The sequence below is a fragment of the Clarias gariepinus genome, chromosome 26 (assembly GCF_024256425.1).
Source record: "Clarias gariepinus isolate MV-2021 ecotype Netherlands chromosome 26, CGAR_prim_01v2, whole genome shotgun sequence".
NCBI lineage: Eukaryota > Metazoa > Chordata > Actinopteri > Siluriformes > Clariidae > Clarias > Clarias gariepinus.
The window spans coordinates 11,489,394-11,777,751 of NC_071125.1; the positions used below are offsets into that span (position 1 = coordinate 11,489,394).

At 40.3% G+C, this 288,358-nt stretch overlaps 3 protein-coding genes across 5 annotated transcripts; 1 reads left to right on the top strand and 2 right to left on the bottom strand.

Moving 5' to 3' along the window:
- The first annotated feature begins 12,436 nt into the window (after window positions 1-12,436).
- On the top strand, window positions 12,437-180,283 carry gnal (guanine nucleotide binding protein (G protein), alpha activating activity polypeptide, olfactory type). Of its 2 annotated transcripts, none has more exons than XM_053487796.1 (12): window positions 12,437-12,888; window positions 13,117-13,189; window positions 13,853-13,907; window positions 14,091-14,210; window positions 77,442-77,539; window positions 141,118-141,172; window positions 168,237-168,310; window positions 168,567-168,625; window positions 168,803-168,923; window positions 175,302-175,432; window positions 177,198-177,265; window positions 177,544-180,283. In XM_053487796.1, exons 1-12 carry the CDS (start codon window positions 12,750-12,752, stop codon window positions 177,688-177,690), a joined length of 1,140 nt encoding a protein of 379 aa, XP_053343771.1. In that variant the 5' UTR covers window positions 12,437-12,749; the 3' UTR covers window positions 177,691-180,283. The 2 variants fall into 2 exon arrangements, with proteins under 2 accessions (XP_053343771.1, XP_053343772.1); XM_053487797.1 differs by having other exon boundaries at window positions 168,827-168,923.
- An 86-nt stretch (window positions 180,284-180,369) lies between these two features.
- mppe1 (metallophosphoesterase 1) lies at window positions 180,370-213,943 on the bottom strand. 2 transcript variants are annotated; one of them, XM_053487793.1, is made up of 9 exons: window positions 213,419-213,936; window positions 198,289-198,397; window positions 197,982-198,085; window positions 197,822-197,902; window positions 197,631-197,739; window positions 187,796-187,864; window positions 183,700-183,822; window positions 182,229-182,369; window positions 180,370-180,932 (listed from the first exon to the last, which is right to left on the bottom strand). In XM_053487793.1, exons 1-9 carry the CDS (start codon window positions 213,640-213,642, stop codon window positions 180,750-180,752), a joined length of 1,143 nt encoding a protein of 380 aa, XP_053343768.1. In that variant the 5' UTR covers window positions 213,643-213,936; the 3' UTR covers window positions 180,370-180,749. The 2 variants fall into 2 exon arrangements, with proteins under 2 accessions (XP_053343768.1, XP_053343769.1); XM_053487794.1 differs by lacking the exon at window positions 182,229-182,369 and having other exon boundaries at window positions 213,419-213,943.
- Window positions 213,944-265,051: 51,108 nt separating this feature from the next.
- Window positions 265,052-283,398, bottom strand: LOC128513860 (ADP-ribosyl cyclase/cyclic ADP-ribose hydrolase 1). Its single transcript, XM_053487409.1, has 8 exons — window positions 283,313-283,398; window positions 282,484-282,615; window positions 282,232-282,358; window positions 274,291-274,429; window positions 274,097-274,179; window positions 267,904-267,977; window positions 265,730-265,822; window positions 265,052-265,181 (listed from the first exon to the last, which is right to left on the bottom strand). The coding sequence occupies exons 1-8, from the start codon at window positions 283,396-283,398 to the stop codon at window positions 265,052-265,054; spliced, it is 864 nt and encodes a 287-aa protein (XP_053343384.1).
- Between the last annotated feature and the right edge of the window lie 4,960 nt (window positions 283,399-288,358).

Genomic DNA, 288,358 nt, shown 5'->3' on the forward strand with positions numbered 1-288,358 from the left:
AGGAAGCATAAAACGAGGAAACAAACCACAGTACATCGCTCAGTCATTGTGTTCGCCCATGCCATTTCGGAATCGTTCGTCAAACTGTTAGTACTCACTTTCTTGGGTTTGCTTTCCGAGTGTGTGTTTATAGGACGCGAGTTAGATTGTGTCTTTCCCTTGCTCCCCTTTTGTGAGAGTCCTTAGATTAAAGAGCGTGATTATCTTGCCTATTCGTGTTCTTCCACGTTTGGGTTTACCATTCACGCAACAAAGGGCTAATCGCTAAAGCTACGTCTTCTGGTCACATAAGGTTAGTTCTGACAGAATGACTGAGCCCTACGCAGTGAACCCAGCGGATTATGTGTGCCTCTGTGACGTGGTAGATCAGAATGCCACGCTTATCAACAAGCTATTTACCATTCAAGAACAAACTGCTAAAGCTATGCTTTCTGGTCACATAAGGTTAGTTCTGACAGAGACAGCACTTCACAGATTAGAAAATGTAGTAGAAATTAAGGAAAAGCCTTCTCCTGGCTCAGATCCTATTTGACTGATCGTTGTAGATTTAAATAGAAAACTATTAAAACTATTCTGCATGGTCTCAAGTGGTCTCTTTACATGCCCCAAATTTCAAAGTTATAGAAAAGCCCTCCAATACTCAGACACAGTCTGGTGCAGACAGCTGTTCTCTAAGGACTTGTGACTGCAGTCGCTCAGTAGTTCAGCACTAGGATTTACTACAGTCTACCTGAGCCTCTAATAACGAACTAGACTTCATATTAACTTAAAGACATCAACTGTTATATTAAACTTCTAGCCGTCTAACACACAGTATGACTGCAAAACAATCACTGCTATCTGTTATGAGAATGGATGGCTCTTGAGTCTGGTTCCTCTCAAGGTTTCTTCCTATTGCCATCCCAGGGAGTTTTTCCTTGTCACCATCACCCTCGGCTTGCTCATAGGGCACTAACAGATTTTTTTGATTCATTCACATTTTTCACATTTCGTACAAATTTCCATAATTTTCTTTTGATTGTGTAAAGCTGCATTGCGATAATGACAATTGTTAAAAGCGCTATGCAAATAAAAATTAAAATTTAATTAAAAAAATTTAATTCCATCTACCCATCCATTATCTATACTGAGTATCCTGTGTAGGGTCTTAGGACACAAGCACAAACATACTATGGACAATTTACAAATGGAAATAAGCCTGCATATATTTGTACTGGGGAAGGGGAACTGGAGTACCAAGAGAAGATCCAACCAAGCATGCAATCTCAAAGAACATTGTTCAGAGGCAAGATTCAAAACCCCAAAGCTGTGACAGTAATTTTAATCCTAAACTATTTAGTGACTGCCGGGCCATCAAGGAAAAGCTGCCCATATCAGCTGAGTCTAATCCAATTTTTATGATTAAGTGGAACCATCCCACATCACCACATACGTCCCGAGCAGATCACAAGTAGGCATCCATAGCAGCAAACCAGAGACCTCCATGTGATGACAACTCCAGCAAGAAGTGGGCACCAAGATAGGATCAAAGGATCCAGAGGGGTCAGGGTCGCTGGCAACTTATAAGGGCCATGTGTAACTCAAAAGAGGGAGAGAAAGAGTGAACGGGTAGGTATGCTTACAAACTCATTACAGATAAGGCTATTGTGTATTTTGTACAAAGTGCAAGCAGGGACTTCAGCAGGACTAACTATGACAGCATAACTAAAAGGGAGAGCCAGAAGGAAACACAGAAATTAGGCTTTCCAGGAAAGTAAAGCAATAAGTCACTTCATTCTTGACAAACTTGATTGATCAATTAGTGTGCAAACAGTATGGAAACATACCAGTTAAAACCATTAAACACCATAAAACTCAACATCCATGAGTCCCCAAAACAAATCTATTTACAAAAGATAGACCTGGCTGAATAAATAAATCTTCAGCCCACATACACCCTGAGACTGTATCTGAGTCCTAAGATTATTCGGAAGGCTAGTCCATAACTTAAGCACTTTGAATGAAAAAGCTTTGCCCCTCCTTTAGTTTTCCAGACAGTAAGACATTACAGTAATTCAATCTAGGTGTAAAAACAGGATTTTTTTTTCTGCATCAAATAGGGACAATGTACTTCTTATATTGGCAATTTTCCTGAGATAAAAGCTGGCTATCATAGCAATACTATCTACATGTGCTTCAAATTAAAGACTGGAATCAATAATCATATCAAGGTATTTTACTGTTGCACATGATAAAGCAGAAAGGCCTTAAAGAGTTACTGTGTGATCAGAAATCTTATTTCTAGCTGTATGTGCTCCTACAGTAGTACCGGACCTTTTTCTTGTCAAAACTAAGCATCTAGTAGATTACAGATTATTCATCTGCCTTTGCTAAGACATACTGTATAACTGTGTGCCATCAACATTACAGTGGAAACTAATACAATGCTTAAGAATTATGCTACTCAGTAAATGAATATAGGGGAAATGGCAGTGGTTCTTAAACAAAACCCTGTAGAACAACAAATTTCACTTTACATGTTGAATAGTCACTATTTACATCCACAAACTAAAAACAATCAGTCAAATAGGACCTGAGCCAGGAGAGGGCTGTTCCCTTAACTCCTGCACCATTTTCTAATTTATCAAAGAGAATAGAATGATCTATGTTGTCAAAAGGTACACTTTGGACAAGCAACACAAGCAAGAAGACTCTTCTCTAACCAAAGGCCAGTTGTAGATCATTTCCCACTGTATCCAGTACTGTCTCTGTGCTATGATAATGCCTAAATCCTGACTTATACTTTTTATGAATGTTATTTATATGAAGGTTTTAGCATAGCTGCTGATACAACCTATTCTAGGAATTAGAGGGGAAGTTTGATTTTGGCCTGTAGTTTGACAGCTTACAGGGGTGAAGTTAAGATTTCCTAATTAGAAAAAAAAAATAACAAGCTATTTTAAAGATTTCAGAATGCTGTCATTGCTGAGTAAAGAGTTGACAATTTTTAAAAGAAGTTTATGTATTTCTGGTATTGTAGAGTTATCTGGGAATTTGCACATCAGCCTTTGCTTCAAACTCGAAAAAAGCCAAAATCATCCGCACCGAGCTCCCCAGCCTGCATTTTATCTACAGCAAGCGGTGCTGGACCAAGGCCAGGAAGATGGTGAAGGACCTCAGCCATCCCAACAATGGACTGTTCTTTCTGTTGCGGTCTGGGAAGCGATTCCGCTTCCTGAAGGGCAACACAGAGAGACTGAGGAGGAACTTCTTCCCGTAGACGATAAGGTCTCTCAACCACAACACAATACAGGACTAACATCATCTTTTTACATCCAACACTGACTGGGCATTTATGGCCACTATGGACACATTCATGCACACTTTTGCACTATATATTTATATTTTCATTTATGGACCACTGCACAAATCACTTTAATAACAAGTCACTTTAAGAAGTCACTTTTATGCATATTTGCACACCTCAGTCATTTCTACATTTTTGATTTGGACAAATTTCTATTTTCTTTTTTTATATTTCTATATTATTTTATTGATATTTGTTCTTATTTGTACAGTATATTTTATTTTACTTTGTACAGTATATTTTACTAGTTAATTTCATTTTCTACCATATCTCTTTTATTACAGTGTATTTTACTTGTACAGTATGTTTTACTAGTTAATATTTTTTTAATGTATTTCTTTTATTCATATTGTAGCGTTTTTACCGCTAATCAGAACTTGGAGAGACAAGTGAGCTTCCTGGCTGCCCAATGCAAATGGCTGGGAGTACTTTATTGAGCAACAGCACATTCCACAGTCACTAAACAGACATCTACCCACACACACACACAACCTGGCCAAAGCCACTACCCCAAACACCTTTCCCCAACACGGTGAACACATCATAACCCCTCCCGCAAAGCATGATGGTCGTCTGTCAAACCCCACCCACGCCACACTGCCCCCACCCGAGCTGTGACCGTCCCCGGTCACCATGGCGAACTCAGTCCTGGAGGCGTGACGGTGGCCGGCGCTGGCGTTGTGAACGCTGGAGTCCTTCCGCTGGGGAAGGAGGGGTGCAGCCCCCCTCCCGAGGCGGACCGGCCTCCACAGAGTTCAATGTTTCACTGGCGTTGGGCCGATAGGGAGCGAGACGGTCTCGGTGGAGCACGACCACTCGCGACCACCCCGTCAACCGCACCCGGTAGACTACATCGGAGAGCTGGGCAATGACCAGTGAGTGTCATACACGCGGCGCTGTTTAACACCGGCGTCCGCCAAGTGTCTACGTGCCAACTCGTGGACACGTAACAGTTTGTCTTTCAGTACAAAAAAATAATCCAACCCCGGCTTCGTGGGTAAATTCACTTGTGGGGGGGACCCGAACACAAGGTCCACGGGCGTGCGCAACTCGCAACCGAACATTAACGCAGCTGGCGTCAGCTGTGAGGACTCCTGCACTGCTGTGCGATAAGCCCAAAGCACGAGAGGCAAATGTTCGTCCCAATCCTTTTGACGGTCGCTGGTAAGCACGGCGAGTTGGGTGGTGAGCGTGCGATTGAAGCGTTCCACGAGGCCGTCACTCTGCGGATGAAGGGGCGTGGTGCGGGTCTTTTTCACCCCGAGGCGCTCGCACACCGCCGCGAACACCTCCGCCTCGAAGTTACGCCCCTGATCGCTGTGCAACTGCTCCGGGGCGCCGAATCGGCAGAACATCTCATCCACCAGCACTCGAGCCGTGGTGGAAGCGCTCTGGTCAGGGACAGCAAACGCCTCCGGCCACTTGGTGAAATAATCCATGGCCACGAGCACATACCGGTTCCCGCGATCGGAGATAGGAAACGGCCCAAGAATGTCCACGCCCATACGCTCCACGATCCGAAAGTCTTGCAGGGGTGCCCGCGAGCGCTGGGTAGGTCCTTTCTTTGCCGTGCAGATGTCGCATCTGTGCACAAAGAGTTCACTATCCGTGTGGCAGCCCGGCCAGTAGAAGCGAGCGCGCAACCGCCGCAGCGTTTTAGTGACTCCGAAGTGTCCCGCACCCGCATGCCCGTGTACCATTCCCAACACTCGTGACCGCAGATTCCGCGGCACCAGCAGCTGAAAAGATTCGCCAACGCCGCACGGTCGTTCCCAGTGACGGTAGAGTAAACCTCCCCGCAACACTAGTCGGTTGAACTGCGAGTGGATAGCTTTTTCCTCGGGCCCCAGGTGAGCAACCGCAGCATAATCCGGTCTCTGGCCTGCGTTAACCCACCCCAGCACCCGCTGCAGCGCTAGATCCTTCTCCTGCTCGGCAGTTAGCTGATCACAGTCCATCTGGAGCACAGGCGAAACGGCTACAGGCGATGGTTTACGTGACGAGATAACTCGGCTGCACACCGGATCGGACGGCTCCGGAGGACTGCGCAGGGAGAACATTCGGCTTCACGGGGGTCAGAGAGTGTTCGATGTCGCGATCACCCACGCGCTCCTCCACCCGCTCGCAGTGCCGACAACGCTCTTTGCTGCACGGCCGGCGGGATACGGTGCTGAACGGTAAAATGGTAGTCCTGCAACCGCTCGAGCCATCGTGCTAACTGCCCCTCGGGCTCTTTAAAACTAAGCAGCCACATCAGCGAAGCGTGATCGGTCCGCAGCAGGAAGGATTGCCCGTATAAATACGGCCTAAAATGTTTAAGGGCCGCGACGACCGCTAGCAGCTCGCGCCGGGTGACACAGTAGTTCCTCTCCGGTCCTGACAACGCGCGGCTGAAGTAAGCTATAGCATGCTCTTTACCCTCGGAAACCTGAGACAGGACGGCCCCCAGCCCTACATCGCTTGCGTCCGTGTCGAGGATAAACATACGAGATGTATCAGGATATCCGAGAACGGGCGACGTGACCAAAGCTTTCCGTAACCGAGTAAAAGCACGCGCGTGCACCCTGTCCCAGCGAAACGGCTGATTCTTTCTTGTGAGCCCGTGCAGCGGACTGGCGATCGTGGCAAAATCCTTCACAAACTGGCGATAGTAAGAGGCTAACCCGAGGAAGGTGCGCAGTTGTGACACATTTAGCGGTTCAGGCCAATTCTGCACTGCCGCAATTTTTGCTGGATCGGTGGCAATACCTCTAGCACTAATTACGTGTCCTAGAAAACCCGTCTCCCGCCGCAACAGCTGGCACTTTTTGGGGTTGAGCCGCAAATTCGTCCGCCGGATAGCCAAAAAATACTTCACGCAAGTTAGCTAGCGCGACCTCAAACTCCTTGCCGTGCACCAATAAATCGTCCAGGTAAACGACACAACGGTTGCGAGGAATATCCGTCAACACTTTCTCCATCAACCGTTCGAACGTCGCTGGCGCGTTACAGAGGCCGAACGGCATGCGCCGAAATTGCCATAGCCCTTGGCCGATCGAGAACGCGGTTTTTGGTCGTGCTTCCGGGGCGAGCTCTACTTGCCAATACCCGCTACGCAAATCCAACGAGCTAAACCACGCCGAGCTCGCAACGTGCTCCAGCGCGTTATCTATCCGCGGTAACGGATAAGAATCTTTACGCATTACCTCGTTTAACCGCCGGTAGTCCAAACAAAACCGCCACGATTCGTCCTTTTTACGCACGAGCACAACGGGTGAAGACCACGGTCCGGACGCTGGCTCTATGACGCCCGAGTCGGCCATCTCGCGCAGCTTCTGCTCGGCGATAGCTCGTTTAGCTAATGGGAGGCGTCTCGGATGTAGCCGAACAGGCGCTGCGTTACCCGTATCAATCGTGTGCTGCACCAGATTGGTATGTGTGCACTCGCGCTCATCTACCGCGAAAATATCCGCGAACTCGTGCAAAAGGGACTTCACGGTGTCGGCCTGTGACTGGCTAAGCCCTACACTGCTACGCTGCATTAGCTCGGCCATTTTCCTAGCTCGGTCGGCTACCGGATGTTTACATGGCGCGTCCACCGGAAGTTCCGCCCCCCCTGGTGCGTGCTTCTAACCCGTCCGGCTGCGCTTTGGGCACTAGCAACCTGGCTAACCCGAAGTTACCGCGCAGAGTTCCGTCCACGAGATTCAGTACCGCACCCCACCTTTCCAAAATGTCTAAACCCAAGATACAATCATCCTCGATGTCTGCCACAAAGAACGGATGGGAAAGAATGATTGCACCTACTTGTATTAGCACCGTGCGACAGGCCCGTATCTTCAAATAACTTCCCGATACGGTGCGAATGCTCAAAGCCGGGTCCGGCAGCATACAACCGCGCTCGCCTTGATCTAATACTCCCCAGCGCAGCAGCGAAACCGTAGAGCCAGTGTCCACGAGCGCCCGTAGCGAAATGTTGTCCAGGCCACAGTTCACGTAGACACCCGCGCGATTTCCTACGCGTCCTGACCGGAAGTTGAACCCGGCCATTGGGGAAGCAAAGACGGCTGTAGGAGGCGGCTTCTCCTCGGCTAGTTTTAACGGCTGCTGGAGTACGTTGTCCTCAGGCCTGAGAACGTCGCAGCGGTAATCCGTCAGTCCCTGGCCTCGGCGTGGTCGCGGAATCTCGGAGGCTGAGTCGAGGCCTAGCCGCAACGGGTAGCCCTGTCCCCGGCTAGGTTCACCTACCGAGCGGCCCCGAGCCACGGGAAAACGCTCGGCTCTTTCGCCGTGGTGGTCTGCCATGATGGGCTCTGCGCGCTCGGCTTCGCGCAGCGCCTCAAACAGGGAAGCCGGTGCCGCCAACTGGATGTGCTCGCGAAGCCGCGACGGCTGAATTCCCCGCAGGAACGCACGCCGTGCTAGCTCTTCCTGCTGGACGGGCCCGAATTCCGGTCTTCCAATGCCCGGAGAGCTTCGCCCTCCAGCGAGAGGGCCACCCAGACGGCTGTTTCCGCCGGGGACCAGCCCGCGAAATCAGCGGCTAGCTCCACCTGGGCGGTGAATGCGTGGGGCTCGACAGCGCCGTTGTAGGACGGCAGGTGCAGCTGCAGGTCGGCTCGCCGGCTGACGGCGCACGGAGCTGTAGCTTGCTCTGGGGTGCGCTCTAAGCCGTTACTCTCCATCCCACTTCTGACACCAAATGTGAGCTTCCTGGCTGCCCAATGCAAATGGCTGGGAGTACTTTATTGAGCAACAGCACATTCCACAATCACTAAACAGACATCTACCCACACACACACACACAACCTGGCCGAAGCCACTACCCCAAACACCTTTCCCCAACACGGTGAACACATCATAACCCCTCCCGCAAAGCATGATGGTCGTCTGTCAAACCCCACCCACGCCACAATATTTATCTCTCTCAGTTGTGTAAGCATTTCACTACATATATCGTACTGTGTATGTGACAAATAAAATTTGAATTTGAATTTGAGTAAATGTGTAAATACAGGATCTAGTACACAAGTTGGTAATTTTGCTGAGGAGTGTAGTAAAATTGGAAGGGGAGTAAAACATATAAGTAAATACTGTGTATAAGGTTCTGACCTGATATAGCTAGATTCACCTGCATTAATATTAATTAAATGGTCTGGTTTAAAAGCCTGAATTTTTTTTTTTTTTTCAGATATTTTGTTCTTAAATACACTATATGTTATTGGTGTGCATGTTTCTGTGGTGGTCAGATTCCTATTTAATTGTGCTACAATATTAAATAAGAATCTGGGATTATGTTTCTAATTTCTATAGGATGACAGACATACAACCCATGTGGGAAGGACAGAAACAAAATATTGGCAGGTCTTGTGAAAATGCATATTTGTTAGCACACCAAAGCCATTGACGGTTACCTGGCGAACAACCCCGCCCACGTGGTCTTTTGGCTGTGAAGTCTCTTTTTTCAGAACTTCTCAAACAGGCACACTTGTTAAGTAAGATTAGAATTTATCTAGGTAATTAGCTAACATCCTTTTTTTATATAATTTAATATTTATTCTGGCACATAATTTAACTGTACTGTACTCTGTATGCTAATAGTAGTCATTTAGACTACTTACAGGGTAGCGATGGTAGCAACTAGCTAGTTAATTACTGAAATAAAGAAAGACACTAATAATAGTGCTCAAATCTTGTTGCTATCAACAAGTCATTCCATCATGTCCAGTCATGCCATCATGTCCAGGACCTCCTTCTCATAAGCTTTGGTAGTTTAATGATCTCAAGAGATCAGCTATTGGTTTTTCATCTACCTTTACAAAGCATTTTTTTATTGCAAAACATTTTGCCATCAATAACAATAACAGCACTGGCTATTAGAGGCTGAAATCTAAAAATCTTTAACAAAGTTATTAAACAATTTATTTTTAGCAACTACTTGCATTGCTGGAGGTTTCTTCTTCATACAAAGAAGCAACCTGTAAGTTCTTTGTCAAAAACTTTTGCATTGTTCACACCTCTCTCTTTTCAACCACGTCTAAATCAACCAGTCAAATAATTAATATAATTTCTGTTAAAAGATTAAAAAAATTGGTCTAAAAAATAATGTAAGCATATGAACACAGCCGATGAGTTATACATTTATTCATTTATTATTAATTTATGTTATTATTCTGGTAAAAAAAAAATGTTTCTACAGAAATAGATTTCTGCAGAAAATAAATCTTCACTAGACTTGCACATTCAACGGCATCAACTTTAAAAATTGTTTAAAATACTGTTTTAATTAGTAACTCAGCAATGCAGTAGTACTACTTTTAAAGCAAATAGTGGTTGTAGCAGAGTACAATTTTTATCCAATTACTTTAACTTTAAATTAAGCATTAAGTTTTGTGGACTTCTGCCACCTCTGCTTCCACTGTGTTGGATATTCCACCATTTTTTTAAACAACATTTTTTTTACATCTTCTTCTTGGGTCCAAATTATACCAGTTAATATGTAGTATATATTTTTAATTCAATAAACTTTTAGTGGGAAGCCAGCAAACATGGAAGCAAATTTACCAAACAGGAAGTGTTGTATGTCCTTAGTGGTTTTTCACTTTCACATCAAAGGCATAGTGCCCACAATGGTATAAAAAATGGTCACTAAGGGGCACTATTTCAAAACTGACATTGAAATATTACACCACATTACATTACTGGATATTCAGTATAATTACTATTATAAGCAGTGGCAGCTGGTGCAAAAAAGCATAATTTAAAAAATAAATGTAAAAAAATTGGGAGAGGGGGCACAAACGAAATTAAAATTTAACTTTTAACAATCGCCTTAAATAGCCATTGATCAGTTGATTTATTTTTATTTGATTTAAAAGTTGATTTATACTACTAGCATAAAATAAAAGCATGAATCACATTGCATCCAGTCAGCCAGCTCTGTTAGCCATGAAAAGCAAAAGTGCTGCAAAAGCACAGAGTGTAAGCTCGGCCGTGATAACTTGATTGCTGCTTAATTAGAAGTTTAGGTCTATCTGGTCCAGGCTCTTTAATTTTTTTTCTTTGTTCGTCCAATCGCCTTGCAAAGGGATATTTTACCAAAGAAATTACAGAATTTCCCTCTCATATTTAGCTGGCTTCCACGTTAATCACTATTCAATACATTAACAATCTGCTGACCGTTAATAAGAATCATTGAGAATGGTCCAATCACATGAGCCCAAATATTTAAAAACAATATTGATTTGCTAAGAACAAAAGTGGGAGGTTTTGAGGTGCACAGTGCTGCGCCCCAAGGATGATTTAAAAAAAATCCAATTAGAGCTTAGCCTCAAGTAACATGCTTTTCAAAAATTTACTTGCCTACATAGCCACTCCCACAAATGAACGTCCTTGAGGGGAAAAAAATTCCTTATTCTAAAATAAGAACAAACCTGTCATTCTGTTTATATGAAATCTTTTTTCCCCCACAAATGACTGGGGTTGTTAGTTTGCATGATCTGGAACCAGTCCATGGCCTTAAACTTCTTTAAGATCAACTTTGCATCTCATTTCCATTTTGGCGCTCGAAAATCGTTCTATTGTTCACATGACACTGGTGTTCTTTTCTGTGAGTCCCCTTTATGATTAGATAAAACTCAACTCTGAAAAGGCCCATAGAACAGTATGTCTTTGACAAACTAATTGCATGTATACATTTTGGTTTATTGAAAATGACAAAACTTCATGGTACCTTAACGTAAGTCAGTATCATTGGCAGAAACTTTTGCTTATTGTTGTGGAAAGTTGTTATCCCTAGTTTCGAACATATTTTATACTATGCCACAAAATCTATAGGTCTAAAAGTAAATATGACAAGAAACAAACTCTCTATGGTTAGGGACTTATCAAACATATATCATTATTTTGTCATTTTTAATGAATAAATATAAAATTTAAGAAATAAAAAAAAATAGGTTTATCTTACGGAAATGCTAGTTAAAAATACTTGGCTCCTGTTTCTCCCGACAACAGAAAATGGCCCTGTGCCAAATACAAAAATATTTTATTCAGCCATGTATTTTGTTACTTATTGTAAACCAAGTACTGTACATCTGGTTTACTGCTCAATTATATGCCTGATCACTGGTTTACTTATGGCATGAAACAAACTACAAACAGCCTATTCCGTCTTGGAAAAAAGTAATTTCATATATATCAGTATCTTATAGTGGAACATGCTTCTGCTGTATCTATGCAAAACCAGATCCACATTTGCATGACAGCCTGCGTATTTGCAACAGGTCAGTTTTTTTAAGGGTGGCTAGTACTGGAGTCCACATTACATTAAACATACAGTTATCTCTCTGAAGATGACTTTTAGCACTATGGACTTCATATGTAATGAAGAAAAAAATCAGCAAATTGTACGCTTGACATAAATGAACATAAATTATATTTGCTTCTTTTAAAAGTAGTATTTTTAAAATATGCATCTACTTGTTTGATGTAACCTGTCATTAATTAATTTCATTGACTTTATACAACATATCAGTATATAATTACATGAAGATTTTACATTCTTTTCACATTCCCCAGTTTTAAAATTAAAATATTTTAAAATTAAAGTAGGACAGTAATAAATGTAATCCACACACTTTACTTCACCGTAAAACATTACAAACCATTACAAACCATGCATAGACTACCATGAACCATCCCACCTGTTGATTCTCAACAGGATACCTTATGTATATCCTTCTTTCTTCACATCATAAAAAGTGTTAATGAAGTCCACATTGCAAGAGAATATAAAATTGCGTCATAAAGGGATGAGTTGACTTTGTATAAAATGTAAATGTATTTTATGTTAATTATTTAATGTAATTATTTGTTTAATTTGTATTGATTTATAAATTATTAATAAGTATTGATCTAAAACGACATAAAGTGCAATATATAGAGATGTTTTTTTTTGTACAAACTTTAGTTACAGTCGGTGGTTAAGTGTTTGAGTCAGTGAGCCAGTATTGTTGCTGCGTGTGGTTTTGAACGTTACTTCCTGCGACCACAGCGAGCACTGCTGAGCCTGAAAAAGCCCAGCTAACGTTAGACGAAAAAAAGCAGCGACAGTGGAAGAGGAGCGAAAGCAGAGCCGTCGGATGTATGCACTTTCAGCCCTGATCTTCTTCCTATTACTCCCACTTATTTGCGCGTCTTTTTTTATTCTAAGATGATGTACATTTTTATGCGCTGAAACTAAATCTGCTCGCATTCTGCTTAAGGTAAAGTGAAACCGTGTTTATACCGACGGCGACGGACAAGCGACAGATTTTTTTTCCGCCTGTTTTTTTTTTTCTTCTTTCGCGTGATAGGTCTTTGGTCTAATATTTTACATTAGCGCTCATTCTGTAACGTTGTGTTTTCGTGGAGAGCTTGGAGGAAGATGGGCTGTTTGGGGAACAGCAAGACCGAAGACCAGCGCATTGACGAGAAGGCTCAAAGAGAGGCGAATAAAAAAATCGAGAAACAGTTACAGAAGGAAAGGCAGGCGTACAAAGCCACACACCGGCTGCTTTTACTAGGTAAGATTGTCCAGATGGGCGCACGAAACGATATGTTGGGTGGTTGCTCCTTATCGAAATGCCTTGAACAGGTCTTGAATAATGCAAAGGATTGGGCAACTGACATACATTTTCCAGTTTCACCATGCCAGTAAAAGTGGCAAGAGAACACTACTGACCTACGTCGTGTTGACATTACTATGTTGCTATTATTTTACACTGTTTCCTTTCATTTCTTTTTTGTCACAGGGGCTGGAGAATCCGGAAAGAGTACGATTGTCAAGCAGATGAGGATCTTGCACGTCAACGGCTTTAACGCAGAGTAGGTGTTTGTTATCCATTTTTTAATCCTGGTGTGGTCCCAGATTTGGCCTGCTGTTTTGATACGCAACCTCGGCCATCATTTGCTATAAAATGAATAATACGCGACGCATTGACTGGCGTTTTATTTTTAATACAGTGCTCGAGTCTTCCAGCATGGCGACAGGCTCGCTCTGTCCGACTTATTACTAATAGCTGTCAGCTAGATAAAGGCCTCACGGTGGTTTATGTGCTGTGTGTGTACATTTTAAGGTAAATTTTAAGGTCCCCTTTCTAACTAGCACCAGGTTCGGTAATGAAACTTTTATTTTTTATTGTGTGCTCATTAGTGACATAAAATACAGATGCAACACAATACAGGTACAGCCTTTAGCACATATTCAGCTGATGCAGATGACCATACTCAGAATATTTTCAAACGCCTTTACCTTTTATTTGAAACCTTTAAATTAATCACTTTTTATACTGGTATTGTTTTAACTGTGACCAGTCCTCTGCATTTGGATAATTGTGAAATAATTGATTTATATCAATAATATTGTATCTCCATTCTGGTCATTGTACTTCATTATCTTACCTTTTTACAGCCACCATAATATTCTTATACTGATTCATTCCAGTTCTGAATAATTGTGTTTTATACTTTGTTCATGTTGTTCCTCAGAGAAAAGAAGCAGAAAATATTGGATATCCGAAAAAATGTGAAGGATGCCATTGTAGTAAGTCCTTCTCCAAATTCAAAACATATATAAGTAAAAAAATATATAAAAAATATATATATAAATTGTTTTTTTCTTTTTTTGTGTGCCATAAGTGGCTGTTACATCAAGTAATCCCTTTTGGTTAGCAATGCAATTAATTCCACATTTGTCCTGCTTTTTGTTTTTCTTATTTTTTTCTAGACAATAGTATCAGCCATGAGCACTTTAATACCCCCAGTGCCAGTTGCCAACCCGGATAATCAGTTTCGAGCCGACTATATAAAAAGCATAGCGCCACTTTCTGACTTCGACTACACAGAGGTAAGAGGTCTGATCTCTTAGTTCTGGTCTGAGTGTTTATTATAACTGTACTATAAGTAAATGCAGGTAATGTAGTGGGTAGTGGATAGCACACTACATTCATACTATGTATGGTAAATGAAAATGAGTGTCAATTTGATAAATGATTCATCCTATATATGCTATAACATCTGCATAATTTTGTAGGAGGCATGCATTGGTTTAGTTTTTTGCATCAATGTTTTTATTTAATTTGATATTTTTTGGATTGGAAGGTTGAGGAGTGATGAAAGTTGTTGCCAATGTTATCATCTTTTCTGTGTCCACCATTTGCCAGTACATATAGTGGTCTATTGATGCATCACAGACATTCATGGTTTTAGTATAATTCTCATTCGCCTTCTTATTCATGAAATCAGCCAATCATGTGTCAACACCTAAAAACTGTTAGGTCAAGAAATTCATTTAAAGTAATCACTCAGAATCACTCATCAGTGACTCGGCATGGTTGTTGATGCCAGATGTGCTGGATTAAGTATTTTAGAAACTGCTGATCATATGGGATTTTCAAGCAAAACTTGCACTAAACCGAAGTCCTCGAAAGAGTAGAATATAGTGAGGAAAATAAAAAAATTGTGTCAGTTCTGCAAGCCCTTGTTGATGAGAGGGTTTATAATGAATGGCCAGAATGATTTGACCTGACGAGAAGGCTACGATAAATTAAACAATATTTTTTTACAACTACAGTCAGCAGAAAAGTCAATCTTATAATGACTTTGACGCATGATGCAGATGATTGGAACAGAATTTGGTGTAGGAGTGCAGGGAATGTTTAAATGCTTGTCTATCTACTAGTGTTGCTGTCCGTGTGTATTCCTTTATTGCCAACCTTTACTCATCTTATAATGGTTACTTCTAGCCTAATAATGCACCTTGTCACAAAGCATGAGTCATTTTAAACTGGCTTACTGAACATTATTTTAAGTACAGTGTCCTTCAATGGGACACTTTTGGGATGGGTTACAACTCAAGATTTACAGAATTACATAATGTATTCATGTTAACTAGGACCAGAATTTTAAAGTGAATAATTCTAAAAGTTAGTTATTGTGGTTTCTCACTCTAAACAAAAGTTTGAAAAGAAGAAAACAAGCAGATAATTTACCTGACAATGTTGTGAACTACAAATTACGATTTTTGAATAACATTCTTTTTGGCCTTTTAACCAAATCAAAATGTACAATTTCACTACATCTATGAAGTTCACAATTTATCTTACTGTAAAATGTTTGTTTGTAGCTGGTGTACAACAACATTTGAACGAATATGATTCTTGCATTGGGATTTTAACAGCATTCATTTTTTCAGACAAGGTTTGGTACGGTGAGCACAGATATGCAAAAGATAAGGCAGAAGCTTTTTGGTTATAGGACATTGTAAAACATTTTCTAATTTTGGCGCTAAAAAGTTTGTAGTTGGGAACTGATTCTTTTAAGTGGATAAGGGCAGAGATTGGTTATATTCATAAATTTGTGTGGTGCCTTTTCCAATTAAAACAGTTAAGTTTTAATGTGTGAGAGGTGTTGTGAATTTTATGTGGCTCATTCCAAGGTCCAAAGGTGATTACAATGCTGTTGTACTCTGTTCTTTATCACATAAACATAGGTCACTCTTATATTGTTTTTGTTCCTGTTTTTGTTGCTGTTGTTGCTGTTTACTGGCTTTTCAAAATGCAAACTGCAAAGAACTGAAAAAATTAAACCAAAACATGTAAAAATAAATAAATCTTAAAAAAGAAAATAAAGAAATACATAGAAAATTTGTAATATCTGACATGGTGTCAATATTTCCAATTAAAATTAGCAAATTTATAAGAATTTACAGGGGTATTAAAAAAATACTATAATATATGATTATGGTAGGAGTTAGCATTCTTTGCTTATGAGTATTGTATAAATTATGAAGAAATCACTATTGTTTATTAGAATTCCCTTTTGGGTTCCCTTTTAAAACGTACCTTCTACGTAAACCTTATGCATGGGCTCTTTATCTGTGTATGTGTGCTTCTTCAGATTCTGGTGATCTGGATCTGTTAAAACAAGAATCATGTTTCATACTTTCCTTTATCTTTTTGTCCGGTTACAGGAAATAACTGTTTACCAGTTTCTGCATTGTTTTGGGATATCATTTGTGTTAATGTTCATTAATAATTTCTGCAGGTTTGTTTTGTTTTTTGGTTGAAAGAAATGTTTTTACTTTTCTTACTCATGAAACACTCTGTGGTCTAATAAAGGAATGATTTGCTAAAAGTAAGGAAAACATGGGCCTAGTCTTTTTAATTAACTGAAATAGATTGTTAAAGTTTCACTTGTTGGTAGAGTGACTCTTCCTTTATATAATAACGTATTTACTTCATCATTGAACCCAACCCCTGAATCCTCTTTGAAAATCCCTTCGTCACACTATGTTAGAGAATGTTTACAGAGAAGACACCATTGACAAGAGGGTGAATAAAGACATTTAAAAAAGGGGAAACCTGCATGGAAGTCCAACCATGCAGTGAGAGACCATAAACTGCAGCATGGGATTTTTAAAGAGCATTTGAATGTTGATGAATTTGGTGTTGGGTTTAACAATAGCATATCCCTTGTGATGAAGACTGTTGAGTAGTACCTTTGTATGGGGGGAAAAGTTATTCTACCAACTTTGGGCAATTTAAATAACATTTATTAAAATAGCTATTCCCATTTTTGCATTACTGAGTATTTTGAGCCTTTGATTCTTTGCTCTAAATCAGTGGTTCTCAAACATTTTCTGTCATTCCCCACTTAAGTGGGTGGGCGAATTTTCAAGCCCCACTTGTCAACAAAATGATAACGAAATCAGCCAAGTTTACTATTTATTGAAATATCAATTTCTAAACCAATAAGATCAAACACACCAAGTTCAAAACAGATCAAACACACGTGCAATTGTTATAACAGGCTTACTTCATAACTTATCTAGAGCTTTCTTTTAAAAAAGTCGAGTGGCTTATTAACGTGACTGGGGTGTGTTGTCTTTAAGTGTCTTCCTACTTTGTTGGGTCTCATGCTGTCTGCTGCCAGTGTTTTAAGACACAGAACACACAGGTCTCTCCTCTGCCCTCACCATCCCCACCATGAATTCAAGCGCAACACAGGCTTCATCGTGTTGTCTTTTCGGCTGGCTTTTTGGTTGATTAGGCTGGTAGTGCTGAATCACCTGTTTTTTTGTGGTCCATGTAACAAATGTATCCATTGACGTTATTATGCCCACTACGTACAGTACGCTACCGACCCAGTTTGTGTCCGCGGTAAAGTTAGTTTGATATTCGCATTTCCTAATTCAATAGCTGTGTAAATAAACTTGCAAATAAGATACCCACATATATTTTCTTTTTACATTGTCTTTAAGCTACATCCGCCTTAAATTATACATGTTTAAAAGAAGAAACTCCATTATTCTATACGGCGCAACAAATAATTTGGGGATCATCGCAAAATGCCGCACATCAATGTAGAATGATATTGATCTTCCCTTTTGTTTAGCGCCTGAAGGATCAAAAAGCAACTTTGTTGCTGCACTAGAAACTAGAAATGCCAGACTAGTACTGCCTGATAAAATATTTATTTTCAACAAAAATACAGAAACATCAGCATACACATTGGAATGAATGAAATTACAGTAATAATACCGAATGTTTCCTTATATATTGTTCCTCTGCAATTAACATGTCAACGTTAAACCGTTATTGTTGCACTATGGTTCCACCTTTTCTCTGATGTTATTTTAATTTACTTGTATTAATGATCCATTTCTTTGCGTGTGATTGCTTAGTTTCGAGTGTCTGACCTTTATTTTCAGTAAAGAAAAGCGTGAAGTAGAATAGGTACTTTCCTATTATTTTCCACTAATTCCCTCCCGTTCATTGCGCCCCACCTGTCATCTATGTATTCCCCACTAGTGGGGCGCGCCCCACACTTTGAGAACCACGGCTCTAAATAGTTTTTCAAACAATTTTGGACTCATTGTGGTTGTAGTCGTCATAGCTTATCAGCTATATAGTTAACACTTTATATGGTTAACATTGGTTATCAAGTACAGTTGCACTCAAAATTATTTAATGCCCGTTGCAGATTACTGCAGTTTCAGAATTATTCACCTCCCGTACAAAAAACCCTCATTGGAGCACAAAATTGTCAATCAGGTGTTCTCTTAAGCACTGATCAGATGCCTCAGGTTTACTTGATTTGAAACTCATCAAATACCTGGACTTTCTAGAGATTTTTTGGGGGGGGGGCTGATGAAGTGTTAAAAACTTCGATCGACTGCAAAGGACCTACAGGAAGATTTGGTGGCAGTAGCACTGAAGTTTCACTCTACACTATCCTGTACGGTGCATACTGAACACCGAAGGTCATTCCAAGACTTAACCCCCAGCAGACTCTAAAACACAAGAAACGCAAGCTTCAATATGCTAAAAACTATAAAAAAAATAAAATAAAAAAAAAAACACAGAAGTTTGGGAATTGTATTTCATGGACTGATAATAGAAGATTTTAACTTTTTGGGCCAATAAATCAGCGGTATGTTTGTAGCAAAAATAAGGAAGCATATGCAGAAAACTCCACCCTGCCTAGAATGAAGCATGGTGGTGGCTCGGTGATGCTCTGCTTTGCTTTTTCTGGCACTGGAAACCTGCAGCGTTTAGGAGTCAAGATGAATTTAATCAAGTATCTTTAAAGAAAACATTCTGTAAGGAAGCTGAAACTTGGATTTCATTGAACACCAAACAACAGGACAATGAACTAGAGTAGCCATCACACGTGACTTGAATCCAATAGAATTTTGAAAAAAGCAGTTGCAGTATGCAAACCCTATAATCTTAAAAAACTGGAGGCCCATGAGGAATTAGCAAAGATTCTTCGGAAGCACGTCATAATAGATAAATGTTACTCATAAAGGGGTTAAATAATTTTAATACTGTAGTAGTCATTAAAAGTAGCATTTTGTGTTGTCTTTGGAGAAACCAATTGTTATATTAGTTGTGTTGAGCTATTTAAATTACATTTGTTTCACTGATTTATTACAAACAAATACTTAAATTTCAATAAGGGTTGTATAATTTTGAATGAAACTGTAAATACCAGTAAACTGGTGACAGGATTATGGACACTCAAGGCTCACTCAACGCTGCTGAAAAAAGTAATGCTGACTATGATAGATTTTAGAACATTCAGTGCATAGTTTACTGTTTATGGGGCAATGAGTTCAAGGTTGTTGATATGGCTCCAAATCCTTCAGATCTCAATCTAAGATATGCTGGACAAACAAGTCTGATCCATGGAAGCTCCACCTTGGACCTTGCAGCACTTCAGGATCTGCTGTTAATGTCCTCCTACCAAATACCACAGGACACCTTCAATTCAATTTAATTCAATTTTATTTGTATAGCGCTTTTAACAATTGGCATTGTCCTAAAGCAGCTTTACGCAATGAAAAGAATTATTTAAGTTTGTATGGAATCTGAATGTGTATGAATTAAAATGGTCAGATAGTCCCTGGGGAGCAAGACGAGGGCAACAGTGGCAAGGAAAAACTCCCTGAGATGGTAGTAGGAAGAAACCTTGAGAGGAACCATAAGGATGGAACCTATCCTTATTTGGGTGAAACAGAGAGCAGGAATCGATCTGCATTCATACTGTGTGTTAGTTGGCAGGCAGTTGAGCATAACAGTTGATGTTAATTGATGTTAATATGGAGTCCAGTTAGTTATTATTGTAGTGATAGTTCCAGTCCTGAACTATCTAACGGTCAAGTCCTCAGAGAAACAGCTGCCAACACCAGTCGAGGCCAGAACCGTCTTCTAGGTAGAAAGAACCATCCCCAGACACGAGACGCATCCCAAAGAGACACACGGGGCATCCTTGTGGCGAGATCTCCAACCAGAAGCGGGGCACCAGGATGGGTCCGGAGGGCAGAGGGAGTCTGGATTACTGGCAGCTCAGGAACGACAGGTGTACCTCGACAGAGAGAGGGAAGGAGAGGGAGAGGGGGGGAGAGGGAAGCGAAAGAGCAGGAGAGAGGGCAGAAGAGGAGAGAACAGTTAGGTCTGGTCACAGTCATATAATGTAAATGTATATTAACTGTAGAGTGCAAGCATAACTGTAGAGTGCATAATTTTGGGGCTTTGTAAAAAAAAGCTCTGCCCCTAGCTGTAGTTTTCATAATACGCGGTACAATCGAAGTAGGCGTGGTGGATCGTAAGACACTAGCAGTTCACTCAGATACTGCGGTGCGAGACCATTTAATGCTTTCTATGTCAAAAGTAGTATTTTTAAATCAATGCGAAATTTCACAGGGAGCCAATGAAGTGAAGATAAGATAGGTGTGATGTGCTTGTATCTTCTGGTTCTAGTGAGGACTCTCGCTGCTGCATTCTGGACTTGCTGAAGCTTGTTCACTTAGTTGAACAACCAGACAGTAGGGCATTACAATAATCCAACCCAGAGGTGATAAAAGCATGAACTAGTTTTTCTGCATCGTTTAGCGACAATATATTTCTTATTTTGGCAATATTTCTGAGGTGAAAGAATGCTATCCTGGTAATATTATCTACATGAGCTTCAAATGAAAGGCTGGAATCTATAGTCACACCGAGGTCTTTTACTATTGCACTTAGTGAAACAAAAAGGCCATCTAAAGTTACAGAGTGATCTAGAATCTTACTTCTAGTTGTATGCGGTCCTATGACTACAACTTCTGTCTTATCTGGATTAAGCAGAAGGAAGTTAATTAGCATCCAATTTCTTATGTCCTGCACACATTGCTCAACTTTAATAAGCTGGTTTATCGCATCAGGTTTTGCTGAGACATATAACTGTGTGTCGTCAGCATAACAATGAAAACGAATACCATGCTTACGGATTATGTTGCCCAGAAGAAGCATGTAAAGAGAAAAAAACAGTGGGCCTAAAACTGTGGAACACCAAACTCCACTAGAGAACATGCAGAATAATCACCATTTAAGTCTACATACTGATACCGATCGGTCAAATAGGATCTGAGCCAGAAGAGGGCTGTACCCTTAATTCCAACTACATTTTCTATTCTGTGAAGAAGAATATTATGGTTAATGGTGTCAAAAGCTGCACTGAGGTCGAGTAATACAAGCATAGTTACACAACCCTGATCAGAGGCCAATAGGAGGTCATTTACTACTTTAACGAGTGCTGTCTCTGTGCTGTGGTGAGGCCTAAATCCTGACTGATACAGTTCATGTATACTATTTCTATGTAGATATGAGCATAGCTGCTCCGCTACTATCTTTTCCAGAATCTTAGAGATAAAGGGAAGGTTTGATATTGGCCTGTAATTGGACAGCTGACAGGGGTCAAGGTCAGGTTTCTTGATAATCGGTTTAATAACTGCTAATTTAAAAGATTTTGGAACATACACAATGCTGAGTGAAAAATTAATTATTTTCAACAGGGGTTCTGTTATTGCTGGTACTATCTGTTTAAAAAATGTGTCGGTACAGGATCTAATATACAAGTTGATGAATTTGCAAAAGAGATGAGTGAAATTAGTTCATTCTCTTCAAGGGGAGTAAAGTATTCTAGGTTCCGATCTGACATGGCTAGTTTAACATCTGCATCAATTACATTGTTCGGTTTCAAAGCCTCAATTTTATGCCTAATATTTACAATTTTATTATTCGAAAAAGTTCATGAAGTCCTCACTATTGCATGATGTTGTTGTGGAGATTTCTGCAGTGGTCTTATTTCTGGTTAATTTGGCTACAGCATTAAATAAAAATCTAGGATTATTTTTGTTATTTCCTATAAGAGTGGAGAGATATGTTGATCTAGCTACACTAAGAGCTTTTCTATAGTTCAGGATGCTCTCCTTCCATGCTATTTGAAATACTAACAATTTAGTTTGATGCCATTTATGTTCTAATTTCCGAGCAGTCTGTTTTAAAGAGCATGTATGATCGTTATACCAGGGAGCGAGTTTCTTATCTCTAATATTTTTTCTTTTAACTGGAGCTACATTTTCTAAGGTGTAACAAAATGTCGACTCTAAATATTCCGTCGCCTGATTGAGTTCTGTGGGGTCAGACGGTAATCTAATCAAAGTTGGTAACTCTGGGAGATTACTAATAAAACTCTGTGTGGTAGTTGATGTGAATGTACGTTTAGTACGGTAGCGCGGCGCTGTGCGTACGTTTTTACTATGACACACTTGAATTGAGACAAGATAGTGATCTGATATAACTTCAGACAATCGAATTGTAAATAAATTTCTTATACTTAATCCGAAGAATATTATTAAATCTAAAGTGTGACCTGCTTTATGAGTAGGTCCTACTACACACTGATTTACTCCTACTGAGTCCAGTATGGACATAAATGCTCTACGCACAGGGTCTTCTGGATTCTTAAAATAAATATTAAAATCTCCAGCAATTAACGCCTTGTCTACAGAAATGAATAGGTTTGAGAGGAAATCTGCAAATTCACTAAGAAATTCAGAGTACGCCCCTGGAGGTCTGTAAATGACAATTAGTGGAATTGACTGAGCTGACTTAATATTTGTAGCCACACTTATGTTACTATAGAGAACTTCAAATAAATTAAATTTGTGTTCGTGTTTTTGTATAATAGTCAAATTATCATTGTGAATAACTGCGACGCCTCCTCCTATACCAGTTAGCCGAGGCTGGTGTATGTAGCTGTATCCAGGAGGACTAGCTTCATTTAAAGCTAGATACTTGTTCTGCTTAATCCAGGTTTCTGTTAAACAGAGTATATCAAATTCCTGATCTGTGATAATTTCATTAACTATAACTGCTTTAGATGCGAGAGATCTAATATTTAACAGTCCTAGCTTCAGATCAGAGGTGCCGGCTGCGCATTCAGTATGATCTGAGTTTGTGGTCTTTATGTTAATTAAATTATTAAAACAGACTTTCTGGGTCTTTCTACATTTTTGCTTAACTCGGGGAACAGACACAGTCTCAGTACAGTGAACCCTGAGTGACGACTCTATGCAGCTAGCAGACGGTTGGTTTAGCCTGTCTGTCTTCTCCCTGGTCTGGGCTCTGGATTGTCACCGATTAACTAGGCCTTTTCTAAGACTATGAGCTATACTACAAGAAATGAGAGCAGCACCTTCCCGAGTGGGATGGACACCGTCCCGCCCTAACAGGCCAGCTTTGCCCTCAAAGGTCTTCCAATTATCTATGAAGCTCAAGTTGTTTTCAGAGCACCACCTGAACCAGAGCATACTACTTCATCGGACATCGCCTTCGCTAATTTGAACACCTCTAAAAAGTTATTCTTGCTAACCTCTGACTGACGAAGGCGTATATCATTAGCTTCAGCATGTACCACTATCTTTGATAACCTGTGCTGTCCTAGAGCCCTAAGATTACCCGCTATGTCTGGTGCCCTGGCTCCCGGGATACACCTATCCACTGCCGCTGGCGCCCCTAAAGGCCTGGCTAATTTCACATGTCTCAGTATAGAGTCTTCTATAACCAGAGCTCGTTCAGGTTTCTCAGTGGGTGCATCACTGAGGAGAGCAAACCTGTTGGACACGTGAAGCGCAAAATAGGTGTGCTCTGGTGGGCTAGCCTTAGCGTTAGCTTTGGCTGAACGAGTATGCCGCCGAGCCATCACCCACTTGCCCCGCTGTGAAGGCTCTAATGCCAGGGTCGGGGGCTGGTTATCTCCGCCTGCGGCACCCAGACTGTCCGCTACAGGAATAATGCTGCTCTCACACTCTCTAACCCTCTCTAAAGTCTGGATGCGCTCCTCTAACGCTGATATCTTCTCCGTCAGAGTGCTGACTAACACACACCTATCACAAATAAAATTACCACTAACAACGGAGGAAGAATGTCTAAAAATCCTACACTCCACACACTGAACAAGCTGAATATTATCCATTATAATGTACTTGAGTCTGAGTTTACAGTAGTTGATTTGAGCTGAATTCCGTTTGTTGTTCTTAGAAGTAGAAACTTGTGCGTTTTCCAAAAAGCGTAAAAAAGCGGGAAAAAAGGCAAAGCCAAATAGTATGAAGATGTAAAAACTAGTTGCCATTAATATTATTGTTGTAAAAACGAAAAAGCAATATAATTTACTCGCTGATACAGACGCGAAACTTTCGCGGCAACGATACGAAAACAGGCCTTCAGAGGTCTTCATGCCTTGTGGGATCAGAGCTGTTTTGGTGGCACAAGGGTTACCTTCACAACATTAGGCATAATGTCTGATCGATGTATGACTGTAAGTTAAAGTGGAAGATGAATTCGGCTTTGGACTTTGTTTCCGTTGTTAGGTCTTTGGAAAACCTTAGGGAAACACTTTTGCAGGGATTTTAATTTTTCTAATGGTGACTAGGTAAGCGAGGAAGAAATCATTTCAAATGTTATGTGTATCACATGCATGCACCATTTGAATAGCAAAGTAGCATGTGTGTGTATACTATATGCAGTATACTAAAAATATTTATAATTAAATATTAATATAAAACTCATTCTAGATTCGTTACATGTAAAGTGAAATATTCCTTTTTCGTTTTCATTCCAAGGATTGTGACTTATAGCTAATAAAAATATATTAGCAAATATTAGAATATTTTCTGAGATCAATCGAAAAGGATTTACAATTCATAGATACCCAACTTTAAAAAGTTTGTTAATTTATGCACACTACTAGATCTGGGCAGCCTATTGCTGATATGTTTGGCTGTTTTTCCTTCATCTGATACAATATAACAGTTTAATAAGAATTCATTGTACACAAAATTACTTAGCAGATGCTGGAAAAAAAAAGCATCCCACTATGATGTTACTCAATATGATGTACCACAGAAAGTTATTAACCACTTTTCAGTATAAGTTTAAGGCATCGTCATGGCTGACTTGTTTGAGATATGAAAAATTTTGCATCCTCAATGTCTTTAGATCATACAAATTTTCTAGGAAGAGTGTATCAAATTCCTTCAGGTGCATTTTGCAAACAACACAAAATACATGACTTCCTGTTAAATTGGGCCCATGGTATGAAATGTTTCTCAGTTGTTCAGTTCAATAAGCTCTAAATGTATACCCGTTTTTGTATGCATACTGTACGTGCAAGTGTGTATGAGCTATACAGCAAAATCTCGTGCAAGATTTCCGTGTGTCTCCAAGCCCCAGGCCCAGACTCTCAGGCATCCTAATGGCAGCAGATTCCAATCTGGCTGCCAATTTTCATATGTTTTAAGCATGTTATGACCCCCCAAAAAATCTAATTGCATTTAAGTTGTAATTAAATTGTACAAAAGCACAATTTTAAGTGTATTAAGTATACTTTTATACTAAAGTGCTAAAGTATACTTAATACACTTAACTTTAAGTATAATACACTTAACTTTAAGTATACATAGTACATACAGTCATATACTTCAAGTGTACTAACATTTATCTCTGACAGTAATTAATGAAATGTAAGTATATGTGTAATGTATTATATGTACATTACAGCCATTTGTACCATTACAAATACACAAGTAATATACCATAAATATATTCTTATTGCAGCAGTAGCACGCTAGCATTCTTTTGTCCAACTCCAAATACTAAAAAGTACACCTTGTGGTTAATAAAAAAATATTTTTATTATATCATGGAGTACACACGGTTTTCTATAATACTAGATTTCAAATGTGTTACCAGTACATTAAAGGAATTTAGGACCATTTACAAGTTCCACATTATAACGTTTTTAAAACACATTAAATCAGTTGACGAGGCAGATTTTATTCATGAGTTCAGCATTTTTAATTTTATTGGATTTTAATTTAAGATTAATCTCGTAAGTGCGCGACAGGACACGATCCAGGGCATCTCGTAAGCGCGCGACAGGACACGATCCAGGGCATCTCGTAAGCGCGCGACAGGACACGATCCAAGGCATCTCGTAAGCGCGCGACAGGACACGATCCAGGGCATCTCGTAAGCGCGCGTCAGGAAACAATTTTAACCTGGAATACAAGGCCATTTTGTTGACCCTTAAAGGGTGTTGGCAGCATGACTTGGAAGCCTCCTCCTGGGCCTCTGCGCTCTCTGCCTCCTTCTCCTGGGGCTCTGTGCTGTCAAACTCTCCTTGGAGTTCGGTGCTGGGAGCTGCCCTGTTGGCTCCACTCTGAGCACCTATGCACTTTTGCTTTCGGCTCCTGTGGCTTTGAGGAGCGTCTTTGGGGAATGTTACAGCGGCTGCCAGTGATGGGTATGCGCCTCAATCTGTTATCGCTCCTCGCTCACTAGGTAGGCGACCTACCCTACTGCAAGTCTTTGAAGGGACGGAGCTGCTGGAAACAGGCACAGTTGCAAGTAATTAGTGCTAATGGATTGTGGGCTTCTTCTCGTGTGATAAAAACAAGGAGAGTGTAGCTTGGGGTCTGGTCTGGCGCTGGAGCAAAGTCATGCAGAGGATGCTAAAAAACAATGTAGAAGAGTTGCATGAGCTCCCATGAAAAACTCGAGCCTGGGATCATGGCCCTCCTCGTAATCCACTGCATCTTTGGGTTGTCAGTCTTGTGTTCTGTCACTTGTGGAGGAGAGGCAGGATGCAAGTGCAGAAGTTGTTTTTTAAAGAAGAAATATATGAACATCAATACAGGAATTGTGGCTTCGAACTGGGGCTAATGCTTATGCTAACACAAACTAATGCAAGTTACACTGAGCAAAACCAGTAAACTTGACAGCACTGGAAACCAAAGCAACTCAAATAGAATAGACGCAGGACAAAGTAACCAACTCAAATAGGTGAATACAGTAACAACCATCTGATTGAGTGCATGCTGGGAAATGCAGTCCTGAGGTAAATGTCAACATAAGTTTTGAATTATAAGTCACAAATAGTGGCACAAACACAGGAGGATCATAATACACGTTTTTTCTGATAATACTCACAGAAATAAACATAAATTGAAGCGAAATAACATGCAGACAGTTTTCTTATCGAATCTCATAAGATTCTCTTTATATTTTCTTGAATAGTGGCTAGGGAGCGATTTGGTAGTCAACCCTGTAATAAAAGCTGCTTGGATTTTTTAAGCCTGCTTTAGGTGTAAATAAAACAATACTATATACAATTTAGAATTAATTTTACAAAATGAAACAAAGACAGTAAAGTAGTATGAAAAGCTAATTATTTTATTAACTAAAATGAAAAAGAATACAAGACATGTTAAAACTAATTACATGTACATTTATAAAGGTGCATCGTCAGCTACTTTTTTGAAATTTTTTACAATGTACACATTAGGGCTGCAACAACTAATCGATAAAATCGATAATTATCGATAATGAAATTCGTTGTCAACGAATGTCGTTATTGATTAGTTGGGCTGCTCACGTCACTGAGGAGCATGACCACAAGATGCACAAATACACACAGATATGCAGCCGCGATGGAGGTTACAGAAGCGTCTGCAGGAAAAAGCGCGCGCCCCGAGTCCTCCAAGGTATGGGAGCGGTTTACATTAAACGCCTCTAAGAAGACGGTAACCTGCACGCTATGCAAGACCGAGCTTTTGTGGCATGTCATGCACGAACACTTAAAAAGAAACCGTGTTGGTGTTACGGATGGCGAAACGTCAGCAGGGTCAGTAAAAACTGTATCTCTTTATCGTGTAAAAGTTGTATAGTTTAAGTGCTTTTGTTTAAACTGTTTGCTAACTTCGAGACAGTCGCGCTAGATCTGTTCACGTGCTACTCGCTATCATCACATTGCGCAATCACCCCATGAGCAATAGTGATTAGTTAAATGGCGCTATTTTAAATTATCTTAAATTACACAGTGCGAATAACAGTAGAATATTACATTTAGTGATTGTTGTGGTTTTCAGCGAATGCAAATAACAGTATATTTGTGACTATTAGCTTTTTGCAAAGGCATATAAGACTCACTTTGTTGGTAGTTAGGAGTCAGTGCTGCAGCATTTTGGACCACCTGCAAGCGATCCCTAGACGTCTTGGTCAAAATTATAAATAATGGGTTACAATAGGTTAACTGTAAGACCTAATTAGCTAATAAGTTTTCCCAGAAATTAAGCTGTAAAAAGCTGTCAGTTTGCCATAAAAATAAAATTTAAACAATAAATTATTTACAGCAAATTAAAAACTCCTGTCATCCTAGTAGAAGGAAAACTATTCTATAACAGACATAGAGAACGGCAACCCATTTAGTTGCTCAACAAGGATGTGGTGGTCAGCTGTATCAAATGCTGTCATGAGATTTAGCAGAACTAGTACTGAATGTTCTCCTGCATCACTATACATTAGAAGGTCATTCTGAACAAAAACAGTAAATTGTTTTTGTTGCAAAGGAAGTTTGGTCTGTAAAATTGGATTAAGATTTTTTTTAAAGAGTTTTAGCAACGGCCTGTTTAAAAAGAGCAAGAGCTCGACCAGATGTCTAGAAGGAGTTAAATATTGAGAATGCACATTGACTAACAGAATCAAACACGTTTTAAAAGGAAAATGTGTATTGTTTTTTCCTACAGTACTCTTTTTCAACCTTTCCAAGAAGACTTACTTTTGCTTTACATGCTTACACACTTGCTCATCGGGGGAGACACCATCACAGACACACAATGTCAGTGTTAAATGTTCTCTGGTTTATTTACAGAAAAGAGTTTCATAAGTTCTAAGTCAATGCCCTTAATAAATACAAAGCAAATACATGGTCTATCACTGATCACAATGCAAGGTATGTGAGGGGTACATCCACTTCTTTAAAAAGCATGAGCCACTCACACGTTCTATAGATATATAGGGAAACAAAGAGGGGGTGTTTTATAGATGGCTGTGAATCATAGGAAGTATTGCCATATAAGGATTGAGAAATAGTGCAATGATAGAAAGATATTAGGAGGCATGTAACGGTTAATAAGGAACTAGATGCAATTCCTGGAGAAATTGAAAAGTAAGAGAGCAATGGTGCACTTCTTTTCCTGGACAAAGCACTAAAAACACCATGTTTCTTGCCTCTTACAAAGAGTCTTTATACTGCCTGTGATTTTAGGGAGTGTGTGTGAGTTAAAGGGGCATGGCTTGGGCCACTCAAAGCAGCCACCCCTCCTCCTTACATGCCAAACTCACAGGCCCAAGGAATGTAACAATCTTTTCTTTTAAAGGCAACAGCACTCCTGTGATACATTTTCTCCTGTATAAGTAAAAAAATGTACTAGAGCTTTGGTTTTTAGTTTTTCTTGAGAGACGAAAGTAGGGCTGCAACAACTAATCGATAAAATCGATAATTATCGATAATGAAATTCGTTGTCAACGAATGCCGTTATCGATTAGTTGAGCTCAATTTTCCAAAGGCTGTAAATACTTATGTACATGGGCTTTCTTAATTTTTTTTAGTTTTTAATAACTTTGCAAAAACCTCAAGTAAACTTTTTTTCATGTTGTCTTTATGGGGTGTTGTGTGTTGAATTCTGAGGAAAAAATGAATTTAATAAATTTTAGAATAAGGCTGTGACATAACAAAATGTGGAAAAAGTGATGCGCTGTGAATACTTTTCCAGAAACCATCCCCTTTCTGCTTTTCCATTATTCCTAAAGCCTTATACCCCCATATTGTCAAAATCAGTAAAATAAACTGTTTTCTTACAGTATATACATACTTCATTGTATTAAAGCAGTGCAACTTGATGCAAACACACATGCTGATTGGTATTGTAAAAATAATGTTTACATGATGAATAAACTGTTTGATACTAAAAAAGCTAAAAATGTATAGATTTATAGCTTGGTTAATTCGTCCTTAACAAGCAAGTCAAGAGATGACATTGGCAACTCAAGATGCCTTGAGAGGAACGAGACTCAAGAGGGACGCATCCTTATATGAGGATAAAGGAAAATGTGATCATGAATTAATCCCTTCTGTAACTGTGCTACAGTGCCTTGCAAAAGTCATACCTCTTGGACTTTTTCATAATTTTAAACAAGTTAGAACCACAAACGTAAAATAATTTTATTGGGATAGGTCATCATGAGGTGATCACATAATTGTGAAGTGGAATGAAAATCAATGGTTTTATTTATTTTTTACAAATAGATATCTTAAAAGTGTGGCATGCATTTGTATTCAGCCCCTTAAGTCAATACTTAGTAGAACCACCTTTCGTTGTAATCACAGCTGCAAGTTTTTTGGAGTATGTCTCAACAGGCTTTGCAGATCTGAAAAGTTAATTATTTTTTTTTACTTATTCTACTTTGTAAAATAACTCGAGCTCAAAATAGAGGGAAAGCGTCCGGCCACAGATTCGCAATTGGATTTTCGTTTGGACTTTCTGGGCCATTCTGACACTGAATATGTCTTGATCTAAACCATTCCATTTTAGCTCTGGCTGTATGTGTTGGGTCATTTTGCACCAGTCTCGAGTCTTTTGCAGACTCTAACAGGTTGCCCTGTATTTGGCCGCCATGTGCCCATCAGCTCTAACCAGCTTCCCTGTCCCTGCTGAAGCATCTCCCAGCATGATGTTGCCACACTCGATGCACAGTGTTAGTTTTCTGTGACACATAGCACTTTGCATTTAGGCCAAAAAGTTTAATTTCACCTTCTTCCACATGTTTGCTGTGTGCGCCACATGGCTTGTGGCAAACTGTAAACTGGATGTTTTTTTTTTGCCACCCTTTCATAAAGTCCAGATTTGTGGCGTACCTATGGACACATTCTCCTACCTGAGCAGGAGATCTCTGCAGCTGCTCTAGAGTTACCATGCTCTCCTTGCCCTGCCTTTTAGTTTAAGTGGATGGCCATGTCTTGGTACCTTTACAGTTGTGCCATACGTGCCATAAGCTTGGGATATTTGTTTATAATCTAACGCTACTTAAATCTTCTCTACAACTTTATCCCTGACCTATCTTGCATGTTCCTTGGGCTTCATGATGCTGATTGTTTACTGATTTTCCATAACAAACCTCTGAGGGCTTTACAGCTTATTACAGTAGGTGACTTCCAAAGGCAATTGGTTCACTTGGAACAACTGTTTGTATCAGTGCAATCTGAGGCAATCTTCATGGTTTTCAAGTGGAACCATGATCAGTTTTTAAATGTATATTTAGGCAGCCTGTATCATCCTCATTCGCAGCAGCAGTGACTGGTCTCCATATGATGGGAACTACAACAAGCAGACATGGTTTAGAAACTTAAGGAGGGCAGAAGATGCCAATCATTGGTATCTCAGAAGTAGGATGTGTACCTGGACTGAGCAAAATCAAATAATTTTATTTGGGATGTCAGGTTAAGATCTTAGCCAAAATTAATGCATTCTGGTTGGATTTAAATGTTTTGAAATTACAAAATATTGTTGAAACAATGCTATAGTGAATGCTTACTTTTGTCCATTTCACAGGATGGTTAAGAGATTTAATATTCCAACTAACAAAATTGATTAAAAATCCATTAGCCTGTCTAGAAGAAACATCTATTTTTGTCATAAAATTTTAATTGCAAAAGTGAAGCTCCTAATTTCCAAAAAGTAGAATAGAGCCAAGAAAGAAGGAAAGAAATAAATAGAAAATAGAGAGAGAGAACTTTAAAAAAAGTATTGCTGACTGGCATAACTCTAACCTAATCACCTAATCTCTTATTTCCTCATACACTTTTTTTTCTCTTAAAGCACTTTCCAATTTCTGCAGAATTTTTGCGAATGTCCAAATTGCTAAAAGCGCTCCACATTAATAGACTTTGGGTCTCCGCCATTATTTTATTTTACACTCCCTATAACTCCGCCCACCACTCATGACGTCATAGGGTTCTCGCGACTAGACCAGCAGAGTTTAGGGGTCAGTTTGGTGCTCATTTTAGGGCACCGGCACCAATTTTTTTCTGTGGAAAAGCGCGGCACTGGTTCCAAAATTGGGAACCGGCACAGGGACCAGAGCAGTGTAAAAGGCGTATAAGTCTAAGCCCTCAAGAGCCCTCTCACCAGTCTTTATCTTTTTAGCTCTCAGTTTTAGTAGGTCAATTTCATTTGCAAAAACACATATATACAGATAGTAGGCGAGAAGGGTAATTAAAAACTCTCTCTCTACACACCATCGGCCATAATAATATGACGGCCTGCTTATTATTGAGTAGGACCGGGGGAGGGGCCCCCCTTGTGCCATCTGTGTTCTGACCCCTTTTGATAGAGACTAGCTATTTAAACTACAGTAGCTCTCACAATTTGGCCTTTGTTAAAGACACTTGAATGCTTGCGTTTTGCTGTTCTTTCTGTTTTAAACACATTAACTTTAGTAACAAAATGTAAGTGGGTATCTTAGGCAGATACCCACCCACTTACAAGTGCCATTGCCACAACATATTATATCTGTAGCTACTGATATCTGTAGCTACAGGGTTCTTGCCCTGCAACTGCAGCTCTTGTGGGATGCTTCCAGTCTCCAACTGACCCTGACAATGGTCAGTACCTACTAAAAGTGTTCCAAGGCTCATTAATGCACGTGGGGAGTGAAACCTAGCCCGCATAGTCTGATCTAATATAAGAGCTGCTGTAGCTCGAATTGCTGAAAAGGTTGATGCGGCCTTCTTTAGAAAGGTGTCCTGAAAACAAAGGTCATTGCTGTTTTGGTGGCAAAGGGGAACCTACTCAATATTCAGCAGCTGCTCATAATGTTATGACTAATCAGTGTGTGTGCGTGTATGTAGTGTGTGTATATGTGTGTATATACACAGTATGTATATAAAAAATCTCTCTCTCTCTCTCTATATACATATATATGGGTCATTGACGGATAAGACTTTTTAATAGGCCAATTTTAAAATACCAAAAATATGGATATGTTTGGCCATTTTCTAAACATTTGGAATGTAGTGTACACATGCCTTTATAAAGAAAAGTAAAAAAAAAGACATTTTAATGTTTTAACACTTATTTGATAATACATAGCCTTAAAAAAAGTCATCTGGGGCGACCGTAATATATCTCAAAATTCACATTTTTATGTATCATTAAGACTAGTTGAACTCATATTAGTAAATAGATAAACTGATGAAGAAAGATAAACTTTAGTGCCCTTTTATTTTATGAAAACCATTATTTCACAAGTTTATTCTATAATATCAAAGTCTCCTTAATTATCCAGTTACAATACTGATTTTTACTTCAAAAGCAAAAAAACTAAATTAGCATTTATACAGATATTACACATTCAACAATAGCATACCACTGATTAATATTTGAGGCTAAACTGATGGATATTTGGTTACAAATTTAGTGTAATTATTGCCATTTGTTGGTTACCCCACATGACATATGGTCGCCCCAAATGATAAGAAAACCACAGGTATAAAAATTTCAGTTAAAATGTACACAAAAGAGTTCAAGACAAAAGAAAATTTAACTCTTTTTATTCAAATAACATTTCAACATTTAAATATAACAAATCAGAAGGACATTAACATTTAAAATTATATAATTATTTTTTGCAACACATTAAATGCTTAAGAACTTAAGAAGCTAAGTAAAAGAATCTCTTTTTTGGAACCTTTTTAAATTTATTGGAAAGGGGTGAACACTACTTGCATCTCAATTAACCTTTCAACATTCAAATATCACAAATAATAAGTTTATTTTTCTGGCCCTTTCCTTTTCTTTTCTCATTGAAAGGGCCATATTTCATTCTTGTAATTTGTTGTTGTGTTTATTTCATTTCAATTTGTTAGTTAAGCATTATACATTAAGTTAATTGAGTTTATTAGTTTAAGCACTTAGTATTATACCCGTAAGTTGTATTGTGACATCATTTCATAAGTTGTTCTGTGACATCATCCTACAGTTGTGTAGCTGCATGTCTATCACGCACGTTAGTTGTAAGTTGTTGTTACGACACTGAAGGATACAGAAAGGTGTGGAGAATACAAGCTTTTGACCGTGATACTGTGAGGTAAAGAATACAGTAAAATAAGTTGTTGTAAACTGTAATCTACCGAAGCTACAGAACACAGCAAATGACTTCAGTGGATTTATGCAAGAAACTGTAACAACCGTTGTACTTTGATGTTGAGATACTCTGCTCTTGCTGCAGGGTCGGAGTTGACCTTCTGTCCATGACGAGCAGTCTTCTCTTTGCTTGTTAATCGTGCCATCTAGGAAATAGGTAAAATAGGTTAAAACTTGTTTTAAATGACTAATACATGTATAGTCAGATAAATAGAATGTCATTGTGTAGTTTTTTTTTTTTTTTTAAATTTTTCCTGTAGGATTGTACTACAACAAAAAAATAAATGTTTATCCCTATAAAAGGAATGGAAAATGGCTGAATAAAAAAAAAAAAAGATAAAATATACAAATAATTATGCTTAAACAATTAACTCTATGTATATAATTGATGTATAGGATATGAAAACTACAAATATAGGACATATATCTATCATTTAAAACACTCAGCAGTGGTCGCCCCACATGATACTTGGTCGCCCCATATGATGTTTTCAAGTTTACTCAGGTATAACAGGCTAATGGTTAGCCTCAGAAACCAAACAAGCTTCTTCTAGTGTCAAAGCACTATCAAATTTATCATCAAAATATAGATTTGTGGGAAAAAAATTATAATTCACAGTTTTGGGGTGGTCGCCCCACATGATAACCAAAAGTGACTACGACATTACAGCAGTTAAAAAACAGCTTTTTCTTACTATATGAGAGAGTCTGATTTACCTTACAGTTGTTTCCAGGGGGTCTTCACTTATGTCTGGCTGATGCAGTATCCCATCCTTGAAATGTTTTTCAAAATAAAGGTCCCAAAATTGTGGTTTGTTGATGGTCGCCCCGGATGATATGGATAGAATTAACATAATTCGGACAACATTCGTTTGTATATCATGATAGAAAAATATGTGCAAATGCTTTATAGTTTTGTCAATGAGTGTAAAACATGTTTGAAATTATGCCAACTAGGAAAAGGGATATATTTAAGTTGATTTAAAGTGTTTTTAAACCAGTTTTCCTAACAAAAGTCAAGGCCGGACGGTCGCCCCATATGATGTTTTGGCACTTCGGATAGCAGAAAAATGATGAAAAACTTAAAAATTTGGAGAAGTTAGAGTGGTTTAGTAGGTAAAGAAGGTATAACAAACAGAAAAACAGAAAAAAACATGATGAAAAGCCGTAAGCACTTTTGTGTTCATAATTTATTTATTTATTTATTTATTTAATATGATAAAATTATATATATTATATATATATATATATATATATATATATATAGTTAATTCATGTCTTCCGATGATGGCGACACATTTTAACGTTTTGTATATATTGGCAGGACATTCGCATAGTTAACACTATCAGATAGCCTACTATCAGGAAATTAAATTAATTTCAATACCATTTAAACCGAGGCATTGCCATGTCTTTCATTATTTTGTCCCTGTTAAGCCATTACAAAAACTATATAAGAAACTTTTAAAGCACGAATTTGGGCATCTCATTTCAGTATCATGAAAATAACATGAGACACATACTGTATACACACGTCCATTATGGAATATCTGTTGTAAAACAAATATAAATTCATGTTAGCTTCAGCATTGGAAACTATATTGTTTTAGGTTAACTTTATACACAATTCATCATTGTACATCATCAGTGTATAACAAGTAGAAGAATTTTTATGTATTTTCTATTTTTTTCTGCAAAATAAAATTAACCCGGACAGAAAAAGGGGGCGTCACGTCAGCGACCCCTATATTTTACGGAAGTGTGCTTGTATATCAAAACACTCGTATATCAAAGTGAATTTCCTCCATTAGAAATAATTGAAACATTTAGGATTTGTTTTACAACCCAAAAATAAATAAATAATTAATACAAAATATAAAGTAAAATTAACCTGCACTTTACTTTTTAAAAGAATCGTGGCTAATTGAGACCAGAGAGAGAACAGGAGGAAGAGGGGGAGGGGGCTGCTGTGTAGGACCACTTACACGCACACACCAGTTTACCAATAGAGAACTCAACCAAGCACATGCACACGTGTGCACACACACACACACACAAACTAGCATTCAGATAAGGGGGGAGGAGGGGGCTGCTGTGTAGGACGACTTTCACACACACCCACATCAGTTTACCTAATGGAACTCACCCTATTCTCAGTTTCTATTCTGTAAACTGATGTGGTGTATGTGTGAAGGTCGTACACATACACTTACAAACACAAAAAAAAATGCTTTACTTTTTTATACACACTTAGACTTTATACAAACGTAGAGTAAACATGGTAAACTTGTTTCCATGTTTCAATCTGTAAACGCACAGATGTTAACTATACGAGTAACGTATGCGCACTGAGACAGAGCGTGGAAGAAGATGATTACTCATAAGTGTGCGAGAGAAATAATAACATATAGAATTGAACGCATTATACATTTAAATTTAATTTAGTATATTATGTATAGTATGTTAGATACTTTACTTATTTATCTCTAATACGCAAGCTAAATGTGACTGTGACTAAGTATTTGATTACACTCTGATTTTGTGAAGTTCTCTTACTTAGAAATCATGGAGGGGTCTACAATTTTCAGTATACAGATGTCGCCATTATGGATGCGCGTGTTTTCCCTTGGGATGCCGCAATTTAGCGTGCAGCGTGTCGCGATTTGCCACAGACGACATTCGGGAATTTAAATAAATGTTTTGTGCTTCACTGAATATTTGCCAGATGTCGCATGGAAGGACTTTATCTAAACGAATCAAGTACAATGATAAATTGTGTATAAAGTTAACCTAAAACAATATTGTTTCCAATACTGAAGCTAACATGAATTTTTATTTGTTTTACAACAGATATTCCATAATGAACGTGTGTATATGTGCCTTATGTTATTTTCATGATACTGAAATGAGATGCCCAAATTCGTGCTTTAAAAGTTTCTTATATAGTTTTTGTAATGTCTTAACAGGGACAAAATAATGAAAGACATGGCAATGCCTCGGTTTAAATGGTATTGAAATTAATTTAATTTCCTGATAGTAGGCTATCTGATAGTGTTAACTATGCGAATGTCCTGCCAATATATACAAAACGTTAAAATGTGTCTATATATATATAACTATATATATATAATATATTTAATTTTATCATATTAAAAAACATTTGTGTCCAGCATTTGAATAATTATTTCATCCATTATTTGACCACGGCTGGGAATAAGAGCTGGAATCTAATTGTAAATTTATGACTGAATTGAATAAAGCTGTTCTTTGCCGTGCGGGAACCCGTGGCTCATACTTTCACATTACAAAAGGCAGCGTTTTGATCAAAAGACTGCTAATTGCACGCGATTTATCGATAAAAATGCAGACTTTCTCGGCCAGAAATGCACCAAAGACAAATACATGTACTGTATATAGGCTACTCGCGTTGCTTTTGCGCGGAGAGATTGTGTGCGCGTGCACGGCAAGTTTGTGTGTGTCGACGCGCGCTTCACATGTAGGTTGATATACAGGTCCATCTGCATTTGAAAAGTTAACCAGAATCTCTCTCTCTCCCTCTAGAGAGAGAGAGAGAGAGAGAGAGAGAGAGAGATGTTTTGCTGGTAAAATACATTTTAGGCAGAGACGTCTGCTCGGCCTTGTTAATTTGTTTTAAAACCCCTAATTCTGCGAATTCCCCCATCATCGAAACCGGTTTGATTTCTTCACACCTACCGTGAATGAAAGTTGAGATTACATTATAGATCATAGATTGGCATTACAGTAACTTGGGGTTTAATTTAATTCAATTTTATTTGTATAGCGCTTTTAAAAATTGGCATTGTCCCAAAGCAGCTTTACACAATCAAAAGAATTATTTAAGTTTGTATGGAATTTAAATGTGTATGAATCAAAGTGGTCAGATAGTCCCTGGTGAGCAAGCCGAGGGCGACAGAGGCAAGGAAAAACTCCCTGAGATGGTAGTAGGAAGAAACCTTGGGAGGAACCAGACTTAACAGGGAACCCATCCTTATTTGGGTGAAACAGAAAGCAGGAATTGATCTGCATTCATACTGTGTGTTAGTTGGCAGGCAGTTCAGCATAACAGTTGATGTTAGTTAATGTTAATATGGAGTCCAGTTAGTTATTGAAAGCTCAGGTAGACTTGTATAAAGTTCCAGTCCTGAACTATTGAACAGTCAAGTCCTCAGAGAAACAGCTGCCAACACCAGTCGAGGCCAGAACCGTCTTCTAGGTAGAAAGAACCATCCCCAGACACGAGACGCATCCCAAAGAGACACACGGGGCATCCATGTGACGAGATCTCCAACCAGAAGCGGGGCACCAGGATGGGTCGGACAGGTCTGGAGGGCAGAGGGAGTCTGGATCACTGGCAGCTCAGGAACAACATGTGTAGCTCGACAGAGAGAGAGGGAAGGAGAGAGAGAGGGGTTGAGAGGGAAGAGAAAGAGCAGGAGAGAGGGAAGAGATAACAGTTAGGTCTGGTCACAGTCATATAATGTATAATGTAAATGTATATTTACTGTAGAATGTGGGTTCTGTGGGTGCGCTTCACTTCGGAGCGCGCTGTTGCGTGGTATTCAAAGAATAGAATAAAACAATCATGTTTGCTTCAGCATTGGAAACACTATTGTATTAGGCTAACATTATTAAAGATTATACACTTTTGTATTCTTTGTAAAAATTTGTCTATTTGCACACACTCGTGGGCATCTTTAAATTTGAACAGAAAATAATAGTGAACTGGTAGGAATGTTATTTTTCATATAACTTAAACGGCTGAATGAAGTTAAATATACACAATACATTAATAATTGCGTTTGCTTTACATTGCTTATATACTACCATAACATATATTTGTGTCTTATACTGTTTTATTCATATTTTACAACATTACATGCAGTTTGTAATTTACTTGCGATTGTACTTTTAAAATGTACAGTAACCTACGTATCTACAGTATAAGCATATTTAATACTTTAGCAGTGAATGAGAAATTTGGTCGGTGTGGCTTTTAGATAAAGGTCTTATTTGATATAATTTTATTATTTAATTAATTATCCTATTATAAACATGATTCTTATTCTCTATATTCTTGTCGAGTATAGTCCTTCATGTCTGCATTTTTTTTGCACGCGTTTACGCAAAACGCTGCCTTTTGTTAAGGCTGCGGGTTTAAACACGCAGATGAATTAATTTTGGATGAATTTTAAAGCATCTTTTAAGGCCTAAATCTTAATTTTAATTTATGGCCAGGTGTATTACGAAGTAAGGAACAGTGTATCTGCACAGAGAGATAGAGTTTGTGTGTGTGTTTGTGATGTTATCTTCTCCTTTAAACGTGCTTTCAACCAACCAACCCTGGCCTCCAAACTCAGAAGGCTACGTGTCATAGCCGATAACTGCTTCTTTGATCTGCTGGTTACAGTGGGGCGCCAACTGCCGTATAGTAGCCTGTACAAGCCAAGCTTTTCCCCCAAAGATGGTGTGAATGTCTGCAACAATCACTAACCAATAAAATGTTAAGAATTTAATTAAACACGAATATATAAATTATATTTTCATTTTATATATATATATATATATATATATATATATATGTTTTTTTTATTACGTTAAAGACGGGGCTTATAAATGATAAAATGATACAACCTGAGATACAGTGGAACCTTGGATTGCGAGTAACTCAGTTTGCGAGTGCTCCGCAAGACGAGCAAACATTTTAAATTAACTTTGTCTTGATAAACGAGTGAGTTTTGATATACGTAGAGAATATCATAGAGTATAATTTAGCACGCATACGCTTCTTTTTTTGCGCCGAGAGTAGCGTGATCACAACTGAGGCAATAGTTTTTCTCTTAAACCTCGCAGAGGCGCGCGCGTGTGTGTGTTTGTGTGTGTGTGTGTGTGTGTGTGTGTGTGTGTGTGTGTGTGTGTGTGTGTGTGTTCATGCAGAGGTGGGGGTGCGTGTGGTGGCGCGGTGTGTGTGTGTGTGTCCGTGTTTGTCCTACACAGCAGCCCCCTTACCCCTCATTCTCCTCTCCTCTCTCTGCTCTCAATTACTGCAGCTAGATCTCTTTTTGTAGTTAAGTGGGTTTATTGTTCTATCCACTAGACCACAGTAGTGAATAAGGACTTGGTAAGAATTTACATGTTTAAAAAGAACGGATAACAAGCAGCTGAGTGCGGGAAGCAGAGAGCATGTGTGTCATAAGTTTTTGTTATAACTATTTCATGCCTTTCTGCTGATGTCAAATTCAAATTTAAATTTTATTTGTCACATACACAGTCATACACAGTACGATATGCAGTGAAATGCTTATACGACCGCCAGTGACCTTAAAAAGAAAATTAAAGCTTATAGATAGTCTTGTGCAATGGTCCAGGAAGTGAAAACTCCTCCAGTTTCCTCCCTTAAGATGCTTTGCAAGGCCTTTTGACTTGGCACAGGTTTTATGCTGGTTTTATTTACTAACGCAACCATCCAATTTTTATCTGCAGCCAGTGGTAGGGTATTAAACCTGGGCCTTTCATATGGTAGGTGAGAAACTTACCACAGAGGTTCAATGCTACAATGCTACTTCATGCTAAATGCAGCAATATTCTCATTTGTAATTATCACTTTTTTATCTGTAATGTTTTAATTTTACAATATGTTACATGGGTGCAGTTTATAAAATAGCCTGCCATTTGTACATGCTCTATGTTTTGCATGATGAATAGTGTAATTGCTATTTTAAGAAACAAAATTAATAGAATCATGCAAATCATATGCCAACATATCCTGGTCAAAAGCATTCTATGGCTGAAAGGGTTTCTGCTTTGCCTGTGAAATAACCTGGACAGTATGTTTGTTCACAGAAACATGCTAACTATTATGGTAGTGCCAAAATAGCGGAACTACATTATGCATTAGCCTGGTAATCACGTGATTTTTGTGGTCTTTAATCAGTCTTATTGTGTTTCCTTAGGTAGCACTGCTTTTCAAAGTGTAGTATTTGGTGCTTGGATTTTTAATTTTTATTTTGCTAATACTCATCTTCTGCCTCAATTAGTCATATGATTAACAGAAGTCGAAGTTAAATTTGTTTGAAATAAACGGTAATTAAATTGAATTCAATTCAGTTTTATTTGTATAGCGCTTTTAACAATTGGCATTTGTCAAAATTATTGGATAGTCCCTGATAGGAAGAAACCATGAGAGAAACCAGACTCAATAGGGAACGCATCCTCATTTGGGTGATTGCCGATAGCAGGATCTGCAATTATATTGTGTTGGAAGTTCAAAATAACAGTTGATGCCTTCAAGTTAATATGGAGTCCAGTTCGTTATTGGAAGCTCGGATAGACTGTAGGAAATTCCAGCCCTGAACTATTGAGAGACTGCAGTCAAAAGTTCTTAGAGAACAGCCGTTTGCATCAGTCGACGCCAGAACTGTCTTCATGGTAAAGTGGAACAGTCCAAAGTAACTATACACATCCCAAACAAACCACATAAGGCTCCATGTGACAAGATCTCCAACCACAAGAGGGGCCACCAGGACGAGTCAGACAGATCCAGAGGGCAGAGGGGAGGCAGAGTCTGGATCACTGGCAGGAGCGACATGTTTAGCTCGACAGAGAGACAGGGAGAGGGTGAAAGAGAAGAGGAGAGAGCAGAAGAGAAGGAGAGATAACAGTTAGGTATGGTCAAAGTCACGTGTAATGTACAAGGTGACTGTATATGTGGTGCAGAATGCAAGCAGGAACTCCGGCAGAACTAACTATGACAGCATAACTGAGTGTGAGCCAGAAGAAATAAGTGTGAGCCAGAAGAAAACAAAGACATAAGGGCTCCCTGAGATGTAAAGCAACCAATTACTTCACCATCAACAAACATGAGTAATCAGTCAGAGTGGGAAAGACAGCATCTAAACATAACAGTTCATAATAATACTCTACCTCTATATAACCCCCAGATCTGCTATTTTACCTAAGGCAAATTTATTTACAAAAATGCTTGGCTAAATAAATAGGTTTTTAGACTAGACTGAGACAGAGTCCCGAACATTAATTGGAGGGCTATTCCATACTGTAATTTTGTAGCTGTGTAATAAAAAGCTCTTTCCCCTGCTAAAGTTTTTACAATATGCTGTACTGTCAGGCAGCCTGCATTCTTTGATTAAAATAGGCATAGCAGCTCATAAGGCACTAGCAGTTCACTTGGGTACTAAGATGATGTGCTTGTATTATCTAGTTCTAGTGAGGACTCTCGCTGCTGCATTCTGAAATAACTGAAGCTTGTTTATGCACCTATTTGAACAACCAGACAGTAAGGCATCAAATTAGACTATAGTCCCACCAAGAGGTGATAAAAGGATGAACAAATTTTTTTTTCATCGTTTAGTGACAAAATACTTCTTATCATGCTAATATTTCTGAGATGAAAGAATGCTATCCTGGTAATTTTATCTACATGTGCTTCAAATGAAAGACTGGAATCTATAATTACACCGAGGCCTTTTACTGTTGCACTTAATGGAACAGTAAAACGTTACTGTATGATCAAAAAACGTGCTTCTAGCTGCATGTGGTCCTATAACTTGTCTTGTCAGGATTTAGCAAAAGGAAGTTAATTAACATGCAGTCTCTTATATCCTTCACACATTTTTCAATGTCTTTTATCTCTAATAATTTTTCTTATAACTAGAGCTACATTATTCAATTCATAACAATGTTGACTCTAAATATTCATTGGCCTGATTGAGTTCGGTGGGGTCAGACAGTGATCCAATCATAGTTGATAACTGGGAGATGACTGATAAAGATCTGTATGGTAGTTAATGTGAATGTACTTGAATGCTGTAGCGCAGCACTGTGCGTACATTATTACTATGACACTCTTACATTGAGACAAGATAGTAATCCGAGAGATTCAGACTGTGGAACTGTAGTTATATTTTTAAGGATATTATTAAATCTAAAGTGTGACCTGCTTTATGAGTGGGTCCTACTACAAACTGATTTACTCCTACTGAGTACAGTATGGACATAAATGCTGTTCTCAGAGGGTCTTTTGAATTCTAAAAATTATTATATTAAAATCCCCAGAAATTAATGCTTTGCCTACAGAAACAACTATGTTTGAGAGCAAATCTGCAAATTCACAGAGAAATCCAGAGTATCTCTCTGGGGGTCTGTAAATAATAATTAGCAGAATCGACAGAGCAGATTTAATATTTGTAGCTTAAAATTTGTTCTCTACATTTGTAGGGAACTTCAGATGCATTAAATTTATGTCTGTGTTTTTGTATAATAGTTAGATTATCTTTGTAAATAACTACAACGCCTCCTCCTCTACCAGTTAGACGAGGCTGATGTATGTAGCTGTACAGTATATATCAAACTCCTGATCCGTGATAGTTTCATTAATGAGTAAGTGTTTTAGATGTAAGAGAACTAATTTTTAACAGTCCTAGCTTCAGATCAGAGGTGCTGGCTGTGTATTCAGTCTGCTTTGAATTTGTGGTCTCTATATTAATAAAATTACTAAAACAGACTTTCTGGGTTTTTCTAAATTTTAGATTAGCTTAGGGAACAGACACAGTTTTAATAAGGTAAATCTGAGTGACGACTCTGTGCAGCTAGCAGACAGATAGCAGTAGTCTGTTCTGAGACTATGTGCCATACTACAAGAAATGAGAGCAGCACTTTCCCGAATTGGGATGGACACCCTCCTGCCCTAGGAGGCTAGCTTTGCCCTCAAAGGTACTCCAATTGTCTATAAAGTCCACATTATTTTTAGAACACCACCTGGACATCCAGTGGGCCAGTGACAATAACTTTCATTGGAATGGGCCAGAGCATACTACTTCATCTGACATTGCCTTCGCTAATTTAAACATATTTGGAAAGTTGTGTTATTGCTAACCTCTGACTGACGTAGGCATATATTATTAGCTCCTGCATGTATCACTATCTTGGAGAACCTATGCTGTCCCAAAGCCCTAAGATTACCTTCCATGTCCGGTGCCCTGGTTCATGGGATACACCTAACCACTACAGCTGGTGCCACTAAAGACCTAGCTAATTTCATGTCTTCTATAACTAGAGCTCTTTTAGGCATCACTGAGGAGAGCAAACCTGTTGAACACAGGAAGCGTGGAGGTGTGCTCCTTGCTGTGAGGGCTCTAATGCCAGAGTCGGAGGCTGGCTATCTCCACCTCCAGCACCCAGACTTTCTGCTGCTATCACGCTTTTTAATGCGCTCCTCCAACGCTAATATCTTTTCCATCAGAGTGATAACTAATACACACCAATCACAAATAGGTTTTGCTAAAAGAAATACTGTGTCAAAGCATATTCATAGAAAGTTGACTGGATGGCAAGTGTGTGGTAGGAAAAGGAGTACAAAAGGGATGACCTAAGCTTTACGTAGTTTGTCAAGTAAAACTGATTCAAGAACTTGGCAGGCGTGAAGGGAAGTTGGACTGGACATGGAGCCACCATGCACAATTGTCTTCAAGAAACCACTTTTGCATTTCTAGTTTTAAGCCACTCTAACTAGAGACAATGTCAGAAGTCTCTTACCTGATCTAAGAATGAAAGTCTATTTTGCATTTTATATGTGTGTTGTAATAAACAGTACACGCGCTGTACAAACACACATACAGACACAAAATAAAATATGTTTTACACGCACCCAAGTGGTCACAGTGTTATAGTAAACACTGTGTGCATGGATGTTGATTATACCAGTAAGAGTAAGCGCGCTAAGAGCCAGCAGGGGAGACGATTCCGCAGCGTAAGAGAGAGAAAAAAGGTTAGCTTAGTTGTAAAAACATGACGCTCGTCGTCAAAACAAGAAGAGCATGGGTGATACATGGTATTGGTACTCGTAAACCAAGACTTGTTGGTTTTCCGAGTCAAAATTTATTAAAAATCTTTGCTTGTCTTGCGGAACACTCGCAAACCATGTTGCTCCGAATCCGAGGGTTTCACTGTACTGATTGTGTCTTTTGGAATGGATAACTTCCCTCAAAACTACCAAGATGGATTTATCCGATTTTGTTCCTTCACATGGATAGTGGTAGTTTAACTGTTTTAATCGTTTTTTGTACTACTATATTCTACAGAAATTTCAAATGAGCTTTCTATTAATACGGAGTACTGTAAAAAAAAAAATAATTAAGTCACCCCTTATTTCTTCATACTTACCCTCCAAAGAGCCAGACTTTTAACATGGTCTTGAACAATAGTTCAACAGGGTTCCTAAAAAACAATTGGCTCTGATTTTTGGTAAGTTTATATTTTTTTCTCCATGGAAGTATATTAGTGCCAAAATTTCTAAAAGTTGCATGTTGAATTAAAGAAATTTAAGTTTGCTGCTTTGCAATTTGACCTGAATGCAAAAAAATATTTACAGCATTTACAATGCTTGGAGTTGTGTATTTTAAATGGAAATGTAATTCAAGTACAGTGGAACCTCGGTTCACAGTTCTGTTCGTGACCCGATTTACAGTGGTTTCTCAAGGGGAATGTCTAATACTTCCGTGCACTCTGCCGCAGCCAAACGGCAACAGCCAAAATAAATGAGTCGCACTTCAAAGTAATTTGTGAAATGACCACCAGGTGGCGCAAAGGGACAATTTGCAAAATGACTGCAATTAATTTTGTTTAGACTGACTCTGTTTCTGTCTGTTGTTATTATTAAAGATAACAGCACTAACAACAGCTCAATGGCTTGTGAAAACATTTTTAGTTTTAACTGTAAAAATGTCAATTTTGGAATCCGCAGAAGCTCAGTGGTCTGAACGCAACGTAATAACCTTTGTATGATAAAATGACTCGTGGCATGAATCTACACGAAGTGCTTCAGTTTCAGAAAATCATTCAATGCTGAACACAAACAGCAAAAGAACATGATGATAATAATCATCGTGCTCTTTGCTGTCTATATCGAGCATTGATTAATTATGTAATTATTAATAATTAAAGCTGCTCACATCGCGCACGCTTTTGATTTAAAAAAATGCATTGTTTAATTAGCAAGTATATGTCACCCCTCTTGATGATAGATGAACATTATAACTGAAACAAAATTGCTTGTGTCAAAACATTTTGATTGAAGGGGAGATGAAAAGTGAAAGTTTGTACCAACAACATAGAACAATGCATGCCTGTGAATGGCTGAAATGTGGTTGTGAATAAGCCTTTTAGTTAATGTAAAATGTTCGCGTGAACCCACAATAAGGGATTTACAAGAAATTTCTCTTTCCCAACAAACACACATTTATACTTTATTTTAGTCATACTATGCTAACATTTTTTGCTGTGTAGTGGACCGCAAGCACACAACCTCTCGCGGGCGAGCCTTTCTTTGAATACGCCGTTTTAACGGGGGTGGGGTTAAGAAACACCACACCGGCAGAAGTTGACTAATGATTATGAATGCGTCGGGGAAAACAGCAAGAAAACTGACTCTGGCCATTTTAATAATTCATTGATAAGTTTATGTCTTTTGTTTCAGCTGTGATAAAGGTGATCATGTCATCACGTCATCTTCGCAGCGGTGTACGCGCCAATAATTTACGTTTTATACGAATTGCATTAGCTAAATTTTTTTCCATTAGTTTAGAAAAAATCAGACATTTCGCTTTCTATAAGTATATATTTTTTCACGTCTGTGAGGCGAGTATACACGGAGTTTCAGTTTATTTTCCGACGCGCTTAAGTTCACAAAACCGATACAGAACAGCGCTGTATCCCTGTTTACTTTCATTATTTTACATCATAATGTTTTGTGGTCATTGTGCATGCACTTGAAAAAAATGTATCTAATATAGTTTTATTATATATAGGTTTTTGCCCATTAATTTGACAACACCTGTGGCTCACCCACTTCTTCTGATGCATACCCAGATCTTTCTGGCTTCCGCGAGTGTTACACATGATAAAATATAATAATAATAATAGTTTAAATGTTTAAATTTTTATGGTCATTTAGTTTCGTTTATTTCAGTTAATAAATCTACTACAAAATTAAAGAACACAAAATATAAGATGACAAAAAAACCTACATGCGTAGATTTTCTAATTACACATGATAAAATCTAACGGCTCACTGTGTTTACGTTTACTTTGCTTAAATTCAATCCTAGTAAGATTTAATTTAATTAGAATTTTACATTTGTACTGTAATTTTAGTTCTATGATTTATGAATTTTTTTTTTTATATATATATTTTTTTTTGTTTTTTTTTCCAATTTTCTCCCCAATATTAGTCGTAGCCAATTCCTCCCCGGCACTAGGGGGCTCTCACATTAAGGCTACTACTACCATTCAGCTGGGAGGGCGAAGACTATCACGTGTTTTCTCCGAACCACGTGACGTCAGCCGACCTCATCTTTTCGAACTGCTTGCTCACGCACCGTTAGGAGCGGAGTAACACACTCGGAGGAAAGCGCTAGCCGCTCCTTCCGCATGCGTGAACTCACAGACGCCCCTGATTGGCTGTAGAGCCGTGAATAATGTGGAAGCGCAAGTACCTCTCATCCCTCCCCCCTGAGAGAGCTCAGCCAATCAGCTCTCTCTGTGCCTCCGGCTGTGAACGCAGATGCCAGCGATCTCCGGATGATGGGGCGAGCACTTTACCACTGCGCCACTCGGAGGCCCCATTATGAATTTGTTTAACTACAATGTTTCACTTGCTTTTATCCGCTACTATGTGCAGCTCTTAAAGAGCTGTGGCTCATTAATCCCTGAGAGAATTACCTGATGCCCGAGGCGTCAGTCTATAGTTTTATAGCGCCACTCAGCAGTAAAAGCCAGCAAATGCACAAACCCAAATGCTGCCGCCGTGAGGTGTGGCGGTAAACCAGAATACCGCTTGAGTACCATCTGTAGTCGTACACCGATTCATTTTTTTTTTTTAAATACATGTAAATAGAATTAATTTGTTTTCCATCAATGTGAACTGTATTTAACGTTTGATTTATTTTGTTTATATTACAAAATATAAAACAAGGTGCGAAGAGCCCTAATTATACAAAAATAATATAGCACTAAATAAATGAAAAATGCACAAGATGGAGCTAACACTTAATTTTTACATGTACATACCATTCTTAGGGAGACTAGCTGATGTGAAGGAGTGGAGGAGAAAGGTGGGGATAGAGGGGAGGAGGTTAGTGTTTAGAAGGTGGAGTCCCATTCCATAATAACACTGGGTAATTCTTCTTCAGGGTTTTTCTTTCTTTTTGTTTCTTAGCATCTGGTTTGTACATGGCAGCCATTTTCATAAAACATCTATCCAGAGAGATTACAATTGTGCAACTGAGCTGCACAAAAAGGACACCACGTTATCGTTCATAAGGCGTAGCAGACAGTCATGTAAGGATGAAACTACTTAGCAAAGGCTTGTACGTTACTCCACTTCGCACAAAACTCTTTTCATCATGTGAGCAATCTGAAAAACTGATGTTGAGCAATGCATTCATGCCTTTGTTTAGCTGATAGCGGCTACCTGTGATGGCGGTTCCTGAGTCACGTTTCAAAGAGGAGCCAGTGAACAGGGACACATTTTTATTTCAAATTTTTTGGGCGTCAACTGATTTTTTCGTACTCAAGGTTTCACTGTATTTAAGGATCAGTTTTTAGGGATTTAAGCATACCTTCAAATTCGAATCTTTATAACAGGGATATAACCGGAGGAGTAATGGATTGCTGATTGCTGTGGTCCATTCCGCAGTGTACTGTACTTTAAACTGTGCGCTTACTGCGTTCAGTCTTTTTGTTTTTTATCCACACAGTGACCTGTGAACCATCAAACGTACAGGCCCCAGTGAAAAGCAGGTGAAGATGATGAGATATTCAGGCCAGTAATTAGTATACTGGTGATGTCAAATGCTGATTGTTTGGAACAGATGAGAGGGGAAATGAGGTTCCTTTTGAGGTTGTTATATAAATCTTTATCTATTTATCTTATCTGTAGGACCTTTGCAGCATGTTGCAAAAAATATATGTTTAATTTAATTCACATATCTTAATTATTAATTTAATAATTAAAGAAATGAGGGGTGGCTCAAGACATTTACACAGTACTTCCTCTCTCTCTATTGGTAAACATGAAGGTCATAGCTAGCATGAAGTAGATTCCTGGTTTTAAAGCAAAAGAACAAGAGGTGGTGCTATTTATTTTTTTTAAATGGCTGTAAGTTAATTGAGTGTCCTTATTTCTATTACCATTTCAGCCCAAAACAGAGTAAGCCTTCTTGATTAGTCTAACCCTTTCTTTGGTCCTGGCCACACTGAGGAGCAGATTTTTTTCCCCCCACACAACTAAATAAAGTTGTCTTTCCGTCCATCCCTAATGTACCCTGATAAACCTCACAACAACTTTAGCCTTCTGCCCCAAATGTTCTTTTACTTTAAAACAAGAATCTACTTCATGCTAGCTGCTTTGAATTGTTTGAGCCAGACCCAAATCCTATGCCATTTATGTTGTACGGGATAACGCAACCATAAATAGTCCTATTCATTACTTTATGCAAATGTGCAATTATTTAACAGGAAATGATGGAGACTTGTATTGAGGTTACCAACTGTTTACTGATGAAGACTTAAGTCCTAAAACTATCAGAGCAACTACAGTAAAAAGCCATTACCGTGGCTTTACACATTATAAATTACACATTACAGTAATAACAAAACTGTATCAATGCAGCCCAAAAAAGAGTTGGATTTGTATGCGAAAAAGAATGCAATAAAAACACTTTTACATCAGTATACAGTAGTTTCTATTTGAGGGTTTAGGAAGCAGAATAAATTGGGGCACTGGTGGCTCAGTGGTAGGTGTTTCGCCTGTCATTTAAAAGGCCCAGGTTCGATTCCCAGGCAGTGCCAAAATCCCAGCCGCTGGATGCTGTGCCAGCTCCAAGCCCGGGGAGGGTTGCGTCAGGAAGGGCGTAAAACCTGTGCTAAGCTTGTATTTGCGGATTGCTGTGGCAGCCGAAAGATCAACAACAACATGAAGGACAATAAATTATGTAAAACACTCAATTATATACTCTATTATTAATAGATTTACACTAAAATATAAACAAATCTGTTGTGAATAATGTAAAAAAAACACTGAAAAAATTTTATTGGGTGAGAAATGTGTTGTAGTAGTAAACAACAAAATTCTCAGCTGCATCATATATTCAAGTTTGCTCAGAGGCGCGTCTTGTGGTGTCTAGGGGCACTTTCACACTTGGCACGATTGATTACTACTGTACCCAAGAACGATAGCTCTCCCCTCATCCACTCTCTTGCAGTATGAACCTAGCTGGTATGTGAGCCATAATTAATCACAAATAGGAGCAAGCTGATCTTTGTGCTATGCCTAAAAATATTTATATTTTTAAATATTGGCACATGCTACACACACAGATTTTGGATGACATTGCATTCTATACAGTGGCCCACTTTAGTGTTTATTGATCCTGTCACGTCTTGCATACTGAAGACTCTGCAAACGCAGATGCAGAGTGAATTAGTATAATATTTTATTAATTGTCACAAGTCCAAAAAACCTGCTGGTTACATCGCCAGGCTGGGTCTACAGGCGGGCTATCATAAACAAAAGAAAACAAACAAACAATACTTTTCTGTAACCTTGAGACGATATAGGAGCTGATATTACTTCAGCTCAACCTTGACCTTGGAGAAGGCCTTCCACACAAAGGGCTGCACCTGCAGACAACGATCAGTCCTGGGAGGGAAATAAACACAAACACACACAGTCAGGTATACAAACATAACGGTGCACAACAGTGAACAGACGGAGTGGTACGGGTTCGACTGGGATAAATAGTGAGACACACGAGGTAGACACAGGTGAACTCAATTTGGTGTTGGAAGAAATTAATAAGGAACTATTACACACGTAGACACACTAGGGGAAGACAAAGCCGGCGGCTCAGTAATTCGGTGAGCCAGATCTTATTCCCCAGGGCTGACGTGGCTCAGATGTGACAGTACCCGTTAACGCGGATGGTGTACAAAATTTTGCGCATCTTGGGGCCCATGAGGTGATGCGGGATCCGCCCCAGTCAAAATTGGGATTGTAAAGGCTGAGCCAAGGCAGGCCCAGCACGACGGACTGATCCAGCCGAGAAATCACAAAAAAATTTAGCTCCTCTGTGTGACCGGGGAAAGTTAACCATAGGGGCACGGAAAGGAATTCAACAGGTGAACTTTTTAATTGTTTGCCATCTAGAGCTTTAATTATGATCGGGTCTGGAAGCTTCGACACTGGATCTCGCAGCGAGGAAAGGAAAGTGGACGAAATGAATATATGTAAACATGAAGCCAACTCGGAATCTATTAGAAACAGTACGGTTATTATAAGACAGTAGGGCACGTAAACAAAAAGAGTGATGTGTGTGAGATGTTACTTGAAGCAATGGACAGTTGCGGATTCTGTGTGTGTTTGTGTGTCCCATAGTACAAACATATTCCCGAAGTGATTAAGCGTTGTCTCTCCTGGGTTGAAAGGCGGGACATGCCCATATCCATAGGTTCAGGTGGATTCCCTTTGCGCGGTTCGACTGGGGTTTTGCTAAGGGTGTCACGACGGTGAATTTCAAATCTCCCCCCTGATCCCCCTGGTCCAGCTTGATCGCTAGTTCTATACACGCGTCGAGGTCTAACCCGGAATCATGGCACGCCAGTTCTAGCTAAATGTCTGGATGTAATCCGTCCTGGAACCGAGCGAGTACTGTAGACTCTTGCTGCACCAGCCACTCTCTGCGGCTAGGATCCTAAACTTTATTGCATAGTCTGCGACTGACATGTGTCCTTGTTTGAGACTCAGCAATTGCTGCTCCCCCATCTTTCCATGATCTGGGTGGTCAAACACCGCACGAAAGGCTTGGAGAAAACTGTCGTAGCTGGCCATGGTACTCCCACCTGCGCTTCACTTTGCGGTGGCCCAGTCCATCGCTGGCCCGGTAAGCTGTTGAATGAAGAAACTTATTTTCTTACTGTCTGGCAGCTCGGGGTAGTCTGTAAGATAGAGTTCAGAGGCCAGGATGAACTTTTTCCACCCCTCTGGGTCTCCAGCGTATCGTTCCGCAGGGGCGGCCCAAGGTGGTGAGACTGCAGAGCGCCGCCGAGGAGAGGAAGGAGAAGACTGATCTGTAGCGACGGTAGCGAGGTCGCGAACGCTGTGTGCGAGATCATTGACTGCCCTCGCTAGGCTATCAATCTCCCCTGTTGCCGGTAGATGTAATTCATCATTGGGACGTTGTCTTCAGGGAGGGGTGTTCCTGCTGCGTTCAGGAAGGTCTGATCATCTGTCATGTTTTGCATACTAAAGATGCGAACGCAGATGCAGGGTGAATTAGTATAATATTTTATTATTGGTCACAAGTCCAAAAAAACTGAGAAAAAGAAAGGAAACATCACACGCTGGTTACATCGCCAGGCTTGGTCTGCAGGCGTGCTATCATAAACAAAAGAAAACAAACAAAAAACTTTTCTGTAACCTTTAGATGAAATGGGAGCTGATATTCCTTCAGCTTAACCTTGACCTTGGAGAAGGCCTTCCACACAAAGGGCTGCGCCTGCAGACACTGATCAGTCCTGGGAGGGGAATAAACACAAACACACACAGTCAGGGATACAAACATGAGGGTGCACAACAGTGAACAGACGGAGTGGTACAAGTCCACACGAGACAGTGAGACACACGAGGTAGACACAGGTGAACTCAATTTGGTGTTAGAAGAAATTAATGGGGAATCATTACACACGTAGAAACACGAGGAGGAGAGAAAGCGGCGGCTTAGTAATCCGGTGAGCCAGATCTTATTCCCCAGGGATGAGGTGGCTCAGATGTGACAGATCCATGCCCAATTAGGCCCTACTATGCTCGAGACCACCTTCTCCAGCAGACTTGGGCAACAACAATTGTGTTCTTTCAGATCAAAATGAACCAGATAATATGGTCAAGTGTTCTCAGAAATGATCTCTGGTCCCTAATGTAAAAAATGCACTAGGCATATATGTTTATGGTGTTTATGGTGCAGACTGACCAATCAAAAGAGCAGAGACAAATGCTATTGTTGTGGCCTCCAAACTCAAACTGAGATCAGATTGACAGATTGTACTAGTTGTTGCCAAAATAAGGAAAAAAGATCCAGAAAATCACATTGTAGCATTTTTAGGGAATAAATTAGCAAATTATAGTGGAAAATAAGTATTTGGTCACCTACAAACAAACACGATTTCTGGCTTTCAGACCTGTAACTTCTTCTTTAAGAGGCTCCTTTGTTATCTGTTATCCGTATAAAAGACACCTGTCCACAACCTCAAACAGTCACACTCCAAACTCCACTAAGGCCAAGACCAAAGAGCTGTCAAAGGACACCAGAAAAAAAAGTAGACCTGCACCAGACTGAGAAGACATCTGCAATAGGTAAGCAGCTTGGTGTGAAGAAATCAACTGTGGGAGCAATTATTAGAAAATGGAAGACATACAAAAGACCACTGCCCATCAGATAATCTTTCTCGATCTGGGGCTCCACGCAAGATCTCAACCCGTGGGATCAAAATGATTACAAAAAATGTAAGCAAAAAACCCAGAATCACATGGGGATGACCTAGTGAATAACCTGCAGAGAACTGGGACCAAAATAACAAATGCTACCATAAGTAACAAACTGCCCCACCAGGGACTCAAATCATGCAGTGCCAAATGTGTCCCCCTGCTAAAGCCAGTACATGTCCAGGCTCGTCTGAAGCTTGCTAGAAAGCATTTGGATGGTCCAAAAGAGGATTTGAAGAATGTCATATGGTCAGATGAAACCAAAATAGAACTTCATGTTTGGAGTAGAAAGAACACTGAGTTGCATCCAAAGAACACTATATCTACTGTGAAGAATGGGGGTGGAAACATTATGCTTTGGGGCTGTTTTTCTGCAAAGGGACCAGGAACTGTTCTGTATAAAGGAAAGAATGGATGGGGCCATGTATCGTGAGATTTTAAGTAAAAACCTCCTTACATCAGCAAGGGCATTGAAGATGAAATGAAACGCCACATACTACTATAACAAAGTATTGAGATTAAATTTTGACCAAATACTTATTTTCCACCATAATTTAAAAAAAATCCTCAATGTGATTTTTAAAATTTATTTTTTTCTAATTTTGTCTCTCATAGTTGAGGCATACGATGAAAATTACAGGCTTTCTCATTGTTTTAAGTTGGAGAACTTGCACAATTGGTGGCTGACTAAACACTTTTTTGTCCCACTGTATATACCATGCACCAGCTATCACAATTCAGCCGCTGTCGAGTAAAAAAAATTGCGCTGAGTTTGCCATAGAGGCCTCCATGCCCAGTTGGGGTAAGCCACCCGGACTTCGAAAGTCATAAGGGCCCCTACAGAGGCCCCACCAATGGATGGCTTGGCGGGGCCAGCTGGACGCTTCAGTGAATGGAGGAGTTAAGCCTAGCAAAAGCAAGGAGGAGTTAAGCCTAGCAAAAGCTTTAAAGCCGCAGAAGAGGACTCTTCTGCACACGTGAGCACCTGGGGCAATACCCTTCATCCTGGGGATGATTAAAGGTGAACTTGCAACGCTGAAAGAACAAAGTGCTGCCCTGCTACCTGTTTAAGCTCTGCAGTTGGGACCTGTGTGCCGCTGTAAGCATCGCCAACCCATCTGATGGAGGCCACGGTGTAAAAGCAGCAAGACAAAAAAATTGTTGCGTTTAAGCTCGGGGTCCCAAGGCCCCTCAAGTCAGGCACATTATCTCCTGCCTATCGACGCGCTAAAGCTCACGCACTTCTTTGCCTCCCTCTCTCCTCAGTTTTCTTCCCCTTTTCCCATTCTCCTTAATAAAACTACCCTTTTCCCGTAAGACCTCGCCTCGTGTCTGTGGTGCCACCCAAGTCAAAGATCTTACATAGCTATAAAAACAATATCTCATTTATTTTTTATGTTCAGGCTTATCAACGACAAACTTTTAAATAAAGGTAAAAATTCAGGAGGACACTATTTGTCAAGTCCATTTTATTTGTAAAGCACATTTAAAATAACAGCAGTTGACCCAAAGTGTTATATACTCAGCAAAAAAAAAAAAAAACGTCCCTTTTTCAGGACTGTGTATTTCAACAATAATGTTGTAAAAATCCAAATAACTTTACAGATCTTCATTGTAAAGGGTTTAAACAATGTTTTCCATGCATGTTTATTTAACCATAATCAATTAATTAACATGCACCTGTGGAATGGTCGTTAAGACCTTAACAGCTTACAGAAAGTAGGCATTTAAGGTCATAGTTCTAAAAATGCAGGACACTAAAGAGAACTGGTCTACCGACTGTGAAAAACACCCAAAGAAAGATGCCCAGGGTCCCTGCTCATCTGCGTGAACGTGCATTAGGCATGCTGCAGGGAGGCATGAATACTGCTGATGTGGCCATGTCCGCACTGTGAGACGCCTAAGACAGCGCTACAGGGAGGCAGGAAGGACAGCTGATCATCCTCGCATTGGAAGACAACGTCTAACAACACCTGCACAGGATCGGTACATCCAAATATCACACCTGCGTGACGGGTACAGGATGGCCACAACAACTGCCCGAGTCACACCAGGAACACACAATTCCTCCATCAGTGCTCAGACTGTCCGCAATAGGCAGTCCATGAGGAGGAGATGCACTGCAGTACTTCAAGCAGCTGGTGGCCACACCAGATACTGACTGGTACTTTTGATTTTGAGCCTCCCTTCATTCAGGAACACATTGTGAAACATTTTTAGTTTATGTCTTATGGTGTTGACTCTTTTAGTGTTCATACAGATATTTACACATTAAGTTTACTGAAAGTAAAAACAGTTAAAAGTCAGAGGACGTTTCTTTTTTTGCTGGGTATATATATAAGATTACTACGATTATAAACTCTTGTTTGTAGTTTATATATATATATATATATAAAGAGTTTATAATCTTGGGGGGCAAAATGCATAGGATTAAACAAAACAAAATAAGATAGTTTCTGAAACAAATATAAGAATGTAGTACTGGAAAATGTAATAAATAATAGTCAGTAAAACAACACAGACGCGATTCTGAAAGATTTAGAAGCAGTTAAGAAGATAAAGTCTTGTTTAAAATGACAACGGAATCAGATGTGTTATTTTGCTAAAATGCTTCAGTGACAGGTTTTAAGCGTGGCTTTTGCCAGGCAGTTACTCTCTCCTTAGTACAGGAGGGTTGTCTGTCTTTCGACTGCTCCCATCAAGGGCTCGGAACCAGCATTGCATGCAGTGACTGAGATTTGAGCATTGGGTGGAAATTGAACCCGGGCCTTCTGCATGGCAGGCGAGAAACCCACCACTGAGCCACCAATGCAGTTCAACAAAAATAAATAAATAAATAAAAAAACGACAAACAGCTAAAGACGGCTAGGTTAGCCTTTACTTAGCTTTATTTAGCTGTATATGGCATAAAGATGTGGCTTTTGTTATTTCTAAACAGGTGAAACTGAGGATATGACCACCAAATAACACTAATACTAATCACTGATATAAAAAAAAATTCTATCCCCTGCTGTAGTTTTCATTGTATGATGTACCCACTAATAGCCTGCACCTTTTTATTGTAGGAAGGGTAGATCATAAAATACTATCAGCCGGGGTGTCATATCCATACTAGCTTGAATCATGTGAATAATACAGATTTTAATGCATACTCTGCAAATGTCTTTCTCTACCATGTAATTTAGTAGCTCTGCCATGTTTGCAGCTGACTTCTTTCTATGAGTACTTTGTTGGACATGAAAAGACATGCACCATTCATCTGTAATGTTACATAGGACTCAGAGCCTCTTAATATCTATGAACCTTGTGGCAAAGCGACCTATTTAGCTTTACTTGATTCTTTATTATATTCGTAATTCTTTAACTAGTGGCTTTACCTTGTGGTAAATGTGTCAGAAAAATCTTGATGGTATGACATAACTTTGCTTTAAAGTGCATAATGTCATGGAAAAACTTATTTTCCACAACACTGTATGGCCTCAGATTTTTGCAAATACCATGAGTTGTGATGCACTTTACCTAAACTGCTAGGAATCTTTTTCAAACTTGTCAAACATTTGTTGTTCGCTGCTAGCAACAGGTTTAGCCTTCTTTGCTGCCTTGTCTAACTCAGGATAGTGTCACACCATTTGGGTCTGTATGTTAGTTGTATTACTAAAGTACTTACCTTTAGCAGGAAACACTTTACATTATGCATGGGCCAGTGAGATTTTTAAGAAAATAATAACCTTAAGAAAAACATCTCATAGTTTCCTGGTATCGTGGTATTGTGATTACAGCTCTTTTATTTCTGAGTAAAAACTTTTTTTTTTTTATTGAACACAGTTTTATTTTTAAACAATATATAAAAAGTTGCAACGTTAGTAAACAATATGTCAAAATAGAATAATTATTTAAATAAATAATGAGATGAACAAAATAAATGCAGTGTCTTAATGGAACCTAAACCTGTATTGACCGTTAACTTAGCTAAGTTAGCTTTGGTATAATATATATCGTATTGGATTAAACATAAGTTTAAACACTATATTACATGATTTTATGAAAATAAATAAATAAATAAATTAAAAATACTACTACTGCTAAGAATAATATCAAATCCTGCTATAATTAAGCATTATTACATGACGCAGAGTGCTGTTGTGCTTTAATATTAGCAAAGTTGTGAGGCGGACATAGGCACGTGGGCGCTGCCAAGACTGATGTTTCATGACTGGTTTTGAACGTCCTTTTTGGCAGGTAGCTACTCTCTCGGTTTTGGCAGGTAGCTACTCTCAGCTCAGTACTTCCAAATGTACCAAATTTCTTTCACTTAACAGACAGTTGACTCAGAGTGATTAATGTAATTAGTTTTGTCTTTTTACTCGTTTACTCATGGAAAGTCTCTAATTCAATCAGCTTACTCAATCTAAACTGTTATATGAAATTATTTTATTTGAGTGCTGATGCTGAATAGGCACATACAGTAAGGGGAGAGAGAGAGCGAGGGAATGTTTGGTTCTTGTTTATATACACGTGTGTGCTTGCTTACACATATACTTTCTCACTTACTTGTGCATTCTCTCTGTAGAATGCACAAACAGCTGTATAACGCTAGAAAAATGCCCAAATCATTGAGCGTACATGGAACTCTTATAAGTACTCTATATAACTCTTATACACAAAGCTCTTATAAATCCTTCTGGTGTATCATTTGTGCATGCTGATTTTTATATTATTTTAGCACCGTACGAGAAGGCTCTTAAAATGTTGTGCTTTTAAACAGATGTACACAATTGTAGACCTAAACAAAAGCATAGATGGTCTGCTATGTCCTTAAAGTTGTGGTCTTCTATTTTGTTTAAAGAAGAGGCTGGACATAAATACAGACCAGCAAAACAAAAAAAAATTAAAAAAAATAAACACTAGACTAGAAACACAAACAGGGCTAGGAAGTATTGGCATTGCTTGAGCCTTAGCATGAGCAAGGCTTAGCATGGCATGTAGGATAAAACTGCAATCTCTGTGAACATGAAAGGAAGAAAACTTGAGGAAAAAGCAGAGATGCAGAGGACAGTTTTTTAGGGACACTAATGAGAACCAACAGAAAACACCTGAAAAACAATGAAAACAGAGGATAAGAACAAACAAATGTCTACACAGGAGTAAGAATAAGAGTCATGGAAAACACAAATACCCATGAAACAATTAAACCATGATTAAAAAGAATTGTTTATTTCCATATGATAAACAACTTTAACATAGTGTTGGGTTATGAGTTGATCTTCAATATACAATGTGAATTTATAAGTATAACCATTTTACAATCAGTGTGTTAATTAACTTAAAATATGATTCTTTTCGAGGCCAACCATTTTACCAAGAGATTCGCCTTGGCATACAAAGCAATTTTTTGTATACTAGCAGACAAAGTTTGCTATATACTGTATGTCTGTGTTTTTGCAGACATATGTCTGTGTTTTGGCAGACAGAGAAGACTGCATTATTAGACTGTTCTTTTGCATTTTTATGTTTTCATTCCCTGTCTACCAAAAAAAAAAATTCCCCAACATTATAGCAAGTTTGTGTATGTTCATATGACTACATGTGGTTATTGTTATTGCGGCTAATTGGTCAAAGGGAGTCATGTGATTGATTAATGTTGGTATGTCAGATTGGTGAAACACAGTCATGTGGTAGATCCACCAGCTGCGTTTCTCCAGCAAAAATAAAGAGTATCTTTGTCTTTTTTATTTTTTTTTATGTGTAGAATGGTGTTGCAAAAGTAACGAGTCAAGTGTAGCCAAATGTAGAGGAGTAAGAGTAGCATTTCTTCTTTGCAAAGCTACTCAAGTAAAAGTAAAAAGTATGTTAAGGTAAAACTACTCGTAGAAAGTAATTTTTTTTTCCAAACGTTCCTTAAGTAAATGTAATGGAGTAAATGTAACTTGTTACTACCCACCTCTGATTGCGTTCATGTATTTATTTGTAAAGATTTGGTAAAGACATAACACCATGGGTCCCAAGCCACTTTCAGTTTTGTTTTTAAAGCAGCCGGTGCCAATAGGAATCATAAATTCTAAAATCTAGGTTAAGTGTGGTTTAATGTCTTATTTCTTATGTCATTTTAAAATATTTTGATTGTATTTATATGCAAAACTATGATTATATTGTTGAAAATTGGTAATATTGATCATCTTTTTGGGCGGCTAGAAATTATCTGGTTATCTATTATTATAGCATATATGCATTTTCACATATTCATTTGCCTCCGAAACTGATTAAATTACCACTATACCACTTTTTGGTACTTTGAACTCTTCTGTTATGTGGTGCGGATTGGAGAGATGTTTTGATGTTTATGAATCAATGAAATAGGAGTATGTGAGAGTGCTTTGACACTCACAGGAAGATCTTTCTGGTTAGAGATCGCATGGGGTTATAATTAGAAACTTTAAAAAAACAAAAAGGAAATTAAGAACACAAAAAAAAACAGTGCTTCGCCATGTACGCGAGAACTAGCAACCGTGTGTTTAAATCGCTGCGCCTTTGCTTGTTCAGAATTCTGCCCATTCTGTACAATTTATACGTGGTTCTGCCCCTCGCGAGACACGTGGCGTTACACCTTCTTGCTCACAGTCTCCTTTTCAGTGCTGCCAAAGAATTTTCTATGGGATTGAGATCAGGCCTTTGTGATGGCCACTCCAACACCTTGACTTTGTAAATAATTTGGAGGTATGCTTGGGGCCGTTGTCCATTTGATGAGATATGAAGGAGGACACCGAGAGGACGACGTGGTGGAAGAAATCGGTACAGAGGATGCAAAGATGAGGAGAGACGAGAGGAGCATAAGGAGAGGATAAGAAAGTACAAGCCCTATCTTCCGTCTCTTATTATGGGCAATGTGAAATCTCTGAATAACAAGATGGACAAGCTGAACGTCTTAGTAAGGACAGTAAACATCTTCCGCGAGTGCAGTCTGATGTGTTCCACAAAGACGTGGTTACATACTGATGTGCCTGACATAAGGATTACACTGGACGGAGCGACAGGACGAAGAGTGAGAGCGGTAAGAGGAAAGGAGGTGGGCTGGCTGTTTACATTAACAACGTGTGGTGTAACCCCAGTCATGTGACTGTTAAGGAGCGTGTTTGTAGTCCGGATATTGAACTGCTGGCTGTGGGACCTTGCCCATATTATTTACCCAGAGAATTCTCACATGCTATAATAACTGCCGTGTACATTCCTCCGTCCGCAAACGCCGCTGGTGGTCGACTTTAGGAAAAGTGGAACCCCTGTGACTCCCAAATCTGTCTAGGGAGATACAGTGGACATGGTCCCTGAGTATAAATACCTGGGAGTGCATCCGGATAACAAATTGGACTGGTCAGTTAACACATTGGCACTCTACAAGAAAGGACAAAACCGGTTGTACGTTATGAGAAAGCTCAGGTCTTTCAACATCTGCAGTACCATTCTTCGGATGTTTTATGAATCTGTTGTGGCGAGTGTCGTTTTCTATGCTGTGGCCTGTTGGGGCTGCAACATGAAAGTGGCAAACAAAAACAGACTGGACAAGGTCATTAAAAGGGCTGGATCTGTCCTGGGCATGGAGCTGGACTCTGTTGATGTCGTGGCAAGGAGGAGGATTCTGCCCAAAATACACACAATCTTGAACAATCCTTTTCACCCGCTACACAGTGTTCTCTCCGACCAGTGGAGCAATTTCAGCCAGAGACTGATCATGACCAGGTGTTTTAAAGAGCGCCACAGGAGATCTTTTTTCCCAATGCCTATTAAACTATATAACTAATCTCTGTAACGCTTTCACTAAGGGATAGGGACTGTCAGAAGTTCAAGTGCAATATCTGATTATCAGTACATTTGTGCAATATTCTTTTCTATTCACTTATACTACATTTCAAGTGCAATATCAGTATACAAATAATTTTTTAATGCAATATGTAACTGTGTGCTATATTTAATTCTATTTTACTTCTATTTACTGTATTTTTCTTTTAATTTTATTTCTTGATTATTTTTTATTAAAAAAATTTCTCCTCCTAGAGTAACCTTTCAGCTCATGTGGTACAGGAGTCGTTTCCTGTGAATAATGACACTGTCTCACTAGGTTCAGCCAGCATCTTCACAAGGTCTTTTGCTGTTGTCCTGGGGTTGATTTGCACATTTTGCATCGAAAAACGTTCATCTTTGAAAGAATCTATCGCCTTCCTGAGCGGTATGATGATTGTACATGCTCATGTTTTTCATACTTGCATATTATTTTCTGAACGGATAAACAATGGACCTTCAGGCATCTGAAAGTATGAGTCACAGTTGTGGAGGTCCACAATTATTTTCCTGATGTTTTGGTTGATTCTCTTGATTTTCCCATGAAGTCAAAAAAAGAGGCTCCATGTTGGAGGTGTGCCTTTATACGCATCCACAAGTGTGCCACCAATTAACTCACATGCGATCAATTAACCTATCAGAAGCTTCTAAAGCTCAGAATGAAATCATCTGAAGTTTTTTTGTTTGTTTGTTTAAAGACCGAATAAACGTAGTGTATGTATACTTCTGACTTAGATGAAAGTGAAAAAAAAACATAAAAATAACCTCTTACTCCATTCTGACATTTAAAAAATGCAAAAAATATCTAAATATTTATTGATCTAAAACACAAAAAGTTTACTCTGATTTAATACTCGACAGTAAAGAAAAAGGCTTTTGTATTTTTTTCTGAACTGTATGTAAATATCTGGTTTCAACTGTAAGTAAGTTTTAAGGTCTGTTGATTTATTTACATTTTCTGCATTCTGTGCAATAAAAGAAAATCTTAAATAAAAATGAAAGCTGCCTCCCCCAGTAGCTCAGTCTGTTTGTGTTGCTAGTTAACATAAATTAATAAAATGAAGAGGCAAAGAAACTTTTTTTGTACAAACAGCTCTACAGCTGTAGTTATAGGCCAAATGATATGTAAACAAATAAAAGTCACAAATATAGAGGACACCCCAAAACATGACTTACTAAAGTATAAAAATGCATCTCTCATAACCCAGTGGCAAACAATTACATGCAATTTTTGAGTTGGTCTGTGTGCGAGCGTGTATAAGCACATGTGTATAAGTATCTTTCGATCTTTGTGTGGATAAAGGTGTGTCCCTGAACTCCAGTAGAGTTTATAGTGGGGGACAACACAGTAGAGCCTGAGGGAGGCCCTTAGCAGCAGTGGCTGTCATTAACACTGTCTCTTGAGTGCTCTGCTGTCCTTCTTTGCTTTACTTCTAATGACTCTTTTGACTTTTCTTCTTCACTAATGAAGGCACAGGTAGAGTGTTGTGCTGCCGAATGAAAGGCCATTAATGGTTGTTAAGGTATTGTTTTCATGTTTTCTATTCACTTGGCTCCCCTGACATTTTGGCTTGTCACACCAAGTTTTCCAATGGGATCATCTCACCTCTCAGTCTGCAAGAAATGTCTGAGATGAGTAAAGTGTGTTCCTCTCAGCCTCCTTGATGTTGGTTGCCTACAAAAATCTGCCTTTCAACTTTGTCTTTTTATTTTGCATTGTGCAAGTTGCTAGTGCTAGTGCCATGTTGGATTCCTCAAAAGAAGTACTGTACAGAATTATTTTAAGGTTTACTCACTCTTATCTCTTGTTTAAGACTTGTGGTGATTTATTGATTTGGGAGTACATGCTGTTATCATCTGTTTATATATTTGCTAAGGTCTAAGTTTGATCAGCCTTTCACAATTATTACCAATTTATTACCAATCACCAATTTACATTTTAATCTGCTCATACGTACAGTATAACCCTGATGAGGATTAACTATTTTAGAATCTCATTTTTGTATTCTATTTTTATTTAAAAAAACAAAACAACAACCCATGAAGACTTCCAATGCTTAGGCAAACAAAATGTTTCTTGTCACAGAGTTCGTTGATGGGTCATAATCATAGTCATTGACTTTTTTTATGAACCATCTGAACTATAGCTTTATTATACTATAATATAGCTATAAGACATATATATTTATTATATATTTTTACTATTACAGTACATGTATTGGCAACATTAAGTGTAATAGCTAACATTTATCATACATGTTGTCTGTAGTTTTTGCTTAAGTACATTGTTGTCAATTTCTCTGTATATTATACAGAATTATACAGTAAAATGTTTTCATATATTCAGTTATTATTTAGTCATGTTTTCTTTGACTGACTAACAGAAAAACAGCTTTGAAATACTTTTATGGTCACTGCTGATGAATGACTGGAAAAAGAGTACGGTGAACAACTTTAAAATACTTTAAAATATGGACAAAGGTGAAGGCTATGAGTATACATGTTTAAATGTGTCTCAAATCAGGTGCAATAGAGCTTTTATTTTAAGTTATTGTAACATTTTAGTATTTCAGACCAATGAAATTCACCTGGGCAAATTGCCAAAGAGTGAGAGCATAGGAATTTGTCTTTTTAACAGATTAGCTAAGAGTTGTTAAATATTAACTGGTACTATAAAACTATTAAATTAACTCTTTTTTATATAATATGTATTTACTGCCATGTAAATATCATGTACATAATATTACCTTAAATATTTTTTAAATACTTTTCAACAGCAAAGTAGATATTAATTGCTAAATAGTCAGTATGTTTGTGGTAAGATGTGTTCTTTTTGGGTTGTGGTACATTCTTTTGTTGGTTTGTTTGTGCTGTCTTTGTAGCCATTTGTATTCCTGTATTGTGATGATTATATGATGGGACCTCACTAGGGGCCTAATTACTGTATAGCTGTCTTTACTCTCCAAGGAAGTCATACGGAAAAACAAGTCTTGTTCTGAGGGATTCCCCTGAGGAGTTTAGTGATGATTTTTATTTGAATTTAGAATAAAATGCACTACTTCAGAATCAACATACTGTTACTTAAAATTAGCATGCGTTTTTTTAACTCACATTAAAAAAAAAATTCAAGCACAAATTTAAGCTGTTTTCATGTTCCGCTTTTTTTTCAGAGGAAGGTATCTTATTATGAATATCTTTCTTTGTCGGGATGGGAGTCACCTTCTAATATGATATGATTCTTGAGTCCAGATTTGATATTGCATTTTTACCTGATTTTATTACAATTGTAAACCTTTAAAAAAGTTTAACGATGAATTGTAGAGCGCTCCTTATAACTTTAGTTCTCTTACTCAAAAACCAAGAACTGGTTTTGATTAACTAATTTTTGACAATGTAATGCCATAACAGTGCATTTCTTTTGCGCCACTCGGAAGTGCTTGATACAGAATTGTTTATATCCGAAGCTGACTGGGCCATTTCTGGTCAGAGGACCGGTTTGTCTGCATTATAAACCTAATAGGCTAAGTCCATGTGGTGAATCGCGACACAAAAGAGTTGCAATTCATAACAGATTAAGTTTTTTCCCCATTTCTACTGCTTTGTATTAACAAATTGATTACAGACAATTCTTATAAAAACTATAATCACCTGCTTCAGTTCTTTTGGTCTTTCGTATAATTGTAAAATCTGTTAATTGTAAAATAATCTAGCATTAGATTACTTTTAAAACAACTCCAGTAATTCCATTTTTTAATGTACGAAAATTATCAGTTTTAACTTTCACTTTTTATCTCCCCTTTAATCAAAATGCTCCTGATATGAGCTGACACGAGCAGCTTTGTTTCAGTCATAATATTCATCTATCATAAAGAGGGGCGACATATACTTCCTGATTAAACACTGGATTTTTTAAAGTAAAAGCACGCATGATGTGAAAAGCTTTAATTAATAATAATTAAATAATTATTCAATGCTGGACAGAAATAATTATTCTTTTGATTATTATTATCATGTTCTTTTGCTGTTTGTGTTCAGCGTTGAATGATTATTTGAAACTGAAGCGGTTTGTGTAGATTCATGCCACGAGTCATTTTATCATACAAAGATTGACCACTGAGCTTCTGCAGATTCCAAAATTGACATTTTTACAGTTTTTTTTATCACTGGAATGGAAGAGAAAGAAAGTTTCCTTGTCATAACATGCCTTGTATTGTTTTTAATGCTCGATACACAACCCATAATTTTTTAATGCTATTTTACAAAGGGAAAATACAGATGAAATAATTTTATTTGGTTAATTTTTTTTCCAAATAAATTTTAAATTCAAACATTGTAGAGTGATTAAAAACAGTGTAGTATGATTAATAACAATACCATGCAGGTTAGGCTGTTTGGCTTTTGCTGTTTGGGTTCAGCGTTGAATAATTATTTTAAACTGAAGAGCTTCGTGTAGGTTTATGCGTAACCACTATATATATATATATATATATATATATATATATATATATATATATATATACATAGTGGTTGAATTAAATATATGTAACTATCTCAGGTTTCATTCCATATATGCAGTTACACACACACACACACACACACACACACACACATATATATATATATATATATATATATATATATATATATATATATATATATATATATATATATATATATACTGCATATATGGAATAAAACCTGAAATAGTTTTCAGGTAAATTTAATTTTATTTGTATAGCGCTTTTAACAGTTGGCATTGTCCCAAAGCAGCTTTACACAATCAAAAGAATTGTTTAAGTTTGTATGGAATGTGTATGGAATTTGAATGTGTATGAATCAAAATGGTCAGATAGTCCTTGATGAGCAAGCTGAGGGCGACAGTGGCATGGAAAAACTTCCTGCAGTGGTAGTAGGAAGAAACCTTGAGAGGAACCAGACTCAACAGGGAACCCATCCTCATTTTGGTGAAACAAAGAGCAGGAATTGATCTGCATTCATACTGTGTGTTAGTTGGCAGGCAGTTCAGCATAACAGTTGATGTTAATTGATGTTAATATGAAGTCCAGTTAGTTATTAAAAACTCAGGTAGACTTGTATGAACTATCGAACTGTCAAGTCCTCAGGGAAACAGCTGCCAACACCAGTCGAGGCCAGAACCGTCTTCTAGGTAGAAAGAACCATCCCCAGACACGAGACACATCCCAAAGAGACACACGGGGCATCCATGCGACGAGATCTCCAACCAGAAGCGGGGCACCAGGATGGATCAGACAGGTCCGGAGGGCAGAGGGAGTCTGGATCACTGACAGCTCAGAAACGACATGTGTAGCTCGACAGAGAGAGGGAAAGAGAGAGGGGGGAGAGAGGGAAGAGAAGGAACAGGAGAGAGAGCAGAAGAGGAGAGATAACAGTTAGGTATGCTCACAGTCACATAATGTATAATGTGAATGTATATTTACTGTAGAGTGCAAGCAGAGACTCCAGCATGACTAACTTATAACAGCATAACTAAAAGGGAGAGCCAAAAGGAAACACAGACATGAGGGCTCCCTGAGATGAAAACAACCAATCACCTCACCGTCAACAAACCTGAGTGATCAATGAGAGTGGGGAAGACAGCATCTAAACATACAGTTCACCATAATACTCTACGTCCATGAGTCCCCCAGATCTGCTCCTTTACCTATGGCTAATCTATTTATAAAAATGCTTGATTAAATAAATAGTTTTTTAGCCTGGACTTAAACACTGAGACTGTGTCTGAGTCCCGAACATTATTTGGAAGACTATTCCATAACTTTGGGGCTTTGTAAGAAAAAGCTCTGCCCCCAGCTGTAGTTTTCATAATACGCGGTACTGATAAGCAGCCTGCATCCTTTGATCGAAGTAGGCGTGGCGGATCGTAAGACACTATCAGCTTACTCAGATACTGCGGCGCGAGACTATTTAATGCTTTATATTTCAAAAGTAGTATTTTAAAATCAATGCAAAATTTCACAGGAAGCCAGTGCAGTGAAGATAAGATAGAGGTGATGTGCTCGTATCTTCTAGTTCTAGTGAGGACTCTCGCTGCTTCATTCTGCACTAGCTGAAGCTTGTTTATGCACCTAGTTGAACAACCAGACAGTAGGGCATTACAATAGTCCAACCTAGAGGTGATAAAAGCATGAACTAGTTTTTCTGCATCGTTTAGCGACAATATGTTTCTTATCTTGGCAATATTTCTGAGCTGAAAGAATGCTATCCTGGTAATATTATCTACATGAGCTTCAAATAAAAGACTGAAATCTATAATCACACCGAGGTCTTTTACTGTTGCACTTGATGGAACAGAAAGGCCATCTAAAGTTAGAGTGATCTAGAATCTTACTTCTAGTTGTATGCGGTCCTATTACCAGAACTTCTGTCTTATCTGGGTTAAGCAGAAGGAAGTAAATTACACACTGAATATACATATACACACTGAATAACGCATAGCTAGTATTCACGATCCCTTGCGCCATCTGCTGAGAGAAATGAGAATCGCAGGTTGGAAAAGGCAGGAAATGGCATGACCGACGCGCAGCTGTCAGCAATTTCACGTGACTAAGAGCAAAATAGCTTTAATACCAGCGTTTACTTGTGCGTTTTTAAAAGTGTAAGCATGCTGGATGGTCCTGGAATTTAATCGAGTGTGAAGTATTTTTTTTCCCCTCATAGCGGTCAAATGACTGGTACTCGGCGCTTGTACTGTAGTGTTAAAGACATTGTTGGGTTGCTCATTTTGGGTCAAATAAAATGTAGTAGGTCATTTACAAATGAACACCTGGTTGGGTTATTTTGACCCAACAACTGATTTATTAATTATTCTCTTGGTTTTCCAAATGGCAGGCTGCAAAATGTTCGAAATATTACTGTTATTGTGTCACAAGTGTAGTTTTAAGAGTTGTTTAGGCAAGAATGCGTTCCATCAGTGATTAAATATAGCATCTATTTAGAAAAAATGCCCCAACTATTTCAAAGATTTAAGCTTCAGGAAATCTCCCGGCGCTCCGCACATACAGATGTGGCCATTAAGACTGCGCGTGTTTTCCCGCGGGATCCCTCAATTTAGCGCGCGGCGCAACATTCGGGAATTTAAATAAATGTGTTGTGCTTCACTGAATATCCGCCAGATGGCGCATGGAAGGACTTTATTTAAACGCCGGACCAAGTACTGTACAACGAAGAATTGTGTATAATTACTTAGTCTAAAACAATATTGATCCCAATGCTGAAGCAAACATGAATTTTATTTTGCTTTACAACAGATCTTTCATGATAAATGTGTGTATATGTGCTTCATATTTTTTCATAATGATGAAATGAGATGCCCAAATTCGTGCTTTAAAATTCTTAATAAGTTTCTTATATATTTTTTGTAATTTTATAACAAGGACAAAACAGTAAAAGACATGGCAATGTTTGGGTTTACATGGTGTTGAAATTAATTTAATTTCCTGATAGTAGGCTATCTGATAGTCTTAACTATGCGAATGTCCTGATTCGTGTCGACATCATCAGAAGACATGAATGAACTATATATATTATATTATTAAGTAAATATTATTTTATGACCACGAGCTTCTTCTGGCATTTTATAATAATCATCATATTTGCTGTTTGTGTCCAGCATTTAATAATTATTTCATACATTATTTAACCACGGCTGGAAATAATAGCTGGAATGTGATGTGATTGTGAATTCATGACTGAAATAAAGCAGTTTGTCTTTTGTAAAGTACTTTCACTTTACAAAAGGCAGCGTTTTTATAAAGCGTTTTTTAAAGGCAGCGTTTTTATGTAGGTTGATAAACGTGTGTTGTACAGTATATACACCGCGACAGCGCGCGCAGTTACTCACTTCTCACCTTTCATGTAGGTCTGCTCGGACTAATTCGAGCCCCTCAAAACCCCTCAAAAATGTGTGTGTATACAGCCCCAAACCTCCATCAGTTATTAACGATAGCATCTATTTAGAAAAAATGCCCCAGTGATTTCGGAGCTTCAGGAAATCTCCCGACGCTCTGCGCATAACACCGGGCCAACTCATGTCGGGAAAGAATTTATAAACGGTTTCTAAACGTGGGCTATTGTTTTTTTTTTTACTTATAGTATTTGTTAATTTAATTTAAATGAGGTTTGGGCTCAGGACTTCGATTCGGCATCGTGATTCTCCTCTTTAATTTACTCCATAGTTTTAATCAGCGCTCAGCCGCATGCATGAAGTTTTCCAGAGCGCACCAGCAGGAGTAGACTAATGATTATGAACGCGTCGGGAAAACAGCAAGCAGACTGACTCTGACCATTTAAAAAAACGTTTGCGTTAATTTTTTGACGTGCTCAAGTTCACCAAAAACAATACAGAGCAGCGGACCTTATTTGCTTTCAAACATTTATAAAATCACGTTTTTTCGTTATTGTGAGTGCGCTTAAATAAAAGTTGAGTCTTATAAAGGCATGTAGTCTTATATAGTTTTATTATATAGTTTTTGCACATTAATCAGAGTCCTCATCTGTTACATTTTTGAGGACAATAGTTTTTTTTCAGCCTGTCACGGCGTGCGCCCAAATCAATATCGCTCCTCGCTCACTAGTTAGGCGGCCTCTCCTTCAGATATGCGAAGAAGCGGGGCTGCGGAATTAGACACGAATAGTGAAGAAGAGCTCTCCTTGCTAAAGATCACGGGCTTCCAATCCGCGCTATAAAATACTTGGGGTTTGTTGGTTTACAGTGGATTTTACTACGCGGTGTGAATGAGACGCGCGCACACAACGCGGAAGTGCGGCATGCAAACGAGGCAATTGGAACGCGCCCCAGGGACTTCAAAGAAGAGCAAGCGCAAGCGGACGGAGGCAGGAGCTGCTGTCCGCGGATGGCCGTCGTATTCGTATTTTATAGCGCAGGGTGCAAACCCGAGATCATTGGCATGGATGAGCTATGTCCAGCTCTGTACCAGCATGTCATGTGGGCATTATAAGACTAAAAACTGGCAGCTGGCACGCCTAAAAATAGACGCAGGTTAATTTTTTTATAGTCTAAATTAAAATCCTCCTCTTTAGTGCCTCCTATTCCTATTAATCCTATTGTTCTTTTAGTGTCACTGTGTGTGCTTACAATGCCAGACAACATTCAAATGCAAATTATTCACTCTCCCCAAGTGTGAATCAGCTGTTCTCACCTATACATATTAACCTATACGTTCTCACCTAAAGTGTTTAGGTGAAATTCCACCTATACAAGTGTGACAAATATGCAAAGAAAAAAAATAGGAAAGGGCAAATACTTTTTCATGGCACTTCACATGTAGTCAGATTGTTCCACTGGGCTGAAACTGTAGCAGGTGGAGTTATAGCACTTTTCAAATCACACTTACTATACACTGATATGAATAACTTTGAATGATGAATTCTACGTTAATATGATCTCGGGCTTGCTCCACATTATAAAAGCAAAGCGCGGAGTTTAGTCCGAGATCAGGGAAGTACGTGATGTGGTGGAAAATAGGCAGTGGCGGTTCTACACTGAATTGCTCCGCGGGCGAGACTCCCTCCCGCCCCCCCGTCAGCGCCACTTCTAACCAACCAAACCCCCTGTCTGAAGTCTGCTCGGTCTTGTTAATTTGTTTTAAAACCCCCAATTCTGTGAATTCCCTCAGCAGCAAAACCGGTTTGATGACTTCACACCTGTTGTAAAGGTGAGATGGGGGATTACAGTAACTGTGGGTGCGCTTCACCTGTCGCGTTGTATTCAATGAATAGACTAAAACAAAATCATGTTTGCTTCAGCATTGGAAACAATATTGTATTAGGCTAACTTTATTAAAGATTAAACACTTTTGTATTTTTTGTCCACACATGTGGGCATCTTTAAATTTTTAGATATTGATCCTTTCTCGATGCAGCGAATTTTCTGAGCAAATTAATAATAATTTCCATGAATGAAAAGCAGGAAGAAGAAAAGGTTTAAAAAATAAGAAAAAGCTTTAGAGGTAAATGCTGTGAAATGCTTCAAATGAACAGATTCTGCCTATAACAGGTCAGGGACAGTGAGGCTGGATCCAGCAGCGCACCACATCCCACATCATAATACATGCTGATGATGACCAACACGTCTCCCCTGATCTACCAGAGCCAAGTAAAAAGAATGGCAATCAAACAGAATAAAATTAGTAGCAGCACTAACTTGTGCTAGTTATTATGATGGTGGTCAATATTAATTGAAATAATGTTTCTCAGCATTATTTCGTGTTAATATTGACTACCCTAATTATTAAAATAAGTAACTAGTTTACTAGCGTGAGCTACTGCTGCTACTGATTTTATTTCAGCTTACCTGTTCAGTTTTATTGCCATTCCTTTTAAAATATTGTCTTTTTAGATTTATATGTTGTTTGTCTTGATGTTCTTTTTTTTTTTTCGTTTCTTTGACCCAATATATGTTCAGTGATACTTCAAATAGCATGTTTAAATAGCATTGATTTCTGTATTGTGTTATATTTTTATACTAGTAACTGGTGTTAAAAATGTATCTCTACATTAATGAGCCAATGTATTATGGTGTGGGCTGCTGTGGGCCAGGAAGTCCAGGGCCACTTTTTGGTCCCAGTCCGCCGCAGTCAAAGCCCGGAGATTCTGTGTTCCGCGGGGGCCAGTCGTGAATAGCTGACACTTAGTGACAGCCAATGAAATTGAAGCATTTTTGTTGCTTTCCACGTGGTGTGGCGTTGCTTAAATAATATCTGTATAATATCCGTATATCCTATAAAATCGTCCAGACCCTGGTTCGAATCCCGCTCTGGGTGAAAATGTAATAAATGTGAATCCTTTGTTTTACACTTTTTGCTTATGATCATTAAATTACAGCAACTGTGAGGTGAGTGCTAATGTGTTTCATAGCTTAAGAAAAAAAAATTCTCAATTGCAAACATGTATTTAGTACTGAAGCATAACTTGATAATGTAATGGCTATATCGTGGTATTTTAGCGAATAGCACCGGAATTTTGAGCACTGGCTGGGAATCGAACCCGGGTCTCCCGCATGGCGGGCGAATCACCTACCACTGAGCCACCAGTACCCATCTGTGATTAAAGCGCATAAATATAAGCTAACGTTATACATCTTTGTAGTCCTTTTGCACACGCGCGGGTGCGTTACAATAATAATAATAATAATAATAATAATAAATTTGGAGAACTACTACTACTAATAATAATAATTCTGAATGAAAATGAAGAATAAATACATATCAGTTTGAGCTTGACACGTTTATGAGCTCTGTCGCTTGCCGTCAATGGGCGCCTAAGAGACATAACATTTTTCGGCTTCAGTAGACACACAATACTTTAGACTGAAACACGACTGCCCCCTACAGGTATTGAAGGGCATTTTCACAGCTTGCCGCGCGCACTCGCGGCAAGTCGTGGGATCCCTTTTCCGAAAACGTGCGTTTTTAAAGGCCAGATCTGTAACACTCAGCCTCATGACGGAAAGAATTTCTAAATGTTTTCTGAACGTGGGCTATTGTTTTTTACTTAAAATTTTTGTTAATGTAATTTAAATAAGGTGTGGGCCCGGGATTGTAATTTGGCATTGTGATCCTTCTCTTTAAATTTCTACGTAGTCTAATCAGCGCTCAACTGCACGCATACAATTTTCCAAAGCGCACCGGCAGAAGTAGACTAATGATTATGAATGCATCAGGAAAAACAGCAAGCAGACTGACTTTGGCCATTTTAATAATTCATTGATAAATTAGTGATGTCTTTGGTTTCGGCTGTAGTGATGAGGGTAATCATGTCATCTTGTCGTCTCTGCAACAGTGGATGCGCTGTTTACATTGTCTAAAATTTGTTTTTCATTAGTTTATATAAAAGCAGACATTTGGCTTTCTTGAATTACAGTGGGTCAAAAAAGTTTTTAGTCAGTCACTAACTGTGCAAGTTCTCCTACTTAAAAAGGTGAGAGAGGCCTGTAATTTTCATAATAGGTATACCTCAATTAAAAAAAAATTATGGTGGAAAATAAGTATTTGGTGAATTACAAACAAGCAAGATTTTTGTCGCTCACAGACCTGTAACTTCTATTTTAAGAGGCTCCTCTGTCCTCCATTCGTTACCTGTATTAATTACATCTGTTTGAACTTATCAGTATAAAAGACGCCTGTCTACAACCTTAAACAGTCACACAGAAACAAAATTGTAGACCTTCACCAGGCTGGGAAGACTGAATTTGCAATAGGTAAGCATCTTGGTTTGAAGAAATCAACTGTGGAAGCAATTATTAGAAAATGGAAGACATACAAAAGACCACTGACAATCAGATAATCTTTCTCGATCTAGGGCTCTACACAAGATTTTACCCCGTGGGGTCAAAATGATCACACGAACTGTGAGCAAAAATCCCAGAACCAAATGGGGGGACCCCATAGTAAATGACCTGCAAAGAACTGGGACCAAAGTAACAAAGGCTACCATTAGTAACACACTATGCCGCCAGGGACTCAAATCCTGCAGTGCCAGATGTGTCCACCTGCTTAAGCCAGTACATGTCCAGGCCCGTCTGAAGTTTGCTAGAGAGCATTTGGATAGTCCAGAAGAGGATTTGGAGAATGTCATATGGTCAGATGAAATCAAAATAGAACTTCGTGTTTGGAGGAGAAAGAATGCTCAGTTGCGTCCAAAGAACACCATATCTACTGTGAGGCATGGGGGTGAAAACATCATGCTTTGGGGCTGTTTCTCTGCAAAGGGACCAGGACGACTGATCTGTGTAAAGGAAAGAATGAATTGGGCCATGTATCGTGAGATTTTAAGTGAAAACCTCCTTCCATCAGCAAGGGCATTGTTGACTAAATGTGGCTAAGTCTTTCAGCATGTCAATGATCCCAAATACACCGCTCGCGCAACAACGTAGTGTCTCCATAAGAAGTATTTCAAGGTCCGGGAGTGGCCTAGCCAGTCTCCAGATCTCAAACGCATAGAAAATCTTTGGAGGGAGTTGAAAGTCTGTGTTGCCCAGCGACAGCCCTAAAACATCACAGCTCTAGAAGAGATCTGCATGGAGGAATGGGCCAAAATACCAGCAACAGTGTGTAAAGACTTACAATAAACATTTGACCTCTGTTATTGTCAACAAAGGGTCTATTACGAAGTATTAAGATGAAATTTTGTTATTGACCAAATACTTTTCACCATAATTTGCAAATAAATTCTTTTAAAATCCTACAATGTGACTGTGTGTGCTTTACAATGTCAGACAACATTCAAATGCAAAATATTCACCGCTCCCCAGGTGTAAATCAGCTTTTCTCACCTATACATTCAGTGAAACATTCAGTCTCTAGATATATAGCGCCATTTAGAGGTTAGAGCCAGCAAACGCACAAACCCAAATGCTGCGGCCGTGAGGCCCGGTGGTAAAACCATTATTTCGGTTGATTACCTACTGTACACGACAACATTTGGGGGCTAACACACTTGTGTGCAGCTTTTGCGTGTGATTGATGTCTTCACACACCTGTAAATGTGTGTTAATTTCACCCGGATTACACAAATATTATTTCTCTTTACTTGGAGAGAACAAAGTGGCATAACATAGGCTGCAGTATACCTGTGTATGTGAAAGAGTGCAGATGGGACTATGGGACATATCTTTCATTCATCCAATGCCTATAGGTCGGTGCTGTATGCGTTAATTAGACATGGTCATCATCACATTTTTAAAACTTCGGTAATAAGTCGTAATAGTCAGTAGCGCTGTTTTCATTTTGCTTTGTGTCAGTAGCAATGGCACAGTTTTGTTATAAATTATTTAATGCTTGGTATAACATTGTTAAATTCCTTAACGCCTCGCTATTAAAACTTTACAGTATCATGTCGATAACATGTCATGTCCTTAAAAATTCTTTCAAATTGTTAACTGCTCAATGTGGGGTCTCTGCGCTGGAAAAATTTACTTAATTGGTACCAACTGCCACAACTTCAGAGCCATTTTAAATCAAGCGCCATTGTGAGAGGTTGGTAGCAAATTTAGCTCAGTGAAATGTGGTAATTAAGGGGACTACCCACTGTTTTATAGGAATATTGCATGCTTTGAGTTAAGGATTTTGGAGAACCTGCCACTGTTCTTTTGGAAACTTTGATGGTCACAAATTTCTTTTTACAGATAATCTGACAGCCAACATAAATTTAAATATGTAAAATTATATTTACATCTCCTATACCTCCAAACATTGCTTTGACATGTAATTTTGGTTAGAAAAGTAATGTTGTCCGGGAAGCTCCAGGAAGGAATTAGATTATATTACCCATCAGCCACTTCACTGTCACAAGCCTTTCACTTTTAAGTCTTGTGTCTGTGTGTGGAATTTGCCTGTTCTTCCTGGTCTTGATGGGCTTTATTCCACAGTTCAAAGAAATGCAGATTAGGCTAATTGGCATTTCCAAACTGCCTGTACAGTAGTGTACAGTATGTTGCCTCATCCCTGCACAGGATAAGCTTATTGAGAGTGAGTGAGTGTCTATATGTATTTTTTTTTCTGCTGTGTGTCATTATTTTGGGTGTATTAAATGTTTCTGTGTCTTGTTTTTGTTATTAGCTACAATTGTTATCCTGAGTAGTACTTTAAGTCTAGGAATAGCATAGAGCAGTGGTTTCCAACCCTGTTCCTGCAGGATTCCCTGCTCTGCACATTTGAATGTTTTATTACACCTCATTTAACTACAGGGGGTGCTCCAGGACCAGGGAACACTGGTATAGAGTCATATGTTTAAAAAAAGGCCTCCTATTACATTTTTTTCCCTTAACTTGCTGCATTGCTGTGGAAATTACCCAATGTCCCTGCACTGCCTCTGACATAGCTGTGTCAACTGCCAATAGTGAGGACATGACCCTGTCTCCCTGCATTGCCATCAATTTCACTGTATTGCCTACTACAGTGGAGAACGCTCGACCACCAATCCAGCTAAGGACATTGCTCTCCCTTCCCACTTTGCCAGCATGTCACTCCCCCTCCTGCTTTGTGGTGCACGCTGCTTTTCTTGTTTGTAGCCGAAAACAATTGTACTTCTTCCACTGGCTCTGCTATTTACAAAGTGCCATTAGAGCGGCTATGCTAGAAAAGGTGCCAATCTACAGCTTTCAGCAGCCATGTCAAGGTCACAAGTCCATTTGATGTTCACCTGTGTGTCATTATGTTCTGTGTTTGTGTTCTGGTTTTCTGTCTCCATGGCTTTCTTATTATTATTGGTTGTCAAAGTTTAAGAAAATCCACTGACCCAATATTGCAGAAGTCATATAATGCAGGAAAGCATGTAAAGCTACATATATATATATATATATATATATATATAAAGAAATGGGATGCTTAAGACTTTTTCACAGTACTATGTATTCAGACCCAAACATAAAAAAAATGAGAGGTTTGTATGTTCATCTTATCCCGTGCATTTTTTCTTTCTTTAAGCCTTTGCATAGAAAACCTTGCTTTAAACCTTATTATGTAAAATGATTTCAGCGCAGGCAAAATAGACCTCATGCTAAATCATAATCTCGTGAATGAACATAAAATAAAGAGAAGTAAAAGAGCTAGACTTAATTAATACAAAAGTTTATTTAACCGAAACCTTAACTGTTTTGTTCATATTATCAACAACATCTTAAGTAAGGCTGTATGTACAATTCACATTTATTCCTTTGTTAAAATTAGTTATTTTGTTAGAATTTGTTTGAAATGAATGTAGTTTCATTTTCTTGATGTAACTTTTTTCCCCCCTCTGTCTTTAAACAGGAATTTTTCGAGCATGCTAAACAGCTTTGGGATGATGAAGGTGTGAAGGCCTGCTTTGAACGGTCCAACGAGTACCAACTCATAGACTGTGCCCAATAGTGAGTACTTCTTCTTTGAGGTTAATTTGAAGGGTTTGACCACAAAACGTGTTGAACACATTAAGCACGTTAGACTTTTACTTATACTGGCAAACTGTTTTATAACAAAAATGAAGGTTTGTTCATACAAGGTTGTGGCAAAACATGAGCCTTAAATGACCATATTTCATATATACAGTAGTGTTCAAAATAATTCAATTGAATTTAGATTTATTTGTATAGCGCTTTTAACAATTGCCATTGTCGCAAAGCAGCTTTACACAATCAAAGGAATTATTTATGTCTGTATGGAATGCAAGTGTGCATAAATCAAGATGAGCAGATTATCCCTGGTGAGCAAGCCGCAGGCGACAGTGGCAAGGAAATACTCCCTGAGATGGTAATAGGAAAAACCTTAAGAGGACCAGACTCAACAGGGAACCCATCCCCATTTGGGTGAAACAGAAAGCAGGACTTGATCTGCATTTATACAGTGTGTTAGGTGGCAGGCAGTTCAGCTATAACAGTTGATGTTAATTGATGTTAATACGGAGTCTAGGTAGTAATTGGAGACAATTGCAGTCTTCAACTATCGAGCAACCGCAGCCAAGTCTAGTCCTCAGAGAAACTACTGTCAACACAAGTGGAGGCCAGAACTGTCTTTATGGTAGAGTGAAACCATCCACAGACACCAGACGCATCCCAAAGAGACACACTGGGCATTTATGCGACGAGATCTCCAACCAGAAGCGGGGCACCAGGATAGGTCAGGCAGGTCCGGAGGGCAGAGGGAGTCTGGATCACTCGCAGATCAGGACTGACATGTGTAGCTCATCAGAGAGAGGAAAGAGAGAGAGAGGGGGAGATAGGGAAGAAAGAGTGGAGGAGAGAGAACAGAAGGAAAGAGAGAACAGTTAGGTATGGTTGCAGTCACATAATGTATAATGTGAATGTATATAACTATAACAGCATAACTAAAAGGGGAGAGCCAGAAGGAAACACAGACATGAAGGCTCCCTGAGATGTAAAGCAAACAATCACCTCACTGCCAACAAACCTGAGTGATCAATGAGAGTGGGGAAGACGGCATGTAAACATACCAGTTCACCATAATACTCTACATCCACAAATTCCCCAAATCTGCCCATTTACCCAAGACAAATCTATTTATAAAAATGCTTGATTAAATAAATAGGTTTTTAGCCTGGACTTAAACAATGAGACTGTGTCTGAGTCCCGAACATTATTAGGAAGACTATTCCATAATTTTGGGGCTTTGTAAGAAAAAGCTCTGCCCCAGTTGTAGTTTCCATAATACACGGTACTGACAAGAAGCCTGCATCCTTTGATTGAAGTAGGTGTGGCAGTTCGTAAGACATTAGCAGTTCGCTCAGATAATGCGGCGCGAGACAATTTAATGCTTATATGTCAAGAGTAGAATTTTAAAATCAATGCAAAATTTCACGGGGAGCTAATGAAGTGAGGATAAGGTAGGTGTGATGTGCTCGTATCTTCTGGCTCTAGTAAGGACTCTCGCTGCTGCATTCTGGACTAGCTAAAGCTTGTTTATGCATCTAGTTGAACAACCAGAAAGTAAGGCATTACAATAGTCCAACCTAGAGGTGATAAACGCATGAACTAGTTTTTCTGCATCATTTAGCGACAGTATATTTTCGATATATTTCGATTAGCGACAGTATAAAATCTTGGCAATATTTCTGAGCTGAAAGAATGCTATCCTGGTAATATTATCCACATGTGCTTCAAATAAAAGGCTGGAATCTATAATCACACAGAGGTCTTTTACTGTTGCACTCGATGGAACAGAAAGGCCATCTAAAGTTACAGTGTGATCTAAAATCTTACTTCTAGCTGAATGCGGTCCTATGACTAGATTTTCTGTCTTATCAGGATTAAGCAGAAGTAAGTTAATTATCATCCAATCTCTTATGTCCTACACACATTGCTCAACTTTAGTATGCTGTTTTTTCCCATCTGGTTTTGCTGAGACATATAACTGTGTGCATAAAAATGAAAACTAATACCATGTTTACGGATTGTGTGGCCTAGAGGAAGCATGTATAGGGAAAAAAGCAGTGGGCCTAAAACCGAACCTTGTGGAACACCAAACTCCACTAGAGAGCATGCAGAATAATCACCATTTAAGTCGTCTTCTTCTTTGTCTTTCTGCTGTTGCCTTTTAGGGGTCGCCACAGCGAATCATCTGCCTCCATCTAACCCTATCCTCTGCATCCTCTTCTCTCACACCAACTAACTTCATGTCCTCTCTCACTGCATCCATAAATCTCCTCTTTGGTCTTCCTCTAGACCTCCTGCCTGGCAGTTCCAACCTCAGCATCCTTCTACCGATATATTCACAATCTCTCCTTTGAACATTTCCAAACCACCTCAATCTGGCCTCTCTGACTTTATCTCCAAAACATCTCACGTGGGTTGTCCCTTTGATAAACTCATTCTTAATCCTATCCATCCTTGTCACTCCCAAAGAGAATCTTCAGCTCTGCTACCTCCAACTCTGCCTCCTGTCTTTTTTTCAGCGCCACTGTCTCTAAGCTGTAGAGCATCGCTGGTCTCACCACTGTCCTGTACACCTTTCCTTTCATTCTCGCTGGTACTCTTTTATCGCACAACACACCTGACACTTTTCTCCACCCATTCCAACCTGCCTGTACTCGCCTCTTCACCTCCTTTCCACACTCTCCGTTGCTCTGGACCGTTGACCCCAAGTACTTAAAATCCCGCACCTTCTTTACCTCTGCTCCCTGTAGCCTCACCGATCCTCCTGGGTCCCTCTCATTTACACACATGTATTCCGTCTTGCTGCGGCTAACCTTCATTCCTCTGCTTTCCAGAGCATACCTCCACCTCTCCAAATTTTCCTCCACCTGTTCCTTGCTCTCGCTACAGAGCACAATGTCATCTGCAAACATCATAGTCCATGGGGACTCCTATCTTACCTCATCTGTCATCCTGTCCATCACCAGAGCAACCAAGAAGGGGCTTAGAGCCGATCCTTGATGCAGACCCACCTCCACCTTGAACTCTTCTGTCACACCTACAGCACATCTTACCACTGTCTTACAGCTCTCATACATGTCCTGCACCACTCTAACATACTTCTCTGCCACTCCAGACTTCCTCATACAATACCACAGCTTCTCTCTTGGCACCCTGTCATACGCTTTCTCTAAATCTAAAAAGACACAATGCAACTCCCTGTTACCTTCTCTGTACTTCTCCGCCAGCATCCTCAAAGCAAATACTGCATCTGATGTACTCTTTCTAGGCATAAAACCATATTGCTGCTCACAAATGCTCACCTCTGCCCTTAACCTAGCTTCCACTACTCTTTCCCACAGCTTCATTGTCTGGCTCATTAGCTTTATACCTCTACAATTGCCACAGCTTTGCACATCTCCCTTGTTCTTAAAAATTGGCACCAATACACTTCTCCTCCATTCCTCTGGAATCCTCTCACTCTCCAAGATCTTGTTAAACAAACTTGTCAAAAACTCAACTGCCACCTCTCCTAAGCACTTCCATACCTCCACAGGTATGTCATCAGGACCAACAGCCTTTCCACTCTTCATCCTCTTCAACGCCCTTCTCACCTCACTTCTACCAATATTTGCTACTTCCTGTTCCACAACAGTCACCTCTTCTACTCTTTGTTCTCTTTCGTTTTCCTCATTCATCAACTCCTTAAAGTACTCCTTCCATCTTCCCATCACCCTCCTGGCATCTGTCAGTACATTTCCATCTCTATCTTTAATCACTCTAACCTGCTGCACATCCTTCCCATCTCTATCTCTCTGCCTTGCCAACCTGTACAGATCCCCCTCTTCCTCCTTACTGTCTAGCCTAGCATACAAGTCCTCATATGCTCTTTGTTTGGCCTTTGCCACCTCTACCTTCACCTTACTCTGCATCTCCCTGTACTCCTGTCTACTCTCTTCAGTCCTCTCAGTGTCCTACTTCTTCCTAGCTAGCCTCTTTTCCTGTATACACTCCTGGACTTCCTCATTCCACCACCAAGTCTCCTTGTCCACTTTCCCCTTACCTGATGATACACCAAGTACCCTCCTACCTGTCTCCCTGAGCACATTGGCTGTAGTTGTCCAGTCAACTGAAAGCACCTCCTGACCATCCATAGCCTGTCTCAACTCCTCCCTAAAGACTTCACAACATTCTTCCTTTCTCAGCTTCCACCACTTTGTCCTCTGCTCTGCCTTTGTACTCTTCGCCTTCCTCACCACCAGGGTTATTTAACACACCACCATTCTGTGTTGTCTGGCTACACTCTCCCCTACCAACACTTTGCAGTCACTGATCTCTTTCAGGTTACAACGTCGACACAAGATGTATTCGACCTGAGTGCTTCTGCCGCCACTCTTATATGTCACCCTATGTTCCTGCCTCTTCTGGAAGAAAGTATTTACTACTGCCATTTCCATCCTCTTTGCAAAGTCCACCACCATCTGTCCTTTTACATTCCTGTCCTGAAGACCAAACCTGCCCATCACATTTTCATCACCTCTGCTCCCTTCCCCAACATGTCCATTGAAGTCTGCACCAATTACTACTCTTTCACCTCTGGGGATGCTCTGCATCACTTCATCTAACTCACTCCAGAATTTCTCCTTCTCTTTTAACTCACATCCTACCTGTGGGGTATAACCACTAACAACATTGAACATTATCCCTTTAATTTCCAGCCTCAGACTCATCACCCTATCTGATACTCTCTTCACCTCTAGAACATTCCTTACAAACTCCTCTTTTAGGATAACTCCTACTCCATTTCTTTTCCTATCCACACCATGGTAAAACAATTTGAACCCTGATCCTCAGCTTCTAGCCTTGCTACCTTTCCACCTGATCTCCTGGACACACAGTATATCAACCTTTCTTCTCTGCATCATATCAACTAACTCTCTTCCCTTCCCTGTCATGGTCCCAACATTCAAAGTCCCTACTATCACTCCTAAACTCTTTTCTCTCTGCTTACCAACACGCCTTCCTCCTCTCCTTCTTCGACCAACAGTAGCCCAATTTCCACCAGCACCCTGTAGGTCAACAGCACCAGTGGCGGTCGTTGTTAACCCGGGCCACGACCGATCCGGTATGGGAATTATATTCTTGATTCGCATCATTAATTTGGCAAATGTTTTACGTCGGATGCCCTTCCTGACACAACCCTCTGCATTTATCCAGACTTGGGACTGGCACAAGAAGACACTGGATTGCGCCCCCCCGTGGTTGCATTACCATTTAAGTTTACATACTGATAACGTAGGATAGGATCAAATAGGATCTGAGCCAGGAGAGGGCTGTACCCCTAATTCCTACTACATTTTCTAATCTGTAAAAAAAAAATACCAAGATCAATAGTGTCAAACGCTGCACTGAGGTCGAGTAATACAAGCAAAGTTACACAAAACTGATTAGAGGCCAATAGGAGGTACAACTTTAATGAATGCTGTTTCTGTGCTGTGAGGAGGCCTAAATCCTGACTGATGTTTATGTATGCTATTTCTATGTAGATATGAGCATAGCTACTCCGCTACTATCTTTTCGAGAATTTTGGAGATGAAGGGGAGGTTTGATTTTGGCCTGTAATTGGACAGCTGACAGCGGTCGAGGTCAGGTTTCTTAATAATCGGTTTAATAACTGCTAATTTAAAAGATTTTGGAACATACCCAATGCTGAGTGAGGAATTAATTATTCTCAACAAGGGTTCTGTTAGTGCGTAAATTATCTGTTTAAGAAAAATGTGTCGGTATAGAATCTTATATACAAGTTGATGAATTTGCAGTAGAGATGAGTGAAATTAGTTTATTCTCTTCAAGGGGAGTAAAGTATTCTAGGTTCCGATCTGACATAGTTAGTTTAATATCTGCATCAATTGCATTGTCCGGTTTTTAAAGCTTCAATTTTATGCCTGATATTTACAATTTTATTATTAAAAAAGTTCATAAAGTCCTCTCTATTGCACAATGTTGTTTTTTTATAATGTTGCTTTTTTATAATTCAGGATTCTCTCCTTCCATGCTATTTAAAATACTAACAATTTATTTGACGCCATTTGCTAATTTTCGAGCTCTTTGTTTTAAAGTATGTGTGTGGTCGTGTGGTGTACCAGTTAGCCGAGGCTGGTGTATGTAGCTGTATCCAGGAGGACTAGCTTCTTTTAGAGCTACATACTCATCCTGTTTAATTCAGGTTTAAGTTAAACAGAGAATATTAAATTCCTGATCCTTGATAATTTCATTAACTATAACTGCTTTAGATGCGAGAGATCTAATATTTAACAGTTCTAGCTTCAGATTAGATGGGCCGGCTGCGCATTTAGTGTGACTTGAGTTTGTGGTATCTATATTGTTTAAATTACTAAAACATACTTTTTGAGTCTTTCTACATTTTTGCTTAGCTTGGGGAACAGACACAGTCTTAATATGATGAACCCTGAGTGACGACTCTATGCAGCTAGCAGACGGTTGGTTCAGCCTGTCTGTCTGCTCCCTGGCCTGGGGTCTGGATTGTCACTGATTAACTAGGCCTCTTCTAAAACTATGAGCTATACTCCAGGATTGACACTGTCTCGCCCTAACAGGCCAGCTTTGCCCTCGAAGGTCTTCCAATTGTCTATGAAGCCCACGTTGTTTTCAGAGCACCACCTGGACATCCAGTGGTTCAGCTACCATAACCTGCTGTAAGCTATGTCGCTAAGTCCTATTGGGATAGGACCAGCGGACATCGCCTTCGATAATTTAAACACCTCTGTAAAGTTATTCTTACTAACCTCTGACTGACGAAGGCGTATATCATTAGCTCCAGCATGTACCACTGTCTTAGAGAACCTATGCTGTTCTAGAGCCCTAAGATTACCTGCTGTGTCCAGTGATACACCTAACCACGAAAATAATAGCAGTAATAATAGCAGTCCAACATCAGTAAACAGACCAATAATTGGTTTTAAAAGAAATTTTATTTCTTCATGGTAAATATTTTACTTGTAGGTGTAGTAGAGTAATAGAAAACAACAGACCCAACAGTCATGACTTTCATGCACCTGATTCTGTGTAATTGAATTAATTAAAATTTTATTTGTCACATACAGTACGATATGCAGTGAACTGCTTATTCATTAATTAAAAAGGGGCGTGTTCAAAATAATGGCAGTTAGAGAGCAATTAGAGAGGTAATTTATTCTGTGAAAAACAGGTGTCAAACAAATTGAAGGATAAAAAAAATCCAAGGATAAATGCAGAAAAAGTTGTTCTGTGCATTTCTCTCTGAAAATAAAATGAGTCATTCAAGACACTGTTCAGAATAACAGCGTTCTTTGATTCTTTGACCCCCAAATACTGAATTCCTGCCACAGTACACTGTAAAGACAGTGAAGCATGGAGGCTCAAGCATCATGATATGGGGATTATTGGTACTATGGGGTTGGGCCTATTTATCACATTTTAGGGATTATGGAGCAATTTGAGTACATTAGAATACTTCAAGAGGTCACGTTGCCTTATGCCTAAGAGGAAATGCCCTTGAAATGGGTGTTTCAACAAGACAACTACCCCGAACACACCAGTAAGCAAGCTGCACCTTGGTTCCAGACCAACAAGATTAGCGTTATGGAGTGGCCAGCCCAATCCCCAGACCTTAATCTAATAGAAAAGGTGTGGCCTGTGCAGGGTGTCCAATGAATTTGTGTGATTTAAATGAAAAGTTATTATATGGATATGAAGCTTTACTCACTTTTTTCAACTTTGAACACAACTGTACATAAGCCACATTCCATCAATAAGGAGAGAATCGCATCTCTTTCAAGTGATCAGTGAAGTGAAACTATGGGCTTTGCAATATTATAGCTGCCATGAATAAACTAAATGCATCCAAGAGGATTTTCTGATTACGTTAAAGCCAGAAAAAAGGAGGTATAAAGTCTGTTGGCTGCCATTGTAGTTTATATGAACCTGTCCAGCAGACATTGGCTTTTCTGAAAAGTTACAGTGGTCACCTAACGAAGTGGTACCCAAATAAAATTTAAACTGGTAGAAGTAAACTAGTGAATGATGCATTGCAAATTAAACTTTTATTATTATTTTTTTATGTTTCTTATGACACATTTAACCTAAAATAGCAGTAACTCTCTCTGAACATTGTAATAATCACAAATAAACAGGTGATTAATTAGATTAGATTAGATTAGATTAGATTAAACTTTGTCATTGTGCAAAGTTGCACAAGATGAAGTTAGCATCTAACCAGAAGTAGCCTATTTTGGTCAGAAGGTACAGTATAGTACATCTTTCCAAACATTGTGTAGTGTACTTTTTAATAGTATATACTGTATACATTTCAAATATATTAAGATAATTTTAAATAAAAAACAATTGTCTGACAAGTTATGAAAGACAAGTTCATGAACTGGTGGCGAAAAGTATTAATGTACAATGTATTAGATAAGTATAAGATTTATTGCAATATTTGCAATTTATTATAGTCCTCCCTGTGTAAAAACCAGGTGATTTCCCTAATTGAATCTGGTCTATCTGGCCAAAGTTGTTCTAATTAACTGAAAAACATTATTTAGCGGTAAATAATATTTAACGGTATTTAGCTTCTGGGGCCATGGGCAGGGTCATGTAAAGACTCAAACCCAATAGAAAATTGTAGGGCAAAGGTGAAGAAGACAGTAGCGGTTACCAAACCGTCTTTCAGTTTTCTGTCTTCATGTCTTTTTCCTGATTTCTGTCTTTTATTATTATCATTATTATTACTGACCCAATAATGCAGAAGTCATAAAAATAATCATGTAATGATTAGTGTGTACAGCGGAACCTTGGATTAAGAGCATAATTCGTTCCCGGAAGTGGGCTCGTATTTCAAAACACTTGTAAATCAAGCAAATTTTCCCATAAAAAATAATGGAAACTTCTCTACAGCCCCCAAAAATAAATACATAAAAATAATTAATACAAAATATAAAGTAAAAATATACTAAATTAATTTGCACTAAAAAGTAAAAATAAATCCTAACAGATAAGTGTTTCCGTATATGCGTGCAAGTGCTGTGTGTATGTATGTGTATTTGTGTGAAGCTAAAGTAAGAGGAAAGTCTTACTTTTAGCCCCTCCTGTCTCCCCTGTCTTATTTTACACATAAACCTTTCTTCTCTCTTATTTGAATTTCACACACACACACACACACACACACACACACACACACATTTAGGAGAGTAATAAAAAAATATTACTAATTTTTTTTTTATTATTATAATATAAAAAATTTAAGAGAATGTGTCATCTGTAACTTGATGCCTTTTGGAAATCTTTTCACCATTTTAACTGTTCACATTCTAGAGGTGCCCAAATTTGCCACTGTCTATTGTGCAATTGATATTCCACTGGAGGGAGTTTTCCAGGATTTCAGTTATATCATGACAACCGACGACGTCTTTGGCTGCAGGCTATTAAGCGTGTTTGCGGCTTGAAACTAACACTTGCTTTATCATTTTGTCTGACATCTGCTAAATATACCAGAACTGCAATAACTAATTGGATATTTATTTAAATTGGACTAGCAATTTAAACAATAAAAAATAATACCTAGTTTTCAGACGTAGTTTTCAGGTTTGATGATTATGCCATACTCCACATACAGAACGGTTATAAAATTCTATATATCAGATGCTAAATTCTGATCCTATATTGTGGTATAAGTTAACATAGTCATACATTACATATCTAGTGGCTTGTATGCTTGTAGTTTTTCACAGTTCTCAAGGGGTATATATAAGACACTCGGCATGCAAACTTTTGAATTTTTAACAAAGTTTTGGCAGAATTTTGCTTCCCCATGCAAAGCAAGCTTCGGCAAACGAGCGATCAAGCCGGTCCCTGTAGTTTCCAGCTGCACATACATTCGGTAGCAGATTTGTTCGCATTAGTGGAAAGCCAAGCGAAGCAAGTGTACATATTATCTTGTGTTTTGTTTTCTTTTTTCTTTTTTTTTTTTTTTCAGTTTGTGCAAGATTTAGCACCATACGTCCCAAGAATGTTTGTGATGCTTGTGCTTATTATTTGAGATTACACCAACACAGGACTTTTATCTCATCTGATGGTGTTAATAAAACTCAAGAACATGAAAGACACACAAACCACACTCAGTATACCAAACCCAAATGAGTAACATTCAAAAAGACTATGCAGTACACAAAATCTGACTATTTATAACTATATTTTGGTGTGTATGTGGATAGATGTACAGTCCCAAGTCCTGTATACTTGCATAGGCCTTACCTTACCGGTTTAAGAAACAATCTGGAAGCATGATGATGGAAAAACACTGTCCTGTGATACCGTGTCAATGGTTTTGATGTATCGGCAAAGAGAAAGAAAGCATTTACAGCCCTGTATAAGACATTATGTGGCTGCTCTACATATTATCAAGGAGAGTAACAAGAAGAAAGGGGGGGCCACTTTCAGTTTCGTTTTTTAAAGCAGTCCGTATTATGGGGTTTGTTAATGTGTAATAAGTTTGGTTTAATGTGTGTTTATTTCATTCTTCATTTACATGTCTTTTCTAACAATTTGATTGTTTTTATATGCAAAAAATATAATTATAATGTTGAGAATTTGTAACACTGGTAATATATTTGGGTGGCTGGAACGGATTATCTGCATTTACATTATTTTCTATGGGAAAATGTGTTTTGTAATACAAACATTACCCTTAAGAACTCATCCCGGGAACGGATTACATTTGTATGCTAAGGTACCACTGTACACGCAAGGTTTATCAAATAAATAACTAAATATATTGGGCCACTTTCTTACCCCTTTCAAACCTCAAAGTCAGACTTTTTACAGACCTGAAAGTCAGTTTCTATTTGCCAAAGAAAACGTATTTAAGTAACATCTTCTGCGGAAAATACTTTCACATAGCTTGACAAGCTATTGTGGTATTTCCGTTGGGAAAATGCATGCAGTTGACGTAAGCCACCATTGGTTACAAAACAATTAAAGCATCTCTATACACATGTATGTGCTTCATTGAGACTCACACTAAGATTTCAGTAGATCACATTCAGCCATAATTGTAGCACTTAATGTGGTTCATGTGTAAAAATTATTCCACATGCTTCCAGAATTACTCTTTCTGGAATACACCTCTGCCATCAGGGAAAAAATAAACTCCATTGATATGATAATCTGGTCATTCCATACATACAGGTCATCAGCTGACTTCATTTTATTGCCGCATAACGTAGCTAGATCTGACCAATTGATGTAACCAATGGTAATGACACCATCCCCGGGTTTGCTTTGCAGTGGGCATTATGCATAATTGCGTTACCTGATATGCTTCCCTTTTAACCCTGACACTGAAATAGGGGACTCATCGGTCCACATGGCCTTTTTTACTCTGAAGTTTATTTTTTATGCATTTTCCCTAGAAATATGTTTTCTCATGGCCATATAGCTGTTTAGCCCCAGTCCTGTATGTTCTCGTCACATTGTGTGTATTAGACATAGTTATGATTTTTAATGTTGATTTTTTTTTTTTTACCATGCCACTTCATCAAGTGTATAAGTGATCTCTATTCGTGTTTTTATTGGCTGTGTATTATGTCTCCTATTGAGCATAATAACTTTTAATTGTTATACAGTGGAACCTTGGATTGTGAGGTACCCGGTTTGCAAGTGTTCCGAGCAAAAATTTTCAATAAATTTTGACTTGAAAAAACGAGCAAGTCTTAGTTTACGAATACCAAATATCATGTGGCACAGATGTGCTTCTTGTTTTGTTGCCGAGCATCATGTGATCACAACTGAGACAATGATTTTTCTCTCTTTTGTGCTGTGGTATTGTAGGTAATCGTCTCCCATGCTCAGTCTTTCACTGGTATAATCCACATCGTGCGCACATGTACTGTTTACTATAACACTATGACCACCTGTGTGTGTGTAAAGCATCTTTTATTTTGTATTTGTACAATGTAAGTGTGCGTGAAAGTCGTCCTTTCAAGCGCACGTTTATTATAACGTGTGATCGCGTGTAAAGCAAATCTCATTAGAGAGGTTAAAGATCCATTTTCGTTCTCTCTCTTGCTCTTTCTCAGCCTGCACTTATTCCGTTAAGTGTGTGCAGGCAAGTCATTAGAGACCGTACCCCTCCCCTCTTCCTCTCGCCTTCTCACACACACTCATACACACACTCTCGAATGGAAACACTGCTCAGTCGCAATTCTTTTCAAAATGTAAAGTGCAAGTTAATCTGTTTTATTTTTACTTTACAGCAGTGATTATGTTAGTGTGTGTGCATTTGATTGTCATTAGAGAGATTTCTTGGTTTTTTTTCCCAATTAAACAGTGTTTCTGTGTTTGTGTTTGTGTTTGTGTGTGTGTGTGTGTGTGTGTGTGTGTGAAAGTCATCCTTCACAGTAGTCCTCCCCCTCTCAATTAAGAGAGGAGGAAGGGTTATTGTGTAGACTAGATGGGAAAGCGGAGGGGTGTCATTCACAGCACACAACCACTAATAGTAACAATTATTTGCCTGGATTTATTTTTTAGTGCAGGTTAATTTGTTTTATTTTTCTTTAGATTTTGTATTAATTATTTTTATGTATTTATTTCTTGGGTTGTGAAAGAAATAAGCTGAGTTTTGTATGGAGTAATTTGCTTTGATTTTTGATATACAGTGTTTTGATTTACAAGCACGTTTCCTAAACGAATAATGCTCACAATCCAAGGTTCCACTGTACCCATTTTCTCAAAGGATTCTGAAAGCAAAACCAGAGTTTAAATAAATCACAACTTACAACTTCAACTACTGATGCATGCCACATGGAGAGTAAACTCTGGCAGAACCCTAATTCGTAAGCAGTGTTTTTGAAGCCACTCCCCACTCCCCTTTGGTTCTGCAAATTTTAGGGCTATGATATGGCTCAAAAAGAGTGCAAACAGACTATTTGTGTGAGGTATGGTGTAAGACCTGGACTGGGACTTGGATTGGGACTCAGCATGGGCACTGAACAGATCTTGGAATGAAAACTAGGATAGGGCTTGTGCAGAGCAGGATTTATCTCAGGGTAAGGGCATAACTAGGACAAAGCAAGGAAAAACTTAGGATTTGTTTTTACCTTTTAATACAAGTATAACTATCACAGAGAACATGCAAGTAATGCAAGTAAAGTTAAAAATGTGCCTTAGTTTTTCATGTTGCATGGTAATTCATTGCAATGAGATCTAAATGGTTTAGATCTGTTTTTGACTAGCCTTAATATTAATATTTTTTAGTCAAGATGGTTAAGTAATTAAATAGTTGGGCCTAGAAATTTAAAGTTTCTAGTATTAAAACCCAGAAATAAACACTGCTTCATATATTTTCCAGGTAAAAGAGTATGGCCATTTCAGTATTGAAATAGCTCATAGACACTCAGTAGTGACCAATGCAGGGTATAAATGCACTCTCTGCCCCTCGCTTGCTTACTCTATCTGCAATATGTGACTGTGCTTGGATTGATTTAGTGCTAGATCTGGCAGCTTATTCCAGGCTATTGGAACACGCATAGTACAAAGACAGATGTGCTTGAATGCAATAAAAGAAGCATAGTCACACATATATGTACTGTGTACAATGGTTACAATAGTTAAGAGGAATGTCTATTTTTGCTGCGCTCTCTGTCGCAGCAAAATGGCAACGGCCAAAATAACTTTATACAACAAACATGAAAAATCAGTACCAGGTCTATTGACATTTATTGTACAATAATAAGTTTTAAAAAATTGGTTAAATGTTGTTTAGACAGATAAGTTCACTAGCTAACAATTTTATTTGTACACAGAATTACCTGTTATATAGCCTCTATTTGTATCGGTTTATTGTTATTATTTTTTTTTTAAATGTTTCATTTCAAGACATCAAACTTTAAATATAGAAATAACTGGAAAAATAGACTTTCAGAATAGAACATTAGAATAACTCTAAATCTAAAACTCTAACTCTACTAGAATACACTCTAAAAATGCTAGGTTCTTTCTGTAAACACCCGGTTGGGTTATTTTGACCCAACAACTGTTTTATTCTTTATTCTCTAGTTTTTCCAAACAGCCTGCAAAATGTTCAAAATATTACTGTTCTTGTGTCACAAAATGTAGTTTTAAGAGTTGTTTAGGCAAAAATGCATGTGTGTTTAGATCAAAAGCTTCATCGGTTATTAAACATAGTGTCTATTTAGAAAAAAATGCCCTAGCTTTGTCGGAGATTTGGCAATGCCCATGTACATGCCTCATGTACCCGCCTAATGCAGCCTCACCGCGGAAATTTTTTTTGAAAACTGCCGCTGGCTCAATGTGTCTGTAATTATTAAAACAGTGAAGGTAACTGGACTGCTGCTATAGACTTTGTTAAAGAATCGACAACTTGATTAGTTTTTATGTATATTGTAGCCATGTGTGTAACACTAACCCCCCCTTTTTTGTATGTATTTATGTGTTTACATTTCTTTAATCTGTGATTCACTTATTCATTTTGTGTGCTTTTTCCCCCTTTTAAATTATAACTTTCCCACACTAACTCTGGAATCATTGCATTTGTTTGTTTTCATAATTGAATTTCCAATAAAAAATATTAACTCCAAAAAAAAAAAAAAGAGTGAAGGTATTTTATTTTGGGTATTTCTAATCTTCTTTGGTATAATACGGTTATAGAATAATATATTGCGGCTGTGTGACGCATCCTGTACTTTGCGTTACAGACTCTTTGGTGGATATGATGTTTATTTAAAAGTTTTTTTTGTCTTTAATGTTACCTACACAAAGCAGTGTCTTCCAACCTGGGAGTTTCTCCAGCATACTGTTTTTGTCATGTCAAATTGATGTACGAGTCCTCATATTTAAAATTTTTGAAAAAAACATTTTTTTTTTTTTTTAGGCCACATTTAATTGATAATATAAAAAAGTTGAATTGTTCTTGCTCTTAAATTTATTTTAAAGTAAGTGAAAAAATAATAGTTAAAATAGTAAACTAAATAGTTTAATGGTTTAAATAGTTAATATACATAGAAAAATATTTTAAAATGGGTAAAATTTGATGTCAAGTGGGCATTATAAGATTTTTATTGAAAAAAAAAACCAAAATAAAAAAAAGCAGCTGGCACACCTAAAAGTAGTTGCAGGATTATTTTTATTTTTTTATTTTTAGTGCTACATGCAACATAAATTTACAACATAAATTAACAGAAGAGCTAAAACTAGCTAACTAAGAGGCCTAGTTAGCTGGCTAGCGGAGACAAGACAGATTGACCTGACAACATAAATTTTAACAACATAAATTAACAACATAAATTAACAAAAGAAATAACTACCTAACCCAGAGACAATGGACAACATAATGTGCACGTGCAAATGTGCAAACGAGCAACAAAGTGACGGTGTGACAAACACAACATAACATAATACTTTGTGGTGATGAGTTGAGGTAGTGCAGAACCAGTAAACATTTCAGAATTAAGAAGAATTTAAGATTTTAGTGCAAAAAGTAGTCCAGTAATGAATATTGTGCAAAAAAAGAGCATTTTCAGGTTGATGTGTACAATAGTTTGGTAGTGTAGGTCAGTGTGTTTGCGCTTGTGTTGATTAGTCAGTCCAGTCTCAATGTTTTGAGGTAGTTGAGTTAAGCTGAGTGATAATGTGTGTGCGTGTATGTGTTTATCAGTCCAGTCCCTTTTTGTTGAGAAGACGGATGGCTTGTGGAAAAAAGCTACTGCAAAGTGTGGATGTGAGTGCCTGAATGCTTCGGTACCTTTTTCCAGATGGCAGGAGTGTGAAGTGTGTGTGAGAGGGGTGTGTCCGATTAGCCACAATGCTGGTGGCTTTGTGGATGCAGCGTGTGGTGTAGATGTCTTCAATAGAGGGGAGAGAGACCCCGATAATCTTCTCCGCTGTCCTCACTATCCGCTGTAGGGTCTTGCGGTCCGATATGGCACAATTCCCAAACCAGACAGTGATGCGGCCGCTCAGGATGCTCACTGTGTTAACGTTTACTTTGCTTAAAGTTCATCCTAATAAGATTTAATTTAATTTAATTTAATTTACTGTAATTTTAGTACTTTGATTATGAATTCGTTTAACTTTAATGTTTCACTTGATGTTATCTGCTACTACCTGCAGCTCTAAAGGAGCTGCGGCTCATTAATCCTTAACAGAATAAACTGATGCCTGAGGCGTCGGTCTAGAGTTATATAGTGCCACTCAGCAGTAAAAGCCAGCAAACGCACAAACCCAAATGCTGCCGCCGTGAATCGCGGCGGTAAAACTAGAATACTGCTTGAGTACCATCTGTGTATATAAATCTATGTGTGTGTGGATGTGGATGTATAATCATTTAGTGTCTCCTTCTGTGCATGTGTGTGTGTGTGTGTGTGTGTGTGTGTGCGCGTGCATGTACTGTATATTTATACACATATACTGTACCAGTCAGAAGTTGTAATTATGGAATAATAAATTATTTAGTTACAATTATGTAATCAACACAAACTTGTTCAATGTTCTCCAATCTCTGGTCCAGCTAATCCCAAACTATATCAATTAAATTTAGATGGGATAACTGTGAAGGACAGGTCATCTGATGCAGCATTACTAAATCACCTAATATATACAGTATATATATATAAAACGCATTCATTACCCGGCTGTGTGTGATATATATGTACGTTTACTGCGGATAATAAGATGATTAAGGAAACATGATCAGGTGTGCTGAACAGCTAGTTTCTTTTAAAAAAAACTTCTAGATGGATATTTGTAAGACGTGGGAGAGGTGGCTTGGGTGGCTATGGCTCTAGGTTGTTGATTTTCCAATTTGAGTATCTGGGTTCGATCCCTACTAACCCCATACTCCCCAGCCAGCACATGCAGTGCCGGTCTCATTTTCGAGATATCAACTTTGTTTGTCAAATCTATTGACAGAACTAATATATACATACTGTGTGTGTGTGTGTGTGTGTGTGTGTGTGGCTAGGATGGTGGCCTTGGGATCGTTACCTTAATACAAGATGAACAGGCAGCAAATAACAGCAAACATCACACAGCATTAATCAAAATGATGAGATTGTCCCTGGTGAGCAAGCCAGGGGCGACTAAACGCAGGTCTCATTTGGGTGATAATGGATAGCAGGGATTAATCTGCAGTTATACTGAGTGTTAGGAGACTATAAATTCAGTATAAAAGAAAGAGACTTGAAGTTAATATGGAGTCCACTTTTGTTACTGAAGGGACAGGTATGAACCTGTTTGTAGGAATTTTGGTCCTGAACTGTTGGGTGACTATAGTCAATTAGTCATTAGACAACCCAAGCAGACCACATGGGTCTCAATGCAACAAGATCTCCAACCAGAAGCGGGGAAACCAGAATGACCAGTGCAGAGGCCAGACAGGTTCGGAGAGCAGAGAGGGTCTAGATCACTGGCAGCCCAGGAGCATCACTGCAAGCATGCTTGTATATTAAAAAGCTCTTCTATCAAAGCGTATTTCCCCCTTAAGAAATAATGAAAACTCAAATCATTTGTTCCACAACCCCCCAAAAAATTTATAAAAATACTTAATACAAAACAGAAAGTAAAAATAAAACAAATTAACCTGCAACCTTAATTTTACCTTTGAAAAAAGTAGAAAATAAATCTCAACAGATAAGTGTTTCCGTTAGTGTTCGTGCGTGCATGCGCTATGTATATGTGTGTGCGTATGTGCTGTGTATGTTTGTGCGTGTGTGTGAAGCTAAAGTAAGACGAGCAACGACTCCTTCCCCCTCTTTCCTCTTCTCTTATTTGAGGGGGCTACTTTGTGGGACGACACACACACACACACACACACACAATTATTAACAAGAAACATCTCTAATGACACTCGAATGCGCGCACACACTAACGGAATCACTGCTGTAAAATAAAAATAAAACCTGAAAACCTGTGACCTGTGTGTGTGTGTGGAGGCAAAAGTAGGAGGGGAGGGGCACACTGTTTAATGACGAACACTAGCGACAAAGTGCAGTCTGACATAGAGAAAGAAAATTGATCTTTAACCTTCCTAATGACACTTGCTTTTGCTTTTCATGCACACACACTGTCACAGTTTTACAGTACACAGTACATGCGCACATGGATATGAGTGATGCACGCGCGCTGAGACTGAGCATGGGAGACGATCACCCACAATTCTGCAGTGCGCGAGAGAGAGGAAACATTGGCTCAGTTGTGATCATGTGACGCTTGGCATCAAAACGTCTCGGGTTATTTTGCTGTAACCCTGTTTCCTGAAAAAGCGGGAACGAGACGCTTTTCGTGTTGCCGGTTGTAAAGCATGTGTGTATCAAACACGAAAAATTTTGGCTTATATAACGTCAGTCAGGTGACGTCATCTGATGAGACGCACCTGCAGGTTATAAATAGGAGTGAACCGGAAACATTCCTTAGATCAATTTTGTCTGAAGGGCCGTCCAGGCAGTGCGGCATTGGAGCACAGCATCTCGTTCCTGCTTTTTCAGGAAACAGGGTTGGGGCAAAGTAACCTGAGCCGTTCCCTTTCAAAAGCTACACTCGATGCTGCGTGAAAACGCTATGGGAACGAGAATACCAACAACGCCGCACTGCAAGTGTCTGGACCCCCAAGGTTGTGTAGGGTGTACACACAAAGGTCGAGGACCCGTGAGCCCGGAGTAGCATGAATTCATACTATAAAATCTAACAAATGTTTGCGGAGAGGACCAACCTGACGCGTCACACACCTGCTGCAAGGGAATACCTCTTGCAAACGCAATAGATGAGGCGATCCTCCTGGTCGAATGAGCCCTGATTTCTAGAAGCGAAGTGAGCCCACACGCCTCATAGGAGAGGGCAATAGCATCTCTCACCCAGTGTGACAAGGTCTGTGTAGTGGTGGCCGCCTCCCGGTTGCGGCCCCCATAGCATATAAAAAGCTGTTTTGACTTACACCACTGGCTGTTGCGGTGGATGTAAATCTAAAGAGCACGTACTGGACACAGTAAGTGAAGTCTCTCCTGCTCCGGGGCTGTAAAAGGCAGAGTACAGAAAGCTTCAAGAACAACAGGGTGCATAGTTGAGAATGGAACTTTTTGGAAGATAGTTCGGGTGAGGATGCAAAATGGCCTTGACTAGCCCAGGAGCAAAGTCTAGGCAGGATGGGGAGACTGACAAGGCGTGCAGATCTCCAATTCTCATCAGAGAGGTAATGGCCATCAGAAAAAACATCTTAAGGGCCAAAAGCCTAACAGGCGCTGACTCTAGTGGTTCGAAAGGGGTGTCAATCAGACCTTCGTGCACGATAGATCAATCCCAAGAAGAGACTCTAGTGGGTGGCCTCAACCGTTTAGCTCCACGAATGAAACAGGCAACTAAAGGGTGCCTTCCCACAGAAACCCCATCAATCAGAACATGGCAGGCTGAAATAGCGGTTATGTATAGTAGTTACTCAATTGGAATGGTTATTACCGTCGCGCTCACCGCCGTGTAAAAACGTCAGCGGCCAAAATAAATCAGTTGCATTTTAACTAAGTGACAAAGTCACATTTTCGCTCGTTGCAGTAAATATAATAGTGACTGTTATATAGCGTATTTCTGTGTCTGTTTATTTTTATTTACGTTCTGGATTATTTTAGGTACTTTAAACACATTGTTGGGTTAAACATCATGTTGGCTCATATGAGATGTAGTTTACAAATGAACACCTGGTTGGGTTATTTTGACCCAACAACTGGTTTATTCATTATTCTTTCGTTTCTCCAAATATCAGCCTGCAGACTGTTTGAAATATTACTGTTATTGTGTCACAGGTGTAGTTTTAAGAGTTGTTTAGGCAGGAATGCGTGTGTATACAGCTCAAAACCTCCATCAGTTATAGATAGCATCTATTTAGAAAAAATGCCCCAGCGATTTCAGAGCTTCAGGAAATCTCCCGGCGCTCTGCGCATAACACCAGGCCAACTCATGTCGGAAAGAATTTATAAACGGTTTCTAAACGTGGGCTATTGTTTTTTACTTATAATATTTGTTAATTTAATTTAAATGAGGTTTGGGCTCAGGACTTCAATTCGGCATCGCAATCCTCCACTTTAATTTACTCCGTAGTCTAAATCAGCACTCAGCCGCATGCATGAAGTTTTTCAGAGCGCACTGGCAGATATAGACTAATGATTATGAATCCGTCGGGAAAACAGCAAGCAGACTGACTCTGACTATTTAAAACAACGTTTGAGTTCATTTTCTGACGCGCTCAAGTTCACCAAAAACAATACATAACAGCGCACCTTATTTGCTTTTAAACAAGTTTTTATAGCTTAAATAACAGTTGAGTCTTATTAAGGCCATGTAGTCTTATATAGTTTTATTATATAGTTTTTGCACATTAATCTGACAACAGTTTTTTCAGTCTGTCACGGCGTGCGCTTAAATCAATATCGCTCCTCGCTCACTAGTTAGGCGGCCTCCCCTTCAGACATGCGAAGCAGCGGGACCACGGAATTAGGCACGGCTGGTGAGCTATCCTTGCTAAACAGTGGATTTTACTACGCGCTGTGTATGCAACGCGCGTGCAAAAACGCGGAAGTGCGGCATGCAAGCGGGGCAAATGGAACGCGCCCCAGGGACTTTAAAGGAGCGAGAGGTGGGAGGGGCCGGTCCGGCCATCCGCGGAGAGCAGAGTCAGCGCGAGCGGACGGATGGCCGTCGCACTCACACCGCATAGTAAAATCCACTGTAACCCAACAAACCCCAAGTATTTTATACTTGCGCGGGGTGCAAGCTCAGGATCATCACCAGCCGTGCCTTATTCCGTCATGTCATGTGGGCATTATAAGATTTGTATTGAAAACTTCTAACTAAAAAGTGGCAGCTGGCACGCCTAGAAGTAGATGTAGATGTACTATAGTCTAAATAAAAACCCTCCGCTTTAATTTCCTATAGTCTAATCAGCCCTCAACCGTACGCATAGTTTTCCCAAGCGCAAGGAATTTTTTTGTGATAAATAATATTTATGCAGTATAATAATTCCTATTAATCCTGGGTTGTTCTTTTAGTGTCACTATAGTGCTTTACAATGCCAGACAACATTCAAATACAAATTATTCACCCTCCTCAGCTGTTCTCACCTACAGTATACATTCCGAGAAACTGAAATGCACTTCTCCCCACTTTAAAAACCTCTTGAATCTAAGGCTCTTTTGGAGAGTTTCAGTGATTTAAATTTGTGTAATTAATTAGTGTTTTTAATCCTTGGAATGGAAGAAATTGATATTTATCTTATGAAACCATAAATTGCATTGTTTTTAATCAAAAAGGGCAATTTGTCTTTTCCTCATAAAGTGTTTTTGAAATTCCACCTACACAAGTGTGACAAATATGCAAAGGAAAAAATGAGAAAGGGGCAAATACTTTTTCATGGCACTGCACATGTAGTCAGATTGTTCCACTGGGATCCGCGGTAACATAAACACGCACTCTTTGTCGGCGGCGCACTTGCGCATCCATATGCGTTGAAAAGAGATGCATGGTATTATGGTTTCCGTCATTTTTTTTTTAATATACATATATATTATTATATACATATATACATATAATACTGACTGGGCTGGCCCACATTGGCCAGCGGCCCACCGGGAAAACTCCTGGTGCTCCAGATGGCCAGTCCGCCACTGCTCCTCTTTACTTTCCTACTTTATGTAGAATCAGCGCTTAACCGCATGCATAATGTTTTGTAAATTCGTTTAATGTTTAACTTGTATTTCATAAGGTTTTGCCAGCAGTGGTACAGCGCAACGGGGGTCATTATTTACTATTAAAAAATTTTTGATATAATTTTTGATCATATTATGATGATCTGTCACAGCGTGCGCCTGTGATGGGTGTGCGCCCAAATCTACTATTGCTACTCGCTCACTCCGTAGGCTTCCTAAATAGGCGGCAAAGAGACGGGGCCGCTTATTCGTTCCGGCTGGCGATAATTAACGTTAATATGATCTCGGGCTTGCTTCACATTATAAAAGCAAGGCGCAGAGTTTAGTCCAAGGTCCGGGAAGTACGTGATGTGGTGGAGAATAGGCAGTGGCGGTTTTACACTGAATTGCTTCCCGGACTCTCTCCCGCACCTGAGAATTTTCTGAGCAAATTAATAATAATTTCCATGAATAAAAAGGAGGAAGAAGAAAAGGTTACGCGAAAATAAGAAAAAGCTTTAAAGGTAAATGCTGTGAAATGATTTAAATGAACAGATTCTGCCTATAACAGGTCAGGGACAGTGAGGCTGGATCCAGCAGCGCACCACATCCCACATCATAATACACTGGCTCATTAAAGTGGAGATTAATTTTGAAAACTACTTACTATAAAAATATAACACAATACAAAAACGTAAAACAAAGTTTCACTGAACATATATTGGGTCATATTTGTAAAACAAAGGAAAGAATAATAAGTCAAACAACATATAAAACTACAATATTTTCAGTGTCCAGTAGCACCAGTCATACAGAGAGCCAGGAGGCTTAAAAACAGTTTGACAGCAAAATTAGACATTTTGTCAGTATTGTGATTTTTTAAATTTATTTATGTATTTCAAAAGATGCAAGACAATACTGCCAAAATGTATCATTTACATGCTGTTAGAAAATATTCTTTGCATTGTCTCTTATTAGTGGTTAAGGCATTGGATTACGGTTCGGAAGATCCCAGGTTCAAACCCCACAACCACCAAGTTGCCACTGTTGGGCCCTTGAGCAAGGCCCTTAACTCTCAACTGCTCAGATGTATAATGAGGTAAAAATTGTAAGTCGCTCTGGATAAGAGCGTCTGCCAAATGCCCAAATCTAAATGTAAAAAGCATTCATCATTCAAAGTTATTCATATCAGTGAAGTGAGTATGATTTTCAAAGTGCTTCCAAACTCCACCTGGCACAATTTAATCCCAGTGGAACAATCTGACTACATGTGCAGTGTCATAAAAAAAAAAGGATTTGCCCCTTCCTGATTTATTTTTTCTTTGCATATTTGTCACCCTTGTAGTGGAAGTCCAGGGCCACTTTTTGGTCTCAGTCCGCCCCTGGCAATAACGAATGGAGAAAGCGCAGTCAAAGCCCGGGGATTCTGCGTTCCGTGGGGGCCAGTCGTGAATAGCTGACACTCAGTGACAGCCAATGAAATTGAAGCATTTTTTCCGCTTTCCACGTGGTGTGGCGTTGCTTAAATAATAGTATAAAATCGTCCAGACTCTGGTTCGAATCCCGCTCTGGGTGAAAATGTAATAAACGTTGAATCCTTTGTTTTACACCTTTTGCTTATGATAATCATTAAATTATAGCAACTGTGAGGTGAGTGCTAATGTGTTTCATAGCTTAAGAAAAAAAGTCTCAATTGCAAACATGCATTTGGTACTGAAGCATAACTTGATAATGTAATGGCTATATCGTGGCATTTTAGCGCATAACACCGGCATTTTGAGCACTGGCTGGGAATCAAACCCGGGCCTTCCGCAAGGCAGGCGAATCACCTACCACTGAGCCACCAGTGCCCATCTATGTTTAAAACGCATAAAAACAATATTGTGGCGTGGGTGGGGCGGCGGCTGGCGACCAGCATGCCTTGCGGGGATGTCGGTGTGTTCACCATGTTGGGGAAAGGTGTTTTGGTCAGTGGCTTCGGCCCTGTTGTGTGTGAGGGGGTGTGACGTGTGAAATGTGCTCCAGTTCAGGCTGATGCTGAATTGGATGTAGGCTCCTGAGTGAAGGTGCTGCTCATGCCTTACATGCTGTGTGCTTAATAAAGTACTCCCAGCCATTGCATTGGGCAGCAAATAAGCTCACTTGTCTCTCCACCATCCTTCCCGGCGTAAAAACGCTACATTGGTGTCAGAAGTGGGATGGAGAATAACGGGTTCGAGCGCACAAAGGAGGACCTTTCCTGGCGGAGCTAGCGCGGAGCAAGATACAGCTCCGTGCGCCGTTAGCCGGCAAAGCGACCTGCCGCTGCGCGAGGCCGAGCGCGCTGAGCCCATATCGGCGGCACATCGCGGCGGAAGAGCCGAGCGAGCGCCCGCAGCTAAGTGGCGCTCGGTTCGTGAACCTAGCCGGAAACAGGGCTACCCGTCGCGGCTAGGCAACGAGCAGCTCTCCGACGTTTCGCGGCGAGGCGACGGCGCGGGTGACCTTAAGGAGGTGCTGCGCGAGGTTGAGCGCGCTGAGCCCATAATGGCGGCACATCACGGCGAAAGAGCCGAGCGACCGCCCGCAGCTCAGTGGCGCTTGGTAGGTGAACCTAGCCGGGGACAGGGACCGCCGGACTACCACTGCAACGTTCTCAGGCCTGAGGGACAGCCGGACTACCGCTTCAACGTCCTCAGGCCTGAGGGACAGCGTACACCAGCAGCCGCTAAACTAGCGCCGGGTGGACGGTTGGGGAGCCCCGCGGGGCTTTACATCGACTGTGTGACGGACGGCGTCTTACTGCGGGCGCTCGTGGACACCGGCTCCACTGTTTCCCACGGGTTGTGGAACTGTGAACCGCTCATCGCCAGGCAGAAGGGACCCACCCAGCGCTCGCAGGCACCGCTGCAAGACTTTTGGGTGGGGGCACCTATGGGGCGAATGGGCGTGGACACTCACAGCCAGCTCGGCTCTCCGATGTCATCTACCGGGTGCGGTTGGCAGGGCGGGCACGAGTTTTCGTGCTCCACCGGGATCGCCTCGCGCCCTACCAGCCCAACGCCAGCGGGACCTCGAACTCTGTGGAGGCCGGTCCGCCTCAGGGAGAGGGTAGCGGCCCTCCTTCCCCCGCAAAAAGACCCCGGCGTTCACAACGCCAGCGCCGACCACCGTCACGCTTTCAGGACTGAGTTCGCCATCGTGACCGGGGACGGTCACAGCTCGGGTGGGGGCAGTGTGGCGTGGGCGGGGTTTTGGGACTAGTAACCATCATGCTTTGCGGGAGGGGTTGTTAGGTGTTCACCCTGTCGAGGAAAGGTGTTTGGGGTAGTGGTTTCGGCCAGGGTGTGTGTGTGTGAGTTAGAAGTGTGTCTTGTGGATCTGTGTTGAATGTGTGGTTGTGTGACTTATTGTGAGATGCTAAATAAATTACTCCCAGCCATTTGCATTGGGCAGCAAGGAAGCTCACTCGTCTCTCCACCATCCTTCCCGGCGATAAAACGCCACAATATGTTAATGTTATAGGCTAACACATCCTACATCTTTGTAGTCTTTTTGCACACACGCGCGGGTGCGTTACAATAATAATAATAATAATAAATTCGGAGAACTACTACTAATAATAATAATAATTCTGAATGAAAATGAAGAATAAATACATATCAGTTTGAGCTTGACACGTTTATGAGCTCTGTCGCTTGCTGTCAATGGGCGCCTAAGAGACATAACATTTTTCGGCTTCAGTAGACACACAATACTTTAGACTGAAACACGACTGCCCCCTACAGGTAATGAAGGGCATTTTCACAGCGCAAGTCATGGGATCCCTTTTCCGAAAACCTGCGTTTTTAAAGGCCAGATCTGTGTGTTCTGAGAGTACTAGGGCACAAGCCCAAGGACAACTTTTCCTGCAGAAACTCCAGCACTGAAGCAATTCGGCAGTGGACTGGGTCTACATATTTTGTCATGAACCAACTTTTAAATACATTCCATTTGCGGGCATAAGCTCTTCTAGTGGAGGGAGCCCTAGCACTTAGAATAGTTTTAATTACGCTGGCTGGAAGACCAGCTTGACTCAGTTGATTCCGCTCAGAGGCCAGACGTGAAAGTTTTAAAGCTCGGCCCGGGGATGAAATATTGTCCCCTGCGCCTGAGACAGAAGATCCCTCCTCACTGGAATCACCCATGGTAAGCCATCGAGGAGAGATATTATATATGAGAACCACACTATGGGCGCTATCAATAAGAGGTACAAACGCTGTTGACAGACCCTCGCCAGGACTCCCGGGAGCAGAGCTAACGGAGGAAACGCATAAAGGCGTAATTAGGGCCACATATGGGCCATCGTGTCCAGACCCAGGGGAGGCAAAGAGGTCCACCTCTTCTATAAAGAATCTTTCCCAGATCTGACTGACTACTTCGGGGTGGAGTCTCCATTCCCTGTGTGTCACAGCTTGTCTGGACAGTAAGTCTGCTCCCACATTCATGTAAATCGCCCTGAGGGACAAGAACTTGTCCTGTGCCTAAAGCAGAACCTAGTGCGCTAGCTTGTTCAAGTGGTGCAAGCGCAGTCCGCCCTGGCGATTTATGTACAATTCAATTCAATTTTATTTCTATAGTGCTTTTAACAATTGCCATTGTCCCAAAGCAGTTTTACACAATCAAAATTATTATTTAAGTATGTATGGAATTTGAATGTGTATGAATCAAAATGGTCAAATAGTCCCTGGTGAGCAAGCCGAGGGCGACAGTGCAAGGAAAAACTCCCTGAGATATCAGTAGGAAGAAACCTTGAGGGGAACCAGACTCAACAGGGAACCCATCCTCATCTGGGTGAAACAGAGCAGGAATTGATCTGCATTCATACTGTGTGTTAGTTGGCAGGCAGTTCAGCATAACAGTTGATGTTAATTAATGTTAATATGGAGTCCAGTTAGTTATTGAAAACTCAGGTACCTGTATGAACTATCGAATTGTCAAGTCCTCAGAGAAACAGCTGCCAACACCAGTCGAGGCCAGAACCGTCTTCTAGGTAGCGAGAACCATCCCCAAACACGAGAGGCATCCCAAAGAGACACACAGGGCATCCATGCGACGAGATCTCTGACCAGAAGCGGGGCACCAGGATGGATCAGACAGGTCCGGAGGGCAGAGGGAGTCTGGTTCAATGGCAGCAGGAATGACATGTGTAGCTCGACAAAGAGAGGGAAAGAGAGAGAGGGGGAGAGAGGGAAGAGAAGGAACGGGAGAGAGAGCAGAAGAGGAGAGATAAGTTAGGTATAGTCACAGTCACATAATGTATAATGTGAATCTATATTTACTGTAGAGTGCAAGCAGAGACTTCGGCAGGACTAACTTATAACAGCATAACTAAAAGGGAAAGCCAGAAGGAAACACAGACATGAGGGCTCCCTGAGATGAAAGCAACCAATCACCTCACCGTCAACAAACCTGAGTGATTAATGAGAGTGGGGAAGACAGCATCTAAACATACCAGTTCACCATAATACTCTACGTCCATGAGTCCCCCAGATCTGCTCCTTTACCTAAGGCTAATCTATTTATAAAAATGCTTAATTAAATAAATAGGTTTTTAGCCTGGACTTAAACACTGAGACTGTGTCTGAGTCCCGAACATTATTTGGAAGACTATTCCATAACTTTGGGGCTTTGTAAGAAAAAGCTCTGCCCCCAGCTGTAGTTTTCATAATACGTGGTATTGATAAGCAGCCTGCATCCTTTGATTGAAGTAGACATGGCGGATCGTAAGACACTATCAGCTCACCCAGATACCGTGGCACGAGACCATTTAATGCTTTATATGTCAAAAGTAGTGTTTTAAAATCAATGCAAAATTTCACAGGGAGCCAATGAAGTGAAGATAAGATAGGCGTGATGTGCACGTATCTTCTAGTTTTAGTGAGGACTCTCGCTGCTGCATTCTGGACTAGCTGAAGCTTGTTTATGCACCTAGTTGAACAACCAGACAGTAGGGCATTACAATAGTCCAACCTAGAGGTGATAAAAGCATGAACTAGTTTTTCTGCATCGTTTAGCGACAATATATTTCTTATCTTGGCAATATTTCTGAGGTAAAAGAATGCTATCCTGGTAATATTATCTACATGAGCTTCAAATGAAAGACTGGAATCTATAATCACACCGAGGTCTTTTACTGTTGCACTCGATGAAACAGAAAGGCCATCTAAATTTACAGAGTGATCTAGAATCTTACTTCTAGCTGAATGCGGTCCTATGACCTAGAACTTCTGTCTTATCTTGGTTAAGCAGAAGGAAGTCAATTAGCATCCAAATTCTTATGTCCTGCACACATTGCTTAACTCTATTCATCTGGTTTATTTCATCAGGTTTTGCTGAGATGTATAACTGTGTGTCGTCAGCATAACAGTAAAAACTAATACCATGCTTACGGATTATGTTGCCCGCAGGAAGCATGTAAAGGGAAAAAAGCAGTGGGCCTAAAACTAAACCCTGTGGAACACCAAACTCCACTAGAGAACATGCAGAATAATCACCATTTAAGTCTACATACTGATACCGATCGGTCAAATAGGATTTGGGCCAGGAGAGGGCTGTCCCCTTAATTCCTACTACATTTCCTAATCTGTGGAGAAGAATACTATGGTCAAAGGTGTCAAAAGTTGCACTGAGGTCGAGTAATACAAGCATGGTTACACAACCTTGATCTGAGGCCAATAGGAGGTCATTTACTACTTTAACGAGTGCTGTCTCTGTGCTATGATGAGGCCTAAATCCTGACTGATACAGTTCATGTGTTATTTCTATGTAGATATGAACATAGTTGCTGTGCTACTATCTTTTTCAGAATCTTAGAGATGTTTGATATTGGCCTGTAATTGGACAGCTGACAGGGGTCAAGGTCAGGTTTCTTAATAATCGGTTTAATAACTGCTAATTTAAAAGATTTTGGAACATACCCAATGCTGAGTGAAGAATTAATTATTGTGTCGGTATAGGATCTAATATACAGGTTGATGAGTTTGCAGAAGAGATGAGTGAAATTAGTTAATTCTCTTCGAGGGGAGTAAAGTATTCTAGGTTCCGATCTGACATGGCTAGTTTAACATCAGCATAAATTACATTGTTTGGTGTTAAAGCCTCAATTTTATGCTTATATTTACAATTTTATTATTAAAAAAGGTTATGAAGTCCTCACTATTACATGATGTTGTTTTGGAGATTTCTGCAGAAGTCTTATTTCTGGTTAATTTGGCTACGGTATTAAATAAAATCTAGGATTATTTTTGTTATTTTCTATAAGAGCGGAGAGATAAGTTGATCTAGCTATACTAAGAGCTTTTCTATAGTTCAGGATGCTCTCCTTTCATGCTATCTGAAATACTAACAATTTATTTGACACCATTTACGTTCTAATTTCCGAGTGGTCTGTTTTAAAGTGCGTGCATGATCGTTATAACACGGAGCAAGTTTTTTATCTTTAATTATTTTTTCTTTTAACTGAAGCTACATTATCTAAGGTGTAACGAAATGTCGACTCTAAATATTCAGCCGCCTGATCGGGTCAGATCGTGATCTAATTAAAGTTGGTAGTTCTGGGAGATTACTGATAAAACTCTGTGTGGTAGTTAATGTGAATGTACGTTTAATACGGTAGCGCGGTGCTGTGCGTATGTTATTACTATGACACACTTGAATTGAGACAAGATAGTGATCTAATATAACTTCAGACAATGGAATTGTAAATAAATTTCTTATACTTAATCCGAAGAATATTATTTAATCTAAAGTGTGACCTGCTTTATGAGTAGGTCCTACTACACACTGATTTACTCCTACTGAGTCCAGTATGGACATAAATGCTCTACGCACAGGGTCTTCTGGATTCTCAAAATAAATATTAAAATCTCCAGCAAGCCTCCGAGTGGCGCAGTGGTAAAGCGCTCGCCCTATCATCCGGAGATCGCTGGTTCGAACCCCGGGTGATGCTGTTTTCCTCTCACAGCCGGAGGCACAGAGAGAGCTGATTGGCCGAGCTCTCTCAGGGGGGAGGGATGAGAGGTACTTGTGCTCCAACATTAATCACAGCTCTACAGCCAATCAGGGGCGTCTGTGAGCTCGCGCACACGGAAGGAGCGGCTAGCGCTTTCCTCCGAGTGTGTTACTCCGCCCCTAACGGTGCGTGAGCGAGCAGTTCGAAAAGATGTGGTCGGCTCACGTCATGTGGTTCGGAGGAAACACGGGATAGCTTTCGTCCTCCCGACTGAGTGGTTGTAGTAGCCTTGATGTGTGTGGGAGCCTCCTAGCGACGGGAGTAATTGGCTACGACTAGATTGGGGAGAAAATCGGAGAAAAAAAGAATTGGACAGGACTAAATTTATAAAAAAAAAAAAAAAAAAAATCTCCAGCAATTAACGCCTTGCTACAGAAACGACTAGGTTTGAGAGGAGATCTGCAAATTTACTAAGAAATTCAGAGCATGGCCCTGGAGGTCTGTAAGTGATAGTTAGTGGAATCGACTGAGCTGACTTAATATTTGTAGCTACACTTATGTTACTATAAAGAACTTCAATGAATTAAATTTGTGCCCGTGTTTTTGTATAATAATCGTTTATCGTTGAGAATAACTGCGACGCCTCCTCCTCTACCAGTTAACCGAGGCTGGTGTATGTAGCTGTATCCAGGAGGACTAGCTTCATTTAGAGCTACATACCCGTCCTGTTTAGTACAGGTTTCTGTTAAACAGAGTATATCAAACTCCTGGTCTGTAATAGTTTCATTAACTATAACTGCTTTAGATGCGAGAGATCTAATATTTAACAGTCCTAGCTTCAGATCAGAGGTGCCGGCTGTGCATTCAGTATGATCTGAGTTTGTGGTCTTTATGTTAATTAAATTACTAAAACAGACTTTAAGTCTTTCTAAATTTGTTTTTAGCTCGGGGAACAGACACAGTCTCAATATGATGAACCCTGAGTGACGACTCTATGCAGCTAGCAGACGGTTGGTTTGGCCTGTCTGTCTGCTCCCTGGCCTGGGCTCTGGATTGTCACTGATTAACTAGGCCTCTTCTGAGACTATTAGCCATACTACAAGAAATGAGAGCAGCACCTTCCCGAGTGGGATGGACACCGTCCCGCCATACGTTATTCTTACTAATCTCTGACTGACGAAGGCGTATATCATTAGCTCCAGCATGTACTACTATCTTAGAGAACCTGTGCTGTCCTAGAGCCCTAAGATTACCTGCTATGTCCGGTGCTCTGGCTCCCTGAATACACCTAACCACTTTCTCAGTGGGTGCATCACTGAAGAGAGCAATAATCGAGTATGCCGCCGAGTCGTCACCTGCTCGCCCCTCTGTGAGGGCTCTAATGCCGGAGTCGGGGGCTGGTTATCTCCGCCTGCGGCACCCAGACTGTCCTTACGGGAATAACACTGCTTTCACACTCTCTAACCCTCTCTAAAGTCTGGATGTGCTCCTCTAATGCTAATATCTTCTCCCTCAGTATATATTTATATAATATCTTAACACACACCTATCACAAATAAAATTACCACTAATGACGGAGGAAGATTGTCTAAACATCCTGCACTCCACACACTGAACGAGCTGAATATTAGACATGATAACGTACCTGAGTCAGAGTTTAGTTGTTTTGAGCTGAATTCCGTTTGTTGTTCTTAGATGAAGAAACTCGCGCGATTTCCAAAAAGCACAAAAAAATGGAAAAAAGGCGAGGCCAAATAGTATAAAGATGTAAAAACTAGTTGCTATTAATGTTAATAATTAATGTATTATTGTATAAACGGAAAAGTTATATAATTTAAACACTGATATAAACGCGAAACTTTTGCGACAACGATACGAAAACAGGAAGCTACGTCACCACTGGAAGCAAAAGACTACCGATGTGTTGTCCACCCGCTCTAGAACATGGTAGCCTCTCAACTGCTGGAGGAAGTGTTGTAGGTCCAAAAATAGAGCCATCATTTCGAGGCAATTGACCCTTATTTGCCTTTGGGGATTGGCCCTTGAGTGAAATCCCCTGGCTCTTAGCCACAACTAAAATGCTCTCATGTGCCGGAGGCCCAAAGGTATCACCGTGGATTCAGCTGCCATGAGGCCTACAGATTTGATGGACAGTCAAGTGATGGACAGTCACTCTCTGGTCTAGCTTGATCTCCTTCAGGGTGTTAAAAATAGATTTGATACGAGCGGGAGACAGCTGTGCCCGCATAATGATCGAATCCCATGATACACCCAAGTATGTTGTCCTCTAAACCGGAAAGAGAACGCTTTTCGTAGCATTGAGTCTCAATCCTAAAGAATGGAGATGAGCTAGGACGACATCACGATGTCGAATCACTAGCTCCTGAGACTGGGCCAGAATTAGCCAGTCGTCTATGTAATTTAAAGTACGGATGCCCTGGAGTCGCACGGGAGCCAGGACTGCATCCATACACTTTGTATATGTGCGGGGTGATAGAGCTAGACCAAATGGAAGGACCCGATACTGGTAAGCTTTGCCCCCGAAAGCGAACCTCAGGAACTTCCAGTGTTGTGGCAAAATTTCTATGTGTAAATATCTGTTCTTCAGATCTTCTGTCACAAACCAATTCCCTTGGTTGGATTTGTAAAACAATGATTTTGACAGTCAGCATTTTGAATCTCTACTTCTTGAGATAGCGCTTCAGCCCACGAAGATCGCAGCCCCCCGTTTTTTTTGGAAACCAAGAAATAACGACTGTAGTAGCCTGACTCTATGTCTGGTATGGAAATAATGTTCTATGGCCCCTTTTTCCAGCAACGTCTGCAATTCGAGACTTAGCAGATGCACCCTTTCGGTATCACGGAAGTAGAGACCACGGCGTTGAAACGCGGAGGGCGATGTGCCAACTGAATGCTGTAGCCTTTCTCTATAGTCCTTAGTACCCAGGAAGATATGCCTGGCAGTAGCTTCCACGCTGTCAGTTTCTCCGAAAGGGGCACAAGTTTTAGCACTTGTTAGAGGTTAGACATTCGAAAGCACAGCAGGATATGACCGAAAAACGAACGTGCTGTTGGAGACCGGTGTTGTCCGAAACACCAATGGCAGCGGAACCTGAACACCGACCTCCTGGGGGTGCCTAGGAGGGCACTTCCTTATAAAAAAGAGTGTTACGCGCCCCTCCCCGGTGCTGAGAACATGAACTTCAGGACTTCTTAGAAAAAAAGACGGTGCGGCGGTCCGATCTCTTTGAGGAGGCTTGTGAAGGGCGGCGAGCCGTACCCCAGTCCTTACCAGGGGGTGCCCAGCTGCTAACGCTTTCCTTCTGTGCCTTCCTCCTAGCGAGAGTCAGACCAGGTCAAGACTTGGTGGCCGACAGTCCTGACTCTTGAGCACGGCGGGGAAGAAATTTCCCGAAGGCCTGTTTATATTACCTAGCTTCCCGAAACCTAGTGGTGATGGAATTAACAGCTTCGCCGAACAGGCCGGAAGGCGAGACAGGTCATCAAGGAGGAATGTTCGATCCTTATCCTTGATGCTTGTCAGGTTTAGCCACAGGTGCCTCTCTGCGGTTAACAGGGAAGCTATTGAACGGCACAGGCCGTCTGCTTGGTCGCTCGAAGAGACAAGTCTGTAGCCAGGCATAACTCTGTGAATGCTCTGTCATCCACAGTGCCACTCGTGCTCAAACCTTTTAGCAGATCAGCCTGGTACGCCATGGTGTGCAGTGAAGCGCCAGCCTGACCTGCTGCCTGAAAAGCCTTTCCCACCAGGGTAGATGAGAGTCTACATGGCTTGGAGGGAAGTGTTGGCTTTTTCAGAGAGGATGATGTCCCAGGAGAGAGAGAGCCCGTGAGCGTCTCTTCTATCTGGGGCATCATCATATGACCCCGCGCTTTCGCATCAACGACATTTGCATAAAACGTTGATGGTACAAAAATACAGGATAATTAGGGCTTGCTCCAAGAATGAGTTAACTCGTTGTGAAGGTCACCAAAAAAGGGAGAGAGCGGCCTTGTGGTTCCATCTCCTGGCCACCCGACAGAAATCTGTTGTTTAACTTTGGGAAGGCTTGCTCCTGCGGCCAATCAATGTACAACCGTTCGACTGCATGCAAAATTACTTCAAGCAGCTCCTCATACTCTCTGTCCTCCTTAGAGGAGCATTCTGAGGTAGCTACTTCCAAACCTGAATGGACAGTGAGAGTGGGGAAGACAGTATTCAAACATACTAGGTCACCATAATACTCTGTCCATGAGTATGGCACCTTTATCTAAACAAAAATCTATTTACAAATGGCTTGGCTAAATGAATAGGTTTTCAGCCTAGACTTAAACACTGACACTGTCCCTGTCCACTATCTGAGTCCTGAATATATTCCATACCTTTGGGGTTTTGTAAGAAAAAGCTCTGCCTCCTGCTGTAGTTTTCATAATGTGGTGTATTGACAAGCAGCCTGCATCCTTTAATTAAAGTAGGCATGACAGATCATGAAACATTAGCAGTTTATTCAGGCACTGTGGCACAAGACCATTCAGTGCTTAATTTAGGAAAAGTTTATGCACCTGTTTGTGCACCTTGTTAAATCTACAAACCTAGAGGTGACAAAAGAATTAACTACTGTTTGTGTCATGTAGTAACAATATATTTTCTATCTTGACAATATTTCCAAAATGAACGAATACTATCCTAGTAAAACTATCTACATGAGCTTCAAATGAAAGACTGGAATTTTATAATACCACCAAGGTCTTTTACTGCTGCACAGGATGAAACAGAAAGGCCATCTAGAATTACTGTGTTATCAGCAAACTTAATTTTAGCTGCGTGTGGTCCTGGTACGAGTACTTCAGTCATGTCAGGATTAAACAGAATGAGGTTACTTAACATCCAATGTGTAATGTCCTTTACAAATTTCTGAATTTTATTATTCTGGTTGTTCTTATCTGTCTTAGCTGAGACATATAACTGTGCGTCATTCGCATAAAAGTGAAAACTAATTCTGTACCAATTTAATACTAATTCAATACCATGCTTATGAATTATGTTGCCCAGAGGAAGCATGTAGAGACAAAATAGAAATAGGCCAAAAACCGACCCGGTGGAACACCAAACTTCACTTTAGTACGTGTAGAATAGTCACCATTTAAATCTACAAACTGATAATAATCAGTCAAATAAGACCTAAGCCAGGAGACAGCATTCCCTTTTATTCCGCATTTTCTAATATATCAAGTGAAATACTATAATCAATTGTGTCAAAAGCTGCACTAAGGTCAAGTAACACAAATAAAGAGATACAACCCTGATCAGAGGCCAGTAAGACATTTACCACTTTAACCAGTGCTGTCTTTATGCTATTAAGAGTCCTAAAACCTGACTGATACATTTTATTGATGTTATTCCTACATAGATATGAACATAGTTGCTTCTTTACAAGCTTTTCAAGGATCTTGGAGATAAAGGGGAGTGTTGATTTTGGCCTTTAGTTGGACAGCTGACACGAGTCAGGTTTCTTTTAATTTAAAAGATTTAGGAACATGACAATTGCTGAGTGATGAGTTAACTATTTTTAACAAAAAAATGTGTAGGTACAATATCTAGTACACAAGTTGATGATTTTGCATAAGAGATTGGTAAAATTAATTAAGTCTCTTTAAGTGAAATGAAATATTGTAGGTGCTGATCTGATATCGTTAGCATATCGTGACCCTCCTTAGTCATGCGCCATGCCCACTCACCTCTGGTTCTTCGATCCTTGGATCCTCACCCTTCGCATTTCTCGCATTGACTAGATCAAGAACACAGTTTAGAAATTGAGCCCCTTATGTCTGGCGTCCTGTCTTAATTCAGCCAATTACCGGCCTGCTACATCGTCCACCAACAATGACTTCCATGACATGTCTACCGTCCCTCCTGACTACACACCCCTTAAACAGATTTTCAGCAAGTCACAAGCCCTCTCGCAACCACCCCACAAACCCTACGACTGTGCCATTGATCTTCTCCCGGGTATTGCTAACTGTCATTGTGGCTGCTCACTTTGCTTACTTTGTTCCCCTGTCCAAGCTTCCCTTAGCCCAGGAGATGGTGAGCTGCTCATTCGTCTTTCTCCTCCACGGCCTTCCCACAGACATTTCCAGTTCTCTACCCAGTTCTGGACAGCAGGCCAATGGCCAGAACGAAAGAGCCAACCAAGATCTTGAAACGGCCATCCGTTGTATGACCTTCCAAGATCCACAATCCTGGAGTAAAATGCTGCCATGGATTGAGTATGCATACAACTCGCTACCTGCAGCCTTCACAGGGCTCTTACCATTCAAGTGCAGTCTGGGCTATCAACCCTTGCTATTTCCCTTCCAAAGGGAGAAGGTGGCAGACACACACACACACACACACACACACACACACACACACACACAAACAACAACAACAACAACAACAACAACAACAACTACTACTACTACTACTACTACAAAGCATACATTCCGTTATTGCATGATCCACAGTGATAAATTGCATTACTTGTGTAAATAATTGATTGTTGCACATTATTTGCACATTTTTTATAGCAGCATTCAGTGTGGTTATTGCAATAAGATAAAAACTTTTATATTTACTGGTTCTTGTTTTTAATGTTTTATAGTAGATCAAACAGTTGATGTTCCGGGTGTGAATTGTCCTTTGCAATTTTATTGGCTAGTTTAAGGCAGTGGGAACTGTGTAAGTTTTCCAAGTTGCTGAGGGGTCAGCCGACAATCTTCTGGGCAGTTGTGATGACCCTTTGCAGTGCCCTACTATTGTTGTGTTATCTAGAAATTTGAAAAGGGTGTTACTATGCCGGACAGAGTGTAGAGCAGGGTGCTCAAAACACAACCCTGCGGTGACCCGGTGCTGAGGCTGATGGCCGGCGATGTATGTGGGCCCAGTCACACCCTCTAACTGCAACCACACAGAAAGCTCCTAATCCATACACGGAGGGGAAGTCCCAGGTCCACTAGTTAGTCCATCAGTTTGTGGGGGAGGATGGTATTAAACACAAAGCTGTAATTCACAAAAATTAGCCGCACGTAACTTTCCGGGTGCTCCAAATGGGATAGCGCAGCCTGGAGAGCTGTTAATATGGCGTCTTCTGTGAATCTGTTTGCCCTGTATGCAATCTGGTGTGTTAAATTTGGTGGGAGGAATTAAATGATGTGACTCCGTAGCAGCTTTTCGAAGCACTTCATCACCACAGGGGTGAGAGCAACTGGCCGGTAATCACTGAAACTTTTAATTTGCTATTTTTTTTTAGGCAGGGGGACTATGGTCAAGAACTTTAGACAGGGTGGAACAGTGTAATTAGACAAGGATTGATTGAAAATCCTGGGGATTTCAGCCAGCTGATCGGCACAGTCCTTCAGCACCCTTCCAGAGACACCATCCAGTCTGGCAGCAAGATCTTCCCCAGGTTCATCAGACTATTCACTGTATTTAAGGTCATCAACCCATGTACAGACTACTCCTACTCCTAATGCTTTCGATGCATTAACCCTTTATTTCACGTCTCCCAGATTAAACCATAAGTTTTATGCCCACTTTCTATTGATCTGTATCTGTGTTTGACCCTGCCTGTTTCCTGGATTTTGTTTTTGTGTCTCGGCCTCTGGATTATTGCTCGTTTTCAGATTTGCCTGTGTGTATAACCTGTTTACAGATCTTTGATCTTAGACCGCGCTTCGGGATTTAATCGCTCTTGCTGTTGGACTGAAAACCCAGTTTGATTTACTAGGCTTTCAATTCTACCTCGCGGACATCTGATAAGAGTGCTTACACTAGCAAACTCACATTTTTTACTCCGTGCCGGGACAACTGACCGACAATCAGGTGCTGCAACCATGCACACTTACTTTGTTGCTCAAAGACTCAACCTCCACAGGAGATTCTCATTCAAACTCTGCTTCCGGATTTTCGGGATTCTGTCTACGTTATCGACCAGCCCTTCCACATCATTAGGGATTCCCCCACTAATCCCGGAAGTCTCTGACTGCGCACTAAGCCACCACAGCAACACACCGCCAGCTCAGCCACTATTACAAGGTGTTTTATTCTGCATGTTAAACCTTGTAAACTGCCTTGTGTGTTTTGAGTCTGCTTTTGTCTCTTGCCCCTGACAGTCTTGTTTCAAAGCCTGAATTTTTTGTTTGTTTATAATTTTGTTATTGAACATGATATGATGAAGTCTTCACCACTGAATTTTTTAGATGTGTAGATTTCTGTAGTGGTTTTATTTCTAGTTAATTTTTCTACAGCATTGCTGCCTATTAACTTCGTTGAGGAATGCTTGTGACATTCTTCTAAGGATGTTCTGGTAGTCAAATGAGAATATATTTTTGCATCAAAGTATGACATACAGTAGAGGAAATAATGATTTGGCCCCTCCCTGTTTTTGTAAGTTTGTCCAATGACAAAGTAATGAAAAGTCTCAGAACAGTATCATTTGAATGGTAGGTTTATTTTAACAGTGACAGTTAGTACATCAAAAGGAAAAAAAAAAAAAAAAACTTAATAAAAGATGATTTGCATTTCATTGAGTAAAATAAGTATTTGAATCCCTACCAACTATTAAAAGTTCTGGCTCCCACAGAGTGGTTAGACACTCCTACTCAATTAGTCCCCCTTATTAAAGACACCTGTTATAACTAGTCACCTGTATAAAAGACACCTGTCCAAGGTGTGAGAGACAAAATTGTAGACCTGCACAAGGCTGGAATGGGCTACAAAACCATTAGCAAGAATTTGGGAGAAAAGGTAACAACTGTTGGTGCAATTGTTCGAAAATGGAAGGAGCACAAAATGATCATCAATCGACCTTGGTCTGGGGCTCCACGCAAGATCTCACCTCGTGGGGTGTCAATGATTCTGAAAAAGGTGAGAAATCATTTTAGAACTACACAGAAGAAGTTAGTTAATGACCTCAAAGTAGCTGGGACCACAGTCATCAAAAAAACATTGGAAACACATTACACCGCAATGGATTAAAATCCAGCAGTGCTCGCAAGGTCCCCCTGCTCAGGAAGGCAGATGTGCAGGCCCGTCTAAAGTTTGCCAATGAACACCTAAATGATTCAGAGAGTGACTGGGAGAAGGTGCTGTGGTCAGATGAGACCAAAATTGAGCTCTTTGGCATTTACTCAACTCGCCGTGTTTGGAGGAATAAAAATGCTGCCTATGATGCCCAAAACACCGTCCCCACAAATAAGCATGGGGGTGAAAACATTTTGCATTAGGGGTGTTTTTCTGCCAAGGGCACAGAACAACTTCACCGCATCAACGGGAAAATGGACGGAGCCATGTATCATAAAATTCTGAGTGACAACCTCCTTCCCTCTGCCAGAAAACTGAAAATGGATTGTGGATAGGTGTTCCAGCACGACAGTAACCCAAAACATACAGAAAAGGCAACAAAGGGAGTGGCTCAAAAAGAAGCACATCAATGTCATGGAGTAGCCTAGTCAGTCTTCGGCCCTTAGGGTAATAGAAAACCTATGGGGGGAGCTGAAGCTCAAATTTGCACAGAGACAGCCTCGAAACCTTAGTGATTTAGAGATCTGATTTATAATAAAGTGGGCCACAGATGATGCCATCGCCCTAGCCCAGTGGTTCTCAAAGTGTGGGGCGCGCCCCACTAGTGGGGAATACAGGCATGACAGGTGGGGCGCAATGAACGGGAGGGAATTAGTGGAAAATAATAGGAAAGTACCTAATCTAATTCATGCTTTTCTTTATTAACAATAACAAAAACGGACACTCGAAACTAAATAATGACACACAAAGAAATGGATCATTAATACAAGTAAATTAAAATAACATCAGAGAAAAAGTGGAACCATAGTGCAACAATAACGGTTTAACGTCGGCATGTTAACTGTAGAGGAACAATATATAAGGAAACATTTGGTATTATGTATGTAATTTCATTTATTCCAATGTGTATGCTGATGTTTCTGTATTTTTTCAGGCAGTACTAGTCTGGCATTTCTAGTTTCCAGTGTGGCAACAAAGTTGCTTTTTGATCCTTCAGGCGCTGAACAGAAGGGAAGATCAATATCGTTCTATGCTTTTTGTTGGTGTCCGGCATTTTGCGATGATCCCTAAATCATTCGTTGCGCCGTAGAGAATAATGGTGTTTATGCTTTTAAACATGTATAATTTAAGGTGGATGTAGCTGAAAGACAATGTAGAGAGGAAATATATTTGGGTATCTTATTCACGGGTTTATTTACGCAGCTATTGAATTCGGAGATGCGAATATAAAACTAACTTTACCGCCATAACAGGTGTTATTCGCTAAAGTGCCCCCCTGCCACGGATTGCCCAAACCCCCCCCCACCCCCAACACATACACACGTAATCTCTATCAATTATTATATTAGGACATTCAAAGGTTTATTATTATCAAATATATTATTACTATTATAATTAACCCTAGGCATGTGACACTCGTCGAGACGATTAATACAAATCCCCCAAAATGATTATTTTATGGCACATTTATTTTGCAGGGGTTTGTCAATGTACAAACAACAAATTATTTATCACAAATTACACTAAATAAATATTGTTTGTGGTGAAAAATTATAGGAAACGATTTTTATTATAAAATAAGCAATATAAAAATATACATGTTGTATATGAAAAAATATATATAAATTATATATTTTCCCCTATACAAAATTTTTTATATTGCTCATTTTATAATTAAATTCGTTCGTTATAATTTGTAAACCATAAACCTATGAATTTATGTTCTAATATATTATTTGAAAGAGATTATGTAGGGGAGGCAATCCGTGGCAGGGGGGGCATTTTAGAGCATAACACTGGGTCAGTAGCGTACTGTATGTAGTGAGCATAATAACGTCAATGGATACATTTGTTACATGGACCACAAAAAAGCAGGTGATTCAGCATCATCAGCCTAATCAACCAAAAAGCCTATATGTTGCGCTTGGATTCATGGTGGTGATGGTGAGGGCAGAGGAGAGACCGGTGTGTGTTTTGTGTCTTAAACCGCTGGCAGCAGACAGCATGAGACCCAACAAAGTAGGAAGACACTTAGAGACAACACACCCCAGTCACGTTAATAAGCCACTCGACTTCTTTAAAAGAAAGCTATTTTTTTTCAATTTGCACGTGTATTTTATCTGTTTTGAACTTGCCGTTATTTGATCTTATTGGTTTAGAAATTGATATTTCAATAAATAGTACACTTGGCCGTTTTCGTTATCATTTTGTTGACAAGTGGGGCTTGAAAATTCGCCCACCCCCTTAAGTGGGGAATGACAGAAAATGTTTGAGAACCACTGCCCTAGCCATACACTTGCTCTATGCTCTAACCCACTTAGACAGAGGGAACAAATAGGTGAGAATGCTCTTTGAGAAAATTCATCAGTTTGTTCATTTAGTTTGAAGCGTCCGTGAAATTATCTCTAAAACAATGTAATGTTCCCTCCTGAGGATATAAAGCTTTATTATTGTGTTCGAATAAATCAGATCTACCACAGCAGATAATAAACTACGCTATGTCATAACCAAAGCTATATTGTCATAAAAAAGCTATATTTTGTTTGTTTACATTTGGAATTTTTAAATACAAGAAGTACGCATGCACACACTTACACACACACACACACACACACACACACACACACCTTCCCTGAACCCTTGGTCAACATCCAATCACCATCGGTATGCAAATGAGTCAAGACGTAGCCTAACGTTAGTGTCGTGTCGGATTTCAGCGGTCACAGAGTGGAAAGACTTTGAAGCAGTTGCAGCGTTTTTTCAGTTGCAACAAGCACAGCGATGAGTCCACGTTGTTTTACTGTTTATGACATAGTGACACTAAACAGCTGAACAACTTCACTTTTCTGTTTACCTCTGAGAAAAAAAGCTGTATTTTGTTTATATTTAAAATAACACCTTTCAACCACCTCTCATAGTCCATTGTTAGTTTTAGTGATTTGGCATGAACTAATTATCACTACATAAGTACCCCAACACCATTGATCATGAGTTTCAGCTGAAACTAATTCTATACATGTAACAGAAAATTTATGTATATATATGTGTGTGTGTGTGTGTGTGTGTGTGTGTGTGTGTGTGTGTGTGATGGAGGCCGGCTCTATTCAGGGGCAAGAGGGGGCAGCGCAGTAACAAGACGTACAAGAAGGTAACAACAGTTTGGTCTGTATCAACACTCAGCGGTCACGGAGTGGAAAGACTTTGAAGCAGTGTATATATTAATCTAAGCTTGAACTTATCAACATTGTTTCGACATCAACATTTCAACTGAAACACATACAAATATACAGTGGTGTGAAAAACTATTTGCCTCTTCCTGATTTCTTATTCTTTTGCATGTTTGTCACACTTAAATGTTTCTGCTCATCAAAAACCGTTAACTATTAGTAAAAGATAACATAATTGAACACAAAATGCAGTTGTTAAATGAAGGTTTATGTTATTAAGGGAAAAAAAAACTCCAAATCTACATGGCCCCGTGTGCAAAAGTGATTGCCCCCCTTGTTAAAAAATAACTTAACTGTGGTTTATCACACCTGAGTTCAATTTTTGTAGTCACCCCCAGGCCTGATTACTGCCACACCTGTTTCAATCAAGAAATCACTTAAATAGGAGCTACCTGACACAGAGAAGTAAACCAAAAGCACCTCAAGGCTAGACATCATGCCAAGATCCAAAGAAATTCAGGAACAAATGAGAACAAAAGTAATTGAGATCTATTAGTCTGGTAAAGGTTATTAAGCCATTTCTAAAGCTTTGGGACTCCAGCGAACCACAGTGAGAGCCATTATTCGTGCGTGTCCCGTTACATCTGGCGTGAAAGTAACGCAGCATTTCAGAAAAAAGAACATCATACCAACAGTAAAATATGTTGGTGGTAGTGTGATGGTCTGGGGTTGTTTTGCTGCTTCAGGACCTGGAAGGCTTGCTGTGATAGATGGAACCATAAATTCTACTGTCTACCAACAAATCCTGAAGAAGAATGTCCAGCCATCTGTTCGTCAACTCAAGCTGAAGTGATCTTGGGTGCTGTAGCAGGACAATGACCCAAAACACACCAGCTAATCCACCTCTGAATGGCTGAAGAAAAACAAAATGAAGACTTTGGAGAGGCCTAGTCAAAGTCCTAACCTGAATCATATTGAGATGTTGTGGCATGATTTTAAAAAGGTGGTTCATGCTAAAAAACCCTCAAATAAAGATGAATTACAACAATTCTGCAAAGATGAGTGGGCCAAAATTTCTCCAGAGCGCTGTAAAAGACTTGTTGCAAGTTATCGCAAACGCTTGATTGCAGTTATTGCTGCTAAGGGTGGCCTAACCAGTTATTAGGTTCAGGGGGCAATTACTTTTTCACACAGGGCCATGTAGGTTTGGATTTTTTTCCTCCCTAAATAATAAAAACCAACATTTAAAAACTGCATTTTGTGTTTACTTGTGTTATCTTTGACTAATAGTTAAATTCTGTGATGATCAGAAACATTTTGTGTGACAAACATGCAAAAAAATAAGAAATCAGGAAGGGGGCAAATGGTTTTTCACACCACTGTATATATATGCATAAAGATGCATGCTAATAGCATGCATCTTTATACATTTGGGATCTACATTTTCTGTTACATGTATAAAATTAGTTTTAGCTGAAACTCATAATTAATGGCGTTAGGGTACTTATGTAGTGATACTTCATAAGTATTGAATAAGTATTGAAGAATTCTGCCAAATCACTAAAACTAACAATGGACTATGAGATGTGGTTGAAAGGTGTTATTCATTTATTTATTCTCTACAAGAGCACTAACTACACAGACCAAACTGTTACCTTCTTTGTAATGTTATAAAAAAATTCTAAATATAAACAAACAAAATTCAGCTTTTTTTCTCAGAGGTAAATGGAAAAGTGAAGTTGTTCAGCTGTTTAGTGTCACTATGTCATAAACAGTGAAACAACGTGGACTCATCGCTGTGCTTGTTGTAACAGAAAAAAACGCTGCAACTGCTTCAAAGTCTTTCCACTCCGTGACCGCTGAAATCTGATATGACACTACGTTAGGCTACGTCTTGACTCATTTGCATACCGACGGTGATTGGATGTTTACCGAGGGCTCAGAGGAGGTGTGTGTGTGTGTGTGTGTGTGTGCGCGCGCGTGCATACTTTTTGTACTTTTATAAAAATTCCAAATATAAACAAATACAGCTTTTTTCAGAGGTAAACGGTAACTATGCAGATGTTACACTCAGTGTGGTTACCATTAGTTCTTATTAAGTGGCCACTTTCACATTTTCCCCGCTTTTATTACCGGATTCTTATGTGAGCATAAACAGTGAAACACTCCGCAGGTTTATAATACACCGCGGCCAAGTGAACCATGTTCCCGCTGATTAGGCGCATGGTCGACACTGAACGGAACCAGGCATAATTGTGGTGTTTGCTTCGGTTATGACATAGCATAGTTTATTATCTGGTGTGGTAGATCTGATTTATTCAAAAATAAATATTGTTTTAGCGATAATTTCATGGAAGCGAGTTCAGAACTAAATCGCTGCTCCTGCTCCATCCGAGACGTTCAGAAGCTTCAAATAGAATAAACGAACCAATGGATTTTCTCCATACGATATAAAATTAAGTAGAGCTTTTCTTTTTGTTATAGTGTGAAGCCCCTAGATGGACAAAGGAGGAGAAAAAACGGCAGAAAAAAAAGGAATGCCAAACCTTTGGGTTATAATGCAAAACATGACTTGTTTTTTTTCTTCTGTCGTTTTTTCCCTCTTCCTTTGTCCCCTTAGAGACTCTGTAGTAGGTTTTCTCAGTTGAATATGAAAAAAAAAATATTGCTGATTATCAACGCAGGAATGAATGGCACATTGTCCAAGTGCAAGTTGATCTTGGAGTTAAAACTATTTGCTTTGGGTGAAAGAGCCATCTAGCGATCATTGTGTGTCAGCAACAGCTTCCTATTCAAAACAATAGGCGGTGAACCGCGTTATAAGTAGGTAACACTGGCGCGGCGCTTCTAGTGTTAATGAGGCGGAGCTTAATTTCCTGTTTTATTGTGAGGATTATATTCTGAGCATGGGTCGGACAGTAAGCCATCACAGATAGGCATTGGTCCTGTCACCGATCAGCTGGCAACTGGTTACATCTGTGTAAAAGTATTCATCTATATAAATAAAAGGTTTTTTCTATGCATTGCTCTTAACTTTTCATACATTAAATGACCCAAAACCAATTGTATATATGTCTGTCTAGGCAGATTATGTCTGTCTGCTGAATTAAGCGCCTTAAATGTATTTCAGTCTGTCTCTATAGAGCACCATCTAGCGGAAATGCACTTTGTCCATACAGTGGAACACTGGATTGCGAGTAACTTGGTTTGTGAGTTCTTTGCAAGACAAGCAAACTTAATAAACAAGCGAGGTCTTGATATGCGCTTTTTTGCAGAGTGTCACATGATCATAACTGAGCCAATGGTTCTTTTCTCTCTCACATGCTGCAGGATTACGGGTAATCATCTCTCGTGCTTAGTCTCAGTGTATGTGCGTCACCATAATAGTCAACAATCTGTACTGTTATGAACTGTTTATTGTAATATTGTGACCACGTGTGTGTGTGTGTGTGTGTGTGTGTGTGTGTGTGTGTGTGTGTGTGTGTGTGTGTGTGTGTGACTGTGCATGTGTAAAGCAAAAGCAAGTGTCATTAGAGAGGTTACTTGATAAAAATCCTGAGTCTCTGTCTTTCAGAGAGCAGTGAGTCCATTAGCGACTATCATTAGTGAGGTCTCTTGCTCAAGAAGAGGTTCCCTTGTCTCCTCTTCGCACTTACACACGTGTACATGTGCACAAAAACACACACAATAATGGAAACACTGCTCTGTCGGGATTCTTTTTAATGTACTGGTTAATTTGTTTTATTTTTACTTCATATTTAGTATTAATTATTTTTGGGTTGTGTAATCATCTGAGTTTCCATTATTTCTTTGACATACTAGTGCTTTGATCCAGAAGCACGATCCGGAACGAGGTGTTAAGGGTTTTGTAAGGTTGAGTGTCGTACTTTGTTTTATGCTAAGTTGTACAATACAAATACACTCCCTGTTCAGCAATCAGAGAGTGAAATAAAAAAATGTAGTGATTAAGTTTTGTCTTAAAAGAATTCCAGCATGTTAAAATTGACCTATCAATTCAGCGTGGTTATTTCATCAGGGGACAATATTAACTAATGCCCAAGTTTCATTATATTCTGTACAGCTGTTGATTTAAAACGCACCTACAGTTTGACACATCCATACTACAATGTCAAAACTTGCGGCTTGTAACCTGACATAACTGCTCATAACTTTTCTTTCTACTCTTTCATTCTTTTTACCTTTTGAGTGCAATTTATGGTGCAGGTTTAATCTTAGGCAAATACTGGGACTGGCAACGGTTAATTCCAGTGGGCTACTTTTGCGTGATGATATGACAAACATACAGACAGAAATTTTTCTGAGACTGGTTTTGGTCTTCCAATGTATGAAATGTAAAGATATAAATAAAAGAGCAGGTTCTGAACAGTGTACAGACAAAACCTTTCTTTTGTTTATATAAAAAAAAAGTTTTGTCTGTACATAGTTCAGAACTCATTCTTTCAATTAAATCGTGATGGGGTTTATCTTTGTTGCAGGCAGACATGTACATGGACCTAAAATAATATCACTGATTAAAATAAAGCTGATCAGCATATGTTTAGCTTAATCCTTTAAACTATTTCTACAAACTCTTTTCAAATACTTCAGCTAGTCAGTTATAAATGTTTCTTAAACCAGATGCTCTGTGCAAATGTGTGTAAGAAAAAGGTTAAAAAAAATCTGTAGCCTGAATTTGTTTAATCCGCTAAAGGAGGCAAAAGAAAGTGTCATTGGGATAGGTTCCTCTTTCACAAAAAGAAAAAAATTCCAAGAGAGAGCAGTTATTTGGTGTGTGTGTGTGTGTGTGTGAAAGTCATCCTACAATATACCCCCCTTTTCCCCTCTCAATGTCGATTTTTTTTAAAGGTAAAGTGTGAGTTTATTAGTTTTATTTTAACTTTATATTTTGTATTAATCAATATTTTTGGTTTGTGTGATGAATCCTCTGAGTTTCCATTATTCCTTATGGAAAACTTTACTTTGATATACGAGTGCCTTGAATTACAAGCATGTTTATAGAATTCTGCATGCCATCTTAGGTTTATCTGTATTTGCATCTCACCTTCTGTTTGTCTTTCAGTACATCTTGTGTAGTAATAGTAGTAAATGTAGACTGCAGCAGATAATGTGTCCAATACTTTTTTTCTTTGCCTCGGTAGAGCCGTTTAATGTTAGTGAGCTTTATACCTACATACAGTGCCCTGAAAAAGTATTTGTCCCCTTCCTGAAGTCTATTTTTTGGCATATGTCAAACTAATTTTATTATTACAAAAAGATAACCCGAGTGAATACAAAACACAATTTTAAAATGATTTCATTTATTAAGGAATAAAAGGTGTCTAAGGCATGGTCGGATTTACCAAACGGAGTGCGAGATTGTGCCTTGTAGGCGTCCTTGACCGTTGTATAGCAGTGGTCCAGTGTCCTTTCGCCCCTGGTGGGGCAGGTGATATGTTGATAAAAGTTCGGTGCTGCCCGTTTGAGGTTGGCACTGTTAAAGTCCCCCGCCACAATAAGCGTAGCGTCCCGGTGTTATGTCTGGTGCTGTGTGAGTGCCTCATGCAGCTCGCATAAGGCAGTGTCCGTGTCCGCTTGTGGTGGAATATAAACGGCGCTGTATTATGACCGATGTAAACTCCTGAGGGAAATAAAAAGGACGACACATGATGGACTGTAGTTCCAGATTTGGTGTGCAGGAGCGTGTGAGAGGAACAACGCTCGTGCTGTTGCACCAGCTGCTGTTCACTATTAAACACACGCCGCCTCCCCTTGACTTCCCAGAGTCCTGTGTCCTGTCCATGTGGTGAACTGAGAAGAACTCGGCCGGCTGGATGGCGTGGTCCGGCACCGCTGGGTTCAGCCATGTCTCGGTGAAGCAGAGGAGATTGCAGTCCCGAATGTCTCCCTGGAACTTTACCCTGGCCCTGAGATCATCGAGTTTGTTTTGCAGTGACTGGACGTTGGCGAGCAGGATGCTAGGCAGAAGTGTGCGGTGTGCACCTTGCCCTGTATAAAAAAGTATTGAATATCACTGTAGGATTTTAACTCTGGGTTAAAGGTGAATTGAATCTTGAACAATTCCGGTTAATGAAATTTATACAGGATTAAATTTAGGATTAATTTTGCCCTGGCAAAATTGTTTTAATTCAGACACAATGCAGGGCTTAACCTGTTTAAGGTCAAGCCACAACGTCTCAATCAGATTTAAGTCCGGACTTTGACTAGGCCACTCCAAAACCTTTTTTTTTTTCCTGAGCCATTAAGAGGTGGAGTTTCTGATGTGTTTTGGATCATTGTTCCCCTGCATAAGTGTGCTCAAGCCTGAGGTCATAAATTGATTCATGAAGGTCATGAAGGACATTCTCCTTCAAGATCTTTTGGTAGAGCGCAGAATTCATGGTTTTATCTATTTTATTAAGTTGTCCAACTCCTGAAGCTTCAAAGCAGCCCCAGAACATCACTCTCCTACCACCACGTTTGACTGTTGGCATGATGATCTTTTTGTGTGTTATTTTACACCAGATGTTGCAGGATACACAAAGTAAAATTGTTGTTTCATCAGTTCACAGAATATTTGCCCAAAAGTCTTGGGGAAAATCAAGATACTTTTTAAGTGTGAGATGAGGCTTTGTGTTCTTTATGGTTAGCAGTAGCTTTTACCTTAAAACTCTCTCATGGATACCATTTTGCCAAGTCTCTCTCTTATTGGTTAACCATGAACACTGATCTTAACTAAGGTAAGTGAGGGCTACACTACTGTTGTGTTGGATTTTTTATGCACTCCTGAATGAGTCATCATCGTACTCTTTGAGTAATTTTGGCAGGCTGGCCACTCTTGGGAAGGCTCACTATTGTTGCAAGTTTTGCTTAATTTGGGGATAATGGCTCTCACTGTGGTTTGCTGGAGTCCCAAAACCTTCGAAATTGCTTTGTAACCCTTCTTAGACTAATCCGTCAATTACTTTGTTTCTTGATTGTCTTAAAATTTCTTTAGACAGAAAGGTTTTATTTAAGTGATTTCTTTATTCAGTAGGTCTTGCTTTAATCAGGCTTGGATGTGGTTAGTAAAGTTTAACTCAGCATTCCAAAAAATGTGAGTAATCACAGTTTACCAATTTCCTGACTGCAACAGAGAGTCCATTGTTGTGGTCGTTGAGGTCTTTCACAATTTTCCTGAATTTTTTTCAGCACCGCTTGCTGTAGATTGAGTGTAGATCAGGGAGCATGGTACGGATCATGTGCTCAGCCTATCGCACAACTCTCTAAAGAGCTCTTCTGTCTTGCATGCTGTTCCTGAACCAGATTGCGATGTTTCCCAACAGGATGCTCTCTGTGGTGCAAGAGTAAATGTTCCTAAACACCCCAGAGGGCAGCCTAAAGTCTTTCAAGTGTCTGAGGTGGTAAAGGCTGCCTGGCCTTTTTTACCATTGTGTTGATGGGACAGGATTATGACAGGTCCTGCGTGATGTGAACAGCTCGGTATTTGAAGCAGTCTACTCTCTCCACTTGGCTCTCGTTGATGACGGGGGTCTAGTAGTTCCTCTCTCGCTTTGTACAGTCTTCTATCAACTTCTTGATGTACAATGATTACGGCAGGGGGCTTAGAACACAACCCTGCCTGTGGTCTGCCAGTCAGGAAGTTGGGCTGACACAGAGATGAGTCCCAGGTGCTCCCGCTTGGTGGTGAGTGTGGGGGGAATTATAGTATTAAATGCTGAACTGTAGTAGAGAAAGAGCATTTTAACATAATTCCCCTTCCTAGTGTCCAGGTGTGTAAAAGATGTGTGGAAGGGGTGAGAGATAGCATCGTCTGTAGAGCAGTTTGGATGGTAAGCAAACTGTAAAGGGTCAAGTGTGTCAGGTAGTAAAGAAATGATGAAGTCTCTGACCAGCTGCTCAAAGCACTTAATTACTACTGAAGTCAGGGCTACAGGGCAATAATCGTTGAGGGAAGCAGGATGGGATTTTCTGGGAAAAGAAACAATAATGGACTCTTTAAAATGTGGGGATTACCGACTGGGATAAGGAGAGGTTGAATATTTCTGTGAACACAGGTGCTAGTTGGTCTGCGCAGACTCTGAGGACTTGACCTGAGATGCCATCTAGTCCTGCTGCCTTCCAGGTGTTCACTTTCCTAAAGGCTCTCTCTCAAAAAAAATGTTACTTTTGTTTAATGCCTTTGGCTCATAGCTAATGAAAACCCAAAATTTTGTATCTAGCAAATTTAAATATTGTGAAATAGTTAAATATTGGAGACTCATGGTGTCTGGTTTAGTAGGCTACATATTCATGGGGAAGACTGATTGACACCCTGCAAGTGGTGGTAAAACACAAAAGTACATGTTAATTGCTAAAGAAGCTGGCTGTTCACAGAATGCTGTATCCAAGCACATTAATGAAAAGTTCAACGGAAGGAAAAAAGTTCAGTGGAAAAGGTGCATAAGCAACAGGGATAATCGCAATGGGATTGTGAAACAATTTAAGAATTTATGGGAGATTTACAAGGAGATGCCTGCAGCTGGAGAAAGTGCTTCAAGAGCCACCATGCACAGACGTATCCAGGACATGAGGTACAACTATTGCATTACTTCAAGCCATTCTTAAACCAGGGATGTGTTCAGGGGCGTCCTACCTGAGCTAAGGACAAAAAGGACTGGACTTTTGCTCAGTGGGCCAGAGTTTTTGTCTTATTCAATTTGGAAATCAAGGTCCCAGAGTCTGGAGGAATAGAGGAGAGTCACAAAATCCAAGTTGTCAAGTTTACACAGTCCAGTGTCAAGTTTACACAGTCAGTGGTGGTTTGGGGAGCCATGTCATCTGCTGGTGTTGGTCCATTCTGTTTTATCAGGTGCAGCTGTGTACCAAGATGTTTTAGATCATTTCATGCAGAATAGCGTTATGAGGATGCTGATTTCATTTTACAGCAGGACTTGGCACCTGCCCACACTGCAGATATTATACATTATTAAAGTATAATATCTGGTCCATGAGAACCATGGTATCTGTGTGCTTGATTGGCCAGCAAACCTGCCTGACCTAAACCCCATAAAAAAATCTATGAGCTATTGTGAAGAGGAGGACACAAACTCAGAAGAGCTGAAGGCCACTATAAGTTTATACTTTGAAGCATCCATCAGATCGCCAAACAGAGAAGTGTGATTCGTTACTCTAGGAAACACATTTCCACTGCTCTAGAGTCCAGTGGTGGCATGCTTTACACCACTGCATCTAATGCTTTGCATTGCACTTGGTGGTGTAAGGCTTGTGTAGGGTTTTAACTCTTGGTTAGAGGTGAATCTAATCTTTGTCGGTTAATTTGATTAAACTGAATGAATACAGTTATAAATTTATACACTTAATCATCTATCCGCCCACGATTTAGTGTATCTTACCAATTCTGTTTATCCCGCGGCTGACGATGATAATAGAAAAAATCTGTTATTTACCAATTTATGAGCAAGGTAACATAAGATCTGGGCAAATGTTTAAACTTTATAATACATGACCAAGACCAACAGTCTTGATCAGTTTCAACGATACATGAAACTACGATACTTAATCACACACACACACATGTGGGAGGCCATCTCAGTGGAGTTTTAGTAATTTAGGTAAAGTGCATTAACATGAGTCTGGTTCATATGACTAAGATTTCATGCACATTAACGTTCATTGAATATACAGAGCTTTAATTTGATACTGAACATCCCATGTCTTGCATACATTCATACCCTATTCATACCTTTTATCTATAGCAAGGGTTGTACAGGTTGCTTACACTCTTAAAGTTTATGATAAACATGTTAAACACAACACAAAAATATCACACATTCTATATGAGCACATACTTATAATTTTATATCTGCCTTAGTAGCATACTTGAACTGATTAACATTCTACATGTCCCTAAAGCATTGTATGTTCTTTGTTCTGAGGCCCAGAGAAAACTCATTCTGGTGAGGTCAGCAACTCCCAGGGGGTTGTGAAACTTCCCCGTTTAAGGGATTTGTGCTGATCTACACCGTTTTAGTGAAGATGTGAAATGCTTCACTCTTGTGCAAGCAAGTTGCTTTGCAGATTTGCACCATCTGATTTGGAGACGTGTAACCGTTTTTTTCCTAAGTTGTTGATGTCGTGAACTGTCTCTTTCTCGTTTAACGGCTTCCTTTGAGGTGGCCTGCTAGTTCCTACACTTGGATACAGCTGCTCTGCCATTCAGTAAAGCTCTTTACACACTCTCATTTTGCTAGTCTAAACACCACATGAAGTTTGCAGGTCCGTAGCTATTGACTCTGCAACAGTTGGCAACCTGTATGCACCATGCATCTCAGCATCCACTGACCCCATTCTGTGATTTTATTGTTTCCAATCGCTTCGTCTTTGTTATAATACCATTAACAGTTGACTGTGGAACATTTAGTAGCAAGGAAATTTCAAGACTGGATTGCACAGGCAGCACCCTTTCACAGTACCATGCTGGAATTCACTGAGCTTGTGAGAGTGACCCATTCTTTTACAAATGTTTGTAGAAGTGGTCTGCATGCACCCAATGCTTCAAACATTATCCTGAAGGCGGGAACATTATCCTGAAGGCGGTGCCGTGCATTTTCTCTCCTGGAGGAATGCTTTCACCATAACTGAAGGTATCTGCGAGGAGAATAAGTCCCCTTGTGGTTATGTTCAGTAATACTTTGTAGTCTCAGTCCTGTCTCCAACCGTTACAAGTTGTAAGTAAGCATTGAACATTCTGAAATGAAAGCTCTACGAAGTCTTGGTGTATCATGTCTAGTGGTCTAAGCTGATGTAGGAATAGCCCTTTAAAATGTTTAAATGTCTCAATGATTGCAGGAAGTGTGAAGTGTTAGGTGTCCTGGTTTGGCACTGAAAATATATTAGACGTATTTTAGACCTGGGCTATTTTTAGTAGCTAAAGAGAGAATGTGCTGAACCCTGCTGGAACTGATTCCATTTGCCCTGTGCAGGTTTCCTTGTTCTCCTCTTACTTGATCAGTTTGAAAAAAAAAAAAAAAAAAGATTCTGCTTGCTAGCACTTTCCAAACATCCCTTCACCATTTATTTTCCATTTGTGGCCAGTATTGGTTTTCATTCTACTTATCACCTCCTTCAAATTACTCTTCTGCAACCTGCCCTCCAATTTATTGTCCAATGGTCTTTGCTTTCCTCAGAATATGCTTTTAAAATGGCAAAGCTCCTTATCCTATATTTATATTTGCTTGATTTCACTAGCTGTTACTTTGATCTACACTTGTCTTTTAAAAGAATTACACTGACTGGCCAAAAAGGTCACTACCTGGATTTAACCAAGCAAAAATGTCCTATTTGCAAAGGGACCATTGTATATTTACTGCAGTGATTATTATGTTTCAGCTTGCAGCACTTTCTTTAACACTAAATGATGCAGTGAGTAGCTTCTCATTTGTTAAACAGCTATGTCAAGTTGGCCAGTATCAAGAAAAGAAAATAACTAAGGAGATTGCAGAAATTACTAAAATTTGGCTAAGAACTGTAAGATGCATTATTAAAAGCCTGGAAGGATAGTGGTAAACCTTCATCTTTGAGGAAAAAATGTGTTTGGAAAAACATCCTGAATCAGCATGAAAACTTAAAGGTTGGTGAAATCCAATGATTAAAAAATCAACAGTAGAGCTCATGGCTCTGTTTATTAGTGAAAGTTAGAGTATTTCTACCTGCACAATGAGTAGATAACTTAAAAGATTTGGACTAAACAGATGTGTAGCTGTAGGAATACCAGTTATCAGTAAAACTAATTAGAAAAAGGCACCCACTCAACTCTCCCATCATCAATGCAAGCTCTTGGAGAGAAACAAATCTGACTCCGAAGTAAATTTTGTGACTTTGCATAAGGTTATCAAAACAAAACCCAACAAATGCATACCATAAATCAAAGCAAAAAGTGGCCCAACAAAATATTAGTGTTTTTCGACTTTTTGGCCAGATCATACTGTATAATTTTGATACCTAGTTTGGTGAAAAATGTAAAGCATTTGTTCTGTAGACAAGGTAATAAAAAACAGTCAAAACCTCTTTTAATGTGGACAACCAAAACAGGCACCTCCACTTGCAAGTCCACTTGCAAGTCTACATAACAGTCTTTAAGTTTTAAAAAAGCTCTAAGATTGTAAAATTCTCTGTTGTCACATGGATGCTAAAAGCCATGGGTAACAACTGTCTATGCTTTACATTCATAACCTTTAGGGTCCAGGTTTGATTCCCGTCTGGGGTTTGTGTACATGTAGTTTGCATGTTCTCCCCATGCAATGTTCTCCCCATGTGGGTTTCCTCCGGGTACTTCGGTTTCCTCCCATAGTCCAAATGTGCAGTCTTTACGTCCAATTGGCATTCCCAAATTGGTTGTAGTGTGAATGCACATATACATGTTGACTGGAGGTCCCACCACGGTCAGAAAATTGGGAATAAATAAAATGGTAATTACTATTGTACTTTATGGTCACTAGTTGGACTACAGGGGCTCCTAGATGGATGGATGTCCAAAATATTAATCCTAAGGTTAATAGTAAGTGTAAGCCATACTTAATATTTTTATTGTGTAAATATGTCTTCATAATGGTTTTTGTTTGTTAGTCATTTAATGTGAATATACTTTTTATTTTATTGTAGTTTCCTGTGCATGGATAGTGATGTCATTGTTGTAGTTCATGGGCAAGTCATGCTAAAACCATTTATAAAAGGTAAAGGTTTGCATACTGGGGGTACATCTAAAGGGCATGGAAAAGTCATGCTGGAGCCATGTACGTACATATGCATAGGTTTGCATGCTGGGGGCATGTGTGAAGGGTATGGACTAGTCGGGCTGGAGGCTCGGGGTATTATGTAGGCTACGAAAGGAGAGCGCATAAAATGCTTTTAAACATCTTGTGTTTGTCATTTACTGTTTACAAAACTGGTATACTCGTTAAAGAACTATCACATGTCCAATTTAATTCAATTAAATTTTATTTATATAGCGCTTTTAACAATGGTCATTGTCTCAAAGCAGCTTCACAAAGATGAAAGAAATTCATAAAAAAAAGAATTTTTTATATATATATATTTTTTTTTTAATAATTATGAATTGTCTATGTGTGAGAAAAATGTGTCTAGATAATAAGGAGATGAATGAATAAAATTTATCTGATGAGCAAGCCAAGGGTGACGGCGACAGTGGCAAGGAAAAACTCCCTGAGATGGCAATAGGAAGAAACCTTGAGAGGAACCAGACTCAACAGGGAACCCATCCTCATTTGGGTGATAACAAATAGAGATGATATAACACCATGTGAGTTATGCAGCTGAAAGTACAATATAACAGAAATTCTTTAAATTAACATGAAGTCCAGTTCAACATAGGGATGAGTCAGTAGGTGCAGAGGGCAGATGGGATCTGGATCACTGGAAGCACAGGAGCAGGATGTTTAGCTTCAACCATAATAAGGCAGAATTCAGCTGGAGCTGGTCCTTCTCTGGATGCCTCACGATCCTCGCAGGGTTGGCCTTTGTCTACTGAAGCTGGTACAATCTCCAGATGCCTCAGGATGGGTAGAAAAGTACAGAACAGATGGAGAGAATTAGCGTAGTTGCCATTCAGAATAGATGTACCGAAGTATGAAGTTATGGGATGAGTTACGCGTATGCCAGATTAAAGAGATGCGTCTTGAGTCTACTTTTAAACTGGTAAACTGTGTATACATATAGTCATGTATGAAATAACTGTCATGTATTTGTTGTTTGAGGCTAGCCCAAAGGCAATTTAATTTTAAACAAAAGCAATGTCAGGGTATGTAGATATTGCATTTATAGTATATGGGAAAGAACCAGGCCTGAAAAGGTGTGTGCACATGTCAGTGTAAGAGCCTGCATGCATAATGTATACTAAATGTATGTGTGTGTTTATGTATGCCATGGGTCTGGTGTGAGGTGCCGTATAGGGCTTAAATCAAACTTCACTTATGCACACATATATGAAACACTTGCATGCACATACACTACCATTTAAAACTTTTAGAACATTTGCAAATTTTTTTTTTTGTTTAGTGATTTATTTTCTACATTCTACAACAATACTGGAGATTTCAAAACTATAAAATAACACATATGGGATTAGGTAATTACATAACAACAAGAAAAACAACAGTTAGTTGTTATTTTAAGACACAGAGGTCAGCCTTTCTGTAATAGTTTTTGCAAGAACAGTATTGTCAAGTGCATTTGCAAAATCCATCAAACACCATAATGAAACTGGCTCTCATAAAGACCATCCCAGGAGGGCGAGACCAAAACCTACCTCTGCTGCAGACGAGAAGTTAATTTAGAGTTATCAGCCTGAAAAATGACCAATTAACAGCACCTCAGATTAGAGGCGTTATGAAGTCTTGACAGAGCATAAGTAGCAGAAACATCTCAATATCACTACTGTTCAAAAGAGATTAGTGCATTTTTTTGGACACCTTCAGCATTCCTTTACAATGTAGAAAGAAATAAAAATCAGGAACCATCATGAAGTTAGAAAGTGTTCTAAAACTTTTAAAGGTAGTGTATATGAAACAGTCACACATACATATATAGTACTAACTGCTCAAACAACTACATATAAGACGTGCACACACACCTACGAGATGCATGCACATACACACACAAACTCTCCATGCACACACCTATGAGATGCGCGCGCACACACACACACACACACAAACTCTCCATGCACAAACACCTATAAGACGCGTGCACACACAACTATGAGATGCACGCACATACACACACACAAACTCTCCATGCACACACACCTATAAGATGCACGCACATACACACACACACACACAAACTCTCCATGCACACACACCTATGAGATGCACGCACACACACACACACAAACTCTCCGTGCACATACACCTATGAGATGCACGCACATACACCTATGAGATTCTCAGTGTAAACGGAAGTCATTTCAGTGTAAAAGGAAGTCATTTCAATGTAGACGGACTTTTCGCTTCATTCTCCCTGAATGGTAGTAGCGGTTTGTAAACAGCCTGCTGTTGGACAGTTTAAAAGACGGAGTAGGACAGTATAATGATTATCACTGTTCAATCACAAGGCGTATTCAGAACTGTCCACATAATGTCTGGATATTGCAGCGGCAGAAAACGCAGGTGATGATTTGCAAAAATTAAATTGAAGCACGGAATCTGTGGCTATTATGTCGGATACTACAACAGAAGCAATTACTGTTTTGTGGAATGTGTTTCCTTGCCTTTGCTAATATGAACAATAACTAACTTATCGGAATCCCATGGGACTCTGAATTGGAAATTCAAACATTGTTACGACCCTCCATACCACCCACTTTTGTGGTGATAATAAATCACTCGTTGTCTTCTAAACTTTCCATTAATGGTCTATTTAAGAAACGCTACTACTAATCAGGGAGAATGAAGTTCATATACATTGAAATTACTACTCCTTACACCCTACTCCCTGCGCAGGAAATGTCTGTTAAGGGAACTTTACTCTATAAAATTCCACCATTCAGAACACCATGCAACGTCACTTCCTCCTTGCGTTACCGTGGTAACACAAGCACCTCAAAACCTGTCGCTGCTGAGGAAATTTCACGCTACGGACATTAAATATAGAATATTTATTGAAACAAAAACTGATACCATTAAAAAAATATAACGTATTAAACATTTCTAACTTATGAATAAATTATTCGATTGAGTTACATGATGTACCGAGATTTATTATTATTTTTTTTTAATTACAGATTATTAGCCTATATAATACGAATGGTTTCCTTAATTATATTAAAATGTAATTTATTGTGTTCTATTTATATGATGTCGTCCTCGATAATAATTATAATAAATATATAAAATATTTTTCTAGTTAAATTTTTTCACACTCCAGCGATACGTAATGACTTTTAGGAAACTATTCATTTCTTTTTTTAGTTAAAATGAAGATCTGTTGTTCACTCGTTTCCTACACTGCTACAGTTCGCTTTGTGCGCGTTTCCTAGGTGTGTCTTTGTGTGCGTGCACGTTTCCTAGGTGTGTGTGAGGAGAGTTTGTGTATGTATGTATGCGCATCTCATAGGTGTGTGTGCACGGAGAATTTGTGTATGTGTGCGCATCTTATAGGTGTGTGCACGGAAAGTTTGTGTGTATGTGCGTGCATCTCATAGGTGTATGTGCGCGCATTTCATATGAAGTTGTTTGAGCAGTTAGTAGAGTATATGTATGGGTGACTGTTTCAAATACTGTATATGTATGCAAGTGTTTTATAGGTGTGTGTGCGTGCATTTCTCAAGTAGTTGTTTAAGCAGTTAGTACTATATATTGTGGCGTGGGCGGGGTTTCGGTTGGGAACCATCATGCTTTGCGGGAGGGGTTGTTATGTTGTCACCCTGTTGGGGAAAGGTGTTTGGGTTGGTGGTTTCGGCCAGGTTGTGTGTATGTGGGTTAGAAGTGTGTCTTGTTGATTGTGTGACTTGTTGAATGTGCCGTTTATGTACCAAGCTGATTAAAATACTCCCAGCCATTGCATTGGGCAGCCAGGAAGCTCACTTGTCTCTCCAAGTTCCTGCATAGCGGTGAAAAGCGCTACAATTGGTGTCAGAAGTGGGATGGAGAGTCGTGGGTTAGAGCGCACCCCGGAGGAAATCCGGAGGATTCAAATAGGCCGCCGAGTAGCAGAGCAGCTGAGGAGGAAGAAGACCCTCCCTGATGGGGCCAGCGTGGGCAAAGAGCGGCGACCGGAGCGGAGCGGTGCGTTTTAGGTTCCTGCATTGGACCTCGAAGGGGATTCCTCCAGTGACGCAGCGCCGGCAACGGAGCAAGCTACAGCTCCGTGCCCCGTCTGCCAGCGAAGCGACCTGCAGCTGCGCCTGCCGGCCTACAACGGCGCCGTCGATCCCCACGCGTTCCTTGCCCAAGTAGAGCTAGCCGTCAAATTCGCGGGCTGGTCTCCGGCAGAAACAGCCGTCCGGGTGGCCCTCTCGTTGGAGGGTGACGCGCTGCGGGCTTTGGAAGACCTCCGGGCTGATGAGCGGGAGGATTGGGTGAAGCTGCGGGAGCGCCTCCGAGCCACTGGGGGTGTTTGCCATGGACCTGAGGTCTCTCGCGTGCAGAGGCTACCCGGAGTTCGGGCCCGCCCAGCAGGAGGAGCTAGCGGAGGCTGAGGCGCTGCGCGAGGCTAAGCGCCGAACCCATCATGGTAGAACGCCACGGCGAAAGAGCCGAGCGACCTCCTGTGGCTCAGGTGAACCTAGCCGGGGACAGGGCTACCCGTTGCGGCTAGGCCTCGACACCGCTTCCGAGATTCCGCGACGACGCCGAGGCCAGGGACCGCCGGATTACCGCTGCAATGTTCTCAGGCCTGAGGACAACGTACCCCAGCAGCCGTTAAACTAGCTTCGGGGGGCGCCGAGGGGAAGCCGCCTCCCACAGCTTTCTTTGTTTCCCCGACTGCCGGTTTCAACCTCCGGTCAGGACGTGTAGGAAATCGCGCGGGGGTCTACGTTAACTGTGGCCTGGACAACGTTTCGCTACACGCGCTCTACAGTTTCGCTGTTGCGCTGGGGAGTACTAGCACAAGGCGATCACGGGTGTATGCTGCCGGCCCCAGCCGTGAGCATTCGCACCGTGTCGGGGAGCTATCTGGAGATACGGGCCTGTCGCACAGTGCGAATACAAGTAGGTGCAATCATTCTTTTTCATCCATTTTTTGTGGCCGACATTGAGGATGATTGTATCTTGGGGTTGGATATTTTGGAAAGGTGGGGTGCCGTACTGAATCTCGATGACGGAACGTTGCGTGGTAGCTTCGGGTTAGCCAGGTTGCTAGTGCCCAAAGCGCAGCCGGACATGTTAGTGGAGCGCACCAGGGGGGCGGAACTTCCGGTGGGCGCACCATGTAAACATCCGGTAGCAGACCGAACGAGAATAATGGCCGAGCTTATGCAGCGTAGGGCTAAGTCAGACACAGGCCGACACCGTGAAATCCCTGTTACACGAGTTCGCGGACATTTTCGCGGTTGATGAGCGCGAGTGCACACATACCAATTTGGTGCAGCACACGATTAATACGGGTAACGCAGCTCCTGTTCGGTTACATCCGTGACGTCTTCCCTTAGGTAAACGAGCTATCGCTGAACAAAAGCTACGTGAGATGGCCGACTCGGGCGTCATAGAGCCAGCGTCCGGACCGTGGTCTTCACCGGTTGTGTTGGTGCGCAAAAAGGACGAATCGTGGCGGTTTTGTGTCGATTACCGGCGGCTAAACGAGGTGACGCGCAAAGATTCCTATCCGTTGCCGCGAATAGATGATGCGCTGGAACACATTGCGGGCTCGGCGTGGTTTAGCTCGCTAGATCTGCGGAGCAGGTACTGGCAAGTAGAGCTCGCCCCGGAAGCGCGACCTAAAACCGCGTTCTCGATCGGGCAAGGGCTATGGCAATGTAACGCTCCAGCTACGTTCGAACGGCTGATGGAGAAGGTGTTAGCCGATATTCCTCGCAACCGTTGTGTCGTCTACCTGGACGATTTACTGGTGCACGCCAGGGAGTTTGAGGTTGCTCTAGCTAACCTACGGGAAGTATTTTTGGCTATCCGGCGGGCGAATTTGCGACTCAACCCCAAAAAGTGTCAGCTGTTGCGGCGAGAGACCGGTTTCCTAGGACATGTAATTAGTGCTAGAGGGATTGTCACCGATCCAGCCAAAATTGCGGCGGTACAGAATTGGCCTGAACCGCTAAATGTGTCCCAGCTACGCACCTTTCTCGGGTTAGCTTCTTACTATCACCGGTTCGTGAAGGATTTTGCCACGAACGCCAGTCCGCTGCACGGCCTCACGAAAAAGAATCAGCCGTTTCGCTGGGACAGGGTGCACGCGCGTGCTTTCACTCGGTTACGGGAAGCTCTGGTCACGTCGCCCATTCTCGGATATCCTGACGCGTCTCGTATGTTTATCCTCGACACGGACGCAAGCGATGTAGGGCTGGGGGCTGTCCTATCTCAGGTTTCCGAGGGTAAAGAGCGTGCTATTGCCTATTTCAGCCGCGCGTTGTCTGGACCGGAGAGAAATTACTGCGTCACGCGGCGCGAGCTGTTAGCGGTCGCCCTTAAGCATTTTAGGCCGTATTTATACGGACAATCCTTCTCGCTGCAGACCGATCACGCTTCGCTGGTGTGGCTGCTCAGTTTTAAAGAGCCCGAGGGGCAGTTGGCGCACTGGCTCGAGCGGTTGCAGGACTACAACTTTACCGTCCAGCACCGAGCGGGAAAACTGCATGCTAATGCCGACGCTTTATCCCGCCGGCCGTGTAGCAACGAGCGTTGTCGGCACTGCGAGCGGGTTGAAGAGCGCGTGGGTGATCGCGACATCGAACACTCCCTGACACCCGGGAATCAGAACATTCTCCCTACGCAGTCCTCCGGAGCCTCCGTCAGTAATCCGCCGTCCGAGGCGGTGTGCAGCCGAGTTACTGCGTCGCTCAAACCTTTGCCTGCAGTCGTTCCGCCTGTGCCACAGATGGACCGTGATCAGCTCATTGCCGAGCAGGAGAAGGATCCGGCGCTGCAGCGGGTACTGGGTTGGGTTAACGCGGGCCAGAGACCGGATTATGCCACGGTTGCTCACCTGGGACAAGAGGAAAAAGCTCTCCACTCGCAGTTTAATCGACTAGCGTAGCGTTGGTTTACTCTATCGCCACTGGGAACGGCCGTGTGGCACTGGCAAATCTTTCCAGCTGCTGGTGCCGCGGACTCTGCGGGCACGAGTGTTGGGAATGGTTCACGGGCATTCTACTGGCCGGGTTGTCACACTGATAGTGCACTCTTTGTTCACAGATGCGACGTCTGCACGGCAAAGAAGGGCCCTACCCAGCGCTCGCGAGCGCCCTTGCAGGACTTCCGGGTGGGGGCACCCATGGAGCGTATGAGCGTGGACATTCTTGGGCCTTTTCCCATCTCCGATCGCGGGAACCGGTATGTGCTGGTAGCCATGGATTATTTCACTAAGTGGCCGGAGGCGTTTGCTGTTCCTGACCAGAGCGCTTCCACCACGGCTCGAGTGTTGGTGGATGAGGTGTTCAGCCGATTCGGCGCCCCGGAGCAGTTGCACAGCGATCAGGGGCGTAACTTCGAGGCGGAGGTATTCGCGGCGGTGTGCGAGCGCCTCGGGGTGAAAAAGACCCGCACCACGCCCCTTCATCCGCAAAGTGACGGCCTCGTGGAACGCTTTAATCATACGCTCACCACCCAACTCGCCGTGCTTACCAGCGACCGGCAAAGGGATTGGGACGAACATTTGCCTCTCGTGCTTTGGGCTTATCGCACAGCGGTGCAGGAGTCCTCACAGCTGACGCCAGCTGCGTTGATGTTCGGTCGCGAGTTGCGCACACCCGTGGACCTTGTGTTCGGGCCTCCTCCACAAGTGGATTTACCCGCGAAGCCGGGGATGGATTACTTTTGTTCTTTAAAAGACAAACTGTTCCGTGTCCACGAGCTGGCGCGTAGGCACTTGGCGAACGCCGGGGTGAAGCAGCGCCGCTTGTATGATACTCACAGCCGGGGGCGAGACTTTGCTGCTGGGGAGCAGGTTTGGGTGTATTCCCCCGGAAGAAAAAGGGGCCTCTCGCCGAAGCTTATGTCGCACTGGGTGGGCCCCTGCACGGTTGTTGCTCAGCTCTCTGACGTAGTTTACCGGGTGCGGTTGACGGGGCGGTCGCGATTGGTCGTGCTCCACCGGGACCGGCTCGCTCCCTACCAGCCCCACGCCAGCGAAACATCGAACTCTGTGGAGGCCGGTCCGCCTCAGGAAGAGGGCTGCGCCCCATCTCCCCCGAAAAAAGACTCCGGCGTTCACAACGCCAGCGCTGACCACCGTCACGCCTGCTAGACTGAGTTCGCCATGGTGACCGGGGACGGTCACAGCTCGGGTGGGGGCAATGTGGCGTGGGTGGGGTTTCGGTTGGGAACCATCATGCTTTGCGGGAGGGGTTGTTATGTTGTCACCCTGTTGGGGAAAGGTGTTTGGGTTGGTGGTTTCGGCCAGGTTGTGTGTATGTGGGTTAGAAGTGTGTCTTGTTGATTGTGTGACTTGTTGAATGTGCCGTTTATGTACCAAGCTGATTAAAATACTCCCAGCCATTGCATTGGGCAGCCAGGAAGCTCACTTGTCTCTCCAAGTTCCTGCGTAGCGGTGAAAAACGCTACAATATGTATGTGACTATTTCATATATGTGTATGCAAGTGTTTCATGTGTGTGTGCATGACTAAAGTTTGATTTAAACCCTATACGGCGCCTCATAGTCTGGTGTTTAGGCATGGTATACCAAGAAAACAACTATTACTAAGCAATACATACGTCTGAATGATCGATATGTACATATTGGCATGGCAACACAGTAAGTATGTGTACATATGTAAATGAGATGTTTTGTAGAACTTTCTGGAGCATCACATGTAACTACCGGCTTGAGCAATGTTTTTTTTATAATAAACAAAATCAATCATTTTTATAATTAGGGTATTATTTTATAGTGCCTTATAATTTCCTGATGTGAAATTCAAAAACAGATTTTTGTATTATCTGATTTTCAGCTTCATGGACAGAATTGATTCAGTGCGGCAGAATGACTACACACCAACAGACCAGGTAAGGGTGCTCTAATATGTTTGTGTGTGCATACATGGGTGCTGGAAGGACGATTGAAAACAATGTTTAAACAAGTTGGAGAAATATACTGGTGCTACTGTATTTAAAAAAAAATTGTTTTTACATCTCCACCAATTTTGAGTTAATAAATTTTCTGTGACCCCAAGCCTTTGAGCATCTTATATTAAACTCCACATTTATATTTTTAGGACTTTTAAAACATTTGAACATATAATTTTGTAAATATCCATAGCATTTTAATTTTTTTGCTTAGAATGATGATCTCATGAGTGAATTGACTTCTCATTACAAGCTTAAATTTGTCTTTTATATTTCTCCTAAAGCTGACCTAGGAGAAACAGACAAAAGAGACACAACTGAGATACAACCCAAGACTTACTTAAGAAACATTTAAGAAATATTATAGTTTTATTGAAAAATCCTCAATTAACAGCATACAGTAATAAGTCACAACTAGCACCACCTGAGGCTAGTCAGTGGCCATATTGACGTCTGACCTAATATTTTTAATTTTGTTAACCAACATTTTAATATTGTTAACCTGATGGTTTTAATGTGGTGAACATTACAGATTACAGTTTACTATTACCACTGAGTTTTAGATCTGTAAAAATAAATACATAAATGGAATGAACTTAACTGTGCATAATACAATAAACAATTATTATTGTGTAATAGATTTACACAATATAACATCTGGCACAATCTGGCAAATCACTAAATCATACTGACACACAACCTGACAAAGATATTAAGTGTCACACTGCTCAACTCAAAGTAAAATTCATACAGGAGTTACACAAAGGCCACAGCATTGTAAAAATTTTAACGTGAAAAGAATCAGTCAAAAAGAAAATTTTAATTTTTTAAGGGAATATTGGTTGCTTGCTGTATGTGAGGGCTACAGGAACAGGTCAGTGTCTGGAAAAGTTCTTTCTCACCGGCTGATACATGAATGAGCAAAAATTTTAAAAAGGATCAAATAGGCAAAACATAGAACAGATTTATAAGATCTTGTGTGACCATAATAATAATAATAAGAATAAGAATAAGAAGAATAATAATAATAAGAAGAATGCACACATTAACTATGCAGTCTAAAATAAAGTGATGTTATAAAAACCCTCTCTGTCAGAAAACATACAATTTATATCAAGGACATAATACAGTATATACAGTGAAACCTCAGATTGCGAGTAACACGATTTCGAGTGTTCTGCAAGACGAGCAAAGATTTTTAATCAAATTTGTTTTGACGCTGAGTGTCACGTGATCACAACTGAGCCGACGGCTTTTTTCTCTCTTGCGCTGCGGAATTGTGGGTAATCGTCTCCCCTGTTGGGTTTTAGTGCTCTTACTGGTATAATCAACATCCCTGCACGTTGTACATGTACTGTTTACTATAAAACTGTGACCAGGTGTGTGCGTAAAACATATTTTGTTTTGTGTCTGTATGCGTGTGTATACAGCGTGCATGTAAAGAAAAAACAAGTCCCATTAGAGGGGTCAAAGATCCATTTTTGTCTCTCTGTATCAGCCTGCTCTTTATGCCTTTGTGCTCTATGCGGGTCATTGGACACCGTGCCACGCACACAGACCCCTCCTACTTTCACCTTTACAGTTACACACAGACACACACACACACTCTTTCTCTCTGCTCTACAGAGAAACACTGCTCTGTCGCGATTCTTTTCAAAGGTAAAGTGAAGGTTAATTTGTTTAATTTTTACTTTACAGCAGTGATTCTGTTAGTCGCTCAATCAAGTGTCATTAGAGAGATTTATTGTTTATTTTTTCAATAAAACAGTATTTCCGTTCTGTGCGCGCGTGTGTGAGAAAAGAGTGGAAAAAGGGTAATTGTGTAAGACGAGAAGGGGGAGAGAGGGAGGGGCTCCTAAATTTAGCTTCACACATACACACACACATACAAAGTACCTACGCGCACAAACGGAAACACTTTTTCTATCGTGATTTATTTTACTTTTTTTTTTTAAAGGTACAGTGCAGGTTAATTCGTTTTATTTTTACTTTATATTTTATTTTATTAAATATAATTATTTTTATGTTTAAATTTTTTGGGGCTGTAAAACAAATAATTTAAGTTTCCATTATTTCTTATGGGAAAATTTAATTTGGTTTATGAGTGTTTTAAAATATGAGCCTGCTTCCGGAACGAATTATGCTCATAATCCAAGGTTCAACTGTAATAATATGCGCATTTTGTGAGTTTTATACTCAGCAAAAAAAGAAACGTCCTTTTTTGAGGACTGTGTATTTCAACAATAATGTTGTAAAAATCCAAATAACTTTACAGATCTTCATTGTAAAGGGTTTAAACAATGTTTTCCATGCATGTTTAATTAACCATAATCAATTTATTAACATGCGCCTGTGGAATGGTCGTTAAGACCTTAACAGCTTACAAAAAGTAGGCATTTAAGGTCACAGTTCTAAAAACGCAGGACACTAAAGAGACTTGTCTACCGACTGTGAAAAACACCCAAAGAAAAATGCCCAGGGTCCCTGCTCATCTGCGTGAACATGCATTAGGCATGCTGCAGGGAGGCATGAGGACTGCTGATGTGGCTAGGGCAATAAATTGCCATCCGAATATCACACCTGCGTGACAGGTACAGGATGGCAACAACAACTGCCCGAGTCACACCAGGAACACACAATCCCTCCATCAGTGCTCAGACTGTCCGCAATAGGCAGTCCATGAGGAGGAGATGCACTGCAGTACTTCAAGCAGCTGGTGGCCACACCAGATACTGACTGGTACTTTTGATTTTGAGCCTGCCTTCATTCAGGGACACATTGTGAAACATTTTTAGTTTATGTCTTATGGTGTTGATTCTTTTAGTGTGCATACAAATATTTACACATTAAGTTTACTGAAAGTAAAAACAGTTAAAAGTCAGAGGACGTTTTTTTTTTTTTTTACAGTAAAGAACAATGCCATCCACAAAGCTTACTTTAACTAAGGCAGATCTCTCATCTGACAGGATGTTCGATTTCTTGACTGTGTATAAAATCTTATACAGTGGTGTGAAAAACTCTTTGCCCTTTCCTGATTTCTTATTCTTTTGCATGTTTGTCACAGTTCAATGTTTCTGCTCATCAAAAACCGTTAACTATTAGTCAAAGATAACAAAATTGATTTAAATGATGGTTTTTATTATTTAGGGAGAAAAAAAATCCAAACCTACATGGCCCTGTGTGAAAAAGTGATTGCCCCCTGAACCTAATAACTGGTTGGGCCACCCTTAGCAGCAATAACTGCAATCAAGCATTTGCGATAACTTGCAACAAGTCTTTTACAGCGCTCTGGAGGAATTTTGGCGGAGTGAAATTAGTTCATTCTCTTCAAGGGGAGTAAAGTATTCTAGGTTCTGATCTGACATGGCTAGATTAACATCTGCATCAATTACATTGTTCGGTTTCAAAACCTCAATTTTATGCCTAATATTTACAATTTTATTATTAAAAAAGTTCATGAAGTCCTCACTATTGCATGATGTTGTTGTGGAGATTTCTGCAGTGGTCTTATTTCTGGTTAATTTGGCATTAAATAAAAATCTAGGATTATTTTTGTTATTTTCTATAAGAGTGGAGAGATATGTTGATCTAGCTACACTAAGAGCTTTTTTATAGTTCAGGATGCTCTCCTTCCATGCTATTTGAAATACTAGCAATTTAGTTTGACGCCATTTACGTTCTAATTTCCGAGCGGTCTGTTTTAAAATGCGCGTGTGATCGTTATACCAGGGAGCAAGTTTCTTATCTCTAATAATTTTTCTTTTAACTAGAGCTACATTATCTAAGGTATAGCGAAATGTCGACTCTAAATATTCAGTCGCCTGATCGAGTTCGGTGGGGTCAGACGGTGATCTAATCGAAGTTGGGAACTCTGAGAGATTACTGATAAAACTCTGTTTGGTAGTTGATGTGAATGTACGTTTCATACGGTAGCGCTGCGCTGTGCGTACATTATTACTGTGACACACTTGAATTGAGACAAGATAGTGATCTGAGATAACTTTAGATAGTGGAATCTGAACACCTGGTTGGGTTATTTTGACCCAACAACCAGTTTATTCTTTATTCTCTGGTTTCTCCAAACGGCAGCCTGCAAAATGTTTGAAATATTAGTATTATTGTGTCACACTGTTCATTAATGTGTTAGTGTAGTTTTAAGAGTTGTTTAGGCGAGAATGCATGTGTGTACAGCTCAAAACCTCCATCGGTTATTAAAGATAGCGTCTATTTTAAAAAATTGCCCCAATGTTTTCGGAGAGTTGAGCTCCAGGCAATTTCTAGGTGTTCTGCACTCATGTACCCCGCCCAACAGAGCCTCCTCTCTGAAAAATTTTCCGAAAACTATCGCTGGCTGTGATGTCTCTGTAGTGGTTAAAACAGCAGAGGTATTTTATTTGGGGTATTTCTAACTGGTATTCTTTGGTATAATACTGGTATAGTATAATGTATCGTGGCTGTGTGATGCATCCTGTACTCCGCGTTCCAGACTCTTTGGTGGAGGCTGTTAATGTTTGTTTTGAAGTTTTTTTTGTTTTTGAACTCCACAAAGCAGTGTTCCCACCCTGGAGTTTCTCTAGCACAGTATATCAGATTGATTTTTAAAGTTTTCGAGGACAACAGTTTTTTAGCCCACATTTAAACAATAATATTTTTAAAAGTTTTATTATTTTTTTCTTAATGTTATTTTAAGTAAATGTAACAGTAATTGAAATGGTAAAATAAATAGTTTAATCATTTAAATAGTTAAAGTAAATAGTTAAAATATTAAGATAGGGGAATGTTTTATGTCATGTGTGCATTATAAGATATGTATTGAAAATGTCTAAATAAAAAGTGGCAGCTGGCATGTGTGACGGGTGCTGTGTGTGGGCTTTAGATACTGAGGCATATATGCAGAAGGAGATCACTTAAAGTCTTTTAATAATGAAAACTTAACATAAATGGACACTTGCTAACAACTAAACTAAACTGGAGCTAGGCAAGTCAATAGCTAGGCTAAACATAGGCTAGGATATAAGCACCACAGACTAGGAAATAAGGCATAACAAACTAGGAACAAAACATGACAGTACATCAACAGAACAAAACCAAAAACAGGACAAACTAGGAGCTATGGAAGTGGCATGACACCAAGAACATGGAAACATTCACACCCACTTAACTTAAACGGATGCCAGACAAAGAAACTCAAACTCATCACCTGACCGAGGTGCACTCTGGGAAATGAAGTCACATACAAAAAACTCAAAAAACACAACTGGCATGTGGCCTCTGGTGTTTGCCTGTGACAGCATGCCTAAAAATAGATGCAGGATTAATTTTAATAAAGTCTAAATAAAAATACTTTTCTAAACATGGGCTATTGTTGTTTACTTAAAATAATTGTTAATTTTATTTAAATGAGGATGGACTCTGGATGTTAAGCCGGCATTATGATCCTCCTCTTTAATTTCCTATGTAGTCTAATCAGTGCTTAATCGCACACATAAAGTTTTCCAGAGCGCAGAGACATTTTGTTGTACCAAATAATATTTATGCAGTATAATCAGGGCCTCTTATTCCTATTTATTCTAGGTGGTTGTTGTTTTGGTGTTACTCTGTGTGCTTTACAATGTCAGACAACCTTTAAGTGCAAATAGTTCACCTTTGCCCAAGTGTGAATCAGCTGTTCCCTTTCAAAAGCTACACTTTATGCTGCGTGAAAACACTATGGGAACATCTCTTTGGTTAACCGGTTGTAAAGCATGTGTGTATTTAGGGTCATGGGGACCTGGAGCCAATCCCAGGAGGCAGGATACACCCTGGACAGGGTGCCAACCCATCGCAGATATGTGTACCAAATTTTTGCTTATATAACCTCGGTCAGGTGACGTCATCTGATGATGTGCACCACCTTGTGTTTGAGGGAGAGTGTGAGCACTGTGATCTCCTTCCTATTAAGGTGTTTCGCGCGCATGTTTCTGGCAGATGCGCATGAGACGTAATCCCCCCTTTTTCTTACGCTCTCGCCGGATCAGGAAGTTTTAGCGTCCACTTTGTGAATGGGCAGAAGAGACTTCCTCTCTTGCTTTGGCAGAAATGGAGATGTCAGAATGACCGAGCGTATGAGAGTTACTGGAAGTAGTAACACGTGCGGTCGAATCACATATCGACTGGCCATTGAAGTGAGATGTAAGCGCTCAAAATTAGAAGACAGATTCCTGTCGGGTGACCAGGGGGAGGGGCCTCAACAATTTGACGAGTTAACTCGTTTATGGAATAAGCCTAATTCATCCCGTGTTTTCGTGCAATCGACTTCGAATTATTCGAATATCGTTAATGCAAAAGGGGCAGAGTTATACGATGATGCCCCAGATCGAAGAGACGCTTGCAGGCTATCTCTCTCTCCTGGGACATCATACTCCCTGAAAAAGCCCACATAAGATCGTTGCAGTTGTGGTTAAGAGCCAGGGGATTTCACTCAAGGGCCAATCCCCAGAGGCAAATAAGGGTTACATGCCTATGTGGTTCAGACCCCGGTTTCTGACTTTGGGTCCCACTCTAGGTCCGTCTTGTCGCAAGATGCTAATGACAGACACTTCCCTCACAGCCTGGGTTGCGGTCTTAGATGGCAGTCCAGCCCAAGGGATCTGGAGAAGTCATCTTCTCACGTGGCACATCAATTGCCTTGAAATGATAGCTCTATTTCTGGCCCTGAAATACTTCCTCTAGCAGTTGAGAGGCTATCATGTCCTAGTGCGGGTGGACAATACTACGGTAGTCTCGTACATAAATCGCCAGGACGGACTGTGTTCGTGCCGCTTGAACAAGCTAGCGCACCAGTTTCTGCTTTTGGGACAGGACAAGTTCCTGTCCCTCAGGGCGATTTACATTCCGGGGAATATGAATGTGGGAGCAAAGAATCCCAGAAACGCTGTCTAGAAAAGCAGTGACACATGGGGAATGGAAACTCCACCCCGAAGTAGTCAGTCAAATCAGGAGAAATTTTATGTAGCAGAGATGGACCTCTTTGCTTCGCAAGAAACAGCACAATGTCCCCTTTACTACTCTCTGACTCCTCCAGCTCCCCTGGGTCTGGATGCGATGGCCCATACGTGGCCCAGATTACGTCTTTATGCATTTCCTCTGATAGCTCTGCTCCCGGGAGTCCTGGCGAAGGTCCGTCAACAGGGTTTGCGTCTCTTATTGATAGCACCTCGTTGGTTGACCAGAGTATGGTTCTCGTATCTAATATCTCTTCTCTTGGTTTCTCCTCTCCTCACCCTTTAGTTGCCCGTTTTATTCGTGGAGCTAAAGGGTTTAGACCGCCCACTAGAGCAACGATCCCTTCTTGGGATTTAGCGATTTTGCTCGAAGGTCTGGCTGACACCCCTTTCGAACCACTAGAGTTAGTGCCTGTCAGGCTTCTGACCCTTAAGATTTTTTCTTATGGCTATTACTTCTCTAAAGAAAATTGGAGATCTGCCTCCTTATCAGTCTCCTCATCCTGCCTAGACTTCGCCCCTGGGCTAGTCAAAGCTATTCTGCATCCTCACCCAAACTATCTTCTGAAAGTTCCATTCTAGACCATGCACCCAGTTGTTCCTAAAGCTTTCTGTCCTCCGCCTTTTACAGCTCCGGAGCAGGAAAGACCTCACTTACTGTGTCCAGTATGTGGACTAGACAGTGGCGTAAGACAAACGCTGTCACATTGGATGACAGATGCTATTTCCCTAGCCTACGGAGCGCGTGGTCACACTTTGCCTATAGGAATCAGGGCTCATTCGACCAGGGGGATTGCCTTATCAATTGATCTGGCAAGAGGTGTCCTCTTGCAGCAAGTGTGTGATGTGGCAGATTGGTCCTCTTCGCACACATTTGTCAGATTTTATAGTTTGGATGTCCACGCTACTCCGGGCTCAATGGTCCTTGAGTTAGCATCCCAAAGTTATGCCTGAGACCTCTTTGGCTATTGTGCGCACATGCAACACAACCCTGGGGGTCCAGACACTTGCAGTTCGACAGCATTGGTGTTCTCATTCCCAAAGCGTTTTCGCGCAGCATCAAGTGTAGCTTTTGAAAGGGAACGTCTCGGGTTACTTTGCTGTAACCCTGTTCCCTGAAAAAGCAAGAACGAGATGCTGCGCTCCAATTCCGCACTGCTGGCGTGACCGGACATCCTTTCAGACAAAAAACTGACTTGAGGATGTTTCCGGTTCACTCCTATTTATAACCTGCAGGTTCACCCCATCAGATAACGTCACCTGACCGAGGTTATATAAGCCAAAATTTGGCTTGTTTGATACACACATGCTTCACAACCAGTTGCATCTTGTTCCCACTTTTTCAGGGAACAGGGTTACAGCAAAGTAACCCGAGATGTTCTTACATTCAGAGAAACTAAAATGCACCCCTCCCTACATTAAGACCCTCTTGTATCTGAGGCCTTTCTGAAGACCTGCAGTGCTTCAGGCCTCTTCTTAAATTTGTGTAAATATTAAATCTCCTGGATTCTAGATTCTAAAATTGACATTGTTATAGTTTTTAATCTCTGAAATGCGTCTGCCAAATGCCTAAATGTAAATGTTATGTATTCTAATCTGTGCTCAACCACATGGAAAAAAGTTTTTCAGAGCACACTAGCAGAAGTAGACTAATGATTATGAATGCGTCGGAGGGGAAAACAGCAAGAAGACTAACTCTGACCATTATAATAATTCATTGATCATTTAGTGATTTCTTTTTTTCGGCTGTAGTGATGAAGGTTATCATGTCATCTCGTCATCTCCGCAGCAGTGGATGCGCCTATATTTCATGTTTCATACGAATTGGTAGACAACAGATGGTAGAGAAGCGGTATTCTACTTTTACCGCCGCGCCTCACGGCGACAGCATTTGGGTTTGTGCATTTGCTGGCTTTTACCGCTGAGTGGCGCTATATAACTATAGACTGAGGCCTCAGTTCATTCTCTCCAGGAATAATGAGCCGCAGCTCGTCTAAAGCCGCATGTAGTTGCAGATAAAATCAAGTAAAACATTGTAATTAAATGATTTTATAATCACAGTACTAAAATTACAGTACAAATTTAGAATTTTAATTAAATATAGGAAACTAAATTTAGTTTCTTATTTGCATCGAATTTAAGGAAAGCGTATAGCCAGAAAACAGACTGGGTGTGCATTAGAAAAAGTTTGCCAGATTAATGTGCAAAAACTATATTGTAAAACTCTATAAGCTACATAGCCTTTATAGGACTCTTTTATTTAAGTGCACTCACAATGACGAAAAAAATGTATGATTTTGTTTAATAAAGAAAGTAAACATGGTGCGCTATTCTGTATTGTTTTTGGTAAACTTGAGCGTGTTCGAAAATGAACCCGAAACATTGCCTCACAGACGTGAAAAATATATACTTATAGAAGGAGAAATGTCTGCTTTTACATAAATTTATGGAAAACAACATTTAGATGATGTAATTCGTATGAAAAGAGAATTATAGGCGCGTCCACTAGTGCGGAGACGACGAGATGACATGATCACCTTCATCATACCTGAAACCAAAGAAATCACTAATTTATCAATGATTAATTAAAATGGTCAGAGTTAGTCTCCTTGCTGTTTTTCCGATGCATTCATAATCATTCGTCTACTTCTGCTGGTGCACTCTGGAAAACTGTATGCATGCGGTTGAACGCTATTTAGACTACGTAGAAAATGAAAGGAGGATTACGATGCTCAACACCATGAGCCCAAACCTCATTTAAATTAAATAAACAAATATTCGAAGTAGATAACAATAGCTCACGTTTATAAAAGCATTTTTATTTACACTATAAAAAAATAGTTCTGCATTAATTTTTAGGTGTACCAGCTGTCACTGTTCTTATATGGCTCTTTATCGGGGTAAATCATTCAGTAACAAGCCTGTAAATTTTCATGTAAAACAGGTACATCTGTATGAATAAATTGTTTAAAGGTATGTATCATGAGCTATTGATCAGTAATTTATGTAAACAACTTTTAGATGTTTAGAAGTTTAGATGTAAGTAAATGCTTATTGCTGCGCTGTTTGGGGGAGGGTTGTGTGATGTGTGTGTGTGTGTGTGTGTGTGTGTATGTGTGTGTGTGTCTGTGTGTGTTAAGAGGTGTCAATAGGTCTTACATATTCATTAAACGTTGTGGATTATTTAGTGAAACAGAAGCTGTGCTGAAAAAAGGTAAGGCACAGCAGTCACTTTACCCCAACTAAAAGGGGGTAAAATTAATAAACTGAGATGCATGTTTCTTAGCCTCACCCACGTGAACACAGCGTATTTAGGAAAAAAAGTGCGCCTGTGAGAGGTTGTGCTCAGACCACTCAGCTTCTGCGGATTCTAAAATTGACATTGTTGAGATGCCTTGTATTGTTTTTCTTTATCACTATACACAACCCATGATTTTTTATGCTATTTTACAAATGGAAAAGACAAATGGATTTTTTTTAATTATTTTTTTTTTTATAAAATATCAATATTTTATAAAAATACCAAAGAAAATTGTGTATAGACTGATTACAAGCAATAAAATTTATGTTATGATAAGGAAAATCTCAATTTCTTCCATTCCAGGGATTAAAAACAGTAACAATGTAATATTTAGAATCTAGAATCCACAAGATGAAATTTACACAAATTTAAAAAGAGGCCTGAAGCATTGCAGTTCTTCAGAAGACTCTTAGATCCAAGAAGATCTTAAAGTGGGAAGGGGGGTGCATTTCAGTTTCTCTGAATGTATCGGTGAGAACAGCTGATTCACACTTGGGGAGGGGTGAATTATTTGCATTTGAATGTTGTCTGTTGTCTCAGCACACACAGTAACACTAAAAGAACAACAACTGCATAAATATTATTTAGTACAACAAAATTCCCTTGGTGCTCTGAAACTTTGTGTGCGGCTGAACGCTGATTAGACTACGTAGGAAGTTAAGGAGGAGGATCACGATGGCAAATGAAAATCCAGAGCCCAAACCTCATTTAAATAAAATGAACAAATATTGTAAGTAAACAATAGCCCACATTTAGAAAACATTTAGAATTTTTTTCTGGGATGAGGCTGCGTTGAGCCGGTGTTATGCGCAAAGCGCCAGGAGATTTCCTGAAGCTTAAATCTCTGAAATCGTTGGGGCATTTTTTCTAAATACACGCTATCTTTAATAACCGATGGAGGTTTTGAGCTGTATACATACACATTCTTGCCTAAACAACTCTTAAAACTACACTTGTGACACAATAACAATACACAATAGTTATATTTTGAACATTTTGCGGACGGCCATTTAGGGCTGGTCCGAATACCATTTTTTGAACTTCGAGTATTCGTTAGCGATCAACATCGAATATTCGAAGCTTCGGTGGGAGGAGGCTGAATATATTCTTATCTCTTATAAAGGCAGGAATCTCTCTGTGTCTGTCTGTTTGTTGCATTTTTATGTTAAGTACCGTTCATCCAACTGCTACAAGGGAGTGCAAAGTCGCATTTTTGTGTAATATGGATACAGGCAAGTCTCGACATTTTCAGAATGAATAAAACGTTAATAAATGCTAACTTTAATAAATGATGTTGACGTTGCCGCAAGGGCTAGTCATTTAAGCGCGAATGAGAACTTTTTCGCAGAAACCGATGTCACGTGTTAATTTCTTTTTTCTTCTTCTTCGAATATTTGAATCTCAAAATTATAAATCGAATGCCATCCCTCCAAAGGAATATTTAAATATTCAAATATTCTGGTCCAACCCTACTACTCCATTTGGAGAAACGAGAGAATAATGAATAAACCAGTTGTTGGGTCAAAATAACCCAACCAGGTGTTTATTTGTAAATGACCCACTACTCATATCTCATATGACCCAACATAACCTAACGTGTTTAACATACCAGAAATAACTCAGAATCTAAATATTAATAAACAGATACCAAGATATGCTATATAACAGTTTATTCTTGTACAAATAAAATTGTCAGCTAGTGAACTTGATTTGAACAACATTTAACCAATGTTTTTTTTTGACCAATTATTGTAAAGTAAATATCAATAGCTCTGGTTCAGATGTTTCATGTTTGTTGTATAAAGTACATATGTGGAAATAACCATCACTATTATATTTCTTGATACAACATTTTTTATGACTTAATTATATTTTAAAACTGCGGCTTGTAAACTGTCGTTTTGCCGCGGCAGTAAGCAATGGCGGTAATAGGCATTCTGGTTAAGTACTCACTGTATATAATTAAAAATTATTTTTAATTAATTTAGGTAAAAGCAGACATTTCGCTTTCTATAAAATATTTTTTACGTCTGTGAGCAAGTATACATGGAGTTTCGATTAATTTTCTGACACGCTCAAGTTCACCGAAACCAATAAAAAACACACACCATTTGCTTTCATTATTTTACAAAATCATAACGTTCTGTGAGTGCACTTAAATAAAAGTAGAGTCATATAAAGGCTATGTAGCTTATTTAGTTTTTTTATATAGTTTTTGCACATTAATCTCACAATAACTGTGGCACACCCACTTTTTTCTGATGCACACCCAATGTCTGTTTTCTGGCTACGCTAGTGTTACACATCATGAATGTTAAGTGGTAAAGGCATTGGATTACAGTTCGGTTCAAACCCCACAACCACCAATTTGCCACTGTTGGGCCCTTGTTTAAGGCCCTTAACCCTAAACTGCTCAGATGTATATGAGATAAAAATGTAAGTCGCTCTGGATATGAGTGTCTGCTAAATGTAAAATAAGAAGCACCTATATTTAATTTAAATTCAAATTTTGTACCCTAATTTTAGTACTGTGATTTTAAATTCGTTTTATCTGAGGGAAACGAGCAAGCCTCAGGAACAGGCTGAGAGCCTGTGCACACCGCACACTTCTGCCTAGCATCCTGCTCACCAACGTCCAGTCCAGCGGTAATCAGCGTAGTTTATATTCCACCACAAGTGGACACGGACACTGCCTTATTCGAGCTGCATGAGGCACTCACACAGCACCAAACACAGCACCGGGATGATGCGCTCATTGTGGCGGGGGACTTTAACAGCGCCAACCTCAAACGCGCAACGCATCACCTGCCCCACCAGGGGCGAAAGGACACTGGCCCATTGTTATACAATGGTCAAAGACAGCTACAAGGCACAATTTCGCCCTCCGTTTGGGAAATCCGACCCTGCTGCCATCTTCCAAATGCTTAAACAGGAAGTTCTGATTCAGAGGAAGGTCGCGCGCTGGACGGACCAACGCGTTACAGGATGGACCAACGCGTTACAGGACGGACCAACGCGTTACAGGACGGACCAAAGCGTTACAGGACGGACCAACGCGTTACAGGACACACTTGATGACGCAGACTGGGACATGTTCTGTAACAGCTCTGATGACCTCAGCGTGTTTACGGAAGCAGTTGAGAACGTCAGAATGTTTCCCAACCAGTGTTAACATGGTAACAGTTTTAACATTATGTTAAAATGCTCTACATCGACTACAGCTTAGCATTTAATACCCTAATTCCCTCCACACTCACCACCAACCTGGAGCACCTGGTTCTCAGCTCATCTCTGTGCCAGTGGATCTCTAATTTCCTAACTGGCAGACCACAGGCAGTTAAGATGGGCGGACAAGTCTCAGCCTCCCTCATTCTCGGCACTGGATCCCCCACGGTTGTGTTCTGAGCCCCGTACTGTACTTTTTCTACACGAATGACTGTATGGCCACTACCAGCTCCACCACCATCATTAAGTTGGTCATGGTGGGCCTGATTTCTGACAACAACGAGATGGCCTACATAAAGGAGATTAGGAATCTGGAGAACTAGTGCCAGAGGAACCTCCTTCTAAACATCAGTATGACAAAGGAGTTGATAGTGGACTTCAGCAGTAACCGGGAAAGGAACTACCAGACCCCCATCATCAACGAAAGCCGGGCTCATATTCCAAAACACTCATAAACCAAATTTGATTTTCCCATAAGAAATTATGGAAATTCGTTCCACAGCCCAAAAAAATAAATACATAAAAATAATTAACACAAAATATAAAGTAAAAATAAAACAAATTAACCTGCACCTTACCTTTAAAAAAAACTAAAAATAAATCCCAACAGATAAGTGTTTCCATTTATGCGTGCAGGCGCTGTGTGTGTGTGTGTGTGTGAAGCCCTTCCTGTCCCGAGAGAGTGTGTAAACCGGCGGGGTGTAAAATTACGCGCGCGCGCACACATAAGGGACGCTAAGGCAAAAAATTTATTTTTAACCTTCTAATGAGACTTTCTTACAAAGTAAACCTTTCTCCTTTCTCATTTAAATTTAACATTAACAGAAAGACTGCAAGGAATTAGCACTCGTGTGAGCACATACTAATGAAATAACTGCTGTAACGTAAAACATACAAATGAACCTGCACTTTACCTTTGAAAAGAATTGCGACAGAGCAGTGTTTCTGTAAAGGGCAGAGTGAGACAGAGAATGTGAACCGACACGGTGCCAAATTATATGCGCCCACTCATAACGCACACACATTACAAGGCTGAGGGAAAAAATGGATTTTTCTAGTGTCCAGATGAGTAAAAGATTTATGGGGGTGATGAGAGATGGCATTATCTGTAGAGCGGTTTGAACAGTAAGCAAACTGTAGTGGGTCCAGTGTGTCAGGTAGTGAGGAGATGATGAAGTCTCAGACCAGCTGCTCAAAGCACTTCATCACTACTGAGGTGAGGGCTAGAGGGCAATGGTTATTGAGGGAAGCAGGATGGGGTTTCTTTGGAACAAGAACAATGATGGACTCTTTGAAGCATGTGGGGATCACCGACTGGGATAGGGAGAGGTTGAATATCCCTCTAAACACCGGTGCTAGCTGGTCTGCGCAGGCTTTGAGGACTCGACCTGAGATGTCGTCTGGTCCAGCTGCTTTCCTGGTGTTCACTATCCTGAAGTCTCTCCTCATGTCATGCTCAGAGATGATGAACGCGTTTCCGGTGCTGGCAGTGTCTTCCTGTCTGCAGCCGTTAGCATTAGCATCACTAGCGTCTTTAGCTGCAGCCTCGAAGCAAGCATAGAAGGTGTTTAGCTTGTCTGCCAGAGACAAGTCTGCCGCAGACAACATGTCTGCCGCATGTCATACCGGATGTTGGTGCTTAATAGTTCGTTATTGTTCTTAGTCCCTGCCACATGCTCCTAGAGTCTCTCTGTTGGAGCTTTAACTCTAGTTTCTTCCGTAGCGTTGCCTTGCCTCTTTCAGCGCTTTCCGGACGTCATATGACTCAAGCTTGTACGGGTCCATGTCTCCAGACGTAAGCCCAGCATTAAAGGCAGCGTTGCGAGATCTCAGAGCTTTATGGTTTTATCCGCCCACGGCTTCTGATTGGGAAACGTTTTGATGTTCATTTTCTGCACGGTATCATCCGCTAGTTTCTCGGCTAAACACGTTGATGTCATTGGAGCTGTTTCGAAACATGTCCCAGTCTGCGTCATCGAGTGTGTCCTGTAGCGCGGCCACCGATTGGGCCATCCAGCGCGTGACCACAGAAAGAGAGAGAGAAAATGGATCTTTAAACCTCTCTAAAGATACTTGCTTTTGTTTTACATGCACGCACACGTGATAAATAACACACACACATACAAACACAAAATAAAATGTTTTAAGTGGACACATCTGGTCACAGTGTTATAGTAAACAGTACACGCACGGATGTTAATTATACGAGTGAGAGACACGCACTTAAGACCGAGCAGGGGAGATGATTACATGATTCTCTGTATTCAAGTCAAAATTTCTTTTTCAAGTCCTTTTTCAAGTCAAAATTTATTGAAAATCTTTGCTCGCCTTGCGGAACATTTACGATTTTGTTATTGAAAAAGTTAACTACTATGTTAACTGTATGTTGTTGTGGAGATTTCTGCAGTGGTCTTGTATCTAGTTAATTTTGCTACGGTTTTAAATAAAAATCTAGGATTATTTTTGTTAGCTTCGAGAGAGATACAACGATCTAGCATCACTAAGAGCTCTTTCATAGTTCAGGATGCTCTACTTCCTATTACCATCTCAGGGATGAGATGTTGACTCTAAATATTTAGTCACCTTATCGAGTTCTGAGTCTGATGGTGATCCAATCAAAGTTAATAACTCTGGGAGATTATCGATAAAGCTCTATGTAGTATATGATGTGTATATATGTTTAATGTGGCCTTAGCCTTAACTTGATAGGGTCTTTACGCTGTATGTGCCTTAGCTTGTTAGTACCGGTGCAAGCAGTGCTTCATCTTGCAGAATCCAGAGTGTGATGGACTAGAAATCTTGCCGACGCCTGGCAAGATAACCATCCAACCTTAACATGTCGTGAGAACTAAACATAGAAAAATACAAATACAAAGAGCCAAAGAGAAAAATAATCACACGTTAAAATAAATGCAAAAACTTAATTTATTGGCTGATGGGGAACTTGGAGAACTTTCATTCTGAAAAACTTTTTCTAAAATAACTTTTGAGATTGAATTAACCTTTGTAAACATTAGAAACTTACAACAGGCTCAACATGTGGTGCAAATATTTTTCTTGCGCTTGGTCCGCTTGTCATAATAAAAGTCTCTACTGAACGACTCTTCCCTAAGCATGTTCAAATTACAAACCTCCCAACAGAATATTTGAAAATAAAAAAATAAACATAAATTTATCTGACTTCTATGTCAGTTACAACCACCAGTGTGGTCTGTGCTATGAATAAGCCTGGGTTATATGTTAAACAAATATATAGCAAAACAAAGTTGTAGAAGATGTGGAAGATACAGGGGTATAAGGGCCATATTTCATTCTTGTGATTTGTTGTTGTGTTTATTCCATTTCAATTTATTAGTTAGGCATTAAGCATTAGGTCTGTTAGTTAAGCACTAAGCATTAGTCTGTTAGTTAAGCATTATACATTAAGTCCATTGAGTTTATTAGTTTACGCATTTAGTATTATACTCGTGAGTTGTATTGTGACATCATTTTATAAGTTGTTCTGTGACATCATCCCACAGTTGTGTAGCTGCATGTCTATCACGCACGTTAGGTGTTTAGTTGTTGTTAAGACACGGAAGAATACAGAAAGGTGTGGAGAACACCAGCTTTTGCCTGTGATACTGTGAGCTAAAGGATACAGTAAAGTAAGTTGTTGTAACTGTGATTTACCCGAAGCTACAGAACACAGCAAACGACTTGTCGGGACTACAGTGGATTTATGCAAGAAACTGTAACAACCGTTGTACTTTGATGTTGAAAATAAAACAAGAGACAAAGAAATCAGCGCACGTCTGAAGTCGTGAGTAACACTGTGTAACAAGAAAGATACACGTCAGAACTTGTAAATAACATGCAGGTACAAGTAGTAAAGTCAAAAGCTTTTTCCACTGCAAAAATTAAGATAAGTGAATTAAGAGTGTGAATGTGGAGTGAAGAGCTCGCGTGCGATCTCAAAAACGCGAATTGACTGTCGACAAGTAACCGAAAGCGATAAGAGGACTTGCCTGCTTAAAATTTTACCATGTCAGACGGCAAGGACAGCACTGCGATCGTCGAATCTGAGCGTGTGATGGTGCTGGACGAAAATGATTCTGCAGACAAGCTTCACAAACTGAAGAACGCTAGAGAAGGCAAGTGGAGTCAGTTGACTGCATTATACAACGAACTAGAGGTGCATATGGACAATGCGTAGCATCAAAAGCATCCAAAAGGTCCTCAACATCTACAGCGTCATCAGCTCGGCTAAAAAAGTCAGTAGCCAACAGAGCAGCCTTGCTGGCTAAGGCAGCAACCTTAAAGGAACTCCAGGCGTTAGAAATGAAGAAAGCACAATTCGAAGCACAACTACAGGCTAACGAAGCACAACTAAAGGCTAACAAAGCACAACTAAAGCCTAAACAAGCACAATTAAAGGCACAAAAGGAAAGGCTGGAAATGGAAACGGCGCTTGCAATGGCCGATGCTGATTTATGCTGAAATAAAATCGTACCAGGACTGTAAAAAAAAAAATAAACAACATCCTGCAAGACAGAGTGTGGTCATTGAAACGAGTGGTGCATGCACCCCCGAACCGGAATACAATAAACACCACGACCACAATTTGACAACGGAATACCTCGAACTGCCATCACACCTCCGAGCAACCCACTTAAACATGCACGTAAGTGCCAAACCCATAATGTCAAGCACCTTAATGGAACAGCCTACCCATGGTTACGTACACTCACTTTACAATACTGATGCAGTAGAGTCTCAGGGTAGAATGCCACTTCAGGCAGATATTACAGAAATGTTTGCGAAGAGTCAAAGGCAATTTTCCTTACCTCTGCGCAACGTTTTTAATTCGATGGTGACCCTCTTGAGTTCACGTCCTTTGTGAGAGCCTTTAAACATGTCATTGAAACCAGAACTGATAGCAATGCAGATAGGCTGTACTATCTTGAGCAGTATACTAGAGGACAGCCTTGGGACCTTGTGAAAAGCTGCCAGCTCAGGCCATATCATCATGGTTATGCAGAAGCTATGAGACTGTTACATGATAAGTTTGGAAATAAACAAATAATCGCTACAATGCTGATGCAAAAGGCACTCAACTGGCCGGAAATAAAGTCAGAGGACGGAAAATTGCTGACAACTTTCTCCCTGTTCCTGGTAAACTGTTACAATACCATGTCAAGCATCGATTACATGGATGAGCTAGATAATGCTACCAACCTGAGGACTATTGTCTCAACTGCCCTACAAATTGCGTGAAAGATGGAGGAACCATGCATACATGCATGAAAGGCGCATTCAGAAAAGAGCCAAGTTTGTGCAGTTGATGGAATTCGTAGAGCAAGAGGCAACGTTAATGTCCGTTAAAGAACAAGAAAAAGAATCACATGTCAGTCGTGCTCAAAGACACATCCTCGCATGCTACACATTGACGCACAAGATACAGCTCAGGCGATGGTAAAAGTTGATGAGACTGAAACAGTTAATACCTTGTCTGTTACAGTGAGTCATGAAACAAGCGCGTGCACTGGGGCTGGAGACGATTGTATTTTCTCCATTGTACTTGTTAAAATAAAGTCTAAGAAAGGTAATAAGACAGTAGAAGTGTATGCCTTTATGGACCCAGGTAGTTCTGCTACTTTTTGTACAGAGTCATTAGCAAGGCGGTTAAACGTACAAGGTAAAAGAATTGACATTATGTTAAGCACAATGAACGCGAGGAAACAATTAGAAAGTTATGTGCTTAAGAAAACACCTTTGTTGAACTCCCCAAAGTGTTCACACAAAAGAGCATCCCAGTCTCAGTGGAAAACATTCCACAACAGCACGACATCGATAAGTGGTCATACCTCAGCGAAGTAAAATTGCCTCAGATTAATGATAGAGTCGAAATTCTCATAGGTAATAAAGAGCATAGGCTCCTAGAACCATGGCGAGTAATTAACAGCAGGCACAATGGGCCATATGCAGTAAAGACCGCTCCTGGATGGACCAAAAATGGACCTCTTCGAGAGTCGGTTGAGAAAGGCACGTGTGACAATGAGCAAGCGAGCGTTACAGTCAAGAGAGTTTCCATCGAAAGTGTACAACAAATGCTGATACAACAGTACAATCATGATTTTCCTGAACGGAATTGTGATGACGAAGCTGAGTTGTCACGAGAGGACTATCAGTTTCTAGACTCTGTAACTAACTCCCTGCAGTTTACCGATAATCACTTCTACATTGGCCTCCCATTTAAGAAAGCAGCCATTCAAATGCCCAACAACCGAAATGCAGCCATGCAGCGCGCACTATACCTCAAAAGGAAGTTTAAGAATAACCGCTTTTTTCATGAAGAGTACTCAAACTTCATGAACGACAGGTTTGAAAAGGGTCATGCAGTCAAGGTCCTTACACCTCACCTAAGTCGACAAGACGGGCAAGTGTGGTATATACCTCACCATGGTGTATATCATCCTCAAAAGAAAAAGCTAAGGGTAGTCTTCGACTGTGCTGCTAGCTATCAGGGAGTATCATTAAATAGCGAGCTCCTACAGGCACCCGACCTGACAAACTCACTCATTGGAGTGCTCACACACTTTAGGAGAGGAAGTCCCCATGATGGCAGATGTGGAAGCCATGTACTATCAGGTTAGAGTTCCGGAATAGGACACAGATTTGTTGCGTTTCCTATGGTGGCCGAATGGAGATGTGACTCAGGACTTGGTCGAGTATAAAATGGTCGTTCATTTGTTTGGTGCAAAATCATCTCCTAGTGTAGCTAACTTCGCCCTTAGAAAAATGTCAGAAGAAAACTGCAATAATGCATCTGCCGGGGCAGTCAACACAGTACTTAAAAACTTCTACGTAGACGACTGCTTGAAGTCCGTTTCTAGTCACAATCAAGCAGTTGTGTGTATAACAATCTCACTAACCTTTGCGCAAGTGGAGGGTTTCACCTCACCAAGTGGGCAAGTAATAGTCGTACATTACTAACTTCCATTTCTGAGAGTGAAAGAATCAAAGACATGAGGGACTTAGACTTGAGAAAAGACGCACTCCCTGTTGAGAGAGCTCTAGGGGTGCTGTGGTGTATCAATTCAAACACGCTCAAGTTCAAGATTAGCATAAAAGAGCGGCCTGTGACTAGAAGAGGAATTTTGTCAGTCACTTGCTCAATTTATGATCCCTTAGGCTTCCTCGCACCAGTCATACTGCCAGCTAAGATCTTAATGCAGCAGTTGTGTAAAGAAAGACTTGCTTGGGATGATGACGTTCCCGAACAATTTATAAAAAGATGGAAGGCCTGGCTACAAGAGTTGCATCAATTGTCAGAGTTTAGTGTAGCAAGATGCATAAAACCAGTTGACTTTGGAGTTACAACTACAGCACAACTTCACCACTTTTCATATGCAAGTGAGATGGGATATGGAGTTGAAAGGTCAACTGGAAATAGAATTGCTAGACTCTGTTTTGGTACAACTGTCTTGAGATACATTGACAATGAAAAACTTTTAAAACCTTCGTCGCTAACAGAATTGCCATTATACGAGAGTCAACCAGGCCACAGCAGTGGAGTTATGTCAACACTTAAAAAAACCCAGCTGACGCCGCATCCAGGGGAGTTTCCTGTGAAAAATTCATGAAAAACAACAATTGGATCCATGGTCCCTCCTTTCTTAAAGAACCAGAGAGTAAATGGCCTAAGAACATGTATAACCCGTCAATGAAAGAGGATTAAACATTCAGCCTCAGTGAACCTCGTAAAGACTACAGAGAGCACAGATGCTGTGAGTAAATTGATTAACTATCACTCTGACTGGTACAAGTTGAAAAGATCCGTTGCCTGGATTCTTTGCGTTAAGGACATGCTTAAACAGAGAACAAAAAAAATTAAGGGACAGGCAAATAACTCGATAACAGAAAACCATAAGTCTCTAACAATTAAGGACTTAACAAGAGCAGAAAACGAAGTTATGAAGTTCGTTCAAAACCAAAAATTCAAAGATGAATTTCCATGTTACAAAAGGGTAATGCACCAGGAAAAAGAAACAGTTGTCTCTCCAAACTAGACCCAGTGCTGCAGGATGGAGTGCTAAGAGTTGGAGGTCGTCTGGGTAGGTCTGCAATGCCTGAGCATGTAAAACACCCAGTCATTATACCCAAAGACTCACACATTACAACCTTAATCTTAACACTAGAACTACCAGAGAGGGGCCATTTGGCCCTATCCCCCTAGCTCTACCAGAGAGGGGCCATTTGGCCCGGTTGTTTTTACCTAATATCCTTAATCATGTGTGAACAGTTGCCTTTGTTCTGTAAATGTGGCAATTACTTACAGAGCGACGTACAAGGTGCTACTGACTTTACAATCAGGGATCACAGTCATCTAGGAGCAATATGTAAGGGGCCATACCAAGGGTACAATTGGTGTAGAAAAAATTTATTCAAAGATTCCAAAGTTCAAAGCGTTTATTTTCTTAAACAAAAAACATACAGCATAAATTCAAATTCTATTTGTCACATTCACATACATACACGGTACAGCATGAAGTGAAATGTATTGCACGACTGCCCAACAAATTGACACAATAAGAAAACACAATAAAATAGAATAAAAAGAAAAGCATAGAAGAGGCATACTAAAGACAAATGGTATGTAAATTCCACTCATTTATCTCCACGTAGCCTTCTCCCAGCATAAAAACTACTACCACTAATAGAAAAATATATATATTTACATAAGTGTGCAACATCTGGTGTTTGTGTATGTGTGTGTGTGTGTGTGTGTGTGAGTGACCAGTATTTTAGCAGTTCATTGGTGTGATCTGTTGGCACATATCTGGCACTGCCACTCAGTTTCCTTTTTGCATTTTCCACATGTGTACTTGTAGCAGGCTACACAGCGTAAGGTTGCATTATTTTTCTTGCACTGAAAGGTCACCTGACACTTGCCAGTTGTTGAAAACACCTGATAAGTAAGATAAGAAAAGATAAAATGTTATAGTCATTGCACTTTTATATATAGTATAATAGCACAATGAAATTGGGAGCTCTTGCTCTAGGTTCAAAATAGAAAAGAAGAAATAACACAGCACTTATATAAATGCTTATATTAAAATAGATCAAATAAATAATACAGCACTTTATATAAAAATAGATAAAAATAACGACAACATACCTGTGTGGTAAATTCGTTGCGGTCCGAAGATTGTTTGGCTGATTGTGGAAGCTCACGACGAATCTTGTTTATGGTGCCAACAAGGGTAGTTTTCCGGCTGAGCAGTCGTCCAGCAAGTGACAATGAAGTGAAGTAATTGTCAGTGGTAACAGTTCTTCCCTTGTCCATGAAAGGCTCAATCAGCTTCATGACCACATTCTCGGACAGTCTCTCCCCAGAGGGACGACTGAGGTCCTTGCCAAGATAAGGGATAGCGTTGCACATGTATTTTGACTTTAAGTCACATGCAACCCAAAACTTGATTCCAAACTTGTTAGGTTTTGTGGCAATGTACTGCTGGAAAGGACAGCGAGACTTGGTTGAAAAAAGTTGCTCGCCGACAGTGATGTGCTGGTTGTAAGACTTGATGCAGTTAGTAACAAACATCTGCCAAACGTTTGAGATTGCTGCGAACTTGTCCGTTCCTACCCGTTGAGTGCGTGTGTCCTTGTCATTGAAGCGTAGGTGTCTCATGATGTCCTGGAAGCGGTTTCGGGCCATCGTGCTCTTGACGTGCGAGATCCCCAATGTTGCCAACCATGCATCAGCCAGCGACGGAATTCTGATCACCCCCCTCCAGAAAAGGATGAAGATGAACGCCATCAGTTCATAGACAGACATGTCCCAATCTGCTTCCATCCTGCGGCCATACTCAACTGTACATTTTCTTATAGTGTGAAGGATGTCCCAACTCACCAAAAACAAGAAGCTCTGCAAGCGATTTTTAATGGTTCTTCTGACTTCTCCTGTTGGCTCTCCATCACATGTATATGTTTCTAGTTGGCCGTGGGGGAGCGGCCTCCCTACTTCTTCCTCAACCCACACTGTGCAGCAGCACTTTTGCCGTCTCATAGCTGGAATTCTTCTGTGTGGTCTGTGTCTCCAGCCGACTTTTCTTCTTAAGAGGAGTTCTACTTTCTAACCCGGGACACATCTCATCACCTGAAGACATGTCAGAGTCCGAACTCTCTTGCAAGTGAATGGATACTTCCCCACCATCCGAGTCACAAGAGTCCATGTTTTGCAGCAGAGCCAAAGCCTCAGCAGCAGTGTAATGTCTTGGCATCTTTGCAGCTTGTTCGTACCGATAAGTTCTTGAAGATTGTGAATGCATGTAGTAAACTATCCCTTTTATTCCCAAGTTTAGCTTGTCATCAGTAAACAGCCCTGCCCACAGTCATCCAAACCACAGCCATGTGTGAGGTACTTTAGAGTACACTTCTTGGGGAGAAGGAGAGTGACACATTACATGTCCAAACATCTCAAGGGCCCCAAAATCACCTCGGGCCCCAGAGGGTTAACCACATAAGGCATATTTTAGGTTTCAGACATTTAAATACACATATGTACTGGTAAAACAACACATGTTGAGCTTGTAAAATACACAAAGATGTCTATGGAAGCAACAATAACAACCCATCCAAATCTATTTTGCTCATGTGTTTTATTCCTAACAGATTCCTAAGTGTGTAAGCATATAGTGTTTCACCTTTCATGTTTGTTAATTCAATACTGCTAAATACACCTAATCTTCCTGAAAAATAAAAACTTTGTTTATATTCATATTATGTTTATTTGTAATGTGTATCTATTCGAATAACAAAGATAAATTGACACAGATTTTTATCTTTGCTCATTCTGCTCTTTGCTTCATTTTATACTTTGTTACCTGAAAGACTTTCTTTTTATATAAAAAAAGTCTAATTAGTTTGTGTGTACGTCTCAGACAACTTGCAAAATAGTAAAATCAATAAGAAAGAATCATAATGTAATCCTGATATTTACATATATATGTCTTTGACCTTAATTATTTACATTTAAATTTTTATATATGGTAGGTGGTTTATTTTGATAGGTTAACTGTTTTTGTGCCGTTTAGTGCTCCTCAGCGTGTTCAGAGAGAGAGAGATCACATCACACATACGCTTCTTCCACTCAACTCTTTGGGTGGATTTTTCCCTGGTTTTTGTTCTCCTCTTCGATTTAAATATGGTTTCCCAGCGTCCTTCAAAGCTTTTCTTACTCTGCCCTTCCATTTGTGGGGGGAAGGGGAGTGACACATTCCAATCGGCCACACATTTACAAATGAATGGGAGTCAATTGTCAGTGATTAAGTTGTTAGTTTAAAACCAAGGGGCCATTTGGCCTACCTCTGGTAGGGTTGGAGGGGTCAGAAAAACCTGGTAATTCTAGTGTTAAGAGACATTCACGAACAGGTCGGACATTGTGGAAGGAATTATATGCTTTCAAAATTGCGGCAGAAACACTGGATTCCAACTGCAAATTCCCTTGTGAGAAAGTTTTTGTCCAGTTGTGTGACATGTGATCAGAGCAAAGACTAGTGAACAAAAAATGTCAGAACTGCCACGTGATAGAATAACACCAGATCACCCACCGTTCACTAACGTAGGAGTAGACTATTTTGGACCCTTCGAGGTCAAACGAGGTAGAAGTAATTTTAAAAGATATAGTGAATTGTTTACCTTTCTGACAACAAGAGCCGTGCACATTGAAGTTGCACAGTCATTAGATACAGACTCCTGCTTAAATGCTATTCGACGCTTTATGTGCAGAAGAGGCCAGGTGTCAGTCATGAAAAGTGATGAACGACCGTCCCCTTACCACTGCTACGGATGACCCCACAGATCTGGAGCCCCTGACACCCAACCCACTTGCTGCTGATGAAAAAACAGCCAAACTTGCTTCCCGGACTTTTCAAAAAAGAGGACATTTACGCACGTCGCAAGTGGAGGCAAATTCAATACCTTGCTGACTTATTCTGGAAGCGATGGGTGCGTGAATACTTGCCCTTGCTTCAGGAGTGCCAAAAATGGTCTCAAGTGAATTCATGAGAAATTCATGGGTTGTCGGACGGATCACGAAAGTGTTCCCTGATAAAAAAAAAGGACTTGTGAGACGTGTGCTTGTCAAAACTAAAACCAGTACACTCGAAAGACCTATCAATAAGCTGTGCCTCATATGTGAAATGGACTGTTAATTACCTTATAAAGTAGTTATGTTCCTTTTATTTGGTACGCAACGATATGAATACCTTAAGTTAAACCGTAAACAAAATGTTTAAAATATTACAAAGGTTTAATTTTGTGGCCCTATTGTTAAAAAAAAGAAAAGAAAAAACAACAATTTTGTGCAATTTTGTGACTGTAATTGTCAGTCTCCCTGCCTGTCAATTAGGGGCTGGAAATGTAAGAGCCATATTTCATTCTTGTGATTTGTTGTTGTGTTTATTCCATTTCAATGTATTAGTTAAGCATTAAGCATTAAGTCTGTTAGTTAAGCACTAAGCATTAAGTCTGTTAGTTAAGCATTATACATTAAGTCCATTGAGTTTAGTTTAAGCACTCAATACTCGTAAGTTGTATTGTGACATCATTTCATAAGTTGTTCTGTGACATCATCCCACAGTTGTGTAGCTGCATGTCTATCACGCACGTTAGTTGTTTAGTTGCTGTCACGGAAGGATACAGAAAGCTGTGGAGAACACCAGCTTTTGACAGTGATACTGTGAGCTAAAGGATACAGTAAAGTAAGTTGTTGTAACTGTGATTGACCGAAGCTACAGAACACATCAAACGACTAGTCGTGACTACAGTGGATTTATGGAAGAAACTGTAACAACAGTAAGGGGATTCAAAAATAGTGTTTTAAAGACTGATGCTGAATGCTTTAATGCTGCAATTGACCCTCTGCACATTGGAGATTAGGTTAAGATGGCGCCAGTGAGGTCACCTGCCATCAAGACTGCTCCGACGTCTTTTTCTTTGTTTTTGGTTTTAAAGTAAACTTTAAGTAACTTTAAAATTTCAATTTCTTTATAGCGGTTTTCATTAGGTATGACATAGACACTCTTATTTCTATTGGTGTACAACAAACTTACCATCCAATGATTTTAGAACCGAATCCATACTGGCCAAGTAAAATCCTGTGAAGGAACAAAGGACGCTACCCGAAGCTGCAGCTCAGAGGAAAACGCGCCAGCATCAGGAACAAACTAAGAGCTCATGCACAGCGCATGTCCTGTCTAGCTTCCTACTAGCCAAAGTGGAAAATAAACTCAATGACCTCAGGGCCAGGGTTAAGTTCCAGAGAAACATTCGGGACTGAAATCCCCTTTGCTTGACCAAGATATGGATTAACCCAATTGTGACATGCCATCTACTTATTTTTGGTTTACCGTGTGGACAGAATAATGAAACCGGGAAAGTCAAGGGACGCCAGCGTGTTTTATGCTGTAAAACATCAAGATTGAAGTTTTGTTCTGTTCTTACTTTGCAGGATTTGCTTAGGTGCCGAGTTCTGACTTCAGGTATTTTTGAAACACGATTTCAAGTGGACAAGGTCAACTTTCAGTAAGTATTTGTAATCTTTCCTTAGCTTGTGTTTACCCTGTTAAATTGATTCAAATTTCCAAGTTCTGAACTTCAAAGAAAGATTGCAATCATTTCAAAGCATAGTATGACATCAAATGTCTTACCCATTTTGACCACACGGGTCTTCAATTAGTCAACCTACTCACTAATTTGTCAACCTGTGTACTCTTTTGTTGCTAGATTTTACAATTACAATTGCCATTTGTTTTGGTTTTTTGCTTTCTGTGTCTTACAGCATGTTTGATGTCGGTGGTCAAAGAGATGAGAGAAGAAAGTGGATCCAATGCTTTAATGGTGAATTTTGCACATTTGTAACTTTAGTTGCACAGAACATTTTCTAGCCAAAACAATCCTCATTCAACATGTTGTATAAGTAATATGGCTTCAAGTTTGAAACAAATTCAGAATTAACACCAAATTTAAAATGAGCCCGTCTAAGATACAGTGTTTTGTTGCTATGTGTTAATCCAGATGTGACGGCCATTATTTTTGTAGCAGCCAGCAGCAGTTACAACATGGTGATCAGAGAAGATAACAGCACTAACCGCCTACGCGAGTCCCTAGATCTGTTTCGCAGTATTTGGAATAACAGGTTCCACCTTTACCTTACATTTCACTTTTTCAATCTGTTTGTGTCTGATTGCATTACTTTAAATGGAAGTTTAATTGATATTAGTCATTTCTCAAGAAACTTACAGTACTGCAGTATATTAGACAAAATGTGTTTTGTAAAATGTGACCTGTAATCAGTTCAAAAAGTAAAAATGAACAGCAGTAGCTACAATGAGGTAGCTTAAATGTGTGATTTACCTCTTATCCTGTTTTTTTTCCTAATTTGACTCTCGGAAAAAAGTGAAAATTTTAATGGTTTATATTGTACATGTCCAGATTGGGCCTAGTGATATGTTCTCTACTAGACATTTCAGTATCATCTAGTCAGGCATAGCTTTGTTTATCTAGTTGTGATAATAAAATAAAGCTTTCTGAATCAATTAACATTTTCTCCTAAATGTATCAGAATACAGTATGCTAGTAGGACCTGGATGACATGAACTGCAGTTCTTAGTAGATAGTGCAGCAGCATTTTTAGTTATAGTTAACATGCAGTGCTTTGAAGAGCAGTGCTTTTTTATTAAAAGGTTTACTGGGCTGCAAAAAAAGGGATACACCTCGTACAAGGTGTCAGTCCATGGCAGGTCACATTCAAGCACTACGGCCAATTTGAAAATGGCAGTAAGCCTAATCTGCTTGTCTTTAGACTGTTGCAGAAACCAAAGCACACAGAGGAAGCACACCAAGCCCAGGAAGAACATACAAACTCCATGTACACAGACCTGAGGCAGGACAATTTTGACAAAGGAGATGTGAGGCTACTATGCCATCGCATGCTGCCCACTTTAACCAAAATGAGCTTATTTAGATAAAGGCCTAATACATATAATCTCAAGTCTTATTGCATCACTGATCAATAACTTAAACATTTTGGTAACTGAGGGTCTTATATTTATCATGTTTTTATTTTGGCTCAAAATAATAATTGGCTATAATTTCTACTATTACACATCTGCATGATTTAACAACACAGTGGCCAAAAATATTATATTCTTTTGTGAATAATCTCTCCTTGTTTGCTTTATAAAATGTATCATATGTAAATAAGCAAAACCCATATGTTGTTAAAAGAAAATGAAATACAGTATCATGTAACTTGAAGGCCAGGGGTAGCTCAGTGGTTAAGGCATTGGACTACGGTTCGGAAGATCCCAGGTTCAAACCCCACAACCACCAAGTTGCCACTGTTGGGCCCTTGAGCAAGGCCCTTAACCCTCAACTGCTCAGATGTGTAATGAGATAAAAATGTAAGTCGCTCTGGATAAGAGCGTCTGCCAAATGCCTAAATGTAAATGTAAGTTAATTTATTTACTCATTTATTTATTTTTGAACATTTATTATATTTACCAGGTAGTAGACTTGAGTTTTTTCAAATACAAGTAGTCCCCTCCTTATGAGTTCCGTTTTGAGAGCACATTCATAAGTCGGATTTGTTCTTAAGTCAAAGAGAGTCTTATTCAATTCAATAAAATTTTATTTGTATAGCGCTTTAACAATTGTCATTGTCGCAAAGCAGCTTTACACAATCAAAGGAATTATTTAAGTTTGTATGGAATGTAAGTGTGTATGAATCAAGATGAGCAGATTGTCCCTGGTGAGCAAGCCGCGGGCGACAGTGGCAAGAAAAAAACTCCCTGAAATGGTAATAGGAAGAAACCTTGAAAGGAACCAGACTTAACAGGGAATTCATCCTCATTTGGGTGAAACAGAAAGCAGGAATTCATCTGCATTTATACAGTGTGTTAGGTGGTAGACAGTTCAGCTATAACAGTTGATGTTAATTGATGTAAATATGGAGTCCAGGTAGTTATTGAAGACAATTGCAATCTTGAACTATCGAGAAACCGCAGCTAAGTCCTCAGAGAAACAGCTGTCAACACCAATTATGGCCAGAACCGTCTTTATGGTAAAGTGAAACCATCCCCAGACAAATTCCAAAGAGACACACAGGGCATCCATGCGTCAAGATCTCCAACCAGAAGTGGGGCACCAGGATGACCCAGAGACAGGTCCGGAGGGCAAAGGAAGTCTGGATCACTGGCAGCTCAGGAACGACATGTGTAGCTCAACAGAGAGAGGGAAGAGAGAGAGAGGGAGAGGGAACAAAAGATGGGAGAGCAGAAGAGGAGACATAACAGTTAGGTATGGTTGCAGTCACATATAATGTGAATGTTTATTTAGTGTAGAGTGCAAGCAGAGACTCCGGCAGGACTAACTATAACAGCATCACTAAAACGGGAGAGCCAGAAGGAAACATAGACATAAGGGCTCCCTGAGATGTAAAGCAAACAATCACCTCACCGTTAACAAATCTGAGTAATCAATTCGAGTGGGGAAGACAGCCATGAGTCCATGAGTCCATGAGTCCCCTAGATCTGCCCCTTTACCCAAGACAAATCTATTTATAAAAATGCTTGATTAAATAAGTAGGTTTTTGGCCTGTACTTAAACATTCAGACTGTGTCTGAGTCCCGAACATTATTTTAATTTCGGGGCTCTCTAAGAAAAAGCTCTGCCCCCAGCTGTAGTTTTCATAATACACGGTACTGAGAAGCAGCCTACATCCTTTGATCGAAGTAGGCGTGGCGGATCGTAAGACACTAGCAGTTCGCTCAGATACTGCAGCGCGAGACCATTTAATGCTTTATATGTCACGAGGAGTATTTTAAAATCAATGCAAAATTTCACGGGCCACGGTAGCTCAGTGGTTAAGGCATTGGACTACGATTCGGAAGATCCCAGGTTCAAACCCCACAACCACCAAGTTGCCACTGTTGGGCCCTTGAGCAAGGCCCTTAACCCTCAACTGTTCAGATGTGTAATGGGATAAAAATGTTAGTCGCTCTGGATAAGAGCGTCTGCCAAATGCCTAAATGTAAATGTTCACGGGGAGCCAATGAAGTGAAGATAAGGTAGGTGTGATGTGCTCGTATCTTCTGGTTCTAGTGAGAACTCTCGCTGCTGTATTCTGGACTAGCTGAAGCTTGTTAATGCATCTGACAAACAGACAGTAATAGTCCAACCTAGAGGTGATAAAAGCATGAAGTAGTTTTTCTGCATCGTTTAGCGACAGTATATTTCTTATCTTGGAAATATTTCTAAGGTAAAAGAATGCTATTCTGGTAAAATTATCTACATGGGCTTCAAATGAAAGGCTGGAATCTATAATCACACCGAGGTCTTTTACTGTTGCACTTGATGGAACAGAAAGACCATCTAAAGTTACAGTGTGATCTAAAATCTTACTTCTAGCTAAATGCGGTCCTATGACAAGAACTTCTGTCTTATCAGGATTAGGCAGAAGGAAGTTAATTAGCATCCAATCTCTTATGTCCCCAGAAAAAACTTTATATCGATATTTTTAAGTGTGTGTATGCAGTGTGTCATGTAGCTGTATGTGAACATAAACTATCTGCACTATCTGTGACGCTGACAGTGCATGATAAATGAAGTTTTTGTCTATTAAAAAAAAGAATCGGCTCACATTTGCCTAAATGAGTCGTTAGCAAATCTATTTTTACTCTGTTACGGATCCACGTCACTCCGTTACCTATTTGCATAATGTCCGCCCACGTTTTACGTCGAAAACAACTTGCCCACCATCTTACAATTAACGTTACCACACTCTTGTTAATGTGACCGAGCATTCTTGCCGGGTTCGCTTAAACACTTTGTAATATAAAAAAAAAACAATAAAAAACGAGAGCACACGAGAACCTTTTTAATTGTTTATTCTACACCATTCACCAAAACTGAACTCTAACACTCGTGAAGTGCGCATGGGCATGGAGCATGCGCACTTCCCATACACGCGAAGAGTAAGGGAACGAAGCATGCGCACTTTGCGCATCACACACACACGCGAAGTGTAAGTCCACTGGAAAATGCATGAGTAGTAATGGTGGACTAGCGCTCCCGTTATTTGTTTGGACGTGAAAAGAAGAGATTGCTGTGGATCATTTTCTTTCAAAGATTTTTTTAACCGGATTATCTTTGACTGGACATATTCCCCGGTCTTCTCAGCTTCCGTCATCGGCCTTTCAGACTTCATTAACCCCGGTGAGACCGAACCATACTCCTTTAACAAAAATACAATAAACGCGGACTTCAGACATTTTCCACTCACTCGCACACATACACATACCGTTTATTATATATAGTTTGTAAATATTGTTTATATCTTTGTTTGGTTGTGGTGCACCTTTTTCATTTATTTCATTTAGTTTTGTATAATACATGTTTGCTTTATCTACTTGTTTGTGTTTGTCCTTTTCGCTTTTTTTTGGTATGTACACACATATAATAAACACGGACTTCGGACATTTTCCACTCACTCGCGTTCATGCACACATACAGTTTATTATATTTAGTTTGTAAATATTGTTTATATCTTTGTTTGGTTGTTGTGCACCTTTTTTGCTTACTTTATTTAGTAATATACAGTAATACACGTTTGCTTTATCTACTTGTTTGTGTTTGTCCTTTTTGCTCACCGGCCTTTTAATGCAACACCGACACAAAGATAAAAGACCTCCCGATTTTTGTAGCCACAGTTAATATAAAATTAGCTGGTCGTTACACGGTAAAACCGACGCCATCTTTTCCATGTATTGACGGGTCTCCAGAGCCGTCGTTCAGTTATGGTCATGGCCGTTTCATTTTCCGACACACGGTGTTGCGGTAGACCAGTCATAAATCACCGCGCCACCTGATCAATCACAGCAGTGAGGGCTAACGGAAAGGAGGGGTTTAGACAGACTGAATCTTTGAACTGTTTCACACGAGTTGTTTACGAATCATTTAGAAATGGGGTAAAATTTAATCTATTTTTGGAGAAAACTAAAGTGTTTTTTGACCTTGCATACATGTAAACCTGTTTTAAGAGACTCATTAAGCAATATTAGCAACCTATAAAATGGCATAATTGGGGCACTTTAACAATGGTCATTGTTTCAAAGCATCTTTACAAAATCAAAAGAAAATTCTGGAAATATAGTATGTATGAAAGGTGAGAAAATATGTATGAACCAAAATGATTCACAAACTTTTGACAAGGCACACCTGTAATTTGAAAACCATTCCAGATGTCTACCTTGTGAATCGGAGAGAATGCTACGAGTGCTTGCCTTTGGACAATATAAAATATAAAACATATTCTGGGTTGTTAAACATTTTTTTTTGTTTAATACATAATTCCATACATGTTCTTTTATAGTTTGTCTTCAATAAAAAAAAACAAGCTTGTACAATTATGACAATAAGAAAAAAAAAAGGCTGAGGTAGATGATGTGTCCAAACTTTTGTGTGTGTGTGTGTGTGTGTGTGTGTGTGTGTGTGTGCTGTATTATAAAATTGGTTTTGCAATGTTCTGATTTTCAAACTTAAATTCCAATTCTCTCAGGTTGTGGATAGAGTCTTGTATACATGCAGTTAAATCATTTTGAGAACAATAGTGAGGAAAGATGAATTGGATGTGCGTGAGAGGGGAATTCCCATTTTCTATATTTTAAAAGTTTATTTTTAGTAAGTAAATTAGCTTTTTAGTGAAATGAAATATCAATAATATCAAACTATTAAAAAATCTCCAAAAAATGGCAAAACGAAGGTTTAACAGAATATGTTTTATTATGAAAAGGATTTGGGAAAACAAATAAAAATAAAGGTTTTGTAATATTTTCATAAACATTGAAAGATTGTACTGGACAGTAATATTGAGAGTTCTGTATTGATGTACTGAAGACACATGTTTACTTTTTATAACACATGTTGCTTACTGGAGTTGCACATAACCACTTTAAGCTGTATGTGAATGGGACTGCAGCAGATTATATAGCATGGCTCTCATGAAACCGACAAAGACAAAATTAACATAAGGTTGGAAAAGGAAGAAAAGGTTTTTATACAGGCTAAATTTAAATTTCAGTTTGATAAAATTGAGTCATCAGTCGCAGAAACCAGTCCTGTTGTGAGTCAATTTAAAGCCTGAGTCGAGTCACAGTTAATGTGCCACCCGATTACAACTCAAATAATAAATAAAACTGAAGTCTCCATCTCTGACATACTCCCATTGTGACTTCTTGTTTCAAAAGTGAAAATTTTAACATGCAATATCAAATCACAATTTAAATAATATTGGCATTTAAAAGGTGTTATATGAAGACTAATATCACTACTCCAGAACTTCTGAAGAGACCCTAGTACTTTTACTAGTACTGATTTGAAAATGTCATAGGCACTTTATTAGGGTAAAAACAGTACTGGACACAAATTTATCATCATACCATCTGGAAAACAGTAAAAAAAAATATTACAGGTTTGTGTAGGTAATTGATTGTCTCTCTCTCTCTTACGATTGCAGGTTTTTACGAACCATCTCAGTGATCCTATTCCTGAACAAACAGGACATGCTGGCAGAAAAGATCCTGGCTGGAAAATCTAAACTTGAAGATTACTTCCCCGAGTACACTCGCTATACAGTCCCACCTGATGGTAGCTCCTTTTCAGTCCTCTAAATGCCATCTGATTTGAGAGATCTCTTCTAACGTGTCTCTAAAAATTTCAATTCACTAAATAATTAAATTATCACATTTATTTAAAACACACACAAAAACACTAACAGAAAATGCAGAGAGCACTCACTCTCTCATTCACTCATCTATACCGCTTTATCTTGTATTTAGGGTCGCGGGGACCTGGAGCCTATCCCAGGAGGTTTAGGACATGAGGCAGGGTATACCCTGGACAGGGTGCCAATCCATCGCACACACACTTACTCACACACCCATTCACACACTATGGGGAATTTGGAAACGCCAATTAGCCTAACTTGCATATCTTTGGACTGTGAAAGGAAACCGGAGTACCCGGACGAAACCTACCATCCACGGGGACAACATGCAAACTCCATGCACACAGAAACGAGAATCGAGCCTGGCCGGGAATCGAACCCGGACCCTGAAGGTGCAAGGCGACAGTGCTAACCACTACACCGCCTGCAGGGAGCACAATAAATCTTAATTTGTAATTTTAATGTCTGATGGTTTTCAATCATCCAAGGAATGTTAGTCTCCATGTAGTTAAGTATATTGTTTGGAGCCTATTTACACCTAAATGTAAAAGTATCACATTTTCTCAATTGATTTGCATACATTGCAGCATGGTAAATGTAAACAACATTTTATTTATAGGTCACAGAAATACAATCTGATCTGTTCATCCAATTTACATTCGGCTACTCTGGTTAATATGGCTCCTTTTAATCAAGGTCCTTTTGAAATGCTGTGTCACAGTGATGTTAAAAGATCAGAGGAGGATGACGAGATTGAGCTGAGCTGATATGAAGTCTGTAGAAACTTAACCATACTACTCAACCATAGGGTACCACTCCAGTCATCCAGTAACAATAATCTGAGACTACCATGGCAACAGAACAGAACAATTAAAGACTGAAAAACCAGGTAATTCGGTGACTCGTGCCCATGATCAGCCTCAGATTCTGGTTCCTGACTGATGTGGGGGGATTACAGTGTGGTTATGTTTGAGTTACCATAAACATCTTGTCAGTTCAACCTAGTCTTTTTATTCTCCTCTGATATTTCTCAACAAAAAGGTCTGCAGACCCTATACACAGTTCTGAGTGAACTAGAAAATCAGCAGCTTCTTAAATAGGAGATCAGCAGCTCCTTAAATACTCAACCCAACCTGGGTCAGCAAAAAAAACCCTCATGACCACATGATTTTTTTCAAAACCTCCACCTTATCTGTGCTCCCTAGCAAATTAAACCTTTTTTTTTAGGTAATTTCACAGCTATACAGGCTACACAGCTGCCCCAGTCCCTTGAGTTCTCCTCACGTTGTGCATGTGAAAATCGTCTTATTTTCACTATCAGAATTCTACTGTTTTTTTTTTCTTTATGATTTCAACAAGCCTTTAAGTCATTATGCTTATTCAGGTTGTTTTTCTGACCACATTTTTTTTCTATAAAGAAAATGGTTTACCATGACCCATCTGAGACAGAGTAACATCTTTGCCACTACCACATGGGTCTTTTGACATGGTTGTCAACCGCATCAGTTAGGGTCAAATACTTGAGTCTGGCATTAGGTAGTTGCCAGTTGACCCATATAAATCACTGCTTTTAATATCCAATGGAAAACTATTAACTAATAAACACTTAAAAAAATTAAACACTTTCTCCAGCTTTAATCATTTTTATAGTTTTATAGTTTAATATGTGCATGTTCTTATCCACAGTGACCCCTGATGCTGGGGAAGACCCAAAAGTAACCAGGGCCAAGTTCTTCATCCGGGATGAATTTTTGGTACAATCAAAAAATATCAAATATTCCAAAAATATTTGCTCAGTTATTATTATTTTTTTTTTGGTAGTGTTTATTAAAGCTTGAGTCAGGTAATTTTTATGTTATTTATTATGAGTCAGCTGTATGTGATACTTGCATGGTTTAACTTTTGGAGCATTTGCATGTCTTTGGTATTTATTATATACATTTCTATTTTATTTTACTTTATTTACATTCAATATTTGTTTAGTCACTTTCCCTACTCTTAAAGTAACCTAGGCTCTTTGTATGCTCTGCAGAGGATCAGCACAGCAAGTGGCTCGGACAAGCACTACTGCTACCCACATTTCACTTGTGCCGTGGACACAGAGAATATTCGTCGTGTCTTCAATGACTGTCGTGACATCATCCAGAGGATGCATCTCCGCCAGTATGAGCTTTTGTGATTAGCTGCCACAACCTGTCCATTCTGCAATGAGATTCTTATCCACTCCCAGATTTCAGCAGGACATATGTGAACTACTGACAAGTGACAATGTCGTGATTTTTTTCTATACTTATATTGTTTTCTTCCACTTTATCCCCTTATTTATACAAGAGTGAGGTGTGGGTGTGTTGTTTTCTGTATCTCTTCAGTCTTGAGAACTTTTAATTTTGATTTTCTAACTTGCTGTGGTTGGATGTGGACCAGCCAACCCAGTGAAAATCTGTGGTAACATTTGGCAAGGAAGCCTGACCTTTGTAATCTTTTAAAGGTCGTTTAGAAGTACTTGACATGTGAATAATGCACTTTTGCATCATATTTTAAAATACAGACCAGTACGCATACTTCACTATGTAGCACCGCTATATTTATTACTTGTCACTTTTCTCTTAAGTATATTTTTATCGTGTTTTGCTTTTCTTTAATTTAGTTTTCTGCTAGAGGTGCAATGTTGCAGGAATTACCCACGGGTTTGGAAATGTTTAAAGAGCACAGACTGAGTGTAGGCATGTTGGATCATTGGACTTGAAGTCTTCTGCACCTCAGTATATTCTGCAAAAGACTGAGTGGCCAAATGATAATGAATAGCTCTCTTGACATAGAGTTTTTTGATGTAGGGATAGTATGTGTATACTGGTCTGTAAATACACATACGTACACAAACACTATATATTGGGGATGGGGGTATTTTATTATGCTAAGGAATGTGCAAGGTTGCTTGCACATGCCTGCAAAATGTAATGTTATTTTGTACATCCTAATTGAAAAAGAAAAAAAAAACTTGTAGAAGCTCCTTGTGCCTTTAAATACAGCTGTACCTGTAAATGAGGATTTAGATATAAACACATTTCTGATGGCGCTGTACAGCTTGATGTCAAATCTTAACTGCAGCACAGCCTGCTGATGGGGAATCTCTCTCTCTCTCTCTCTTTTACTTGCTCAACTGTGGAAATGCATTTCTCTCTAGTTTATAAAGAAAATGGAATCCTATGGTCTTTAGTAAAAAATGGAAATTAGTAAAAAAAATTATATATATATATATATATATATATATATATATAGTATACAATATGCAAAAGTAACCACTCACTAATTGCAAAGTTGAAAATGAAAAAAGAGAAAATTGCTTTACTCCCTTTTGTTGTTCTAATTTCACTTTCAAGAATTGTTAACAGCTTTAAAACCATTGGAAAACACTTTAAGTGTTCAAACTATGAGCCTGCTGACACAGTAGGAAGTAAACTTTTCAAACATGAAATGTATGTGAGGTGTGTACACAGGGTTACAGCTGTAAATGTGTGTATGCATGTGTGTGCCTGCATGTGTATACCCACATTCCCTGTTGTGTTTAACTCAAGTTGTACATCAGCATTTTTATATTTATATGTGTACATATACATTTATAAGGTTACAACAGAAATTATATTGTACAAACCTATATGTACAATTCTACATAGAACTGTGTGTGCCTATGCGTATACATATTTATGAATGTCTAGTGAGGTCGTATGCATAATCATGGATCTAGGTAGGGTGTACTGTTGAAGGTTTGACTATCCCTTAACATTCAGTAACATGCTGGCACTGATTCACCATCCTCACAATTTACAAATTCTCGCAGAGCCTGGCACAGTAAAGTGTGAAAAGGTTATGCAGTCAGTCAAAATGGGATCATTTCATTAGTGTGAGAGAAATGTCCTTATTACTTACTTCTTATATGTAACTATACATTCATCTACTTGATCATACCAAATTTATTGAAATGTAACCACATTTTTTTTCTCAGAGGCAGCTTAGAAATAGACCCTTAAAAAGGACTCTTTATGCCTCAGGGGGGTCCTCTATTGAGAGGATTGTAGATAAATCATATCTATATAATCCTAAACTATTTTGCTTTAGTTATGTAAGGGCTCTTAGCCTTTTTAAAGAATTCAGTTTATAAAAACATATTTGGGGTTTTACATAGAACCCTCAATGCCACAACCCCCTGAGGCATAACAAAAGAACACTTAAGAAGAGTTCTAGAGTGGATGCTTGTGATTGTAGCTTGTAAATTTAAAGACCAGCCTGCATAAGAATCATGGCGGGACCTTTATGTATGACCCCTTTATCCTCAAATAATACTATAGATTATAATTTTTTTATTCTCCAACACTTTAGATTTGCTCATGGAAAGACGAACCTGACATGTGCTGCATTTTTAGTCCACAGGTATACTTTGTAAGTTTAAATTATATTAATAATAATAATAATAATGAAGGCTACTCTCATAAATCACCAATGGTCTTGTAGGGTTTTAGGTTATGTCACATTTGTCCATACTGAAAATTACATTACATTACATTAGCTAGGAGAAAAAAATATATATATGTGTATCTGTTTCCCCGAACACTACAGAAGATGACTGTGTGGATGACAGACAGGGCACATAGAGTAGCAGCACTGGTAGATAAGCTCATTCTTTTTACTTCTAGGCTTCTCCATGTTGACATACTGGGTGATAACTTGCTGAGAAATGGAAAGAAAAATCTGTCTGCCTTTAATGTTTTTTTATGTTCATAATAAGGCACATTAAATACCCATGACCTTTGTTTGGAATGGAAATGTCAGAAGAAATGTAATTTTACAAATAAAATACCTCTAAAAGTGTTCATGTTTTATTATTCACTAAATAACAGAACAGCAGCCATTATTAGTGAGATACACAGGAGTTTTCTATTTGTTGCCCTTGTTCCAAATATGACACCAGAATGTCTTTATTTAACAAAAAAAGAAAACAGCTTTGCAAAAGGGAATTTTACATGTGGACCATTAGAAAACACCAATAAAATAATATATTAACTCAGGTGGACATGATTTTTATTTATTTAAAGAACTATAGATGGAATATAATGGTATTAGCAATATATTATATTTTCTCTGTGCAACATCAGTTCCTTACTGCACAGAGACTGAGATTAAATAAGATTGTACAGATTGACCATATATACAGTACCCATAGTGCATGTGTACGTCTGTGTTTCACAAAGATTTTTTCTTGTCCAGAAGGCTGTTTACTGCATGCAAAATTCCATGGTAGAGACGCAGATATCCAAGGGTGATCATCACAATCATAACCATACTGCTATAATATACTGCAATAATACTGCTTTCCACTGGCAGGAAACACTTGGACAGTGCAAAATCAGATGAAGAAAAGGTTCCCTATACACAGAGAGACATACACATGGAAATGTTAGGAGGGAACAAATTATATATATATATATATATATATACACACAGTGGTGTGAAAAACTATTTGCCCCCTTCCTTATTTCTTATTCTTTTGAATGTTTGTCACACAAAATGTTTATGATCATCAAACACATTTAACTATTAGTCAAAGATAACATAATTGAACACAAAAATTTTTAACAAATCTTCAACTGTCCAGTTTGGGTGAACCTGTGCTCAGGGTAGATTCAGAATTATGTTTCTGGCTGAAAGGAGTGGATCCCTTCTGCTGTTGTAGCCCATCAACTTCAATGTTTTATGTTTATTTGCACAAAAGCATCACAGCATGCAATACTCAGACCAGCCCTTCTGACACCAACAACCATGCCATTGTAGCGCAGCCACATAAAGGGGCATTTTTAATAGCAGGGAAAGGGTTACGGAGCTAATGCGGCTCACCTGCACTATGAAATGGGCCCTATATGGTTTTACTTGTCCCCATAGACCGTGTTGGTCACAGGGAAAGCTCTCGCGAGCATGCGCGATCGCAACGCGAGGGAACCCGGAAGTGGCGTCGGGTCACGTGTGCCGGTATAAAGCCGGAACCGGCAAGCGGCCCGAGACGGAGAGATGAAGACAGCGCGCTGCAGGTGGATTAGAGACAGAGAGATTGTTGTTTGCCGTGGATTACTTTTCCTTGGACTCACATCAATTCCCATCTCCTTCCGTTTTCTCGTGCTCCCGGATTTACCATCATATACCGGTGAGGCCGAGCCATCTCTCCCGTACACCATTTCACACACAACAATATCATTGACTCTGGACTATCATACACACATACACACACGCTTACACTCCACCCCTTTGTTTATATTTGTATATATTTTGTATATATTGGTTTTTGGTGCACCTTGTTTGTTTGGTGGTTGGTTTGTTTTGTTTAATACACTTTGGTTTGGTTTACATCTAGTTTTGTGTTGCGTCTTATATTGTCCCGCCTCGGTTGCGCAATACCGGAAGTGCAGTTTAAAAGCCCATATTTTGATTCTCGACCCCGTAGCAAAGTAACTAGTGGTTTAATTAAATCCAAGTGTTACACCATGGTTAAAGTCACAGAGGTCACGTTTTTTCTCTCCGATGTTCTAATATAAACAATTACTGAGGATCTTGATCTGTATCAGCATACTTTTTTGTACTGTGCTGTTGGATAAATGCATGAATGTATACCAATGTTCCAAAAAAAGTGTCTATATTGTGATTGTACATTGTGTGTAATTTTGTGGTTACCAGGATGAAGCTAGGGTTGTTACGGTTCCTCCAGCTGAAAGATGGGACACTGACTTCCAGGACACGATTCTCGTGGAAAACCTCACAGCCACTGTGTGTGTGGCCACTTAGAATAAGTCGGGGCTGGAACCACGATAGTAACTAAGCATTAAAGAAAAAACTTGATTTTATTTAAAATTATCATACAGTACAAATTTTCATCACTAGTTGAATAAAAAGTGGTAAAATTGTTTGTTGCGCAAATCAGTTGGTCCGCTGTGACAATCCATCAGAAGGAGCAGCCGAAAGTCTAAAAACAACATTGATCAATCGGATTGCAAATGGCACACTTACTCAATAGCTATTTAGTTATCAGCTTTAAAAATTAAATTTTATATTTTTGTGTAGTGTATGTTGTAACAATCAAGATAATAAAGATGAATCATTTTAAAATGTCTTTTAATTAACTTTTCTAATGAAACGAAATCTAAAACCAAGTAATAGCAAAGTAGCAACAATAAAATATAACTCTAAATTAAAAGATGGCGGATGGCAATTAAGGGAGTTAAGTTGAAATGTTAAAGCCATTAAGTCTGTGGCGAAGAGCCATTATCAAGTAGCATGGGTGGAGTCCCGAAAGTGAGCTAAGTGAGAAAAGGACACACCTGAGAAGAATATGGCACATGCGCGTAAGCAGGCGGTCAGCCGGGCAGGTTAAGTCTGTGGAACTCGGGGGTTAAGGCATTACACTAGTAATTAGAAGGTCTATGGATTTAAAAAAAAAACTCACCACCACTAAGTTGCAACTTTTAGGCCCTTAAGCAAGGGCCTTATCCCTCAACCGCTCAGATGTATAATGAGATAAAAATGCAAGTCACTCTGGATAAGGGCATCAGCCAAATGCAACGACATAAATGTAATTTAAATGTAAATGTGTAAATTTCGCTTAAAAGGTTGATTGCAGAGGACTGGAAATAATAACCTGACTCACAGCAACACAAGGTCACTTATTATTTACATTATCTACAGGTGTGAATCCTTTTCCACTTACCCGACTCTTGCATCCTTCACAAAGCAGTGCTTGGCCACATCCCCACCAGCACTGCTTTGTGAGCAGTTAGTGAAACGTTCCCACACAGCCCAACACCTACATGTCTGAGCATAGTTTCAACCATAGTTTCAGCAAGTAATTAACAGTTACATTTATTTAATTTTTTTTCACATTTTTTTTCATTCATGTTTGTTTCCATAATATGACCTTACTTACTGTTTTACACCTTCGTCGTAATATTTGCATAATTTAGATATAAAAACACAAACAATATTGTTCCACCACCATGGGTGAAACAGCAGTTTTTGTACCCTCAGTTAAATACTCTATTGATGTTGATATTTCACGAAGTAAAGGGTTTTTCAAATTTTTTTTTCTTGCATGTCAAATCAATGTGTTTTAAATCTACATTAAAGCAGGGGGATAAACATTTTACCTTACCTTCTTAGAGGCATCCTGAGAGAGCACATCATAGCGTTCTTTAAAAAGCTGAAAGCGTTCGTTGAGTGGTGCGGCATCTTCACCTGTGCACTCAGCATCACTGATACGAAACAGAGGGTAGTGCTGGAACCATATTAAAAATATTTTTAACTAAAAATGTGCAACATATTCAGTACAAATACAAGGAGAGTTAAAGTTGAATGACCCATATTTGATTAAGCAGTTTATTTATTACCATTGCATTAAAAAAAAACAAATAATTATAATGCTGCTGCCAACCATCCTCCTAAATTTTCTATGTACTTTAGTTATGCAGTATACTTTTTACTATGGCAACATAGCAACATGCCAAGAACACAAGGCATTGTGGGACTTTGGGACATGACCCCTACAGTAGAGACCAAGAAATAATATCAGGTTAGTCCAAGTACTGGAGAAAGATTGATATGCTCTTTCACCCTTCTGTGTGGTAGGATTGCACTGTATAACACTGTATTTGGGCCCCAACGATCTAGTTCTTGATTAGGAATACAAGACTGCTGAGCTCATAAAGCAAAGAAAAAAAAAAGGGACGAGTTGCATGCACTTCTGTTGGTTATTTTATGTTTTGTTATGTACAGTGAGTGTTTTGTGTAATGAAATGTCAAATGTGTAAGTGTTATTGCAAATTGTTTAATTAAGGTATTGATGTGTTGAAGTCCAGGGGTAGCTCAGTAATTAAGGCATTGGACTATGGTTCGGAAGATCCCAGGTTCAAACCTCACAACCACCAAGTTTCCACTGTTGGGCCCTTGAGCAAGGCCCTTAACCCTCAACTGCTCAGATGTACAATGAGATAAAAATGTAAGTCGCTCTGGATAAGAGCATCTGCCAAATGCCTAAATGTAAGTCTCCTTATTAGTATTCGTACTTTAGGCTCTACACGTTCCTAGAGCCCAAAGTACTAGGAACACTCTTTTGGAGTTGGCCATAGCAAATTGAAATTTATACTTTAACTGTAACACCGGTTACACATGTGTGTGGTTGTGTCTGTCTCTGAAATCTACCACATTTTAATAAAAGTTGTGCATTATTGTTCACCGCATTTGTGCCTCCCTGTAGTTAATAATTCAATTCAATTCAATTTTATTTGTATAGTGCTTTTAACAATTGGCATTGTCCCAAAGCAGCTTTACACAATCAAAAGAATTATTTAAGTTTGTATGGAATTTAAATGTGTATGAATCAAAATGGTCAGATAGTCCTTGATGAGCAAGCCGAGGGCGACAGTGGCAAGAAAAAACTCCCTGAGATGGTAGTAGGAAGAAACCTTGAGAGGAACCAGAGTCAACAGGGAACCCATCCTCATCTGAATGAAACAGAGAGCAGGAATTGATCTGCATTCATACTGTGTGTTAGTTGGCAGGCAGTTCAGCATAACAGTTGATGTTAATTGATGTTTATATGGAGTCCAGTTAGTTATTGAAAACTCAGGTAGACTTGTATGAACTAATGCTTCATTAAAAGGCACAGCACTCAGACACAGTTGCATAGGGTAAATGTCTGCAGCCAAATCAACTTGAAGCAGATTAACATAATCTCTCAAGGCCAAACATTCCCAGTAGCAGCCATATAAGTAAAAAATGCCATTAGGAGTAAGAAAGTAAATCTCAAGCTAAATTGGGTAAAATCTCAAGAATAATAGCCAAAAACTACAGAAAACTAATATATACAATTGGTTTAAAAGATACTATACAGGACAAAGCATTCTATAATAACAGTTAAGAAATAAATAACAAACAAATTGTCAGTATATAAGGTTTAAGTAATAATTATACAAGTAGCACTTGTGGATGGAGAAGATTTATCAAGCATTGGTAATAATAGTATCAGATATCATGTCAGCCATTTTCAGTCTAGAAAGAGGAAATTAATGGAGACCATTGCACCTCCAGGTTTTGGGGTCAAGTGTCACCTCGGATTGCTTAGTGGGTTTTTCCTCCAGGTACTCCGGCTTCCTCCCACAGTCCAAAGACATGCAGATTAGGCTAATTGGCTTTACCAAATCAAGGTGTGGCCAGTGGGGGCAGACTCTGTATTTCAGGACTGGTTTCAACACACTGACTGGAACATGTTTACAACCCATGGTTCCCACCAAACAGGTTCGCCTCTTACTGAAGGCCTGCAAGATGGCCTTTAAATCTGGTGATGCACGGGGCTTACAGTACAGCCAGGGCTAATCTGAAGCAGGGCATTAAGATGGCCAAGCACTGCTACAAGCTAAGTATTGAGGGATACTTCTCCAACTCCAATCTATGAGGCAACAATGAGTCAGGTTACAGAAAGGAGGTGGACCGCCTAGTTGTGAGGTATGCTGACAACCTGCTGCTTAACAAAAAGAAAACCAAGGAGATCTTAGGTAACTTCAATAAGGAGAAAGTGTGTGTGTGTGTGTGTGTGTGTGTGTGCAAAAATATGACAATGGAAAAACAGGATAACCATGCAAGAAACTGGCCTAGAAATGACAGAAGATACTAAAGGTGCCCTGAAAAATATATATGATGACCTAATTAAGTATCTAAATAAAACTGGTTTAGCAGATAAAAGCAATTTTTTTACTTGCCAACCTGATGTTCCATACACCAGTCCAGGTGGCTGTAATGCACATATAAGCTGGCTGCCAGCTTCCAGTAAACCACAAAGAACAACAACCTTAATGAAGCAGCAGCAGCTGCTGTTACTTTTCTCCTGTGTAAGGACTACCATCAGTCCTGTGTCCTAGATATCTGAATTCCTGGACTTTAGGGTTGTGTACCGTTAAGGTAGACAGTGCTTGGTTGTTGAAATCCACTCGTCAACATTTTCATCTTGACTACGTTGATTTTTAAACCAGATGACTGGACAACATTATAAAGAATGTTCATGGCCTATGCATCGTCAATGGCAATTATGGGATTGGTTGCGAAATTGTTCTAGAAGTACTGAACTCTGCACCTATCTTGAAATCTTTTCCTCATGATGGTGTCGATCGTGACATTGAAGAGGAGAGGTCCGGTCCAAATAGAAAACTCTTCAGATGTTTTGTTTTGTACAGCTGGCTGAACTATTGTATACGTTTGGTTGTTTGTTTTAAGTTTGGTTAGGGACCAATTTGAGTTAAATGAGTTTCTGTTGCGCCATGCTAAAGCCCCTGTGCTTCGTACAGAATCGTTTATATATGAGGCTTATCTGCCAATCACCAGTCATGGCTAATTAACCTGAAAACCAGCCAGTTCTGGTCATTGGCTGATCGAATGGTTCATTTCTATTATAAACGTAAAAACAATTATAATAGAATTATGCTACACTAGCAATCTGCTCTCCAACCAGGGATTAGATGGCTGCACCACATGCTGCACTAACAGCAGTATTGATAGGTTCCATACCCATATTACCTTAATAAATCATAGAAAGGTAATTTATAATACTAATTAGTGCTGTGTTGAAGTAAATATGTTTAACATTCATTGTACCAGTGGGAGCTTAAATTCAACAGGTAAGAAAAGATAGAACTAGAAAGATAAAAACTGAACTAAAGACCTAATCATACTGATTAGATCTAATCACCCCTTATCTTCATACAGCTTAAACCTGTTAACTTGCTGCCTATTCTCTCTTCCTATCTTATATTTTCCTGTTGTAAATTGTATACTTATTGTAAATTTTAAATGTTTACTTTTAGTGTGAATTTTATTTCATAATGTTATTATTTCATAATTCAAATATGATCTTAGTCTAAGGTGGAATCAAGAGTTAAAGTCTCAAATTGGTAAAGCTATAAATATTATATATATATATATATATATATATATATATATATATATATATATAAATATATATATATATATATATATAAAAATGAAATATATATATAAAATTTATATATATATATATATATATATATAAATATATATATATATATATATATATATATAAATATATATATATATAAATATATATATATATATATATATATATATATATATATATATATATATAAACCTGAACTTTGAAAAAATGCACTGATGAAGTGCATAGGGCAACACTGTAAATGTTAAACACACACAGCATATTTTACCTGAAGTATGATGGGAGCTGTTGATGGATATGTTGGCATGTCCTTGCAATGCTGCCTTGGAGCATCAGACTACAAAATGCAAACGTGACACTGTTAACACACACATTCAATAAAACACTTCCCCAAAGACCCCTAACACTTGAGCCCAACATATACTGCCTAACACAAACAACATAATGCATGGGGTAACCACATCAGAAATCGAACTTTAATTATTTTATTTAAATATTAATTCCATTTATAGGTCCACATTCTATAAGGAGTTTTATGCCATCAATTTATAAATTAAGCCACCAATGCTAGGAATGAATTTCAAGACAACTACTAAAATTACAGTCAAATCCTTAAACCTCTTTTGATATGTGCGAAACACTGTATACTGAGATAACGGCAAAACGGGTTATTCCATCAAATACTGATGTTACTTAGCCAAAGCATTCACACAATTGTTAACAAATTATTTGCATTTTGTTTTATTTGAGTTATCAAAGTTCTGTGAATACTGCATGATTTTGCGTTGTGATGTATAGTTATGTAATTTCCTTTAAATATACACTCTAAATGACAATAGTTATATTTTGAATATTATTAGCAGTTCACAAAAAAATAAAACAAAATTGTTCATATCACCAATACATGGACCTGTAAGAAAAAAAAAAAAAAACTTATTTTGCAGTGGTCTCTTATTTTTTTCCAGAGCTGCACACGCTCACTCACGCACACACTCATGCATCTCGACAAATTGGAATATCATCGAAAGGAATATGTATTTAAAGGGGTCATACAGCACTACATGCACTATTTTGAGATGATAAAGAGCCGCCCAGTGGTTTTCTTTTCGTTTATTACAGTAACATCCCCCTTCTGAAATCAGGCCAATCGCAAAAGCCTTGCCTTGTGACGCCACACCACAAGAGGGCGTTCCTACACAAGTTGATTGACACTGGTGTTTTAGCAAAGACCCGCCCCGAGTGAGAAGAAGCTGTCGGCCATTGTTTTTCGCCGCTGGAGCAAAATGGCGCCTAAGCGAGTGTTGTGTACAGTTGTTGGGTGTAATAGCGAACACAGCAGTCGTCATTCACTACCTAGGGTTAGTGACCTAGGGTACCTACCTAGGGTTAGGTATCTGAGCCACTGAGGAGGCAGTGGCTGAATTTAGTTTTTAAAGCTAACGTCCCCGCTGATTTACCTAAATGCGTTCATGTTTGCGATAATCATTTTTCACCAGACTGCTTTATAAACACGGGTCAATATAAAGCAGGTTTTACTAGGAAGCTGCTCCTAAAAAATTTATCTGTACTAACGCTTCGTGTTCCTGCTTCATCTTCACCAGGCTCAGTGAAGGTGATTTATTTTACTATGAGTCTTTGCAGATCGCCTTTTCTAATAATCACGATAAATGCGGAGTGTAAGTTAACTTACACTCTCATAGAACATGGTTATGGCTTCTTCTCTATGTACATCCGTCTCTATATAATCCCTAATCGCCCGCTTATAATAAACAATGCATTAAGGTGATTGTCTAGTTGCAAACTGTGTACGTAGTCGGAAAACTACATTATGCTTACCTTTGTTACGTTAGATGGTTTATAACGATGTCTGTCGAAGATTAAGAAGTCATGTAAACACATCAGTAAACACATCGCGTCCGTATCTCTCTCGGTAAGTTTCTCCGCTTTTGTTGTTGTTGTTGCTCGCGGCAGCGCAACAGCCCGTTAATTCATGCACATGCAGTGATGAGAAAGACAAACGGGTCGATGCATGTCCATTCTTTTAATTTCTGCGTGGTCAGGCGATATTACAAACTTCCGCGTAGGTTCCGTACTTAAATCAAACCAAAAACGACTGAAGAAAACAGGCTCGGGCTCTATAATCCATAGTTTTCCAGTTTGGACTGCATTACCCACAAAGCACTGCGTTGTGGCAATGCTTTGTGGGTAATGCAGTCCAAAGCATTGCCCGCACTGGACTACACTTCCGTCGCTATACCCGACGTGTCACGCCCCACAGAACGGGGGGGCGGGCTCAGCAGAGGTCATGAGCATTTAAATTAGCATGTAGTGAAACAGGTTGCTGAAAACAGAGCTAGGTTTTACCAGGTAGTGTTTTTTTTACACAATCCTTTTGAATTTTTAATTAACGTATAATACAAACTTTTCATTAGGACCCTAAAGATCATATTAAAATTTAATAAAAAATATAATGTGTAGGACCTTTAAATAATTCAATTCAAAAAGTGAAACATGTATAGATTCATTATCACAGACTGATGTGTTTATTTCATTTAATTTTGATTATGACTTCCAGCTAATAAAAACCCAAACCTTAGTATCTCAGAAAATTATATTATTACTTAAAACCAATAAAAAATTTTAAAAAACCTAACAGAAATGTTGGACTACTGAAAAGTATGAACATGTACAACATGCAATCCTTGGCACTCCCCTTTAAATGAATTACTGCAGCAATGTGACAAAAAGAACTGGAGTGTTGCTCAATGGGCCAAAGTCCTCTTTTCAGATGAAAGTAAATTTTGCATTCCATTTGGAAATTAAGGTCCCGGAGTCTGGAGGAAGAAAGGAAAGGCACAGAATCCAAGTTGCTTAAGGTCCAGTGTAAAGTTTGCACAGTCGGTGGTGGTATGGGAAGCCATGCCATCTGCTGGCATTGGTTCACTGTTTTATCAGGTAAAAAATCAGCACAAGCTGTCTACTAGGAAGCTTTAGAGCACTCTATGCCTCCCTCTGCTGACCAGCTTTATAAAGATGCTGATTTAGTTTTCCGGCAGGACGTGGCACCTGCTTACACTGCCAAATGCCCTAATAGCTGGTTTAAGGACCATGGTATCCCTGTGTTTGATTGGCCAGCAAACTCGGATAAGGTGGTACCCGGTGGGGTCTTCTGCTGTTGTAGCCCATCCGCCTCAAGGTTGTGCATGTTGTGGCTTCACAAATGCTTTGCTGCATAGCTCAGTTTGGAGTTCAGGAGACTGTCTTGACCAGGACCACACCCCTAAATGCATTGAAGCAACTGCCATGTGATTGGTTGATTAGATAATTGCATTAATGAGAAATTGAACAGGTGTTCCTAATAATCCTTTAGGGGAGTGTGTGTATATCTACATGTAGATATATATACAACAAAGATTAAACTGAATAAGACTATCTATTTAATGTGTAATAGGATTTATACTAAATAAAAAAATGACAAAGCTAGGGTATAGATAACCTGAAACAAAAACAGGGAGACAGCTACTACCAAAAAGCATGGCTTTTGGGATAAAGCATATATAGTATCTCACAAAAGTGAGTACACGCCTCACATTTTTGTAAATATTTTATTATATCTTTTCAAGGGACAACGCTAAAGATATTAAACTTTGATAGAATGTAAAGTAATCAGTGTACAGCTTGTATAATGGTGTAAAGTTGATGTCCCCTCAAAATAACTCAACATACAGCAATTAATGTCTGAACTGCTGGCAACAAGTGAGTTCACCCCTAAATTTAAATGCCCAAATTGTGCCCAATTAGCCCTTTCTCCTTACCGTTGTCATGTCACTCGTTAGTGTTACAAGGTCTCAGGGAAGTCCTTGGGGAGCAGGTGTGTTAAATTTGGTGTTATCGCTCTCACACTCTCATACGGGTCACTAGACGTTTAACATGGCACCTCATGGCAAAGAATTCTCTGAGGATCTGAAGAAAAGAATTATTGCTCTACACAAAAATGGCCTAGGCTATAATAAGATTGCCAACACCCAGAAACTGAGCTGCAACACGGTGGCTAAGACCATACAGCGGTTTAAAAGGACAGGTTCCACTCAGAACAGGCCCCACCATGGTAGAGCAAAGAAGTTGAGTGCACATGCTCAGCATCATGTCCAGAGGTTGGCTTTTGAAAATAGACGTGTAAGTGCCTCCAGCATTGCTGCAGAGGTTGAAGGGATGGGGAGCCAACCTGTCAGTGCTCAAACCATATGCCACATACTGCATCAAATTGGTCTGCATGGCTGTTGCCCAGAAGAAAGCCTCTTCTAAAGATGGTACACAAGAAAACCCACAAACAGTTTGCTGAAGACAAGCAGACTAAGGACATGGAATATGGAACCACATCCTGTGGTCTGATGAGACCAAGATAAACTTATTTGGTTCAGATGGTGTCAAGTGTGTGTGGCGACGACCAGGTGAGGAGTACAAAGACAGATGTGTCTCGCCTACAGTCAAGCATGGTGGTGGGAGCGTCATGGTTTGGGGCTGCACGAGTGCTGCCGGCACTGGGGAACTACAGTTCATTGAGGGAACCATGAATGCCAACATGTACTGTGCCATACTGAAGAAGAGCATGATCCCCTGCCCTCGGAAACTGGGCCGTACAGCAGTATTCCAACATGATAATAGCCCCAAACACACTTCCAAGACAACCACTGCCTTGCTGAAGAAACTGAGGGTAAAGGTTCTGGACTGGCCAAGCATGTCTCCAGACCTAAACCCTATTGAGCATCTGTGGGGCATCCTCAAACGGAAGGTGGAGAAGCGCAAGGTGTCTAACATCCACCAGCTTTGTGACATGATCAAGGAGGAGTGGAAGAGGATTCCTGTGGCAAACTGTGAAGCTCTAGTGAACTCCATGCCCAAGAGAGTTAAGGCAATGCTGGAAAATAACGGTGGCCACACAAAATATTGACACTGGGCACAGTTTAAAAATTTTAATTTAGGGGTGTACTCACTTTTGTTGCCAGCAGTTCAGACATTAATGGTTGTGTGTTGAGTTATTTTGAGGGGACATCAACTTTACACGATTTATACAAGCTGTACACTGATTACTTTATATTCTATCAGAGTTTCATATATTTAGCGTTGTCCCTTGAAAAGATATAATTAAATATTTACAAAAAGGTGAAGGGTGTACTCACTTTTATGAGATACTGTGTGTATATATATATATATATATATATATATATAATTTTTGTTCTTGTTTTAGTCATCCTCAAACTAGTTGATTTTGTGGTCTGCGTTGATTTTAAGCTAATTACCGAGGAAATGCATTTTTATAGCTGGGGTCATACTGGCACATTACAATCACCCAAATATTAATACTTCCATCTAGTAGTTATCTGTACAGCTGACTGATAGTTAATTAGCAACTTTTGTTAAAGAGGGCTACCTGGTTAGCTTACATGCAGCAGTCATATTAGCATATTTGCATACTTGCCAAAGGGAGAAAGGTGTAAAATATTGTTATAACTTGGGAGAAATGCGGACGAATTTGACTGCGGAGTAAATTACTAGCTGGTGAAAAACACTACCTTAACACGGTAACAGTAATAAATCTTACATATACTAATAATTTTTCAGTCATATGTGACTTAGGTGAGTGAACATGTGTATACAGACCTTGTATTTAACGCCATTTTACCCAGCGGTGTGGGAGCTCAAGAGAGACACGAAGCTCTGACTGACAGCCGCTGAATACACCGGTAAACTTTGGGGGTGGGGCCAAGCAAACTTCAACCCAGCAGCTGGGTTACACAAAAACTACCCAACTCTCTGTAAATAACCCAAAAAAATTACCCAACAGAGGCAACCCAGCGCTTGGGTAGAAAAAACAACCCAGTGTTTTAAGTGTGTGTGTGTGTGTATGTGTATATATATATATATATATATATATATACACACACACACACTCAGCAAAAAATGAAACGACCCTTTTTCAGGACTGTCTATTTCAACAATAATGTTGTAAAAATCCGAATAACTTTACAGATCTTCACTGTAAAGGGTTTAAACAATGTTCTCCATGCATCTGCGTGAACGTGCATTGGGCATGCTGCAGGGAGGCATGAGGACTGCTGATGTGGATAGGGCAATAAATTGCCATGTCCGCACTGTGAGACGCCTAAGACAGCGCTACAGGAAGACAGGAAGGACAGCTGATCATCCTCGCAGTGGAAGACACCTGCACAAGATCGGTACATCCGAATATTACACCTGCGTGACAGGTACAGGATGGCCACAACTAGGGATGCACCGAAATGAAAATTCTGGGCCAAAAACGAAACCGAAATATTTTCTTTTTGTTTGTATTAAAAAAACTACAAATTAATTAAGCAATCAAACTTTTATTGATAATAAATAACAGTAATAAGGCTGTTTAACAATAACAAAACTTGCTTCCAAGTGCTTCCAAACCGCCGACATACTCCGTGTTTGATGCGTAATGACAGCGCGAACGAGACGGGAGGATGGGAGAGGCGTGGCGACAATTTCGGCTTAGATTTTCGGCGCTTTCTTACGTTTCGGCCGAAACCGATAATGCTATTCCGGCCGAAAATTTTCGGCGGCCGAAATTTCGGTGCATCCCTAGCCACTACAACTGCCCGAGTCACACCAGGAACACACAATCAGACTGTCACAACACAGTGCTCAGACAGTCCGCAATAGGCAGTCCACGAGGAGGAGATGCACTGCAGTACTTCAAGCAGCTGGTGGCCACACCAGATACTGACTGGTACTTTTGATTTTGAGCCTCCCTTCATTCAGGGACACATTGTGAAACATTTTAAGTTTATGTCTTATGGTGTTGACTCTTTTAGTGTTCATACAAATATTTACACATTAAGTTTACTGAAAGTAAAAACAGTTGAAAGTCAGAGGACGTTTCTTTTTTTGCTGAGTATATATATTTTTTTTTTATCTTGAGTAGTATTTAAATTTTCCAACAAGCGATACAGGTCACAGACTAATGATGACATCAGGACCACATCATCTGCAAAAAGCAGCAATGCAATCCTTAGCCCACCAAACTGGAAACCCTCTCCCCACGGCTGCGCCTTGATATCCTGTCCATGAAAATCGCAAACAGAATTGGTGACAGTTACAAAACCCATTGGAAACCGAAAATCCGAACACAGCTCTCACTTTGGGCGTAAAGGGATTGGATGGCCTTGAAAAGTGATTCCCTCACCTCATACTCCCACAGTACTTCCCACAGAAAATCCAAAGGGACCCGAGCATATGCCTTCTCCAAATCTACAAAACACATGTAGACTGGATGGGCATGTTCCCAAGCCCCCTCCAGGATTCCTGCAAGAGTAAAAAGCTAGTCAAAGCTTTGACTACCACGCCCAGGGAGATCAACACCGACCCAGTCATCCTTCAGCTCTGTCTCTGCAACAGAGGCATTAGTCAGGTTCAACCTAAATTAGACTCCTTTTTCAGTCGGACAGCTTCGCTAACCACAGGTGTTCGAGGGTTAAGGTTTAAAGTCATTAAAAAGTAATCCGTTACATTACAGCATTACAGTACCTTCTGATAAAAGTAACTAGTAAGAGTACTTTTCCATTGCATGTTGTTTTAATCAAGCCCTTTATAATTATTCCATCATCATCACTCAGCGAAGTTTGGCCCATGATTTGTTAACTACTAACAGTAGGGATAACAGAGGGGGACGGGTTAATGGGGTGGGTGGGGACGGGGCTTGTAGGACGACTTTTAAATTTACACACACACACACACACACACACACACACACACACCCACAAACACAAACAAACAAACACTGCTATCTGGCTCAAGGATTACATACATTTTCTGAATAACGGATTACATGTTTCAAAATATAACTTAATAACTGAGTACTTAAATGGCGGACCTAAAGAGTTAGATTACTCATTACATCAAAAAAAGAAATCCAAGTACAACACTCAACACTGTTAAAGACTGACTTCTCTACCACTCTAGCCTTTCTTTGGCAATGTAGTGCATGATTGTGTGGGTTATATCATTGTATCGTTTGGAGATTTTTTTATAAAATATTGTTGGCGATGATGTAACCCAACCCAAGAGCAATTGCTAAAACTCTAGCAGAAGTAGCGCCCCTGCACGCTCTCGATGACGGCGACCTCCCCCGCTGAAGGCGAGCCAAGACCGGCCCCTCCCAGCTCTCTCTGGGCACGGCCACAGCCGGGAGTCTCTCCTGAACGTCCGTCAGGCGGCTGTCCTGGCTGGAATCGGGGGCCATAACGCAGTCCTATCGGCGGCCTTTTCCTCCGGTGATGCGAAGGTGGGCTCTAAGCGGGAGCCAGGGTGCCATGTGAACGAGCTGCGCGAGCGGAGATCAAAAAGTGGCATTCTGCTTTTAAAGTCACATTGCCCCGCTCCTGTGCCACTGTCTTTTCAAAACATCCACTGTGTAGCATGTAAACATTCACAGTGCAAGGTGGAAAAAGTATGTGAACCTTTGGACTTAATAACTGGTTGACCCTCCTTTGGCAGCAATAACCTCAACCAAGCGTTTCCTGTAGTTGCAGATCAGACCTGCACAATGACCTGGAGTAATTTTGGACCACTCCTCGTCACAAAACTGTTTCGATGTAGCAATATTCTTGGGATGTTTGATATGAATGCCACAGCATTTCAATCGGGTTGAGGTCAGGACTCTGACTGGGCCACTCCAGAAGGCGTATTTTGTTCTTTTTAAGCCATTCTTTTGTTGAATTACTTGTATGCCTTGGGTTATTGCCCTGTTGCATCACCCATCTTCTGTGGAGCTTTAGCTGGCGGATAAATGGTCTTACGTTTTCTTGCAAAATGTCTTGATAAACTCTGGAATAAATTTTTCCATCAATGACAACAATCCATCAAGGACCTGAGGCAGCAAAGCAACCCCAAACCATGATGCTTCCTCCGCCATGTTTTACAGTGGCGATGAGGTTTTGATGTTGGTGTGCTGTGCCTTTTTTTCCCCACACATAGTGTTGTGTGTTTTTTCCAAATAACTTAATTTTGGTTTTGTCTGTCCACAGAATATTTTGCCAGTAGGGCTGTGGAACATCCAGGTGCTCTTTCGCAAACTTCAAACACGCTGCAATATTTTTTTGGACAGCAATGGCTTCCTCCGTGGTGTCCTCCCATGTACTCCATTCTTGTTTAATGTTTTCCTTATTGTAGATGTGTCAACAAAAATGTTAGCATGGGCCAGAGATTTCTGTAAGTCTTTAGCTGACACTCTAGGATTCTTCTTAACCTCATTAAGCATTCTGCGCTGTGCTCTTGCAGTCATCTTTACAGGATGACCACGCCTAGGGAGAGTAACAACAGTGCTGAACTTTCTCCATTTGTAGACAGTCTGTTTTACAGTGGACACATGAACATCAAGGCTTTTGGAAATACTTTTGTAACCCTTTCCAGCTTCATGCAAGTCAACAATTCTTGATCATAGGTCTTCTGAGAGCTCATTTCTGCGAGGCATGGTTCACATCAGGCACTGCTTCTTGAAACCAGGAAACCCAAAACTGGTGTGTGTTTTTAAAGGCAGGACAGCTTTGAGCAACACATCCAATATCATCACCCTGATTAGACTCAAGGTTGTCTCACTCCTGGCTCCAATTAGCTCTTGGAGAAGTCATTAGGATAAGGGTTCACATAGTTTTTCCACCCTGCACTGTAAATGTTTACATGTCATGTTCAATAAATACATGAAAACATACAATGTTTGTGTAGTATTATTTTAAGCAGACCTTGTTTTTCTATTGTTGTAACTTAAATGAAGATCAGAGCACATTTAATGAACAACTCATGCAAAACTCCACATAATCCGAAAGGGTTCACATACTTTTTCTTGCGACTGCACACACACACACACACACACACACACACACACACACACACACACACACACACACCAGTGGTCACAATGTTATAGCAAACAGTACATGTGCGCATTAATGTACATATAACCTATATACACACTTATGTCCACAAAAGTGTTAAAATTATCACACTATGTGACATATGTCACCACCTTTGCAGCCCTAATTTTAATGATAAAGTTTTACCTGTGTGGAGCAATTAAGTTGCTGCGCAATACTGTAAAGTTTGTCCTCTACACGCTGACAAATGAGACAGTGATCTCCATGAAGTGCCACACTGTTCACCAATAAGAAACTATGAAGACATACAAACAAACAGTGTACAATATATGGTGCAGAGAAATCTTGACAGATTAATTCGATGTGAAGCAGCTTACTTTACTCCTTTTTTCGTTAGAATCTGTGCTGACGTCACGTTGAAAACTTTCTCAAAACGCTCAAGTTTGTAGGAGGTCATTCTATAGAAGACATTGATAATGGAAACATTTTTTTTAGTTGAGGCATGAATTATAATTGTTAAGTAGCCATCAAACTTACTCGTGATGAAATCCAATGTCATGGTTGCCAATAAGAACCACAAGTTCTGTGTCGCTGGGGTGATGAAAGATCAGTTTGAAGCGCCTTAAGTCATCTTCCCAATCCTAAGAAAATTTTTTGGTTAAATAAAACAGCCATTAATCCAAATAATTTTTAATGACATTGCCCCACTTGGAGCTTAGACTTTTAAGGTTGAATTATAAAACCTGCAGCTTTAAATTCAATTTATATAAAGCATAAATCGTGTATGCAATGACTGTGCACATGCAACTGATGGTACTTCTGAACTACATTCCTACTACTTTACCTTGGTGGAGCTCCATTTGCCTTCATCAAAAACATCTCCCAGAATAAAGACCATCTCCGGCCTTAATAGAGACAGTGCTGTCTGAAACGATCTCTGCATCTGCCACTCCCTAAAGAAAAAATCAGAAGAAAGGAAGATTACAATTTATGTGTTACATATACACATTGATCAAACATAACAGTATAACCACCAATCTAATATTCGGTAGATCTTCTATTGAATCAGACTACATGGGTCAGCCTTCACTCTTTTTGCACATCTGTGTGCTGCCCAATGACCCTGTCTCCAAGTCACCAGTTTTCAAATTCAAATTGTATTTGTCACGTACACAGTCATACACAGTACGATATGCAGTGAAATGCTTTTTAGACTACCAGTGACCTTAAAATGAAAGCTTAAACATAAGAAATAAATATAAATAAAGGAAATATGGTAGAAAATAAAGTTAACTGGTAAAATATACTGTACAAGTAAAAATAAAGATATATTGCAGTAAAGGAAATATTGCAGAAAAATGAAATTAACTAGTAAAATATACTGTGCTAAGTAAAATAAAATAAAAATATACTGTACAAATCAGAACAAAATAAATATAATATAGAAATATAAAAGAAGAAAATAGAAATTTGTCCATATAAGAAATGTAAAAATGGCTGAGGTGTGCAAATACGCATAAAGTGACTTTTTAAAGTGTCTTATTATTAAAGTGATTTGTGCAGTGGTCCATAATGAAAGTATAAGTATATAGTGCAAAAAGTGTGCATGAATAAGAACATAGTGCATAAAGTGTGCATGATAGTGGCCATGAACGCCCAGTCAGTGTTGGATGTAAAAGAGATGATATTAGTCCTGTATTGTGTTGTGGTTGAGAGACCTTATGGCCTGCGGGAGGAAGCTCCTTCTCAATCTCTCTGTATTGGTCTTCAGGGAGCGGAATCGCTTCCCAGACCGCAACAGAGAAAACAGTCTATTGTTGGGATGGCTGAGGTCCTTCACCATCTTCCTGGCCTTAGTTCAGCACCGTTTGCTGTAGATCGAGTGCAGGTCAGGGAGCTCGGTGCGGATGACTCGTTCAGCTGAACGCATCACCCTCTGTAGAGCACGTCAGTCCTGCATGGTGCTGTTCCCGAACCAGGTAATGATGTTTCCCACCAGGACGCTCTCTATGGTGCAGGAGTAGAAATTTCTGAGCACCTTGGAGGGCAGTCTAAAGTCTCTCAAGCGTCTGAGGTGGTAGAGAAGAAATGATGAAGTCTCTGACCAGGCGTTCAAAGCACTTCATCACTACTGAGGTGAGGGCTACAGGGCGATAGTCATTAAGAGAAGCAGGTTGAGAATTCTTTGGGACAGGAACAATGATGGACTCTTTGAAGCATGTGGGGATCACCGACTGAGATAAAGAGAGGTTGAATATCTCAGTGAACACAGGTGCTAGCTGGTCTGCGCAGGCTCTGAGGATACGGCCTGAGATGCTGTGTGGTTCTGCTGCTTTCCTGGTGTTCACTCTCTTGAAGGCTCTCCTCACGTCGTGCTCGGTGATGATGAACGCGTTTCCGGTGCTGGCAGTGTCTTCCTGTCTGCAGCCGTAAGCGCCGCTAGCATTTACATTGCTAGCGTCTTAAGCTGCAGCCTCGAAGTGAGCATAGAAAGTGTTCAGCTCATCTGCCAGAGTCACCTCCGCGTTCGTCATACCAGTTGCTGGTGCTTTATAGTCCGTAATTGTCCTTAATCCCTGCCACAGGCTCCTAGAGTCACTCTGTTGGACTCTGCCTCTTTCACCCCTGATGTTGTATGACGTAGCCTTGTATGGTTCCATGTCCCCCGGCTCAAGTCCCGCGTTGTAGGCAGCGGTGCGAGATCTCCGAGCGTCGCGGATGGTTTTATCCACCCACGGCTTCTGGTTGGAAAACGTTCTAATAGTCTTTTTCTCCATGGTATCATCCACTAGTTTCCCGTTGAATCCCACAACCGCTTCCGTAAACACGCTGACGTCATCATCGGAGCTGTTTCTGAACATGTCCCAGTCTGCGTCATCGAGTGCGTCCTGTAACGCGGCCACCGATTGGTCCGCCCAGCGCGCGACCTCCCTCTAAACCGGAACTTCCTGTTTCAGCCTTTGTTTGTATTTTGGCATGAGGAAGATGGCGGCGTGGTTGGATTTACCAAACGGTGGACGAAATTGTGCCATGTAGCCGTCCTTGACCATTGTGTAACAATGATCTAGTGTCCTTTCGCCCCTGGTGGGGCAGGTAACGTGCCGATAAAAGTTCGGAGCTGCGCGTTTGAGGTTGGCACTATTAAATTCCCTCGCCACAATAAGCGCAGCGCCCCCATGCTGTGTCTGGTGCTGTGTGAGTGCCTCATGCAGCTCGCATAAGTCAGTGTCCATGTCTGCTTGTGGTGGAATATAAGCGGCGCTGATTAAGACCGATTCCTTCCTTGGAATACTTTTGATAAGTCCTAATCATTGTAGACAGAAACATCTCACAAGAGCTGCTGATTTGGAGCTGCTCTGTCCACTCTGACCTCTTACCAATCGTAACAATCTAGCCCTTGTCACAGTAGCTACAGTTATATATTTTAATAAGATTATATAACTATGTAACTGAAACAGAAATGCAGTGTTTTGTGCTTAACCAAGACATGGCTACATGAACTAATGCTGGAATAAAACACCACCATCGCCAGCTTTAAGACAGCGACTGCAAGGTAAGCAGTAAATCGAAAGGAGGGAGGATTGCAGTGTTTATTAACAAACAGATTGTGTGTCACATTACCATTAAAGGAAGGATATGTAGAATAGATATTGAACTGTTGGCCATGAGTTTGCATCCATATAATTTGCTGCGAGAGTTTACATCCGCAATTATTATCGCTGTGTACATTCCACCAACTGTGGCTGCCTATGTTGCACGTGATGTCATTCACTCCATCACTGCCGGACTACAAACACAACATCCTAATGCTTTTATAGCCATCTCAGGAGATTTTAACCACATTTTACTTTCTTCAGCAGTGCCAAATTTTTATCAGTTTGTAAACTGTAACACCTGAGAAAATAAAACTTTGGATTTATTATATGCAAACGTGAAGAGTGCACATACATCGAGTGCCCTCCCCCATCTTGAAAGATCAGATAACAACCTGTTTCTTCTCCCCCACCACCTACCCACCCACAAATTGATAGCAACCTGCGACCAAAGGGAATGTGCGAAGGTGGAAACAGAATGCTAATAAGACTCTGCAGGGCTGCTTTGAAGCTACAGACTGGAATGCACTCTGTGAGCCACATGGAGATGACACTGACTCCATGACAGACAGACTGCATAACACAATATATCAACTTCTGTGTGGACAAAACACCTAGGTTTTATATGTTACAACTGCTTCCCTCTCACACCTCCCCAGTGAGTAACAACAGAAAGCCACACTGTCCATTTTTTCACACCCTAACCCCCACAATAAACTTCACAGCTCCTTAATTATTATCGCCATACATCTCTTCCACCTTGTCCAACAACAATAATGGGTTCTCTACTCCCCCCACCCTCCTCTCTGTTTCAAGACATCAGGTGTAGAGACAGATGAACCAGAACAAGGCTGCAGGCAATGATGGTATCAGCCCCAGAGTTCTAAAGGCTTGTGTTAACCAGCTATGTGGGATTTTACAGCACCTGTTTCAAGTTCAAGTTGGCTTTGTCACTTTAAGCATATACAGTACATATAAGAATCAGCTGGAGGACCATTTTGCAACTTATTAGGTCAATTGGCAACATGATTGGATATAAAAAGAACCTCTCAGAGTGGCAGTGCCTCTCAGATGTCAAGATAGGCAGAGGATCACCCATTCCCCCAATGCTGCGGCAAAAAAAAATGGCGAAATATCAGAAAGGAGTTTCTCAGAGAAAAATTGCAAAGAGTTTAAAGTTATCATTATCTATAGTGCATATCATCCAAAGAGAATCAGGAACAAATGGGACGTCATGTCATCCGGAATAAAGAGGACAAGGACAACCCAAGTTGTTATCAGTGCTCAGTTCAGAAGCCTGCATCCCGGATGGTATGGGGTTGTATGAGTGCGTGTGCGTTTCAATGCCAGACCACATACTGCATCAATTACAATATTATGGCTGCGTAGAAGAAGGATCCGGGTACTAAAATGGCCAGCCAGTACTAAAATGCAGTCCAGATCTTTCACCCATAGAAAACATTTAGCGCACCATAAAGAGGAAGATGTGACAAAGAAGACCTAAGACAGTTGAACAACTAGAAGCCTGTATTAGACAAGAATGGGACAACATTCCTATACCTAAACTTGAACAACCCGTCACCTCAGTCCCCAGACATTTGCAGACTGTTATAAAAAGAAGAGGGGATTCCACACAGTGGTAAACATGGCCTTGTCCCAACTTTTTTTTTCCTTAAAATTATACATTTTCTCAGTTTAAACATTTGATATGCCATCTATGTTGTATTCTGAATAAAATATTGAAGTTTGAAACTTCCACATTATTGCATTATGTTTTTTTTTCACATAACAAACCTATAATGGATAACAACCTGGATGGATGTCCTCTTGGAACTATTCCCTCAGCCCCTATCAGCCCCCATCCAAAAACAACCCCAAACCAATGACCAAAAAACAATTTACATCTTTCCTAGGAATGTGTTCATCAAAAATCTATATTACGCAATCCCTGATGAGCCATAGCTCATGGGAAGGGCCTACTGGACCACAGTGGACTTAGTTGGTTACACATCTTTGGGAATCTTTAAAGATCTCTACAAACCACACCCACATTAGTAAAACTGGATCCTGTGGTGCAGGACTTCCCACATATTTAGAGATATTGTAGGCTACAGTGATTTAACTCTTCTTGTTTTAAATCCTATGTCACAATTGTTAATGGAAAAGAAAACAGCTTACATTACAGTAGTAAGATGACTAAGATACAACACGGTATTAGTAGAAATGCCTAACATTACAGTGAAACGATACACTGTCCTTTACTTTGCTATTCTGTTCTGGAGTTATTTCTACTCTCTTGCTCTCTTCCTCATAGATCTGATATTAACGTGTTCAATCTTTCCTGCTGCCATCTTCTTGTCTCCTCTTGCATCTATTCTTAAAGGTGTGAACGCTCCCACGCTCACCTTCCCATTCTCTCTTTATGTCTCCTTCCCCCTCTCCCCCAACTCGAGCCAATATCTTGTGATTTGTCTCTGGACGGACACCTCTCTATCTTCCTCTTCTTTGATTCTTCAGGATTTCACCAGGACATTTACAATGGTTCATGTTCTTAGTAGTAACATATGTCTATGGCACAGGCGTTTGGTCAAACATATAAAAACCTGCTGTTAATAAACAGAGACCTTTCTGACAGACAACGTGTGTGTGTTTGACTGAATCTCTCCTGGTGCCAGAGAAGCTTACCGAAGCACAGCGGACAGACCGAGCAACTCCCCTCTTCTATTACGCAACTTTAAAACTTTACAATCTGGGGGCTCGTCTAACCTTTTCTCTCCGAGAAAAGAAAGTTAAGCATTATTTTTGCTATTGTACTTCCTTCCTTGGTCAAAAAAGTTTTTGAACCTATTATTTAGTTACGTAGTTAGTTATTTAGTTATCTTTTAAATTAGCAATTATTAAACCGATTATTAAGAAACCTGACCTCGACCCCCGTTAGCTGTCCAATTACAGGCCAATATCAAACCTCCCGTTCATCTCTAAGATTCTCGAAAAGATAGTAGCGGAGCAGCTATGCTCATATGTACATAGAAATAGCATACATGAGCTGTATCAGTCTGGATTTAGGCCTCATTACAGCACAGAAACAGCACTCAAGTAGTAAATGACCTCCTATTGGCCTCTGATCAGGGTTGTGTAATTATGTTTGTGTTAATCGACCTCAGTGCAGCGTTTGACACCACTGATCATGGAATTCTTCTTTACAGATTAGAAAATGTAGTAGGAATTAAGGGTACAGCCCTCTCCTGGCTCAGATCCTATTTGACCGATAGTATCAGTATATAGACTTAAATGGTGATTATTCTGCATGCTCTCTAGTGGAGTTTGGTGTTCCACAAGGTTCAGTTTTAGGCCCACTGCTTTTTTTCCCTATACATGCTTCCTCTAGGCAACATTATCCATAAACATGGTATTAGTTTTCATTGTTATGCTGACGACACACAGTTATATATGTCTCAGCAAAACCTGATGAGAAAAACCAGCATACTAAAGTTGAGCAATGTGTGCAGGACATAAGAGATTGGATGCTACTTAACTTTCTTCTGCTTAATCCTGATAAAACAGAAGTTCTCGTCATAGGACCGCATTCAGCTAGAAGTAAGATTTTAGATCACGCTGTAACTTTAGATGGTCTTTCTGTTCCATCGAGTGCAACAGTAAAAGACCTCGCTGTGATTATAGATTCCAGCCTTTCATTTGAAGCACATGTAGATAATATTACCATGTTAGCATTCTTTCACCTTAGAAATATTTCCAAGATAAGAAATATATTGTCGCTAAATGATGCAGAAAAACTACTTCATTCTTTTATCACCTCTAGGTTGGACTATTGTAAAGCCTTATTGTCTGGTTGTTCAACTAGATGCATAAACAAGCTTCAGGTAGTCCAGAATGCAGCAGCGAGGGTCTTTACTAGAACCAGAAGATACGAGCACATCACACCTACCTTATCTTCACTTTACCCATGAAATTTCGCATTGATTTTAAAATACTACTCTTGAAATATATAGCATTAAATTGTCTCGCGCGGCAGGATCTGCGCGAACTGCTAGTGTCTTACGATCCACCATGCCATACTTCAATCAAAGGATGCAGGCTGCTTGTGAGTACCGCGTATTATGAAAACTGCAGAGCTTTTTCTTACAAAGCCCCAAAATTATGGAATAGTCTTCCAAATAATGTTCGGGACTCAGACACAGTCTCAGTGTTTAAGTCCAAACCTATTTATTAAATCAAGCATTTTTATAAATAGATTTGTCTGGACATAGAGTATTATAGTGAACTGGTATGTTAAGATGCTGTCTTTCCCACTTTTATTGATCACTTAGGTTTGTTGATGGTGAGGTGATTGTTTGCTTTACATCTCAGGGAGCACTCATGTCTGTGTTTCCTTCTGGCTCTCCCCTTTTAGTTATGCTGTTTTATGGCTTTTCCACTGCATAGTACGGCACGGCGCAGTTCAGTACAGCTCACTTTTGGGGGGTTTTCCACTGGGAACAGTACCTGGTACCTGGTCCTTTTTTAGTACCACCTCAGGCGAGGTTCCAAGCGAGCCGAACCGTTACCAAAACGTGACGTGTAAACTCTGCTGGTCACTGATTAGCCAGAGAAAATCGTCATTACTGCGGTCCTGAACTTGCGACACGAGACACAACACATCCGCTAGATTTAGCACAGCCAGCGAAGGATCGGACGCACCTTTTTGTATTAAAGAGGTCATACAGGCCTACATGCACTTTTTTAAGCTGTTTGGACTGAACTGTGTGTTAGGAGAGTGCGTACGCAACCACTCTACGATGATAAAGAGCCGCCCAGTGGTTTTCTTTTCATTTATTACAATAACATGTCCCTTCTAAAATCAGGCCAATCTCAAATGCCTGTCGATGTGACGCCACGCCGACAGAGGCCGCTCCTACTATAGTTGATTGACACTGGTGTTTTAGCAAAGACCCGCCCCAAGTGAGAAGAAGCTGGCCATTGTTTTTCACCGCTGGAGCAAAATGGCGCCTAAGCGAGTGTGGTGTACAGTTGTTGGGTGTAATATCGAACACAGCATTCACTACCGACATCTAAGCCGATGAGGACGCAGTGGCTGAATTTTGTTTTTGAAGCTAACGTCCCCGCCGATCTACCTAAATGCTTTCATGTTTGCGCTAATAATTTTTCACCAGACTGCCTTATAAACGCGGGTCAATATAAAGGTTTTGCTAGGAAGCTGCTCCTAAAAAAAATGGATGTGTACTAACGCTTTGTTTTCCTGCCTTATCTTCATCAGGATCGGTGAGTGTAATTTCTTTTTCTTTAAATCTTTGCAGATCGCCTTTTCTAATAATAACAATGAATGCGGAGTGTAAGTTAACTTGCACTCTCATAGAACATGGTTATGTCGTCTTCTCTAAGTACATCCGTTTCTTTATAATCCCTAATCGCCCGTTTATAATAAACAATGCATTATGGTGATTGTCTAGTTGCAAACTGTGTATGTAGTCGGAAAACTATATTATGCTTACCTTTGTAACGCTAGATGGTTTATAACGGTGTCTGTCAATGATTAAAAAGTCATGTTAACACATCAGTAAACACATCACGTTCGTATCTCTCTCAGAGCGCTACTTACCCTGTGTTAGATTCCCCGCTTTGTTTGACGTTGCTTGCGGCAGCATAACAGCCCGTTAATTCATGCCCATGCAGTGATGAGAAAGACAAACGAGTCGATGCATGTCCATTCTTTTAATTTCTGTGTTGTCTGGCGATATTACAAACTACCAAAAACTACTTAGGAAAACAGGCTCAGGCTCTATATTCCAGCTTATCTCAACATTTTAGCGTTTTCGCACTTTGGACTGCATTACCCACAAAGCATTGCCCGCACTGCTTTGCGGGAAATGCTTTGTGGGTACTGCAGTCCAAAGCATTGCCCGCACTGGACTACACTCCCGTGGCTATACTCCACGTGTGTTGTGAAAACATGCCCCACAGAACTGGGGGCGGGCTCAGCAGAGATCATAAGCATTTAAAGGAGCATGTACTAAAATAGGTTGCTGAGAACAGAGCTAGTTTTTACCAGGTAAAATTAGGGTTTTTTTACACAACCATTGAGAATTTTTAATTAAAGTATATTACAAATTTTTTATTAGGACCCTAAAGAATCATATTAACATTTAATGAAAAATGGGACTGGATGACCCCTTTAAATTTAAAATTTATTTTAAACTGTGCATGACTGTTAATAATCCAGTTTTAAATATGCATTTGTTTTTCTAACAGTGTTGATGTTTTCAGAGTGTTGTGTTAATGAGATTTTTTAGAACTTTTTGAAAATTATGTTTATAAAGTTGTTAAATGGTAAGTAAGAGTTTTTAAATTATTGTAAACAAATACTCCAGACTTTGTTGCTACAGCCTGGGGAAAAAAAGTTAACGTTTAAATTCTAATGCTTGAATTTTTTTTCGGGAGAATCACCCAGACAGCTTTTTCCCAGAACAAAAGAAATTTTAAAACTGCATTTTGTATTTACTTAAGTCATCTTTGTGTAATATAAAAATTAGTTTGATGATCTGAATAATTTAAGTGTGACAAAAAAAAATAAGTCAGGTAAAAGTTTTTTTTTTTTTTTTGAAAATTAAAGATCCCTGATTCTGCTAAAACTATTAATATTTCTTTAGCAGAAACCAGACATAAGCATGACACACACACACAGTATATATATTCAATTCAAGATTCAAGAACTTTATTAATCCCAGAGGGAAATTGCTTATGCTCGGTTACAGGTGCTCACAGTTGTCAACTAAGAAAGGTAATAAAGAATAAAGGTAATAAATAATAATAATAATAATTTAAAAAAAGTTCCTAAAACAGTAAGTACCATCAGAATATGACTCAGGGCCACTTGTAAGTATTGCACAGTAATCTAGTATTGCTTATGTAATATTGTATTATTGTATGTAATCTTGTATTACATATTTTATTGGGAAGTAGTATTGCAGTAATTATATTATTAATATGGTAAGTGATAATGTCCTGTTGTGTAACAGTTAGTGAAAAATCCACATACATGTGTGTATGCGTTACAGGGAAGAGTTGTAAATTTTAAGTAATCAGTCTCTGGCTGAAACTGCTCCTCTGTTCAGTGAAGACACTGTATAGCGGGTGAGAAAATGGATTGTACTTTGGATAGAATCCTCCTCTTCGCTACTACATCCACAGAGTCAAGCTCCATGCCTAGCACAGATCCGGCCTTTTTAATTGACTTGTCCAGTTTGTTCTTATCAGACACCTTAATGTTACCACCCCAACAGACCACAGCATAAAAAATTACACTCGCCACAACGGTTTCATAGAACATCCGCAGAATGGTGTTACAGACATTAAAAGACTTGAGCCTTCGAAGAAAATACAACCGACTCTGTCCTTTCTTGTAGAGTGCCGTTGTGTTGAGTGACCAGTCAAGTTTGTTGTCCAGATGGACTCCGAGATATTTGTATTCAGAGACCATGTCCACTATCTCTCCCTTTACAGATATAGGAGTCACAGGGGTCTTGCTTCTCCTAAAGTCTACAACCATCTCCTTTGTTTTCCTGATGTTTAGTTGTAGGTGGTTACACTCACACCAGGAAATGAAGTCATCCACCACAGACTGGTACTCAGAGGTGTCACCCTCCTTTACACACCCAACAACCACAGAGTCGTCAGACAACTTCTGCAGGTGGCATGACTCTGAGTTATATCTAAAGTCAGATGTATATAGGGTGAAAAGAAACGGAGACAGTACAGTCCCCTGGGGAGCTCCAGTGCTGCAGATCAAAGTCTCGGACACACAGTTCTGTAGTCGGACATACTGGGGACGGCAGGTCAGATAGTCCATGATCCAGAAAAACCAAGCGGGTGTCAATGTTTATGTTCATTAGTTTCTCCCCCAGTACTGCCAGTTGGATGGTGTTGAAGGCACTGGAGAAGTCAAAAAACATCATCCTTACTGTGGTCCTAGGCTTGTCAAGGTGAGAGTAGGTACGATGTAGCAGGTGTATTATGGCGTCATCGACTCCCATGAACGGCTGATAGGCAAACTAAAGAGGGTCCAGAGAGGACTTCACCAGGGGACGAAGTGTATCCAGGATCAGTCTCTCGAACACCTTCATAATGTGCGATGTCAAAGCAACAGGCCTGAAATCGTTCTGGGCACAAGGACGTGGTGTTTTGGGTACCGGCACAATGCATGATGTTTTCCACAGTGCAGGGACTTTTTGCAGAGACAGGCTCAGGCTAAAGAGGTACTGGAGGACACCACATAGTTGGGGAGCACAAGATTTCAGGACTCTCGGATTGATCTTATCCGGACCTACAGCTTTTGTAGGGCTGATCTTCCTGAGGCCATGCTTCACCTGATCCACTGAGATATTGATTGCTGGGAGTGCAGGAGTAGTGACTGTGACTGATTTCTGTGTAGGGGAAGACATAGGAGCAGGAGAGTGTGGATTGGGGCTGAAGCCGGGAGAAGTGTGAGACATAGGGACATCAAATCTCTTAAAGAAAGTGTTAAGGTCGTTTGCACGTTCCACATTTCCCTCAATAGTCTGGCCGCTTGTCTTATAGCCAGTGATGCTTCTCATGCCCCTTCACACCTCTCTCGTGTTGTTCTGTTTCAGCCTTTGTTCCAGTTTTCTCCTGTATGACTCTTTCCCCTCCTTGATTTTGCCAGTTAGCATTTTTTGAGCCTTCTTCACTGCTTCCTTATCACCAGACCTAAAAGCATTTTTTTTTGCATTTAAACACGCTTTAATGTCCTTGGTGACCCAGGGTTTGTTGTTGGGGAAACAGCGAATATCTCTCATCGTAATATTAGAGTCAGGCACATCACTGTGTAACCAAGTCTCTGTAAAACAGACTGCACTCGCGGAAGATGTTTTCAGTCCTTAACAAAGCTGTCAACTCGTCCATCTTATTGTCCAGAGATCTCACGTTGCCCATGATGAGAGACGGGACATACGATTTGTACCGCGCCGCGCGTTTCTCTTCCTCTCTTGCTCCTCTGCATCCTCTTGTTGTCCTCCTCCGTATCTCATCCGAAATGTTTAGAGTCCTATACAGAATCAGGTCTCAGATGCCGGCCGGCTTCAGTGCGATCAGCTGTTCCCTGGTGTAAACAAAGGAGCCGGCTCCTTGCTGTTGCGCGCTGATCACCCGGAGAGCCGAAAATGTAATTAACATTGCGTAACTCAGAACAAGAACACTTTCAAAACGCATGGTTTGAAAGGGCGACCGTACTTGGTAAATACAAAATAAAGTTATAAGTAAATAATGGAAGGAAAGTATAATAAAAAGTAAAAACACACGAAAGTTCCGAGAGCAACCGCACCAAGCTGCTGCACGCTCGTGCATGCGCATCACCAATAATATATATATATATATATATATATATATATATATATATATATATATATGATAATGGTTCAGAGAAATCTGGCAAATGACACATTATTAGATGCAGAAATTGTAATAAACCAGGACATTGGGTGACTAGAAACAAAAAGAACGTGGTTATGTTTATTCTGACCCACAGGCTCACCAGGTGACACAGACCATAAAATCCGGGAATATATGCCCCACCAGGCCTAAATGTGTTAAATAACAGTGCCTTGTTTTGCTTTTTTATGTTGCACACAATTTTGGAAGGATTTGGGTTTTAAAGCATATTTCAGATGCTACTCTTGTCACTTATCTTTTACAGACTAGTCTGTTTCCTCACCAACTGCCTATAGTTAGGGTCTAAGGTCATGCCTCTGGTGAATCTGGTGATGTTTTGTGTAATGCTGTAGTTGACAAGTAGCTAAGTTGGCCTCTAAAGAAGCTCCTTTGTCCCCACAGGAATGTAGGGATACAGTATTTCCTTGGACATCCCATGTCTCTGTTCCAAGTTTGTCATCTGACATCGTCATAGCCTTCTTACAAACCCATTCCTTAAGATCTGCATTTTTGGTCTTTTGTAAGTGTTCACCTGGTTAATTTGTGATTAGACTGGCTGCATCTCTCTTCCAGCAACTGTCTTTCCATTATTAGTGCACCACTTATACCTTTACAACAATTACACCACTAATAATTCACAACAATTCTTGTGTAAGACTCCTTTTTGATCTGTGCTCGTGCAAATACAAGCAGAACATGTTAAACATGATGCCTTGCAAAAGCCCATTACACCATTTCTGCATGGACAAATTGATTTTACTCACATGCCACCTGTCAGCAATCTTAAATACATGCTTGTAATAGTCGACAGGTTTTCTAAATGTATAAAGGCATTTTCATGCTCAAATAGAAATTGCAACCATAGCAGTCAGTTCTGGCTTATTTTTAGCTACAGTATTCCAAAATCTATTAACAATGACGATAAATAATACAGGTAAGAACTGGGTTGACCTGTTACCATCTGTACTTTGTAAAATTAGAATGACACCCAATTCCACAATCAAACTATCACCCAGAGATTATCTTAAGATTCCCCATCCCCTGTATAAAAAGTAACTCTGGTGTTTCTTTTACAGGTGATCTGGACATGATTGTCAGCAATTATACACAAGTACTTATTAAAAAACTGGATAGTGTGCACGGTAATGTCTCTGCTGCTCTCCCTCTGACTACAGGCAAGCCCACTTACTTTTTTATCCCAGGTTATAAGTTTACATCCTAGGAAGGTGGAAGATGCTGCTTACAGTACATTCACGACTATAATTGCTATGACTCGCATAGACTCACAGCCACAGTGGATTCACACCAGCCATGTAAAGACTACTTGAGATAATCGACCATTACCTCACAAGGACTCCTAGTCCGCACCAAGGGGATAGTGGAGCAACACATGTCCTGAAGACAACTCAAAAAAGAGACTCTTCTTTTCTCCCCTTTTCACATGAACATATAGATTATACTTTGTATCAGCTTGATGTATCACATTTAACTTTGAGCTAATGCCTAATTACCTATGTATTAATAATTTTATTTCTAATAATGATACGTGTGTGATTTAATCTTTATTACCATTTTTGTACATTTTCTAGCTAATTTCTTTATCATAATTAATTTATGTTAACTTTATACTCTCCTTCTTGTAGTTTTAATATTAATGGGTAAAATATTCCTTACTACTTATTTCCTGTCTCCTCTTGGTTATTAAGATGGTAACCCATCCAAATCTCTCTCTCTCTCTCTCTTATATTCTTATATTCATATACAATATGTACAAGTTTTCTGGATCGAAATTGACCTGGGGTCCGTTCTTCGTACATCGCTTGACACATCTGAGATAAACTGACACATCTAAGATGAGATCATCGGGCTAATTACGATCCAGCTAATTCGGTTCTTCGAGCTCACCTGTTGTTGATGATTAGTATAGCTGGATTGAGTTGTCTAGGAATATTGGGCGCTCGTGCGTTGGTTTAAAAGGCGATATGCATCGACAGTAGAAACACTGATCACAACCCCTCTGATTGGTTGACGAAATGGAAAAAGAGCGGCTCAACTTTTTTTTGTAACACGTGTTATGCACTGAAATGCCCCCCTGCCATGGAGTGCGCCCCTCTACATAATCGCTATCAAATATTATATTAGAACATAAATTCATAGGTTAATGGTTTACAAATTACATGAGACAATAAAATAAAATATGCAATATAAAAATGAATGTTGTATATGAAAAAATAGAAATATTATGCATAATTTTATATATTATTTTATAATAAAATTAGTTTCGTCCAATTTATCATTATAAAATATTTATTTTTAATATATCTAAATATTTATTTGCATAATTTTATGACAAACCCCTGAAAAATAAATGTGTTACAAAATAAACATTATACAAGAATTTGTATTAATTGTCTTAACGGCTGTCTCGTGCCTGGGGTTTATTATAATAGTAATATCATATTTGATAACAATAAACCTATGAATTTATGTTCATATATAATATTTGATAGCGATTATGTGGGTGGGTGGGGGGGGGAGTCCATGGCAGGGGGCATATATTTTTTTCTTTTTCCACGTGAGTCAGTCATGCTCTTTAACCAATTAGATGTAACCTCGCCATTTCAACCAATCATAACCCGCCAGGAGCGCAGGCTAAATCCTGTTTACATGAAATAAACCTGCTCCTGAGCAGGTTCAAGCTTACGGATATGTTGCTATGACAACAAATACTAGAAGCGCATCGAAGAACGAAACAATCCAAGATCAGGACAAATCCACAACAATTAAATTCTGCTAACTGAGTTAGCGACGTACGAAGAACGGACCCCTGGCCTAAACGAAGACGAACCACCGTGTTTAAGTCCAGCCTTCATTCTCGTTCAATAATTATTTAACCGTTCAACGCAACTACAAACTTACCTTCTCAGTTTGTCGAACCAGTGTCCCCTGATGGCCCCGAGCAAATGGGGATCCGATAAAAAGAGAGCGCGTACAGTGTCCTGTTTCTCCGTAATCCGAGGCCACGAGCATCGTAGTATAACAGGAAAGTAGACCACATATTCACAGAACATAAACACGCAAACTAGCGCGGCAACGATCCATACAATTAGAATCCGTTTCCGTATAGCGCGCGCTCCATCCATGCCTTCGGCTAAAACACAATAAAAGTCGCACAGAGTGCGATGTAATAAGCGAGTGCTCTGTACAACGAAATCGTAATGCTCCGATGCGCAGACTGTCTCTTTCAATGCATATTCATATGAACTACATTCTTCCTGAGCCAGCAATATACCTCTCTCATCATGCACGCGCAACTCTCCTTCTTCGTTGTTGTTGTCTTCTTCTTTTGATTTGATGCCGGGTGGTAACTAGATTGATGATGCAATACCGCCACCTACTGGAATGGTGTACAGGGGCATTGGATTTAAACGACGTTAAAAACGAGAAGCCCCTGTCTGCAGCCTGCAGATCCAAGTAGGGATAACTGCAGGCTGGAGTAATAGGCGTGCCGAAAGGTCAAGGCATAGGGGCGTGCCGAAACATTTCTCATTGGTGAATGGAGCTTCTGTGTTGGCCAGTCAGCGTGCCGAATAGGAACTGGGCGTGTCTTAAGCTTTCTCATTGGTGAAAGGAGCTTCTGCTTTGGCCAATCAGCGGTAATCCTATTTTTATGTAATACCCTTATTTTAGCGTGGACGAACATGGCGGCGGTGAGGCGTGGTTTGGTTAATATAAATATTTTTTTTCTTTATTTTCGTCTTTTAATTGTTCGTTTATTTGTTGTCGACAGATACATATTACTGTGAGACGAAACACGGACAGTTTTCCCCTCGAAGTAAGGGTTGGCAGTTTGTATCTGTGTCCGTTTTGCGCTAGAGATGTTTTTAGGCCTCGTGAATTGTTCTAGGCCTCGTCATTTTATTCTGACCGAGAGTTTAAAGGATTCTGTTCCATGTACTGCTACTTCAGCATAAATAAATGAATGAGCAGATTGAGTGTACAGGTTGGGTGGAGTACACTCTTAAACTGAGCAGCTCTGCCTCTAAATAAAATGTTTTATTGGCTAAAATTGTGTCTGTTTACTGAATAAGTGCCACTTCGAAGGTTACTAAACTTGTACACCTCCTTCTCTTTATTGTGATGTTTTATAAAACATATTTGTCCTTATCAGGCAATGTCAAAGCCAACTTTATTGTAAATTCTGCTACATGTACAGTGCATACATATAGAGAATTGAAATTACGTTTCTCTCAACCCTTGTTACAAATAACACTGAAAAAAAACTTAAATAATAAATAAGATAATTGAGTTACTGTTCTGCCGAAAGGGACAGTTTACAACACAGAAGGCTGATATGGTGAAAAATGGAATGGAAAAATGGAAAGTGCAATAAGAATAGTGCAAGTGTGCTTATTTTAGTTGATTAAAGTGACATTATAAAGAGCAATATAAAACAGTATAAACAAGAATGATTTTAGTTTTTATGCACTTTTAGTAAAACTGGAAAAACAACTGTCAGTTCAAAACATTCTAAATGACTAATTCTGTAACTTTTTTTGGTCTTGTTTAACCAATACAAAGTTAATAGTATTCCAAAAATATAAAAATTACATAAAAAAATTTATGAACAGTTTGTGGTACTATATTCTTTTAAATAATTGTAATTTGATTTTGAATATGGGTTTGATACAGTTAAGGCTAGAAGGAATACAGTTTGATCTCTATTGGGTATGCGCACATCAATCTAACATTTTTTTTCCTCTTACAACAATAAGACTTTTTGTATTACAGAAAGGATTAGTTTTAGACGTAAAAAATGATCCAATAGGTATAACAATTCATTTCATTGTTAGTTTCCAGTCGGAGCTATATATCCCTTTTAGCCACGACCATGACTCAAACGTACAAGGATGACGTCAGTAACCCGTGGCAACGGGGTTGAATGTTTAGAAAAGAATATTTGTAATATCGATATTTTACAGGAAGAGAATAGAATTTTAATATAGAGGATTATGTTGGCTGCATTACTTAAACGCATTGGAAAGAACAATAGCGTTTAATATTAGCCTTTAAACAGGCAACTTGTGCAACCAATCATCAAGACTTTTCAACACGCCCATTACTCCGATCTGCAGCTACCCCTGTCTCTGCAGATCGGGGCGGGGCTGCACATGTCGTCCCGCCAACATAGTTTCTCATTGGTTGTAAGTAAATTAATGACATCCACGCAACGTTTCTTCCACAACTCCTCTCATTGGTTATTGAAATCAATTGAAGTCACTGCCACGATAAACAGGAAATGCCGTTGGAAACGGTACTTATGAATTATACAGTACATTTTATACAAAAGCTGAATTCTTTGCTTATTTATTCAGCTTTCAGATGCGTATAAATCTCGCTTAAGTTTTTTTTTTTTATGTACGCTTATGACTGGTTTGTGGTTCAAGGTTACATACATTTATAAGCAAGACTTCCGCTGTTTAGTTATTCCATTTCTGGCAATCCGTGACTAAATTAAAATGTCAACCAATCGAGTAATTTTACTGCTTTTTAAAAATATTATTAATAAAATACATAAAATACATAATATTCTCAGCAAAAGTATCCACTATCCTTATGTTTAAATTAATAAATAGAAAAGGGTTGTTAAACATCAGAATTGTTTATAAATACAAACATTTATTACACATACATGAATTATGATAACACATAAATGAATTTCACTGTTATTTATTTATGATGATACTGTTCACAGTTATTTCTGATAGAGGAGAAAGCAGGTATTTATATATCTTTCTGTGGTCAAGCATTAATTCTCCCTCCCAATTTAATAATGGCACGTGAAACAGCAGCCTGGGTCCTCTGTGCCATCATAAAATCCTCTGAGGCAACCACGTTTCCCATTTCCGTAATAACCTAAGCAGGTCTTGAATAACGTTTTACACATTTTGCATTCTTTTATTCAAAAGGCACTCATAATTCAGCCCTTGATGTTTCACTCCATTTTTCCCAGTTCACAACACCTGTAGCCAAAAACACACACACAAAGCAGAACTCATTCAGGATTGTTAGCCATTATACAGCTTTAAAAATACAATAAGCAAAATTACATAAATAAAAAAAAATGGACAGATGCTTACTGTCAGCCATGCATAGTGTGCCTTTTGTATGAACTGGGTCCTGTTTACAATTGCACTAAAGCAACTGCAAGTAAGTGAAAGATTCATGTAAGCAGCATCTCCATCCTGTAGCACTACTTCCAAGAGTATCATTTCCAAGATATTCATGGGGAACTGGAAAGTATATAGAAAAGGTTTAACCCTTAATTTGCTTAAATAAAACAGGACAGTATTCCAGCACTTACAACCAAAAGTTGCAACACAGGAGTCATGATTGCCTTTTGTGCCTAAAAAGGATAACAGAGAGGACATGTAATGCTACATACAGTATGTTAAGAGAATACAACAAAAAAAGTCATATTAAGTGTAATTAAATTACATTATTTTCAGTTTGCCTCTTGAGTCTCTTTGTTGCACGCCTTTCTTCTTCAGACCTGTAATGAAATGTAGTAAAGGAGAGGTATGTTTATATTATGTAAATAAAAGTTTTCAAAATAATAAGTGCTACGCCTTTAAAATAAAAAATTGACTGATTCTTATTTAACGTACAAAAGTTACTCTTTGTGCTTTTGTTCATGACCCTACAGTAAATAGATTAAAAACTGAAGCGATTGTGCATATCGCAATACTGTATGTACATTTGCAATACTTAAATCATTGTTATTATATTGCACAGGCCTAGTATGTATAATGTAAAAGTGACACCTCAGCAAAAAGTTCAGTGCTAGTTCATAAAATGTAGAGAAATAAAGGAAAGACAATAAACCTCAGGTGAAATTCTCCAAAAGAAGCAAACACCACCATCTCCTAATACCAAGCATGTCTGTCTGAGAAAAAAATTATACTTTCTAATTACTTTCTATTTATAGGGCAAATATACATTAGAGTTTTTACTCACCTCTGTAAAATTAAAGTCAATTCCAAAAAGCTGAAAAAATTCTGATCTAGCCAGGTAGTGTTGCTCTAGTCGTCAAGAATAACATACATTTTAACAGAGCATTCTCGCTGGCCTTGGGGATAAACCTGTGCCAGGCATATCTTTGCACAGGATCGAGATGAGAGCCCTTCCCCACAGACTCTGGTGCAATGTGAGGTGATCTCAGCAGTTCCTTCTCGCTAACCTGCGTTTTGTTCTTGTTCGTGAGAAACAGACTGTGGTGAAAACTCTGCGTGCATAGCTGCACAACTTTCGCATTTGGTGCATTTTAAGTCCACTTGACATTCTTTAGCTGGATGAGAAGTAGAGCAACACCTAAAACATCTTTTTAATTATGACTTTGGGTCACATCCTCTTCTTTTTCACTCCCGTTACGGCCCGACCTATGTTAATACATTACATCTCACCTGCACTATTTAACCCAGCATATGTGCTTCCGGGCGAGAGGGGGGCGGCGGTTGTGCGAGGGGTGTGTGTTGTGTTCGTGTGCGTGGCGGAGTGTAAAGTAAGCTGTTGAGTGTCTCTAATAAATGTTATCAACAAATAAACGTCGTGTTTATTTCAGTTTAAAATGGTAGCAGAGGATGGTTGCTAAGGATGGCAGCTAGTTATAAATTCCCGCCGAAGTTTGATGAAGCCAGACCGTACGAGTGCTGGAAAAATGAAATCAATGTCTGGACGCGAGTTACCGACCTTGACAAAAGTAAACAAGCACTTGCTGTTGCTTTGGGGCTTGAAGGGAGAGCCCGTGAAACCGCGATGGAAATACCTGCAGAAGATTTGGACAGTGATAGAGGTATGACGACGTTAATGGCGAAGCTTGACGCCGTGTTTCTAAAAGAGGAAAAAGATCGTGCATATGAAACGTACTCTTATTTCGATGGCATTACGAAGAACAGTTTAGTTTTCATGGCGGACTACATAATTGACTTTGAACAGCGTTACAACCGGATAAAAAAAGGATAATATGACACTTCCTGATGCTGTGTTGGCTTTTAAGCTTTTAGATACGGCCTCGACGAAAAAAGTAGACAGCTAGCTTTGACAGCCTGTACTGAGTTAAAGTTCTCCTCCATGAAGTCGGCTCTCAAAAGGATTTTTGGAGGGAAAACTACAGGATCATTGAATGGAATACAAGTGAACCAAGAATCTGCGTTTTTCACAGAACAAAGACCGCAAAGCAGAGGGAAACGGAACGGAATGTCGCAAAGTGGACTACAAAAGCAGCCATTACAGGGGACTAATTCGCTGGATAAGTTTGGTAAGAGATCCAGATATGCTATTTGCCAGTGTACATTTCATTGGGCTAAAGACTGTCCTCATAAGAAAACTAAACAAGTGCGAATAACTGAGGATGCAGATGTAGAAGAGTGTAATATCACACTGTTCATAAAGGCCTCCATGTCAGATGCTGAGATATTCATGACTGAATCACTGGGATCAGCGATTATTGACACGGCTTGTACTCGTACTGTGTGTGGGGAGAAATGGCTAGAAAACTATATTGACGGTCTCACTCAAGAACAAGTGAACCAACTGATGCAAACAGAAACTCCAAGTTGCAGAGCATTTCGGTTCGGCAATGGGAATCTGGTTTATTCCACAAGAAATGTGAAACTACCAGCTAAAATAGGACTGACAAAATGCAATATTGAAACTGAAATCGTCAAGGTTGACATTCCACTCCTGCTGAGTAAAACGTCACTGAAGAAGGCAGGAACCATTCTGGACATAAAAAAGGACAGCGCAGTGATGTTCAAACAATCCATTCCTCTTGAGTTTACTAGTTCTGGACATTACTGTGTAAACATCAGAGACAAAGAAGCTAAAAAAAACTCAAAGTGAAGAGGAGGTCCTTACAGTGACAGAAAATATGTCTACAGATGAGAAATGCAGAGTCCTTCTGAAGCTCTATAAAAAGTTTGGTCATGCATCGGCAGACAGACTACAGAGACTTATTCACAGTTCAGGAAATTAGGACAAAGAATGCTTTACTATTCTACAACAGATAGTAAATGACTGTGAAATATGCAAGAAGTACAAGAGGACAAAGCCAAAGCCTGCTGTGGGGTTACCTTTAGCTTCAGAGTATAACGAGACTGTGGTGGTGGATCTGCACGAGTTAGAGCCAGGTGTGTGGTATCTTCACATAATCGATCACTTTACACGGTTCAGCGCTGGAAACATTGTGACTACAAAGAAGTCATCTAAAATTGTAAACTCCTTCATTCACACCTGGATTAGTGTTCATGGCGCCCCTCAGAGGCTGTACAGCGACAACAGAGGTGAATTTAACAGTGAAGAGATCAGAGACATGGTTGAGAATTTTAACATCGAGACAAGAACAACAGCAGGATACAGTCCTTGGAGCAACGGACTACTCGAAAGACATAATCAGACACTGACTGAAATCATCTTGAAGGTCAAAAGAGAAAATGGATGTGACTGGCACACTGCCCTTGATTGGGCCCTCATGGCTAAGAACAGTATGTTGAACGTTCATGGCTACAGTCCGTGTCAGTCGGTGTTTGGACAAAATCCTAATCTTCCTTCTGTGATAGTCGATAAACTACCTGCTTTAGAAGGCACTACTATAAGTGCTAGAATGAGAGAACACATTTCTGCCTTACATGCTTCCAGAAAAGCATTCACAGAAGCTGAGTCTTCTGAGCGAATAAGAAGGGCAATACGTAAGCAGCTCAGGCCCACTGATGAAATGTATGTGACTGGAGACAAGGTATATTACAAAAGAGGGGACTGTCCAGAGTGGAAGGGACCAGGGGTAGTTATTGGTCAGGATGGAGCTGTTGTGTTTATAAGACATGGGGGGATTCTTGTAAGAGTGCACCAATCCAGGCTCTGTAAGATAAACACGCAGGATCAGGAATCTCAGGATAAGCAAACTGTGAAAGACAACAGGCAGAAAAAGAAAAAAAACAGCTTAAGCAATGTAGCAGTAAGCTCAGATAGTGAAGAAAATACAGACAGCGAACAGGAAACAATCGGCGACAGGGAGGTAAATACAGAAGAAGTGGTTCATCCTAGTATGACACAAATGGAAAAGGATCACATTGTTTGTGATAACCCTGTCCCTTCCACTGGTGTAAAGATTAAGAAGGGACAAACTGTGACCTTTATGAAGCAGGATGGTGATGGTCTACAGAAAGCAAGGGTTTTAGGTAGAGCAGGCAAAGCTTCTGGAAAATACAAAAGCTGGTTTAATTTGCAGTATATTGAACCTGATGGCAGTGATGGGCAAAAGGAGCCAGTAGATTTATCATGTGTTGATAATCTTAACATTGAATCACCTGTTAGGGAGAGTGATGTGCTTGTAACAAATGACATTTCATTTGATGTGGCTAAGCGGGATGAAATCATGAATTGGTGCAAAAACAATGTTTTTGAAGAAGTTGACGATGTAGGTCAAAAGTGTGTCTCTACCAGATGGGTCTGTAGTCTCAAAGAAACTCCTAATGGCATTGTGCCCAAGGCACGACTCATAGCTAGAGGTTTTGAAGAGCTTAATATTCACGAGCTGCAGTAAAACTCCCCAACTTGTGCATCTGAGTCTCTTAGACTATTGTTAGCAGTAATCTGTCAAAACAAATGGCACATCCATTCCATGGACATTAAATCTGCTTTCTTACAGGGCATGCAGTTGTCCAGAGAAATCTATATCCGGCCTCCTGCTGAAGCAGAAAAGAAAAATACTCTATGGAAACTCAATAAGTGTGTTTACGGCCCTGCTGATGCATCACTGTATTGGTACAATAAGGTGAAAGACATCATGCTGAGTACAGGTGGTAAAATGGCCAAAGTAGATCCAGCAGTATTCTACTAGTTGGATGAGCAGTGTAAGGTTACTGGAGTGCTTGCATGTCATGTTGATGATTTTCTTTGGGCAGGCTCGCAAAACTTCTCAAAAGATGTGATTCCTACACTTAAGTCTGCATTTCAGGTGGGACGTGAAGAACATAAAAATTTCTGCTATGTAGGAATGGACTAAAGTTCCTAAAATGGTAAAGTTCATGTACATCAGCATAGTTACATTGAAAACTTACAGCCAATTCACCTACAAGCAATGCGTGCCCTGCAGAGAGATGCCTCTGTTAATGAAACTGAAAAAGAGCAGCTTAGGTCACAAATTGGGCAGATATTGTGGGTTGCAAAACAAACCAGACCGGACATCATGTTTGATGTAAGCAGATTGGGGTCAAATATAAAAGATGCCACAGTTCAGTCAATTCACGAGATAAATAAGGTCATTAGAAAGCTTAAATCTAAAAAAGTCACTCTCAGGTTTCAGCATTTGGGAAACAACGATGTTCTGAATCTGACAGTTTTCAGTGATGCCTCCCTAGGAAATCTTCCCGATGGGGGTACACAAGGAGGAATATTAATTGGTCTCATGGGAGAACAAGGGAAGTTTTCTCCCCTGTTCTGGCAGTCTAAGAGAATTAGACGTGTGGTGAGGAGCACTCTGGCAGGGGAAACTCTAGCCCTGTCAGATGAAATAGATAATGCTATCTTTCTGGCGACCCTTTTTTCTGAGCTTACGACTGGAAATGCTGATCTGAATGCTCCCCCTTTGGTCTGTGTGACAGACAATCACTCTCTGTTTGATGCTCTTAAGTCAACAAAACAGGTCACTGAGAAACGACTTAGACTGGAAATAAGCAGTATAAAGGAGCTCATACAAAGTAATAAAATAAAGAAGGTTCTCTGGTTGGACACAAAAACTCAACTTGCTGATTGTCTTACCAAAAGGGGAGCATCTGCTCTCATGTTATTAAAAGTACTCAGTGAAGGGCTATGGTGCTATTAAAAAATTATCTCGGTTGAAAACTGTTTTATAAAAACGTTTAAGAAAAATAAAGGGGCTACTTTCCAAATCTATGCACTTTCAATTGTATATGTAACTACTGTTTTGTTGTGTTTGCTGTGGCCTTCATTGTTCTGCTATGGTAACTAAGGACTTTGTTACATATATTATTCCCTTTATTCTTTTGTTGTTTGTTAAAAAAAAAATATTTGGGAGATTGTTAATACATTACATCTCACCTGCACTATTTAACCCAGCATATGTGCTTCCGGGCGAGAGGGGGTGGCGGTTGTGCGAGGGGTGTGTGTTGTGTTCGTGTGCGTGGCGGAGTGTAAAGTAAGCTGTTGAGTGTCTCTAATAAATGTTATCAACAAATAAACGTCATGTTTATTTCAGTTTAACACCTAGACGTATCTGAATGCAAACAAAGTGAACAAAAAATGAGAAAGGTGTGATGTGTCTAGGTACGTACACCAGGTACAGTAAGTAGCCGTCTTCTTTAGCTAAAAGAAGCTCCATAAGAAGATCTCCAAGCTCTCTGAGCTTTACATTGTCTCTGAGTGTGCATGACAATAAGCTCTTTACGAGCCAGGAATTTAGCAAAGCTTAGCATATTTACATCATGACTTTGTCCACCTGCTTGAGGATGACAACTAGGATAATCTGGGTGTCCAGATGGAGACAATGGAGAGAGATTTAGCTCAGGTGAAGCATTTTTGCATCTGTATGAGGTAGAGTGTGGGATCTGAGGCAGGATAACAGCTGACTCTAATAATGGTAAAAATTTGCCTTCCTGATTCTGGTTCAGTATTGATGGTACATCTTGACTACAATCATATACGCCATTCTTAAACTGTTCCACTAGTGAGTGTTGTTCTTGTTCTTATGGTGAGATGATCAACTGTGAAGAAAAGAAGTAGTGAGGTCAGTATAATTTCTGTGAACTTTAGCCTGGTTATGTAAATATTCCTCTGTTCGTTGCATTATGACTTGTGCTCCAATGCCACTTTTAATACTTTGGGCATCTACACATTCTTTGGCAGCAGCAGCTTCTAAAACTTCCGCTTGAGCAATTGCTACAGCTGCCTCTTTTTCTAGTCCCAAAGCCCCTAGATCAGCTTCTAATGCAGCCATCTCTAATCAAGTCTAGCCTTTTGTTTTTTGATTTCGAGCTCTTTTTTAGCAAAGGCAACCTTGGCACGAGTAGCTTCTGCCACGACCCTAGCTTTTGCTGCAGCACTAGGTACAGAGCATTTGGGGCTGGTCACTGATTGTGCTTTTTCTCCCTGTGCATTGGTCTGTAATTTCATGTTTTGGTTGATGAAATCCGTTTCCCCCTGATTCGTTGGATTTTTCTGCGTGTTTTACTTCTCAAGTGTTGATGTGGAATAACAGCAAGCTAAACTTCGTTTGAGTCCATAAGTGAGCAGCTTCTGCTCCTTTTAATTCTTCAAAAAATATCCACAAAAAATGACATGACCCACACACACACACACATTAAAACACTGTGTGTGTGATTAAGAGCAAGATGAGGAAAGAAGGGGCACGCTGTCCAATGATGTGTGCACACCACTAAGTGCAGTGCAGGGTGACACAGAGGGAGAGAAAATGGATCTTTAATCTCTCTAATGAAACTTGCTTCTGCTTTACACGCGCGCACACACGTGAGTTAAACCGGGTTACTTGCAATCTGAGGTTCCACTGTACATCTTAATCGGTCACTGATTGGCATCCCATTTCATATGTAGTAACCATACTTACATCTAGCTAATCATAGATGAGACTGATTTTTTTTTACTGAAATTTACAAATCAATCATAATGCAGAAGGGGAATTTATTTGAAAAGATGGGAAGTCTAACTTAACCTAAGGTAAAGAAAAGTACTTCTTTTCCTATTTCTGCTATATTTCTGGCAGATTAAATGCTTTACAGTGGACAGAACCCACTGTGGAAGTTACAGATGGGGCATTTAAAAACAAGCGTTTTTTTCTGCGGCATGACGCAATTCTTCTCGCTGACTGCCGCACTATTCTGCAAGTGCGCGCCTTGCAATTTTCATCCAAGTGTTGTACTTCACAGAATTCCCACCAGGTGGCACATGGAATAACTCTTCCAGAGCACATTATATGTATAAGCATTTAAAGTCTGCAATGTATAGTGTAGTCTATATGCACATGTAATTTAGTGATTGTGTGAAAACAGCTACAATAAATTTTGAACAAATAGACACAGTTTTTATATATTTTTCTATTTGTTCAGAATTTTACACCAAGGTTCTTCTTTGAGTTCGACCCCAAGGGCCGAACAGACTAGTGTTACGACCCTTGGTAGTCTAGGGGTATACGGGTCGCACATTTACAGTTGATAGACATTGGCTATTTGAATTCCCAGCACGGGTTGGAACCAAAGTGATGACACACTCAACACTTTATTAGCAAATAGGTGTTTATTTACATAAAAGGCGATACTAAGTGAAATATTTACAAATTAAACCAGTGGTTAAAAGGAAGGCACTAATTGAGAGACTAGCGATGGGTGCTGCTGAAAATAAACCAAGAAGAAAAAAAAAACCCAGTCTAACTAATCACAATACACCCCCCATTTAGTCTCCTCTAAAAATCAAAAGAATAATAATAAAAATAAATAATCAGGTAAGCAATAACATCCTAACTAGCTACACTATCTAAATCAAAAGGGATACATGGGTTGGCACACACCCTCTTACCTAGTGTATCTCTAGACAGCTGGTTACCTACATGTTGAAATGTATACCACGTGGCTTACTTCCCTAAACCAGTCTCTCAAACACAAACATTTCCAGCCTATTGGCTGGGGAAACAAACAGCATAGCCAGCACAAAGTGAGTCTCAAGACTGCCTCTACTTTCTGAAATGGCTTCTTAAAAAAGACAGCTGGAGGATGGGGATTGGTTGCAGCCCTGAGATGTAGAGCAGCCAATCAGAAGCAGCAAGCACTGGATGGAGCCACTAGGAAACAAAAAAAAACAAAAAGGGCAACAGACAAGACAACCACTACACAATAATGTTCTGGAACGTAACACCCCCTCCCTTAAGAACAAACATTTTAAAATATGTTTGTTAAACAAAACAAAATCAAGATAACATGAAACAATAATGAACACAATTTCATTCATATAAGTAAGAGGGGGGGGGAGAAAGAGGAAAAAAAAAAATTACATGTCGGATCGAGACAAAGTGTCAGCTACAATGTTGTCTGTCCCTTTCTTATGTTGGATGTCTAGATTATAATTTTGTACAATCAGAGACCAGCGCATCAGCCTCTGGTTCTGATTATACATTCTTAACAGAAAAACAAGTGGGTTATGGTCAGTATAAACAACAACAGGGAGCGAACTAGAACCCACATACACTTCAAAATGTTGGAGTGCCATAAGTAGTGCAAGAGCCTCTTTTTCGATAGTGGAGTAATTCAGTTGGTGTTTATTAAATTTGCGGGAAAAATAACAAATCGGGTGGTCAATTCCATCTGCATCCTCCTGCAATAGGACTGCCCCAGCCCCCACAGCACTAGCATCAACCTCCAACTTAAACGGGTGATTAAAATTTGGTGTTGCAAGTACTGGAGCGCTGCACAGCAGTGCTTTCACACTGTCAAATGCCTGTTGGCATTCCAAAGACCACTTAAACTGTTGCGAGGGGCTCAACAAACTTGTAAGAGGACTTACAACACTTGAGAAGTTTTTACAAAACCCACGATAATATCCGGCCATCCCTAAGAATCGCCTTAATTGACGCCGGGTAATAGGAACAGGAAAATTTGAGATGGCTGAAACTTTAGCAGCAACTGGACGGACTTGCCCCTGCCCAACCTGTTTTCCAAGATATGTAATGGTTGCCTTAGCAAAATCACATTTCGCAAGGTTTAATGTTAAATTGGCTTTTGATAACCGTTCAAACACAGAATTCAACTGAGACATATGCTCTGGCCAATTAGTTGAGTAGATCACCAAGTCATCCAGATATGCATTACACCCTGGCACACCCGCCAGTACAGTAGCGACCAAACGTTGAAACGTTGCAGGCGCATTGCGGAGCCCAAAAGCCATAACTTGGTATTGCATAAAGTGATCTGGGGTAACGAATGCAGATATGTCAGAGGCACGAGGTGTCAAAAGGTAACAAGTCCAATTTAGTTACAAACCGAGCGGAACCTAAATTGTCAATACAATCCTCCATTCCCGGTAACGGGTAACTATCAGGCACTGTCACAGCATTGACCTTACGATAATCAGTGCAAAAACGAAAAGAACCATCGGATTTGGGAACAAGTAAGCAAGGCGAGCTCCATGGGCTGCAGCTTTGTACCACAAGACCATTTTCGCAGAGATATTTCACCTCTTTTCTCATCAGCTCCCTTTTCACAGAATTTGCACGATAGGGATGCTGTTTAATTGGAGCAGCATTATTCACATCAATATCATGTTGTATTACTGTAGTTTGACTCGGGGTATCGCCAAAAAGATTTGGAAACATTCTAACCAATCGCTCAATATCTTCTTTTTGGGAAGTAGACAAATGACTCAGTAATGTAGGCAACTCTAGTAATTTCTCTGAATTGGGCAATAAAGCACACTGTTGCGGAGCATTACGCAAGATTAAACCATCCTCATCAGTCTCCAACCCTTGAGTCGCAAGCGCAATGGGTGCAACGGCAGGTTTCACTGTCGTTTCCTCAGGTTCAGGGTGAGACTGGCGTGGGTGGTAGGCTTTTAACATGTTAATATGGCAAATCCTCATTTTTCGACGTCCTTCAGGTGTACGAACAACATAATCTGTGTCGCTCAATTTTCTCTCAATTGTATATGGACCAGCAAATCTCGCAGACAAAGCAGACCCAACAATAGGTAACAAAACTAATACCTGGTCTCCGGTTTTAAACTCACGAACTATTGCTTTCTTGTCATATCTCTGTTTCATAGTCTTTTGAGCAGAGGTCAACATTTGACGCGCCATGGAGCAAGCCTTACGCAACCGCTCCCGAAACCTGCTGACGTACTGCAGCACATTCGTTCTGCTCTCTGACTCAGAAGCCAAAATGTTCTCTTTTAACACCTTTAGCGGGCCACGAACAGTATGTCCGAACACGAGCTCGGCTGGACTAAAACCAAGGGACTCCTGTACTGCCTCTCGTATCGAAAACAGCATAAGAGGAACCCCTTCATCCCAATCCCTGCCAGTTTCTAAACAATATTTGCGTAACATAGACTTTAACGTCTGGTGGAATCGCTCAAGTGCTCCCTGGCTTTCGGGATGGTAGGCACTAAAAACACTGTTGAATTGCAAGAATTTTTAACACCTGACTAAACACCCTCGACATAAAATTCGTCCCCTGATCACTTTGGATGACCTTCGGAAGACCGAATATTGCAAAATACTTCATAAGGGCTTTAATGATTGTAGATGCAGTAATCTTACGAAGCGGAACAGCTTTAGGAAACCGAGTAGTAGTACACATGATAGTTAAAAGGAACTGATTACCGGCTTTTGACCTTGGCAATGGGCCAACACAGTCAATAATTACACGTTCAAATTGTTCATGTACAATAGGTATTGGACTAAGAGGAGCATTTGGGATTACCTGATTTGGTTTACCACTGCACTGGCACGTCTGACAGGTCCGGCAGTATCTGGCAACATCTCGTTTTAAACCAGGCCAAAAGAAATGTCTCAGAATCCTGTGATAAGTCTTGGTAATTCCTAGGTGACCGGACAGTACATGGTCATGCGCAAGTGACAATACATGAGGTCGGTATACAGAAGGAATGACCACCTGGAACACGGTATTCCAGTCAGCTCCCTGTTCACATGTAGAACTCCACTTACGCATCAACAACAAATCATTAACGAAATAACCTGTGGGTTGCCGCTTTAACTGTTCCTTTGAAAGTACAGCATCAAAACACCTTTTTAACGTCTCATCCTTTCCCTGTGCGTTAATTACCTGCTCACGAGTCATGTTTAGATCAAGCTTCTGAAAATTGTCTTTATCTGTTTCAAGAACACAAGGTTTTTCCACACTCTTAGTTCTAAATAACAAGGGTTTGTCAGTATGCATAAATGTGTTCTCAAGAGTAAACTCCTCATTATCCAGCTGCTTAGCCTGAGAACGGGTCACAACACATGCAGAAAAAGTGTCAGGATAAGTGGTGGACAAATCATCATCTACAGTGGGCACGGGTTTCTTGTCAAAAACCTCTAATGATGGCATTACTTTACCCCCAGCAATATCATTCCCGAGAATAAGGGACACACCTTTAACTGGCAAGTCTGGAAGCACAGCTACTGACACCACACCATTTACAAGCTTACACTTTAGGTGAATTTTATGTACAGGGGCTTTAACAATGCCCATTTCAATCCCTTGCATAAGAATACTTGTACCACACGAAGTCTGTTCATTCAAAACAAGCACATCAGCGATCAATACTGAGTGGGCCGCGCCCGTATCACGGAGTATCTGGATTGGTTGCTGATCTACGGGGTTGCCGGTTGTAGAGACTAACCCATTAAAAATAAATGGACGATAACTTGCGTCGACTACCTGCTTTTCTGAAAATAATGGTATGTTTGAGACTGTTGATTGAATTAGACCAACACTTGTGGGTCGTGCATGTTTACTTTTAAGAGCACGACAGTCCGCAATCAAGTGACCAACTTTATGACAGTAGTAACATTCTCTCACCTCCCTTCCCCGCTCGGTCTTAGCTGGTGTACGGGGAGGAGATGAATGAGCAGACGCATTCACAGGCACCACAGTTTTAGGACGAGACGCTGTAAATGTTCCAGAGCGAACTACAGAGAACACAGGTTTATGCGTAAGCATGAACTCATCAGCATGTATAGCAGCTTGAGACACAGAATTTACTTTTTGTTCATTTAGATGTACTACAATACGCTCAGGCAAGCAATTCTTGAATTCTTCTAGTAGAATAAGTTCCCGTAACTCACCAAAACCTACTGTCTTAGTGGCAGTACACCATTTGTCAAACAACAAGCTCTTTTCTCGAGCAAATTCCACATAGGTCTGTTGCATACCCTTCTTATGGTTCCTAAAACGTTGTCTATATGCTTCTGGCACTAGTTCATAACCTCTTAATATTGCAGACTTGACAATATCATAATCTAAGCTTTCCTCAACTGAAAGTGCGGAACAAATCTCCTGGGCTTTCCCACACAGCTTACACTGCAATAGCAGGGTCCATATTTCAGGTGGCCAATGGAGGGTCAACGCGATACGTTCAAATACTTGAAAGTATGAGTCAACTTCATCTTCACGAAAATTTGGAACAAGTGAAATATACTTACTTATGTCAGTATGGTACGAGTGGGGCAGGGCAGCTGGTGCATTCACCGAAGCAGTTGTGGATGTACCTGTATCGGGGACAGGAGAGACCAGGTGTGCGGCTTTAGCAGCCTCGATGTCTAGCTGTCGCAGCTTGACCTGCTTATCAGCCTCTATCTCTAGTTGTCGAATCTTAAATCGCAGCTCCAACTCAGCTTGGTGGGCACGTGCTTTTTCCTGAGCCTCAAACTGTAATTTGGCCAGACGTAACTTAAGTCTGCCATCTTCCATTGAACCAGTCGAGGCAGGTGATATGGGATCAAAGGGCGGTAACACAACCTTGGGTTCAACCTCCGTCTCACCCTCAGCTACATCACTACTCTGCCCTGTCCAATCAGGATTGCACGGCCTTTCAGGCACACCGAGAGGATTCAATTCTTCTGGAGTTACACTCTCCACAGCAAAAATCCCCAACTCGACCAACCGATCATAAATAACTTGCCGGATTTCTCTTTTAAGATTTTGCTTGCTCACTAGAACCTGAAAATGTTCAGCAATTTGAATTAAATCATCTTTGCGACACTTATTAAATTCCCCAAGGGATGGGTTTTGAATAAACGAGTCCAAATTGAATGATGCCATGCCTGATTCAAAACCAACATACAGAACTAATTCGTCTCAAGCAATAGACAACGTCCACTACAAATGAATATCATTTTACCAAGCGTGCTAAGAACAATACCAATGTCCACCAACAAAAAAAACATTGGGACCTTTACTATCCCGGACGAGCCCCCAAAAATGTTACGACCCTTGGTAGTCTAGGGGTATACGGGTCGCACATTTACAGTTGATAGACATTGGCTATTTGAATTCCCAGCACGGGTTGGAACCAAAGTGATGACACACTCAACACTTTATTAGCAAATGGGTGTTTATTTACATAAAAGGCGATACTAAGTGAAATATTTACAAATTAAACCAGTGGTTTAAAGGAAGGCACTAATTGAGAGACTAGCGATGGGTGCTGCTGAAAATAAACCAAGAAGAAAAAAAAACCCAGTCTAACTAATCACAATACACCCCCCATCTAGTCTCCTCTAAAAATCAAAAGAATAATAATAAGAATAATCAGGTAAGCAATAACATCCTAACTAGCTACACTATCTAAATCAAAAGGGATACATGGGTTGGCACACACCCTCTTACCTAGTGTATCTCTAGACAGCTGGTTACCTACATGTTGAAATGTATACCACGTGGCTTACTTCCCTAAACCAGTCTCTCAAACACAAACATTTCCAGCCTATTGGCTGGGGAAACAAACAGCATAGCCAGCACAAAGTGAGTCTCAAGACTGCCTCTACTTTCTGAAATGGCTTCTTAAAAAAGACAGCTGGAGGATGGGGATTGGTCGAAGCACTGGGATGTGATGCAGCCAATCAGAAGCGTGGACTGACTGGATTGGTTGCAGCCCTGAGATGTAGAGCAGCCAATCAGAAGCAGCAAGCACTGGATGGAGCCACTAGGAAACAAAAAAAAACAAAAAGGGCAACAGACAAGACAACCACTACACAATAATGTTCTGGAACGTAACACTAGGTACACGGCAGACTAGGTATGAAACAGACTAAGAACTCTAAAGGTTAGTGGCTAAACAGGTTAGTACTGTAGCTAAACAGACTATGATCTAAACAGACAAGGAGACTAGACAGACTAAGATCTTAGCAGGTTAGTAGTGCACTGGTTAGTATTTATACAGACTAAGAACTACACATGCAAAGGAGGTTACTCACACATGAGGGTAAAGACAAAAGGCTAATTCTCCTAGCGGCTAATCCTGCTAGGAGACACAGAGACAAAGAGACGTACTAAATTAAGACAAATATAAACTTAACTTAAAGCTCTAGAAACCAAAAGGCCAACTATAATTAAACAAACTAAAACAAAACATAACCAGACAAAACAAAGGCCCACTTAACAGAACTCATTAACATTAATGCTCGACCCAGTACCCAGAAAAAACAGCTATTTATTACATGACTAATGAGCTACCTCGTTCAGGTGATGCGGGTGCCTTCTGGGAAATTGAGTCTACCAACAGAAACTACAAAAACATAGTGCCCTTTAGTGGGGAATCCTCACATTAAGGATATTTTATTTTGTTTTATTTATTTCATAAAAATTTTTCAGTTTCCCCCCTGAGGGATTGGCACCTTATTGTGGTCAGGGGGTTTGTGTGCCTCAGTGGCCTTAAGAGCTTTACCAGCAGGAGCTTAGTCTTGTGGGATACCCAAGTTGGACAGGTCTGAAGGTAGAGGCCTGACAAAGTGCAATCCACTTCTCCAGGCTTTGGATGCAGCTAACAACACAATTCAGCAAAGACAATACTGCTGCTATAAGTACAGGGGGAAAAAACAGTGCTCGAACATGATGTGTACACATGATGCCCCCTTCATATGTCTCACTGCCCCCCCATATGTGCCTGTCTGGAACCGGTCCTAAGGCTTGCTCTGAAGGACTATACTCAACAAGAATATAGAGGATAAGAATAATATTTATAATAAGATAATTAATTAAATAATAAAATTATATTAAATAAGGACTTTATCTAAAAGCCAGACCGACCAAATTTCTCATTCACTCCTGAAGTAGTTAAATATGCTTATACTTTAAATACATAGGGTACATTTACATAAAGGTACAATTGCAAGTAAATTACAAACTATTTTGAGCGCAAAAATGAACAGGTTTTATTTTAAACTTAGAATATCAGCCTAAAACCTCACAATATAAAGTTATATTTAAAAATATTTAGGTAAATATGATTTCCACACGTTTACTTTATTAGTTTGTTTTAATCTGCCTGAGAACTGCCACCTGAAACATGACTGCCACCTACTGGTCTGAGACATGGTCGTCTCATGAAATCTTGCGCACTGCCGCGAGTCGCCATGAGATTCCTGTCCCTCTGACGCAAATTTTTTACTGCCCCATCTGTATATTCTGATTGGTTGAGCAATGTGTGAAGGACATAGACTGTATGTTAATTAGGATGTTAACTTACTTCTGCTTAATCCTGATAAGACTGAAATTCTAGTCATAGGACAACACGCAGCTAGAAGTAAGCTTTTTGATCACACTGTAACTTTAGATGACCTTTCTGTTCTATCAAGTGCTACAGTAAAAGACCTTTGTGTGGTTATAGATTCTATTCTTTAATTTGAAGCTGATGTATTACTAGGACAGCGTTCTTTTATCTCAGAAATAATGCCAAGGTAAGGAATATATTGTCACTAAACGATGCAGAAAAATTGGTTCTTCCTTTATTACCTCTAGGTTGGACTATTGTACCACCTTACTGTCTGGTTGTTCAACAAGGTGAATAAACAAGCTTTAGTTAGTGCACAACGCAGAAGTGAGAATCCTCACTAGAACCAGAAGATACGAGCACATCACCCCTATTATGACCATACTGAATTGTCAGGGACCAATGAAGTTTCACATTGTTTTTAAAGTACTACTTTTGACATATAAAGCGTTAAATGGTCTTGCGCTGCAGTATCTGAGTAAACTGCTAGTGTTCCATTTTCAATTCAATTTTATTTATATAACGCAAGCCTTGTGTGTTGTCGACGATGGCAAGAAAAAAAAACTAGGAAGAAACCTTGAGAAAAACCCAGACTCAATAGGTAACCCCTCTTTAATTGGGTGATAACCCAATTATATAATGACATCATGTGTGTTAGGCTGCTGAAGGTTCAATGTAACAGAAGTTATCTAAGTTAATATGGATTCCAGTTCAGCACAGGGATGAGTCAGCAGAGGGCAGGGGGGTCTGGATCACTGGGAGCTCAGGAGCAGCATGTGTAGACCCAAACCATCATGAAGAAGAATCCAACTGGAGCTGATCCTTCTCTGGATGCCTTAGGATATTCGCAGGACTGGCCTTTGTCTACTGGAGCTGGCACAATCTTTAGATGCCTCGGGATGGTAGAAAAGTAAAGAACTAGCATATGTGGAAAGAATTAGCGTAGTTTGATACTTCGATCTAAAGATGCAGGCTGCTTGTCAATACCACAAATTATAAAAAACTACAGCTGGGGGCAAAAACCTATTTATTTAGCAAAATGTTTTGTAAATAAATTTGCCTTAGGTAAAGGAGCAGATCTGGGGGACTCATGGGTGTAGAGTATTATGGTGAACTTGTTTATTTGGATGCGGTCCTCCCCGCTCTCTGTTGACAGTGAAGTAATTGGTTGCTTTAAATAATAGAGAGCCCTCATTTTTGTGCTTTCTTCTGGCTCTCCCTTTTAGTTATGCTGTCATGGATAGTCCTGCCAGAGTCTCTGCACTTTGCACTAAATATACATTTATCTTATACATTACATGACTATGACCATACCCAACTGTTCTCTCTTCTCCTCTTATCTTTCTACACTTCTCTCTCTCACACACTCTCACCCTCCCTGTCTCTCTCTGTCAAGCTACACATGTCACTTCGGAGTTGCCAGTGATCCAGACCCTCTCTGCCCTCTGGACCTGTCAAAGTCATCCTGGTGCCCATGTTCTAATTAGAGATGTCGTCACTTGAATGTCCCAAGTTTTCTGCTTAAGGTGCGTGTGTTGACTGGGGACTTTCCACTTCACCATGAAGATGGTCCTGGCCTTGGCTGATGCAGAAAGGTGTTCTCTGAGGACGTGTGACTGCAGTCGCTTATTATTGGAGTATTAATAAAGTTTCCTACAGTCTACCTGTAACTGTCACAGTTATATTGTTTACATTATTTGCTTGGCTTATTTACCTTTTCTGAGATGAATATTATTATTCATATAGGGTTTTATCGAAAGGGGGCGCAAAATGTATGGAAGTATATTAGTGCCAAAATTCTTCAAAGCAAAATAGCAGGTTGAATTACATGAACTGAAAAAAAAAAACGTGTTGCAATAGAAATGTTTGAATTTTTCTGAATTGCAATTTATTCTGAATTTAAAAAATCCGTAGAGCATTTACAGTGTTTGAAATTTTTGCCACTGCAATTTATTGTGGTTGTATATTTCACGTGAAAATGTAATTCAAGCATTTAAAATTGAATGCAAAAATATTCAAGATACTAAATTGCAGTTGTGTTAAAAATATAATCTTCATTATTTTTCAATTTTACAAATTCAGGTAGACAAAATTCAGGGTGCAAAAATTTAGGTAATAAAATTCAGTTCGCTAAAATTCAGGTAATAAAATTGAAGTCGCTAAAATTCAGGTCTTCACATCCGGGATATCACAGGAAGAGCAGTGGAGAGCCGATTGCTGCTGTTCATGCCGCAGTGTACTTTAAAGTGTGCTTCCTGCTCCCTGTGCAGTCTACTTCTCAGAAACTACTTACAGATCGGAACGCAGCCCTCTTAACTAATAGGCTGGGTTGCCAGTTGCACAATAAACGGTTAAAATTACCTAAACGCTATATTCAAAGCAAATTCCAGATATCCAGCAGCATTAGAGACAATAACAGTAAGACAGGTTATAGACTGCACACTATATATCTTACATACAGTCAGTATACAGTCAGTATACACAGGGTAATGTAAGAACTGACCAAAGTCACATGATGGACAAAAACTACAAGATATATAAAAAGGATATTAAAAAAAAGTACAATAACAAAGAAAAATAGGGTTAATTGCAGTGCAGCCATAAATGTACAATTTTATATGTGACAAAGTCACAGTGCGACAGGTATTTATGAGGCGCCGTTGTAACAGGCAGTTGTTTTAATATTAATAGTAGCGAGTACTGTACAGTATACAAAAAATATTAAATTAAATTTCACTCATGCACACACATATGAAACGCTTGCGTACACATATATGAAACAGTCACACATACATATATACTACTAACTGCTCAAACAACTACATAAAGACTTATGACTTCATACTAAATATTAAACTGAAATGTAATTGCGTTGCATAAAATAATTTGTGACCAAAAAATTTTTTATTTTTTTTTTATTATTAGACTGACATTAAACCGTACTATCCACACTTTACGTTTTTCTTAATTACAAAGTTTTTATGGTTACCTTTATTTATAAGCACATATAAATTTAACAAAGTGTAAACAGCATGTATGTTGTTGCTGCGGCTGAGGAAATTAATCCCCTCTGGTTACTGATTGTGACAGTACATTACCGAGCTCAGGGGCGGGAAACCCATCGCTCTCGCGTGTGAATGAAAGAGCGCCGGCTTTGCTTTGAATATAGCATTTACGGCAGAGGAGTAATTTTAACACATTACACCCATTATTGTGCAACTGGCAACCCAGCCTGTTAGTTAAGAGTGCTGCGTTCCGATCGGTAAGTAGTTTCTGAGAAGTAGACTGCACAGGGAGCAGGAAGCACACTTTAAAGTACACTGCAGCTCTCCACTGCTCTTCCTGTGATATCCCGGATGTGAAGGCCTGCATTTTAGCGACTTGAAGTTTATTACCTGAATTTAGCGACCTGAATTTTGTTACCTGAATTTTGTCTACCTGAATTTGTAAGATTGAAAAATAATGAAGATTGTATTTTTAACACTTAAAAATATTTTTGAACTGCAACTTAGTAACTTGAATATTTTTGCATTGAATTTTAAATGCTTGAATTGCATTTTTACTTAAAATATACAACCACAATAAATTGCAGTGGCAAAAATTTTAAACATTGTAAATGTACATTAACATTGAGTACATTAGGTATGATAGAGACACTCTTGTTTCTATTGGTATACAATGTACTCACAATTCAAAGTTTTTAACTCCGGATCCGAGCTGGCCGAGTGAGATCCTGAGGGAGAACAATGGACGCGACGCGAAACGGCGGCCCCGAGGGAAACGAGCCAGCATCAGGAACAGGCTAAGAGCCCATGCACACCGCACACCTCTGCCTAGCATCCTGCTCGCCAACGTCGAGTCACTGGAGAACAAGCTCGATGACCTCAGGGCCAGGATAAAGTTCCAGAGAGACATTCGGGACTGCAATCTCCTCTGCTTCACCGAGACATGGCTGAACCCAGCGGTGCTGGACCACGCCATCCAGCCAGCCGAGTTCTTTTCGGTTCACCGCATGGACAGGACAAGGGACTCGGGGAAGTCAAGGGGAGGCGGCGTGTGTTTAATGGTAAACAGCAGCTGGTGCAACAGGGCGAGCTTTGTTCCTCTCACACGCTCCTGCACACCAAATCTGAAACTACTGTCCATCATGTGTCGTCCTTTTTATCTACCTCGGGCGTTCTCATCGGTCATAATCAGTGCCGTTTATATTCCACCACAAGCGGACACGGACACTGCCTTATGCGAGTTGCATGAGGCACTCACACAACAACAATTACAACACCCGGACGCTGCACTTATTGTGGCGGGGGACTTTAACAGTGCCAACCTCAAACGCGCAGCGCCAAACTTTTCCTGCCCCACCAGGGGCGAAAGGACACTAGATCATTGTTATACAACGGTCAAGGACGGCTACAAGGCACAATCTCGCCCTCCGTTTGGCAAATCTGACCACGCCACCATCTTCCTCATGCCAAAATACAAACAAAGGCTGAAACAGGAAGTTCTGGTTCAGAGGGAGGTCACGCGCTGGACGGACCAATCGGTGGCCACGTTACAGGACGCACTCGATGACGCAGACTGGGACATGTTCTGAAACAGCTCCGATGATGACGTCAGCGTGTTTACGGAAGCGGTTGTGGGATTTATTGGGAAACTAGCGGATGATACCTTGGAGAAAAAGACCATTAGAACGTTTCCCAACCAGAAGCCGTGGGTGGATAAACGCGACTCTGGCAGACGAGCTGAACACTTTCTATGCTCGCTTCGAGGCTGCAGCTAAAGACGCTAGCGATGCTAATGCTAGCACCAGCTAGCACCTGTGTTCACAGAGATATTCAACATCTCTTTATCTCAGTCGGTGATCCCCACATGTTTCAAAGAATCCATCATTGTTCCTGTCCCGAAGAAACCCCACCCTGCTTCTCTCAATGACTATCGCCCTGTAGCCCTCACCTCAGTAGTGATGAAGTGCTTTGAACGCCTGGTCAGAGACTTCATCATTTCTTCACTACCGGACCCACACTGGACCCACTACAGTTTGCTTACCGTCCAAATCGTTCCACAGACGATGCCATCTCTCATCTACTCCACACATCACTTACTCACTTGGACACTAGAAGGGGGAATTATGTTAAAATGCTCTTCATCGACTACAGCTCTGCATTTAATACCATAATTTCCTCCACACTCACCACCAAGCTGGAGCACCTGGGACTCAGCTCATCTATGTGCCAGTGGATCTCCGACTTCCTAGCTGGCAGACCACAGGCAGTAAGGATGGGCGGTTTTGTCTCAGCCTTCCTCACTCTCAGCACTGGAGCCCCCCAGGGGTGTGTTCTAAACCCCCTACTGTACTCTTTGTACACATATGACTGTGTGGCCACTACCAGCTCCACCACCATCATTAAGTTTGCTGACAACACCATCGTGGTGGGCCTGATCTTTGATAACAATGAGACGGCCTACCTGAAGGAGATTAGGAATCTGGAGAACTGGTGCCAGAGGAACAACCTCCTTCTAAACATCAGTAAGACAAAGGAGTTGATAGTGGACTTCAGCACTAAGCAGGAGAGAGACTACCAGACCTCCGTCATCAACGAGAGCCCAGTGGAGAGAGTGGACAGCTTCAAATACCTCGGTGTTCACATCACGCAGGACCTGTTATGGTCCTGTCACATCAACACTGTGGTAAAAAAAGGCCCGACAGCATCTCTACCACCTGTCGTGGCAAATTTGCTGTGAACTATTTCAATTTTCCAAACAAAATCAATAACTACTCAAGCACTGAAATAGCAAAAGTGTTTATTGCAGCCAAAAGTAAATGGACAGCCCTGGACCAGTCAGACAAAAGACAAACAGACAAGATTCTGCAAAGTTGTCTCTCCCTCACCTCCTTCAACTTCCCTAATTTTACATGGTTTATATACCTTCATTTAACAATTACATCATTGTTTGCTCCTCCTTAAGTCAAGAAATTACTTAATATTCATGAGATGTAAGCTAATTTTGCTTAGTTTAGCTTGATGTAGCACCTCCCAATTGCATAATCTCTTCTTCTTCCTTTTTTTTCCATCTTATATTTATTCAAGTCTGGGCCTAAGAAGTCTTATGCTCTCCTTTTTTGGAGAAAATTTGGCTTGTTTGACACCGCTGGTGACTCCAGCATTCTAAATTGTAATGGTTAACCCCTAGAGGGCGCCAAAGCGCCTGGGTTTGTTCTTTTTACTTTGTAGTTTTGTTTAGGTTGGACTTCGTGTCCCAGACTGCACCTCGGTCAGGTGACGTAGGAATTCACCTGAACCGAGGTAAGCTAATTAAGTTTATTATAAATAGCCTGACTGGAGCGCAGTCAGGCGTCTAGCTTTTGTTGTTGTTGTTTATGTTGAGTTGATTTATGTCGGTGGTTATTTATGGTTTCTATAAATAAAAACCATTACCAAACCGCCAGCTCGCCTCCTGCAATTATGCCACGCACACACAAACGCCGATTTAGGAATCATGACAGAAAGCTAGACCGTAAAAGTGGCATAGCGGAGGTCGCTCCCCCAGATGTTTTTTGGGGGGGCGCTATTACCATCTCGCCCGAGCTGGCGGAATGGCTGGAGGACAGCAAGGAGCAAAGAGAGAGAGAGCTGTTGCAGAGCTGGGAGGGCTGCAGGCTCGTCGAACTGGCGGACTGGATGGAAGACAGCGAGGAGCAGCGAGAAACAAGGGCGCGACAAAGTTGGGAAGGCTGCAGGCTCGCCATTCGGCGGATGCCGTTTAAAGGTGAGGCAGCGGGGAGATACAAGGTCCCAAGCACCGGACAAGAGGCTCAGGCCTAGGAGGTCTGGCAGGACGGTGGCGAGGATCTAATGAAGGATGACTACACGTTTTTGGCGCAGCAAAATAGGGAGCGCATTTCAGACCTGCGGGAGCAAATGCTCCAAATGCTGCTCGTCCAGGTTCGAGAGAGCCACGCTGTAGCCCCGGATATTCTCCCTCTCTCTAATCTGGACGACGCGCTCCTCCTCCCGCCCCCGCCTGTTGTCGACGCGGAGGACTTCGAGGATGGCACGTTTCTTCCTCTGCCTCCCGGCTTTGAGGACATTGCGCCAGTTCCTCAGCCGCCGCCGGACGCAGCGAACATCGCTCCAGCTCCTCAGCCGGGCTTCGAGAACGGCACGCTTCTTCCTCCGCCTCCCGGCTTTGAGGACATCGCGCCAGTTCCTCAGCCGCCGCCGGACGCAGCGAACGTCGCTCCAGCTCCTCAGCCGGGCTTCGAGGACGGCACGCTTCTTCCTCTGCCTCCCGGCTTTGAGGACGTCGCTCCAGCTTTGCCCCCACCGCCCAGCTCAGCGAGCGTCGCTCCAGCTCCGCCACCGCCGCCCAGCTCAGCGAGCGTCGCTCCAGCTCCGCCACTGCCGCCCAGCTCAGCGAGCATCGCTCCAGCTCCGCCTGCCAGCTCAGCGAGCATCGCTCTAGCTCCGCCTGCCAGCTCAGCAAGCGTCGCTCCAGCTCCGCCTGCCAGCTCAGCAAGCGTCGCTCCAGCTCCGCCCCGCCCAGCTCCGCCGCCGCCAGCTCCGCTGCCGCCCAGCTCAGCGAGCTCGCTCCAGCTCCGCCGCCGCCGCCCAGCTCAACGGACGTCGCTCCAACTCCTCAGCCGCCGCCGAGCGTCGCTCCAGTTGATTAATGTCGGTGGTTATTTATGGTTTCTATAAATAAAAACTAGGGATGCACCGAAATGAAAATTCTGGGCCGAAATGACAGCGCGAACGAGACGGGAGGATGGGAGAGGCGTGGCGACAATTTCGGCTTTTATTTTCTGCGCTTTCTTACGTTTCGGCCGAAACCGATAATGCTATTTCGGACGAAATTTCGGTGCATCCCTAATAAAAACCATTACCAAACCGCCAGCTCGCCTCCTGCAATTATGCCACGCACACACAAACGCCGATTTAGGAATCATGACATAAATCTTCCTCATCAAAATGTGTAAGTGTTCTATTTTTATTATATTTAATTATTTTTATTATTCCCATCACAGTATATTTTGTATAATTTGTCTTTAACTGTCCGTTACGTATTTTTTTTTACAAGTATAGAGATTATTTGTCTATTAGTACTTTAATATATGTTCTGGTTATTCATTTTGATTAAACTTTAAATATATTTCTATAACTAAGTGATTATTTTAATGATTTTGACCTTATATATCAACTAAGATAAGTATTGAGATTAAAAATGAATTTAATCAGATTAAATCAATTAATTGATCATGTTTGTTAATATTTATTTTTCATTTACCTTCTACTATTCCCATATTATGGTTAGTTTAAGACAATCACATTAATCTGATCATTGCAGGATTATTATTATAATATTATTTGTATTGCTAGTTTTAAACCTACACTACTAAAATCAAGATTACATGATTACATGCATGCATATATAGTAGATTATTATTGTGTATATTGGTTCAATTCGGTAAAGTAACGGTTAATTTTAGTTGTAGCATGTTGCAGTATGCTTTGTTTTATTATATTTCTTTTACTATGTAAAAAGTGCACATAGTGCATTTGTCCAGATTTTTCTATTGGGCCCATGTTTACTAAAATTATTTTTCTTGTTCTAGTTCGCAGGCAGCACCCTTCTCGTGCAACTTCTCAACTTCTCAGAGATTCCTTCTGGGAGCAGGTGGCTACACCTTCCCTTACCCAAACCGTCACAATTTGCGTTTGATTCGAGCTCTGATGGGCCTAGTTCGCCACCTGGAAATTGTAGTTGCCGAGATTGAGGCCCTCTCTCCACTGAGGATGATGATACTGCTGAAGATCAGTGATTGATTTAATTGATTTTCTTTTTATATTTGATAAATCTGATAAATCTGATTTATGTTGTTTATCTGTTTTTCAAAGCAGAAGTCCGGCTCTTTGCGCTTTGTCCCAATTAAAGCAGAACCGAAAGCTTATTTTTATATTTTGGATCATTGCCTGCATTTTCTGTATTTTCCACTCCAATAAAGTTCCTTAATTTCTTGCACTCTGTGTGTACGGGTTGTTCTTGGGTCACACTTTGCATATTTTCTTAATTATTATTACCCAACTATCATTAACCATAGTAAGAGTAAATATGATAATAAAATCATAGTAAATATTATTAGTATTATTATTACAGATTACAGATTATTATTTTTTCCTGATGTTAGTTTTCTTATCTATTGCTCTGTTACCTAACCTTTGCCTTCTGCCTGCATGTTTTTCTCACTTCCTCAATTTGTCGTGCAGGCGTCTCTTTGAACTTTTTTACTGCGAGGATCAAAGCCTCTTAAACAAAGGCCTTCTGGGTATTTGGTACCTTCCACTCGACTACAATTATAGATCAGTACATTTTTTTCCACACACCTCAGACGCTTGAGAGACTTCCGACTGCCCTCCAAGGTGCTCAGGAACTTTTACTCCTGCACCATAGAGAGCATCCTGACGGGAAACATCTCAACCTGGTTCGGGAACAGCACCATGCAGGACAGACAAGCCCTACAGAGGGTTGTGCGATCAGCTGAGCTCACCATCCGCACCGAGCTCCCTGACCTGCACTCAATTTACAGCAGGCGGTGCTGGACCAAGGCCAGGAAGATTGTGAAGGACCTCAGCCATCCCAACAATGGACTGTTCTCTCTGTTGAGGTCAGGAAAGCGATTCTGCTCCCTAAAGGCCAACGCAGAAAGACTGAGGAGGAGCTTCTTCCCACAGGCGATCCTATAGAAAAAAGGTAAACCTGTATGTTACATACCTTACACTGTACTGTACATAAGTGACACTTGTAGAAGGCATAGATAACTTATATATATAAGTGAAGTTTTTAAACTCATTAAAAAATAATTAAATTTGATGTGAACCCTTAAAGTGAATCTGCTAAGACCTGAAGATTATTCCCTTTGCTAGCATACAGCCAACAAGGTATTGTTTTTTTTTTGTCTGTATTTTACATATATTTATATTATTAAAATACTATTATTTCACATGATGTGCATGCTATTATTAATGTTAAGCTAACATGGTTTGTATTTTCTTTTAACACTGCGTCTTTATTTTTTATAGTGGATTTGGACAGAAGCTTTCAAATAAACCAGTAATAAGAGAACCATTTGTGTCTGCCTGTGCTTTAGGGGAATTATTGTAAAAACTCATCTGCTCATTGACACGACTCGGTCTACGTGAGCCTGTAATCACGTCTCTGCCACCACTGCCATCAAAGGACTGACAGATGAGTTGGCATGCACTATACACACATAAAAAAGTAAAAAGACATTACACAGTGTTAAAGGGCAACATATATAAAAGAAAGCCATTAAAAACTAAAAAGTCTAAGAGTGGTCTAAGAAGAGGGCTTTTGTGACAGTGTGCTAAAATAATTAACTGTGAACGATAGTTATTGTGATGTGCGTTGTGAATGTTTGACTTACTATTTCAATCGATTTAATTCAAGGCTGACACTTAGACACATTTAAGATATCAAGGTTAATGGGTATCTACTATTTATTTATTTTTTTTCAAAAGTTTGTTTCGGAGATAAGTGAATGTTATCCATTTCTTAGCAAAGTTTTTAAGGGTTGAAAATTTGGTATATATTGAGTTTGTTTTAAAAGGTTATATCCAAACTTGGATCGCATTTCAGTGAAACCTTAAATTACGAGCATAATTCACTCCGGAAGCGGGCTTGTATTCCAAAATATTTGTGAACCAAATCGAAGAATTCCTATAAGAAATAATGGAAACTCAAATTATTCGTTCCACAGCCCCAAAAAAATAAATACATAAAAATAACATAAAATAACATAAAATATTAAGTAAAAATAAAACAAATTTACCTTCACTTTACCTTAAAAAAAAAAAAAAATTCAGACAGATAAGTGTTTCTGTTTGTGCGCTGTGTGTGTGTTTGTGAATCTAAAGTAAGCTCCCCTTTCCCCCTGCTCCCTTAAACACAGTTACCCTTCCTCCACTCTTTTTACACACGGGCGCAAAACACAATGGAAATACTGTTTTATCGGAAAAATAAATAAGAAATCTTTCTAATGACACTCGATTAAGCGACATGCTAATGAAACTCTGCTGTAAAGTCAAAATAAAACAAATTAACCTGCACTTTATACACACACGCATACAGACACAAAATAAAATATATTTTACAAGAACAGATGTGGTAACAGTGTTTTAGTAAACTTGTAAGACTTGTTCGTTTTTCAAGGCAAAATTTACTAAAAATCTTTGCTCCTCTTGGAGAACACTCGCATACCGCGTTACGTGCAATCCGAGGTTTCACTGTATCAGCATTTACACTTACTCTTGAATTTACCAACACCGATCCTGACCACTCTCTATAGAGGGACAATCAAGAGCATTCTGAGCGGCTGCATCACTGTCTGGTATGGGAATTGTGCCATCTTGGATAGTGAGGACAGCAGAAAAGATTATTGGGCTCTTTCCTCTATCTACATCTACACCACACGCTGCATTCGCAAAGCCACCAGCATTGTGGCTGATCAGATACACCCATCACATTTGCTCTTCACCCTCCTGCCATCTGGAAACAGGTACCAAAGCATTCGGGCACACATCCAGACTATGCAACAGCTTCTTTCCACAAAAAGAGACTGGACTGATAAACATACACATACACACACAAAATCACTCAGATTAAACTCTAATCACCTCAGTAACACTGGGACTGAACTGATAAACACACTCGCACAAACACAATGATCAACAAACAACTAAAAATTGCACATACAAACCTGAAAGTGCTCTTTTGCACAATATTTGTTATTTGCACAAAAACTCTTTTCTGTCTTTGCTGATATCTGCAAGGAAATGTTTAGTGTTTCTCACTCCACTACCTTGACTCATTACCATTAGCGTTGAAACGTATTATGTTGTCATGTTCTCGCTCTTGTTTGCACACTTGCATGTGCACTTAATGTTGTCTCTTCTGTAAAGGACTTAGAGAGTTTCTGTTAATTTATAATGTTAATCTGTTTTGTCTCAGCTAGTCAGCTAATTAGGTTTCTTGGTTAGTTAGTTTTTGTTAATTTATGTTGTAAATTTATGTTGTATGTAGGGTCTTGGTCCTGGAGGAACATTGTTTCATTTCATTGTGTACTAAACTGCCTATTGACTTGACCTTAATTTGAATTAATGGTTGATGTAGAGGTTTAATCAAGCTGCTCTGAAAGTGTTACAAGTACAAGAAAGAGAACAATTGGAAATATAGCGGCTAGAAGCAGATGTCAAAAGAAAGATAAAACCTTAAAGCATAAAAATATTGTAGCATAACATAACAACCCCTCCCGCAAAGAGATGGTTGCCACTCGAAACCCCGCCCACGCCACAATATGCTTATTATAAAGCAAGGGGAAAAAATGAAGGTACAAAATTTGGGGGTAGTAAAGGGTGTTTGTATGAAGAATGCTCATGTTTGATCAAGACTAGGCTGATGGAGAAAACACACTGGAGAAAAAGAGAGTTAAAAAAGAAAGCTAAGAAAGCTTTTGATGGCTACTTCCTACTTGGAATCTGACTATGCTGCTAAAGTATATTTTCCATAATATATTTTTGAAAAGTGTACTATAATACAATTATTTTAAAGTATATTTAAAGTTTAATTCCAAAATTTGGTAAAAGCATGATGTTAGGATACTTTATATATATTAACTGATGGTACAATTTTTTGTTAGTATATTTGCAATGTACTATCGATGATTTCAATATATTTGTAATAAACTAAAGTGTATTTTTTTTCACAAGGGAATCCCTGCCTGTACTGTGGCGATACCATTGGGATCAGCCATCGCATTAGTATTCAATTCAATTCAATTCAATTCAATTTTATTTGTATAGCGATTTTAGCAATTGTCATTGCCGCAAAGCAGCTTTACACAATCAAAAGAATTATTTAAGTTTGTATGAAATGTGAATGTGTATGAATCAAAATGTTCGGTTTGTCCCTGGTGAGCAAGCCGAGGGCGACAGTGGCAAGGAAAAACTCCCTGAGATGGTAATAGGAAGAAACCTTGGGAGGAACCAGACTCAACAGGGAACCCATCCTCATTTGGGTGAAACAGAAAGCAGTAAATGATCTGCATTTATACAGTGTGTTAGGTGGCAGGCAGTTCAGCTATAATAGCTGATGTAAATTGATGTTAATATGGAGTCCAGGTAGTTATTGAAGACACAGGTAGACTTGTAGGAAGTTCCAGTCCTGAACTATCGAACTGTCAAGTCCACAGAGAAACAGTTGCCAACACCAGTCGAGGCCAGAACCATCTTCTAGGTAGAGAGAATCATCCCTAGACACCAGACGCATCCCAAAGAGACACACGGGGCATCCATGTGACGAGATCTTCAACCAGAAGCGGGGCACCAGGATGGGTCAGACAGGTCCGGAGGGCAGAGGGAGTCTGGATCACTGGCAGCTCAGGAACGACATGTGTAGCTCGACAGAGAGAGAGAAAGAGTGAAAGGGGGAGACAGGGGGAGAGAGGAAAGTGAAAGAGGGGGAGAAAGAGAAGAAGAGGAGAGATGGCAGTTAGGTATGGTCACAGTCACACAATGCATAATGTGAATGTATATTAACTGTAGAGTGCAAGCAGAGACTCCGGCAGGACTAACTATGACAGCATAACTAAAAGGGAGAGCCAGAAGAAAAACACAAACATGAGGGCTTCCTAAAATGTAAAGCAAACAATCACCTCACCGTCAGCAAACCTGAGTGATCAATGAGAGTGAGGAAGACAGCATCTAAACATACCAGTTCACCATAATACTTTACGTCCATAAGTCCCCCAGATCTGCTCCTTTACCTAAGGCAAATCTATTTATAAAAATGCTTGGCTAAATAAATAAGTTTTTAGCCTGGATTTAAACACTGAGACTGTGTTTGAGTCCCCAACACTATTTGGAAGACTATTCCATAATTTTGGGGCCTTGTAAGAAAAAGCTCTGCCCCCAGCTGTATTTTTCATAATACGCGGTACTGACAGGCAGCCTGCATCCTTTAATCGAAGTAGGCGTGGCGGTTCGTAAGACACTAGCAGTTCGCTCAGATACTGCGGCGCAAGACCATTTAATGCTTCATATGTCAAGAGTAGTATTTTAAAATCAATGCGAAATTTCACAGGGAATGCAATGAAGATAAGATAGGGGTAATGTGCTCATATCTTCTGGTTCTAGTGAGGACTCTCGCTGCTGCATTCTGTACCTGTACTAGCTGAAGCTTATTTATGCACCTAGCTGAACAACCAGACAATAGGGCATTACAATAGTCCAACCTAGAGGTGATAAAAGCATAAACTAATTTTTCTGCATCGTTTAGCGACAATATATTTCTTATCTTGGAAATATTTCTGAGGTGAAAAAATGCTATCCTGGTAATATTATCTACATGAGCTTCAAATGAAAGGCTGGAATCTATAATCACACCAAGGTCTTTCACTGTTGCACTTGATGGAACAGAAAGGCCATCTAAAGTTATGGTGTGATCTAAAATTTTACTCCTAGCTGTATGTGGTCCTATGCCTAGAACTTCTGTCTTATCCGGATTAAGCAGAAGAAAGTTAATTAGCATCCAATTTCTTATGTCCTGCACACATTGCTCAACTTTAGTAAGCTGTTTTTTCTCATCAGGTTTTGCTGAGACATATAACTGTGTGTCGTCAGCATACCAATGAAAACTAATACCATGCTTATGAATTATGTTGCCCAGAGGAAGCATGTAAAGGGTAAAAAGCAGTGGACCTAAAACTGAGCCCTGCGGAATGCCAAACTCCACTAGAGAACATGCAGAATATTCAACATTTAAGTCTACATATTGATAACGATGGGTCAGATAGGATCTAAGCCAGGAGAGGGCTTAATTCCTACTACATTTTCTAATCTGTGAAGAAGAATAGTGTGATTAATTGTGCCAAATGCTGCACTGAGGTCGAGTAATACAAGCATAGTTACACAACCCTGATCAGAGGCCAATAGGAGGTCATTTACTACTTTAACGAGTGCTGTCTCTGTGCTGTGATGAGGCCTAAATCCTGACTGATACAGTTCATGTATGCCATTTCTATGTAGATATGAACATAGCTGCTCCACTCTATTATCTTTTCCCGGATCTTAGAAATAAAGGGGAGGTTTGATATTGGCCTGTAATTGGACAGCTGACAGGGGTTGAGGTCAGGTTTCTAAATTATTGGTTTGATAACTGCTAATTTAAAAGATTTTGGAACATAACCAATGCTGTGTGAAGAATTAATTATTCTCAACAGGGGTTCTGTTATTGCTGGTACTATCTGTTTAAGAAAATGTGTCGGTACAGGATCTAATATACAGGTTGATGAATTCGCAGAAGAAATAAGTGAAATTAGTTCATTCTCTTCAAGGGGAGTAAAGTATTCTAGGTTCTGATTTGACATGGGTAGATTAACATCTGCATCAATTACATTGTTCGGTTTCAAAACCTCAATTTTATGCCTAATATTTACAATTTTATTATTCAAAAAGTCCTCACTATTGCATGATGTTGTTGTGGAGATTTCTGCAGTGGTCTCATTTATGGTCAATTTGGCTACAGCATCAAATAAAAAATCTAGGATTATTTTTGTTATTTTCTATAAGAGTGGAGAGATATGTTGATCTAGCTACACTAAGAGCTTTTCTATAGTTTAGGATGCTCTCCTTCCATGATATTTTAAATACTATTGGGACAATTAACACCAGGTGTGTAGCCTTTTGTTAATTTCAAAACTGAAATACACTATGTGAGCCGAACTAAAGGAAATTACTCCCTCAGACATTCTAAGAGCTCTCGAATCACACTTCTGAGAATAAGATGGAGCTGATAATCCTGTGTCTCAGGAAGATCTCAAGCTTTAAAGTTAAGAGAAAACTTCACACAAAAAATGGGTGAAATGCAAGTCAAAATATGCTTCTTACCTCTAGTGGTGGATTTAGAAATTTGGGGGCTCACGGCAAACTATGGGGCCCTCTGCAAGTCTTACCTTAAACTTCCATTCACTCGTTATCCCACAGCAATCTAATCCAGCTGTCTAAAACAGCCCTGTAATAATAATAATAATAATAATAATAATAATAATTAACAGGTTAACTAATGCACAAACCATTTTTTACAATTAAAATGAATTAGAATGTAACTCATTGTTACTTTACATATCTGATACAGATACCTTTGTATTTCAACATGATCAGCAGATTAATAGTTGACGATTGGCCTCTGTCTTCTATGCTGTTTCATTACAGGTCAATGGAGTGACACAAATAATACCAAAGAATACTTATTAAAATGATAACCTCTTATCTTTATCCTTGCTTTCCATCTTTGTCTTACTCTTCTTCAATCTGTTTGTCTGTCTTCTTCTTCTGTCCCTTTAATGCTTTTAACTTTACGTATTTCTCTTGCTACTTGACTGTTTTTTTTTTCTCCTTCCAAATTTAATGCATTTTACTGTTTCTCTTCGTCATCACTATATTTACTTTCCTCTTTTTTTTGTATTTTGTCTTTACATCCCTCCCCTTTTCCTTTATTAATTTTATTTGATTTGGATGTCTCTCCCACTTTCTTCTTTTTGCTTTCTCCTCCTCTAATGATTTTTTCATGTCTTTCCTTCTCTTCTCCCTTTTTGTCACCGTATTTCTCTAGCTTTTTTTCTTTCTCCCTGTTCTTTTATTATTTCCTTTTTTAACATAGCTTAGTCTTCATCAAATGAGATTTAGTTATGGGGGGTATAGTGCAGACAGCCTCTCTTGTGAGATTGTTGACCTGGGGAGACTTGTGACTATCTGCTGCACAAGCATGAAAAATTCTGTAACCTTTCCCAAAGATCCTATTAATTGTCTGTTTTCCTCAATCAAACTGCAGTGAATAACTTTCCGCTTTGTTACACGGAATGTACCATTGTAGTGTGTATTATTGGAGGGAAGAGGACAGACGGATTAAAACAATTCAATGCAATTCGCGTGACGTAATGGCATTCTAATGCTATTTCAGCAAGTGGATTTAAATTATTTTTAATTTTAATAATTTTTAAATAAATGTTAGATGTAAATGCTGGCTAAAACTACTAAGTTAGGCTTAACTGGCAGTTAAGGGCTCTAGGTGCTCGGCTACTTTTGCCTAATGGTAACGCCGTCTCTGCTTACATCACAGGTTCAGCAAGGTCGGAAGGTATGAGCTTTATTTTGCGGATGCATTAATGGCCAAGCTCACCCTATTCAGGCTCTCGTTGACTCCGGCTCTGACCAGAACCTGATCAGCGCCGCTACGGTCAGGGTTTTCTGGATTTCTTGCACATCTCTGTACACTTCACTGGCAGTCCAGGCCCTAGAAGGGAATCCCTTCCCGGCCATTATGCACAGAACTCTTCCATTTACTCTAAAGTTGTCAGGCAATTATTCTGAGGAGATTTGCCTCTTAGTTATAAATAAATTACATGCCGCCTTTGTCTTCGGTCTCCCCTGGTTAGCTCTCCATGGCACCCAGATTGACTGGACCAAGCTTTTCATCACGGGTTGAAGCCCCTCTTGTGCCACATCAGGTTTTCAGTAAGAAAACCTTCCTTGGATGTTTTCCTTGCCACCATCGCCGTCACACTTGGCTTGCTCATCAGAGACATTTCATTCATCATTCATTCATCTTATTATTATCTAGACACATTTTTCTCACACATACACACCTCCAAATATTTTCTTTAATAATTTTCTTTAAAAAATCTTAAATTTTTTGTGAAGCTGCTTTGAGACAATGACCATTGTTAAAAGCGCTATATAAATAAAATTGAATTGAATTGAATTTAATTAAGACCCGGGCCATGTCACTTCCACCACATCGACCGTATTACTGCCCTATCAACCTCCTCCCAGGCACTTCCCAAACCAAAAGGTCGACTATACTCCTTAACCCATAAAAAGAGAGATGTCATAAACACATACATCACAGAAGCCCTTGCCGCAGGAATCATCCGCCCGTCCTCCTCCCTTGCGGGGCAGGATTCTTCTTTGTGAAGAAAAAAGACGGGTCCCTACGCCCCTGTATTGATTATAGAGGGTTCAATAAGATCACCGTCAGGAACCGCTACCCACTTCCACTCATACCCACCTCCTTTGAACTGCTCCAGGAAGCTGATACAGTATCTTCACGAAACTGGATCTACAAAATGCTTATCACCTTGTCCTTATCCGGGAGGGTGATAAATGGAAGACAGGCTTCAACACCTCTGACCAGCGCCCCCGTCGTCTTCCAATCCCTCATTATTGATGTCCTCCGTGATTTCCTTAATTCATTTGTGTTTGTCTACTTGGTTCTACAGGAGTTCTTAGAGAACAACCTCTATGTCAAGGCAGAGAAGTGCGAGTTCCACACATCCTCCACAATCTTTTGCCGACCTTAAGAAAAGGTTTACCTCCGCTCTCATCCACATTATCCCTTAATATCTTGCCAGTTCGTGGGGGAGGTCAATTGTCGGGGACATCCTTTTCCAATGGTCCACATAGGATAACAAGATTTTAAGATGGCCCTTGCGCATTTTACTCCCGTCGCCTATCCGAGAGGAACTAGGACGTAGGAGATGGAGAACTCTTGGCTATTAAGCTGTTTCTGGAGGAGTCGGGAGGAAACACCACAAGAAACACCACATCGGCAAAAATAGACTTATGATTTTGAATGCGTCGGGGAAAACAGCAAGGAAACTGACTGGCCAAACAAGCAGTAACAACAGCTCAAGGGCTTTATTGAGAAATTAATTATTAATTTAATATATTATAAAATAAATATATTAATTAATTACAATTATTATTATTTAGACTAGGTAATTAAGTTCACTAGCTAACGATTTTATTTGTAAAGTGAGCTCATAAATGTTTCAAGCTCAAACTGTAAATACTGATATGTATTTCAATGATGATACTTCTTTTACTGCGCTTTTTCCATTCAGTATTACTATTATTATTAGTAGTAATGCTCTGAATTTATTATTGTTATTATTCTTAATATTATTGTAATGCACCCGCACGTGTGTGTGCAAAAAGACTACAAAGATGTATATGTTAGCCTAAAACATTGTTTATTGTTTTATTGTGTTTTATTGTGCCTTAAATTTACACTAAACAATAAACACTGCCTTGTGCAGAGTGAAAGTGAGTTGCGTGTGCGGCTTTTTGATCAGCGCTGAACCCAAACAGCAAAAGAACATAAAATAATAATCAAAAGAATAATAATCATTGTGATTTTAGCTGTTTATGTCCAGCATTGAATTATTATTCAATTATTAATAATTAAAGCTGGTCACATCCCACGCACTTTCACTTAAAAAAAAAAAAGCAATGTTTAATCAGCAAGTATATGTCGCCCCTCTTTATAAAAGATGGATATTCTGACTAAAACAAAGGTGCCCATGTCGGCTCATATCGGGAGCATTTTTATCAAAACTGGGAGATGAAAAGTGAAAGTGTGTACCAACAACATAGCACAATGCATGTGTGTGAATGGCTGAAATGTGGAACCCGCAGCGCGTGTGCACTCTTTCACTTTGCCGAGTTTTGATCTAACATTAGATGAACGCGCGCGTCGAAATAAGACACAATTATACGTGTTACATTTAAAGACATAAAAATTTTAATATAAAAATAAATAGACCTTCAGAACAGTACATTAAAACATTAAAATAACCAAAAAATACACTTTATCTTTGGTATAATATGGTTATAGTTTAATATATCGCGGCTGTGTGATGCATCCTGTACTCTGTATTACAAACTCTTTGGTGGAAGTTGTTGATGTTTATTTTATTTATTCATTTTTGTCTTTGATGTTAACTACACAAAGCTGTGTCTTTCCACCTAGGAGTTTCTCCAGCAGACTGTATATCAGATTGATGGACATGAGTCCTCATCGGTTAAATTTTTGGTGACAACATTTTTTTCAGCACACAATCAATAATATATTTTTTAAAAAGTTTGATTCTGTCACGGTTCCTCAATCGGCGTGTGTGTGTAGGCATAACTGCGGAGGCAAGCTGGCGGTTCAAAAGAGGCTTTTATTAAGCTTAACACAAAACACAAAAGTATAGCTCTTTCTGAAGAGCACGTTTGACACTTTAATGTCACCACTTAACAAAACTACTCCGACATAAACCGTAAATATAATAACAACAAAAGCTAGAAGTTCAGTCAGGCTATTTATAATCATTAACATAATTACTTTTCCTCGGTTCAGGTGTGTGCTCCCCCCACCTGACCGAGGTGCAGTTTGGGACATGAAGTCCAACTCAAACAAAACTACAAACATAAATCAACACAACGAAAACCAGTCTTTGGGTGCTTTGGCGCCCTGTAGGGCTTAACCCTTACAGATTCGGCTTAATAATTCTCCTCTTTAATTTCCTACATAGTCTAATCAGCGCTCAACCGCACGCATAAAGTTTTCGAAAGCGCGGAGGAATTTTGTTTTACTAAATAATATTTATGCAGTATAATCAGGACCTTTTATTTCTATTTACTTTAGGTTGATGTTCTTTCAGCGTTACTGTGTGTGTTTTGCAATGTCAGACACATTCAAATGCAAATAATATACCCTCCCCAGGTGTGAATCGGCTGTTCTCACCTTTACACTCGGAGAAAATGCACCCCTCCGCACTTTGCATGGTTTCAGCAAACTGGGGAGGATCTTGGATCTTGCCTCTTCTTAAATTTGTGTTAATTTAAAAACTTCTGGATTCTACATTCTAAAATTGACATTGTTACTGTTTTCAATCCCTGAAATTTGAATTTTCTTATCATAACATGCATTGTATTGTTATTAATTACTCTACACTGTTTTTAATTACTCTACAATGTTTTAATTTTAGATTTTATTTAAAAATAAAGAAATAAACCAAATAAAATTATTCCATTTGTATTGACCCTGGTAAAATAGCATTAAAATGATGGGTTGTGTATCAAGCGATTAAAAACAATAGAAGGCATGTTATGATAAGGAAACTTTCTATCTCTTCCATTCCAGTGATTAAAAAACGGTAAAAATGTCAATTTTGGAATCCACAGACGCTTAGTGGTCCGAGCACAACGTAATAATCTTTGTATGATAAAATGATTTGTGGCATGAATCTACACGAAGCGCTTCAGTTTCAAATAATAATTTAACTTTGAACTCGAACAGCAAAAAAACATGATAATATTAATAATTAAAAGAAGAGTATTGTTCTTTTTGCTGTTTATGTCCACCATTTAATAATTAATTAATTTTCAATAATTAAAGCTGCTCACATCGCGCTCACAAAAAAACCTACATGCGTAGCTTTTCTAATTACACATGATAAAATCTAAAGGCTCACTGTTTTAACGTTTACTTTGCTTAAATTCGATCCTAATAAGATTTCCTTTAATTTAAATTCTACATGTGTACTGTAATTTTAATACTGTGATTATGAATTCGTTAAACTACTAAGATAAGAACCAAGATCAAAAGGCTGATAAACACGTGCACAGATATGAGCAGATTTATTGACTAAACTACAGATTAAATGCAACAAACACAAAAATATGTGCTACTCACTGAATACAACGCAACAGCTCGCTAAATCCCCGGGCTTTGACTGCGCTTTCTCCATTTATTAGTAGCAGTAGTACACGGAAAAAAATGCTGGGTTTCTGTAAACACGTCGTTGGGTTGTTTATGCTGGGTCAAAATTCTGTGTTATTTCGGGAACTTTAATGACAAATGTTGGGTTGCTTTTGCTATGAATACTTAAAGTTCTGCATGATTAAACTCAATGCAAAAAACGTTTCCTCCCTTTTGTTCCGGTCTTTATGCAGTAAACTCATATGTGAAAACGAAGATTTAAGAATTTAATTAAACACGAATATATATAAGTGGCATTTTAATTCAAATCCAACATTTTAATGGTTAGTGATTGGTGCATGGGCGTCAACTCGCACGTTCTGTAATATTCCATTGTCATTCATATTGCCGTTGTTTTAGAGCCCTTTACTAAAGCATTCTCTAGTTAGTTAGTAAGTAAATGTAAGTTTTTCTAAAGTTACGTAGTAGAAGAGGCGAGTTGCTCGGTCTGTCCGCTGTGCTTCGGTAAGCTTCTCTGGCGCCAGGAGAGACTCAGTCAAACACACACACACACACACGTTGTCTGTCAGAAAGGTCTCTGTTTATTAACAGCAAAAGATGGGGTTTATATATGTTTGACCAAACGCCTGTGCCATAGACATATGTTACTACAAAGAACATGAACCATTGTAAATGTCCTGGTGAGATTCTGAAGAATCAAAGGAGAGGAAGATAGAGAGGTGTCCGTCCAGGGACAGATCACAAGATGTTGGCTCGAGTTAGGGGGAGAGGGCGAAAGAGGGAAGGAGAGAGAGAAAGGGGGGGAAGAGAGACATGAAGAGAGAATGGGAAGGTGAGCGTGGGAGCGTTCACACCTTAAGGAGCAGATGCAAGAGGAGACAGGAAGATAGCAACAGGAAAGATTTAACACGTTAATATCAGATCTATGAGGAAGAGAGCAAGAGAGTAGAAATAACTCCTTTATATATAAAATAATTCTAACAGTAAATAAGTAAGCAAATAAAAGAAAAATGAATTAATAGCTTTAAAAGATAATTCAGCGTAGTAAAAGTACCCTGAAATAATGAAAATATTGTATAAACAAAATATAATTTATATATTCATGTTTAATTAAATTCTTAACATTTTAATGGTTATTGAGTGTTGCAGACATTCACATTATTTTGGGGGGAAGGGATTGGCTTGTACAGGCTACTATACGCTGCTCAGCAGTCGGCGCCCCCCGTTAACCAGCAGATCAAAGGAGCAGTTATCGGCTATGACACGTAGCCTTCTGAGTTTGGAGGCCAGGGTTGGTTGGTTGGAAGCACGTTTGAAGGAGAAGATAACTTCACAAACACTCACACAAACTCTCCGTGCACACACACAATCTCTCCGTGCAGATAGACCATGCCGGGAACCACTGAACAACAGGTCTTCAATTCGTAATACACCTTGCCATAAATAAAAATGAATATTTAGGCCTAAAAAAATGCTTTAAAACTCATCTAAAATTCCTTCATCGGCGTGTATAAACCTGCAGCCTTAACAAAGGGCAGCGTTGCAATCAAAAGGATTATAAACGCATAGAAAAGAATGCAGACATGAAGGACTATACTCAACAAGAATATAGAGAATAAGAATCATGTTTATAATAAGTATGGTGGCCCAGAAGGGCAAATCATCTTTTCCGTATATGTGTATGTTTTTTCCTGTTTGTGAGCAACTCCTTTTTCCTGTGTGAGAACTCTCTTTCTCCCGTATTTTGCAAGCTAAAAGCTAAAGCTAATGCGCAAAGGACTATGGGAGTGAGGTCAAAACGCAACTGAACACGGAACCTCCAGTGAAATCAGCTCCAGGACTCAACATTATGGAATATACAGTGAATTATAGTGTGATAACGTTATAATTTTCACTAAATTTTCAACTGGACACACTTACCATGTAATGTTTAATATATAAAATTAATTAGATGTTACTGTTTTAGGCACTAATGATAATTTTGTAGCAGTGTTAATACTATTGAAGTGTTTGGGGGAAATGCAGAGTCGTGTGTAAATGGCAGTGATTAAAAGAAATATCTAATTTAGACACATTAAACACTGATGTAAACCATCAGCTTAATGGCATTTCTGTAATATACATCCAAGTATGGATTTATAAGCAGGGTAATATCACATGTTCATTAATATATATTAATTTAATAATGTATTTGGACAAATGTACATGATGTAAACAATTATTTCTATTGTTTCTGTAAAATGCCTGTCCAAATATGAATCTATAAGCAAGTTAATATTATCATGCTAAGCGCTAGCTTACTAAAAGAGCTAAGATAGCAGAATGTCAACTGTTGCCTATCAACTATTGCTAATTATCCCTGAGCTGTTCCTGTTATGTGTAATGTTACAGATGGTTAATGAATTGTTGTATGCAGTTTATTGGAGCTCCTGAGTGCCATATAATGTATCTTGCTGTATAATGTAGTGGTATTATTATAGTGTATGTATAGTATATGTAACAGTCAAGAAAAGGGGCTTTGGTTTGAGTTCTATATATTCTATTATAAAGTCATTAAATATGTGTTCATACTCCACATGTATGATTGTGTGTTTTCTTTTTCACAGCGAACTGTATGTAAATCACCAACTGCCTATCAGCTGATTTCTACCTTTTCACCAGCTTTACATCCTGAGCAGAAGGTGAGTGCTCAGAAGTATTGTGTGTGTGTTAACGAATGGTGTAGATAGGGCCAAATTGTACAGCAATCCTTAATAGCAAAACCAAATAACTGTACACAGCATTACTAAAAGCTTGCATTTTATGAAATTTTGTGTGCGTGCCCGCCTGCGTGCGTGTGTGTCAAACTGCATTGTAACATCATGAAGTCTTTTTACTAGATACTTATATTAACATTTCTTTATTTCTCCCCTGTTGTAGATTATCATGAAGACGGCGGACCATTGATGCTCTGCCTTCTTGCACCACCAATACATACATTATTTTATTAATTTGTAAATAAAGTCTTTAATTTAATTTATATTTGAGTATTTATTTCCAGTTGGCTTATTATTTAGCAAAACATTTAAAGTGCATGTAAAGCATTGCTGCAAATGACATTGAATAGAATCAGATGTTACTCCACACTGTGTAAGGGTACAGGCTAATATACAGTATGTGAATTTAGCATCATTGATGTTTTTTTGCTAACTAAAGCATGCTGCCTTGGAGATATTAGTAACAACTCTGTTTCAGTTCAAACAACATTTTCCATAATATTTATGAATACATTAATTCCATATGTTCAGCAGTTTAAACAGAGGTTCTTAAACATTTTACAGCAAAGGACTCTGCATACATTTACTTATAGTGCATTTCCAAAAATTCATTTTTGTTATTCAAAAAGTAAAACTTTTTGTTGTCAGTTAAATGATTACTGCTTACACCTCCAAATCTAGAATGTCATAATATTAGAATATTTCACTGTGATGATGGGGAAGACTGCTGACCTAACAAGTTGTCCAGAAGATGATCATTTACACCTTCCAGAAGGAGTGAAAGCCCTCTAAGGTCAAACTTTACCACCAACTATTTAAGCTGACCATTTAGTTGCTTGATTGGCCAGCCATCTCACCTGACCTTACATTTCATGGGAAAGATGAGCTGGAATCTGGGATAAATTAACAAGCTGAATGCTTCAAAAGTGATCTGCAAACATAACCAGGGTGTCATGTTTAACAGCTTTATGCAATGGGTTACATAAAAATAATTATGAAATTTAATGAATAGTGGATGGCTTATGGATTTAATGGCTTATGAATAGTGTTATGTACTGTGAATTAAATTTTCAAGAATAAGAGTATCATAAATTGCCAAATAATTAAAATACACATGTAAACAATGAGTGTGACATTTGAAATACAGTTTATCTAAAAAAATATTAGAACCACATGCAAGTGTTTAAATTTTAAAATTATGGGAGGAAAAAAACACACAGAAAAAACAAACTCACAAGGGAAACGTCATACACATAGAAAGAACAATATTATATAATAATATTATATAATAATATTATATAACAAAATATTATATAAAAATATCATAGACCACAAGGGGAAAATGATCCTTTCACATTGGGAAAAATAATATACTTACAAGGGAAAAATAATACAATCACAAGGGAAAATTAATACACCACAAGGGGGGAAAAATATGCTCCAGAAAGGCAAAGCATCTCTCCAGTGTGGGAGAACTTTCTTTCTCGTTTGAGTTGCAAGCTAAACGCTAAAGCTAATGTTCACAATGATAATTTGAATATTGTACAAAAACACGGACACAAATTTAATTCATTTGAAATACTTTATCGTATCATAAGTGTATTTAACTAGCTATATTAAGTGAGCTCAGTCGATTCCACTAATTGTCATTTACAGACCTCCAGGGCCGTACTCTGAATTTCTTAGTAAATTTGCAAATTTCCTCTCAAGCCTAGTCGTTTCTGTAGACAAAGTGTTAATTGCTGGAGATTTTAATGTTCATTTTGAAAACCCAGAAGACCATCTGAGAACAGCATTTATGTCCATACTGGACTCAGTAGGAGTAAATCAGTGTGTAGTAGGACCCACTCATAAAGCAGGTCACACTTTAGATTTAATAATATTATTCGGATTAAGTATAGGAAATTTATTCACAATTCCACTATCTGAAGTTATCTCAGATCACTATCTTGTCTCAATTCAAGTGTGTCACAGTAATAATGTACGCACAGCGCCGCGCTACCGTATGAAACGTACATTCACATCAACTACCAAACAGAGTTTTATCAGTAATCTCCCAGAGTTCCCAACTTCGATTAGATCACCGTCTGACTCCACAGAACTCGATCAGGCGACTAAATATTTAGAGTGGACATTTCGCTATACCTTAGATAATGTAGCTCCAGTTAAAAGAAAAATTATTAGAGACAAGAAACTTGCTCCCTGGTATAACGATCACACGCGCACTTCAAGACAGACCGCTCGGAAATTAGAACGTAAATGGCGTCAAACTAAATTGCTAGTATTTCAAATAGCATGAAAGGAGAGTATCCTGAACTATAGAAAAGCTCTTAGTGTAGCTAGATCAACATATCTCTCCACTCTTATAGAAAATAACAAAAATAATCCTAGATTTTTATTTAATGCTGTAGCCAAATTAACCAGAAATAAGACCACTGCAGAAATCTCCAACATCATGCAATAGGACTTCATGAACTTTTTTAATAATGAAATTTTGAAACCGAACAATGTAATTGATGCAGATGTTAATCTAGCCATGTCAGATCAGAACCTAGAATACTTTACTCCCCTTGAAGAGAATGAACTAATTTCACTCATCTCTTCTGCAAATTCATCAACCTGTATATTAGATCCTGTACCGTCACATTTTCTTAAACAGATAGTACCAGCAATAACAGAACCCCTGTTGAGAATAATTAATTCTTCACTCAGCATTGGATATGTTCCAAAATCTTTTAAATTAGCAGTTATCAAACCAATAACCACCTCATCACAGAACAGAGACAGCACTCATTAAAGTATTAAATGACCTTGGATAATTGGAAAAAACAAAAAGAGAATGGCTTAAAATCCCCTTTTTTTAACCAATTGTTTAGTAAACTCTGTGGTGATAGCACAGCAGGACCTTGAGGACAAGACAGATCTGAGCAAAGCACTGAGTCATGACATAGACCCTCTATATGCCGGACCCCACGTGCATCAACTCTTCACGCACTCCCTGCACACTGCATGTATATATATCCAACTTAATCCTACAGGCCGAGTGGGGAATAAATGGATTGATGGTGTTGGAGGACACAGAGAAGGAATGATGAAGGGATGATGGAAGGGATTGGACAGACATTTTCTGCTCTGATCGGCCACACTCCTGTAAATACTCCTGTAAAAATAAACAATATATCTGTTGATTACAAGATGGCGCCGGTGAGGTCGGCTGCCGTCACGACTGCTCCGACCACCTTTTCTTTGTTTTTGTTCTTTAAGTTAGTTTACAGCGTTTTAAAACCGGCAAAATTACCACCATGGGGTACATTAGTTATGATAGAGACACTCTTGTTTCTATTGGTATACAATGTACTCACAATTCGACGTTTTTAACTCCGGATCCGAGCTGGCCGAGTGAGATCCTGAGGGACAACAAAGGACGCGACGCGAAGCGGCGGCCTCGAGGGAAACGAGCCGGCGTCAGGAACAGGCTGAGAGCCCGTGCACACCGCACACCTCTGCCTAGCATCCTGCTCGCCAACGTCCAGTCACTGGAAAACAAGCTCGATGACCTCAGGGCCAGGATAAAGTTCCAGAGAGACATTCGGGACTGCAATCTCCTCTGCTTCACCGAGACATGGCTGAACCCAGCGGTGCCGGACCACGCCATTCAGCCGGCCGAGTTCTTCTCGGTTCACCGCATGGACAGGACGCGGGACTCTGGGAAGTCAAGGGGAGGCGGCGTGTGTTTAATGGTGAACAGCAGCTGGTGCAACAGCGCGAGCGTTGTTCCTCTCACACGCTCCTGCACACCCAACCTGGAACTACTGTCCATCATGTGTCGTCCTTTTTACCTTCCTCGGGAGTTTACATCGGTCATAATCAGCGCCGTTTATATTCCACCACAACCGGACACGGACACTGCCTTATGCGAGCTGCATGAGGCACTCACACAGCAACAAACACAACACCGGGACGCTGCGCTTATTGTGGCGGGGGACTTTAACAGTGCCAACCTCAAACGCGCAGCGCCGAACTTTTATCAGCACATCACCTGCCCCACCAGGGGCGAAAGGACATTGGATCACTGCTATACAACGGTCAAGGACGGCTACAAGGCACAATCTTGTCCACCGTTTGGTAAATCCGACCACGCCGCCATCTTCCTCATGCCAAAATACAAACAAAGGCTGAAACAGGAAATTCCGGTTCAGAGGGAGGTCGCGTGCTGGACGGACCAATCGGTGGCCGCGTTACAGGACGCACTCGATGACGCAGACTGGGACATGTTCAGAAACAGCTCCGATGGTGACGTCAGCGTGTTTACGGAAGCGGTTGTGGGATTCATCGGGAAACTAGCGGACGATACCGTAGAAAAAAAGACTATTAAAACGTTTCCCAACCAGAAGCCGTGGGTGGATAAAACCATCCGCGACGCTCTGAGATCTCGCACCTCTGCCTACAACACGGGACTCGCGTCGGGGGACATGGAACCGTACAAGGCTGCGTCATACAGCGTCCGGAAGGCGGTGAAAGAGGCGAAGCAGCGCTACGGGAGGAAACTAGAGTCACAACTCCAACAGAGTGACTCTAGGAGCCTGTGGCAGGGATTAAGAACAATAACGGATTATAAAGCACCAACATCCGGTATGATAAACGCAGACGTGACTCTGGCAGATGAGCTCAACACTTTCTATGCTCGCTTCGAGGCTGCAGCTAAGGACGCTAGCGATGCTAATGCTAGCGGCGCTAACGGCTGCAGACAGGAAGTCACTGCCAGCACCGGAAGCGCGTTCATCATCACCGAGCATGACGTGAGGAGAGCCTTCAAGAGAGTGAACACCAGGAAAGCAGCAGGACCAGACGGCATCTCAGGCCGTATTCTCAGAGCCTGCGCAGACCAGCTAGCACCTGTGTTCACTGAGATATTCAACATCTCTTTATCTCAGTCGGTGATCCCCACATGCTTCAAAGAGTCCATCATTGTTCCTGTCCCAAAGAAACCTCATCCTGCTTCCCTCAATGATTATCGCCCTGTAGCCCTCACTTCAGTAGTGATGAAGTGCTTTGAACGCCTGGTCAGAGACTTCATCATCTCTTCACTACCAGACACACTCGACCCACTACAGTTCGCTTATCGTACAAACCGTTCCACGGACGATGCAATCTCTCATCTCCTCCATACATCTCTCACTCACCTGGACATTCGGAGGGGGAATTATGTGAAAATGCTCTTCATCGACTACAGTTCTGCATTTAATACCATAATTCCCTCCACACTTACCACCAAGCTGGAGCACCTGGGACTCAGCTCATCAATGTGTCAGTGGATCTCCAATTTTCTGACTGGCAGACCACAGGCAGTAAGGATGGGCGGACATGTCTCAGCCTCCCTCACTCTCAGCACTGGAGCCCCCCAGGGTTGTGTTCTGAGCCCCCTGCTGTACTCTCTGTACACCCACGACTGCGTGGCCACTACCAGCTCCACCACCATCATCAAGTTCGCTGACGACACTGTTGTGGTGGGCCTGATCACGAACAACGATGAGACGGCCTACCTGGAGGAGGTTGGAAATCTGGAGAACTGGTGCCAGAGAAACAATCTCCTCCTGAACGTCAGTAAGACAAAGGAGCTGATAGTGGACTTTAGTACAAAGCAGGTGAGGAACTACCAGACCCCCGTCATCAACAGGAGCCCAGTGGAGAGAGTGGACAGCTTCAGATACCTCGGTGTTCACATCACGCAGGACCTGGCATGGTCCTGTCACATCAACACCGTGGTAAAAAAGGCCCGGCAGCGTCTCTACCACCTCAGACGCTTGAGAGACTTTAGACTGCCCTCCAAGGTGCTCAGGAATTTCTACTCCTGCACCATAGAGAGCATCCTGACGGGAAATATCACGACCTGGTTCGGGAACAGCACCATGCAGGACAGACGAGCTCTACAGAGGGTGGTGCGATCAGCTGAGCGCATCATCCCATCGAGCTCCCTGACCTGCACTCAATCTACAGCAAGCGGTGCTTGACCAAGGCCAGGAAGATCGTGAAGGACCTCAGTCACCCCAATAACGGACTGTTTACTCTGTTGCGGTCTGGGAAGCGATTCCGCTCCTTGAAGGCCAACACAGAGAGACTGAGGAGGAGCTTTTTCCCGCAGGCGATAAGGTCTCTCAACCACAACCACACCACTATGCAGATCTAACAATCTTTTCATCTTTTTCATAATTGATCAAATCCATCAATCTTCTTACATCCATGAACACTATGGACAATTACATGCTCACCTTCCTTCATATATACACTACATGTCGTTTGCTTACATCCTGGACCATTGCACAAAGTCACTTTAATAACTTTGCACACCTACCTTCACAACTACACTACATTTTACAGTTTTACGTTTACATCCTGGACCAGTGCACAAAGACACTTTAATAACCTCTGCACAAAGTCACTTTATTCCATGCATATTTGCACACACAGCACAGTATATCATTATCAGTATGTAGACTTAAATGGTGATTATTCTGCATGTTCTCTAGTGGAGTTTGATGTTCCACATCATGCTTTACATGCTTTTTTTCACCAAGCAATAAGACTGCAACTCTTGACATCAAGACACCATGGGTAGACTTCACTACTGGCAGTAAGCCTCATTTTCTTTAACTAAAAACTGTTTTATTTGTTTTTAAAAAAACAAATTTAAGTTTGTAACAAGTTTTTGGTCATTGAGATTTGGCTGATAATTAATAAGATTTGTTTTGGGGAGTGTGGGGTTCACATAACACATGTTTTTACAGTCAGTCTTAAACCATTGTTTTCAGGTGTCAGCATGATGTTAGGAGGTAGACGTTACTCTGTGGAACAAATGTGTGTTTGGATTTTACCTGATAAACTATTAATTACCTAAAATCTCACACAGTCTCCCAAAGGTCCACTTTTTTGAGTTCAGTGGTGTTCATTTAGACAGCAAAACACTTTTCTCTCATTTTTTAAAATTTATTTTATGATAGCATTTTCTTTATTTGTTGTCTTTTGTTAATAGAATCCACAAAGGCTTAAACTCCACAAATGATACTAAGGAGGCTCTCCCAGACCAATAGCACTCACTGCCAGTGTTAAGTCATTAAATTCACTTTACATTCTGAAATCTTTTTTTCAATTAACCAATTTATTAACAGGGCCGCCATAAAAAACGGCAAACTCAAGCCATTATTTTGCAATAGTTTAGGACATAATAATGACAACAGATCATTTCTCAGTAAAAGATGTAAGGTTGAGTATATATGAAATGATTCTATTTTATTTATTTAAATGTATTTCCTACACAACTCTTAATGAATATTTGTATTGTAAGTAATTTTTCAGCTTTATTTAAGTTGTACAACTACATTACAACAACATTATTGCAATTTATTTTAGAGTGTAATAACACTCAATCACAAATTTAAATAGTACAAATACTGTAAGTATTTTTTTAGCTTCATTTAAATTGTATATACCCATATATTATATTTAAAGTACAGCTACTATATTAACTGCAGTAGCCATTTAATATTAACTGCAGTATTACAATATTACTGCAGTATTGCTCCAGTATTACTGAATTATGTTGCAGCAATATTGTATTATATTGCAGTATTACTGCAGTATTAAGGTGAAGATAAAAATGTAGTGTTCTCATGTCCATACCAGTCCAATCATTTCCTGCATATGTAAATAAAGAACTGCAGTTTTGACACTTTAAAAAAGTTTTATTTTGCAAGGGTCTGTTATGGGTCCTTCATGCGATGAAGTGTAATAAGTGTTTTTTTAAATGACAGAATATGATCCTGAGAAATATGCTCTATATGGTTTGTGATATGTTTAAGATATAAGTGAACAATGTATTGATTACTTACAGAATCACATATAGAAACATTAATGGGTTGTATGAATACACAATGCTGTCTGTGCAGGAGCAGTAAAACCCTCGGGTCTGCAGAACACCTATGAGTTTGAGAATGGAACCTTTGGAACAGGACTCTCTGGAAACATAAAGAATTTGTTAACTCCAGAAATGTAAAAAATGGACCTTAACACACTATTGGCATTGCCAGTTAAATAAATTAAAAAAAATCAGAGTAATGAACATTTAATCAGCACTCTCCATTTTTAGCACTTGTTTTGCAGGATTGTCTGTAATACCTACAAAGAAAAATTGAATGCAACTTAAAAACTAACTACACTGTCATTATCAAAGGCACCAATGATCCATCTTTCTGGTAGATTCTTATCAAGTAATGTTCTAAGTAAAGCATTAAATTTAGTTTTTACACAGCATAATACAATTTAAAATCATTTAAGCGATTATGTTAATAGGCTACAATGTCAGTTTTTTTGGGACACCCTGTATATGAAACAATAAACCAAAAGGGTGGTTGCACAGCCTACTGCAGAATGTCAAACATAACCTACCACCTTTAAACAAAAGTTGTGAGTTTCTTCCCAAAAACAAGGACAGATATGGCAAAATAGGGCATGAAAATAGATTACAGAGCTTTGTATGTAAAAAAATGTTTTCCATCTTTCTTACACAAACGGGCCTTCTAAGTTTGAAACAACTTTAATGTGGACATAGGACACCATCCTAGGGTTGAGATTGTCCAGCTCCACACTCCCAAACATGCTAGAGAAAATAAAGTCACAAAAACAAGGATAACTATTACAGATTGAAAGATTCATACTGCTACCTTCATAATATAAGTCCTTAAGTTATTACTAGGAGTTAAGGTTAAATATTTAGCAGTTAAAGAATCCGTAAAACCCTGTCTAGTAGTGCAGCAGGAAGAAACACTCGCCTTAAAATTACTCAGATGTTTGTGCGGCTTTTTTCTATTACACATTTTGAGACAATAGAGCGCACCATGCACTTTTTTAATTGCACTAACTGTTAACAAAGGTGATATCAAAACGTTTTGAGACTAGTTTTGTATTGTTTCGAATGAGACACCAACAATTGCAACAATGTTAAACATAGTCAGAGACCCTCAACATTGCTGCCATTGTTGTTGTCTCATATGGAGCAGTACAGCCAATCCTCAAGGCAAGTTCATCCCAAGGCTGCTGACCCAGGAGCAAAAGAATCATTGTATCAAAGTCTGCCAAGAATTCCGTCTGTGTGCCTTTGATGTTGAGGATCATCACCGGTGACAAAACTTGGGTATATGGGTACACTCCTGAAAGGAAGATTTCACAGTGGAAGAGCCCATAATCTCTGCAACTGAAAACGGTAAGGAGGGTCTGCAGCTCGACCAAGTGCGTGCTCATCGCCTTTTTGACATTCGCAGCATTATGCATTTAGAATTCTTCTCCAGGAGATAGACAGTCAATAGCAACTTCTACTGCTAGCTTTTAAGGGGTCTGAGGAAGTATAATAGTGCCAACAATCCTCAAAGCAAAATAGCAGGTTGAATTTCATGAACTAAAAAAAACTTGTTGCAGTAAAAATGTTTGAATTTGCATTGAAAAAAATTCTTAGAGCATTTACAATGTTTGAAATTTTTGCCACTGCAATTTATTATAACCTTACAAATGTTGTCTGGAAAAAAAGTTATACTTAGCTAGTTAGTTTTTGTTAATTTATGTTGTAATTTATGTTAGGTCTCTCTGTCCTGTCTCTGCTAGCCAGTTAACTAGGCCTCTTGGTTAGCTAGTTTAGTGTCTCTGTTAATTTATGTTGTAAATTTATGTTGCATGTAGCACCTTGGTCCTGGAGGAACGTTGTTTCGTTTCACTGTGTACTAACTGTATATGGTTGTAATGACAATAAAGCCTACTTGAACTTGAACTTGAACTTCAGGTCGCTAAAATTAAGCTGGAATAAATTCAGGTATTCACATCCGGGATATCACAGGAAGAGTGGTGAAGTGCCGGTTGCTGCGGTCCAATGTCGCAGTGTACTTTTAAGTGCGCTTCTTGCTCCCTGTGCAGTCTACTTCTCAGGAACTACTTCTTGGAATGCAGCACTCTTAACTAACAAGCTGGGTTGGCAGTTGCACAATAAACGATGTAAGACATTAAAATTACCCTTCTAAAATTACCGGCTTTGCTTTATATATATTGTTTACGGCGAAGGGGGCGCGTTCATTTTATTTATTTTTTTTAAGTTATGTTTTTTTTTTCAGTTTATGTAATTCAATCTGCTATTTTGCTTTGGGGAATTTTGGCACTATTATACTTCCATAGACTTACAGCAAAAGTGACCAGATTTGAAACATTTTACTTGTAGTAATATAACACTGTATATATCGTTCTGATTTTTTGCAAGAGTATCTTGATAGTATTAGCCTAAAGTTAAACCAAGCTGCAACCTGACTGCAACACACAAAAAATTTATTTAACAGTTTACTTATTAATATGAATTAAAAATCATAGAGTGTAATGCTCTAGAATCTTTGGTATAAACTGCCAATCTGATTATTTATTTAATTCAGATGCCTTTCCAGCCCATCTCTAAGAAGAGACATCTCTAAGAAGGTGTCTGTAAAGGCACCTTCATTAAATAATAATGCAAAAATATAATCAGATTTATATTTACATTTATACAAATTATGAGGACCCTCTTATTCAGTATATTACTGCCTATATATAGTCTTAGTTCAAAATATGTAACAATCTAAAAACAAACTTTAAAGCAATGAATAAGAATGCAAATTGTAAACAAATTAACAACTGTATGTGTAAATTTCAATCATTACTATTTCTGACCTTTTCCTGTTGAATGCATTTTCAATGGATCCATTTAAGAGCACTGTAATATTTCCACATGCTCCTGCAGCAAACTGGGAAAATCCACAAATAATGCAACTATTTAGTTATGAAATCAAGCTGATAAAATTGATTCAGAAAATACAGTATGTTTCATAAATATAAATTATATAAATACATTTTTAGGCATTTGGCCTCGGTACTCCACCACATTGAATTTAAAATGAAACGCTTAAGATGTAAGCAAAGTAAAAACTTTCACCTCAAATTTTAGGGGTTTGATGCCAGTTAGCCTAATATATGTGTCTTTGGACTGTGGGAGGAAATAGGAGCACCCGGAGAAAACCCAATAGGAAAAGTCTATGCAAGATGGAATCATTGGCCTTAATAAATAAATAGTTTAATAAGTAATTAAAATACCTCCAGAGAAAAAGCAAAAGATTAAAAATGGATAATGAAAAAATTTGGAACATTCTTAAAAAGAAGGAATTAACTGGCAAATTAGCGATACCAAAAGTTCTGAACAACCATGGAAGACAACAAAAGTGGATGACTGCAGAACTCCATGGTGAAGAAGAATCATTATATAACAACTAGGCAAAGTTAAGAACACAAGTAGTCATGTGATTGTGCATGTCACATTTTATACAAACTTTCATAATAAGCTCCTTCACGAAAATGACAATTGTAAAAAGTGCTACACAAATAAAATAAAATTGAATCGAATTGGCAAAGTCTACAGACAATTGGATGGTGTGTTCTTATACACTGTCTAACAAAAAAAAAACTGATTTAAAAGGGTAAATTTTTGGCATGCATCAAGCAACAAAAACATAAACAGTGAAAATATATATATAGGCCTGGAATTCCAACAGTTTAGTACCTGTACCTCCAATAACGAAAATGAAGTACATATTCAACCACAGTATACACAACTCCTGTTTTATTGAAGTTCCAGCTGCCTAAAATACAGTAAGTCTGCAAAACAATCTCTGCTATTCATTATCACCTAAATGAGAATGGGTTCCCTTTTCAGTCTGGTTCCTTTCAAGCTTTCTCACTATTGCCATTACAGGGAGGTACAATCTGATGATTTTAATTTATATATACAACAAACATACAGTATTTTATCAGACTGTCATGCACACTCAAGACGCGACCGGCACTAGGACCCGGAAGTAATGCGGTCGCGAACCAGGAAGTATAAAAGGAGTAAACAAACCACAGTACAATGCTCAGTCATTGAGTTGCCCGATGTCGCCTCGGTTACGGTCATCAAACTGTGAGTACTCACTTTCTTGGCTTAGCTTTCTTACTGAGTGTGTATTTATAGGACGCGGGTTAGATTGTGTCTTTCCCTTACTCCCCAGTCGTGAGAGTCCTTAGACTAACTGCGTGATTATCCTGCCTATTCGTGTCACTCTGCGTTTGGGTTTATCAGTCACGCTACACAGGGCTAACCGCTAAAGCTAAGTCTTCTGGTCACCTCAGGTTAGTTCTTGACAGAATGACTGAGCCTTCCGCGGTGAACCCAGCGGAGTATGCGCGCCCATGCGATGTGGTGGATTAGCTTAGACTCACCTTTGAACATCCTGCGGGCGAGGTGGAGACCGACACAAAGCTTTACCACCTGCGGCGGGGGGGATTGTCTGTGAGCCGCTATACCGCCGAATTCCGCACCCTCGCAGTACAGACATCCTGGGGAGACGCCGCGCTCCAGACATCCTACTACGAGGGACTGGCTTCGCGCATCAAGGACAAACTGGCCGGACGAGAACTCCCCGCCACACTGAAGGCTAATCCAGCTCGCCCTTCGCATCGACCAGCGCCTCCTCTCTCGTTCGAAGCCAGCCCCGAGGACCCTGCCGCCTGCTCCGACCTACGTCCACACGTCACCTCGACCACCCACCACCTTCACTCCCGCCATCATCGAACCCGTCGGAACACCAGAGCCGGGGAACCCATGCGATTAGGACGCGCCTCCCTGACCGTGGCAGAACGAAAACGCCGGTTTCGAGAGGGTCTGTGTGCCTATTGTGTGTCAGCGGCCCATCACCGGGCGATCTGCCCACTACGCCCGGGAAACGCGCAGCCTCGGTGAGAAGGAGGAGAGACTCACCGGGTACCATCCACCTCTCCACCACTACCAACACCACCACTTCCTGCCTCACGGTTCAGGTAACCCTCCAATTTGGCCACAAACGGGTCCGAAGTACCGCGTTCATTGATTGTGGTGCCGCGGGGAACTTTATTGACTCCACTTATGCCAAAGAGATGGGGGTAAGGATCGTGGCGTTATCCCAGCCGCTTCACATCACATCCGTCGACGGTCGGCCCCTTTCATCTAGCCCCATCACTCACCAGACCCAACTTCTCACATTCACCATCGATCAGCATCAAGAGCAGCTACAGTTTTTCCTCACACCCATCGCATCACCTCCTGTCATCCTCGGTTATCCATGGTTACTGCAGCACGACCCTCTCATCTCATGGGCACAGAACCAGATCCTTCAGTGGGGGCCGACCTGCACCGGGCACCAGCTGGGACGTGTTCCAAGGAGTCCGAGGTCCCCGACGTCGACACCGACGCCATTCCACCTGAATATCGAGACCTGGCAGAAATGGCAAAAGAAGAGCCACTCACCTACCACCTCCTCGCCCATACGACCTGGCGATCGAACTTCAGCCAGGCTCCGTCCAGTTGGACCTCCGGAGCACCTACAACTTGGTGCGTATCAGAGAGGGCGATGAGTGGAAGACGGCGTTCATCACACCCACCGGACACTACGAGAGCCTTGTCATACCCTTTGGACTCTGCAACGCACCCTCGACCTTCCAACAATTTATCAATGACGTCCTCAGAGACATGCTGGGCCGATGGGTGTTCGTCTACCTAGATGACATCCTCATTTATTCCCATAACCTCAAGAAACACATCCAACACGTTCGGGCGGTTCTTAAGAGATTGCTCGCTCACCAACTGTACTGTAAGCTGAAAAAATGTGCCTTCCACCAGCACTCCACCACACCCTGGGTTTTGTCATCTTGCCCCAGGGTGTGGCCATGGATTCACAGAAGCTCAAAGCTGTGCGCCACTGGCCCCTACCCAGGACCCTCAAACAGCTTTAACGTTTTCTGGGGTTTGCGAATTTCTATTGTTGCTTTATCCGGGGCTACAGTACAGTTGCAGCACCATTAACTGCTTTGACCAGGCCCTTGCTTCACCTGTTTCGTCTTACACCTGCCGCCATCTCCTCCTTTCCAGATCTGTGTCATCGTTTCACCACCGCTCCCATCCTTCTCCACCCAGACGCCAACCAACCTTTCGTTGTGGAGGCGGACGCGTCGGATGTGGGCGCCGGCGCCGTTCTCTCCCAACAAGGTCCAGACCAGAAACTGCACCCGTGTGGTTTCTTCTCTAAGAAATTCAACCCCACTCAGCAGCGATACGGGGTAGGGGACCGCGAACTGCTGGGCATAAAGTGGGCCTTGGAAGAATGGCGTCATTGGCTCCAGGGCGCCAGTGAGCCGTTCATTGTCTGGACCAACCATCAGAACCTCATCACCATCAGGAACCTAAGACAGCTAAATCCACGACAGGTATGGTGGGCTCTCTTTTTTGAACAGTACGACTTCCATCTGTCGTACCGCCCGGGGTCCAAGAACACCAAGGCCGACGCACTTTCAAGGCAGTACGACGAAGACCTTCCCCGGGCGGATCCCGTGCCTGTCATCCCCTCCTCCCGGATCATCGCACTTCTTCAATGGAACTTAGAAACAAGGGTCCGCCAGGCACAGGCTGCAGAGACCGGGCCGGCAGGCGTGCCACGACTCTACGTGCCTCAGAACGTGAGATCAGACGTCCTCCAATGGGGCCACTCCTCCTCGGTCGCCGGACACCAAGGGACACGGAGGACCCTCTCATTCATCCGACGGGCGTTCTGGTGGCCATCAATAAGAAGGGACGTCATTGAGTTTGTTCAGGCGTGCCTGGTGTGCACCAGGGCCAAGGACATCAATTAACCATCCCCGGGAGAGCTCCAACCGCACACCGCCCTGGACTTCATCACGGGCCTGCCGGTTTCCGAAGGGAAAGACACCATCCTCACCATTGTTGACCGGTTCTCCAAGGCTGTGCACCTGGTGGCCCTCACCGGACTCCCATCAGCCAAAACCACCGCTGAACTAACTCTGGAACACGTAGTCCGCCTGCATGGGTTCCCCAAAGACATCGTCTCGGACAGGGGGCCCCAGTTCACCGCCCGGTTCTGGAAGGCCTTCTGCCGTCTGATCAATTCCACCAGTAGTCTGTCATCCGGATACCATCCTCAGACTAATGGTCAGACGGAACGGACCAACCAACAACTGGAGCGCTACCTAAGGTGTTTTGTGGCCGACCGCCAGCGCTCCTAGGCCCGCTATCTCATATGGGCAGAACTTTCTCACAACCTGCACGTCTCATCTGCCACTAACCTAAGCCTATTTGAGGTATGCTATGGTTTCCAACCTCCGATGTTTGCCCATCAAGAACCGGAGGTTGACGTACCATTGGCCCAACAGTTGGTCCGTAGATGTCGACGGCTCTGGAACCAAGCCAACCTCGCGATCCAGAAGGCCAATAAACAATACACCACTCAACACCGCCATCGACACCCTCCGGGACGCTTGTACAGAGTAGGTGACAAGGTATGGTTATCCACAAAGAACCTCCATCTTCACACAGAATCCAAGAAACTCTCACCTCGCTTCATAGGACCATACCGCATCACCCTAAGGATAAACCCTGTCACCTACCGGCTCCAGCTGCCTGCGGCGCTCCGGATCCACCCCGTTTTCCACACATCTCAACTCAAACCCTTCATCACCTCTCCAATGACCCGAAAGTAATGCGGTCGCGAACCAGGAAGTATAAAAGGAGTAAACAAACCACAGTACAACGCTCAGTCATTGAGTTGCCCGGTGTCGCCTCGGTTATGGTCATCAAACTGTGAGTACTCACTTTCTTGGCTTAGCTTTCTTACTAAGTGTGTATTTATAGGACGCGGGTTAGATTGTGTCTTTCCCTTACTCCCCAGTCGTGAGAGTCCTTAGACTAACTGCGTGATTATCCTGCCTATTCGTGTCACTCCGCGTTTGGGTTTACCAGTCACGCTACACAGGGCTAACCGCTAAAGCTACGTCTTCTGGTCACCTCAGGTTAGTTCTTGACACAGACATGTCATACTAATTCCCCTAATTTTGTTTAGATTCTGTAAAAATGCTTGGTTGTTAAAATGCTATATAAATAAAATAGAATTAAATCGAATGACTAGGTTATCACATCATACTGCATATTGTTTTTTTTTATTTTTTTTTATCCCTGATGGCATGAGCATATTCCAATATTTAAATTTTTATATTATACTGTAATTAAATTACGCAGTAATCAAAGCCAGAGGTGTTTTTTGCCTATGTTTTTGTAGGCAGTGCAATTTTTTTCAATTAGCATTTATTTTCAAACATTTACAAATTATTGGCCCTGTATTTGGAATAAAATTTTCTTCTTATATCACGTTTGTCTCCTCAAGGCTGGACTTCTTTAATGCACTTCTCATTGGGACTACTGGAAAAACACTTCAAAAGCTGCAGTATATTCAGAACCGTGCTGCCAGGATCCTGATAAGAGGGCGTAAATATGATCATTTTCTTAAATCTCTTCACTGGCTCCCTGTTCCATTTAGAATTGATTACAAGGTTGCCCTTCTTACCCACCAGTTTATTTATGGGGATGCCCCTCCCTACCTCAAAGAACTTATTACCTCACATACGTCCACACGCAACCTCCGCTCTGCATCAGTACATCTTTTAAAACCTCCTAAGACTAAACTTCCTACTATGGAAGATAGGGCCTTTTGCTCAGCTGCACCTAGACTGTGGAATGTATCTGAGTATCTGAGGATGCGACAGACTGATGACGTTTTTAAATCTGGTTTAAATCTTTTTATCAGAGCTTTCGGGTTGAATTCATTTGTAGCACTTTAAGATTTGCTTAAAATATAAAGTGCATTATAAATAAAATGTATTATTATTATTATTATTATACAATATATCTACTTCTCATTTCAATACATCACTTTAATTTCATCTCTTCTGTTAGGTGTTGGGTTGTGACCAGATGAATATTAAACATAGGACTTTACTGGAGAAGATTTACATTTTGTGATGCTCGTTTCCACAGTGAGTACACAGGATGGCTCACACAGTTTGACCATTCTGGACAAAACTGAAAATCAAAGCCTTTGGAAACAGAAACATGGAAAAGACAGATATTTGCTATTTGTTGTAAATAAAACATTTTAATTATGTTTTTATTCATAAAATTTTAATAAACACCTTCTATTGATATACCTCTGTGCCTTTCTTGCTGACCACACCAGATAAGGTTCTTAAACATGAATCCCACCAGTGTATCCTCCAAGGTCCAAAAGCGTCTCGTGACAGCTATATAGCTTTGCATCAGCTCTCGTGTCTTGCTCCAGAACAGCAGCTGTAAGATATTGAAAAAGAGTAATGCAGATGTTTCAGGTCTGTAATACAATATATGAGGTTACCAAACCTGTTTTTACACTGGATTCCCTTTTTGACACAACCTTTACATTCTATCCATTAGCCTTTTGCATAGCAGACGAGAAGTCCACCACTAAGCCTCCACTAATGTCCAAGGGCGTCCCATACAATTAGTCACAACGTGAAATATTAATACTTTGTATACTTTGGAACTTGAACACAGTTCTGGTTAAAAAACTGTCCCGGTTTGTTCCCTCCGTGTGTCAGACTTATTACACTGGTGAACAATGCAGGCACATGGACCAGAACTGAGCTCACAATGGTCCCCAGAACTGCTGGAAATTAGCACATCCAACAGCAAGCGCTCCTTAAGCGGCTCTCACAAGGTTTGCAGGCGACTGTGGCTGAGCGTTTATGTCTCCAACATCAATCAGCGAGCTAAGATGTGCAACACCTACTGACCAAATTAACGCCATATGATGACATCGAGGCATACTTCGAAAAGACTGCAGAGCAGGAGGGTTGGCTCCACCACGAATGGAGTGGCATTCTCATTTCACTCCTTTCAGTTGAGGCACAGCATGCCTATTTTTAACTTTTTGATGAAGATGCAGATAACTATGATCTGCTTAAAATTGAGATTGTGGCCCATTGCAAAGTTTCCAGTACCTGATAGAGTTCAACAAGTGGTCATATGAACTCCAAGTCATACTGAATGTACCAGTTGGACTGACCAAATCACAATCAGATGGATCCAGCCAGAGTCACTTACACCATTCAAAGTGTAGAAAGATGACAAGAAAAGCAAAAGCAATAGGCATTTGCACTTGCAACACTTTGACTGAGTCAAGGCAAGAAACAATCACCAGATAAGCTTCCCACAAGATCAGCAAAAGAGAGCAGTGTCCACACAACCGTCTTGGCTGGTTCAGGCACAGACATCGATGCTGAAGCTGAGGCTAATGATTTCTTAAACCCCTTTGTGTTCCTGTCTCAGCAGACGATCCGGATCTCAAACACTGATGGAAACAGGTGCTAGTGATCAAGGATTAAATTAGTGTAACCCGGCAGCCCCAGTTGGTCTCATATTTCCTGGTAAAAAAAAAAAAAAAACCCTCTTTACAGCATGGTGAGCTATGTGATCTGTTGGTGGTTCCGCAGGAGAAGATAGCCATGGTGATACACCTGGCCTATTCCACACTGGTCAGCATGGTGAGCTGTGTAATCTCTTGGTGGTTCCACAGGTGAAGATAAACATTGTGATGCACCTGGCTCATTCCACACTGGGGTAGCTATTCAGCTTAGTGGGGCTCCCCATGGAGATCCTTACGGACCAAGGTACGGCCTTTATGTAAAACTTAATGTGAAGTCTGCTGAAGGCTGCTGTAGGTTGAACAAATTTGCGCATCAGTGTACAACCCGGAAACTGATAGACTTGTCTATTGTTTTAATTAGATGCTCAAGCGCATTTGGCATTATGTGGTAAACAAGGACAGACAAAATTGGGACAACTTATCCCGAATGTGCTGTTTGCGATCTGTGAAATACCACTTGCCTCCACAGGATTCTCTGCCTACTGAGCGCCAACCTGTGGACCCTCACCATTCACATAGGTGCTACCTCAGTGCTTCTAACAAGACTGCATATATTTATGTGAAGGCATTCACACACAGATCTACTTAAACATGTGCATATTCCTATTCACTGCATTTATTATTTAGTATTTTACTTAGTTAATTGCTTTGGTATTTATGTATATTAAACAATAAGACACTAACACCATTCATTTCATTTAGATATTTATTTATAAGTGCATCATATCTGGGTGGAGTGCATACATCCTAGTTTATGTTGTACTGTATATTTTGAGTTGAAACTACTTTTCTTTGAGTTTAAGTTACCGTCAAGCTGTTGAGGGGTGAATGGCTGGAACTGTTGCACTGAGCTCTCACTGTGGTCCATCAACTATTAAGGTCTGGCATGCTGCATTAACCGCATCCATGGTTCCACCGGCCATACCAACATGTAGACTAACTGTGGGTGGGAATTGGCTGTCTGCCATTTTATGTTTGTGTGTGTATCTATATGTATATGTTTTTGATTCTTTCTTTTTCTATGTGTTCTGCTTTTTCAATACCTGTTTAGTTTATATTAGTTATTTAACTGCCTCATGTTTGTTAGTTTGGTTGTTTTAGTTTTTAGTGATCCTGTGGTTCCCCTATGTATTTAAAAATGGACTGGTCCATCCCTAAAAATGTGTCCCCATTGCCTTGTCTAGGGGGGATTGAGGGTAGTTGTTTTTATGTTTAGTTTGGTTTAAGTTCCCTTTCAAAAGCTACACTCGATGCTGCGCGAAAGCGCTATGGGAAACGATTCCTCGTGACCGGTTGTGAAGCACGTGTGTGTCAAACACGCCAAATATTTTGGCATCTATAACCTCAGGCAGGTGACGTCAACCGATGAGGTGCACCTGGAGGTTATAAATAGGCATGAACCGGAAACACCCTCAGATCATTTTCTCTTCAGGATCCATGTTGTGTGTGTGCAAGCATTTGAACAGAAAGCGAAAATAGAAGTGTCTTACTACTCACCAGAAAGATGGCCGAGTAAGACACGAGTCCGTCCCTCCGTGTAGAAGAATATCTCTCTGAGGGCGATCTTCGCGTTTCTGTCTGAGTGTTTGGGGGAGGAGCACGCTATCTCGGGCTTCAGGGAGCAGGTAAGTATTGCGATTTCTCCCTATTAAAGTCCCGCGCGCTCGGGTTCGCCGTCTTAAAGTGAAACCGCGACCCGCAGCGCATTTCTGGCGTGCAATCTGGCCGAGGTGCGCGAGACAGGATTTTCCTTTTCTCTCGCTCTCTCGCCGGATTATGACTCTTTTACCTTCCACTTCTCCAGCGCGCTTCGGCACTTCTGGTGAACGGGGGAAAAAACTTTCTCTCTCGCTCCCGCGGAGATGGAAACTATCACTCCAGACCGCTCCTCTAGTGATGAGCCGGTGTGTTAGTTTGTGTTAGAGGTGGTAACGCGCGGTCCGACGCGTACACCTCGATTCGCGGTAAAAATAAAAATAAATAAATTAAATAAATCCCCCAAACGCTCACGGTCAGCCGACAGGTGTCTGTCGGGTGGCCGGAGGAGGAGGGGCCTCAGTGATGGCCCCTCCCCTCCTGGCGACCTCCATGAGTTAACTCTTTCATGGAATAAGCCATATTTATTCTGTGTTTTTGTGCTATTGACATTTGGTTTGTTCCAATGTCATGGATGAAAGCGCGGTCCTTTATGATGATGTCCCAGATCAGAGAGACGCTCACGGGCTATCTCTCCCCTGGGAGCTCATCCTCTTGGGAAAAATCCACACTCCCTACCAAGCGTGTAGACTAACATCTTCGTTGGTGGGAGAAGATTTTTCAGGCAGCGGGTCAGCCTGGTGCAGCCCTGCACACGATGGCTTTGCAGGCAGACCAGACTGACCTACTGAGAGCTGCACCTTTTAGAGCGGCTGGCAGCGGGGAACCTACTGCCAGCTATGTCTCTTTAGGTACGAAGCTATGAAGAGGACCAGCATCCTTAGGAGGCCGTGGTTCAATCTCCGCCACCATTGGTGTTTCGAAGAGCAGCGGTCTCCAGTGACACACCCATCTAGCCGAGGTGGTAAAGTTCGTGCACCTTTAGAGAGGCTGGCAGCGGGGAACCTACTGCCAGCTATGTCTCTTTAAGCACGAGGCACTATAAAAGACCACCACTCTCAGGAGACCGGTGTTCAATTCCCGCCGCCACTGGTGTTTCGGGAGACAGCGGTTTCCAACAAAGTGTTAGATGCTCAATTCCCTCCTGTCGTGTTTTCAGGACACCAAACACCTAACAGCCACCACCATCACCACCACTCCTCTGCCTAGCTGAGCAAAAAGCTACCGCCCCTTTGGAGAAGCTGGCAGCGTGAAAGCTACTGCCAAGCATGTCTCCTGGACTACAGGATTCAGCCATTGTGTTTCTACGGCGTGGGTTTCCACCCCCGTGAAACCACAGTGAGCACCTCTGTTAATTCAAATCACAGGCTGGCTGGCAAAGGGGGCCATAGCGCATGTTCCCCTCCCAGACGAAGCCATCCGGCGCCAACACGTCGCCCTAGCTCACCTATCTTTCTCTTCAGGGCAGAGTTCTAACGCCCAAAAGCGTTCGCCTTCCTGCACGAGATATGAGCTTGAGTGTCATGCGGAATCCGAGCGCAAGGCCAGCACAGCTGTTTCCTGCGTGCGCAGAATTCCATACAGCACTCCAAAAGAGTATAAGCTAGGCCAGATGGTAACATTACTGCTCCCAGAGTGGTTTCAGTGGTGGCTAAGTGCCGGGGGATTTCATCTAAGGGCCAATCCCCAGAGGCAACAAGGGTTACGCGCCGGGAGCTTCGTACCCTTTCTATGTGGTTCAGACCCTCGTCCTTGACTCTGGGTCCCACTCTAGGTCCGTGCTGTCGTCGCGAGTTGCTAACGGCAGACGTTTTTCCCTTAGGGGCCGGAGCGCAACCTTAGATGGCCGCCCAGCCCAAGGGAGCTGGAGAGGTCATCTTCTCGTGTGGCACATTAATTGCCCCGAAACGATGACTCTATTTCTGGCCCTGAAATACTCCCTCCAGCAACTGAGAGGCAACAGGGGGTTAGGCGCCGAGAGCTTCGTACCCTCTTCATGGAGCTAGCGCCTTGGCATCAACATGTCATTGTAGCTCACCTCGTTTTCTTTAGGATCGAGTCCCAACGCCACGGAAAGCGTTCTCTTTCCTACACAAAGCATACATTGAGTGTCATGTGAGATCCGACCGCAATGCGGGCACAGCTGTCTCCTGCGCGCGTCGAGTCTATTCTGAACACTCTAAAGGAGTTCAAGCTAAGCAGGAAGTAACTTTCACCGCTTCTGTGGTGGCTAAGTGCCTGGGGATTTCATCCAAGGGCCAATCCCCAGAGGTAATGAGGGTTACGCGCCGGGAGCTTCGTACCCTTTTTATGTGGTGCAGACCCTCGTCCTTGACCCTGGGTCCCACTCTAGGTCCGTCCTGTCGTTGCAAGTTGCTAACGGCAGACGTTTTTCCCTTAGGGGCCGAAGTGCGGCCTAAGATGGCCGCCCAGCCCAAGGGATCTGGAGAGGTCATCTGCTCGTGTGGCACATAAATTGCCCCGAAACGATGACTTTATTTCTGGCCCTGAAATACTCCCTCCAGCAGTCAGGAGGTTAACATGTCCTAGCGTGGAAAACTACACTAGGACATGGCAAAACATGCAGACCCAGTCCACTGCCGAACTGCTTCAGTGCTGGAGCTTCTGCAAGAAAATTGACCTCAGGCTTTTGCCCTAGTGCACTCAGAACATACGTAGCCGCTCCTCGCCTACGTCCTGACTGATGGGGCTGGTGGAAAGCACCCCTTAGTTGCAGGCTTATTCACGGGCCTCATCAGCCTTCTTACTGTGCTTAGGCTTTGCCATTGTCTAGCTAGAGCTATTCTGCATCCTCACCCAGCTATCTTCTGCAGTTGTCTTCGAAGCTTCTGTTCTCCGCCGTTACAGCCACGGGGCAGTAAGACTTCATTAACTGCGTCTAGTTCATGCTCATTAGGATTTACAGTACACCACCGCACTAGCCAGTGGCGTAAATCAGAGCAGATTTCATATGTCTTGGGGCCGCAGCCGGAGGGCAGCCGCCATTAGACGAGTTGGGTTAAAGATGCTAGCGCTCTAGCCTAGGAGTACAGGAGAAATTCTGTCCCTCGGGACCTTTTACACTCCAGCCCAACTATCTTCCACAGTCGAAGCCTTCTGTCCTCCGCCGCTAGCTCCGGAGCAGTTAAGACTTCAGTCGCTGTGTCCAGCTCATGCTCTTCAATTTACAGCGCACCTTTGCATTAAGCCAGGGCCGTAAATTAGAGCAGGGTTTCATACGTCTTGGGGGCGCGGCCGAAGGGCAGCCGCCATTAGACGAGTTGGGTTGGAAATGCTAGTGCCCTAGCCTAGGAGGACAGGACAAATTCTGTCCTTCAGGATCTTTTACATTCCAGGACATAAAACATGTAGACCCAGTCCACTGCCAAACTGTTACTGTGCTGGAAGTTGCTGCAAAAAAAAAAAAAAAAAGCCGTTCTGCATTTTACCCAACTATCTCCCACAGTTGAAGCCTTCGGTCCTCCGCCGTTAGCTCCGGAGCAGAAAGTCTTCATTCGCTGTGTCCAGCTCATGCTCTTCAATTTACAGCGCACCTCTGCATTAAGCCGGGGCCGTAAATTAGAGCAGGGTCTCATATGTCGTGGGGCCGCGGCCCAAGGGCCGCCGCCATTAGACGAGTTGGGTTAAAGATGCTAGTGCTCTAGCCTATGAGGCGCGTGGCATACTTCGCCTCTAGTGACTAGGGCCGTTCGACCAGGAAGCTTGCCTTTGTCTATTGCTCCGGCAGGAGGGGCTTCCAAAGATGGCATGCGGCAGGCTGCCTTTCCGCAAGACATCGGTCAGGCGTCATGGTTTGATGCCATGCTTACGGGGTCTAGGACTCCTTGGGGGTACTGTGCGCACACGACACAACCCTGGGGGTCCAGACACTTGCAGTGCGGCGGAGTGGGTATTCTCGTTCCCATAGCGCTTTCGCGCAGCATCGAGTGTAGCTTTTGAAAGGGAACGTCTCGGGTTACTTTGCTGTAACCCTGTTCCCTGAAAAAGCGGGAACGAGATGCTGCGCTACAATGCCGCACTGCATGCGTGACTGGACATCCTTCAGACAAAATTGACCTGAGGGTGTTTCCGGTTCATGCCTATTTATAACCTCCAGGTGCACCTCATCGGTTGACGTCACCTGCCTGAGGTTATAGATGCCAAAATATTTGGCGTGTTTGACACACACGTGCTTCACAACCGGTCACGAGGAATCGTTTCCCATAGCGCTTTCGCGCAGCATCTCGTTCCCGCTTTTTCAGGGAACAGGGTTACAGCAAAGTAACCCGAGACGTTCTTCTGAGTTTATAAGTTTCACTTTACCTTAAATTCTTTTTACCTTTTGAGTAGTTTATTTGATTGGAAAGTTGATTATTGCTTTCTTTAAGTTAAATGTAAATTTTTTGATTTATTAAAACTGTCATTTAGGTGAAAGCTTGGTTTTCTACGTCCCCTCATTTATTTGGGCTGCAAAGGCCTTCACATTGAACAAGGCTAAGCTTAATAAAACTGTTCCTATGTGTTCTTACCGTGTGTCAGACTTGTTACTATTATAAGCTGGCTGGTGCAAATGGCCACCACAGCGTGAGAAGAGCATCTAAAACTGAGGAGGATCCACTCTAAAACTGCCAACTTATATCATCCTGCAATTATAAGTGGCATGTAATTCCTTACACCCCAGGAACTTCAAAGGTGTGCAGACTATGCTGTTGTTGTACCTGTAAGGTACAGTGTCAGGCTGTTGTTTCACTTTTGTTTTTTTTATATTACGTTAATGTAAAAATGTGGTTTGACTGACTTATAAAAATTTTGTCCAGCTGTCTCACAAACCCACTAAATGTACCTAATGAAGTAGTCATTTCTTCATAGACAGACATTAGTGCAGGTGTTCTGTTTTTTTTTTTAACAAACTTAAAAAAAAACAGGAAAGTGAGGCACCAAAAAGTTAGACAGTCATGAAAAATTTGACAATGTAAAAAAAGATATGGTCCAACAACTCAGGATAGACAGGCAACAAATGCTTCACAACATAACAGTTGTGGGTCATCTGGAACTATAAATAAATACTGACATTTTTAATGGAGGGTCTTACTTTGTCACAGGGAGAAGTCTGAGGAGCAGCATGAAACATTCTATCATAATCCTTTTCTCTCACATTGCATGGCGTTCTTCGGACTACTGCCTCCTCAAACTCATGCCATATCTCCTCACATTTATATCTGTATGCACATAAATGTACAGTAATACACACATTTTTTCTAACTTTGCACTTCACTGTTTCTAATCCAAATAATTTATTTTTTTTATTCTACACATTTCAGAGTTTGCATATGCAACAACTCACCTATAATCAGAGTTTACCAGGGTAATGTACTCATAACATCGTCCAGTTACAATTTGTTTTAAATTCGGAGTAGTCCCAGGGCCTGTGTTCACATGACCAGCAAGGATAAGGATGATGACCAGTCCTACAAATAGGTGATGAAAAGGAATTAATATTTAATCATAAGATTTAATCACAAAATAGTACTTTGAAACATATTACTAGTTTATATATATATATATATATAGTTTCTTCAGTCTGAAAAAGGTTGGGTTGGGACCACAAAGCTATAACACTGTAGGGTTTCAGCTCTGTGTCATATGTGAATCGAATCATTAAGGAATTGGGTTAATTTTATTAAACTGAATTAAAAATTTATAGCATACACTTTATCAACTACTATCCAGAGTTTAGCACGATTTAGTGTATCTAACCAATTCTGCTTATCACATGGCCAGTAATAATAACACAAAATTTGGTATTTATTTATTTAGACTTTAAAATACATGACCAAGACAAACATTTTTTTTTATAAAGAAACAAGAATTTATTGAACTAAACTACGATACAAGGAACTATGCTACTTAAACACACACACACATGCACATACACACAAACATACAAAAAGTTTTTCTAGTACCATTTACTAGACCAGAGAAAGTCACAAGTGCAGAGCCTTTTCAGCAAGGTATGAAGTTTTGTTTGTTTACTTGCATTACGTTTCATTTATCTGTTGGTTCGCCTCCAACGACAGGAATCACAGCATTGCTGATTGGTTGGTGCGCTGAGGCTGAGATGACGTCGTTTGACGTTCTTTTGACGTTCTGTGAGGCGTTGGTTGCCTGGTTACCGATGGTGGCGCTCTGGAGCGTCTTCTGAGGGTTTCTTCATTTCTTCATTCTTCATAAAGTCCGGCTCCTGATTAAAGTGCTTCATGACTTGCCTTCTTTAAAGAGAAGCCGCAAGCCGCGGCGCATTCCTGGGGTTCACGTGTGGATCTGGCAGACGTGCACAAGACGGAAACTCCCCTCCTTTCTCTCGCGCTCTCATCAGATCAGGAAATTTCTCTGTCCGCTTTTCAAGTGCGCTTCATCAGCTTCTCAAACGGCGCTTCCTGTGAATGGGCAGAAGAGACATCCTCTCTCGCTTCCACGGAGATGAAAATAGCCACCTCAGAGCGCTCCTCTAGTGATGACAGGGCATATGAGGAGTTACTCGAAGTTGTAAAGCGTGCAGTCAAATGCTGCATATCGTCTGGCCGCAAGAGCGAGCTTCCCCCAAGCGCAAAAAATTAGATGATAGATTTCTGTCGGGTGGCCAGGGGGCAGAGCCTCAAAGACACTCTCTCCCCTTCTTTAGCGACCTCCACGATGAGTTAACTCCTCAAAGAAGTCGGACCTGTGTACTGACTTTTTCACGAAGAAGAAGTCACCCAGGACCGTGGGGCAGATGCCGAACATCTAACACCCCCCTGTCTAATCGAGCTGCCAAAACTTGTGAACCCCCTACTGTCAGCGTGAAAGCTACTGCTGGATGTATCTCCTTGGGGTACTAAGCACTGTAGAGAGAGGCTACAGGATTCAGTTCGCACATCGACCTCAGCGTTTTAATGGCATGGTCCCCACTTCCGTGAAACCGGAAAGGGCGCACCTGCTGACTCTAGAATTACAGACTGGGAAAAGAGGCCATAGAACATGTTCCCCTACCAGACAGAGAGTCAGGCTACTATAGTCTGTATTTCTCGGTTTCCAAGCAAAACTGGGGGCTGCGTCCAATTTTAGATCTTCGCGGGCTAAACCGCTATCTCAAAAAGTGTAGGTTCAAAATGTTGACTGTCAAAGTGATTGTTTCTCAAATCCAACCAAAGGATAGGTTTGTGACAATCGATCTGAACGAAGCATATTTCCATATAGAAATATTGCCACAACACAGGAGGTTCCTGAGGTTCCCTTTCAGGGGCGAAGCTTACCAGTATCGGGTCCTTTCATTTGGTCTAGCTCTCTAACCCTGCACATCAGGGGCCAGACGTGAAGGTTCTAGAGCTCAGGCCGGGGATGAAATCCAGAAGATCCCTCACTGGAATCACCCACGGTGAGTCGCCGAGGAGAGATATTAGATTCGAGAACCACACTCTGGTCAGCTAATGGGGCGCTATCTTTCTTTTTCAACGGCTTGCTGGTTTGTACCATTTGACGTTGGGTTGGTGAAAGCCATCTGGAGAAATTTTTAATTTAGCGGATAATACCAGATATAACTGAATCGTTTTAAAAAAATACTCAATCCTTTACCCAATAATTGCTATGCACCTTAATCTTTTAAATTCTTTTAGAACATCTTTAGCAGTTATAACCCTCAAAACCTGTCAGCTGTCCTGTAGGCCAACATTAAATCAACACTTTTTTCTCCAAGATCCTAAAAAAGGTTATAGCACAGCAGTTTTCTTCATATTTATATAGAAATAACATTCATGAAATAGATTAGTCAGGCCTCATCATACAGTGTGGAAAGTATTAACATAGCTTAATTTTTTTTCACATTTTGCTATGTTACAACCTTATTTGTAACAATATTATAACATAATATTATTATGTTATAAACTTATAAGAAATGTTTATTGTTTCTCCACTACCTCAACACCATATTTTATGTTCTGTTATGTCGTGGTTGTCGCACTGTGACTTTGTTGTTGCTCGTTTGCACATTTGCACATGCACTTTATGTTGTCTGTAAAACCTGCTAATAGTCTTCCTTAGTTAGTTAGGTTTTGGTAATTTATGTTGTAATTTATGTTAGGACTATCTGTTTTGTCTTTGCTAGCCAGCTAACTAGGCCTCTTAGTCAGCTAGTTTAGCTTCTCTGTTAATTTATGTTGTAAATTTATGTTGCATGTAGCACCTTGGTCCAGGAGGAACGTTGCTTCGTTTCACTGTGTACTAACTGTATATGATTGAAGTGACAATAAAGCCTACTTGAACTTGAACTATTTCATAATGGATTAAATTTATTATTTTCCCTAAATTTTACAAACAATACCCCATAATGACAATGTGAAAGAAGTTTGGTCAAAATCTTTGCAAAGATGTTACTACAACTCGATTAGAGTCCACCAGTGGTAAATTCAGTTATTCGGATATTATTTCAAAAGATACACATCTGTCTATATACAATAAGGTCCTTCAGTTAGCACTACATGTCAGAGCACAAAACAAGCCATCAATGCTGCAGAATTTTCTGTACCTGTGCCTTGATATAATCCTGTCTGAGAGGTCTACAGACAATTCCTTGGACTTCATGTCTTGGTTTGGGCTCTGACTTGCACTGTTAACTGTGGTAACCTTATATAGACAGGTGTGTAGTGATGGGTTGTTTATGAACAATTCGTTCTTTTTGACAGCGTGATCTGTTCATTTTTTACTGGGCACACATGCGCAAACATCGCAAAACCTCCATAGGTTATGTACAGGAAACAGAAATGAGTAGTTACCTCTCAAATCTTTTAGCCTAAATTGTTCGCTCTTTTGTCATTTAACTCCCATACACAATATGCAGCGCATTACACAGGAAACAGAATTGAGCAGTTCTTCTTATTAGTCTTTTGGCCTTCTCGGGCCAAAAGATATGAAAGATAAGCATCTCATTCGGTTTATATGTTCTTAGCTGCATTTTAATATTTTCATTACTGGAAGTTGGAGTCATGTCAACTGGACTTTTTGTCAGTTTTTAACATTTTATTACTCATCAAATGAGTTTTTTTCACTCTGAAAAAGGTTGGGTTGGGACCACAAAACTAAATCAGATCAGCACTTTATATTATTATATATTATAAGCCATGTCCACACATAGCCAGAAAATTCTGTCTAAAGTGAAGATTTTCCAAAACTCTGTTTTCAGTGGTGTTGTGTGTGTCGAGTATCTGGGAATTTGCACATCAGCCTCTGCTTTAAACTCGAAAAAAGCCATAGCCAACTACAGGGGACACAGGAATCTACTCTGGAATCACTTTTAAATCTTGTGTCTGACAGCTTTGCAGGTTACACAACAATTGTTCAAAATAGATTTGACTAAGTGAGGGAGAGAGAGCAAGGTCGATAACCTTAAATAAAAACCAGAAAAAGGGTACATCACTATTCCTGGTAAATAACAATCAAATCACTACTTCTTAAACACACCAGTTAAATAAAATTTAAACAAATACACCAGCAAAATTATTTAACTGAGCTTCTAACACAACTGACACATACTATTCTATTAATCCTTTAAAGGACATGTAATACACAGCATCATATTAAAATTTTTTGTGAATACATTTAAACTTAAACAACAATCACAACATACCATAAGTTACTCTTTTCTTGTAATGAGCACTTTAGTGAATTAATCAAATGTCAAGTAACTCAATCAAGATTCAAGTGATCAGTCCTTCGTTTAAGTAAAGAGCGGTATTATCATACCATCAGTGTCCCTGAGATGACCAGCCGATGCGCCTTCCTGTCTCACATGTTACTGACTGCAGTCTCCTACACACAAGTTTTTATACACGGACCCTATACTGTTACATCATAGCTACATCATAGTAGATACTGTGAAGTGGCGATTCTCTGTCGCAGATGGTGCTTGTATGTTGAGTCTTTCACTTATTTAACTTTACACCTCCCACTTGAACTACTGGTTCTTAAACCCAAGTAGTTCACACTTATTTTTCTCCTGCCTGTTCTTCTGCTGGAACCAAGACAACTTTGTTCAGACAATCTTGTTTGTCGATTTTCTTGATGACCTTCTCTGTTTTGTCTGTGTTGCTCGCAGTACAATGCAAACAGTGGTCTCTGTTTCCCCATTTCTGTGACAAGAACTTGCAGGATTGATTTTTCAGGGCCATTTCCTGGGATCCACCACCAGTCACTCACTGGCTCAGCTTTTTGGATTTCCACGACTCTGTTTGCAAAGTATGTCTGGAACCCATAACTATCACGTTGAATGTCCCAGAGCCCAGTCTGACTGTCTACTAAGTGGAACAAACCTCCATCCGCCCATGCTTCTCGAAGTGTTTTCTGAGACATGCAGTAAAAACTGCACCGCAGATCTCAACCTTGACAGCATCTACCTTCTGGTCCAGTGGTGCTAACTTGGTCTTGGACTCAACTAATCTGAAAACTACTGTGTGAAACCTAACTTGACTGAGCTGCACATACTCCTCAAAGTGTTTGATGGCCTCATTTCTGAGATTTTCAGAAAGTGGCTTGTCCCATGTTTGTCGAGCTAAACCCCATTTTCTGTCTCTTGGAATGCCTTCCTGACAAGAATTGCACCTTTCTGCTTGGCAGGTGTAACGAGACCAACTGGGTTACAGAGCCCAGCAACCTGGTTTAGTGGCTGTCTCCTGGTCAACGGATAAGGAATTTTCAACTTCGCCTTCAAAAGGGTTCTGGCCTGTTCTCATTTTCTTTTTCGTTTTTGAGAAGTTAATGGGAGTCATAATGCAGAGTCTGTCAGCTTCTACCAAGTACCCCGTTCCCAGAGCTTTATTTTCTTCCTCCTTCATCTGGTTCGGAAGTATGATTGCTTGACTTTGTGTTTGTGCACCAGTCACTTGCCGCCCACTTTGCCCTGACCTAACCCATGGCTTGAGTGCAAATCCACTGGCTATCAGAATCTCTTCAAGTCCATTTATTATCATGGTCAGTTTCTCCTGGTACAGTCCCAGTCGTGGTTGTTGAGTGGGGGTTTGGTGCCACTAAGTGGCTGACATACCAAACTGGTCCCTTCCACTTCTCAATGACTTCCTTGGTGAATTTCATCTCTGCTCCTCTTTTTACCATATCATGGACTTGGGCAGCATAAATACCTGGCCATTCTGGTACTCTGTTGAGTTGTCTTTCTGTTCTTAGGAAAGCACTTT

What these genes read in the sequence shown, in the direction of transcription:
- mppe1 (XM_053487793.1), bottom strand. Translation starts at nt 213,642, where the DNA reads ATGGATGGAGCGCGCGCTATACGGAAACGGATTCTAATTGTATGGATC. An exon ending in TGGTTCGACAAACTGAGAAG is followed by an intron (nt 198,398 to 213,418) that starts GTAAGTTTGTAG and finishes TTTTTTCTTTAG; the next exon opens with GGAGTGGCAGATGCAGAGAT. An exon ending in GACATTGGATTTCATCACGA is followed by an intron (nt 197,903 to 197,981) that starts GTAAGTTTGATG and finishes TGTCTTCTATAG; the next exon opens with AATGACCTCCTACAAACTTG.
- gnal (XM_053487796.1), top strand. Translation starts at nt 12,750, where the DNA reads ATGGGCTGTTTGGGGAACAGCAAGACCGAAGACCAGCGCATTGACGAG. An exon ending in ACTACACACCAACAGACCAG is followed by an intron (nt 141,173 to 168,236) that starts GTAAGGGTGCTC and finishes CTTACTTTGCAG; the next exon opens with GATTTGCTTAGGTGCCGAGT. An exon ending in GTGGATCCAATGCTTTAATG is followed by an intron (nt 168,626 to 168,802) that starts GTGAATTTTGCA and finishes GTGTTAATCCAG; the next exon opens with ATGTGACGGCCATTATTTTT.
- LOC128513860 (XM_053487409.1), bottom strand. Translation starts at nt 283,398, where the DNA reads ATGAAGCACTTTAATCAGGAGCCGGACTTTATGAAGAATGAAGAAATG. An exon ending in CTGGTAAACTCTGATTATAG is followed by an intron (nt 282,359 to 282,483) that starts GTGAGTTGTTGC and finishes ATGTGCATACAG; the next exon opens with ATATAAATGTGAGGAGATAT. An exon ending in AACTTAGAAGGCCCGTTTGT is followed by an intron (nt 265,182 to 265,729) that starts GTAAGAAAGATG and finishes TTATGTTTCCAG; the next exon opens with AGAGTCCTGTTCCAAAGGTT.